The sequence below is a fragment of the Poecilia mexicana genome, unplaced genomic scaffold (genome assembly GCF_051168715.1).
Source record: "Poecilia mexicana isolate PSO_F unplaced genomic scaffold, ASM5116871v1 scaffold_6, whole genome shotgun sequence".
NCBI lineage: Eukaryota > Metazoa > Chordata > Actinopteri > Cyprinodontiformes > Poeciliidae > Poecilia > Poecilia mexicana.
In genome coordinates, this window is record NW_028263375.1 from 5,226,421 (window position 1) to 5,514,778 (window position 288,358).

Here is a 288,358-nt window from a genome sequence, read left to right on the forward strand (position 1 = left end):
CAAAGTGATAAATCACCAGCTTGTATTTCTGTCAGTTTTAATCATCATGGCAAAGAAATCAGCAAATTCAGCTTCTCAGAAAACAAAAAATGTACATGAAATAGACTTAAAGTAAGTATTACTAATGTGAAATGTTATGGTATAACCAACAGGAAGTCATTGCTGGAGAAGCTGTCTGTTCACAGACACTGTATCCACATTAAAGGAAAGTTGAGTGGAAGGAAAATGTGGCAGAAAAAAGTGCAGAAGCAAAATGGATCATCTGCAGACAGTATCTGCCTTCAGGACTCGGTCTGGGCTCCTTTTGGATCTATGCAGCGCCGCATGTGGGCCGGCCTGCTGAGCTGCTCAGGAAGCTTCAACACCGACCTGTAGCGTTTTGGTTCTGATGTCTCTTGTCAGCCCATAGATTCTTTGTAGGGATCAGGTCAGGTTGTTTTGCTGGTGTTGCCATGGTTACCAGGTATTGGTACTTTTAACAGTGTGGGTCGGTACCAAGTCCTACAGGAACTTAGTTTAGCACTGCCATGAAACTTGCCAGCAGATAGAAACGTGACGTTCTGTAACACATCCTGGTAGACGGTTGAACTTATTTTGGACCAGAAACATCCTGGAGGACCAGAAGACGACATGGATTATCAAATCATCACCAGACTCCCCACGTTCCCCCAAAACGGGAGGAGTTTTGGCCCGTCAGCACCGTAACGCTACAACCTTTTTCCTTCCACTAAACATTCTTTTTTTTTTTTTTGTAAGTCTTAAATAATATTATACATTTCAGAGAAACTGAATTTTGGCTTCAAGTCATATTCAGCCAAATCAACAGAAATAAACACTTGAAGTTTTTCACTATGTCTCAGCTTGAGCTTCACAGATGAAAAATAAAGTTTCTAAACAGGAATCTAATCAGTGCCTCTGAAATGCGTATGGATTATTCTTCCAGTCACTCCAAGCAGCATTTTTCACTCTCACACACACAGACATGATGAAACACACAAGCTATGTGTTTCTACCTTCACAAGGACTTTGGATTGACTTCTATTCATCTCTGCACCCTAACCATGACCTTTAGCCTAAACCGAACCATTACTAGTACATATATAACTAACCATTAACCTAACATAAACTCAATCCATAGTCTTATCCAAAAACAGCAACGTTATGGAGGCCTAGCTTGGAAAAAACTGGCTTTACAAAGTGAGAAATGCTAAAAACAAAACTCACACAAACACATTTAGTGACTTTAACAAACAACGACTGAAAACCAAAAGCAAAATGGAAGCTGGTTTCCTGCTCGTAACTAAAGCTGGTAGTTCATCTGGATTGAAACAATAATCTTCAGATTTTATCCTATTTAACCTCTCAGATACAATTTTTATCCACTACAGCATCAGAATTTATTGCGACTGCAGAATGAGAACTGCCAGAACAGATGAATGGAAAGCCTTTCTGTGATAATATTTAGAGTTCAGAGCCACAGTTACAGAAAAACACAACACAATTATTAATCACAGCAACAACAATCACTGTGCAGCAGGTTGCAGCTCAGTTTGTGTTTTCATTTCTCAGCAGGATGAAAATCTGCAGTGAGTTTAGTCGTGTTAAGCCATTTTGAAGCTAACTGTGGTGATGCATCTTGCTGGAACACCAAATGCAGGTGCAGTGTGTCAGCAATCCGTGCCCTCCAGGTGCGAAACGACTACCTGTCTGGAGCAGGCGGACGGGCGGCTGTCGGGGGGGCTCTGGGCGCGGGCCAGGTGCCATCGCTCCATAAAAAAACGAGAGGGTTTTTTCTTTGGCTCAAGAGGGAGAGAGGAAAGTTTTTATGGGTTTAATTTACATGAAAGAAAATGGATTTAACTTACAATCTAAACTGCTAAATAGTTCCAAAAAGTGATTTTTGGCCTCTCTTGACCCAGTTTCCTTTTACAAAGTTCTATGAATTTCCTGAATAGATGATCTTGGCAAAGATGCTCACTACGTCCTTTTTCTGTCATCAATAAGCATCAGACATTCTTTCCACATTTTCCTGTCAGAAATGTTTCTCTTATGATTAAGAAACTAATCAGAGTCGTCTCCAGGCAGACAGAGAAACTCTTTAATGCACACCATTATCCATATAAGGAAGTCCTTCCTGAGAGATTCCCTCGAACATTTTAAGGTTTTCTCCCTTTAAAATATGATGAGTTATGTCCTTTAAGAATTGCATTTCTGCAAAGTTAATGCTCGTCATAGTGTAACTTGTATTCTGATGCTCTCCTGTAGTCACTTGATTACATGCTTAGCATACCGGAGAACAAGGGGTCGTTTACAGTTTTCAGCTGTCTGTGTTAAATGGGGGATTCACCTGCGGCCCGACTCGCTTGCCTTCCAACTGAAATTCAAGTTGTTCAGCTCTTTCCTGAATACTAAGCACATATATGGGCATCTGTTCAGAGTCCAGAGGCCTCACTGGCTCCTGCAGAAAAGCAGTTGATTTAGTTACCAAGTGGAACTGCAGGAATGAAGCACCAAGATTCAAACTTCTGGATCAATTAGCCGAGCTTGTGGCGCAAACTGAGCCTGTCATTCATGCAGTAATTTAAAGCAGGGTGTGTACTTGATGCGAAAGGATTCACTGCACTTCGTAGGCAAATGTGGCACAAGCATCTGTCACAAAACTACAGACTTCACTTTAAATAAACTCAGAATGTGAAAAATTAAGGTGAAACTTCAATTACGGTTTTATTTTCAAGGAAAACTGTTATTTTTTGGCACTGCAGAGGGTGAGTCTCAGTCTGACCTTTCTGGAAGCATCAGGGGAGGACAGAGGTGAGGCTGGGCTCGGACTCAGGCCTCGGCTCGAGTACCACTGCTCTAAAAAGAAGCGGGACGGCTTTTTCTTGGGCTTCCGGGAGGCAGAGGAAGGTTGAAAGGGGAAATTAGATGTGCAGACTCAGCAGAAACGTTTTGATCTGTGCAACAAATGAGCCCAAAGGTAGAAGAATGTCCATGCATGCTGAGCACCTGTGGTGGTTTATCAGCTTTGCCCTTAAACCTGGAGATGAGGCGGTCGGCCCGCTCCTGAATACCAGGGATGTGAAGGGGAGCGAGGTCAACTGTGAGTGACAGCTTCCCTTCCTGTTAAAGGAGCTCTGGTGAGACGTCATGGTTGGCTCCAACAGGTTTTATGAACATACAGAGATGCAGTACTGTACCCTGTGTATCAGAGGCCTTTCATAATATTCAAGCTCCTCTTGCTCTGGGGGTAGATTCTTGAAAACAGAAACGAGTAGAGAAGGGTTTCTAAAAACAATTTCCCATCTTTTACAGACAGCCTGATCTCTCCACAAAGTTAACGTGACACTGATGGGAAAACACAGAGAGCAGCTGGAGTAAAGGGAGGCTAGAGGAAGGTCTGCTGTGGATTTATAGCTACGGGAGGCAGACAAACAGAAACAAACAGCAGACTTTATGTCACCTCTGAGTGAAGAGAGAGCGAGGAGGTGGAGGAGGAGGAAGGGAGCAGAATGGTTTTCTTTGGGCAGCTCCGAGAGCCCGAGCTGGACGTTTGTTCTGCAGCGCTTCTGGCCTTGAAAAGTGAGGGACAGGAACAGTAAGTTCAGGAGAGGAAGAATAAAATGATAAGATGTGCAAAAGTAAATATAACTGAAGAAAACAAGTCATAATAAACCAAAAGTTTATTATAGCGTTAAATGCAGCAGAGCTTCTAGACCAGACGTGAGGAGAATCGACAAGTTGGATAGGAAAACAACTGTGGTGAGCTTTTAGTTGGTCTGCAACAATTACAACAAAGACTAATTAACACCAATAAAAAACAACCACCCACACACACACACACCCACACACACACACACACACACACACTTGGTTCGATTGGAGATCAAAGTTGCAACATTTGTTACATTTTCAGCTGCTGCAGTTCTCTTTCACTGCACTGTGACACCAACCAAACCCTTTGAAAAACCTGTTCCCCTCTTCGTCTGTGGGGGCGCTGCACCAAAAACCACTGAAGGAAACGTTGTAGGATTTTTTTTCTTCTCCTGCTAGTGCTAGTCATGCACGTTTGTTTTGGTTGTATTTACCCAGAATGCCCTGCAGTGTGGTCCTCTTCCTGTTTTTGGAGCAGTCCCCAATCTGCTTGGATTCAAACCACGGAAGAATTCACCTCAACCGAACTGAGACGGAGGTTTGTAGGCAGACCAAAATTAAATTTTTTGTTCTGCATCAGAGTCGATTATGCATTCACGCCTCCCCAGTCAAACCAGACTTCCCAGTCAAACTAACAAGAGTTCAGTGTGAATGCACCCTACGAATCCATCTGAAAACAGGCTGCATTTCACTCTACCAATTAAATGCAACCGCAATCAGACATTGTCTGAATGGTTTCTGACTCCAAAGCGACTCGTCATGATGACTTCAAAACAATCAATGAGCGTCTTCCATGAAAGATACGGCGGCCGTGGAGAGCAGCCGTCACTCTGGCAGCCAAAGGGCTGGAGGATCTCTGAGTATTTGTGGCTTTGCAGCAAACACTTTTCTACAGCGTAAGCATATTAACCTTCACATACTTCATACATAAGTAAGATCAGCAAGATGAAATCAAATATTAGGGCAAAGGTAATCGCTGGTAGAAGTAGAAGCCAAGGCTATCCTGGGAGAAACATCCGGAGAAAACAATCCGTCCTTCACTTCCAATTCGTCTTGGCGCCTCAGTGTGATTATTAAGAGTCGATACTGGGAATCGTAATTGGCTAAAATCGGTATCGGCAGATCGGAGCATCACTTGTTATCGATCACAAAACAGTATTTTTTTATGCAACTGCAGAATTGTTTATCATTGTACACTAAAGGTGCACATTCTACATCTTCTCTACAAAAGCTGTGATCTATGATGGATCATCATAGCTGATGATCCATCATCAGCTATGATCCATCATCCATCATCCATCATCAGCTAAGGATGTGAAGAGTTTCTACGGGCTGGAGAACTACAGCGCTAACTAACCATACCTGATCCCCTCTGCTGGGCAGCGTCTGACATTTGACCATTTCTTTGTAGCGAATGCTCAGCTTCTCCTGCTGTTGGGTGCGTCTCTGAACCAGAGCAGAACAAGCACGGAGGAGATGGCACAACAGACACAACGTTCGCTCAACAAACACACAACGCAGCACAGCTTCCTCACTGCTGGTTAATCAGATCTGCATCTACCTTTCTCCATGCAGGGACAGGAGCCAGGCGCACTGGCTCGTTCACAGGGTTCGGTGGAGGGGAAGGGGGCAAAAAGTGGTCCAGGTTGGGCAGAGAGTCCCCCTTTAATGGTCAGGCAAACATGGCAGTGGCCAGAATGAGAGACAGAACAATCATGCAAGGCGTCATGGAACGGTCCAGAGAGGAGGTGAGGAGAGGCCAGGGAGAAAACAGACAAAAGAAAGAGTCACAGGCGAGTGGAGGAGAAAATAAAGAGTTTATGATGATGGTGTCAACATATCAGGGAGCAGAAGAAGCTTTGATATGGAGGAATGTCATGGAGGAGACTAATCTAAATAAACAGAGGAAAACATAGGAGATCCGTTTTGTCCACTTGTAAATTACCAAAATGTTTTTTGGGTTTTTTTATTTGGCAAAAATTTTAACTCGTTACTTCAATTCATTCTCAACAGGAAGAAAGACGTTTTCCTTAAAACCAACCTAAAAAGAGCCTCGTTTTTTTTAAGAAAAGGTAAAAGAAACACCCTTTCCACAGAGTTCAGATTCAGCAGTAATAAGCTGCAAAGCACGGAGATTGCATGGTTTAATTTAATCCCATAATGTGGGATTAAATTATCAACCTCAGCCAGGTTTTACATGCACTTACAATAATACTGCCGGGATTTTAACACAGTTAAATTCTGCTTCATCAACTGATCTGATGAGATACTGGAAAAGACTATTACTGTGTTAAAGTTATGCTAAAACGAGTTAGCCTGTCGGCAAAGCTGTGAAAGCCTAAAATAACATCTCAGAGCTAAAGATGTAGCAGCTAACGCTAAAGTCAGCGTCCAGATTTCTAAAGAAGATCCATGAATGACCACTGAAACACTGGAAAGCTGAATGAACAGAAAAACAAGCTGCTCTAATCTGATGGTTGAATAATCTGATGAATAGATTAAAAACTATATATATTCATCCAATAATTCAGCACTAAAAAGGGATTTTGAATTGAGAATGTTGGTTTAATATCAGAGTATGGTGTTCAATGAAAATGTGACTAATTAATTATATGCTGCAATTATTTTGGTTAAAAATGTTAAACGAGTCAAACCACTTTTATAATTTTGATATAAAATATTGACTATTTGTCGAGTGTTTTGCTTAAAGAGCCTCATTTAGGAACATCTCCCAGCTTCTGTTCTTCCTATTTACACCCATCTGGATGCTTTAACGGGGTTGTGGTAAAGACAGTCTGCTGTTTTCACATTAGGTTGGGATGTGCAAAGGAGACCAAGCAGTTTCACACATCTGGATTTCTTATGCAGTTTTTCCCAGTTTGATCCACTCCATGTTTCCGTAGGAAACCCAGGACACGTCTCCTTTTCAGAAACTTAGCCATCCCACTGCTCCTCACATTACACATCATCAGCAGCCAGCAAACCAAAGAACTGTGAATCATTCGGGTCCAGTCAGCACAGCAAGGTCGCCCACATGACCCAGAAACAATCATCTGCTTGACCGGTAGCGTTCTGGACTTCAGCTCATTAATACCGCGGCCTACAGCTCGGCCGGGTCAAACAGAAGATTCTGTCACCTCAAACCAGATGTGAACATGCCCCGCCTGCAGCTGCAGGAGCATCAAACACGTCCTGCATGTTTCCGGCGTACCTGTCGCTTGAGGCCTGCAGGCTGAGCCGGGGCGTTCTCTTCGAACTTGGCCAGCAGCTGAGTGGCCATCACCTTCACTTTGTTGTGGTTTCCTGCAGCAGCACAGTCCATTTTTCTCTCCGACAGGACAGCAGGGACAGACGGCCGTTCTTCCCGACAGGACCTGGAAACATCCTCCTTTGGAGAAACAAAATAATCCAGATTTGGTCAAGTGAGAATGATTAGTTCATTCCAGATGGATGGTCTTCTGAACTGAGAATCACAAGTTTCTCTGTCAGACTCACTTCTTCAGACTGACTGGTTTTCCTCCTTTTGCCCAAACCGTCCACATCCTTTTCCTTTTTATCCTGTTTACAAAATGCGAGGTGTTATTTTCACCTGAAGCATGAGCTTAAAGATGAAGAGTTGAAAAAAGGAGCTGAAGGTTTTGTAGTTTAGGTGTTGTGTGTGTGTGTGTGTGTGTGTGTGTGTGTGTGTGTGTGTGTGTGTGTGTGTGTGTGTGTGTGTGTGTGTGTGTGTTTTACCTTGGGGTTTCTCTTCCTGGAAATAGCGATGCTCTGACCCAGCTTGCTGAGGAAGGAAATGGGAGACTTTGTGCTGGAAATCAGCGCAGCTTTCTCCTCTGGACTCAAGTTGTGGTTATCTGAACAGATTCAAAGGCATAAAAGTAGATCACATCAGAAACGGAGCAGAACATTTTCCCCACAGAAAAACTCAAGCAATTTTCACACATTTTAAGAGATATAGAAACTTATCCACGGTACACTTTGGAGATTAAAACAATAGAAGTGAACAAAACAAAGATCATTTTAATTCACAATTATTTGATGTTTATCACTGTTTTTAATGATGTCTTGTGATAGTATTCTACAGCAGAAACAAGAAAATAAAATATAACAAATTGTTATGCTTTGAAACGTCTCACTCCGTACACCCAATCAATCTGAGAACAAATCACCAATTAAACTAAAAATAACCAAATGTCATTATACTTTAATGTTGCTTGATGTATCAAATATAAGATGAACATTAGGAATAATAAATATTCATTACTTTGAAACAATCCAAACAAAATGTTTTAAGGTAAATGAGCTTCCTGCTTAAGCAAAAAAAAAAAATACAAAGAAATTTTCAAAAACATCTTTAAAAATGTTCTCACCAAGTTCAGAACTGGCATTTAGAAAATATGAATAATTTTAGTAATTTTAACAGAAACATTTAGTTCAATTCAGCTTCAGACGGTGAGAAAGAGATGTCCACGTCTTTTTATTAGGTGTAAGTAATATTTGTTTAAAAGGTTTTAAAATTTAGGCTTTAGAACAAAATTGGACTTTAATACAAAACTGTGCAGTTTGAATATCAAGCACTTAGTGAGCACCTGGTTGAAAGGATTTTATCAACAGAACGAACCCTGAAAACAAACCAACCAAACAACATGAGTCACAAATACAAGGGCGACTGTGTTTTCCTGCCGCTCACCTCCAGGTGGCACTGTGTCCCTAAACATCTCATAAAACTGGCTGAGGTACATGACCATGGAGAGCTTGTCTGGCTCCACCACTGAGGACATCTCCTTGCCGGTCATGCATGGCGAAATGCCAAACTCCTTCTCTGCCACGTCGAACGCCAGCTGATTGTTCCTCTCATGGTTCTCCTCATCCAGACAGTCAAAGTCTCTGAGCAGGAAAACAAAACCCGGAACAGGGAGGCACAGTGAACACTGAATGGTGCATAAACAGCTAAAACCAACCTGATTTTAATCATTTATAAAGATAAAAACCAACAAAAATATGTTTTCTGTTGCTAGTGTTTGGCTAAAACATCTTCAGTAAGAAGCTGAGATGTTTAATGATTAATGTTTGTGATTCATTTATTTTCTCCAAAAAATCAATTGGCTAAGTTTGGTTTTTATTGCATCTCATAAATATTAAAATGTTAGTTTTCATTACCATGTTCCTATTTAGGGTTGTAGTTCCAACAACTGAATCAGGAAGCAAATCAAAGAAATCAAAAAGATCAAGTGAAAAAAACTCCTGTTGACTAAGAACATTGATGCTGCCGGATTATTACTGTAGTTATAGCAACTCTAAAGCAGCACATCACATTTAAAAATAAAAATTAAGAATAACAAATGAATTTAGGTACAAAAATATCTCAGTAAAATCCAAATTATGAAGGAAATGTAATCCCAGTTTCAGTGATATGATCCAAAAGGCAGATGTGAAGTTGCTCAGCTGGACTCTTCAGTTCTTTGGAACCGATTCCTTTTCTTTTCAAACCCACATCGTCCTGTTTTTAAGCCGTTTCACCTCACCGCTTCAATAAATGAGGAAAAAAAAACCTGAATTTCTTTGTTCCTGTGACTGGAACGTTGAGGCAAAACAGTAAATGATGTGGGCCGTAAACACAAAACAAGCAGCTCAAACTTCCAGAGAACCGAAGGATCCTGCAGTTCTCAATGTTTTTACCAGATGATCTCATGACTTGCAACCAGATTTGAAACCAAAGTTTGGCTTCTCCAACCAAGCAGACCCCCTAACTTCTCATGTGGACGAGGTGCCAGGGAGTCTGGACTAATACAACCACTGACGACGCAGCATTTCTGCACTGCTAACTGCTGTATACTTTGTGGAAAAGCCTTACTGTAAATGTCATCATACTTCAGCCTAAAATACTCTTAACATGCATCATCGATACATCTCAGCTGAAACATGAAGTCCATTTAAAACCATAAGCATCCGAACATCACATCAGGGACAGAGTGAGACCTCCCTCTGAACCCTCTTTACATCCATCTTGTACATGAGAACGCATGAACGCGGTTCTGTTGAACCTCCGTTCATTACTCTGTTCCTCCCATCATCCGGCCAATCAGACGCAGCCGAGCATTACTCTGCAAAGGTCAGGTAGGACACAGCCACTAATAGCTTCTCATGTTAATTGCAGCAGAACCTCCAGAGGGTAATAAACCCCATTAGACGCAGCGGATGGAAACTGCGCTGTTTATGGTGTGTGTGATGGTGAGCAGAGTGTTTATGCATCTATGGGCTGCAGAGGAAGGTTTGGTTTGAGGAGGGCTCCAGTAGCAAACCCGGCGGGACTTCGTTAACCATCAGTTTAAAACCAAACTGGGTGATAAAAAACTGTTTACGAACACCATCGCTGCAGGCTGAGCACCAGGCTAACCACTGGGGGACATACTTGGCAGTGTTTGCAACCAGGAATAGAAGAACAAACAGAGTGAGTGTTAAGCAGCTGACTGCAGGCTCCATCAGAGCAGAAAGCCAAACTACTTAACATACTGCAGAGAACAGAGCAGCAGGAAGGCATAAGACTACGCCTCAAATTAGCTACGGAAAATAGCAGCTTATTAGCCTTTATGTTAAAGGGGCACACAGTGCCATTTTATAGAATAATCACACAACTATATTAACTTCAGTTATTAAAAACTTAATTATATATAAAATATGACTTAGAGGAAATTTTACTTTGTAATTTAATGCCTTGAAATTGGGTCTCTGTTTCTTTAAAAACTCTTGCTCTTTCTGAAACTCCGCCTTCAGGAAGTCATCATGACGTCACTCCTCTATTAACCCTTTAGCGAAGTTTTTACCAGCGTTGCTCTGACAAGTAGCTCCTATAATGAGCTCAGGAGATGTGCAGTTCCACCAGATGTTTGCTAATTGCTGCTGGCTAGTCTGAGGGAGCCGAGGGGTGCTCTGTGAGGCGGAGGCTGCAGCTCTGAGGAAGAGCTGCGCCTTGAAGGCGGGGCTAGGTCCAACCAGGCGGTTTGCCCAGCTGCATGGTTGTCACGGAGATTAAAGGATTTCTTAAATACGCATGAAGGAATCAAAGCAACACTACAGGTATGTTTTGATGACAGAATAACATTATAATATGATGCAAAACTCAAAAAAGTCAATTTCACATAATGCTGTCCCTTTAAAAATTGGACGTTTTTCAAATATGCATTTCACTGTACTCGAGAATAATTGGGAACATATTTTGCTGTATTGGACAGATCAGTAACACCAAATAATAATGCATTGGTCATGTAGCATTATTTATTCACTCCTCAGCGATCTTATTAACTAGCAAGTTTGTAACAGAACATCAGAAGAAAAGCAAATCTGCCATCTGACTCCTGCTACTCACATGAGATCGGGTCTGTATCGGTGGATGAGGGCGCACAGCGCCAAGCCGCTCTTCCACGACATGGTGAGGTCCGTCACGCTGACGTTCCTGTATCCTTCCGTCTGCCTCTGGCACCAGTTCAGCAGCTTACTGGATCGAGCAATGGATTCTGGGAAGAAAAGACCAAAAAATAACTAAATAAAATGCTGGAGTTAAAGTAGCAGGTTGAGTGGATCTGAAGGATTAAAAATGGAAAGAAATGCAATCAGCACAACATCGCTGTTACTGGGCAAAAAGTCATACGACTATTGTCATCCATGATCCTAAAGGCAGCGTTAGTATCGATCTCAACAAACTCAATTTTACTGATTTATGGGGAAATGGATGCAAACAAGAAGTTAGAGGTTGCAGATTTAAGAGGGAATCTTTAAAACAAGCTCCTGAATAAATCCAGGAAGACGGCAGCATATCCGGCCGGGTTAGTGAGTCACGGAAGGAAACGTGTGCAACTCGTCCACAAAGTTCTCACATTCCACCATTACCTTCACATTTCTTTCTTTATGAATACAAAGCAGGGAGGGTTTAAAACTGTTAAAACTATTAGAAAACTTGAGGAACACCATGCATTCAGACTTCGTGTTACCTTGAAACTGTTTGTCAAGCAGGTAATTGTCTGGAGTGAAAATACAGTCATTCATTATTTCATTTAAACAAAGTGATGTCTCTCTTCAACACATTGTAGATGCACTGCTAATGTTCAGCTAATTAACATAACCCCAGGAAGGAAAACAGAAAGAGAAATAATACAGACCATTCCGGGCTAGCTTCGGCGTCGACGAGTTGATCACATTCTCAATTTCAATTCGGATTTCCCTTCCTTCTCCCGTGTCAAAGAGGTGTCGCACCTGCAGCATAAACATTGTTACTGCATGCCAGACTGCAGACTGATGTCATTACAAAATGAAGTGAAGCTTTCCTCATTTTGTCACATGACAACCACAAGACTGTGGTTTGTGAGCAGTCAGACTCACCTGACTGGGCCTGAGGAAGTTAAGGCTGATGTTGGGGTAGCGTGTGGTCGGATCCACGCTGTACTGACTGAAGTTCTTACTGACATTTTCCGGTGTTGTCTGAGGCAGAAGCCGGTATATGCTCTCCCTAAAAAACAGAGCAACACAGTGAGCTTTCCTTCCCTGTACTGGACCGGCTCATCTCAGTCCATTAACAAACCATTAAAGCAAAGCAAAGAGACATGCTGCACATTCAGCCACATTCAGGCCATCTGAGAGCTTCTTATCCCATTAGTACTCAGAGAGGTGGGACTGAAGCTTTAAATCGCAAGCGGGTACAGTTCCTAGTAAAGCACTTAGAGATAAAAGCGAGTATCTGAAGAGGCGGATTAGGAATGTGGATCTGTGTGTAAATCTGAACGCAGGAACAATGTGAATCTTGGCACATGTGTACGAGTGTTTCCACATCCGCACCTCTCGGCCAGAACCTCCAGAGGAGTTTTTCCCTGCGCCCAGCTCTTCACCATCCAGCCGGAGTCCATGGCTGCCAGGAAACCGCGAGCAATGCCGGTGCCCATGGGCCAGAACGGCTGCAGAGAAAAGCACATTCATTTACCTAATATGGTCACACTGCAGCAGAGGAAACTAAAACTGTCCTACAGGATTTCACAATTGATTTTTATGTTTTCTTGCAATCAAATCACTGATTTTTGGGGTTATACTTTAGAAAGTTTGGCAAGAAATTTTCTGTGATATTTTGTCCTCATCAAACATCTTTCAAATCTATGAAAAGAGATTCTAAGAAAAAAGATTTTAAAAACGACCAGATTGTCAGAAATATTTTGGACTTATGATGGATGCTAAATGTGACTTTTTGCAATTCGCCATAGAAGAATCAAATACTGCCACCTACAGGTGGGAGTAAGCAAACATAATGTTTTTGATTATTTTTGAAGAAAATTTGCAATAAAGTTAGAGTTATGCAGTAAAATGAAAAATATAAAGATCTGCTGACTTTGAATTAATTACAAAACTGAAGTAATTCAAAGATATTAATTGTATTTGTTATTTATTTATGTACATGAATTTCTAAAACAGTTCACTGATGTGATATTTTTCAGATTTTATGGCGATGTATTCCAAGAGATTGATGTGCAGACTGACCAAAGGAGCTTTTCCTAAATGATATTCTACAATTCCTCTACCAGCTGCTCTTGTGGTTATATTTGATTATAATTGGAATTGAACAATTACAAACGTAACCGGTCCAATAGAGAACAATCGGTCCTCACCTCCAAAAGGCTGTCGCCCACTAGCGCCACCAGCAGCTTGTGGCCGTTGCGCTGGCGGACCATGGCAGCGTTCTCCGAGGCGTACATGCATGTGAAGTCGAACATGGCGACATCGGGTTGGCCGTAGTGGTTGATGGCGAAGTCCAGGGTGGGCAGCTGGTGGTTGGTGGAGAAATCTGCAGCTTCACGCGCATAGGACAGCAAGGCAGCCTGGTCTACGTTAGCCCTGGACAGGAGCAGCTCAGTGTCTGCATAGTCCTGCAGGACAACAACAGAGACAAAACGGGGAGACTTAACAACAGCAATCAGATTCAGACGCCTTTTACAGCCATGTTTCCATCAGACTCTCATGCGAATTTTGAGCAAACATTTAAAAGGTCGCAATTAATGCAAATTAGGCGTGTTTCCACCTCTTAGTTTGGAGCGAATTAACCAAGTTACAAAAAGCGTAATTTTCATCTGATGGCTGCAATAAACAGGAAGTAAAGGCTGCTCCTTAGTAGAGAGTGAGCTGGATTTTGGGATTTTGAAATTGATCTAAATTTTGTGCCTACCAGCAGCAGGGAGGGTTCACTACATCAGAACTTATCCATCCAACGTGTTGCTTTAGAGCCTTAACTCTTTTTTTTAATTTTTTTTTAGAAAAATCAAAAACAATCACCAGCTTTCTTTAAAACTGTTTTACAAAACTGAGAAAGTCATTTTGAATTTTTGGCATTTCCATCAACCTTTTCTAATGCAATACTTGAAAATGTGCTTGCAGAACATGGCTATATTACGCATTGAGATGCAGTTTTAGGCTTTAATAGTTTTGCTGATAGGCTAACTCCTTTTATGACTATTAGATTAAAGGGGCAAGAAAGTTTGGGAAAAAACATGAAATATTCTGAATATATCAAAACTTTCCAGGTAACAGTGGAGAATCCAACCTCAGGTGATTTTAAGAGCTCCAAAAATCCTGACTCAGTCTTCCAAAACTGAACCAACTGTAAGGAGCTCTTCCATAACACACAGCAGGGTTATGTGTTCACATGAAGGCAGGCATTTAAAGGGTCTTTCCTGTTTCCTGAGGAAAGTGCCCAGAGAAAGGAAGCCACCGTCTACAGTGAAGACATCAGCAGTCAGCGAGCTGCTGAACGCTGTTGGCTCGGTTTGGCCATTAGACCAACGCTTGGCCAAGTCACACAAAGAAGAAAAAAAGACAAAATAATGAAAGAGAGCCACAGGAGTGACATTCTTCTGACTGGGATTGCTTCTGCGTGTTCGCAGCTTCCATACTGGGTGAAGAGGAGCAGAAAGAGACACCAACGCTTTGATCACTCACATGCAGAATGACTCCTTTCTCCAGCAGGCTCTGTTTTTTGGCAGTCATCACAAAGTAATGTGTGTCATCCTTGTAATACACAATGTTTTCCAGGTCAATACCTAAAAAGAGAAGGAGAAAAAAGATGGATTGTCAGAAACAGAACACAATTCTTCCCCCTGCTGCCAAGGCTGCCAGTCCTGTCGTCATTTCAGGATCGGAGCAGCAATTATGGGATTCAGAGCGCCGAGGACATTGTCTAGTCAGCAATAAAACTGCAGCAAGGCTGGCAACTCAAACAAAACCCAGAATTATTCAAACTATTATAACATTTGTATTTATATCTATTGTTTTTTTTGCATGCACTGCTTCCATATAGCAGTAATTTATAAAATTAACAACTATATCATCCTGATCTCTATTATTATGCCCTCAATATCATTGAAAACATTAGTTTTATTCTAGCCTTTGCAATGAAATAGTTCCAATAATAATCTAACGATGCAAATTTTTACTCAAATTAATTTGTGAACCCTATATACAATCCAGAGTGACCAATACGACTGTCACAGTAACACATTTTGCTGGACAATATATTGTCTCAGTAATTATTGATATTTGTTACTTCGGTTTCAAGCCAAATGTCTGCAGAAACTGAGCAGCTGCCCGCCGGTCACCTGTTGCCTCCCTGAGATCTTGAAAGAACTTCTGATTGAAGATGAAGGCCACGCCGCTGATCTCCTCCACCTTCGCCTCCGCCGTTGTGTTCCTGTTGATGAAGTTGGCGGTGATGGCGATGGCGAGCTTCCCCCGGAACTCCTTCCGTCGAAATCCTGCAGAAACAGAGGAGTGGATCAGTTCAGTGGCCGCGGCTAACAGACCTGAACGGTTACATTTCAGAAGGAAAACATACCACCAGCTAGAGCAACTCACAAACAATATCTGCTTTCAGAACGCTTAAATGTTACCAGATGTTCTGTTTCTGGACAATGTAAACAGTTCCCAGCTTTTCACGCCATATGCATGTATTTTGCTGAAAGTGGATAGCTCAAGCAGAGGACACGGGTTCTTTTTATGGAGTCAGAACTCGGTAACGGCTCAGCGCTCAGACAGGAAACAAACAGCCAGCTCAACCGTTCCTGTTCTCTTGTTCCAGGACAACAAAAACGTGAAGTTTAATGTAGCAGCTCAACACAAACAAACATGTAGATGTGCACAAGCGCTCACGAGGAGCAGAGTGAGGTCAGCTGTCCATCTGCAGCTGCAAACCAGTGACATCATAATCACTGACGAGTCGGAGAGGGAACAACAAACGGCTCTGTTTGCTGTTAAAGGGAGCATATCAGGAAAAATATACTCATTTTAACACATTTGATATGCTTTTTGTATACTTTAAGTCTCCAGAAGTACAAAAAGGTGGAAGTTAGTCTTCTTGTGCTGCATTGATCTCATTGTATTCAGTTTGGGTCATATTTTCAGTCTGTTCAGGTCTCTCTATTCTCTATTCTGTATTTTGAATTATAACGTCAGTAGTTGCTGCAGAGCCTCTAAATGATTTCTTGGACTTCCTGCTGGTCACCATTTCTGTCATCCAAGTTAAAGGTTGCAGAAGCTACTAACAGATACGTCAAACTGTTGGGTTGTTGGACTTCATTCCACCGTCCCAGCACTGCCTGCTGCTTTGTGACGTTACATTAGGAAGGTTTTTAAAACGGCTCATTTTCCAGACACCAAAAAAGTTACTTTTTGCCACAAAACAGCTGGGTGTTTTTTAAATGCTTGGGCTGTTTTTAGAAGCAGTATGAACCCAAATGGAAGTACAAAAATGTGGAAAATGTGAAATTTGTATAATAGGTCCCTTTAGTGGAAGAAAAAAGTGCATTACAAATGCTTTTCCTCCAGTCTGTGCATGCAGACTTGCCTGGTAGTGTGTTCCTCCTTCCATCTGCTCCAATGATGACATCGAACTCCAGCTCGCTGACAGGGTGTGTCCTGGGGTGGACCTCAGCCCTCCAGCCTATCCCTGAGAACAAACAGCATGTGTAATCAGATTGAAATGCATCCGCAGCGCCAGGCTTACAGCAGCCCAGAGATATTTGCTTGATGAAACCGATACAAAGCAGCAGTTCGAGTCTTACTCTCACTCTCCTGGTCTTCAGGCGGCTCGATGAGTCCCTTGAACTCTACGTTGACATGGATCTCGATCCCCAGCAGGAGGGCCATTTTGAGCAGCATTAGCTGAAGCTGACGAATACCTAAAACCCACAGAGAGAAGAAACAGTGTGGATTAATCCCAGTAAGAACCCGGTGTCTTCATCCATGGCTCTGAGGGAAACCAGAGCTGCAGCATCAAATGCACTCACTGATATGATCGATAGCACCAGCGCAGAACTTCCCATAGAACTTCTTGGCCCCGAGGCCCCTGAGGTCGTGGATGGTGAAGGGCCAAAGGTGCAGCACGTTGTTTCTGGAGAAGGCGTCCCTCTTCTCCAGGAGCACCACTCTGGCCCCCAGGAAGGCCAGCTCGATGGCTGTCCGTAAGCCACATGGCCCCGCACCGATGATCAGACACTGAGGGACAGGCAGCAGATTTACTGACACGGCTGTGATTAACGGGCAACACGAAGCCTTTCAGCATGCCCAGAATCCACCCGCTTCCATACATAAATAGGAGTTATGGTGATACAGATTACATGGATTGCCTGATCATTTTTCAATTTAGTGAAAGATGCTGCTGGCTAAGTGAAACGGCAAAAAGAAACCATAAAATTTTGACAAAAACATAAAAAAAAAAATCTTGCAGGAAAAATGCAGCACCTGTTCAATCAGAACCACAGCTGAGGAACCTGCTACCAGTTACGATATTTAACAGACTGAAAACTCATGAACTGAAATTACACAGAACACTGCCTATATCAAATGTCAATTAAAAAAGGAAACATTCAAAGTCAAATGTAGATTGCATTCAAATACACAATCCAAAGTTATAGCTAGCTTTTTAATGAGCAAACCCTTTTGTCCTTTTGACAGCGCTAAGACCCGCCTCCTGGCTCTGATTGGTTGTTTTGACCAAACAGAGTTTTAGATGACAGGTGGACCACATGGAGGAGGCAGCGAAGCTTCAATATCCGTCTCATCTTGTAATGTCATGACATGGTGAAAGTTTTAATATATATGTAAAAATAAAACCTAAATTATCGCCGAACCCAGCAACGTGCATCCCTGAAAAAGGTCCACTAGCCTGATAAGTTGTATTATTTTTCAGGTTGTTTGCTCAGCTGTCTGACTGTCACGCTCACACCGCTGAGGCTTGCTTTAACTGCTCCAGGTGTCTCTTTTATTCGGAGCCTCTATAACTCACCATTCTCCATCAGATGCTTGTAGTTTAAGTGTCATATTAAATTAGTTGTGTTGATGCATCTTGACGTGCTCACACCACAAGGCATTTTTCTATCGCCTGTATTGCATGTATTCAGTCACATCATTCTGTAACTGAAGGTATTAATTCAGAGACAGAAGACTGAACATTAGAAATATGTTGTACACAGGGGGACTAAAAATGTCTTAATAAATGATCAAAGTTTGTGATTTTAATGCAACGGAAAGAGAAAAAGATCAAATAAATACTTCTGCAAGGCAACATTATCTTCATCTTTTCCAGTATTATTGCTGGTGATTTATTAAAGGTGACCTTTCACACTTCCCTGAACAGGTTAGGATAGGATATGTGCTACACAAAACAGGTTCATTACATTTTTTCACAAAAGCTTTCTTAATGAGATTTAAGCTGCTCAGTTCTGCCTATTTTCAGCTGTTTTAGGGCCTTTTGTCACTTTAAATTCAGATAAGCTGCTGTTGGCCACGCCCCCTAACGCAACGTTTACACTCACACGGGAAAATGAGTGAAAACAGATGCACAAATATACAACTGCACATCTTTGAGAAGCAGAAGTGGAACCTCCTGCACAACCAATAAGAATGCAGCAAGTCGTTTCTGGCTGGTAAGTAAACAACTCAACACTTGTCTTTTCCAGCAGCCATTATACAGAGGATACAGTAGTAAAACCAGATGACGTAGTGTGCCAGAGCTCAGCTCAGGACTTAACATTTGGGAGGTTTTTCAAACAAACATTAGCCTATTGCCAAAAACCAGGTAGGTTTTTTTTTTACTTAAAAGCTTGAGTTGTTTTTACAAACAGTTTAGACCCAAATGCAAGTAGAAAAACGTGCAAAGTTTGAATTATCATAATACATCCCCATTTAACATAAGCTAATGTTCTGAAATATGACAAATACCAAATGTTTGAGTGAAACATGCTGCCCTGTCTGTGATCTGATTGGTAAACATGAGTGTCTAATGATACAAGTCTCTGCCTCAGGAACGTCCTGCTGCAGCTTTACAGGAACGATTACGTTTCCGGAGGTTCAGCTCACCTTTGTGTTGGCACAGACACGTCCCTTCTTGTACTCCTTCTGGCAGGCCCTCTTGTCTAACTTCACCCAGAGCGCCTTCGCCTTCCAGTAGTTAAGTTTGGACTTGAGCTTGTGATAGAAGATCCTGTGCTCACTGGGCTTCACCTCCAGGTGCTCACACAGCTCCTGGAAGGCCTTCAGGGTGCCTTTACACGTCGTCGCCTGGACAAAGTTGTCGAACAGGACATGGGACTGATTGGCCCCATCTCCTCCAGTTGCACCAACACCGCCATCCCCCATGGTCCAGACCCGCGGGGGGCCGTGAGGGCTCTTCACCCCCACCTGAGGCAGGGGCCCAGCCCCAGCTGTGAACCAGCTTCCCCCTGTTGGAGGGCTTTAACTCCCGGCCCCCAGCATCTTCATTCTGAAAGACAGAGAGAAGACAAACAGGATTAAAAAAAGAGCTAAGAAAAGTTGGGTTTGCTGCAGCCAGTAGCCTCATATTTTAGAGTAACAGAGTTTTTTCTGTAGTACCCAGAATGCATCACTGCAGAACTACAGTAAACAGGTTAAGTCTTCCTGATGCAAAAGTTAGCAAAACTCAACTATAAAACTGAAACCATGAGTGAAAGGTCGTTCCACAGAATCACTTCCAGAGCGCAAACTGTACAAGAAGGTGAGAAATAAATTTGACTCCATTTAAGGTGACATGTGCTGTAATACAGGTTTTGTCATTGACACATGGAGGATATCAATTTAGCACATTAGCACTAGCTTCTGCCAGATAGCATGGTGGTAAAGTCATTTAGCATTAGCAAAACTAATGTTATTAGCACTTTAGTGTCCACCATTACTTACTAAAACTATTACTTTGCTTAGTTATGGTTAGGGTTAGAGTTTCATACATTTTTAAGACCTTGCAACCATGAAACTTGTGTTTTAACTCATTGTCAGATTAGCAGCATCCTAAACCGTCCAAAGAGTTTAGGTTTAATATTTTTTCTGTGTATATGACATTAATCTGAATTCATGAGCTGGAAAAGATAAAATTACAAGAAAACTCACCATTTTAAATTTCATTTAAAGATGACTGAACTTTAAAATGAGATGTTAGACACTGATGCTACAGAAAGCCAACAGGAAGCACACAGACCAGTCAAAATGACTCCAAACAGAATCTAAACACCAAATTTTCAGCTCAACACCAAAAACAAACACATCCAAGAAGCAAAAGGCTGAAAACTACATTTACAATGTTCCTTCCCATCGGAAGCATTTAAACGTGCAGCAACATGCTGCAGTTAATTCTCATGTTTTAACTTTTTATTCCTCACGGGGACAAGATCATTCATGTTCTCTGGCATGTGGCTTTGCTGATACATCTGGAACGTCTCGTTGGATTTTCTGTCTGAGTGTCTGACAGGAAAAATGCATCAATACCAGCATTTAAATGTCAGCTTTACTCCACAGACAAACCAGAACAAAAGCATAACAACAATGTAGAGAGAATGAAGGAAGAGGAAACAGCAGCAGCAGATGCAGTGATGACTGAAACCACGTCATGATGGTCTGTTTAAAACCAGCAGCAGCTCTGCTCTGCATTCAGTCCCTCAGGGAAGAAATGTAGAAACTCGTCCGGCTTGTTTGAAGTTCATAATGGTTTTTAAAAACTGCATCGTTTTACCACAACTGTGATGAGTGATAATCAAAAACAAAAAGAAAAAAAAAACAACAAAGACAAGAGCAGTACTGATTAAAATGAGCATGACTTTGGATGAAAAAAATTCAGAATATCTGCTCATTTTTAGAAAAAGTGGATAAAAGAGGAGAAAATTTATGCAACTCTTTAGTTAGGATGTAAAAACCAGTAAAGAAATGTAAAAAACAAAACCACTGATGATACAAAATCATTAAATTATTTTTAAAGGAAAACCCACTGACTTTAAATCTCTTAGAAACTAGAAACAAACTTCAGATTTCAACCTGATTTAAATAAGTTATCAAAATACTGATCTGAAAATAATCTTTACGATTTAATCCTCTGTTCTCTCCTCGTGAGTTTGAGATGCAACATCCAGCATGTTGAGGTAATTCATGAACACATGAAGTCCTGGCAGCAAATGGTGATGAAAAGAAGGCGGGTAGAGATGAGTAGAGGTCAGATGAGCACAGAGGTCAGATGAGCACAGAGGTCAGATGAAGGATGAGAATGAAAATATATGCACTAAGGTTCAACTTGATGCTTCGTTTATTGTTTAAAATCCTTTTATTAATGTTTTTTTTAAAAAAACAAAAACAGGCTTCCATTAGGGGAGGAGGAAGCAAATAACGACAAAATGACCTAAACTTTTACACACCATCAGGTCCAAAAACTAGGGCTGAAACGATTCCTCGAATGATTCGAGTACCTCGATTACTAAAATTCCTCGAGGAAAATTTACCTGCCTCGAAGCTTCGTTAATTAATGTTTTATTAGTTAGCGCACCGTGTTCCGGCCGGGACTTCATTTGCGTTGCGCGGAGCTCTCACTTCCGCCTCTGAGTTGTTGACAAAAGCTAAGTCTCAGCGGCATAAAGTCCAATCTTCAAGATTGGCCCGTGGAGATTTTATTGATTGATGATAATGCCCGACTTTTTATCGTTTTTGGGGAACCAATAAGCATCCTTAAAATGACTGGGGGAATGCCTGGAGTACGGCAGCATTTCTCCTCCGGGGCTGCTGGTTGAAAGCGAACGGCGGGAAGAGCGCTGAGGTGAGCGGATAGCCTGAACAGGGCGGGCGGCTGAGTAGCTGATGCTTACCGTGTAAATGTAGCTTTACCGACGAACCGCACAATAAATTTCATATCCCGGTCTGAAGAAACGGGTGGCGGAGCGCATCGTACATGGCTGGTAGATGAGTTTCTGAGTGTGACCAATGAAGGTGTCGTAAATATCCCGTATTGCTTCCCCCCGTGTTCGTCCCCCGGTCTAACGGTTCGTCAGTCCGCTGGTCTATTTCCTCCCCTCCACCCCATGTTCGTTCATTCGCCCTCTCCTCCCACTCCAGGCGGCATTTCCCGTATTTTCAAACCCAAAGCGTGACAGGTTAGGTGGCAAGGTGAGTTTAATTAATCTATTAAACTCACTGAAGATGAATACATAAACTAAAAGCTGGATTGTAGACATTTTTTATAAGCATATTTGTGAGCCTGCCTCTTAGTTATTAAATTCAATATAATTTCAGATTTTTCTATAACTTTTCTTCTGGTTAACTTAGAAAGTGAGCTATTATTGTTACAGGTTAGTTTTCTAAACTACAAAAAAGCAACTGTTAGGGAAGCTCAAATATGAAAAATTGGACTGATATTGATATCTGATAGTAACACCGGTATTATGCCAGATTTACCAATATTTCATTTTATAATTTTTTTTATCCGATTACTCGATTAATCGTAAGAATAATCGATAGATTACTCGATTACTAAAATATTCGTTTACAACAGCCCTACCAAAAACCAAAGACTAAAATATCGAACAGTGAATTTCCCAGGTAAAAACAACGCACCATCAGGAAGCAGCCATTACAAAAGAGCTGATGGACTTCCCTCCCTCTGTTTATTCCTCGTTGCTTTAACTGATTTTATTTCAGGGTTTTCTGTCCTGTCACCTTAGAACATTTTTATTGTTTGTCTCCAAGAGTTTTATGTCTGTCTGCCTATTTTTAACCACCAGAAAGGACTTTGTGTGACACTTGACTGCACAAACAGACTCTATAAAAAAGGTTTCATTGACAAATCTGAAGATGCGGTGAGGAGAAATGTTTTTGAATGATTTGGTTGAGCTGGTTGCTCATTCTGAGCCCCTGAAGGACCTGGAGATGCTTCTCAGGCAGGTTGTTGTAATGACAGGCTCCTGAGTCAGACATTAACCACAACAAAGGTGACCTGTAATTTGAAAAATGAAAGCCTCCTGCGATGGGAGCACACGTACAACAGCAGAGGAGCGTCAAGCTTTTCTGTCCTGAAAAAACGTCACCAATAAAAGAAGAAATCTCTTTTGTCACATCCAGATTTCCCTCTGGAAACGGCAGGATTTCACACATCCCAAAGATTCTCCCAGGAATTACAGACATCCATGTCATCCTTCACACACAGCAGCCCCCTCCTCTGTACGCAAACACACACAGAGAATGCCTCTAGTTTTGTTGGCTGAATTACATCATCCACAGACCTAAAAATAGATCTGGAGATTAGGCCACCAGGCTGCACGTTTCACATGGAGCTTCTGAGTCACAAGCTGCACAAACCAGACATGCAACAGATATGTTATGCAGATATTACCATGCAAATATATTTACAGATGACTGCGTTCTGACCTGATCTGCTCTTTCACTTTTTTAGGATGTTCATATTTTTCCTTCTATTTCAGATTTCTGCTGTTTCTTTCTTTCCCTTGATTCTGATGCAAGCTGCAAACCTAAAAAGTTTGAGAAGAAATAACAAAACACTACATTAAATTATATGAAAAAATAATTTTACAGCAGAAATTTAATTGATCATTTGCATTGTCACATTAATGTTCTGAACAGTTCAAATCTGGACCTTCTTATTAGAACCGAGTCACTGGGACGGTAATGAACCAATATAATAATTACCAATAATGATATCCAAACTCAATACTGCTTCTATGGCTCATGACCAATATTTATCAATATCATTTTTTTCCAGAAACTTCCCAGACCACCTAAAAGCAAACAAACTGCCTACACCGATTCTCTGCTTCATTTTAGAGCTGCACGAATAATCATTTTAGTAATTGATCATTATGATGACTAACTGATTAATTAGATTTTTAAAAATGGCACATGATGCATATTTCATTTAGCCACTAAAACATTTTTATATAAAGTTAGAAATACATCAACACATTAAAAATAAATAAGAATATGTTTTAAATGCAAAATGTTTACATTTTTCTTCAGTTTTGTTTGGTTTAATTGCTGCTTTGACTATGTTGTTCTTTCAGGAAATGGATTTTTTGTCTGTATGGATCAGTGAACTGTGATTTGATAACTAAACTAGTTAATTATTTTTTAAACAATCGATTCCTCATGATTAATAAAACTAATCCGATTAATCGTTTGAGCCCTACATCAGTAAAACACTCTAGAGCCCTGTGCCAAATCAGTATAACTGTCATATGACCAAACTCTTCCTGAAACACAAAGATGGAACAATCATTGGTTGTTCACATCAGCCCAGTTTATACATAACGGACTGATACCAATATTCTAGAAGGCGACCAACATCAGCCGATACCGTCCATAGTAATGATGCTTTACCTGTCAACTTTGACCTCAGTTTCTGTCTCTGACACTCAGGAAGAAGTGGTATCCAGGGGTGTCAAACTCCAGTCCTCAAGGGCCGCTGTCCTGCAGTGTTTAGATGTGCCACAGGTAAAAAACAGTGGAATGAAATGGCTTAATTACCTCCTCCTTGTGTAGATAAGTTCTCCAGAGCCTTGCTAATGACCTAATTATTCTTTTCAGGTGTGGTGCAGCAGAGGCACATCTAAAAGTTGCAGGACAGCGGCCCTTGAGGACTGGAGTTTGACACCCCTGGTATAGACAGAGAATATTCCCACACTGCTAGATTTAAAACCAAACTACCAGTTAACATGGGCTGGCATCGTTCTTGGCTCTGATCCTGCTAGTTAATGAGCACCTTAAGAACCCACTCATCATGATGGAGGCTGAGAATTACGGTAGCACCATAACACCAATTACAGAGCAATGTACCAACAGGTGTGGCCTGGACAGCAAGTAGGCTGTAAAAACATCAGCGTCGTTAATAACTCTCACTTCCTGTGGCTGGCGGGTCGTTCTGCGTGGCTCAGTTAAAACAAACCATATGGCAGATTTTAGGTTGTTACTGTAAAATGCTACACATATCACACTTTTGTTTCTTCACCAGAAATTTGGGCCATGCTTAATTTTCAAGCCTTAAGATGAATCATCAACCCAAAGAAAAACATTGTATGTAAACGGAGTTAAAGTCTCACACACCTAAAGTCAACAGAGGGATTAAGCTTACACCAAGTGAGACAAACACGTCTGGACTAGATCATTCACCGTCTATGATTATAAAACAAATCAATTATCTAAACAAAAATGATAATTCTGTTATTTTACCTTCCAGTTAATTCAAATAGGGATGCATCAATGTAACAATCAGGACCACCAGCATTGATTTATGGCCAATAACTAATAATCTGCATCAGTATCACCAGCAACATTTCCATTGACCATAAAACTGCACAAATTGAAATTACAAAATGAATTCAGCTTCATGGAAACACGCCAATTTTGCATAAACGTCGTCTTAAAAATGTCTATTAATCATGTAAAAAAATTATTTCTATCATTTATTCTGCTACTGTTTATTCCACAAGAATATCAATAAATATCAACAAATTTGAAAATAAGACTAAATGAAATTATTGTGTGCAGCTTAGTGATACAAAGAACCAGGATTTGATTGAGAACCAGAGAAAGAACTAAAACATGGAGGACAGCTTCTCTGACACTCTGGACACCAGACTTTGTCTTTTGACTTCAAGCTGAGTACAAACATTTGGCAGAAATGAAGTTGGCTTCTGGCAGAAGCGTCTCTGGACCATCTGGCCTTTGAATCACTGCAGCTCACAGCTCAGCACTTCAAAAACTGAGACTCCCTCCGATCAGCCTGGAAGCCTGTGCAGCCCTGAGGCCTCCACTGTTTGAGTCGTTTCAGAAACTGACATATTAATGCTCAGCACTATGAAAACATGTTTTCAGTCGAATGAATCAGTTCATTTGGTTCCTCTGGGAACCGAAGCTCAGAAAGTGCAAGAAGCATCCGGTACATGTGTTATACGTTTTCATCTTTCTGTCTGACTAATGCAAATGAAACAAAGAAAGTTAAGCTTAAGGTTTTTTTTTTCAAAAGTGAATCTTATCCACCGATCTTATCTAGCCTGTCAAAGGTCCAACAATCAACAACTGTCCTCTTTGGCTCTCCAGTGAGAAAGGTTTGACTGACAGACCAGCCCACCAATTATGTCTGCATATTTACAATTAATAATTGAACCACTGTTGCCAACTCAACAACCTTCTTGCTATATTTAGCAACATTTCATAAAAATTGGTACTGGTCAAAATTAGAATTGGCAGGTTAAGCTTTTTAAAAGATCAGTAATCGGCCAGAAAACTGCAATCTGCCAGGACTCTCTTTAAAGGGAGTCCTGGCTAAGAGGCCGAAACAAATACAACACAAAAATAAACCATTAAAGGAAAAAGTGTTTCAGAATGGGATATCATGTGGTGTTTGTTTGGTAAACATCGCCTGTAGCAGCAATGTTAAAATCGGATATCGGCCCAGAGTTTTATATTGATACAATAAATCTTAATAAATCCATTGAGTGTTCTGGCAAAGATGAGGAACAGCTGGAGAGGTGGCTAAATGTTTGCAAGCCAATGCAGGTCGAAGCCAGTTCCTTCACATTAGATTGTATTTTTTCATAACATAGACATGGTTATTTTAATACAAAAAGGTAAGACAAAGAATTTTATTTCTATTTAAAATGCATTGAAGTAGAAAAACTAAGCAAATCAAACTGGACTCTCAGTGTCTCCAATAAAATCCTGTGTTTGCATTTGGGATCTTCAAACTCCTGCTGACCTTCTTAAAATATACCTCATATAAAAGGCTAACATCACTGCAGGGGGAGACGGGCTCCAAGATCAATACTGGATCATTTCTACTTACTTCTGCTGCCAAGACAATCCGGTCCAACCCAAAAGAAACAGGTCCAGACTCGGACCGGGCTCCGTTTCATCTCCATGTCTAACGAGCTGCATCAAGCCCCTGCTGAGCATGTCAGCGTATTTAACATGGACCAGCTTCCTGAAGACAGGCCCCAGAGGGACAAGCATGCAGATGACAAAGAGTCTTTCTATTGAAATTCTTCTCAGTTAAAGCTTCAACTCCACTCGCTCCAATCGCTCATGAATGTCAATCCTGATTAACAGGCTTCCTGCCAGAACTTGCAGCAGCGAATTCACATTAGGAACTTTCTAAAACGTCTCTTCTTCTACATCTACCACATGCAATACAGCCATGAACACTGAATCCTAACAGAACAAACCCTCACAGCACTTAATAAAACCCTCCAGAGTTTCTTTAATATTTTCTTATCTGACGTTCATTTGAATTTTGCTATGCTTTGGATCCATTCATCAGAGAAAAGGATGTGTAAACTGAGATTATAAAACAAAAACAAACAAGTCTCCAAGTATTAGTCATAGCCCATGTATGATTAATACATGTGCTAGGATGAGGTAAGGTGAAAAGAATAAGAGACAAAGAGAAAATGGTTCATTGACCAGTTCAACTGAAATATTTCTGTTTTGTGTTAATTTAACCAAAAGAATGAAGAGATTTATCTAAAAATAACCTTCCTCCACACATGTGGTGTCCCAACGTCTCCCAAATAAGAGAAGCACATGACCTGGCCAAAAACCTTTCATCTGAATTAACATGAACACAGTTTTATTTTATGAGTTCATTTCTTTTGCTAATTTAGAAGCTCAAAAAGCTTTAAAACAGAAATATCATTTATGTTCCACAACGGAGAAATTTCAGTGCAACATTAACAAAGTGACAGGCAACAGCAGCAATAGACTCAAACAAAGATAGAATATAAAAAATATTTATAAAAAAAACAGAATATGAATAAAATACTGCACTGTAAAAGCAACATTTCAACACAAACAGCAACTGCATGCTCCAGTTAGGAGGAATGTGCAGAGTTGGGTTAGTTAAATAAAAAATGCTACCATAATTGAGGTTTACTTGAAGCATTGACTAAATAACACTGATTCAAGGCAGTTCAAGGTGACGAAGCGAAAAGCTTTAAATGAGAAAATACCAAGGTAAATAAAAAAACACAGCAGGACATGTGAATTCCACGTGCTTCATCTCCGTCTTATCATCTAAGACAGGCCCCCCTTCAAAGACATGACAATGCTGGGTGTTCCAGAAAATCCCCTTCAGTTCCTCATTTTAAGACAGTAAAACAGAAAAGCTCACCAGTCAGCTGCATGTTAGACACACAAGCCTCACCCACTGAATGCTTCACTTCTGGCATGACTTGGTAAAACTACAGCACAACTAATGACTGCATCAATACACCAACAACACTACAGGTTTGGAATTAAACCTTTAGCAACAAGGCAACTCAGAGAGCTTTAAATGACTCTGCTGTTTATTTTTTATTGAATTAACTGAGATATTATGTGGCTATAAGTCAACATTAGAAGTTGTGATAATTCACCTTTAACCTGCCACAGCTCATGACTGTTTACAAACATGATAAGGAAACATTAGATATAAGTAACTATGTGTTAGTTTTATTAAGATTTTGATTTAAAAAGGAGTAGTCCTAGATAAATGAAGTAAAAACAGCTAAAGTAGTTTATGTATATCCGATTTGAATGTCGTTTAAATAAGTGAAACATTCTGGGACATTTTCTCTTCAGATTTGTCATATGAAACAATTTTAGGATCCAATATAATCTGATTAGGTCAAAGTGCATTCAGGCTACTTTGCAAAGCCTTGCTGGGACATGCAGCAGCAAACCATCACAAGGTCTAATCCTGTCACATGAACACCTGTTCTCTGTAATCTCAGAGAAAGGGCGCGGCTGTGAGAAGATCTGATGGTAAACAAGCAGCATGTGTGTGCAGACAAGTGAAGCGCTGGTCTTCTGACTGCTTTACTGACCTTTTAACCAAGGTTTAAAAATCCACCACATCTGGCTGCTTACAGCCTGTTAAACAACTGCAGAAATCAGGAAGAAGAAAATATTTATGGTATTTTCAGGAAAGAAAAAACAAATGCAAATCAATAAGTAAAACACTGTTTATGCTATTGTTTTCTCCTGATATATCTGAACTTCTGCTAAAAATCGAAATAAAATCCCAGCTGTCGTTACTTATAGAGCTCAAAATGTCTCATTAGTCCCTTTAAGAAGAGACCTTCCAGCAGGAATGTGGACCTGCTCTGCTTCGCTGTGTGTTATGTAAGGGCTGATCTGGAACGGGTGTTAAAGCTGACGCTGAGCCTCAGAGGAAGGTGGTCCCAGAGCAGAGTTTATGAATAAATATCAGTTCGGTACATGCAGCAAAGATCGATTAGTGGCAGAAACAAACTATTTTCAGCTTAATTTGCCTTAACCGGCTGGAAAGTCAGTCAGTGAACGCACCGCACCAGGGAAGGCAGATTTAACACATTTCAGCAACAAGACAATTCAAAGAGTTTATTAAACAGAGAGATTATCAAAAAGATTATGAAAACAGAGCAAAAGAAACATTGCAGTAACAAAATAAAGGAAAGGGGAAAAAAAGCTGGATTTACAGACCTGAAATAATGATGTTCCAGTTCGTGTTATGAATAGACAGTCTGTCAAAGTACCGCAGGAATCAGAAAACTAAAAAATGGGTTTTTAGTCTCGAGTTTTCCCGACGTTTGTCCCAGATTACAGGATTAAAAACTGAATGCTGCTTCTCTGTGTTTGGTTCTGGGAATGCAGAGCAGACCAGAACCAGAAGACCAGAGGGGTCTGGAAGGTAACAACAACAGGTCTTTAATGTATTCTGATGCTATTCATACACACGGATGAGTTTCTCTAGATCCTGCTGGGACCAAACAGGTCCAGAGATCTGATTACAGGACATCTGAACTTGGTCACAAAATTCTTGAAAACCTCATAAACGATGAGTCAGCTGAAAAAACTGCAGCAAAACTCAGATTTTATTTCTATCTACATGTTTAAAGAATCAAGTAATATATTAAAATATGTCACGCATCAGTAGTGTATAAAAAGCAAGTGTGACCTTCCTTGCTTGACTTTGATGAATCATCTTCCTCTTTCCTAGACGGCTGAGCAGAGGGAGGCCGGCCGGCCGGTCGGTGTGAGAGCAGAGCGACTGCAGTAGGAAGGTAACCCAACACTGCAGAGCGGCTGATAAGATTTACTGAAGAACGAATGAAAGTAGATTCCTCTAAACTATGCTTTAATCCCCGTCACTTATTACAAGCTGCAGGCGGGAGTCAGATCATACCCGACAGGTGGAGAACAGATCATGTTTAAACACTTGATGAAAACTTGCTTGGCTTGAATTCATGTTTCAGTAAATAAACATAAAGGATGGGTTAGAGAGGTCGGGTTAACAGGAAACTCACAGAAGTCCAGTCTCAGAGTAATCCCTGTATTTTACTGTAACATTTAGATGGGGATTGTTTCCATTAGAAATGTAACAAGATGCCAAAATCATCTACATTTTTACTTTATTTACAGTTTTTCTTTCTATCCTTATTGGAGCGATAAAGTAAAACACATAACTTTCTCTCTTCTCTCATCCCAGTGACCCAACCAGCCTCTGATTGGTCCCGATACAGTGGACTAGTGGTGCACCGAATTTTCTGGCTAATTATCCATCTTTAAAAAGCCTGACCTGCCGATAACAATTTGGTCCAATACTGACGTTTATTTTTTCCTAAATGCTAAATACAAAGCAGCTCAGTTGGAACCAGTAGAACAGAAAGAAGCAAGAAGCATATTGTTGGTTCTTTAGATTACTACAACATAAAGAAGAAACCAGATAAACTTTTGTTCACTTTGACTTAAGCACCTTGATGATCATTATATTTAGTAGGAGGATGATCATCATTTCAGACTGCACTACCAAACCTGCCTTGATGAGAATCCCAGGTAGTTGCAGTGAGAAAACGCTTGGATCTGATAGCAGTAATTCAGACTTCAGCCCTCAACATTAAAACAGAAAGAAAAACTCTCCAGAGAGTTTGGTTTTGACTGTTTTTTCTGGAAAAGAACCATAAGTGGGCTTGTTTCTCCATCAGAACTGCCAGAGAAGAATTTGTGACTTGTTCACATAGGCAGATAACGAGGACTTTAAGCTCCTCCAAAGACAAGCGCAGAGAGAATGTGAAATATGATGTGGTCTTCGGGGAGAAAAAGCCTGGCTTGCTTTGGCTCAGCACCGGCAGATCCTGCCTGAAAAGCACAGGATGTTTTCAACGGGCATGAAATGAGGACAAATTGGTTTCAACAGACTCTAAAACTCATCATGCTGCTGCAGAGCTGCTAGGCAGCACCTGGCTGCTCAGATTAGCGCAGCTCCTGCAGTAATAAGATGCTTCGGTTGTTGACTGGACCTCTAAACAGGTTGGACTTTTCACAGGTTTACTGAACGTCAAAAAGGAGCGTGTAGATTACACAGTCCAATAAATTACAGCTTATGACTAATGAAGGGTCATCATCCCACGTTTTTATTCTTTCAACGCAGAGTTACAGGTACAGGTGAATTTATGTTTCAATAACAATAAACTCTAACTGGTGATGTTTATCTGTTCTGTTGGCTCTTCAATAAAAAAACATTTTAAAATATTTATGCATGAATATAAATCCAAATTATTTTATGAGTTTAGTCTTCATTTATTCTTTGAAGTGTAACTGTGTTTGAGAGGCATTAACCAATTTATGGCAAAAGAGACGGTTATGAATTTTAAACACTTTATTTAAAGGTTTTTTTGTCCAGAAAGAAGGACAGAAAGAGGAGAACGGCCGGGAATCACGAATCTTTTCAGTTCAACTCAAAATTAATTTTATCATTACTGCAATAAATAAGACAAAATATCTATACAAATACTTTAGGGCTGAAACGATTAATTGGATTAATGATGGTGAATCGATTATTAAAATAACTGTCAACTATTTTAGTAATTGATAAATCACTAGCTGAAGTAACTAAACCAAAGCTGCACAAAAAAATTATACATTTTGCAATTCAGATAAAAACATTTTTTTAAAGCTGTTCTTTTTATGTAAATATGTTCTACTCCTCAAGTGGCAGTTTTAGCTTCACCTGGTTCAAATTCAGTACAGAAGTATCCTCAAAACGTATTTCTTTAGCTCCATATTCATCCTTTGGTACTAATAATCAAGCATTCACTAATGGAATGCGATTTTATTGCATTTTAGTTAAAGTGATGCAATGAAAAGTCTGCATCATGTGCCATCTTTTTATCCAATTAATCAATAGAATAACTGACTCAGTCCTTTTCCTCTGAATAGACTCTAACCAGCTCACTGCCACCTCACTCACTTTGTAGGTGAGGACACTTGAACCAAACGTCACATCAAACAGAAAATGAGAAGCTCAAGTTTTCTTCAGACGTTTTAGATAAAACTCTGCCGTTCAGACAGCAAAGTAAACCTGCTGCAAGGGTCAGCAGACTCCCAACATGTCAACAACCTCATTGGCCTGAGCTCAAGAATGCATCTGTCATACTGACCCACTTCTGACCTCAAAGGTGCAACATACTGCCAAGTCTTTAATTCACTGCCCAGAGGGGAAAAAAACTAAACAAACAAAAAAAATGTCTAAACCAGATGAACAGAGGTCATCTAGTAACTCTCACACACACTTTACCGTCAGCCGTCATGTTACTGCCTGACTGGCTGCAGGTAGAACAGATGAATTCAACTAACTCTCATTGTCCTAGCAGGACACAGAACCGGATCTTTCCACATGGGCTTATGATTGATTGATTATGATTATTGTCGTAATCGGTTAATTAACTGGAGAATACAGACTCTAAAACATGAACAGCAGCCTCAGATCAGTTTTAAGTCAAAACTGTGCAAAGAATATCTATTTTTTCCATTTAAGATAAAATGACCAAATGAATATGCAGAATTGTCAGACTAATTGATTACTGTAATAACCGTTAGACGCAGCTCTACTTTTTACATCCTCATCTTATAACTCGTTAAGGAAAAGTGAGCAACCTGAGCAGCATCCTGATGTCCTCCTTCACTCTGACTCATCCCTGAGGAACACCGTGACCTCCTCCTGGACACTACTCAGCTAAAAGCAAACAGAGCAATTACACCTTAATTTATTTTTATTTCCAGTAATCATCTGCTGAGGAACTTTAACCTCACACAGTTAACAACGTGCCATTAGCATGCTGTTACCCACAGCTCTCCTTTTAAGGGCATACAGCAGTCCAGACTGGCTAGGAACCGTTAGCTACACATCAGCAGGAGGAACCGCCGCAGACCTGGTGGGTGAAAACCTGACGGCTGTTACTGGAAACACAGCAGCAGCTGATTTCAGACGACTTCCTTTCAACTGGGCTTTTCATGTTGCAGCCACTTCCAGATCCATGAAGCCGTGTGGGGCGACGGGGAGGAACAGTAAGGAAGGAACTAACGTCTCCCCTCTGAGACGGTCTGCTCGTCCTCTGCAAGCTGCTTCCAACACCTACACACCAAGGCAGGCCTTTCATTTCATTTGGTTTTAAGGGCGTTCCAAAAATAGATTCACGTTTATCACGATTTACTACAACTCAGAATAGATGCAAACATAAAACTACTTAAAACTTTTGCAACAGGGTGGGATGTTCTGACATTGCCATGGAGACTGTACTGGAACATACTCATGTCCGGAAAGTACCACAACTAAGAGAAAACCACAAAAATGAAGTGAGAGATTCAACCCATCAATGTTGGATTTAGACTCATTTTGTTTTTTACCAAATTCCCAGGAAAACTGAGCTTGACATGAGCTTTCGGAAACACCGCAGATCTGTGGAGACTAGCTAAAGCTCAGCCAAGGTACGACGTTCCCTCCAATAGGAGGCATGTCCTGTGATTGGTCAGAAGTTTGTTGCCGTGTTTTATATATTTGTACAATATGTCGCTTCAAACACCACCTGAATACTTTGGATGAATGATGTACGCTTAAATACAATTCTTCACTAAATAACTACAAAGACTGTCAAAGGGCTAAAAAGGTCTGGATGGAAACTGCCAAGTGGTCGTACACAGAGGAGGCTGTCTGCAGAAAGGTGGCGCTCTCCCTGTGCCTGGAGGGACTGATTCCATCTTAGCATGGGTTAATATTTAAAAAGAAATGAAAGGGACACTTTAATGCCTCCATTTGTCGTTCTGTCTTCCAAAGCAGACGGGAGTAGATCGTTAGGGTTAGCGTCATTGCGAATAATCGTTTTGACTCAAAAATTGATTCTGAATCGATACAAAAATCAGAATCTAATCAGATAGAAAACGGTTCCCAGAACCCTCACTATACTTAATGTTGACCAACTGGGAAATGAGTGTAATCTGTGTTATGAATTATGTCCACACATGGACACAAGCAGTAATTATGAGTAATGAATTTAATAAAAACCAAGCCACTGCCGCCTCCTTTTCTGTCTGCTGCTGACTCAACCAACAAGCAAACATCCTCCTCCTTCGCCGCTCTCCATCCTGATCCCACTCTACAGACAGCAGCAGACCCATCTGCCTTCAGAGACGTCCATCTTTACGTCTGCTGCAAACCAAAACTCACTGAAATGTAAGTAAAAATTAGAATCAATACCGTCGGTCAGTAAAACAAACCCTCACTCAACTGAGAAGGGATAAGTGTATTTGTCCGACAGAAATGCTGTCGGCTCAGGACTTTCCGCCTCGTTGAACCACAGAATGACTCTTGTTGCTGTGACATAATGTATGGACCAAATCTGGGTCTGGAAGGAGCCATTTGTTTTTGGAATATTGAGTCCAGCATGAAGTCAACCTGCAAGGCTGCAAACAGGAAAACAAAGGCATGCATCCTTCAGGAGCAACATTTACACACTTCCTGTTCAATCAGGTGAATAGCTGTGCAAATCTTTGAATCACCATTTTAAAAACTCACTGCTTCGAATAGGTTACATATTTAACCTGGCTTATTTAACCTTCGTAAAGGTTTCTCCTGTTTAAATTATTTTATGCAACCGATACCAATTTTGGCCCAATTCAAATGATTTACACAACACAGAGAAACGACATGCCGCAGTTTCTTTCATAAAATCAAATTTCACAGAAGATTACAGGATCATTCCTGTTTAAGAATTAAACCATCTGTTCCCAATATGTCATATTTTCCATTCTAATGAATAAAAGTGAATTGAATGCAAAAAGAACTGGAGTTTTATTTGCACTTGCATGTTTTTGTCTTAAGACTAATCATAAAAGAAACATATCCAGAACATTATTGGTCTTCAACTATTGCTGAACCTCGGTCGAACAAGAAAAAACTTTCAAATCAATCAAGACTGATATCTGATCAAAAACTAGAATTAACTGTGAAAATATTAGCTAGCGTATTAGTTCTGCAACTCGAATGTTGCTTATCATTTCTCAGCAGCGTTGAAAACAGAATGTGAGGCAGATTCAGTAAAAAATGTGGTATTTCAAGCTACTGAAGACACATAGATGCAATGTGAAGAGGAAAGGTATGGAGGGCTGATCCTGCAAAAATTGGCAACAAAGACAGAAATAAATAAATGGATTTATATGGTAATTAATGTGGTAAATATTACATCCAAGAAAAGGTACATGTTAAGCCTGTCTTAAATATACACTGTGATATAAAGTAATATTTATCATTTTCAACAGCATTATATTAATATTATCAATATTTAATTTCCCATTTTATTTTAATTTTTTTATTAGTTACCTTTTTCATTTATTATTTTCTCATTTCATATTCTGTATTTAATACAATGTTTTGCTGTTACATTCTGTTTATTTTTATATAATTTTGTCATTTATTTAATAATTGTTTTATTATCATTTTTAATCATACGTTGATTTATTTTCTCCTGTATTAGTTCATCTTTTCATTTTCTATCCTTATGTTTTCTCCTTATCTGTTTATTCACAGATTTCTTTATTGTTTTTCTCATATTCTCTTTTCTTTTTCTTTCTGATTCTGTAAAAGATAAAGTGACAACTTTACCTGTTTTTACTGCTAATTATGGCAGGACCAGTCCTCCATAGGAACTAAGGAGCTTCTAAAAACTGGCTACTTTATTAAAGAAACATTTATACTGGAAAGACATGAAGCACGTTCAGAGGAAGAAGGAAAAGATGGAGGTGAGAGAGAAGAAGTAGGCAGCAAAACGATTACAAATAAAACCCAAAGAATTGGTGAAAGGGACAATAAATTAATTTTGTTTTTCTCATTATTATTCAATAAAGTGGTTACTATGGACACGGATACCGCTGAAAAGGATTATAACAGGAAAACATTATATGATGAAGAGAAACGAGAGCTACAAATGAAGCTGTGACAACCATTAGGGAAAGAAACAGTAATTACAGTGATTCTTGAGAATAGGGACAAAATGGGTTTTAATTTTCCCATAATTTTTTTTGTTATTTCTCAACCTTATGTATGCAAATATGACAAATAATGTTTAGGAAAATGTAAAGATGCTAAGGTGCAGGCTCCCAGTTGCAACATTTTTTTTTTATTAAATTTTTAATCGACCTGACCTAGAACGTTGTCATCACCATCTGATAAAAATAAATATAAAATGATTTTTAAAATACCCTATTAGTGATATTCTTAATCATTTTACAGACAAATGCTTCTCAAGAAACAAAAGAAATATTATTTAAAACCAAAAACAGCAAAAAGTCCATCTGACGGAGTTGACACAGAACTGAAGGTGGTGACAAACTAGTGAGTAAAAATAAAAACTTGATACATGTGAAGTAATGCAATTTATGTAAAATACATTTAAATGAATTAATTGCACATTTAAGTGAGATTTGACAACAATTTCACTGAAAGAATCACAAAAACTCTGATGGAGTTGACGAAAAGCCAAACTACCTCAATTTATATGCTGTTATTCTGAAGGAGGCCATATTGTAGCTAATCAGGTCCATGAAATCTTTACATTTTACCAAAATTAAGCTTTTATTTCACAAAATTTCATCAAAGTTTTGTAAATTGTCAGTTGTGGAGTTGACACATCATGGTTGTGACAAGCAACTTAGGAATAAAACAGAAGAAAAAACTACAGAATAACATAAGCTAACCAGAGCTAACTAGCCCTCCTAGCAAAGGAAGAGAAAGGAAGTGGTCATAGGGTCCTCAGAAGTTCTGGTGCCCCCCAATAATGCCTGATTTTTTTTACATTCTTTTCATGTCTGACGGTGTTGACAGAAACTAGGGACAAATTTCAACGGAGTAGGAAAATATCAAAAAATTATTTTTAATTCAATGTATTGATACTTTTATAATTATTTATATGACTACTTATACGTAATTGTCATAATATATAATTTTAGTATTTCTGTAATTGCTTTAAACTATTATAATGTATTGAGTTCTGCTCCGGGACAAGGGATTTTACAGCCATCATCCACCGACTACCATGTTTAAAATAAAAAAATCTAGTCAGCCAACACCAGGAAAATATACATTGTTGTGCTAACATGACCCAGGTTAGTTTAGTCAGATATTTGAAAGAATTATATTTGTTGTATATTTTATTAAAATTTTGTACTTTATCCATATGACCTGTTTTGTCCCTATTCTCAAGAATCACTCTTCAACTACAGTAAGAATGTGACTAAATCTGTAGCGAATCCCACAAGTAGTACAATTTTATCCCAAATAGTTTCCCATTGTTATAAATGTTTTTTCCAACAAAAAATACCTTTAGGCTAAATAAAGGGGCTGCCGAAGATCATTTACACAAAACACAAAATGATCTCTAATATTTGCTGAAGACTTCAAGAAAACATAATTAAGCCATTTTTCTGATTTCCGTTTACAACACTTTAGAGGTTTTAAAGTAAATCAGGATACAAACAGCAGCACATAATTCCAAGTTTTAAAACACTGCAGACAACTAAGGTTTCCTCACCCATCTCATCTTGACATTGTGTAAAATTTACGTTGATGCTTTCATTTGAAATAGATTGTTCTGACATGCAGCTCATTTGAAAACATGCCTATTAATAGTTACTACAGACATCTGTCCATATGCTGTAACTGTTATTGATGCAAATAAGATAAACACTTCGAAACATTGCACAGCCTTAGATATCAAATTCTGCTAAAACCAGATTGTTTTTGACGCCTTTATGACCTTGCCCCTGCATTACTCATTTCTTATTTGCAAACACAAGACATACACTTCATGTTTCATTATGAGACCGCTTGCTGTCACCATGCAACACATTCCACAGGCTGTCCCATTAAAACCGTGGCTGGCAGATAACCAGAGCAATGCACAAGCAAGGAGAAGTGCATGTGTAGTGTAGATAATAGGACATGTCAGATTTATTGCAAGTGGATGCAGTTAAATCCTTAGTGGCTGCATTAAAAATCACCAGCGCGTTTAATTTGCCAAACGTGCAAAAGGTGCAGTCCACTGATCCCACGGCAACCTAAGGAAAACACACCGCGTTAGTCCGGCTGGCGGGAGGAATGTCATCCTACCTCCGAATCCTTCAGCGGTTAAAATCCACTCTGATGCGGTAAGAATAAATCCATTTTCGTGGGAACGTCAGCGTTTTATGAGGGAATAAAAACAAGGATGATATGAATTAGTTAGCTCTGGCCGTTGAGCCCGGAGGAGAGCAGAGAACAGTAGAGAGAGAAGGCGCAACTTGAAACTGACACAGAGCGATCGGTCCAGACCATAACGGCAACCATGGAGGGGGAGTTAGCAGTTGTTAGCTAAAAATCACCGAAGCAAGAGACAAACTTCTACAAACAGTCATTTAAAACTACGAACAACAATGAAAATAGTCCCTATATGAAGCATAAACTGTCGTTTACGAACTTGTAAACTTTATTTTTTGTTAGTAAATTGTGTCTCACCCCCTCGCCCCGTCTCTGACTTCTCCTGCATGTTTTAGCTCAGTTTAATCCGATTGGTCTCTGCCAACGTGACGCAGCACAACTGCTACGTTTGCTTGGTGTCGGAAACAAGACAGACGCCCAATGTCAAAGAGAAAAATGCGTCAGCGCGTCCGCCATATTGTGCATGGCAAACTCGCTTTTAATGTTTAGTGATACAAAAAAAAAAAAAACCCTCAGCAAATCAAATTGTTATATCTTTCATTTAGTCTATTATTATTATTATTGTAATCATTATCAATAATAATAATAATATATTTTATTTATACTGCCCTTTATGTAATTTTATTATTGTTTTCATTTCTGTTATATTATTTAATTACAAAAACAGAGCGGAATGACAACTAAACTAGGTGCAAATTGTAAAAAAAAAATGTTTCTTAATTTCTCTTTTTTGCTTTTTGTTTATGATCTACATAGTATTTTTCTATTTTGGAATGATGCCTAACATATTTAGATCAGGGCTTTTCAAACGTATTTTCAAATGTTCAAATCTGATTTTAAGACAGGATTGAAGGTCTTTATGTTTACACTTGTAACTCTGATATTTAACAGTAAAGGGCAATAAGTACTCTTTTTACATAAACTTGACAAAATTATTTCTCTTCAACAAGTAGCTAGCCTTTCTTTATGAATTTGAATGAACATACATGAACTAGAGTTAAAGTGCAAAAAGGGCATGTAATACCAAAACCAGAGGTAAATGTTAAAGATACCTGAAGACAGGTAGAAATCTTTAGTAAAAGGATCTTTTCACAGGCAGATGTTTCCCAGACTTCCGCTCTGTTTTAATTTGCTTTGACAATTCGTCTCATTACATCTAAGCAGATTCCACACATCCTGGACACATTGGTTTAGGATTTTACCTTCAGCTTATTTGCACTAACACAACATGCCATTAAAAATGGATAAATATTGGGTGAACAAAGAAATACATTTCTAAATTGTTTCTTTAGCTTTTATTTTGTTTCCTCTATATTTATAAATATTATCTGTACGCTGTGAGGACTTGAAATCAAAGTCAAATTCCTTGCTGTGTCTTCAATCTGGGCCAATAAAACTGATTCTGATTCTGCTGCCTGTGGTCAGGTCCCTCCCACATGGCTGCTGGTTCTAAAATAAGACTTGGACCGGGTCTGGACTGAACTGCCATTCGTTCCAGATCAAGTTAGGAGTTTGGACTAAAGAATCACTGGTTGATAGAGCTTTAAATTCTCGCAGCGTCATGTTAACCTCTGTGCATGATTACACACCATAGAAAATATAAATCACTTATCTTAGCAGGAAATTCAGAAATGTGGATGTTATCAACAGAAGACCATAAAAAAGGCATCATAAATCAATAAAATAATAAAAATAAACTGTGTGTCATTCCGTTAAAATAACAGGGAAAATCCTTTATGACGTGTTGTTTCTAATTTCTGAGTTCTTATGAGTTTTTTGTTTAAGGGTCTTTATAACACCAAGAATCTATAACTTCCACAAAAGTCCATTCGTCTGCTTTCACACACAGATTGTGCAACGGGGTTAAGTGAGGCTAAAGTTAGCTTCAGTGGAAGACCATAAGATTACAACTCTGGAAAATTATAACGTCCAAACAATTGCTTTACAAGGAAAGACGTTGCTTAAAAATGATTTACTGTAGCGAGCCTTTGGCTGCTCTCTGCAGACAGAAATATGCGCCACTGATAAACTACTTTGTTCTTTTTCAATCATAAAACAATCTTACATTTGTCTTCCTGCTACAAAAACATACAGTATTTTCTTTATCAACGCCTCACCAGATGTGATTATTTAAAGAATGGAGGGAAGAGATAACTGAGAATCACTTAGTGAAACCTCTGCTGTTTGTCAAAGGAAATGTCTTCTACTTACAGGATGGTAAAGATCAAATGTTAAATTAAATCACAGGAAAACAAAAAGGAGACAATCAGATCAATTTCCTTCACTTTGATCACAAAAGGCCTTTTATTTTTGTTGTCTGCTCTGATTGGACTGTTACAATCTTCTCTTAGGTATTACATCATCATTCTCTCCTTCTTTAACTTTCTTTCAACTTGTTCATAATTTTGTTTGCTTGTTTTTGAGACTAAAGACTTAAAGTACTTATAATCTCTCTCAAACAGTTTAAAGTTCAACTTCTATACAGCCACATAGCACAACTCATACATTGTTCCAATGATGAAAGAATGTTTTCATTGCAAAATGTCTATTCCACCTAACAGCATGAGATCAATAATAAACAACATCTGAAAGTTTTCTTAATTTTTGACTAATACTTTGTTTTTTTCCATCTAACAGTTCTTCCTGCATCACTAAAGAAGGATGAATTGTAATTATTTAGTAAATGTGTTTCTGTCAATGTGATTCTTGCAAGTAAATTTTGCATTGCTTCCCCGTTCTGCTCCTTTCTTTACAATGGAAAGTGTTCCTGACTCAGAGCTCAGGAGTTTAGCTGTGTGTGTCAAAGCTCCTGCTGCTTTAAAGGGGCAGTGTCATGTAAAACCTACTTTTTTATGGATTTACATCATGTTATTCCTCTCATCAAAAATATACCTGATTCTTTCATATGTGTTTGTGAAATCCTTTAATCTCCATGGCAACCATTCAGCTGTGCTAAACACCTGGGTGGACCTAGCTCCGCCCTCCGCCTTCTCCTCAAGCTTCTGGGTTTCTGCCTCAGAGAGCAGCCCTTCTCCAGAGAGACTCCCCCACTCAGCTCCTTCAGACTAGCCAGCAGCAGTTAGCAAACACCTAGGGGAAGTGCACATCTGCTGAGATCATTCCTTTAGCTACTTCTCAGTGAAACACTGGCAAAAATGTTATTAAAGGTTAAATAGAGGAGCCATGTTATGATTAGTTGCTGAAGGCAGAGTTTCAGAAAAAGTAGGAGTTTCTAAAGAGACATAGGCCCAATTAAAAAATGCTAAATTACAAAGTAAGGTTTCTTTTAAGTCATTTCTGATATATATGTCATATTTTTAACAACATAGTTACTTCATTGTGCTATAAAATGGCACAGTGTGCCTGGTAAACAAGCTTCCTCAATCGGCTTCAGCCAAATTTACTTCCATTTTCCCAGCTGCATTAGTCGATTGGTTTCTCCTTTCTCCTTGAACATTTCAACCAATCTGCAAAGAGACAGTATAGTTGCCAAGATGGTGAGCAGCACATTGGACCATTGGTCAGAGCTCCTGCATGTGCATGGTCCAACCAAATTCCTGCCCAATCGGCGACAACTGGACAAGGCAACCCACAACGAACAATTATACTGAAAGATTTCAGTTAAACTGGCTGCCCAAGAGCACAGACCCGAAATGACACCATTGCAGCCCGCACACGTTCCTGTCCCAATTCACACCTATAAAGAGAGGAACACACTACTAATGGAGACCCAACTGAGCCAAGCATTAACCAGATAGAGTGAAACCTGACTTTCTAGTAGAGGCTTTTGCGTTTTTATGTGATTTTTTTTCATGTGGCTGTTTCCTTTCCTGTCCACCCCAGTTAGTCCCAACAGAAGGTCACAATGAGCCTGTATCTGCTGGGTGTTATATTTCTGCTTTATTCTATTTTTACATTGTATATTAGTTTTTGTAATCTGTCAAGGGACTGCAGATGCAAATTCAGTCTGGACCCAAAACCAGATCTGGATTTGACCTGCTTGTCTTCCTCAGTGCCTTCCAGTAGCATTTACTGCAGACTGATGTCAAACTGAACTACAGTATATATCTCTGTAAAAACTTCACATTTTTGAAACTCTAAAAATGTCTTCTTATCAGGAAAATAATGTTTGTACATGCAGTCAGTTACAATCTAATAAAAAAGGCTCCAGCTGAAGCACGATTTAAAACGTCTGAACTCCAAAAGTGTTTTTAAGCCAGGAAATCCCTGTTTCCAGCAGCACAAGGACATTCTACATATGAGGTCTCCAATCAGAACAAGCTGCCCTAGTTGGATTTGCACGGATTTGCTAATTAAACAGAACCACAGGAGGATGCAGAGAAGCAAACAGGTCTGCTTGTGTGAGAGTGAACTGGATAGAGAGAGGAAGAGAGCAGTTTAAAGCAGCAGGAATGAAAATAAAGGCTAAATCACTTGCTGCCAGATCACAATACATCAGAGAGAGATTCACCACATTATGGAAGTGCCTTTATCAGAGCTGAGCTGCTTGATCTCACCACGCCTCTGCTCACTATAGAGATCTGTCATTAAGGATGAGAGGACACTGACTAAAGCACACAAACAAAGGCCGTCTCCCTGAGGTGAGGCGCGCCGCGTTCTCAGTGGATCACAAAAAATTCACATGATGTCACCTGCAAATCCTTAAAGACGCACCGTCGGATATTTATCTCAATAAGTGGATCCGAGTCAGTCATCTGACTGTGGCTGGATGAGACGAACGGACAGACTTACAGCATGGAGGGAAAACAGGAACAGGCACCGGATCCGAAAAGGTTTCCCTCCCTCCGGCTCGCAGTATTCGATTTTCCTCCTTCCTCTCCGTCTGCCTCCTCTTCTCTTGCTCTTCTTTCTCACCACAGCAAGATGCTGCCTGGACCAGGGCTCGTTGTCATGGCAACCAGGAAGGGGAGCGGGGGACACACCATGTGACCAGGTCTTTCTGTGTACTGATTGGCCGGATGCAGTGAAGTAGGAAGGCAGAGACGAGGGGTGTCAAATCACCCACCAGATCCCAGATTGGAGGAATCCTCAGTGAGACGACACAAAGGCTGCAGAGGTGGATGAGGCGGATGATTCCTGACTGACTTCTGGACATCTGTCTGGTTGGGATGTCACTTTTATTCAGGTGTTTCAGATTAAGTTAATCTGTTATTCTGCTGAGCAGCATATGAAGATCCAGTGGATGAAAAAATAACAAATCTGCTAATCCACCACATTATCCTCCTACACAGGCTGCAGAGGAACACCGAACCAAACCGGATGCACAACAGACAGGAGTACAAGTGACTAAAACATGAATCAGACAGAGAATACACACAGAGGGCTACGGTGGCAACCAACAACTATTTTAGTAGCTGATTATTCTGATAAGTAATGGATAAAAAAAATCGGCTCCTTCTGAAGGGTTTTTTTAACCACATTAACTTTTTTTACACAATATTAAAAGATGCCAATTAACAATTCAATTCCTTTTTTTAAATAAGAAAATAAACATTTCATTGTCTGAAATGCAATAACAGCGTTTCTCTAGTGTGTTTGATCATTTATAGTAAAGGATGAATCTGCAGCTAAAAAATACTTGTATGTAAAAAGTTCAGGCCTTTGTGCTTGAAATGACATTAATACAGTGCAGGGCTGATCAGTTGATTATTATTATTACTTGATTGTCCAATTAATAATTGGATAGCAAACGGTGATTATGAAAATTCTTGATAGAATTTGAACCAGGTGAAGCTAAATCCACTATTTAGAGCCACTTCAGGAGTTCTGGGTAGAATGTAGTTATGGACGACGAAGGTGTCTAATATATATAAATAATTGTATAAACTCTGAATATGTTGTTCTTTTAGCAAAATGACTTTTAGGAGTCTGTACACTCTATTTAAGAATTAATCAATTACTAAACTAGTTGAAAATTATCTCAATAATCGATTCATCATAACTAATCACATTAATCGTTTCGGATTATCCAGGAGTTTTTCTTACTCTCATAGCTGCTTCCTTAGATAACTTACATAATATATGAATTCTGATGCTCTGTACCATAATTAGGAAAGTAATAAACTGCATTCTTGAAGCTGGATGTGACTGTAGCATTGGAATAAAATGGAATAGAATATAATTTATCTAAATTACACATTTATATTTGGATACAAACTGAACCACTTTGTAGATTTAAATGACATTTAGTGCCAAATAAATAAAACTGAATAAAATTAAATTGTATCTGAAACATCATGCTCTTAAACCAGTCACAGATATACATTATGCAGATAAATGCTTCCAATGCCATAAGTGGGCAGGGAGCTGTATTAATAAAACATGCACTACTGACTCCAAAGCCATCTGGAGGCTATAAACTGTTGTTCAGTGAGGACAATTTATAAAATTAATTTATCACAAAAAATCCCCTTCCTACATCATCTACTGTATTTAGTGGCTTTTTGTTAAATAAATGGCCTAGTGACCTTTTATTTCTTGTTAATTTAGATGAAAGAAGGTTTTTTTAAATAAAAATATAAATAATTATTGTTCACAATTCTAATTCTGAAAACAGTCCTGATTGATATTAAATGTATGCTTATAGAAAGTAAATAAAACAGAACTAAACTGGAGCGTTGAGGCTGGATCGCCCCTCTGTTCTCCTTCATCCTTGAGAAAAAGATCAGTTGGTGGCAGAGATAATGAGAAACGGTTATGCTAATAGATGGTCCCGTCATGTTGATGGCGGCCATCAGGAGCCAGTCACGGGCCAATGAGCTTCGAGCTGAAGAGGCGGGAGAGGAGGAGGAGGAAAGGTCCGACTGGTAGAGGAATGTCATTCATTAACATTTCTGATTAATCTGATCTCTTCATGAGCTGAGATCAATATTTATAGCACATGGAAGAAAAAAACAAATGATTTTCAATAAAGAATGTGAGATTTGATAAGTTTAAAGTGGGAAATCATTAAATAATTTGATATTTAAAAAACTGAAAATAAGATTTGAATCAGTATTTTAAAAAATCTAATATAAATGACTGAAAAGTAAATTGGTAGGAAGAAAAATTGGCAAACAAACTTAACGGGTCAGAGAAAAGGTCAAGCATTGTTAGTCTGCTTGACGTCATGATTAAAACAACATTCCTGAAAAAGTCCAGATGCATATGAGGTCAACATTTAGGAAAATAAATAGAGAAACAGAGACTAGAAGTTTAACTGTGAGAGAACTAAACACCTTAGATCAGATTAAAAATTAGGTGATTTAACAAATCTGTGTTCTTCTCTACAATCTGAGGCTTTGTTTACACAACAGAGCCTCAAAACGTTGCTAGAAAAAAAAAACTCAGAAATGAGCAAATTTTACATTTTTCAAACTCATACATTTCAATTTTTTTTTCTAGAAAATTTCTGAAATTAGTCTAAAAGTTTTTGAGTTTTTTGGTTGAAATTTACTCCTCTCTCTCTTTTTTTAAATCTACAATGGCTCTAATCAGCCGTTGTATAAAGCAGGCATAACAGAGAGGAAAAGCAACTGGAGTTTGCAGGTGAAGCAAGATGGATTTTCTCTACTGAAAAAGCCAAGAAAAACTCAAGGAAGCACAACTAATAACTCCATCTTCCATTAAACTGTCCACGTACAGAACAGTAGGCAGGAATAAAAGGTAAAAGTCTGAACATTTGGATGAACGCCATGAGAGCGCTCTCTGTTCAGACAGGAGTTCTTCCAGGAACAGCTCCAGTATTTTAGGTAACCCGAATCAATCCAGGCTGTAACTCGAACATTTAATTTCCTCCAGAACTATGAGCGCGAACCCTGAGCAAACACCACGTAAATCAGCCTCCCTCAGCCGCCCCAGAGCATGATGGGGAGCAGAGGGTGTGTGTCTGCGATGGTAGGGGGTCCTGAGGAGAAAACGAGTCAGAAAAGTAAATAAAAAACCCACAGACAGTGGCCGAGCGAAGAGAGAGAGAGAGACTTAGAGAGAGAGAGAGAGAGAGAGAGAGGAGACGGGGCAAACAATGAAAGTCAGATTTCAGGAGGTCTGACTGTGGTCAGTCTGAGCCAGTCTAAATTTAACTGGATGTGTTTAGGAGACCTCAGAGCTGTGTGAGCAGCGCAGCAGCCAGCAGTGGTCAGGGCGCGGCTGCAGCAAACCCGTTTCTCACCCCGCTGTCCTCTCACTGCGTCCACGAGCTGCTCTAATGCTGCGCCATAAATCCTGTCATTCCACAGTTACAGGGGTCATGGTGACCCTCTGACCTGTGTTAAACACGTATAACACCTTCACCGTTAAGAACCAAAGCAATTATTCAGACTACTGGCTTCTAAGGGCCCAGAATGAGTCCAGTTGTGGCCTGTAGTTAGAAAAACCCAGGAGTATTTCTACACCAGACAGTAAGACGAACCAAAAGTTACATAAATCTGTTCCTGTTTCACCTGAATTTGTCCCTGACATATGCAGTGTGCAAAATGTAGGAGTTCTTAGAATAATGATGAGATTCAATTAAAATGTTAGGGTCTGTAATTAATTCATTTTATTTTAATATATCATCAAATAAGCAACATCCTCAATTCTAAAACCCTTTTTGCTGCTAAATTATTAAATAAATAGAAGTATGAGCTCAACAACAAATATATTTATTGTTTTTCACCTGCTCTCCAACCATCAGATTGGAGCAAACTGTTATTCTTCTTTAAATGTTTTGTTTCTTACTCATTATGTAAGTGTTCGTCTGGTTGGTTGTGGTAATTAACTTTTAGTGCTGTCTGATTTGCCCTGGAGGTTCCAGTAAAATATTATTAATTAATATTAATATGATCTCTGGTTAAATACAAAATATTTGCATTGTTTAAGAATTATTAACTGTGGCTGAAAGATTTGCGACACCTCTCTTAAATTCCTTTATAAGATCTGTTCTTTTACCTTTCACCAAATCTCAAAAGCTGCCAGATGGTTGTTTCTCTGAAGACAGTTTTAGATCATATTTAATGTGTTATTATCCAAGCTTCAGTGATAATATCTCACATTCCTCCCTGTTTCCAGCTCACCTTGCACTGCAGGCACCCTCTTTAGTTCATCAGCGTTTCTCGCAATGTTGGCTGTTGTTGTTGTGATAAAGCAGCTCCAGATCAGATACCAAACAATGACACAGAACATTCTGTGTTTCTGTCCGAACAGCCATCAGAGCTGCTTTCTCTACTGTGTCTTTCTCAGCTCCGCTGCTCCAGATGCTGATCCATCTGTGATCCGATCCGCAAATGAATAGAGGCAAAGCTTCTGGAAAGATATGAAGCTAAGTTATTGTAAAAATACATATTCTTTTACTTTATTCTGAAGCTCTGCTTATGCGACAATGTTTCCAAAAACATCTTTCTGTTAAAATGTGACCTATTTTGCTTCCTTGAACAGGTTAGGATAGGTTAATGGGCGATACTAAACATGTTCATTACATTTTTTGCACAAAATCCTTCTTAGCTGCAAACAGATGCAGTTATACAACCGAACCTCTTTGAAAGGCATTAGCAGAACCTCCTGCACAATCAACCAGAATGCAGCAAGTAGTCTCTGAATGGCAAGTCAACAAATAAACTCTTGTCTTTTCCAGCAGACATTGTACATTGTCCATGATTACGACTCAACAATCAGGAGGATTTTGAAACTTCTCATTTTCTAGACACCAAAAAACATGGACTTATTGTCAAAAACTGTCTGGGTGTTTTATTAAGGGTTTGTGCTGCTTTTAGAAGCGTTAGAAACTCAAGTGGAAGTACAAAAATGTGCAAAATGTGAATTTTGCATAATGGCTTAGATTTAAGAATTAAAAAAAATAAATTCACAACTCCACTTTTATTGACACTTCTGGTTATAAAAGGACAAATACTTTTAATTTATCTTTTTATGTGCAGTTGGTGGCTGCACAAAATGAGCTCGTTAGCGTAGCTCACGTGAGCAGGTGTTGACTCTCTCATTTCCCAAAAGGCCGGTTTCTTGAACGCGACACGTTCTGCAGCATTCACAATGAGTCTGAGCACAGAGACAGCCTGAAGACAAAAGCTAAATGCCATTCTCTCTTTACAACGGCAGCAAAGAACATCATGAACAGATGCATCCACACATCTGACTCATCGGCATTCATAACAACCAGCAAACACAAAGTCACACTGACACGTTCCTGTAAGCCTCATCCTGTCAGGATGTTAAAGCACATGGGTTCAAAGCACGTTTCAGACTCAAGGTCCATGGACCCAGTCCAGCCCTCCAGATGTTTTCATGTGGCCTTCAAGCTCTAGACAAATTTTAGCTGTATGCTATCCTGCCAAATTAAGTCAAGGTGTTATTTAATTTCAAGAGATAGTTTTATCAACACATTTTTCCACAATTGACCCTTTAAAAACAGTCTTTATCTTGTGGCCCAGCATTAAAATGAGTTTCACACCCTGGCTTAAAGCATTTCCTCACTGATGATTCTTGTGGAGAAAACATAGGTTGTTTTCACACCAGATAGTCCTGTAGACTCAGTTCGACTGATTACCAAAATTGCAACATTTGATCCATTTGCAGCTGCTGTGATTCTTTTTCTCTCTGCATAAAAACCAGCCAAACCCTTTGAGCAACCTGTTCCCCTCCTCACCTGTGGGGGCGCTGCACCAAGAACCACTGAAGGAAACAACACAAAACCTCTGAAGAAGACACTGACAGAAACAAAATATTTCTCTTTGGTCTTTGACTAAAGACCCCAAGTCATTTCTCCTCCTAGCGCTAGACTAGCACATTAGTTTTGATTGTATTTACCCAGAATGCCCTGCTCTGTCTGCTTCTGGAGCGGTCTCTGATCCACTTGGTTTTCACATATGCATCCGAGCTGCACCATAGTTCCGAGGTTTGAGTTTGCTTTTTGTAGTCCGTATCAGAGTTCGATTACACATTCACACCAGCCCAAACTAACCCGGCTTTCTGGACTTTTGGGTCAGGAATTTAAAAATAACCAGACTAATATCTAGGTGTTGTAAGTGCATGGCAGGAGAAGTCGGGGAGAATTTCCTGATATTGACAGATTGAGGTTAATGAAGCGAGTCAGAAGTGACAACATGCAGTCGATGCCCCTCCCAACAGAACCATTACTGGTGTCCAGTAACAACAAACTGGTCTCTGTCCAATTAGACATGACTCATCCACCTGAGGCAGATTCAAAGCCGTCACTCACTTCTCAGATCACAGCACAATAAGTTATTTAAACTGAAGTCCAACTATTTAAACAAACATTTCTGTATTCAACATAATGGGCCCCTGTCAGGTTTTCCAATACGGTTCTCCAAATTTTCTCTACTGATATACAGTAAAATTCATGAAATTAGAATATGCTAAGATTAAAAATTACAACCTGTATGTAGGTACTTTCGATTACACACAAAATTTTGTTTATAAAAATATTTTTTATTCGTGTGGTGTATTATTATAATCTTAAATGTTGTATTTTCACTAAAATTATCTTAAAAGATGAAGCTACTGAAATGACCCTTTCAATAATATCCTAATTTATTGAATGCGTCTGTATATTTCCAGGAAGCTGTGAAATTACTCAGAAATCAGAACATGGCGTTCTGTTCTGTTCTGAGGCTGAGCAACAAAGTGACTTTTATAACAATCAGGAAGGATTTTTCTGGTAACTCCTGATCCATGAGGTCAAATCAAATCCTGATGAATGATTTATCTCAGTGCTGTTCCCTCTGAGGTTCTGAAGATCCTGACAACACGTCCTGATTACTCTGTCTGATGAGAAACTGTTTTGTTCCAGCATTTTGGAATATAACAGAGATCTTTCACTATCAACACTCTTGTAAAAACTCAACCAATTCACCAAGGATTAGTGATGGGAGCTGAGAATAACACCGCAGTTTGTTCAGAATCTATCAGGTAAATAAATGCTTTTTGCTCCAAGCTTTAAAAATGCTCAACTGGTATTAAGACCACGCATTTCTGTATTCAGATGAGATTCATTACATGCCATCATGGTTGTATTTATATATATTTTAAATCAAATAGTCGTATGTATCTGATGCAGATGTTTAATCATGGTCAACTTTCTATAGTTTGGTTTCTCTAACAATCAGATTGACAAGAATAGATTTGTCAGGAAAAATCACAAAATGCAGTATAGGAAACACAGGCTGCTAAATCCATCCTAGCTTGGACACTGTTAAAAAAAGAAAAAAGATTTGAGAAGGGCACTTTTTTTGTTCAGAGGAAAGAGTTTAGGTCAGGGGTGGGCAATCCTGGTCCAGGAGGGCCAGTGTCCTGCAACTCTTAGACGTCTCCCTAGTCCAACAGACTTGAATCCAACAGCTGAATCACCTCCTAAGTCCAGTCAGGTTCTCCAGAGTCCTGCTAATGACCTCATTATTTGACTCAGGTGTGGTGAAGTAGAGACACATCTAAATGTTGTAGGAGACCGGCCCTCCAGGCCTGGAGTTGCCCACCCCTGGTTTAGGTCCTCTAGTGCCTGTCGACCATCATCAGGTTTAACCAACCTGATGGGAGGAGGAGATGTAATTTAAACATGACATGATTGTTGGTGACGAACGTTTGCCTGCAGTCTCTCAGTTTTACTGAGAATTGTGTGGAAAAGAAAATGTCCAGTGAGTGACAGCAGTGTGGACATAAACGTCCTGCTGATGTCGGAGGGAAATGGGCTGAGCGGTTCCAGACGATACTCAAGCAGCATCAGCTCAAATAGCTACTTGCTACAACCAAGCTACACACAAAACATCATCTCTGAACGAGCAACACGCTGAACCTTGAAGCAGCTGAACTACAGCAGCAGAAACCGCGCCAGGTAGAACTCCTATCAGCTAAGAACAGGAAACAGAAAATATTCTGTCTTATTTTACTGTACACAATGACCAAAAAAACACAATATGCTGATCATTTTCTGCACTAGTAAAACGTTTCATTCCTGCATGCTGAGCAGTTCACTCTCCAAATTCTCACATATAATCAAACAGATTCCTGCTCCGAGTGTCAACAGACCAACACAACCAGACACACCATACAGTCCGCAGCTGTTCAAATATTGTGACCCGAGTTCTCCGCCCGGCACAAAGAGGGTTTGTGATGAACGACCAGAACACAATGGCTTGGAGAACAAGGATCCAGTCCCTGTATGTTAGACGCTTTCATGTGAAGCTGATCTCTGAGAAATGTCTGCCGTTCAGGTTGAGTCACGCTAAACAAATACGAGGAAACCAAAGAGAACCGACCATAGCAAAGCATGAATTAAATAAATGACATATGATACAGTGGTTTCTAGACTTAAATCATATTTTTTCTGTCTTTCAGGAGAACAAAGCTGCTTTTGTCTTGATGTTTTCTTTGTTTTTCACTCTTAAAAAAGCCATTTACCCATCCTGCACCCAAGACCCAAGATCTCTGAGGTTCTATGCAGCTGGTTTTATAACTTTTTCTCTTCACAGTGATGCTTGATTGTTCCAGTCAAACAATAAATTCCCGCAAACAAAAAATCAAAGATACAAGGAAAATGATTCTGCAGCCTTTCAGCAACACTATATGTCAGATAGGACTTCAATTAATGATTTAGTAATCAGTTATTCTGATGATGAATCACATAAAGAAAACTGACACATTCTGCAGATTTTTCAGAATTTATTTAAACTATTCCAGTTGACGAGTTCTGGGAAAATATTTACAGACATTCGTTGTTTTATATCTTAGATGCTAAATTTAAGATACAATTTTGTGCAGTTTTGGTTTAATTACCACTCTGACTGTGTTGTTAATAATGTAGTTATCAATTAATTGTTAGCTAGAGAACAGACCAACATACTCTGAGCAGTAATTAAGCCAAACTGCATAAAAATATTTACATTTTGAACTTAAGACTAAATGAAACGAGTTTAAATATTTAAACTCGTCTTTAAATATGTTCTACCCAGAACTCCTCAAATGGTAGTTTTAGTTTCACGTGGTTCACAGTCCTTATAAAAAATAAATAAGCACCTTTTGCCTTCAATTATTAACCAGTTAAATAAAAAACATATTCAACAGATCAACTCTACATTGAACTGATGTTCAGACAAACAGAAAAGGCCGAACTTTTCACATGTTAACGTTAGAAGAATTTATCTGCAGCCTATGCTACAAATGATCAAACATTCATTCATGAATGCTGTGATGGCATTTTAGGCAATAAAACGTTCATTTTCTTATTTAAAAAATGAATTGAGTTAATTATTTATTTGCACCTTTAATATTTTATAATTTTGCATAAAAAGGCTTAAATGGTTAAATGAAAAATTAGCAAATTGTGCCAGTTGACAACTGACTACTAAAGACAGTTGCAGCTCCATTTTTTGTTATGTATTAAGTAAACTTTACTTTTTCAGTCATTCCACCTTAAACAGGTAATTTTAGGAGCTAAATCCTTTAACTGTAAGAGATCCTGGACCTTTTCAGTCATCCTGGCAGCCAGACTCCCGGACCGAAGGCTCAGACGATAATCACAGCGTCTGAATGCAGACATGAACTCAGAAAGAACGGCGTTAATTTCAGCCGCCGCCATGATCTTCTCACCCTCGGGTAGCTGTAAATCATGAAGTCGGCCTTCATTTCACTGGTAACCATAGAAACATTAACTCCACACAGTGTGACGTCACATCCGATCTGCTGGTGTACACAGCAGGAGCAGATGTGGAACCAGGCCGGTTTCACTGAGGTAATCGGACTCTTCGTCGTACCTTCAGGACTAACACAAACACAAAACGGAGAGGAGTTTTATTTTTCTGCAGACAGATACCTTATCTAGCCTGAGGTTCATGTTTCTGAGGAAAAACCTCACGAGTGCATGAATCAAACCAGAACCGAGTCCAGAGCCTCTGACTTTCTCAGGATGACTCCAAGCAGAAAAGACTCCCACAGAGCCAGAGAGGCGCCAGGTGAGGATGATGAGGATGGATGAACCTCGTCCCGACCCGTTCTCCAGACGCCTGGCTCTGCGTCGCTCCGAAGGCCCAGCAGGGACCCGCACCATGTCCGACCCGACCGCTCCGATCTCACATTCAGTCACAACTCTTCATGAATCCTCTCAGTACAACTGGGACATGACCGACCCGTCAGGCGTTCACACACCTTCAGCTGCCTCTGCTGCTACACTGAAACATCTTACCAAGTATTTCTGGTCCAGTTTATAGTGAAAATATCTCAGGACCAGACATGAGAGCCTGTTTTATGTAAAGTAGTGGTTCCACTGGCAGATTGTTTCACTTAAAACATGGGAAATGTGTTGCTGTAGGTGAAATAATTTGCTGGTGGAACCACTAAACAAACTCCTTTATCTTAAAAGTTACTCATCAGCTAGTTTTATCTTATTTAAGTCTACTAATATATTTGGACTAGAAACTAGGCCAAAAATACTTGGAAAGATTTTGTGTTTTTGCTTTGTGTGCTTGTATCATTTTTGTTCAGGATAAATGTTTTTTCAATACTTAGTGACATTTTTCATGTTTTTCTCTATTATTTTTGATTTTAGAGTAACATACTGAAACAATATTTATTTTCAAGATTTAATTGTATTTCTAGCCTTAAAACAAGACCAATATATCTGTGCATATTAAAAATAAGAATAACGCTCTTAATTTTTGTCACACTGGCTGGTAGTCATTTAAGTTTCCTGAAATCATTGTATATTATCCTGAAATAACAGAGATATGAGGCACGACGGCCTAGTCAAAGTCCAGGCCCAGTTTGAAGGGGATTTTTCCTTATGGATAATCGTTCCAGACTAGAGTCTCTCCTGGTTGCCGTTGGGGTGACAGCTGATTGCTGTGAGTTTGGAAGCAGAGGAACAGGTGAAGCCCAGAAAGCCTCCGCCCGGTTTCTCTGTGTCACGTCTGAATGTGTGTTGCATCTATTTCTGAAGATCTGCCCTCCGTATCTGACCTCCTGCCTTCCCCCTCCAACCCCTGGCCTGTGTTGGTGTTGTTGTGTCCGACTTGCTTCTTCAGTTCAGAGATGCCGTCTCATGTTTTCGACCTCTTTGCCCTGCGAGTCGCAGCGCTTTGCTCTCTGCTTCACTACTTTATGCACAAACCCATTTATTTATCTGCCGTCTATAGTGATGAGTTAGAGTGGCTGGAGAATGTACGGGCAGCCGTTTGTAAAGTTACACAGTCGAACATTAATTTGGGTTATTTCGCCTTTCAAAACCATGAGCGTTCATTTATAAGTCATATTTTCACCATATTACTCAATCATTTATAAACATTGCAGTTTCAAACTAAATAATTAGTGAACTAAATATTTAGTTAGCAAAATATTTTTAGTTTAAACGCTACATATTTTATTGGTTTTGACATAAATATATATATAGCTTCAAACTAAACGTGTAGTTGAAAGCTACATATTTAGCTTGTTAACTAAATATTTAGTTAAGGTAAATACATCTTTAATGTCAAAATAAATATTTAGATTGTTAATTAAATACTTTTTGAAAAAAATGTTTAAATAGCAAGCAAAATATCTAGTTTGAAGCTACTAACTTATTTAGTTATATTTAGCAAGTTGTAATAGGTTCAAACTAAATATTTAGTTTGAAGCTAAATATTTTTATCAAATAAAACATTTGATTTGAAGCTAAATATTTATCTTACTAACAGAATATTTAGATTAAAAATGTAGCTTGCTAAGTAAATATTTAGTTTGGAGCTAAATATTGAATTTATTAAATAAATATTTACCTTCAAAATAAATATTTAGTTTGCTCACCAAATATTTAGTGAGCAAGCTAAATATTCAGTTAGCAAACATTTTGAAGCTAAATACTTAGCTAGCTCTGAGGAAATAATTTAGTTGGTTAAAAAAGTAAATTTATCTTCAAAATAAATATTTAGTTATCAAACTAAATATTTAGTTGGAAAGTGCCATTTATAAATGAAGAGATAAAATAATGAATAGGAAAATGAACCCAGTAAATAGCCCAAATTATAGATGTAAAGTTTTGACTTTCGTGTGACTTTACAAATGGTAAAAACGTACCGACTAACCTGGACCCATCATTGCTTAACTTATGAACAAAGTTCACAACCATCAGTGTTAAATTACTTCAAAATAACAAGAATTTATTTGAGGTCTGATTTTATCTGGATTTTAGAATAGAAATAAATCTTTAGACCCAGAAGCGTCACAGTCAGTCCCCACAGCTCCAGGAACCTGAGATGTCATCAGTTTCCCATCAGCTCTGGTCAGAAATGCCAACAGACAGTTTTTAGTCAAGATCTAAAAACTGTGTAACGATGCTGAATGGCTCCATCTGTTATGAATCTAAAATACGAAGTGAAAAACATCCACCAGCCGGGCCAGACGGATTATTTTAATTTTCCTCCAAAGAGTCACATTTTTCATCTTCGCTCCAGTTTAGCATCTGTCTAATTAAATGCCGCCCACATCTGTAACAAGTTAGTGTGAAAAACTAAAACACAGATTCACTGGAAAACAGAATCATCACGTCTGAGATCTACCAACATTCATGGCTGCTTCCTAAATCACAACACATGCACTGCAAAACACAATCGAAGGTATTCCTGTCTCCTTTCTATTGCAAATATCTTAGTGCAGTTGAATTAAGACAAAACTAACTAAAAAGTAAATCATCAGCAAAATATAGGAGCTGGTTTTAAGTAAATAATTCATTCATATTGTTGAAAAACACTAATTAAATTGGCAGATTATTTCACTTATAACATGGACAAATTTTCCTGTTATAAGTAAATTTGGAAGTAGTATTTTTTCATCAATATTAAGGAATTATTTACTTGAAACAGACCCACATCTTGCTGAACTGATAGCTGGAAGTTAGTTTTGTCGTATTTTTAAATATTTGCACTAGAAACAAGACATAAAAAATACTTGGTAAGGTTTGGTGTTTTTGCAGTGTGTGCTTTGCGTCAGTAGAAAGGTCCTTGTCCAGTTTGGTTTAACTGACATGTATAACTGCTCTCATATGTGGTTCTACATGAAGCTACTGATGCTGCTAATGGCTTTAGCTTGTGTAGCTGCTCTGCTGGTTGTACCGGTGGACGCTACATGGTTAGAAACCTGATCCAGATGTCAGATGGAGACCATATGTCCGCTCACAATCAAACATCGACCCGCCTACAGCGCGCCTGTTCTACGCTCAGACCCGATCTCAATCATCAGGAGCCAATCCGGCGCTCCTGACTCAACTCCTCCAGAGCCGGAAGAGCATCATGACAGACTAACAGAGGGAAAGGGTGAATCAACTTCCCTGAGTTTTCCTTCCACCCATCCTTTGGAAGTTACAGTGGAGAAAACACGTCAGTGTGTTCAACCCCAGATGATGTCAGTGTAAACCGAAGTAATCCAGACATTCAGAGAAATCAACACAAACTTCTCCATGGAATCTGAGTAATAACATTAAACGCACAGGGAACCAGTACCAAACAGGATTACTGACATATATTCAATACTTTGTGGACTGTTTTTGGTACCGACTGCTACAGGATGACTCATTTATAGAGAAAGTATCTTCATGAATTAATCGGGTCAAATTTTAACCCAGTTTTTCAGCCAAACTGTTTTGAGCTCAGCAGAGCAGCTGAGGATGTAAACAGTTACATTTTGGTATTTTCCCAGTTAACCAATGAATTGTCCAAATGTTATTTAGCTTCAAGCTCAATATTAAGTTAGCAAGCTAAATAATCTAAATATTTAGTTAGCACATATTCAAATGAAATATTTAGCTTACTTAACTTACTAACTAAATATTTAGTTTGAAGCCAAGAGTTGTGTTTGTAAATTAAATATCGTCTCATTTAGCTTGCTAACTTAATATTTAACTTGCTAATTAAATATTTAGTTTAAAACTGACATTTATAAATCAATGATTAACATGGTGAAAATATTACTTTGAAAAATAAACCCCCACTTTTATTACTTATTACAGCTAAAAAAACAAATTGTTACTGTTGATGTTTGACTATATAACTTTACAAACAGCACCACAAAAATATGATGGTTTTTGTGTTTAAAAATGTTTTAAATTGTTTGATTTTATATCTATGCCTTATTGTGATTCCTAACATATTTTAATTACACATTCCTGTAGTTATGGTGTAATTTAAGTCTGAGTGCTCCTACTTTTATTTCTGCCCTTACATTTTTAAGTCGTTCAACCCTTCTTCACAAACTCCCCTAAAAACATAAGTCTAAGAATAGAAATAAAAGAAAAAAGGTGAAAACGTAACAAATTAATCAGAATTAGTTGGTTTATTTGGTTAACCTGTGAGCAGCTGAACAATTACAACAAACAGAGGAGATCTGTGTTGATCTAATCTGTGCATTTTGTCTAAAACTCATTTACTGCTTGAATTTCTCATTGTTCTTTCTAAAGAATCAGATTTAAATAAATAAATAAATAAATAAAGTGTTCAGCTGAATTACAAATTGACTGTACTGTAAATTTTTGAATGTGGAGCTACATTCCTATCACAACGTTTCACTCAACAGACCTGTTATTTCCTTCATGGGTTTTTGTCCTTCGGTGGATGCTGAGTGCAGCACACTTTTCATTACGCTGACGTCCGCTGATGAGGTCAGCTCTGCTGCATCTCCCTCATCAGTAGGAACAGGAAGCAAACAGCAGCAGCAAAATGCTCAGCAAAACTTGATTGTTATATCAGTCAGTCACAGACGGGAGTTATTTTTAAATAGTGGCTAAATAAATGTCACTGGTCGTGTTTCTATGTTCAGGAAGTTACAATCCAGCTTGTGGCTGTTTAATGGATGCCACTGCATACCGATGCATGTTCTGTGATTTATGGCGTGTGGTTACAGCGTGTCCACACGCTGCTTGAAGGAGTCGCAGGGACATCACTGTGTGCTGCAGCAGTAAAAGCTTCCACTGCCGATCAAACATGGAGTGAAGGTTCTGTCCAGGATTCGATCCAACATGAACAAAAACACAACATATTTGTATTTATTCTACTTTATTACAATGAGTTGCTTTGTGTTGGTTTGTCTTGTTAAATCCTAATAAGATGCACTAAAGTTTGAGAAGTTCATATTATTCTAAAATTATAGTTATGAACTACTTAGTGTTGATCTTGTATAAAATCCCAATAAAATATGTTGAAGTTTGTGGTTTAAAGGTGCTCTATTACATTTCAACAGGTCAGGATACGTCTATAGTCTGCATAAAACATCTTCATTACATTTTTTGCACAGAATCGTTCTTAATAATGAGGATAATAATCTGAGTTGTTTTAGGGCCTCTGTTTCTTTAAGTCCAATGAAGAAGCTCCTGGCCACGCCCCCAAACGCATCGTTTACACTCCCACATGAAAATGGCCGCACAATTATCCAACTGTACATCTTTGAAAAGCAGAAGTGGAGCCTCCTGCACAGCTAACAAGAATGCAGCAAAGATTTCTGGATGGTGTCTTAACAACAAAACAGCTGTCTTTTCCAGCAGCCATTGTACAGTGCATACAGCAGGAAAACCAGCTGACCAAATATGCTGGAGCTAAGCTTGGGTTGCTAGGTAATGGGATGGAGTTGCTAGGAGATGGGCTGTGCCTGCTGATTTGTGATGCTACATTCAGACGATTTTTGAAATGGTAAAAAAAACATTAATTTATTGTAAAAAAAAAAGCAGGTTGGTTATTTTTAAGTGCTTGGGTTGTTTTTGGAAGCAGTGGAAACCAAACTTATGTACAAAAAGTACAAAAGTGTACAAAATGTGAATTTTGTGTAGTGGGTCAACTTTAGACTTGAGGAAAGATCTACATGAACATGGCTTAGAGATTCATTGATTCAGTATTCAATATTGGCTGATAATGTTTTTTTTGTCTGAAAAGTTGCTAAATATAGCAACAAAGTCAATAAATTAGCAACAATGGGTTGATTGTTGTTTCCACGCATGTACAGGCGTGACGAAGTGGGCGGGGTGTCAGTCAGCTCTCTCTCTCTCAGCAGAGCAAACGGGGACAGTGGCTGATTTTCAGTAGATAAGATCAGTTTCTCAGCCGATCTCCCAAAACTAAAGAAACTGGGTAGATTTAACGGTTGGTGTACACCTAGAATCGTTATTTGTGTTCCTGTTCACCCTTAAAGCATGAGCAGCAGAAGATCTGCAGGACAATCCTGTAGAAAGATCCAGTGTTTGTTTGCAGAGATCAGCTGTGGCACAGCAGGATATTTTCTCACTACAAATAAACGTCTGCATTGCAGGAAAAGATGTTTGAAACGTACTGAAAACATTCTAGTTTCCATCAAAATCAAAGCGAAGAGGCAGCAGTTCTGCTTTGAACTTTGAACCATGCTGCTCTTAAGGTAGAATAAACATGTTTATCGTGTCCCGTCCTCAGGGAACGGGGGGTTTGGAGACGACTGGCAGCAGCTGACAGGCAGGATCAGTGTCTGAAGTCAGAGGGCAGCTGCTGAGCAAATGGTCACTTGGTCATGAATGACAGCTATTCACCTCCCCCTTTATGCATCACATGAGTGTTACCTCCTACTCAGCACAGCGCAGGACACAATATCACTCTGTGTCCTCTGATTACAGTGGAGCCTGGTAGGAAGGGAGGAGAAACAGATGATCTGCTTCTTTGACCTTGAGGTCCGATGGAAACAGGAGACGGGTGAGTGTGAGCCGGAGCTACCTGACCCGACGGCCGCAGTGTCACTGTGCATCTGAAGCAGCTGGTTTAGGCTGGCTCTGCGTCAGGCGGACGCTGTTCTGCTCCCACAAAGAGAGAAACATCCAAGCATCCCTGAAACTGCTGTGTTTCCTGCAGCCGCTGTGACACAGCGAAACTAGAAAATGACCCAATTACAGAGCAAGGGTAACCTGGATAACTGGAAGCAGCTGAGAAGGAGTTTAAAACCCGGCAAAGATCACTGACATGGTAGCTTACCAACAAATGCTCTAAATTTGATTTTAAAAAATCACATTTTCTGTGCTTTCTAGTGAGGTTTCTAACCAAGCGACAGGAACAGCTTTAAATGACAAACATTTTAATATATCTTATCCTTGTGTGTTTTCAGAGCTGCGTTTTGACACAAATAAGACAAAGATTACATGTGGGGTTCCTCCAGGCTGTATTCTCAGGCCACTTTCATTCAGAATCAGCCAATCAGACAGAATCAGTCCTAAAACATCTTTTACAATGATGACACAAAACTTTATATTTTAGTATTAAAACATAACCACAGTGACTAAGTTTGTCCATAATACGCATCAGAAAACAGATCAGAGTGGAAAAAACAGAAGCACTTCCACTAATACTTCAATAAGCTAACAGTGGAGCTAATTTATTTCTTTAGCGCTTTAGCTAACTTTGAAAACGTTTATCGGACTGAGCTACCCCTTAATTTATACATATAAATTCTAAATTCTATTTTATTTGTTTTGTAAACATGTTGAAGTTTTGGTTATGGACTGTTAACATTTTTTCACATTTCTAGCATTAGCGTTTAGCAGACGTTAATGCTAGTGCTTTAGCATTAGCGTCTGCTAAACACCATGTTAGATTAGCATATTAGCTAACTAATATTTGCAATTACTGCTTTAGGGTTAGCACTACTAACTTCTTAGCTAGTGGTGCCCAACACTGGGAGTTTCTGTGTTCCTCAGTAGTGGAACAAACTCTCAGAAAACCTGAAACACGTATAAACTGTTGGCTTCTTTAAATCAGGACTGAAAACATAACTCTTAACTGCAGCTTCCCCTTATTTTTTGTTGGTTTTTTCTATTTGACCCACCTAAATGATGCTTTTAATGTATTTTCTTCTCTTCAAATAGTTGTTACAAGATGCGGATGTTTCAAGTTGCAAACATCCCCAGTGACTGACAGCAAAAAGGGCTTTAAACAGAGGAAACAGTGCCAGTTGGCTCCTAAGCTACACACTGCAGAAGATGCCTGGATGCTGCAGTGTGTTGCAGCCAACCAGCCAATCCTGCAGCCTTGAACACATCCTGGATGAAATGCAAGAGAATTGCATAATAGCAAAAAGCTCCAGTGGTAAACAAGGAGAACCACATCCTCCTCCAGCAACACCACCGCAACAAATGCATCTGTCCACCAATAGGCTGTCAAAGAAATGCTCCTTTTTCCTGGCTGTCTAGTTAAAGGAACAGTACCTGTGATGTAAACAACTCCAAGACGTCAGCAGTCAGACTGCATCAAGTGCAGTCAGCCCCAGGAGAGCCAGGTTACCAAAGCAAAGCGTCTGATTGAGAAACTCATCCCTAAATTCCTGCGCTGCCTCATTGCAACACCTCCCTCACATAAACACACATGCACTCACAGTGAATGGCAATGCGGCGGTCGGCTCCTTCCCCAATCTGTGCCGAAGTCGCAGTGGAGAGAAAGAAATCCTCTCCTGTCATCCGTCAAAGGCTTTCCGTCACGCTGATCCTGTCTTTCTCTCTGAAAGCGAGAGCAGCTGGAGAAACAGAGACAGAGACAGGACTGTCAGGGAGCTAGCGCCACGATCTGCCTCCTTCAGCTCCTCTCCTCCCTCCCCTCATCGCTTCTCTCCAAGGTCAGTGGGTAGAGGCGCCGCTCTGACTCCTCCCTTACCCGCTTACGGGCCGGACACCCAGGAGGTAATTACCATCATGATCCAGATTAACTCCTCTTGTTGCTGGACGACATGCAGACGGGATTACGTCTCAGGAAGAGGGGTGGGGGTGCGACCCCACAGAGAAGGACAAAACTCTGCAGGAAGCAGGACAGTGAAAAACATACATTCATTTTTAAGCTTGTATTTGTATTATTTCTATAGTATAACAATGTAATATTGTTTATTTGGTAGATACGAAAAAATATATCAAAATAATCTAATGTCTGAATCCACGGCTAATCTGCAACACTGGTCCCTTTAACAGTTGATGAAGGATGAAGATATAAAACAATCTACTTAAAACTATTACAATGTTTAAATACGAGTCCAAATCCGGTTAATCTTTAGTCAGTTCTTAACCTTTGAAATGATCATTTTAATATCAGTTACGGTCTTAAAATCAGACGATAATCAAATCCAAACTCCTGTCCAACGGTTGTCCTGTGAAAAACTATTTTATTCTCGATTTGATGATGATTGTGGCTTAGTGAATGAAAACCCAAAATTCTAAGAAAACTTCAGTGTTTCATGAAACAAATCAAATGTGATTTGAATGCAGAATTTTATAACATCGTCTAAAAAATAGCCACGTTGTTACAGAAGCCAGATGTTTGCAGCCCAGCATATGGATGGGAAATTGAGTGGAAGGAAAAAATGCCCATACTGACGTTATGACATGCAGACATTATGACACTTTGCTGACCAAAACCAAGTGGAGGAACTATGAGCTGTTGCACTGATGTAATAATTTATGCACAAGGAGCCCAAGAACTGAATAAATACTCTATACAGTACATGCATGTTTGTATTTATAAACCCCTTTAATATTGCTATGATTTAATAAAACCATTTTCAGAAAGACTTAGTGTAAATCTAAATTAACATAACTAAATACTTACAATATAAGTGTCTGTAATGAACCATGTCTGAGTTTCAGTTTTTGAATCGAATTTCTAAACCAGAGATATTCAAACACATGACGCCACTAAAACGGCTGCTGGATAATAAAGTAACATTTTCTGCTGCCAAATTTCTTAAAATACATAGATTTACAAAAGAACAATAAAGACAAATTTAACTTTGTTTTATTTTTGAGAAAATTTCCTCACGTTTCAAACATTTTGCTGCTGACAATCACAACAGAAATAAACACCATAAAGGAGGAATTTAGTTAAAAACAAGTGAATAAATATAAGAAACAAAAAGAAATCAAATGGAGAATTAAGAGATGTTGCCTTATGTGATGTCAGCACAAACGCATGTGTGTGCAGGGTAGATTTTTTTTTTTTATCAAGAATAAATTTACAGCAGCAAAACAAAATGTAGAAAACTCAAGAATGAAAACTTGGCACCAAGCAAAGTGAAACTGATTAAAAGTTTGGCTTTAAACATGGAACAATCTGGATTAAGGGATAATTAAGGGTGATATTTTAGTAGCTTTTGGTTCACCAAATAAAAAGAAAATCCACATTTTGTGTAAGAGGTATAAAATAAACGCTACCAGTGCAGTTTAATACCGTCTGGCTTGCAGAGAGCCGCCCCCTGTGGAGTCAGTTTAACGAGATTTGACGGACCTTTAGCTGCTTGAAGTCCAATGATGGAATAAAACAGAAGTGAAGAAGGAAGTCTATTTATTTTTAACCTGAAACCAGACCCATATCTTACTACAGATAATAATTACGGATTTTCTTAATGTAAGTTTTATTTATAAAAATTAGCTTGTTTCAGGCAACAACAGGTTTTCATGCTAAGTATTCGTAGTTTTTATACCCAGCCATGTAGTCATTATAGTTTATTACTAATACTGATTCATACAATTAAATATTTAACTTTAAAGCTGCCGCTTTATGAGAACTAAACCAGTTACCTTCAGCAGGCCGCTCTGCTAGCATACAGCCGGAGCAGCAGTCCATTTTCCTGTAAGCTGCTGCCACCTGCTGGCTGTTGGTCATAACTACAAAGCCAACCTTACAGGTGCTTCTCAGCAAAACACCTCCAAAAAGGTGATTTCACTAAAAAGTGAAACTCATAATAAACATTGATTAAACGTGGATGGATAAGTGCTTCATTTTCTTAGTTTTGATGATAGCTAATGACTCATGAATACCCAAAATTAGCTGCTTTGCATTATGGGATCGTGGTTCTGCTGAAGCGTTCAGGAAGCCCGGGTTACTTATTGCGGCGTTCAGGTTGTCTTTTGATTCTGATGTCAACAACCCAAAGAGTCTCTGTGTGGTTCAGCTTAGGTCAGCTTGCTGGTTTTACCATGGTGATGAAAACAGAAATTGCTACGTTAACAGTGTCGGTCAGCACTATAGTACTGCTGGAAAATGAAATCAGGATCTTCATAAAGTTTGTTGGCAGACGGAAACATGAAGAGCTCTAAAATTTCCTGGTTGACATCTGCTCTAACTTTAGACTTGATAAAAGCCAGTGGACCAGAACCAGCAGATTCCTCCACAATCTGGATTTCAAAATTAAATCCAAACTTTACTTTAATCTGAAAAAAAAAGGACTTTGAAGTGGGAAATACCATTCTAGATCTGCTGCCATCTCTGGTTCAGGAGTGGCTTAACACACAGAGTCAGTTGTCCATCTTTACATGATTATTCAACTTTTTTCTAGTACTTTTTCCTTCCACTTAACTTTCTAATGACATTCTTAGAGACATATGTTCAGAAATAATGAACTTATGTGGCTTATCTTCCTTTGTGAAACGCAGTACAGTTTTCCCTATGACCATGTAGTAAAGCATGAAATATCCTTTTAATGGTGTAAAAAAAAAAATCTTATTTCAATTTGTAATCTTCTTCAGCTGTAAACCATAAACATCTAAAATGACAAGAAAAATTAGATTTTTTTCCAATGTGCAATGAATGTAAAATAATAAACTGAAGGATTAACTCAGATGTGTTGTAATTCTGAATGTGTAAATATGCTCCACTGACACATTAAGTTATTTTTTATGTTTTGAATTTTTTTTAAAATTAACAGCATGCACAAACACAAAGGAAATTTAACCAGTGAACATGCAACAAGAATCAGATGTAAAGTTGGGCCAGCCAACAGATCACAACAAAAAAGAGAAAAATCAAATAATGAAAATCTAGGAAATGTAGTTACAATACAAAACCAGAAGGTGGCGGCAGAGTTTGTGAAGCACGCAGATGGAGGTGCAACCAGATGCTACAACAATGACCGCCGAAAGGTTCCTGCGTTTCAAGCACTTTCCAATAAAACACGTCCACATAACAATTTCTTCCACATCCGGACTGCTTTTTTATGGAAACAGTTTTTTACAGGAGCAGAGTTGATATGCTGACTGAGACGATCAGTCAGCATATCAACTGATATGTTGAGGGTTTAAACCGGCTTTAAAAAGAACATCACAGCGGGTCAAATCCACAACACTCAAACACACACCACAAACATACGATCAACTCCTGCTTCAAAATGCAAATTTCCATCTTTTATTTCACTTCAATAAATTACCTCAGCCCCCTGGATAGAACAAGGGCATTGCTTGTGAAAAATGCAATCTTGTAAGATTTTTAACAACTAAAAAAACAAATAAAGTAAACATAATCATATGAGGCAATTTATAAAGCACAAAAAATGACAAAAAAAAGGTACAGTACAGTACAAAAAGGCAGAGCAGACCTTAAATACTGTGAGAATAAAAGCTGATGGTCCAATATATAGTTAACACAGAAAAGTTGCCTGTCCTAGTTTACAGCTCCTGACTTTTAAACTCGCTCTTTTTGAAACACCAGAGCTGCAGTGAGTAGTCTGCAAACAGTGCATCAAGTTACAGCCAAATACTTAATACATACAGTAATATATATGTCAAGTATACATAAAACCAGCCCAGAAAACTGTTTGGAGGTTCCTTCCAAGGCCATTAAAGTATCAGTCGGTTAGATATTACACAGAAACAAACAGCATGGAGCTTTAACATGAAAAAACATGATCAAAATGAACAGAAATGGATTTTACTGCAATAATCAAGGAAGAAATGTTCAGTATCATCATGTATGGAAGCCACACTGACAGGCTTGCTTGATGTGTACATCACAGTGTCAAGGCAGGCGAGGCTCAATCATGGCAGAAATACAAAACGAGCTGCTGATGGTCGGAGTCGTACAGTTTACATCCACTCATTATGGATAGAAATATTATTAACTGTCTGGGTTTTAACCGCATATTTGGAACTTTCTATGTCCTTTAAGGACTGGTGGAACATTCATCCTGTTGTGTTTAAAAAAAAAACAATAATCAGGAGCAAATTGGGGTCAAAATTATGCATACAGGCTGAAAACTGTGACTGACTTACATGGTTCAGTCCTTCAAAGAAACAGTTCGCAGATTATAATGTCATCTGCTGAGTTTAAAGAAAAAGCCTCAGAAACTTCTTGACATCATCTACAGCTCTCACTGCCTCAGTTAAGGTCAGAGGTCATGATTCCACATTGCTCTGTATTTGACACCCAGATGTACCTGCCAGAAATCATCCGGAGAACATTTTATGACTGAGTTCTTTGGTTTTGGTGAGAAGAAGAATGTTTATTCAGGCTCTTAAACCTAAGGAAGAGTAACACTGTTGAGCAGAGTGGTGGCAGCATCATGCTGAGGATCTGTTTGCTGCCAGTGGTGCAAAGTGGATTGAATAAAGAAGAAGGAAGACCAAAATCTGGGTATAGTGCTGTTCTCAGACCTGAACATTCAGTCATATAAAGACAGTTACAAAGTCAGTCTTTTATCACCTGAAGAACATTTTCAGGATTACATGACTAAAAATCTACAGAAACTCATCTATGCATTTATCTTTACTGCAACAGCGTCTTCACAGGTCTGCCTACAAAACTCAACCAGACAGATCAGAGAATAGACTTTAAAATACTCCTGTTAGTTAATAAATCACTGACTGTGGTGGATATCTGAGCCTGTATGCATAATTCTGACCATGTTGGATTAGAGAAGATGCCACTGATGTTTCATCGTCTTTCATAAAGTGGTTTAACTACATACGTAGATCTTCATAGTTGTGATGAGTGGACACTATGGAGTACAGAAGGTTTTAACTACCAGAGGCTGGAAATAAAATATCTAATTTAAATAAGATTTAAAAATCAATTTATGGCAATTTATATCTCAGTAAAACCAAAATATCTTCTCTTTGAAGTAAGAAAGGTCAGAGTAGTAAAACAGAAACACTTCTTGGGTTTTTTAGAAGAAACAGGATGAGAGGGAGAATCAGAGCGGGGCCATTTCTGCCTCGAATCAGAGGAGAGGAGACCATTTCTTGTTATAAGTCTACTTATAGCAAGAATATTTTCTTGTTTTAACGAGAACCTTTCTTGTTATAAATAAGATATAAAACTCGTCTCGTTATAATGAGAAGGTTTTGCTCTTGATTTATTTCTAGGCTCTGGCAGTTAAACACTTCCATAAATGGGGTGTTTCTGTTTGTGAAGGCAAGATTGTAAAATACAGACATGACAGGATACTGAGTCTGAAGTAATACAGTGAAATGATGGATCTACAGTGGAAACGGCTGGATTTATCCAGATCAATGAGGCAGAAACACGTGTCCCATTTCACAACCCTTCCTCTCAGTTCATCTGCTGTTTTTTTCCTGTAATGAGTCTGAGGATTAGGTGAACCACTGCTTCAGTGTAGCAGGACAGTTCCTCTGCTGTGGCGCTACAGGAGCTTCCATGGGAAGCATCATCAGGCGTCCAGAGCTTCAGCTGTGGTAGCTGGACACGGCCGCCTGCTTCTGGGAGAGACGCAGCAGCTCCTCTCTGATGGCCTTGATCAGCGAGGCGGAGGACTGGGTGGGGGGCGACGTGTCCAGGGGCAGGGGGGACGACAGGTATGCCGAAGCCGCCGACGTGTCCAGGTGGACAGCGGGCGGCGTGGGATCCCCACTCCCACTCCTGAGCATCTGGAGGTCACAGAAGGTCAAGAAGTCACAGGAGCACAGAAACTGAAGGCAACTGGCAAATATTCACACATCAAATAGTTTGCAAAAGAAAACTGTAAAGTTTTACTTCCAACTAAACAAATGATTAAAAGCCATGTTTTCAGTAAATCTGAATACGAGTAAATATAAGAATATAACCCTTAAGCAAGTATTAGACAAACTTTTCATTCAGCCCATATTTCTTTATTGGTTGAAGCAAAAACATTTCTAAGTCTACAAAGTAAAACAATCACTTACTGCCTCTTTTTCAACGTCCAGCCTGGAGAAGTTGTCGGTGTGGTAGTGGTTCCAGCCCAGGCCTCCGTTCTGGCCGGGAGCCGCCCTGATGCCTGCTGGGTAGCCGTTCATGCGGCTGGACAGGCCCACCTGTGTGAGGTGATGGAGCTGAGCACCTGGAGACGCACAGCGCAGCAGAGTTAGATCACCCGGCACTCGGTCCGCAGCGCTGCCTCCAGCTCAGCTCCACGCAGAGTCCAGAGGGCGGTCAGTCAGCCGAGCACTTCACTCAGGACGCCAAGAGCCAAAAGACATTTGTTTTATTTAAATCGTGACGATGCAGGAATAAAGTCAGCTCTTGAATAATTTAAAACAGGAGAAGATCATTCAGATGTTCCAGCATGCTTAACCCAAAGTTATTTAAATGATTCAACTGAAGTAGCTATTAACTGTTACTGCTCAGTAAAACAGCCACACTAACTGTCGCCCCTGGCAACCATCCGTAAAATGCATAAAAGTAAAATCTTAATTCATAGCTGTATAATCTCACACTGAAAAATTATGTCATTTAACTTGGATCATTTTATTGAAAGGGAGAAAATAGAGATTTTCTCTGGTGCTCTCTTCTCCTCAGGATTCATTCGCTGCAGAGCGAGACAGAAACAGGAGAACCGTTTCTGACTTGGCAAAATATGTTTGGTTCCCTGAGTCACCAGAGTTTATTGGAAATGTTCAACAATGTAATAATTACCTCTAACAACATCCTCAGGTCCTCTGGAAGGGAAACAGGCCCACAGCATCACAGATCTTACACCATGCTTAACAGAAACGCTTCATTTTAAAGAGAATGTATGACTAATATTTCCACCACAGGAGTTGTTTTTATGATGGATAATGAACAATTGTAACTTGTCCTCAAAAGTATTTTCTCCAGAAACTGTGAAATTTGCATTTAAGTATCAGTTCTGCTTTGTTTATTTTCTAAAATGTAAACTGAACCTTTAAAAGGCTGAAACTGCAGAACAGCATCAGTAATTCATGACAGCAGGTGTGTAAATGTGTCGTTTTCAGACGTGCCCCTCCCCCACCTGTGGTCCCCCCCACCGGGCGCGGCCTGGCAGACGAGGGCAGCTCCTTGGCGTAAAGCGCCCTGCTGGAGAACAAGCTGTCCGGCTGCAGCGACTCGCTGAGGCCCGCTGCTTCTCCTGGTGGCAGGAAGCTGGAGCCAAGGCCCTGCCTGAAGCACACAAAATCCTTCAGTCACACCAACAATCACACATTTACTGCAGCCAAGGTGTGAATTTACTTCATGTGAAAGAAGTTATGAACTGCTGGAAACTAAACAAGCCCCCTTTTCACAAGAAATACGTGTAAAATGTTCCAAAATTACAAACAGATGTTTGTGCATTCTGACGATCTCTGGTTAGATCTGATCCATTAAACTCATAAATTAACGATGATGCTTCTTTTATTATTCATGAGCAGCCAGCTCTGTAGAAAACATTCAGGGGAAGCAGGGAGGAGATTCCACTGGAACTATCCAAACAGACATCATCGTGGTGTCATAAAATACAGACTCAATTAAACGTATTGATTATAGGTGAACTGCTCACCTCGGGGTCAGGCCTTGGACTGCAGGAGAGGAGACACCCAGCTCAGTGAATCTCTGGAGCAGAGAAACAAGAAACACGCTAACTGAGAGTAAAACATCTCAGATAGATTTAAACTGCTTGAAAATGCTGTGTGGTGCCTTTAAGGATGTAGAAAATTCAAATAAGGCAATGAAACCTAAATATCATTTACAAAATATTTTGTTGAAGATTTTCTTTGCTACTTGTGGATTCTGCAAGCCGAACCAGAAAGTAACTCTTTTTGACTCGTCGTTCAGTCAGTCTGATCGGTGGCAAGGTGTGAACCTGTTTGTTCATGCAGTTCAGCTGCTGTAAAAGATTTAGGAACGCATCGCAAAAGGCCGGTCTAACCAACCGTCCAGAACAATCAGAAACATAAGAGCAAGTCAAAAAGATGCTCACACTTCCTGTTTGTCACGTTAAAACCACTAACTATAGTGGATCTTATTGGAGTTTTATGAGATCAACACAAAGTAAAGCTTGTTTATGAGGATGATCATGATGTGCCTCTGGTGAAAAAGCTCTCCAAACTCTGCTAAACTTCTGTTGCCTAAAATGTAACAACATCGTGTTCCTTGAGTGAACAACTGAGCGTTAATAGCAAAGGATGCATCTGCAGCCAACACCAACATCCACATGTGAAAAGCTCAGCCTCTCTATTAACTGAACATCAATACAGTGTAGAAATTAATAACTGGATGGCAAAAGGTGCTTAATAAATGACTTTATTACAGAATGTTAACCAGGTGAAGCTAATCTGACACTTGGGGTGTTCGGGGTAAAACATATTTTTATCTTAAATGCAAAATGTATATTTTTATTGTGCATTTTTGGGATAATCAGTGCTCTGGGTCTAATGTTCTCTCAGTAAATGGCATTTTTTGAGTCTGTATACTCCAGTTAGTAATTGATCGATTACTAAAGTAGTTGATGATTATTTCAATAATCAACTGAACACGATGAATAGTTTCATCTCTTGTTCTTCAAACTGATGAATGATTTTGTTTTTTGTGGCATTTTCTGTAATCTATGAACTTACTTCATACTGTCAAATGTGATCTAATTCATCCACTAATCTGGTTAGAGAAACTGAACTAAATAACTAAATTAGTAAATGTAGTTAATCCCAGTTTATTTAACATTATTATTTTTCTACACTAAAGAAAATATGGTTTTACTCTTTTAAAGGAAAGGACATTTTTTGAAAACAGTTTTATGATTAAATCAGGCTATTTTTGTGTGGTAGTTACATTTATTTGAAGATACTCAGATTGAGGGATTTATTAGCAGCTCAGTTTCCAGCAGCCTCTTACACAGGCTGCCTCGTCTTCTCTAAATGCCTCCTACTCATGTAACTCTAGTTGGTAATGAAAGCTTTTATCTCATTCTGGCCTCGCTCTTTAAGCCTAAATATGATCTGAAAGCAGGATATCTACACCATGCATAACTTCTTTGTCTCTCTGCAGTTCCATCCATAAAATAAAAAAAGCACCACCAACATAGATTTTAGCTTACAGCAGTAATTAACGAAGCTACGTGTTTGTATACAGCATCATTTCACAGAATGTTCCTTTACTTTCCCTTCTTCGAGAGGCAAAGTGCAGATGAAGCATTTAAAGGCTGTAATGCTGCAGGTCTTAAAGAGTGAAGTTATCTGGCTGATAGGGCCGTACGCTCAGCAGATGGAGGAATACTTAACTAATTAGTTGGCTAAGAGGAAAAGACTTAAGCTGAAGCTGCAGGCTTCATGTTGTGAATGAAAGGACATGAAAGGGAGAGGACATGTCTGCTAGGGTTTGGTTGGTTGCACTTCTAAATAAGGATCTGAAGAGACAGTGCAAACTTTTATACAAAATATAGCAAGCTCCAGACTCGGATATGGATGCAGTCCAAACCTTCTTCTAGGGCTTTAGCCGTCTCTCCATCAATGTTTTTTATGTGGATTGAAGTATCACATTAGAAAAGCCTGATGGAAATGGCAAAATTCAAAATAACCTCCTCAATTTCGTTAAAAAGTTTTTACACCTTCTTCAAATAATGCAACATGAATAGAAGCATGATTAAACCTTTGATTAACATCTGACTACTTACACCAGGAAAAGGAGGCTGGTAGGAGGGGCCCCAGGCCCTGGGGCCCTTGCCTGGAGGGCTGCAGCCCTGGGGGTTGACCCCGGGCAGAGTGATGCCCGCCGTGCTGCTCTGAGACGTGGGCGACACCAGAGCGAAGGCGTCATCCAGCAGCGAGTGCATCTGCTGCCGCGCCTCCTCGATGGAGGGCTGCGGGGGCAGGTAGGGAGGCGGGGGCGGGGCGTGGCCCGGCGGGGAGGAAGCTGGGCCGAGGAAGACGTCATCGGTGGGGGAGGGGCTCCTCTGAGGGGAACTGGGGCCTTGGTCCGGGTCAGACTGGAGTCAGAACACCAGACATTAACACGCATGTGATTGAGCGTCAGTAACTAACTAATAACTAACTAGCAGATGTTAGTTGTGGTTATTTCTCACCACGTAGGCCACGTTGTTGACCCCGGGGCACTTCCTATAAACGGCGTCGCTGTCTTCAGTGATGAGGTGGTCTTTATCTGCTTCCATCAGGCCTCCATTCAGCTGATCCTTCAATCTCTGCTTTGGAGAGCGCCGCCCACGACCGCTGGGGAGCCAACAGACAAGAGTCCGCATGACGTGGAGTCATCCTGCCTCAGCTGGATCAGACGATGCTTTCACACACAATCACTGATCAAAGACATCAGCTCAAACCTTTTCTTGGAATCCATAAAGACGGCGGGAACGGGATTATCAGGATCCAGAATCTTATCGATCTGATTCTGTGCCTTCTGGTAGATGCGATCCTGCTCCTTTGCATCGCCGAGGCTGCCGATCATGTCGTCCATTGCAGGGAAATCATAATGACCTTTCCTCTTGGCGCGCAGACGAATCTTGTTACGATGATGTTCAATCTCTGACTTGTGCCTCAACGCTGCCTGGATCTGAAGTTTAGAACCACACAGACATTTCTAATCAATGTTATTGGGACTTTATTTGAAAAAAACAAATGAGCACAAATATTCATGGTTTTCAACATTCATTATAAAAATCTGAAAAGTGTGCCATGCATTTGTAGTTAGGTAGGCATATGACAAGGTACAAGGTATATAGGTAGCTAGGTGGGTGGATGGGAAAGGTGGGTGAGTAAGTAGGAAGGTTGGTTGGTTAGTAGGTAGATAGACGGGTAGCTACATAGGTTGGCAGGTGGGTAGGTAAGTAAACTGGTTGGTTTGTTGGAAGGTTGTTAGGTAGAAAAGTGACTAAGTATGTCAGAAGGCAGGCAGGTAGTTAGATGGGTGGGCAGGTGGGTAGGTTTTTAGGCAGGTGGATCTTTCTGTTCATCCAGATGAATTTCACCTCCTTGTTCATTTGGTTGGTATCTGACAGTTTGCCGTTGACAGGTGGGCTGTGCAGTGGTGGGACAGGCATTGGCTGCATGGCGATGAGCTGGACTTTGTTGGGGAGTCTGCGGCTCGCATCTGTGGCGCGAGACATCCGGTCGACATGTTCAAAGATGGAGGCTGACGACAGCTGCTCATTTGCAGCACCATTCATAGGTGGTGGACCTGCAGAAAGAAAGGAGGGGAAATGTGACCCTGCAGGGCACAGGAATGCTAACTGCTATTGCTAATCTACAAATATTGATTTAAATCAGGGAACAGAAGCTTCAAACACAGAGCTTTCTATTAAATTGCATAAACTATATTTAAAGCATTATTTTCTAAAAATAAATAAAATGTAGAGGGAATGTTGCCATGAATGATCATGGATCTCCATCTACAAAAGCTAAACTTTCCTTCAGACAACCTACAATAGACCTTCTGGTGAGGTCTATTGTATCTGTGCAGTGACTGACAGCTCAGCAGACAGTGATGGATGGTGAGAACGAACAGAGCATGAAAACAACTAAAGAAACAAACAGGCAACACACACAGACAGCTGCTGGAGGTCAAGCCTGAGCTCCATGGGGGAAACACAGAAACTCTTACCAATTCTATTCTTGCCTGTAAACCATGATGGAAAAGAGAAAGAGTCTTAATGAGATCAAACAAATCAAGAAAAACAAAGTTAAAGATCACTTTGATAAAAACCTAAAGTCAGGTGTGACACACAGAAGAAGAAAAGACAGAAAAAAGCCTAATTTGATAAATAGATTTAAAAATGTTTTAATTTTTCAGGTTCAAAGTTTCTTAATGATCTTAAATAACCTGAAATCTTATGCCTACATGTTACAGCATTATGCAATAACTGGCCCTAAAGATTACTGATTGATTGATAAAAGATTTTCTGTCTCCAATTCTTTTAAAAACAAAAGCAGTTCAGAGGAGCAGGAAACACCCTGATTACAGACTGACTGAACCAAAACAAAGACATCGCACATGAGCTTCACACACCTTCTAATTACAAACACAGTGGAGCTCGTTCTTAGCAGTAACAACACAGCGAGCATTCCTGTGTGAGTGATTCAGCCTGCAGTGTGTGTGTGACGCAGTCCAGCTCCCAAACACACACCCTGCCTGACAAAGCAAGCTTGATTCAATCAACAAGCTGTCAGATAAAGTAAATTCAGGCACTTTGGGTTTCCCCTCCCCATTCCTGCTCTGAACCCTGTTGCACCACAAACATAAACATACAACATCTTTCCTGGTTTTTCTGCTGCTCTCTTCAGTTTTCTGCGTTTCTCCTCTGCCCTCAGTCTGGTCCGGCTGTCAATCAGGCCCACCAGCTTTAACTGCTCTTTCTTCATCTGCTTATCTCAGCTCATTTTCCCGTCCATGCCCCTCCCCAACTTGTTCCTCCTCCATGTTTGGAGAAGCGTTGCCATGGCCACATGCCGTTTAAAACACTGATGGGGGCCTTACGGGTCTGCTTGCTGTCGCTGGGCGTGGCGTGGGCTCTCAGGTTCTCCTCAGTGGGTTCCCGTTCACTGGAGTGGTCACTCACCACTGAGTCACCGTCTGATGGGGAGATCCTGCCCAGAAAACATGCACACACACACACGCACGCACGCACGCACGCACGCACGCACGCACGCACGCACGCACGCACGCACGCACGCACGCACGCACGCACGCACGCACATACTTAAATGAATAATACAAGCCACATCAATGTGCTCTAGCGCCATGCATTAGCAAAAAAACAAGGTCTTCCAGGAAGGTATAAGCCAGGACGTCCAACAAGTCAAAAGGGAGTAAAACAGGAATACAGTCATACAACAATAAAGTGGAAATAATCAAAGATTAAAGTAACATTACCTGAACAAAGTCATAAAATAATCAAAGTCGTAATAATACGAGAATAAAGTTGCATAAAAACAAGAAAACATTCAACATCCCTACAGAGAAAATAGTAAAAGAATAAAGTCACAATAAAACAAGAATAAAGTGATAAAGTGATGACAGTAATGTAGTACTATTAGAACTCTTGCATTAAATACACTATAAAATATAAAATGAGGAATGTCTCACATTTTGTGAAGTTAAACTTTGGTATTGCTTTTACAAGTACAGAAATATTTGTTCTCGTACCACATCTGCATCACATCATTATCAGTAGATGGATTTCAAAACGACTGATCAAACGACTCAGTATTCAGGAGAAAGAACCACGGACTGGACGATCAAGTCACTTTCGATCTCGATAACCATCAAAGCTCTGCTCTTATTAAAACAACTTTTTTCTCAATATTTTTATGACTTTCTTCTGGTAATACTATAAAAGTTTATCAGGATAATATCAAGACTTTATTGTGGTACTAACATGACTTCATTCTTGTAATTTCATTTAAAAAATCTCAATCTTAGTAGATCCAAAACTGCTAATTGTATTAATTAACCTGCAGAATATTTTGCTTGTGTAATTAAAACCTGAATCTGCAGCTCAGACAACGTTTGAGAAAACGTTTGCCTGCAGTCAGTTTTGACACCGAGGCACGGTTTCCCTGCAGTAGCACTGACCTTTCTCGCCTCCGGCCGCCGCGGGACGCCTTGGTGGAGGAGGCGGAGGTTTTGGATTTGGGTGTGGGGACCTCGCCGTTCTCAGATGGGCTGAGGCCATCTTTAATGGACTGAGCGAGAGGAGCGGAGCCAGAGCCTGGCAGGGCGGGCTCCTGGATCACCATGACATCATCTTTACTCTGCTGGCCAAGATGGAGCTTGGCAAAATCAAAGCCTTTCACACTGGGAGCCTGTAGCTGAGGAGAAAAGGAGGATGACGTAAACACAGCACGGATAAAGGTGGAAAGAAAAGGTGGAATAATATTCTGAGGCCATTATGGTAGAGCTGCTAAGCTGCTGTGAGCTGGATTTTACACGCAGGTTAAATGGAGAACAAACAAGTTCCAAGTCAAGATGACACATAAATATTCCAGTAAGACTCGACATTTGCAGCCAAGACAGAAATACAATTTTAGAGCCATAATTAGGTTGACTAACTGAAAGGGTCTGCAAGAGGGAGACAGGCAGACATTAATGAATAAAGAGAGTCTGGCAGTCTGTTAGAAACTGGGGTAAACACAGAACTGAGGTGGTGGTGGGTGGGGGTTATTTCTGTGTAAAGCCCTCAGGACGTTCCAGCAGCACAGGGGTAAAAGGAGAAGAGAAGCTCACTGTGTGCTGACAGACAGAGAAACTCTGAGGTGAGATGTGGCTGCCAGACTAAACACTCTCCTTAGTTCCTAAACGTTCAGTTGTGCATCTTAAAAAGAAGCTTGTTGGTATAAAATGGCTAATCCTGTGTGACACTGCTAATCCCAAGAGAGGATATTTGTGTGAATGTTTCTGTGTGATGGTCATTACGCCACATGTAAGACGGCAATCTGGAAGAGGAAAAGGACTGCAGCGAAATGTTCTGATCTTTAAAATCCTCACCTGTTGGCCTCTGAGGACAAAAAATATCCTTTGACTAAAACCTGCTGAAAGACAATAGATACTGTTTTGTTTACTTAATAGAAACTTCAGCCTAAAATATTCATGTATATAAACATTTCTAAGAGTATTTGGCTGTGATGGGTTAATGATAAACAGCGACACTTGTTTTGAAACATCAATATTTTTCTGCCATATCAGATTTAAAAACCTAAAATGTACTGTAAAATATTATACAATATAAATGGGTGATTAACTTTAAATTTCTTCAACTGGAAAAATAATTATCAAATGCAGATAATATGTTTTAGATTACAAGCCTTTAAAGACAGTAGGTTTACAAATGATGGTCTGTTGGATCGGAGGCCAAACCGGATCCGACTTAAGACCCAAAACACTCCCACCATTTCCAGCGACAGCTTCTCCAACTTTCCAAAGTGAAACACATCCGCTTGGTCGGAAAATACAAACTACAATATTTCACTTGCTAAAACAGTAGTGTAATTTTTTTGAGTAGTAGGATGTGAAAAAAGTGAAAGAGTAAAACGGAGATGGTGTTTGAGCAGCTTTGGGTTTCTGTTTATGCTGAAGAAAATGTCTGGTCGCAGCGTGAAAAGTCAAGTTGTGTGTTTTGGGCCATAGACTGACATGATAAAGAAATGTTATAAACAGTTCTTTTATAACTGTTTAAACAATGCTCTAATCATTTTGCAATAATTAGAGAATTGTTGCTTTCAGTTTGAAGTAAAACACATATGATGAAGTTGAAACATTTTTCTAAACAGAGATTTTCATAGGGTGGAAACATCTCATGCTTCACCTACAACAGACCACACACTGCATCTGTTACTGCACAACACACAACCTACACACCAACAACAAATCACTAACAACACACACACGTCCAGCGCTACAGTTCTGCTGTCGACTAGAGTTACGAGATGAGAGGATCATCAAACAACCACTGGCCTCCAGGTACCTTCTCCTTGGCTCTCCTCCCTTTAGACTCAACTTTTCTCTCTTCTGTTTTCACTCCTGATGGTTTAGTCGGCACAGCTCTGATCTTTTCTAGCTTTTGATCTTCAGATGTCATTTTTTTCATTTTGAACTTCTTATTTTCATCCTCTTCCTCGTCATCCTCCTCCTCTTCTTCGTCATAATTATCTCCTTCTTCTTCTTCTTCTTCCTCTTCTTCTTCTTCCTCTTCATCACTGCTCATATTTTGTCTAGTCTTGGGAAGAGCTACTGGTTTCTAAACAGAAGCAATGATGGACAGAATGAATGGATCCATGTTGAATATTTTTCTCCAGCAGATAATAATTTAAACCTCCAAAGCCTGAACAACAACCAGATTCTGTCCAATAAAAGACATCCATCACCTTTCTAATTCAAAATGAGTAAACACCCATACACATACAGTCATGTGAGTAAATTAGGACACTCTATGGCAGACTGGACATATGTTTATGAAAAATCCTAGTGACATGAATAAAAAGTATATAAAAAAATTATTTTTGCAAAAGCAATTTCTGTCAGGTCATAAATTAGGACAACCCATGTTGACTCTGACCTAAAATGACTGCAATCACACACACAGGTGTATCACAGCAGGTGTGCTCGATTAAAACATCATTACTCAGGACTGTGAAGGAGGTTTGCCCCGTTAAAAAGCAGAAACATCGAGCTTGGTGCTCCTCACTCCTAAACCGAAAGTGGTGAGATTCAAAAAGATAATGTCTAATGTTGGATTATGAGTGTAGTTAGGGATTTAAAGAGTTTCTAAAGAACATAAAATGAACTGTTTTATGGTACAGAAATAGTCTAAAAGAAGTGGAGGACATTCGAAACATTAGCTAAAATGCAGAGGTTTGACTGTCCAAAGACGTTTACTCCAACATCAGACCACAAGATGCTAAAACAATCCCCAAAAACCCGAAGATGTAAAAGTAAAGGCTTGTACTATCAAAAAAAACTGAACAAGTTTAACTTTAATGGGAGTTGTGCAAAGAAAACATGGAGGTCCAAAGACAAAACGTTCCTAACTTTTCCTCAACTAGAAAACAAAATTATCTTGATATCTTTTGCTTAATGAGAAAAAGTTGGATTTTTGTTGCTAAAGTGACATAAAATCACTTTGTTTTCTTAATGATAACATCAATATGAGAGCATTTCTTAAAGAACTAAATATTCAATGGGTGTCCTAATTTTTTAACATGACTGTATTCAACAACATGAACCACAATCACACAAACTGTCTGACTACATAATCTACAAACCACCAGACACTACTCTGTACCTTCCCCCTTTTAACTTCCAGCTCCTCCTCTTCTTCCTCCTCCTCCTCTTCCTCATACTCCCCCTCTTCATCCTCACTAAACTCAATATCCCTTTTAGTCGGAGGGCGCGGCCGGTGAAGGGAAGCTCCTGATTCACTGAACGAAGTGGTGGACTGAGAGAAGAGCAGTGGATGAGTGACAGACGATGAGTAGAAAAGACGAGGCTGTGCTCTAACCGGCCAGGGCATCTGCTCAGACTCTTCACAATAAAAGCACAGTTTAAAAAAAACCAGCAAGCTGCAGCTGCAGACATTCAGTCAGAGTTGGAATAAAGAAGCTGTGTGGTTCCCCGAGGAAAACGTTAACATCAGTGACATAAAAAAAAAGAGCTTTTGACCAAAATGATGCTATAAACGAGGCAAGAGAATTTAGCTTTTTTTCTTGTTATTTTTGATATTATGATGTTGAATATAAGGGACTGGAAAAAAATAATAATAAAAAACATTTAAATCTGATATAATTTTGTTGAAGAACAAGGAGAAAACTGGTCTAAATTGCTACAGATTAAAATTAGGAAACGGGGAAATTAATCTGTAAAGAAATAAATACCAGCAGAAGTAATTTGCCTTTTACAGTAACATGAGGAGAAGTAATAATTCTCTGTAATAAAATTATTAAAGCACTGCTCCTGCAGCACATTCATTACAAAGACGGATAGACCTAATTAATCAGCAGCTCCTTTAAGTGACCATTAGTCACATGTTTCTTTCTGGCCTTATCTTCTTCAGACACTGGTTAACTTGCTGTGGCTCAAATTAAACCCTGAATCAAATCATTTGCAAGGTAAAAAATTAAAGCACAGTTAATAATTAAAAGCTTTTCCCCATTACTAATGTAATCAGTCCAAATGAAACACAAATGTGTTAAAAAAAACGAAACAACAGAAAAACAGCAACAACTTGGCTGCATTAGTGAGAACACCATTAAAATAATATTATTGATCCAGTTTCAGCATCATTAGTAGAATATCCATCATCCAGACTGGGTCAGATTTACAGGATGGATGGACGGATGGATGAATAGATGTTGGATGCATTCATCCAGTATCCATCCATCCAACATACGTTGGATGGCTACATAGATCCATCCAACATATATGGATGGATCTATATATCCATATATACATCTATCCATCCAACATCTATATATGTTGGGTGGATGTTGGATGTACCTTCTGCCTCTGCTGGATGGTTGTCATGGCGTCCGGCTGGAACTCCAGCTTGTCGGTCCGGCAGAGCTTCCAGTAGAGGATGGAGATGATGATGACGACGACGAGCAGCGGAACCACCACGCCGATGACGATCCACATGTTGCTGTTCTCCGAGTCGGAGGGAGAGGACGCCATTTTCTCCACAGCTGGAAGCAACACCAGCAGAGCGACAGGATGACACATGGCGCTTTAACACCAACCACAGTAAACGGAGGGGATACGCACGCTGAGCCAGAATGCCCTGCACACGGTAGCCCAGGACAATGGCCGCCCTCTGAACATCCAGGCTGTTCAGCAGGTCGGCGGTTTGGACAGCAGGCATCCTCTGACCATTCTGACCCTCCACAAAATACACCATCTCGGCTGGATTGTCGGCACCCTCCAGCCGGCTCACACTCAAAACCTGACAGAGGAGACATGCAGCGGTTTCAGCCTCGACTCAAGAGAAACGTGGACTTGTATGAGATGTGGTTTTTGTTCTAATAAAAGCCTGCAAGTGAATTTGCAAATTAGCTGAATATTTAGCTTTGGGCTGCTTTTAGCTAGCTCAGAGCTAAATATTTAGCTTTAAGCTAAATAGATAGCTTGCAAATGCTAACTGAATATTTAGCTTTGTACTAAATATTTAGTTATATTAAAGCTAAAAATTCATTTTAGAGCTAAACAGCTTGATAAAATATTTAATTTGAAGCTAAATACTTATATTTAGGTTTAAACTAAATATTTAGCTATCTCAGACCTAATTATTACTTATAAGCTAAATAGTTAGCTTGCTAGATTAATATTTAGATTAAAATTTTAAAAATTAGCTTACAAATTAAATATTCAATTTGAAACTATGACATTTGCAAATAAACAGAACAGTGAAAATACGATTTTGAAAAATGAATCCTCATTCTGTGCTCTTACGACAGTCTACAAATGTGCAAGTCTAAAAATGGCTGCCTGTCGTTTCTTCATCTTCTTCATGTTGTGAGAAGAGTTGATGTTTCCTAAACTGTACTTCCTTCCTTTGAGTTTGGAACCACGTCAGATGAGTTTTGACATACGTTTAGCTGGATTGCAAGAAAACAAATAGCAGCTAAAGGAAAAGGGACGTTGCCAAATAGAGTATAGTTGTCTGGTTTCTATTCTACGCAAACCGATCACCACTCATAATGACATAGTTATCCTTTCTTTAACTTAGTTTCAGTAATTACCTCATTAAATGTTTTTTAAGTCTTTTCCCTCAAATGTTGCCATATTTCTTCTTATCTGTAGTTATTTTGAGCTTTTAGTATCAGTGTAGACCACAGTGAGCTTCACCACTAACCCTGTGGTGTAATTAGGACGTTAGAATTTGTTGTGTTATAGATATTTCCACTTTCAAACACAAGCAGCTGGAAAGCGGTGCATCCAGAAGCAAACGAGCTATTCAGGGACGATGACGCAGCCTGCTCTCTAAATTAAGAATGGAATATCTGATGAAGATCCTAACGAGCAATGTGTCACAACTGCTGTGGGAAAGAATGATTTTATAATGAAGAAGGCAGTGCCTCACTATCAGTGAAACACAGCAACTCTGAGAAGTTGAGAATTCATTTGAAGGCAGAAAGTAAAACTCAAAAGATTTGGAAACAGCATACTTTAGCAGGATGCTATAAACCCTCAAAGGAAAGTCTGAGCAAACTGAACAGTAATCTTTATTTTATGTCTGGACAAATATAATTTTTAAAAAATAGTTTAATACATTTACTGCTGTACCATCTCATCTATCGATCATAACGAGCAAAGAGTGGCTTTGTTCGGCTTTCTAACCGTATGGCCAGACAGAGATTTAAAGAGATGCAGTAAAAGCAAATGAGGTGGATTAGCAGTGCCAGACAGCAATTGGTGGAGTCGTCCAGGATATGTTACTGTGGAATATCATCTCTGTTGCTGGGATGCTGAACTGTTAGCATGTTATGTTAAAAATAACATTTAACCTACGGTCAAACATGGTGGTGGTGGTGTGGTGATCTGGGGCTGCTCTGCTGCTTTAGGACCAGGACAACTCAACATCATTAAAGCAACTCAGGATAATGCTATGCAGTCAGTTTGTAACCTTAAGTCTGAGCGAATTTGACTGCTGACCCATGATGATGTCGTATGACCTTCAACTGGCTGTTCATACAGGAAAATGTGGTTGAATTAAAACATTTCTTCAATAACGGTGTCTCGACATTCCTCCATGGTGACATAAAAGATTTATCGGTGGCAACTTTGAAAAATGCATTAAATATTTATCTATACTTGCCGTCAACAGAAATTGCCTACGGGGCAAATACGCATCTGATTAGATGGGCCACTGTTTAAATGATCTCCGCTTTATTTTTTTTATTTTTGAGTGCGTGTGTGTGTGTGTGTGTGTGTGTGTGTGTGTGTGTGTGTGTGTGTGTGTGTGTGTGTGTGTGAGTGATTCCCCGCTCAGCGCCCTCAGGCTCTGCTGCTGTCTGTAGGACAGGAAAGCCTAACGCTCAGGTCGTGTCTGAGCAGGCGACCTCATGCAGAGTCAGTTCTAGTTCATGCACAGTTATTAGAGTGGAAAGAGGTCAGCATGAATGTGTGTATTATTGCCCCGCCGCTCCCTCCAGCCTCCTCTTTTATCTGCTCAGAAAGCCTCATCAGGTATTTTCATGGGTGACAACACTACGCCTATTCTGTCATGGTAGATCAGGGCATCTGTCTGACACACAGGATGTGAATTAGTGAGCAAAAAAAACACTAAGAGACGGTCAGCTTAAGCCCTGCTGGACTAGATGGTCAGACAAGTTGAGAACAATATTAATTAAACATATTTACATTTTCTGTTTAATTATCAGGTTGAATTAGGATCATTTCTGAAGCAGAATGTTTGAAATTATTACTCCGGCATCCACATTCTAAACTTAGATTTTATAAAGTCAAATAAAAATATTCCTCATAAGATGTCACCTTTATCTCTGTTTGTGGCATTCACTGATTCTAACTTTCTTTAGTCTTACATGTCTTTGAATCCCACCACATTAAAGCCGCTACTTTGCTAAAATAGACAACTCTTAATCATCTGAACCGAAGGATCCAGACTGAGAAAGCGACCAAATGAATAATTGATCTGCTGTTAGCAGGTCTGTGGCTCTCCCCAGCCGGCGAGTGAAAAAACGAGGAAAAGCGACAGAAATCTGAACCCCTTTAGGTGGAGGTTGTTAAGTGGCTCGTCTCCTGGGTAAATGGGATGCTGTTGCCATGGAGAAAAAAGCCACATCCTGCCCCCCTTTGGAGATGAGATGAGCAGGTGCAGAGAAGACCCACAAAAGATGAAGCTTGATTAGTAAAGCAGTAAGGTTTTCACTGGTTACTGCAACTCACATAATGAGTCTGTAGTCCGTCCCAGCACTCAGAGTCTCTACCGCTTATAAAGATATTAAAAGTAAACAGAGGCATGAATCTAAAATATTTAGGAAGGGTTCTGTTAGCTTAAGCATCCATTTGCAGAGTTGATGTGTGTGTGTGTGTGTGTGTGTGTGTGTGTGTGTGTGTGTGCGCACGTGTGTGTGTGTGTGCGCACGTGTGTGCCCGTGTGTGTGTGCGTGTGTGTGTTTGTGTGTGTGTGCCCATGGTTTGGTTTAGCGTGGAATAAATGTGTGTTTCAACTGCAGGATCTGTTTCCAGGAACCAGGGCTGCTTTCTGGGGCAACTATTTACCCCCATTACTTTCCACTGCATCTACCAGGGTGAAAACAGAGAACCAGACAGACATTTACCCCAGAAAAATCCGCTGGTTGGAAGGTAGTACGTCTTACTTTACCTTAAACTATTAGGTGGAGCTTTTCTTTGTTTTTTTTGTAAAGAAAGTACCAAGCATTTCTGATAAGTTAATTTTTAATACATTTACTGCAGTTTAGACTCATCTGGTGATGATTTCTGTTAACAGTCAGATTGAATAGCTGACATTTCTTTTTCAACTGCCCAGTTAATGTAAACATTAGGATTTTAAATCCTTTCTGTTCTGAGGCACGAATAAACTCAGCCACAGTACTCTTGGATCATTAAAGTGGGCATTATGAATTTTCCAGGCACATATCATTTTAAAGCATAATAAAGGGCCATAAAAATGTAAGTAACACTCTGGGTATGTTTTTGATGAGAGAATAACATTATAACATGATGCAAATCTAAAATAAATTGTCAATTTCACATACTTTAAGATTTGAAGTTAGGAAGCAAGCTGCTGCTGCATTTGTGATTTATCCTGAAATGGGACACATTGCACAAGACCTAAATAGCTAATGCTACAAACTTCCTTTGATTCATGTATGATTTTAAATCTGTTGCAGAGGGTCATCACTGTGAAATAACACTGTGGTTTAAACTAGGCCAGAGGGTTTTTGTTCTTCCATCATTTTAAGAACAACTAGAAGTCTGCACAATATTAATAAAATGAGTTACTTACAACTTTTAGAGAACTTTTGTTGTGACTTTATATAAGTTATAAAGTGTAACTGCTGTCAGAAGATCTTTGATTATAGTTTTGTTGGTGAAACTATTGCATATTCTTTGTTGTTTCTAGATTTTCAGATTAAAAACTACAAATAAATAAAGTTACAGCAGATTTAAGCTCATGTATTTTCCTCCAACGTTCTGAATGAGTGCAAAGGTGTGCTACCTGTACGCTGCTGTTGCCTACAGCGGTTGCTCTTTTGACCCGCCTGACTTGTCCCATCACTTCCCCAAGCAACAAGGCCACTCTGCGCTCCATGTTGGCTTGAAAGGTCCGTTCGCTCATTTTCTTGTCCAGAACACCCAGGAGAACTATAAACAAACCAATCATAAGTCATTTCAATCAAGATTGTTTTCCGTTTATTGAATGGAGCAGAAACTGAAAGCGTTGTACCGGTTCGAACCCAGGAAGAGCGAAGCAGCTGACTGGTGTTCAGCTCTGGATAATGGAAAGCTGAAGGAAAAAGAAGGAAGCATTAATGAACCAGCAGGGAATAAAAGCAGAATTATTTTTCCACATTTTAGTACTCACGCTCTGCAATCTGCAGCACAGGGAAACCAATGAAGTAGCTAAACTCTACCATTGTGAGCTTCATTAGTGCGTTGCTGACCTTCGACCCCATAAGATAACCCCGAGAACCACTGACAGTGAAGGTGATGTCTACTGGCTGCCTCGCCAGCTGTTGTTCCCCATATCTGTTTGTAGCCATGGTGATGTTTAGAATCTGAAACAAGCAAAATAAATGCAAAGATTGTGAGCATGAGACATTTTGTCTTTTAGAGAGCAACTGAAAAATTCCCATTATGACATAGTTCACTTTAGAAAAAGGAAGAAACAGAACTTAGCAGTGTGGATATGAATAGTTACAAATCTGGGCTCCTATATTTGTTTTAAGAGGTTCACAAAAAGCACTAGAGATCAATAGGCTCACGATTAAAACAAAAGAATCCCAAAAATCAGATGTTATAAAACTTAAATATACTTTCATAAACAGAGTGCTGCTGTGTGATGTCTGTGTTATCTTTCTGTGCCATTGGTTCGTTTTAAAAGTCATAAACTGTTCACACATCAGTCTGAGTGCAGTTGCATTTGTTTAGTAGCATGAACGACCATGCAAAAAAATAATCTGAATTGAGCATCAAGACCTGCATGAACTCATCAAATGGTAGCACTGATTAATAAAGAGAACCAGTCAATACACAAAAAACACAACTAAGAACTGATTCAATCATTTAAAATACCCAGAAGCAGAGAAAAATTATCACTGAAAATAGAAAAAGTGTCTTAATAGAATGGCTTTGAATCAGGGTTACTGTGCCTGAAACCTCTGATAGACTAATATTCAATCACACTTAATAATAATAATGTAGAATTGCTCTGCTCCAGGGGGCAGTGTGTTGAAATAGAACTTGCAATTAACTTGATTATTATTTCTAATTGAGTCTCACCACTTCAAAATTAATAAACAATAAAAAAAGATCATAAAGCTACATTTTCTCCAAAAGGTTTAATAGACAGTTGTGAGCCTTCATAAAGTCCTAAATGATCACTCACATGGATGGTGAAGTTGCTTGAGTCCTTCGACCGACGCCGTACTTCTGTAAAAGCCATGATCAAACCGTTCTCCACGCTCTCAAAGAAGCTGCAGTATCGCATGTCAACATGACCCGGGACAAACTGCAACACTGCAGCAGAGGAGACACCGGGAGACTCAGATAAAACGTCTGCAGCAGCTTCATAAGAACATTTAAGGAGATGAAAATGCACCTGTGTGGACTTGGTACTTCCGGTCCGGTGTCGTTTGGTTAGGGGACACATAGAGGAAGCGCCGGCCAGACCTATGCAGAGCGTTGATGACAGATATGGCTGTGTACACAACTGGACCTGACACCACCCGGAAGACGAACTGTGGAGGAGGGCTAACCACCTTTACAGTAAATATAAAAAGAGAATCACTTACAGTGATGAGAAAAGGTATTTACCTCTTTAGAGGTTAATATCAGACAAAAGTCAATAATACTGAATATATATAAACACCTACAACCTTATTTGTCAGATAATTACCAGGATATGAAGGGAAAATGGGAGTTGGAAGCAAATACAATTACCAAAGATATAAAATGGGAAGAGGTTTGTGGTAAGAGGTCATAAAATTACAAATGATTTGAGTTGGAAAGGAGATTTTTCACAACTAACAATTAAAAGAAACTAAAACTGATTTATGTTGGAGTGACTGCAAACAAACTGGTAACTATTTACATATTTTCTGGGATTGCCCAGTCTAAAAATCTTACTGACAAGGGATCCAAGGAGAAATTCAAACCATATTAAAGCTCAAATTGCCACTTGACCCTATTGGGTGGAGTTGGATAAAAAGAAAGTTCAAACACTCTAAATCTGCTTAATGGTGGCAATGAAAATAATAATGAGCTCTTGGCCCAAAATGCTACCTCCCACACTTCAGTGGTTTAAAAAATGTCTACATGATGGAATAAAGTAGACTTGTTTTTATCGACTTGTCATTTATCACTTTGTTTGGCCATAACTACTTGCTGTCTTCACTTGATGTATTTTTTATTTTTATTCACCACTAGTTTATGGAATGTGAACCAATACTGTGGAAAATGTACACCTAAAAATTTTAGTTGGCTCAAAAACAAAAATGTTTTTGAATGTAGTACTTGCAAAGTTGCTATTTGTTCTTTTTGTAATGACAGAAAACAATGTTACCTGCAGTTCCACTGACTTGTTAAACTCCACTTTCAGAATGTCTCTTACTTGAGATTTGGCAAATCCAACAGTCACCCCAGACGGGAAACCTTGCACAAAGCAGAAGGTTGAGGTTGTAGTCTCTCATATATGGATATTTATTCAAACATTACACATTAATAACAGCTAGGGTGAAAAAAAGACTTCAGACTTACCAGTCTTTGTTAAATAAGCAGGGTTGTCAACTTTGCAGAGGTACTGCCTTGATGTAGTTGATGGAGCTGTGGTTGGCTTGCTGGTAGCAGTAGTGATGCTAACACTAGTCGAGGTTTCAGCGGTGGCAGAAGATCCAGTTGTTGCCTGATGAGGGGTATTTGTGGCAGCTGGATTTGTGGTTGCCGCAGCAGTAATAACTTCACTGCTTATTGGGTTTGTGACCATTGTGGTTCGGTTATCCGCTCCGTCTTCCGTCATGCTCTGATCACCAAACATAACCGGAGGAACTAGAGTAACATTGTAAGACATGGATTCATTTGAAACTAGAGTCATATCGCCGGTTTGTTCGGTTGCAAATGAGTCTTGGGACATTAGGTCAGTTGCAATGGCAGTGGTGTTTTCAGGAGGTTCAGGAGAGAAGGCTGCAGTTGCAGTTATGACGGGAGTAATGAGTGTAGGACCGTCATCAAATAATTCTGTAACAAACCAATGGACGTCTGTCAGAGAAGAAGACGACGCTAAATCTTCTGGTAGCAGAGATGTTGCACTTGGATGTAAAACTTCTGCTATAGCAGAATCAATATCTATGGTGAGTGAATGTGTAAACCAGCCTGTGGTGGAAACTGGACCATCCCTTACAGAGGAAGAGGGATCTAAGACGTAGGTTGGGACGATGGAAGGATCAAGAAAAGACTCAGAAGCATTGCTCAGCTGAGGAGTGATCTCTGTGGTAACTACTGTAGTTGATTCATAATGAGGCCCAAACCCTGACAGATCGCTGGAGGACTCACCCTCTGTCAGATTACCATCAGTAGTGACGTCTGTGGAGGGTGGAGCCAATGTAGCATTGATGGACATCTCAGTGACATTCTGCCTGTACTCTGCTCCAGTTTCTGAAGCATTGCTGTCCTTTGTCAGCTGTGTGGTGTAATACTCTAAGCTGTTCATGTCAGGCAAGAGGACATCTGTTGGTCGAATTGTGAAGGCATCTCCCCAATCGATGTCTGATACGTCAGGTGCATCTGTTCCAGCTACATCAGTCGGCTGCAGTAAATTGGAAGCCTTTGTAGAAAGGGAGGATGGATAAATGGATTGATGTGGAGGAACGGTGAGGTATGGCGTCATGAGGCTGGAAGGAGATGAGGCATAACCAAGGTGCCTGGAGGAAGGTGATATGCCCACTCTGGAAGGAAAGGCTGTGTCGTAGATTTCAGTGTCGTCCTCCATATCGTATGGGTCTGAGAGAACCTTAGTAACCAGAGAGTAATCATCATTATCCATGTTGAAGAAGGACATCGTTTCCAAGTAGTCTCCAGAACCCCAGTCCACATTCATGGTGTTGGTAGGGTAGAAGTCCTCTGAAGGCACCTGGTTAGGGTCAGAAAAAACCAACGAGGATTGGGGGGTGATGAAAGGCACATGGTAGCCAGGAGCCATGATCTCATCTAAGCTAGGTAGTGTGTTCATGTTCCGTTCAGATTTGTTCTGCACTATCTGGCGGCTTGAAGCCACTTTTTGACTTTCAGTCTCAGACAAAGCTAGTTCAGGAGGTTCAAGAGGTGGGTTGGCCACTGAGGTCACAACTGACTGCATTTGATTTAATGTCCCATTCTGCACCAGGCTTGAAGTTGTTTCTTCCTCACGATCAAGACTTTGATGAAATGTTGATTTTCTCAAAGCAGAAGGATTTACGGTTGTCCGAGATGCATTAGACTGGGGTAGTTGCTTCCAAATCTTGGAATATAGAGAAAAATTATATTCCTGTTTGTGAGGATCAGTCCTAACCCCCATCTTTTCAGTGGAGCTTGTAGCTGACGCCTCAAATCCCTGGGGAAGTCCAGTGGGTCTTAATGGCGGAGTTGTTCGAACACCTGTCTCCTCTACAAAGACATTCCTTGGCACTACAGATTTAGAGTTTTCAGAAGCACCATGCCCTGATTTTAAAAGCTCGCTGTCAGCAGTTCTTGCTTTGGGAACTGGTTCAGGAATGGAGAGCAGGGCACCGAGTGACTCCGGGTTCTTAAAGGCAGCATAATGTGAGTCTGGTAAGGCGGACGGTGATGATCTTGTTGTCTTTGGAACCCCTCCAAGAACTTCGACAGGGGAGGGGTTTGAGTCCAACAGAGACTCGTCTGCAGAGGAACACAGATAATGCTTCAGTCTGGAGGAAAGTAAACCTTTGAGTGCTGGAGTATTATCAAAGTATCAAAAAGTGACACAATAATACATGTCCTACACCACAAATCAGATGAGGCATTTGTTCTTTATTTACATTTACAGCAATTATTTAAAAAAATTCTAAAGACATTAAATTAGAATTACAGAACAAAGTTATTTTAATACTGAATTAACAACAGCTCCCGCCAAAATAGTTAGCTTTTTAAAAACAAAGCTTATGTTCATAAAAAAGAATGAATAACTAAAACAGTGAGAAATGAAAGGTTGCTGCCAATTTAAAATGGACAATAACAGACAACATGATTTAAAGACAACAAAGTAAATCTTCTAGTGTGGCCATCACAAAAACAAGGAAAGGAGAACCAAAAGGTAAATAAATCTTACATTTTCTTTCTCTCATAATTTTGGCTTTTAGCGAATGGAAGTAATGTTGGTGATTCTAAGTAACCTGAAATGAGAGAAAGTTCTCTGGTTTAACTTTTAACACTAAATCAAACATATTTTCCTTTTGGAAGAGCCTCAGTTACACTGCTCTGATATAGACATGTTAAAATAGCTTCATGAGAGGAAATAGATCATAAATAATTCATAGAAATACATTATAGGTCGTTTTACAGTACCATCTACGTGAAAGAGCTTGTCATCTTTATGTGGTGATGCTGAATTTGTTTTTGCCAGAAATCTTCTACACTAACATCTTCTAAAACAAACTGAAAAACAACATGTCTGCTCATAGTGAACTTTAAAGGCACAATTTTTGGTTTTGCTTGACATTTCCATTAAAATCTAAACTGCCATCTACTGCTGCTCTCTGTAGTGTGTAAACAGACTGTTAGGATATTCTTCATATTAACAAGAGAAAGCAGATCACCTATAAAAACATTGCAACTGCATCGTTTCACACAATCAGAAAGTGGCTGACTTTTCCCTAAAGAAAACTTCCGGCTTAATTATAACCTACATTGGTACCTTAATCAAGTCAGCATGCCCCTTTAGAAGAACCCGCCTGGAAGGACTTGGGAAACATCCAGGGTTTCTGTTCAAACGCTTTGCTGCTGTGCCAAGTGTTTGAAAGCAGCACACAGATGGGTATACACACACAAGCTCATATTTCTACCCATATTAGGACTTTGTATTGACTTCTACTCACTTTATTTACTACAATTATGCCTATCCCAAACACTTAACTTAGCCCCAACCCTTAGCAGTTTATTCCTCACACTAACCTTGAACAAAACTCAATTCACACCATACCTCTAAACCTAACCCTTGACCCCAAAAACAGGGTTGACTGCTTTATGACCAGGCTTTAGTCCCCATAATGCCCATCGGTCTTCAGATGGTGAGTAAATGTGCCAGAGACGTTCTTAAATAGAATTGCTAAACCAGTAGAGACACACACACCCGCGCACGCGCACACACACACACACACACACACACACACACACACACACACACACACACACACACACACACACACGCAGAAAACATACAGGACACATAATAAAGCGATTAGCCTTCAATGCAATGGAAACCATGTAAATGAGAATAGCAACATCTGCTAACCTGCTTTAAAAAGAACAGAAGACAAAGGAAGAAAAAGGCTCGTAAAGAGGACTTATAATGCAAAATTCTATTTTTTGCACATTTCTGTACTTCCATTTGGGTTTCTACTGCTTCTAGAAATAGGTCACGCACTTAAAAAAAAAAATTTACGTTAACGTCACAATCGGCAGGCAGTACACCTCACAAAGCAACCCAAGCTTAGCTCTGCCCCATTCATGATTGGAAGACAAGCATGTTTGGTCAACTGGTTGGCTGCAGGAAAAGACAACCGTCTTGTTGTTGACTTAACATTCAGAAACCACTGCTACCTCCTTGTTGGTTGTGCTGGAGGTTCTACTTCTGCTTCTGGGTCTGACTCAGGGTCAAAGATGCATCTTTTTACCATTGTTCATCTGTTTACCATTGTTCATCTGTTTGCAGCTCTTTTTATGTGAATAAAGTTTAAATAAGTTGGGGGGTCTGACTAGTAACAGCTTATTTGCGTAAAAGTGAGAGAGCACAAAAACAGTTAATTATTTAAATAATGTGTGGTTGAATGGTTGTTGCAGAAACACACATGGTTTCTGACAACGACTGTAACTATTTATGTGGCTGAAAACTGCTTAAAAACCAAACAAAGAGAGTCCGACTCGTGGAGGAGATCACTAATGTCTGAGGTCAAGCAGCTGCTCGTGACCCCAAAATGTCAGCTCATCTAAAACACGCCCCAACGGCCACAAAGAACTTTATCAGCAGTCACCTTTTTGAGACAACAAAGCTTGGGTGAAAGGACAACAAAAATAGCCACGTAATTGAGATAATTGTGATTACTGGAAGGCAATGGATAATAATAATGACTGAAATAAGGACGAAAACAGTGACACGGGTAATTACAGATTAGAGAGAGGATGCGCCGTTTACAGCACAGTCTTCGCTCCATTATCATTTTATGAGTCTTTTAAAAACTTCAATTTGTAGTATACAAAATATAATCAAATAGCTGTTTAAATAATGCCAAATTATTTCAAACTACAAAGAGAATGTATCCCGTTTTTAATAATTAATGCTAGAATGCGTCAAAGTGGGTCAAAGTTTATTGCAGCAAACAGCAACCAGGCGTACATAGATGCTCAGCCTGGATTAGGGCGGCCATTACTGTGGGTAAAGTATGATGAAGGTCTCAGAGACGACACAGCCACACCACCTGTTCGCTGAAACAGGAGAGGGTTCCAGTTGGTTGGCTGCTCATTGTCAGGCCAGTCCATGAAACCAAACACCTGTAATTCCACCAATCATGCTGCTCAGAGAGAAAACTAGACTGACTACTGAAGGGCCGATTTTCAAAAATGAATTGTGCAAAAAACTGCACTTTATTGCGAGGTATATAAATGAGATTCCTTAGCAGCATCAGGAAAACTTTCTAATCTTTTCTTTTTCAATCATTAATTCCTGTAAGTGTTCTGAACATCCGGATCTATATCTTCCATGAGCGGCAGTGGCAGTTCCTCCATTCAGCCAAATAGGTGAATGGAGTGTTAATGCACGCCTGAAATGCAACAGGCTACCAGATGTTGCATCCGAGCCCTCCACCGAGTCAAGTTTATTTGCTTCGCGGATTTCAGCAATAAGGCAGTTCAACGTGTTTCCAAGATAATATTATGAAACAAGCAACAAATGTCACACTTTGCCAAAATCATCAAGAATAATAATCAAATATGTTAATCAAAGGCAGCTCTAAACAGGTGGGTTTTAGCTTTTATTTAAAGGAACTCGGTGTTTCAGCTGTTTTGCAGTTTTCTGGAAGTTTGTTCCAGATTTGTCGTGCATAGAGTTGAATGCTGCTTCTCTATGTTTGGTTCTGGGTATGCAGAGCAGAACCAGAAGACCTGAGGGGTCTGGAAGGTTGATACAACAACAACAGATCTTTAATGTATTGTGGTGATAAGCTGTTCAGTGATTTATAAACTAACAATAGTGTTTTAACATCTATTCTCTCTTTGGAAGGACTGTAGAACTGGGTGATGTGCTCTATCTTCCTGGTTTTAGTCAGAACGCCAGCAGCAGCGTTCTGGATCAGCTGCAGCTGGAGGATTGATCTTTTAGTCAGCCCTGAGAAGACGCTGTTGATGTAATCGATGGGACTAAAGACAAACGCATGGATGAGTTTTTATTGTTGGGACATTTGTTCTCTAATCCTGGAAATGTTCTTCAGGTGACAGGAGGTCGACTTTGTAACTGTCTTTATGTAACTCTGAAGGTTCAGGTTCAGGTCAGTAAAATAATAAAATCGTAATGAATTCCTCAGTCAGAGAAGCAGAGTTGTGATGTAACACTAAATGTGTTTTTCTTCTTTAATTATTTTGCACAGGACACAGTTGCACTGTTTGGTTTTGCATCTAGTTCCAGGCTTGAATTGCAGCAGCCAGTCACGTTAAAACCATCCTAATAAGACGAGGATTATTACTGTTAACAGATTTCCGTTTTAAAGTCTCCCACAACAAAACAAAGCATGATGAATCGTCCTGCAGAAACTGGGTTCATTCAGGGAGGAGTGGGCCAAAGTAAAGCCAACATCAATATTATTTTCAACAGCAATTCTGTTACAACAACTTGAAACCTTCAGATATAAGTATATATAACTAATCTAGATCAGATTAGATTCGAACACGGTTTCCAAGCTGCTGCTGACAGAGAGCATGTGGTTTAGGTGTGAAGAACGCCTGGACACCAAGTGGAAAAAAAAATCTAATGATATCATTTTCTCTGTTTTCAGACTTTTTATTGCAAAGCAAAGTTGTTTAATGGTTGTGTATTTTCTGGGAGGAGAAGGAGACAGGAAGACGTGTTTCTCTAGTAATAACGCTCGCTAACTGCAACCCCACACATGGTTCTGTTTTCAGCCGAGCCCCCTTGCGTGACTGGCTCTTTTCAGCTGGCAGCGGCCGCCAACGCCGATGCAACTCCAACAATCAAGATACGGCTGAGCTGCTGACATTCGGTTAATCGGGGAAGCTTTTAAGATGGGAAAGATTGCATTGTTTTTATCAGTGGAGCCGAATGAGATCAGGCTCTCTGTTAAAACTCAGGCTGCTGAATAACTGAAAACAAGCTGCAGCTTCGTCCGAAAGCAACACTTGCATATAAAAACACTGTTAATATAACAGTTATCAAGCACTGAAATAAAAATGGAGGAGTTCAACAAATGAAAGGAGGGAAAAAAAACAAATCTGCACTTTATTTAATGGTTTGATAAGTCAAAAGAAGTTGCAAACTTTATCTCTGCTTTGATTTTGACAAATATGAACCTGGGAATGGAGACCTGACTGCACGGCACAGACCTCATAAAACATTCATGTGACCCTTGTTTTGCTTTCCTGAGGGGATGCTTTGTAAGATAAGGGAATGGGTGGCGGGTGGGAGGTTAAAGAAAGAGGGGAGCAGCAAACGGGGGAGGGGAGGAGAGCGGCACAAGAGTCCGATTGAGAAAAAGGAAGAGGTGAAACAGAGAGGGAGACCACTAGAAACAAACAGAACTACAGGCCACAGCTGACTTTCCTGAACATTTTTCAGTCATTTCCAAAACTTTGGGTTCAGAATCACACACAAAAAAAAATCTCATAAAATACAAAAAATTTTAATCTAGGTTTTCTTTAGAAAACAAGAAGGCATCCAGAGAGGCGCTCATCACTCAGCACTTTGTCTCAATCCTCCCACAGGCCGCGGTCAGAGTCCAGGCCCTTTGTCTGCTGGGTCCAGAAAGGAGCTCCGGGAGGTTGGAAGGAAGCTTTCAGCTCTAAAAGACTGAGACGGGTAAAGTGAAGTGCTTACTGGTTGGTTTGTAATGCATAAAGGACCAAAACAACATGATTTCGCCTGGAGGAGCTCAAAACGAGGTCGCATATGTTTGGACATGGAACAATAAGGCCTCAAAAAAGGCTGGAAAAGCTGTTAACATTCAGCAGGGCTTCTCAGATCTCTTGTTCAAAGATCCAAAACACATTTAAGGTCAAAGGTCAAGAAGCCCTTTCATTAAACATGTTTACAACTTAAAAGTTAAAATCAAATGTTGCTTTTTGCTTACGGCAGTTTGCTTTTGACCATGAGCTGCTCAGATTTTTCACAGTAAACATAACGAGAGCTTTGAATTTAAAAACACTTCATGGTAACAGACCGAAGAATTGTAATCAAAGATTTAGTTCCTTCAAGTGATTAGGGGAACATTTAAAACACTCACTTCAATTTTTCGTGATTCTGCGATCGCAGAAATTTGAACAAAATCCACAGATCCGCAAATTTTTTTGCCCTAATTGTGAATTTATTGCAAATTTTCCACAAAATGGAAAAAATTGTTGTTTTTAAGTGATGCTACAGTAATGAAGCAGTCTTCCTTGATGTCTAGTTACAGACGTCTAGCTATAGACATTTGTTACTGTGATCAGTCAGTAACAAAAAGTCAAATTTACAGCTACAGTTCAAAATATCACAGCTTGAAAACTGAGACACAGTTTTTGACTTTCAGTTTAATCTAATTATATCTGACATTCTGAATCATATTTTCATACCATACCAACTTTATTTATAAAGGACTTTAAAACAACCACAGCTGATACAAAGTGCTGTACATTAAAACACAACATAACAATAAAAAAAACAACTCTTGGACTAACAGCATGTTAGCCCAAAAAAGAAAAATATTCACGTCATTTTTCTTCCACATATCAGTAGAGCTCAGTCAGATGTGTCGGCCATCTTGAAATTATTGTTAATCCTTTGTGTCTGATTGGTGCCTCTCACCCCCTCCCAACCTGCAGACCTGCTTCCTCTGTTCTCAGCCGAGCCATGACGGTGGCCGGGACAGGCTGGTGGGTTTGGGGTCAGCGGCGGGCCTGCTCAGTGCAACATTACCCAGAGTTTGGCTTCTGATGGCTTCTAACCATTGATCTGTAGCTGCTCTAATCAACAATGAATGGACATATTGTCATCCAAAACAGATCAGATTTTGTGTGGCAACAGACCGGGTTGGTAATTAGACGGGGCTTTGCTGGCTCTCAGCTTCATCTGCCCAATTTGTCAACCAATTCAGTGCAGAGAGGAAAAACAAAAGCTGAAGTGAAAATCACAGCGCTCTTTATTGAATTGGAAAGAAATAACCAATCTAATTTTATGATATTCACTCTTAGATTAGTGTTGTGGCAAAATTCGAGCTGCATGGCAAATTTTTGGTATAATAATGATATATAATAGCAGTATGAGTTGTGTAGTACACGTCCCCTGGCAATGAGGCGGCATTCCTTTAGTGTAGGCTTGATCATTTGAAGCTATGCATACAGTAAAGGAATGCAACAAAAAATACTAAATCTAAAAAGTACTAAATAAGCTCAGCCCTTTCTGCTGAACTGAACATCAATACAGAGTAGGGCTGATCTGTTGATTAGTTTTTTGATTAACCAATTAATAATTTGATAGCAAAAGATGCTAAATAAGAGATTTTTTTTTTTTTTACAGAATTGCCACGAGTTTTGGGTGAAGCATTTACAGATAAAGAAAGTTTATGTTTAATCTTAGATGCAAAATGTAGATATTTTTACACAGTTTTTGCTTAATTACTGCTGTCACTGTGTCGTTTCAGAAAATAGCCTTTCTTGAGCATGCTTACTCTTGTTAACGATTAATCGATTACAAATTAGTTGACGATTATATTCAATAATGGATTTATCACGATTAATCCGATTAACTGTTTAAGATAGCATCACTTATTGACAGTGTCAAAAGAGATTGTTAATTTTACAAATATTTGAATGGAATTATGTACGACAGTAAAAGTGACTTTTTGTTACTTGCCACATTGACCACAGATAAAGGAAGGCCGAGGCAGCAGTGTAGAAGTAAGAACTACTGCCACCTACAGGTGGGAGTTAGCATCACTTAAACCAAATCTTTTTGACCAATTTAACAGAAAATTTGCAGTGAACTCACAATTATACATTAATGCAAAAAAAATAAAAAAATAATTGGATATCCATTAATTTTGCGTGAAATGTTTTGCAAAAAACTGGAGTAAGTGAATTAAGAGGCAAAAATATCTTTGACCTAAGGCAGCACAATATATCATTATCTCAATATCAGTGTGTGGTATTCAAAGGACTGTTGAACTGTAAAGTGTAACGAACTTCATGCTGATGTAATGTTCAGCCAGTTGGACTGAATCTCACAGCAGCACAGATGAGAACATGAGGAAAGAAGAAAACAGCGATATATATATATATATATATATATATATATATATATATATATCATCAACAAGACTGGCTACGGATACCGACTTAAGAATGGGGCCACAATCAGTCACCTCCTCTACATGGATGACATCAAGCTGTACGCCAAGAGCGAGCGAGACATCGACTCACTGATCCACACCACCAGGATCTACAGCACTGACATTGGGATGTCATTCGGACTAGAGAAGTGTGGCCGGATGGTTACAAAGAGAGGGAAGGTCGTCCGCACAGAAGGGGTCTCACTCCCAGAGGGAACGATAGCAGACATAGAGCACAGCTACAAGTACCTGGGAATACCACAAGCAAATGGCAACCTCGATGAGGTCACAAGGAAAGGAGCCACAGCCAAATACCTCCAACGAATAAGGCAAGTCCTGAGAAGCCAGCTCAATGGCAAGAACAAGATCCGTGCAATAAACAGCTATGCCTTACCAGTAATCAGATACCCTGCCGGAATAATTAGCTGGCCAATGGAGGAGATGAAGGCCACGGATGTTAAGACTCGGAAGCTACTAACCATGCATGGAGGGTTCCACCCCAAATCCAGCACCCTGAGACTGTACACGAGCCGTAAGGAAGGAGGCAGAGGACTAGTGAGTGTGAGAGCCACTGTCCAGGATGAAACATCTAAGATCCATAAATACATCAAGGACAAAGCCTCAACGGACGATGTGCTCAGCGAATGTCTCAGGCAATGGGGAACAGAGGACGAGGTGCTGGAGGAACCATCATGGGAAGACAAGCCCCTACATGGGATGTACCACCGACAAATAACTGAAGTGGCTGATATCAGGAAATCCTACCAATGGCTGGAGAAAGCTGGACTCAAGGACAGCACGGAGGCCCTCATCCTGGCCGCCCAGGAACAGGCCCTAAACACCAGAGCAATAGAAGCTCAGATCTACCACACCAGACAAGACCCAAGGTGTAGGTTGTGCAAGGAGGCCTCTGAGACAGTCCAGCACATAACAGCAGGGTGCAAGATGCTGGCAGGGAAAGCGTACATGGAACGACATAACCAAGTGGCGGGCATAGTGTACAGGAACATCTGTGCAGAATATGGACTGGAAGCCCCGAGGTCAAAATGGGGGACACCCCCAAAGGTGGTGGAGAATGACCGAGCTAAGATCCTGTGGGACTTCCAGATCCAGACAGACAAGATGGTAATGTCGAACCAACCGGACATTGTGGTGGTGGATAAAGAACAGAGGAAAGCCGTTGTGGTGGATGTAGCAATACCAAGTGACCACAACATCAGGAAAAAGGAGCATGAGAAACTGGAGAAATACCAGGGCCTCAGAGAGGAACTGGAGAAGGCCTGGAAGGTGAAGACCACAGTGGTGCCTGTGGTCATCGGGGCCCTCGGGGCAGTCACCCCCAAACTGGAGCAGTGGCTCAAACAGATCCCAGGAACAACATCAGACATCTCAGTCCAGAAATGTGCAGTTCTAGGCACAGCCAAGATACTGCGCAGAACCCTCAAGCTCCCAGGCCTCTGGTAGAGGACCCGAGCTCAGAGGATGAAAGAGACCACCCACGGAGGGTGAGAGGGGAATTTTTAGAGTCACCACAATAATTACCAATATTATCGCCATTACCAGTTTATAATTCCAAGCAGCTCCATTTAAAGCACTGCTTACCTTTCTTTTTGTATCACAAATATGACCAATGCAGTAACTGGAAAACTGCAGTTAATTACATTAATGGCTGTGTTATCATTTCAACAGAACTTTGATTCACTAATTCCTCATTTCCTGACATTTTTACTGCTAAATCCTGCTAAAAAGTAACAAAGCAGATTTTTTGCAACGTGTTCTTTTCCCTGGGGAGTTGCATTGATTGGATAACGTCAGCATCAATACATTTAAGTAAAGGGAGAATGTCTATCTAGCAGATTCAGACATTTACTCTTTGTTTGGCTCTTGAGTCTGAAAGTCAAATGTCAGATCTTTGACTTTAGCCAGTAGATTCAAGATGCAAAGGTTGCAGCTTAAATTGAAGCACCCCAGTGCAGCTGCCCTGCACTCCACAAACAAGGCTGCAATTGTGCAAAGAGTCTCCAACATTTGAGAAACCATGTCACATACTGATCAGAATGGTGGAGGCTGGATAAAGCAGACACTGAAGCAAGAGAAGAAGAACCAGAACAGAAATACATCAAGATAAAATCCTAATTACTCTCAGCAAACATTAGCAGAACAGATATATGTCTGAATATAAAACAAAATAACAGAATAATACCTTAAATGTCCTTTAGAGGTGAGAAACACAATGCCCACCAATTTCACTAAGTTACCCGTCTTCTAAAATTCTGATTCAAATAAAGAACTTTATGTTTACTAGACTGTTGATCATTATTTGCTAGTCAATACTGCCTCCAAATACAGTGATGGAAAAAAAAAACTTGTAAAACTACAACGTTAAATGCAATGCCGTTGAAAACTTTGGTGCAACTAAGCTAAAAAAGTTAGCTTCACCAGTGCAACCAGTGCAAAAGGTTTGTCTGGAGTCCTGCAAATAGAACTCCCCAAAAATCTCATATGTAAAGAAAAAATTATCATATAAAAGCAGAGAAACTATACTGTTGTCAAATAACTACACAAATAGATGCTGAAATATATTGAATAATATAAGTTCTGTTTAAACTGTTTGTGAAACTTGTGCAAATATATAAATATTTTGTGATCATGAGTCCAAAGCAATTGTTGCTCCTGTTTTTTAACAGTTATATTTTTGCAATTTGTTTTACAAAACCCATGCAGATTACAGAATGTGTTGCATGCATCAATCTGCTTCTCAAACGCAGCAGGATGCGCCACGCGATAGGTATCGAAGCCACTTAAATAACACAAAGTTTAAGTCAGTGGATTGAGTTTCAGTGAGTCGTATAAAGGTGTTCTCTTACCTACAAGAGGTGAGCCAGCAGAGATCAGCGTTACCAACACTGTTATCCCCAGAAACGCTGCACACTGGTCACGGATCAGAGCCTGGAGCATCACCGCCAAACCCACAGCGGAGAGAAAACCTGCCATGGTACGGCGGTGCAAGCTTCAAGGCATTTCATCCGCTTAAGAAGTGAAGATTCATCGCATCAACCAACAGAGGCTTGAATTACTCCTACAGGAGCATCCTCCTCCAGAGGTCAAAGGCTGCAGGGAGACAACAGAGATGCAAACTGATGCTAAATGCTAAATTCCATGTGCTTTACAGTCAAAATTACAGCTCACTTCAGTAAAAAAAAATACAGATTAAAACCACCAATTTCAGTGAATTTAATTGAGATTTTATGTGAGAGATCAACACAAAGCAGGACAAAACTATAAAGTGGAAGGAAAAGACAGAATCTTTTTTACATTCTGTCACCTTCCTAAAATAATGACCCTTTTCATTTTTTTTGCCAAAAGTGACTTTTTTCTGCCTGAAACATCTTTCGGAAAAAAAGGAGGTGGAGACATTTTTTTTTCTGACAAAAAATTACAGCGGCACCAAATTATTAGGCAATTATTTTAGGAAGATGACAAATTATAAACCTTTTTACTCTGATACTCCTAAATAAGCTCCAGACCAACCAGTTCCCATTAGAGGTCACCTCATTAGGAAGCAGAGTCTGCATGTGTGGAACTGAATCTGAGTCTTTTTTTTTATTCTGTTTTCTTAATTTGAACAATTAATTCCTCTCATTTCGCAGCTAGAAAGATTTTTGCTTGTATTTTTTTTCTTTTAAACAGTTATGATGCGTAGCTGTAGAAACAAGCAATTGTTTTTCCAACTGGGAGCAGCTGATTAGCATCTTAAAAGCTAAAATAATTCTTGAACTTTGACCCAAAATCCCAGATGAGTTGAAAAGGAGAACCAAAGAGCAGAGAGAGAAGGAGGAAGTTTAACCCATCTCTCCATCCATCATAATGCACAGAGATTTAAAGGAGTGGCAAAGGCAAAGTAAGTGGATTAGCAGTGCTTACGAAAAACTAATGGACATGTTAATATTATCTCTGATGCTCCTCTAATGAGCTGTTAGTTAGTTAGTTAAATAGATAGACAGACAGACAGACAGAAACCCTTTGGGATTTACCCTCAGGGAAATTGTGGAAACATGGTGTTAGGATCTCATAATAATCAAACAGCAACAGGCTTCAGTCAGAGGCCTTTTTAGATTCCTGGAAAGACAGGCTGCTACTGGAACTCCTTCCTGCCTACATGGAAGACAACATGCAAAAGACGTCGTCTTCCATGTAGGACAACAACGTTGGACAGATCATCCACTTCCAGGAGGACAACCAGCCTAAGAAAGCGGACAAAGCTAAAACGGATAGTTTGAATCAAAGCATATCTATGTAAAATGACCTAGCCAAACTCCAGACAAATTGTGAATCTGTGGCAAAGTCTTTGATACTGATATTCACAAGTGCTCTCCATCCAATCTGAGGTAGGGATATTTTGGAAAGAAAAATGGGTGAATAATTGATGAATACATTAAATTTGGAGACTTTAATATTCCCCTATTGCTGTGTTGTGATAAACAAAATTAAACATCCTCCAGCATTGTTTGTCACAGCTGGAGTTCTTTTAAACTTTTTAATTTTCCCACTGTAGCAAGTTTAGGTGAGAACAGATCTGTTTTACTTGAACAGCATGTTCTATTGTGTTCCCCATTTTGAGGAATTAAATATATATGTAGAGGTTTTTAAAACAGTTTCCAGGGTTTTAAGTTATCTCTACCAGAGGTGAAACAGAGCGGCTAGCTCTGTCACCCAGACACTTCAGCCTCCGTCCTTACCCCGTCCCGTTACTCTGAGCTTAGCCATCATGTGGCTCCTCATGAAGCTACAAAAAGCTAATATTCCCTTTTTGGGTGCCGCTGAAAAAGGCTAAGCGCTGATAGCATCCGCACTCGGGTGATATTTCCAAAAGCTAGCTCGGATAAAACGGTTATCCCCCTTTTTCTTCCCGGAGCGGACTGTCCTCTCAGCCAGCTCATAGCTGCGCACTTACCCATAAAAAGCGAGCTCCGACTCGGACAGTTTACGTGAAGGTGGAGAGAAAATATCCTTGGAAAGAATAAAATCCTTTATATGAAGCGCTTTATGAGAACCTTGCTTGTTTTGAAGTTATTTTGGAGAAAGCGTGCTGCTCCGGACCTGATAGCTCCTTGTGATGTGACACAATTTCAGTTACCAGTTACCCCCTCGCGTCCTGATTGGCTTAGCCCCGCCCTCTGGCAGTTCTGATTCGTCTCTTGCTAATCCAGCCCCATTCTGATTGGCTGACGCTTATATCGATCAGGTTTGCCTTTTAATATTAGGTTGGTCCTCCCGCACAGGCGTCTGCGGCTTCCACGGCAACGTTACTTCATGCAATGATGCATTAACATCTATGGGAGACATATTCGTGTCAGCTTTTTATCTGCTAAATTGGATTACCTTCCTTATGAGCCATTTAATGAGTCATTCAGTTTTTATGCAGTCCTATATTTAAACTTTAAACTCCTTTATGTTTAACTTTGAATTCAATCACAATTTGAAGCTACATTAAAACGCAGCGTTTACAAATAGTGTGGCTTAATAAAATTAAGAATGATTGTTTATTTTGCTGCTTATTTCGTTAAACTGAGTCGCTCCAGAAAGCAGTGTCATACCATAATTCAAGACGCTGTTTGCTTTCAAAGCCTGCAGAACTTGTGCCTGGAAGGTTTTTCTATTTGTTAGTTTTCAATGAAATGGAGATAATCAACAAAACCCCATCACGTCATTGTAATTTATTGCAAGTTAACATTTTGGTGCATGCTGACACCTAGTGGTGGCAAAGTGGTCCTATTAAGGTTTCAGTAGGGCAGTGCTCAAACTGTTTTCACCCGAATCCAAAGTCACCAAGTTAAAAGGTCCTGAAAACTGACAGATGTTTCCCTTAATAAAAGAAAGGTGTACGGGTTTCTAACTTTTTAGGTTGAATGCTTTCTATTTTGTTATGTTTAGAAAATGTTGCCATCATGAATGTATGTATTCTGTTGATAGATACATTCCCACCTACACATTGGTTTGTATTCATATTATCTAATAAGTTTAATTCACTTTTGTAAAAAGTTATCACATGCAGTTTCATAACAACGCTTGCACCTGTATTTTTTAACATTTTAGGAAGGAAGACGCCCATGTTTAATTTTAAGACGAAGCTTAAAACTTTCCTTTTCGATTAAGTTTTATAGTTAAAACAGCAAAGTTTTCCCAGTTGGGATCCGGTGTAGGGCTAGGAATAAGCTGTCGATGGACCACTTTTCCTGACTTTCTTCTTCTATTACTCTCCAACTTACATTGTTTTTCTGTTATTTCAACTGGTAGCGTTACAGTTTCTCTTGTGTGGCGCTCTGTTTAGCTGTGAAACGTTCCTGGAGGGCGGCATCAGTTGAGATAAAGCTGCCATTAACTAATTGTTCTCTCTCTCTCATGTTAACATTTTACTTTTCATCAGTGTAGAAAGTTCTCCTGGATCAGTAAATCAGTTTCTTTTTGTGTCTCTGCTCAGTTTTCTCAAGCCTTGGAAAGCGGCAGACTGTACTGGGCAAGGTTCTGGTTCTGCTGGAGGTTTCTTCCTGCTAAAGGGGAGTTTTTCCTCTCCACTGTCGCCACATGCATCCTCAGTATGAATGATAGCTGTCAACAACGATGCAAGCGATTTTGCAATGTTGCTACATCAGGAGGAGTAAATGCTGTAAGTCAGTGACTCAAAGCAAAACATTTTAAACTAATTTGAATATTTTTTTCTTTTTGTAAAGTGCTTTGAGGCGACATTTGTTGTGAATTGTTGCTATAGAAACAAACTGAAGTGAATTGGACACAGAGCTATCCTGAAGATCACACACCATGGAATAAAAAAGTGGAGACTGTTGCCGTGACTTAACAGTTTAATGTAAATCCAAGACAAAGTGTGATTACATTTCTACACATATACAATATGCATATGTGAGCTTACAAATTCTCATTAACTCGATTCACCTCTGAGACCCAAAAAAATGATCAAAAGTAACAGTGAATAACAAGCTAGAACATAGTTCACCACAACGCGAGCCCCTTCTCATCCTACAGTTAGTAAGGAGGACAATTAAAATTACTATTCTCTTCTATCTGATGATGCCGTTTGTCTAATAAAAGTCCTCCTGTAAAATTTACAATTGTGTCATTAGTTTTTCAAAGCCTAATATAATTTCACTCATTTTTTCTACAACGAAAATGATTAAGAGAAGCACACAATATCCTAATGGAAAAACACAAGCGCTTAGTAGCATGTAGTCAACGTGTTAGGAGGTTTAAATAATCCTTTTTTTCTTATTGTCAATATTATATTTATTTTAAAACATTCTATAAAGCCAGTAAAATATCCATTCTCATAACATACTTGATAATATTAGGCTAAGGAACAGGGTATACATAAAACGCTACAATAACAGATTGAAATAATGAGACATCACTCCCCGATAAACAAAACTAATTAAGAAAAGACCATCAACAGAGATGTATACTAGGAAATACTGCAGCACACATTAGCTTCATTGACAAAGAATTAAATATCACAACATTGAGAAACCATACAGCAATAGATGCAAAAAAGGGGGTCAGGGTTTGATGCGCTCCTATTCTCTGTCCTTTAAAAGTTAACTTATTATTTACCACTCATAGTTTCTAGGGAATATTTGAATCGGCCAATTTCTTCCTTCAGAAAAAAAAAATATTAAATGCATCAAAACTAAGAACTTTCATTACTTTCAGTCCACAGACACAACAGCAGGTATTTTCCAAACTTTTTTAGATTAAAAAAACATCTGATAAAGATTACAAACACAAGTTTTATGCATAGATAAGAAAAATCTTATATATTAAATTACATTTTCTGTTGGAATCAAATCATCTCTACTTCTATCAAAGAATCAGAAACATATTTTTAATTTTTTTTTTAAGTGTAGTAGTCCCCAGAAAACTAAATTAAATTCAGTACCGCTCTGATTTCTGATGTAAGCTGAATATTTTCCCAAAGAAATTTAAAAACAAACAAAAAAAGCTTTTCAAATCTAACTCTAGCACATTCAAGTTACATGATTCCTCATAAAAAACAATAGATGGTATGTACAATAATTCTGTTATAAAATCAGGACCTAAGTTACTTCAAGTAAGCAGTTCTTTCTTTTTAGCAGGTTTTATACACAATAATTCTAACTGGAGGTGTTGAAAAATTGAATCAGTCAATGAAGGCATCAAACCATGACCACCCAACCCTGAATTCCCCCGAGGAATAACCAGCGAAAGGAATAGATCCAATTAACAAAAGGGTTAAATAATAATAATAATAAAAACATGTATCCAAAGGGGCTTTGAGAATGTTGTGTAACTACATTATGCATTTCTCTGTGACATAACGTATCTACCTGCACACCTGTCTTCATCTCCTTTGACCTTTGGGAAGCAGCTGCAGGTCCAGCCAGGTATTTCTACAGCGCAGGTGTTGCAGGTGTGTTTTTAACGAGCTGTGAGTCGTTTCAGAACGACTGCTGCGGCGCTGCAAGTAACACTGTCGGGAATGTTTGTCGGGATGAGCAACACCGTAAGCAGGACTGGAAGTTTGAGCGCTTTTCGACAGGAGGACGACAGAGAGATGGACACGCTGCCTTGTTTCAGTTTCCACTAATTAAAATGTCACCTTTTAAAGCTTTGGAGGTATCGTTGGTTATTTGGAAGGCAGTAGTTAACATTAACGTTGCTATCTGGGAAGGCTGTACACACCTCAGCAACACCGAACATTTTTAAACGCTACTTAAGCACATTTTGGTAATTTTAAGGTCACTCTATCTACGATGATGCTCACTTTTCTGACCCTCTTTTTCCTCAGTAATCCATAAAATGTTGGTTATGTGAAACAGAAACAGACAAACATATCATACAAATCAACTTCCACAGTGTTGTTTCATTTTGCAAAAATAAGAGCATTTATATCTCCTAATTATGATAATAGGCAACATTACATTGTTGGTTTTTAGTGGGGTTTTGATGGAAACCAGTTGTATAGTCATTGTGCCATGCATGGGTCACAAATCAATAAAATAATCACCCACCGAGAGATCAAAAGCCATGACAGATGTGGTTGGGTCACATAATGTTACATTCGTTTTGTGCAGGTGACCATGATCTTTAAAGGTATACTTCATACAATTTGGGTTATTCATTTTTGCAGGTCAACTCTTAAACCTTTTAAAATTAGCTTTCCTACAACAACAATAAAGCTAACACATTAAAAACAGAAAACAACAATCAGGAGAGAAAAGGCATGATCATTCATTTCTGGTTTCATTTTAACAGGTAAAAAGTGTGGAAGAATTCAAAATAAAAACAGAAAAAAGATGTTTTGATACGGCGCTGTGAAAAAGTATTTACCCCTTTTATTCTGTTTCTGTTTTTTAATGTTTCAGATTATCAGAAATGTCTTATTATCAAAGAAAATCTGAGTAAATGCAAACAGAAGTTTTCAAAAGATGATTTGAAACATCATTTATTAAGGGAAAATTTAATTATTTGATGTTATGTTAATTGGAGGGCATTTGTGCATGAAAATTCAGTTTAAATGTAACTAACTCCCCTGTGAAAGTACCAGGATGACAATTTTGGAAAAATTCCACCAAAGTGGGCGGAGCTAAGGCACGCTGAGGGGCGTGGCCAAATGTGGTTATGAGTGGAGGGGTGTGGTCTCGACAGAAGCTCTGTTGCTAACTTATCAACTTTGTCGCTACATTTAACGACTTTTCAGATGCCTCCAGCAACTTTTGTTCAAAACGCAACTAGCACCAAATCTAGCGACTTTCTTACCGACTTTCGACCGTTAGCCCCTCCCACTTTCTACGCACTGAAGTCTCTCTTAAACAGTCGTCATGTGGGAAACCGACCTGCCACAGCATCTCAATTGGACTTAAGTTTGGACTTTGGCCAGGCCACTCCAGCCAATCACAGGTTGATTGGCTGTTTTGGATCATCGTCCCACTTTATAAATCTAGTTAAACTGGGCTAACAAAAATGGTTTTCTGCTAGAAAATAGAATTCATGGTTCCACGCTGCAAAAACAAAAGATCTTACCAAAGTAATTTCTGTCTAGTTTCTACTGCAATTATCTCAGTACACTGGATATAAGACAGAACAAAATTGCAAAGAATTTTTCACCAAGATATAGGAGCTTGTTTTAAGTTAATAATTCCTTAATATTGATGAAAAAGTACAAGTTTCATTGGCAGATTGTCTCACTAATGAGACATTTTTCCCATAAGTGGAACAATCTGCTTCCATTTTGTGTTATTTCAAGTGGACTAAGATATTTGCACTAGAAGTAGAGCAAAAATACTTTTTTTTGTTTAGTTTTTTTTAAATAAGATAGGCCTTCATGGTTTTAACCTTGAACTTTCCCTTAGAGACCATTTTGACATATTTTCCCTACTTCTGTCAGTTGGATTCTATTAAAATTATTTCTTATTCTGGCAATAATTACACAATGAGGTGGATAGTGAAATGAGCCAAAAAAATTATGACAGTTAATTCATGATTTAACGAGGCGACCATGTTGGTTGGGACAGCTTTAAAGCTGTTCATGTTATCTTTTAAAATATTTTAGTGTGCGGAGAAAAAAGAAGATATCTGCAAGGGGGTAATTGCTTTATCATGGCGTCGTAGCTAAAAGTCCACAAAGAAACACCTGTGCTGTATGGATGTTAAATCCTCACACACATGGGTTTCCTAGAGTGAAATCCACACTTTATGAAGCGTTTGAAGTTATTGCCTGGATATTCTGGCAACGACGAGGAGGATTGCTTGTTCTGTGCTGTGCATGGTCGATCTCGTTAAAGTCTTTGGTGCCTCCATGCTGACGGGTGTGGACAGTAGTTGTGAAATTCCCTCAAAAACAGTGGAATGTTTCAGTAGTTTGATTCAGAAATCCTCCATGTTATGCACGTGTGCTCTAACCTGAACAACCCAGAGGAAACGAAGGAGATGAAACAGAAAACAACAGAACAGAGACGCCTGATGTAACCAGCGACATACCATGTAATCACATCTTCAAGTACCTGGACCCGAGGCGTTAACGGGGAGCGGAAAGTACCAGGATGAAAGCCGACTCCAGAGGGCGGCTGGATTACCCAAAAGCAGGTTTCTGAAAGCGCCCCAGTGGATTACCATCAGCCTGCCCACCCTCAGCAGTGTTGCAACACTTTACACAGGGGCACCCACCTTCACCCAGTACGAAACATCACTGTACACCAGGTTACAAAACCCAAATAAGCCCGACATATCATAAAAACACGCACACGCATTTTGATAAAACGTCCACAAGAATTATTGCAACAATCTCTAAAAAATAAACACAAGTACTACAGCCATGTAAAAGAAAATGAAGATAAGTTAAAAAGAGAGAAAAAAAATCACTTCAAATGCAAGTACTATGGCATACCAAGGAGGAGGGCAGAAGGCTTTGACTAGACCACCAGCAGTTCTGATGTGCCCATGTTCATTCAATAGGGCAAATGGTTATTTGTACTATTGGCTAAATAAAATCAAGCAGCAAACACACAAAGCGGCAGCCCTATTGGTTCTCTAAGTGCTCAGGCATCCCCGCCCCGTCGGCATGGCGATATCCGTGGTGTACCGGGATCGAAGACAAATGGACAGCAGTGACGAAAACATCCATAAGGCGCCCCTTCCAGGTGCATGCGCGTCCCGTTTCCCGTCCGCTCTCCCTGCAGCGCCGCCGCTAACGCTGCGCTCGCATCATCAGAGCTCACAAACAATATGTCAGATACTTAGGAGCGCCGCCGCCGCCAGGTGAGGCAGCGCCCGCCGCCAGGTGAGGCAGCGCCCGCCACGGCTCAGTGTAACTATCAACCTGCTCATTGCCAACTTGCAACCATTTTAAGTCCCTTTTAAGATGGAGAGTTCCCCCCGTTCCTGAACGGACCCTACGCTTCCAACCAGCCCCTTTCCTTCACCCCGTTCGGTTTCTCTTCCAAACATCCCTCTGTGCTCTGTCTGTTGAACTACCTCATGGCAACAATCACTTTCTGTCAGGCCCTTCTCTCAGACTAGCTCTTAACCTTGAAAAATACAGGTGCATCTCAAGAAATTAGCATTTGTTGAAGAAAAGAGTGATTTATTTCTGTTAAATGTAATGATTATGACAAAATCAAAGGAAAGATGGCTGACTCATTGACACAGTCAGCCAATAAGAATATTGGTGGAAAGTTGAGTGGAAGGAAAAAGACTGGTTAAAATCATAATCTTTTCAGACTATTTTTTTAAAGTAAATTTGAGATTTATTTGAAAATCAACAACACAGAGTCTGGAGGAAGATATGATACACATTTTAGCTTTTTATAGGTTAGTTTAATTTTCTGACAGGACGTGTTCATGCTACACTACAAATATCTGTTTAATGACTGTTGTACTACTGTGCTAGATTTTCCTTCCACTGAATTTTCCATGAATAAGCTAGAAACAGCTAAATTTCTGCGTTATATTTTACCCTCTTTGTAGTGAATATTCAAAGCAGTTTTCTCTATGATTATGTAAAAAATTTCTTTCTTAAAATTCGGATTTTTTGGTACTTTCTAGTTTTATTAAAGATTCAATTTTGGGTTTCATTTGCTGCAAGCCATAATCATAATTAACAAAAAGAAATTACTGAAATATACAAATTTTCTTTAGGTTTTTTGAACATTTTGTCATAATCTAATTCACTGAGATGCACCAAAAACTCTGTTGTGTCTCAAACTTTATCCTGTAACCTCAAAACAACTGAGCTGACGTCTGTGAATCCGAATCGTGACGCACGTTTTCTCGTGTGATTAGCAGAAAACGAGGAAAACAGCTACAGCTTCACTCTACATCTATCTTTTTATATTTACATGAATTTCCAGAGCGAAGTGTAACATGACTTTATCTCTGACTTTGGTAAGTACCCCAGGCAAATTATCTCATGCACACACAACAATAACAACAAAAAAAACAGCTCAGCGTGATTTCTGCTTTGACATTAATCTTCATCATCTGCGGGACGCTGTGGTTGTGAAACAGCGAGGGCTGAGCCTACACCTGGAAGAAACCTACAAGTGTCCCGATTAAGATGTGAAACCGGGGAAAACGCGTCTCGCTAAGTTTAGCCGTAGTCTCTCGCGGCTTTCGGGACCCGAGCCGAGTAAACTGTGTCGGTAAATCTGTAAGGCACTACGAGGGAACGACGATCGACATCTAAAGACTTGAGGAGGATCCTGTGGAGATGAGCTACACACGCATGGCTGACAGTAGCACACAGACAATCACGTTGTACATGCCTATGTTATTATAACCACTTTGTGCAATCACATTGAAGAAGAAAAAATAACAAATAACTCTATTGGTATCAAGGGAATTAAAAAAGAAATAAAAACAGGTGCATACTGCTACATTCTATACACGGGGCCCAGCTAAGACACCTAGACCAAACTGAAGGTGGAAAAAACAAAGGAAAAATATCTATAAATACACTAAAAGATTTGTTGTCTTCTGTTGGTTAGATTTCCAGTTCCCTCCTCTGCTGGAGGAGGCGGAGTGGGCGGAGTTTCCTCTCTTCGTTTTCACCCCACGCCTCCGCTGATTTGGAAATACTAAGACAGTTCAAGGCCATCAGTATTTTTTTTATCTTTGAAGAGCAGCAGGTTTCCGTATTTCACCAAGTCCCAAAGCTTTTGGGAATTCAAACTTCCAGTCAATATCGCCCACCTGTTCAACAGTCCCAAACATATTTAGGCGGGGGACGGGAGAGGAGAGCGGGGAAACAAATGAAATAAATCCTAAAACATCCGCTGTCCTCAAAACTTCCCCCAAAAAACTAACGAGACGTTGCTTCTTTCGTAAAGGAAAGCAAAGGGAAGGGAAACAAAAGCGGAACTGGCCCTTTTCTGGGGGGAAAATGGTCAAAAGAAGAAAAACAGTCGCCATCTTTTTTCTCTTCTCCAGAGGATCTGAGTCACGTTTCCTTCTGTTCAGTCATTCCTTCTTCAAGTTACACATGACAGCTTCATGAGGGTTGCATGTTCCTCTGTCTCTGTTCATGTCTGAGGTCGAGGAGAGGATGGGATGGAGGATGAACACTGCAAAAACACAAAATCTCACCAAGACTTTTGATCCACTTACTGGTGCACATATCTTAGTAGACCTGAAATAGGGCAAAACTAACTTAAATGTAATTTTTCAGCAAGATATGGGAGCTTAATTTCTTAATTTTATTTAAAAAGTACTAGTTATATGCAATTATCTGACAGTGGAAAAAATACTTTTCTCATATTGTAATTTATATTACAGGGAAAGTGTCTTGTTCCCCTGGCAGATTATTTGAATTATATCTTCATTTTCATCAATATTAACCAGAGCTTACTTACAAAAATATTTACTTTTTGTAAATTTTACTCTTACTTGAGTAAAATTTCTGGATACCCAGTGTGATTAACTTCACTAAATGAATAACAACTAATAATTCACCAGACAAATATTGGCAGTTTTTGTTAAGTTATGTACTGAAAGGAACTGATTTAGAAAAAAATATTTATTTTTCCTGTTTTTGTTACTTTTTAATAATTAGTTATATGAATTATTTTCATTTTGGTCTTTAAAATACCTACAATTCCACATAACTTTAGTGGTCTGATGTTGTAATTTTGAAATATTAAATGACTGATGTAGCTTTCCAAATACTTTTTTACTCTTACTTGAGTAATTTCTTGGACGGCTACTTTTGACTTTTACTGGAATAAAAATTTGTTGAAGTGGTGCTGCTCTTACTTGAGTACTTGGACACTCTATCTACCAGTAATCTCACATCAATAATATTAATTAATTACTGAACAAGCTCCTATTTCTTGCTGAAAAGTTACTTGTAAGTTTTGTATTATTTCAAGGGAGCTGTATATTTGCATCAGAAACTAGACTAAAAATACGTGGCGAGGTTTTGTGTTTTTGCAGTGCAGGAAGCAGCATCGCTGGGTCGGGGGTCGGGCCCCTTCAGTGTCAGTCCGGCTCGTCTCTAGAGGTAAGGATACTGGTTGACCTTGGTGGGGCTCAGTGGGTATCCAGTGTAGACAGTGGAGGCGGGTGAGGTGCTGATGTAGGCCTGGTGGGCGAACTGGGCCTGGTACTGGCTGTGGTGCATTGTGGGCGACGGCAGGACGCGGTGGCTCACGCTGACCGGGACCTGGTGGACGATGCTGGGGGGGTAGCTCCCGTGCTGGACGGCGTGGCGCGCCGAGCCCTGCGACGCCACCAGGTGGGCCACGGTGCCGGTGGAGCCCAGGGCGGCGGGGGCCGTGTAGGTGTACAGGTGGGGCTGGCTGGGCAGGTGGGTGGCGGCCAGGTGTGGATGGACGCCGCCCGTGTGGGAGGGGCTGTTGTGATGGAAGGAATACGGGGCTTGAGCTGCGATGTTGGGGGTGATGTAGGCTTGCTGCCGGCGGTGTCCTGCGTTTCGCTCGGCCACCATGTGCTGCTGAGCCTGAAAGAACAGACAAACCCACAGAGTTCAGTCCTATTATACTTCCTTCAACAGGTTAGGATAGAGCTATGGTCTATACAAAACATGCTCATTACATGTTTCACACAAAATCATTCTTAGATAATGAGATTTTAGTCTGATCATTTCTGAGCTCCTGTACGAGCTGCTTTAGGGTCTCTGTCCCTCCAAATGCAAATAAGCTGCTGCTGGCCACGCCTCATAACAACATTTACACTCGCACAGGAAAATAGCTGCAAACAGATGCACAGCTTTACAAACACAGATCTTTGAAAAGCAGAAGTGGAGCCTCCTGCACAAAAAAAACCAAAAACATGGCTGCAGCATGTAGTTTCTGGATGGCAAGTAAACAACAAAACACTTGTCTTTTCCAGCAGCCATTGTACAGTGCATACAGCAGTAAAATGAGCTGACCAAACAAGCTGGAGCTCTTCTTGGGTTGCTAGGTAACGGCGCAATTATATTGGTGTTAAGTCAGGCAAAAAGCCCTGAACATTTCACATGTTGAAGGTAGAAGTATTTTTTTTATCTCTAGATGCATCCTTTGCTACAAATAATCAAACGTTCACTAAAGGAATGTATATTTAATTATTTCATTTTAGGCAATAAAATACTTATTATATGTATTTTTTAACTGTATTATTTGTTTATTTGCATTTTTAATGCATTTCTAATTTTGTATAAAATATTAGAAATGAAAAATCTGTAGAATGTGGAATTTTTTTCTCTCTGATTGATAGTTAGAATAATTGACAATGATAAAACTAACTGACCAAATGTTCTGGAGCTCTGCTTTGGTTGCTAGGTGACGGGTAGCATCTGCTGATTTGTGACGTTACATTCGGAAAGTTTTTGAAACGGCTCATTTTCCAAACACAAAAAAACGTGACCTTATTGCCAAAACTGCTGGGTGATTAATTTTTTTTTAATTTGTATTTTTTTAAGTGTTTGGGCTGCTTTCAGAAGCTGTAGAAACCAAAATGGAAGCCCAAAAATGAGCAAAGTGTGAATTTTGCATAATACGTGCCATGTAAATATTGCCATGATGGAGCATAACATCGTATTGATCAGTTACATTGATTGTTTGCTGCGTACTGTACCTGGCTGAGATTGAGTGGCTGCTGCTGAAGCGGGTGTGGTCCTGAGCGCTGCTGTCGATAGGCCACGCCCCCTGCCACGCCGCCTGGTATGTGATTATTGCCCAATGTCACTCCATTGGAGGATTTAAACTTGTAAGCTATATTCTGATGATTCAGTCCATCTGTTCAGTAGAAAAATAAATAAATCTGTTCACCTGCAAAGCAGCAACTTTTACCTTTATCTGAATTATTAAAGCGGCGTTTACCTGGCATCAGCCGCTCACATTCGCTGGGCACCTCACTGTTCTGTGTCTTGAGCGGAGGGAAGATGATTGTGCGAGGGTTCCCATTGTTGTAGTTGTCCAGGATGGTGGTTTTCGTGTCGTAGCTGTTGTTGTTGTTGTGGTTGTGGGGTCTTGACTCCAGGCTGTAGGGGCTGTTGTGGCTGGAGCAGTCTGACTCTGGGGAATCATGGACCGTCACACAGCTGATGACGTTCTTTCTGTGCTTGGAAGATGAGCTGCAGAAAACAGACAAAGAGTTAGGAGGAGTGTTTAACATATTTCAATTCTCAATTTGTTCCCACTCTTTAAAATAGGAAAGAAAGAGAGCAGGCGACCTTTCATATTGCTCTGAGTCGCTATGAACTTTTAATTATTTTGGCTAATTTTAGTTTATGACAGATCACAATACAATCCATTTTATTTATGGTTCTCCTTGTGTGTGGTTTTTATTTCTGTTATAATTGTTGTTTTTATTTGTTGCATCTTATTTTGGATATTTTAATCATCTTCTAATTCCAGTGTTATGGGTTCTTTACTAAATTAAAGTTGATTGGTGTTTAAGAGGGCCATAATCAACATATTACTTGAAAATGGTTTCAAAACAATAACATTATTGTTTATCACAATAATTACTGAGGCAATTTAATGTCCAACAAAAATTTGTAAAAAAAAAACAAAATAATAATTTAAACCTAAAATCCAATCGGTTTTCTTAATTATGTTGCAGTTTCCTGCTGAAGAAAAAACCCGAACCGACCCGTTGTTCTGCTTCTGGTCGTCGTCCTCTGAGTCGCTGCTGATGGTAATGATGCTGACGGCGGGGCTGGGCGTGTCGGGGATGATGATGGTCTGTCTGGGGACATGGTGCTGGTGCTGATGGTCGCGGGTGGTGCTGGAAGCCTGCTCTGCTTCGTTGGCGCCCCACCCTCCTCCAGCGCAGCCCTGCGCCGGTGGGCAGTGGGACGCCGACCCATTCTGTAGCACGGCGCAGCGGGGGGGCGTGTTCTCCTTCACCCGCTTGGATCGCTGCGGCGACAGCACCATCTGGGAGGATGACACCTCGTAGGTCGACACGTTCCTTGGAAAAACAGAGGTGGAGGCGAGAGATCAGGCCACTGATGCTGAAGATTCAGGAGCATTAAAGGGGCAGCACCATGTACTTAGTGCCATTTTATAGAACATTCAAGTAACAGTGTTATCGTCAGTTGTTTTAAAAATTCTGTATATAACAAAAATCACTTAAAAGAAATTATATTTCATAATTTAAAACCTTGAAATTGGGTCTCTGTCTCTTTGAAAACTTCTGCTCTTTCTGAAACTCCGCCTTTAGGAAGTCATCACAACATGGTTCCTCTATTTAACTACCAGCATTGATCTAAGAAGTAGCTCCTCTGATGAGCTCAGCAGATGCCCCGTTTCTACCAGGTGTTTGCTAATTGCTGCTGGCTAGTCTGAAGGAGCAGTGTGGGGTAGTTCGAGGGGCCTCCGTGAGGCAGAAGCTCATAGTTTGGAAACTGCAGGTGTGAGGAGGAGCTACGTCTCGAAGGTGCGGGTAGGTCCAGCCAGGCTTTATGCACAGCTGAATGGTTGCCATGGAGATTAAAGGATTCCTCAAACATGCATGAAAACATCAAGGCAAAAATCCAGGTATGTTTTTAATGAGGGAATAACATCATAACAGGATGTAAAGCTAAAAAAATTGATATTACATAATACTTTAGCCCTATAAATTCATTTAAAAAGACTTCATCAGTAGTTTGCATACCTGGTCGACATCTGGTGCTGTTTGGTCTTTTTGGAAGAGGAGTTGTTATTGGTGGATGACTGCCTCATGACATGAGCCACGCCCACATTGAGAGTCTGGTTTGATGGGAGCGTGACATGACCAGTCAGCAAGGCTGGCTGCTGCATGATGGGATTATAATGGCTCCCATGAGGATGGGAATTCCTGCAGAATGACACAAATGATGCACATTCATCTCAATCAACTAGAATACTATTTGAAAGTTGTTTCATTTTAAGAAGCGAAACAAACATGCATACATTAATTCAACATCATTAGTGATAGGTACACTTTTGCTAATCTGCAAATGCACAAACAGTGGAGCTACACTTTAGCTTAGCGCTTTGTGCTAACATGTGGCTTCCCCTAAATAAACTTTTCTGGATAAATTCATTCTAAAGCACTAATTTACTTGACTGTATTGTAAGCTTCCACTTGAGTAAAGTTTGATATCTGTTGAAGTTCTGGTTAATGACCATTAAGAGCTAAGAAGAAAGATTTGCTGTTGTGTGTTGTTGGCGGTAACGTTAGCTAACTCATTAGCTAACTCATTAGCTATGTTGAAGCCTTGTTTACAAGATGAGCTCAGTTGCAGCTCATGTCATGGATACATCTGTGACTACCACACTTTTTCTTTCCACTAATCCTTCCATTAACACACTTCTTTTTATGAATGATTGTCTGTGGCCTTGTTTTATTTATTTCTGATTTTTTATTGGATGTAATGTAATCTTTTGGTTTTCTTAAGCTGTAAACCATAATTGTTAAAATTACCATATGAAATCTATACGAGTTAAAAAATTTTAACTGAACTGATAAAATATATTTACTTTTTCAATTATATTTTATTTTATTCAGATGCATGTCAAGAATCTGCAGAAAAAGTATCAGATAGATCTGCAAAAAAATTTATATAAATCAGTAAACATTGGCAGGAACACAGTATTTCACAGTGAAGCCAGTAGGTGGCAGCGGCTCTCTTTTCTGGAGAGGCTAAAAAAACGAGAGGAGAGCAGAGAGGGAGGGCAGAGGAGCTGACACCAGCAGCTGTGGAGCGATAGCTCTGCAGAGGAAGTGCGACACTTTCCTGATCTTCTCTCTGAGGACTACAGAGCTGCGACTGGACAGGAGATGAAGGAGTGGCAGGGCGGGGGCTGACTTCCCACAGACGGGCAGCCCTGAATGGATCCAATCGCCCCGACAACCTCCCATGCATGCACATTATATATCTGTACATATATGTCCCTCTGTCCCGCTTCCATCTAGCCTCCCATTCATCAATTAACTTCAGTGACAGGCTGCACTCTGCCTATAGATACAGCATATCCTCTATTTCTCTGAGGTCAACCTGCTGGTGTTCCAGCACATGATCTCATCTGAAGATAAAGTTACTAAAGAAGCAAAGATTCCTGAGTTAATGGATCAGTTTGGAAATAAAAACAACACAAATGAACTAAAGAAAGACAGTTTCAATTCACATATTATATCATTCATTAAGATTATTAATAATGTCTTGTGGCAGTATTCTACATTCTGCAGCAGAGACAAAGTGAACTGAAATACAGCAACATTTTATGATTTCAAGTCTCCTTCTCACACAACCTGCACACAAAACACCAATTCAACAAAAAAGTCCCCAATTTAAAAAACATTGTTTAATGCAGAGGTTCCCAAACTGTGGGGTGCGCCCCCTAATGGGGGCGCCGTGTCATTGCAGGGGGGGGGCGGGAAGCCGTCTGGATGAAAAAAAAACAAAACAAAACATGAACACTGTATGCGCTGGGTTTTTACCTTAGAATGGCCAACTCTCTGTTATTCCTATGTCAATTTGATACAGTCGAGGCTTCCACACTTCCCATATCTGTGTCCTCTGTCACTTTTATCAGCAGTTAAAACTGTTTAATCCGTTGTTAACATGTTGTAACCTGTTTTTCCGAGCCGCCTTTAAACGCAACATGAGCGCTACGACGCTCGCGCTGGGTTTCCACCTGTGAAGGAGACCTGCTGCTGCTGGGCGGAGCTACGTAGGTTTGTGTTAGAATCACGGCAACAAACCAGCAAAACGCAAAGAACTTTTCACAGTTTTTCCCTCCAAACTAACCGACTTAGGTGAGTAAAGCTGCTGGATGCAAGTAATGTTAGCTAAAAGATGACTAGCTAATATCAATACAGAACCTTAAGCTTAGCAAGTACCTTGTAGGCTACCGATGTTGGTGTCTATTTTCAGCTACGTACATTAATTTTGCCCCCCAAAAAAGTCGATGCAACTGTAAATAACGTTTACAAAATTAGTTTTTAAATTAAATGTCAGTTTATTATAAAACACTGCAGTTTGAAAATCAAGAATGTTCAAGGAATTTAGACGGATATCAAGAACTTTCCAAACCTTGAGAACACCTCATTGAAATTCAAGTATTTTCAATCACCTGCATGGACCATGTAGAAACTACTGAAGTGTTTACCTCCAGTTGGCGAGAGTCTGTGTGCTGCCCATGGAGTCTGGGATGACGGCGGCGTGCTGGACGGAGGTGTGGGTGAGCTGCTGCCACGCTGGAGGCAGCAGGATCTGCTGGGTGCCGCTGGGCCAGGCCTGCTGCAGAGACAGAACCCGGGTCAGGCCAACGATTTTAAGGTCACAACAAGGAGACAGAAAACTGAAAACTGGCCAGGTAATATACAAAGTGCAGAGAGAGAGATCCTTTTAGTAAAAAATTCAATGTATTTTACTGGCATTTGAAGTAATGCTAACACATAGCAATGCATAATGTTTTACAGTAAACTAATCCTAGCATTAAACATGTCTTATTACTGGGCATTTGATACAAATACACACAAAGTATTTATTTTACACATAGGTTTGAATAATTATTCCACTGCTACAAACAAACTGTTTGTCAGAGGTGATGGAAAGAGGGATGGAGGTAAATCCAGATCAATCCGAGAGGAAAACCTGCTAGGGCTGCTGGACCACGATCCTAAATATAAAGCCAGAGATGATATGGGATGGCTTCCATCCTAGAATGGCCTAGTCAAAGTCCTGACATTAATACAATAAAGAATCTGGGACTGGGACAAAACCTGAAAACTTAAGTTCACAGATGTTCTCCAATCCAAAAGAAGGAAATCTAAAATTATGTGAAGCGTCGCCTGAACATCAACAGGCAGGAGCAAAAATCTGACCATTTTTATGTTTTATGTTGTTCAGCTGAAATATTCTCAATAATGTAGCATGAGAAAATGGTGGTTTCTTTTCAAAAAGTGGTAACATTAAACTCCAACTAGCGTAGCTAGAGGGCAAATATCTGATGAAGTTTGTCAATTTGAGGGAAACATCTGTCAAAGGAGAGCGCAGGGCTGGACCTAATAAAGATACCTCAGATCCTTTTTTGAGTGTGTGTGTGTGTGTGTGTGTGTGTGTGTGTGTGTGTGTGTGTGTGTGTGTGTGCGTGCGTGCGAACATGAGCAGCTGAGTGTGTGATGCTTGCCTGTGATTATGTGTGTGATGTGTGTCAAATCAACCAGCGCTCTAATTAGATTCCTACCTCTCTTCAGGTTGCTCTGAAAGAGCCTTCTTTGAATTTCTTATGCAGAAGCAGAGACCTAGCAGGCGTAATCTGCCTGCAGATGTGCCATGTGTGTCTGAACACGCCTGTGTGTGTGTGTGTGTGTGTGTGTGTGTGTGTGTGTGTGTGTGTGTGTGTGTGTGTGTGTGTGTGTGTGTGTGTGTGTGTGTAGCCCTAGCGGTTTAATGCAGCTCTATTGATTAGCACTTTAATGTCAGGGCTAATGAATTGTTCCTTTAATACCGTTTATGCATCTATTTACAACACCATCAGTATGTGTTGCAGAAATGTCTTCAGCACTTTTTCTGCTTTGTAGTCACAGCTACATGCTTCAGATCAACTACTTTCACTTTAAGACAACCTAAGTAAACACAGAATGATGATTTCATTCATTTAGGGAAAAACATCCATCCAAGCCAACTAACACCTTGTAAAATCACTTATTAACCAGGATTACCCACTTTTTTGGTTCAATTTCTCATCTCAAAAAACTAATAAAAAAGCAGCAGTTGGATGCCAATAAGTTGGCAAAAAGAAGAAAAATGGCTTTGAAAAACAAAGCACAGCCATCGCAGTGGCAGAGTGATGGTCTGGGGCTTGAAGAGGATTGATTCTGAAGGACTCACATGTTCTTTTCAATTACAAGAAAGTCTTGAAGGAGAAAGTTCAGCTATCAGTTTGAGACTGCAAGTCCAACACGGAACAACTCAAAATCTACAAATATCTCTCCACGAGAATGTCAAGTTATCAGAATCCGTGGTGTTAGCTGTTGGTGCACAACCAGATGTCTACTCTATTTCATTAACTGACAGCTTGGAGTAGACATCAGTTTATATTTACTCAGGTTATCTTTTGTCTGACTTGTTGGGTGATATTGCTTTTATCTATTTCTAATGGAAAGGCAGATTGTGTTTCCAGGCAGAGAGGACAATCCGCCAGTGTGATTGGACCCTTTAACTCTTCCATTTGGAGCAGAACCTCAATCTGACCAATGTCTCAGATTTAGAGGTTCTGATTCTCATTGTTTGATTTTGATGATATGAAATATTTGATCATAACAAAAAAGAAGAATCTGAAACAGACGAACCCTGTAAGGAGGTAAAACACTTCTGTCAGGCCGTGTTTCTGTACTGCAATGTTTGCATGTGATTGGTTTGTTTTTGTGTGTGAGGCAGGTTGCACAGAGCTGAAGGTTGGGGGTGGAGTTGGTGCAACATGGCTGCTTTGTCTCAACCATAATGACTGATATCTCTAATGGAACATTCTGGAGATGTTCTTTACATCCCGACCACATCCAGGCCCTTTTATCAGCGGCCCATTACCAGACTGTAATACGTCCAGCCCGTCTCCTGCTCGCTCTATCTCCATTCCTGCCACTCTGCATGCCTTTCTCACGCGCTGTCTGCGTTGTGTAACTGGCTCGTCTGCCCTGAAATGGTAACCCAGTTAAGAGGTTGTTTTCTTTCTCCTCAGAGCCCACCATCACCATCACCATCAGCGGCCCACCGCCTCCCACCGCGACCCGGGCTGCCTGGGAGAAACCCTTTGTCACCTCAGGCCTTTCAAAGCCCCGGCTCTCACTCCCCAATTGTTTCCACATTTTCTGCATTCCTGCTCCAGATAAAGGTCCCGCTGGTTTCCCTGCTCCCGGCTCAGAGCCGCTCACCCCCCGACCTTCGCTGCCTTCTCTCTCCGTTTCTGCACAGCCAGGTGCTTGAGACCAACCTTGGCTTGGCTCAAGGTGGGCAAAGAGTCCGTGGGTAACAGTAAACAAGCAAGAGGCGAGCTCAGACCTCCCACTGCAGAGGAATAAACACACTCACCACATACCCAGTTATTAGGTGTTCTGCTCACTGGCCTGTAAAAGCCATCTGCTTCAGTTAACTACTGCCTGTCTTTGTTTAACATGTGTGCAGACAGAGGTGACAAGGAACACCTGCAGGGCACAGAGGAACAACATCACTGCAACATTAGACTGTTTTTTTCTCAATTTGAATCATTATTTGGTTGGATCTGACAACAGAATATCAGGGCCACAGTACAAAAAATTTAAAAATGTATACTTACAAGAATAAAGCCGTAGAATTATGAGAATAAACTTGTACGGAAAAACGTTGCAATAATGCAAGAATAAAGCCATGTGAGAATAAAATCATAGTATTATGTGAATAGTTACGATACTACAGGAAGAAAGTCATAATAGTTTGAGAATAAAGTCATAGCAAGACTTTATTCTCATAATATGACTTTTTTGTTATTTTATCAACTTTATTCTTGTAATTTTATTATTTTATTCTCTTAGTGAGGCCGTATCAGCCCGTCGTCGGACTGGTTGCTGAAAGCGTTGCTGACTTTTTGCTGCCTCACCCCAGCTTCTCCCTGACCTCTGGAGGTCCTGGGAGGCCTGTAATTTGGAGCGCCTGACTTGGAAGCAGCCATGGAGCTAATCACCATTTGGTATCTGACAGATTAGCTCACCGTAGAAAAACACGCATGTGCACAGGCGAGCGCACGCAGCTCTGCTCCTCGCATGCCTGCCTACTGGATGATTAACTAGAGATAAGGGAACGATTTAAACTCCCGGGATTCTCAGGGATATTTAAAGCCTGCATGGAAATTTCCATAGGGAGAAAGACGCGGAGCGGCGATGGAAGACACTGGCAGTGTTTCTGCAGCGGGAGCAGCTGAAACTTCAGGACCTTTCCAGAGTGAGGAGTGAGAGCAGAGGGGCCGATGGCCTGATCGCACTCAGGAAGAAGCAGCTGCCGGCAGGGGCCGCGTTTTCCTCCCCCAACCAGAGATACCACTGAGGGATTGTGGGAAAAAAGGAACCCAACGACTGAACGCAACTGAATGTCATGAAGCTAACTTATCAAGCTTTATCTGCTAAGATGATACAAAAAATGTATGTTTATTTCAAAATTAGATCATATTCAACATCTTCTGTTTCAAACACTTCTCTTGATGCCATAATACTTTTGTTTTTTTGTTTATTTATTAACATTAGTTTCCACCACAGTAGAAAGATGATCTTCCTGGGGTCCAATTGCTAAAACCCAAATAATGTTCATGCAACACATAAGATCATTTGAACATCAACATATAATATCATAAATTTAGTCAGACATTATACACACTACTATACGATTAAATAAAAATAACATTTAAAATAACATTGTTTTTATGTGATTTATTCCATTCCTGAATAGCTCTCAGTACAACAGATTATTAAAATGTTTATAAGTTTGTATTTTTTAACAATGTTTATCTAATGAAATCTTGGAACCCAGTAAGTCCTAAAAAACTCATAACGCCTCATTTCATAGTTTTTCTTATTCAAATGCTTAAACTTTTCGAAATTATGTTTTGTGCAGCGTTATTAAACTGTGTTATTATGTAGGTTTTCTGCTCTGACGCATCAACCCAATCGACTACGACACTTATCACTACCAGCCTTTAAAAACTGTTATGACCAAAAATCATTTTCTGTTTGTTCCAAAACATATAAAGTCAATCTCAACATTTGCACTTTTAATAAAAATCATGCATCATTTCTTCAATGTGTGTTTTTTTTACAGTCACTGTTCAGTGTAAATATTTGACTGTTTTGTAAAACGGTAAGTCTATGTGTTTATTAATGGGGTGTGATGTTGCATATTTATGTGTTTTAAGAGGAACCTGCTGTAAAACAGTAATTATGCTGAGCCAGGCCAGATTTCTTTTCATCTTTTCCTGTTTAAAAATTAAATAATAAATAAAGTTAAAATGTGGGAATATGCCCCTTACCTGTGTGAGGAGACCAGGTTGGATCTGCAGAGGTTGGGCACCGGGAGCCTGCGTCACTATGGGAACCGCGTTCTCCATCCTGACAGAGTAACTGGTGTGCTTGGAAGGGGATGCCTGCAAACCTGCTCATGAATAAAACACAAGCCAAGAACGTCATAAAAATAGCATGAAAGGCGCTCAGATCAGATCAGAGCTAAAATAACTCAGTTTATGCTTAATGCATTTCTGCTTTGTGTGCTGAAATCATGTAGGTGAATCAAGAGAAAATAAAAGTATTGAAAAAATGGTTTCTTGTATCAAAAAGTTAAGCTCACATATCTATTCACAGAGTGAGATAATTAAAGCATTTATTTCTGTTCATTTTGGTAACCATCTTAAAATGCATAATTCATTTTCTTATCAGATATTCGCACCTTGACTGAAGTCATCCTTGTTTCTTGTAAAAGCTTTCTTTTGACAGTTTTTCCTTCCACTGAACTTCCCATTAATCTTGTCTATAGCACTCTGTGAACTGCCCTAATGGCCTTTCACAGCTTATTCTACTAGTGGATGATGTTAATGGCTTTGCTCTCAGCAGACACTCAAAATTCTGAATTTTCATTTGCTTTTTTTGTTACATTGAGATGTTTCTATAAATATAAAACATAGTTCTGAAATGATGCTTTCATTTATTACTGAAAGAGTAACTTTCCTCTGGTTGAGCTCTGGCATCGTTTAACAGGTAATAAGTCGCTGAGGAGGAGTTTTAGGATCATGAACTGATTTAATTCATCTACATTGGAGGCCTGTTCAAGGCAATTCACAGCTGGATTTAAGTACGGGATTTGACTAGGCTATTTGAAAATCTTTGTCCTGCTTCATGACCCAGATGCACTTAAGTAATCTTGAATATCTTCAGATGTGTTGCTTTCTGAGGTCTTCATTCTTCTGTTTAAATCGTTAAAATAGTTGATTACATTTAATTCGTAAGGTAAGTACATTTTCACATGAAGCCAGGATGGTTAATATACACAACCATCATTTTAAAACAGCTTTTTTCATTTTTGCTCAGATTTTCTTTGCCTTGAAAGATTCAAATGTGACAATAATATTTGAGTTTCCTTTTTGAACACCTGAAATAAATAATCTCCCGTGATATTCTGAAGTTTTGCCATGCTAACGTTAATGTGGTTACCTTGGAATCCCGGCGGGCAGACGATGAGCGCCTGCTGGAAGGGGTCGGGCCGAGCGGCGCAGAGCTGCGGCGCCCCCGGCTGCAGCGGCATGCTCCTCTGGGCCACAGCCGCCATGGAGGCGGCAGAGGGCTGGTAGAGTGCAGATTGGTAGTTTAGTATGGAGACGTCAGGACTGGCAAAGGAAAGGGTGGCATTGTTGGTGGAGGAGGGAGCCAGGTTGGTGGCCTAAAGGAATGGTGGGACCAAAATAAAAGTCATGAGGGTGGAGGTTCTGATGGGAATGACAGGGAGGTGGGATGGAATCAGCTTACAACTGAAACAATCTGGAGAGAAATAATGAAACCCAAAGGAAGAATCTGGGAGCAGGCAGAGCAGAGGAATCTTAAAATATGCAAACCGCTGATTTGATTAATTAGGTGGAGAAAAAGGATGTGAGTGGAAATGCAATCAATGCCACGGTTGCATGAATAATAACTCAATGACACAAAATCCCCTGAAAGTAAATGCAGTTGAATCATTTGAGCTGTTTACCACAGTATCGGTTTTTACTAGAATAAATTGCTTCTGGGTGTTTATTAATATTTACAGCACTGGTCATACATTCTGTTTTGTTGTGGGCTGAAAATATGTCATTTTAATAAATTTTAAAAGAAAGAATCAGTTGCATGTGTTTGCGTATTTGTTTGGATCGACAATGAAAGATCAAAACATTTCACTTGAAATATTTCAAATAATTCACACAAGTGCAAAATGATGGACAAAGGATCAAATCCTTACATGCTTTCATTCAATGTCTCCAATTGCAGCGAAATAAATGTTTAATCATTTAACATAATTCTGCCTGGATCACTGATTTTTTACAAAATCTGTGATTTTTGTGTACAATGAAAATCACTGATTGTGTGTTACTACTGACAAATTTTGGAATATTTGACAAATATTTATTTTTCTTCAAACTTGTGCATCAAATTATTAGCTTTAAAAATCCCTGGAGTTTATATTGATTAATAATAATAATAATAATAATAATAATAATAATAATAATGCACCCGGAAAAAAGGATTGATTGAATTGCATCAGTGAAAAGTCAAAGTGAATGTGATGCTCATGTCCATGATGAGTTCATGTAAAGTTCGGACATAGAGCCAACATGAACCTGACAGAAGCAGAAATGTTTCTTTTTCCCACTGAAATGTGACATGTGATCTTAGAAATCAGCCTAGAGCAAAACTACATCAGCTTTTCACACAAAGTGTCAATCTGTGTGGAAAAGTTAATAAATCACACGTCACAAGGTTCCTGCCTAGTTTCCATCTCGGTTACGATTGACAGAAATACATTTCCAGTCAGCTGTGATGGCATACTTATGTAAATTTGGTAACTTCTGCATGTTTTAAGCATTAGACGTGTGGAACATCTTCTGGGAAACAAACACTTTTAAAAGGAACTTTTTTTCTGTTCAGATGAGGAGTTGTACCATGAGACAACGTCTAATTTTAGCTTTTTGCATTAGGTGTGTAGGAGCAGAGCTTTCATTTTTCATTTGCTCTCTTTAGAGAGTGTGATGAACATTAGGAGGGGAAAACATGATCAATATTTTTCTGTGGCATTCATCAAAAACAGGCACAGAAGGAGCAAAAAACAAGCCAAAAACACTTTCCAGTTTTGCAAATGAGTTGAGAAAAATAAATCAGTAACTTGAGCCTGTTTCGTTGCCCTGAGAGCCAGTTGCAGGAAAGACAGGCAGGAGGAAATGTTGACGCATTTAAATCACAGCAAGACGACATTTTTGTCGCTTATATGAGCTCATTCAGTATAGCTGGCGACAGGGAAGGTAGAGTTGGATTTGTAGCTGTGCACAATCTGGTAAACCTTGTAACCAGAAGCTCTGTGATTCCTGCACAAGCCAAAAGTCAGCAGTTTTGATTCACAGATTGTTGGGGAACAGAGCGGTAAAGCACCACAGGCTCAACGCAGCCAAACGGGAGGAAAGAAGAGAAGACAGACGCGGACTGGAGCGCGAGGAAGCCTGGCGAAGGGATTCTTAAGGCCCTGGAAGCCCAGGGATGCTGGGCAAGCAGGAAGCCCGGCTTGTCGTGTGTGTGATCAGCACTTTGTGACAATCCCACAGGACCGGGCCACAGACAGAAACTCTGGGCAGACAGAAATCCAGGCACCAAGACGGAGAGAGGCTGATAAACTGACAAAAGGAAGAATGGACCTAATGAGAGCAGAAACGGCTCATCTCTGGCAGGGAAGCTGAGGAACTACTGATTTTAAAATACACAGTTTACAACTTTTTAATTGGCTTTTGTTTTAGTAATTCTCAAAAAAATACTCTGATATGTGCTAATTATTAGTCAAGCTCAAATTTGACAATTTAAATTTTAAATAAAGAACGATAAATCAGCTTCTCCAAAAGTATTCATACCCACACTGCAAAAACACAAAATCTTACCAAGTCTATTTCTAGACAAAAAGAACTGGTTCCTCTGCTAGATTATTTCACTTATAACATGGATAAAATGTCCTATTACAAGTGAAATAATTTCACAGTGGAACTTTCATATTAAAGAAATTATTTATTTTATCTAAGCTCCTATATCTTGTTGAAAGTTACCTGTAAGTCAGTTCTGTCTTATTTCAAGAGTTCTAAGATATTAGGAGGGTCATGGCATGGAAAGGTTTGGGAACTCCTGGTCTATCACATAAAATCCCAATAAAACTCACCAAAATGTGTGGCAGAATATTTAAATATGGAAGAGTCATTGTCATAATAAGGACACAACTCATCAGTTCAGCGATCTGCCTCCTTTGACTCTCACCTGGCTGTGCACAGTGTTCAGCTGGTTGTTGAAGGTCATGGTGAGGTTGGTGGAGGTGCTGGGGGCCACATGGGTGATGAAGGGCGTTTTGCTCTGGTTGACTGTGTCGTACATGTTGACACGACGCTTGCAGATCTCCATGTTTTGGAAGCATGACTTTACGCTGCACAGACAGAGCAGGAGTGAGCCCACGTGGGGCACAACAGAGGAAACGGTGCAAACGGCAGTAGAAGGGCGTACTGGGTGCTGTGAGGGTAATCGAGGAGATGCGACATGGTAACGAAGGGGTGGTTGAGTGTTTCGATGGGGGTGATCCTCTTGTCAGCGTCGATAGTCAGCATCTTGGTCAACAGGTCGATGAACTCCCTCCGGTCTGCCTTTTCCGCCAGCATGTCGCTCCCTTCCAGGTCTGATGTCATGTTCACCTGGAAGAAAACAAGGTTTGTTACAGATTTATTCATTGAGAAAAAAATTTGATGCTTTTGTCTCACTGGGAGAGCTTTTTGATTGTTTTGTGATTTGAGGCACATTACATTTTCAGGAAGGAAAAAAATAAAAATAAAAAGGGAGTAAAGAAATGATCCTGAAATCATTTTCTGTTGGGTTTTATATATTTCTTAATCCCATAACCTGGAGGATTTTACTGTATTTGTAGATTATCGGTGATCATGAGAAAGCCAGCTGTGTGATTTGGGATTGTTTTTGAGAAAAAAAAATCTTACTGCATTTGAACTTAATTTTGTTTTCAATTTTCAGTTAATTCAGGAAGAAGAAAAATTCTGATGTTTTTTTATTAATGGTAGTTCTTAAAATCAGTTTTTGTAGGTCAGAAGTTTACAAGATCATCAGAAATCAACTTTAAAATCTGTGATCGGTGCATCTCCAGGTTTGCACACTTCCTCAGAGCATGATTCAGGGCTCTGGGTATCAGAAAAATCTCCACCGCATCATTTTCCCAAGAAGGAAGCTAATAATACACAGAAGGTCTCGTAATTTAAGGAGTGTGTCAGAGCTCAGTGATAACCTTGTTCTGCAGTGGGATTAGAAACATTTGCACTGGTACTCATAGAAGCAGATGAAAAATGTCCCGGGGCCTTCTGCGAGAATTTTATCTCCTCCAAAGACGTAAAAACAAACAAAACGGAGGAACTCAATAAACAGCGCCACTGGCTGTCAGTTTCACACAGGACATCAGTTTGTGAGCAGCTCTGAAAAAGCTGACACGGCATCTTAATGTAAATATGTTCTGAGGGAAATTCTGGGAAGCTGCCTTGAAACATCAAGCTGCTTCAGCCGTAATAAACACAGCGGCCCAGGCTGTGGGTAAATACTTGGCAAGGCAGCCGACTTTCTGCTTTAGCACTTCACACATAAGCAAAGACTGATTCGGTATGTGAGGCACTAATTCTGATTCTGAGCTACTTTTAGTGTCGTGGCGTCTGGTGAGGGACGAAGCGGAGGGGAACAAGGTCAGGATGTAGCCGCTGAGCAGCCTGTCAGGCAGCGGGAGCAGGACCAGGCAGCAGACAGGCAGCCTTGTTTATTGTGACTGCTGTGTGGAGGAAGCAGGCTTGTTTTTCATAAAGACGCAGCGCTTATCTGCGGGTCTGCTCCAGGGTCTATCAGATGTGCTGCCAGTCAACACGGCAAATCTGATTCAAGCCCCTATCTTCATGCAGGCTATTCAGCTTCTGCAGCCATGCCTCTTTCTTTGTCATCTCCGCTGCCTTCGATAAAGGAATAATCTGCGAAATGAGGTGAGAAATAATCACAATGTCCTCTGTAGGGAGATGACTTTGGGGAAATGTGAACAATCAGGTCCAACAGAAGTGATAAATGAACAAAAAAGGAGGGGGAAATGTTCCTACCATCTACTGATTTAACTGAAGAGAGAAGCTAGGCATTTCCAATTCTTTAAAACTGATTAAAAGCCCAAAAACAGCAAAACACCACAGGCAGTCCTGTGTGTGCTGTGGGAGCATTTCTGAAGGAAAGGCAATCAGATGCTGAGCAACAGGATCAACCAGGCTGCGTCTGTCATCATGGCCTGCATGTCGCAGTCCTGCCTTCAGCATCATCCCAAATCATTTTTACACAACCAGGGAAAAACAGAGGCTGAAACTGGTCAATCAATCAATGTATAACGTGATTAATATCACTGGATAATACATCTGGTAGAATATTCAATAATTTCACCGGACCCTGATCCAGAATCGCACAGCATTCTGGGAGATGTAGGCAGAAAAAAGGCTAAAACTGCTCAGCCAGGTTGGTGGCATCAACTAACTCACTCACTGTTTGGTTACCTAGCAACTCACTCTTTGGTTACCTAGCAACTCACTCACTCTTTGGTTACGTTTTAAGTGGGGCTGTCAACATTAATGCGATAAACCTTTTAGATTAATCGCATGTATTAACACGTGTTAATGCTGATTAATCGTATTTTGTGTTTTGACCTAAAAGCCTGTCGCCCATGCAGGGTCACCCAGTTCAAAGCAGCTGTTACACAGCATCGTACTTCGATCAGCAACGCATAATCGCAAACATGAGTGAAAAGATGAGCGAGGAGAGTCAGAACGCTGCGTTAGAGCGCATTAAAAACAACAACAGAAAGATAAAACCCAAGTAAAGCATTTTGTAACAGTCAATTGTTCTTCTACTTTGGAAACAAAATAATTCTTTTAAACCTTCATGAATATAAGAAAATGGAGATGTTTGGTTTGCATGTCGTTTTCCAAAACATGCTTTTCTGTAGTTCAAGCGTATAAAGTTACACATAGTTATTACTCACAGCTCTAGAGTGTGATTAATCTGATTACATTTTTTAAATAGATTAACTAGTTTTAAGTCAATTCTGGTTTTCTGTATAGGATAAGTATCAGCTGATGCTAAACCTCAGATATCTGTATCGTATCGGAAGTGAAAAAAGTGGATCGGTTGATCCTGACTAAAGACTTGTACTGATTTCCTTCCATCAAACACTCAGGCTATTTTGTGTGAGTTTATCAAAGAAGATTCCAATAAAACACATTATTGTTTATGGTTTTAACATGATGAAATGAACCTTTTACAGGGCGGTGTAGTAGAATGAAGACCACGATGCTCCCCTCGCCATCCTGTCACGGTTATCAGTAAGGAAACCGATGGACTGCAGATTACGGCGGATGTTTACAGTATTTCCGGCCTTCCTTCGCTCTCCACCGGACTCCTCCTGCAGTCCTGCATTTACTGTAAGCTGGTGTCTGATTTCCCTTCAATTAGATATACTCATGACTGAAGCCTCCACACATTTCCCACGACTAAAAGGAGGTTCATTATCACTTCCTGGCTCCCCGCCCCTCGGCCTTGCAGGGCCTTCAGCTATATCATCCATTATAAACGGAGGCACAGATGTCCACAGTGCTGAGTTGTTTATGCGGTCAGGACAGTGAGATGGGGTAAAACAGGCCATTTTTACCCCATGTTAGCAGCTCTGAATCTCACCTCCACATGTTTCTTTGGTAAATCGAGTATTGTTGCAACAGAGGAAGACAGGATACAGAGCTGGAAGCACCGAAGATACAGATAACCCAGGGGATATCATGCCAGCACAGGTTGGCTTCATTAAACCGTTTGCCTGGTGCTGTAAACCCAACAATCCCAGGAAATGATACCATCTCGTCCCAGCTGACCACGTTATTCCAGACCGGCCTGACACTGGCCCTGGGCACTACTGAACCTCCGTAATTGTCTCCATCATTTAAGCAGCAACATGTGTCGGGTGTCCGCATGGCTGGTTTTTCCAGGGGCCGCTGTCTGGATGTAATCAAGATGAACATCCACCAACAGAGGAAATCCACCTGCCCAAACCTTTTTATCTTGGAAACGATCATCAGGAGCTCAACCACGGAACGTGACGATGACATTTGAGCCATATTAGTCATCACTGAACCCATTATCTACCAGCAGAATCAGGTAAGGGTGATATATACACAGGTAAACATCACTCAGGTTCTGATCTGTCATGGGGACATGATAGTGAAATCTCCCCAACCCTACACTGCAAAAACACAAAATCTGACCAAGTATTTTTGTCTAATTTCTTGTGCAAATATTTTATTATACTTGAAATAAGACAAAACTAATTTACAAGTAACTTTTCAGAAAGATATATTATCTCTTTTTAAGTGGCCAGACCCACATCATAACACCCCCTCCACCGAGCTTTACACTTGACACAATGCTATCCAGCTATACTCTAAAGAACTAACCATACATGGTTTGTCCCTTAAGTGCAAATTGGCTGAGGTTTAGGATATCAGCAGCATTTAGTGGGTTTGGTTATTACATGCTTACATGAAATACAGATGGGGAACAGCCTCAGCAGCATAAATAAAGAAACAAAGTGAACGCATCAAGGCCTGTTAGCCAGTCGCTGCACATGTTCAGTTTGAATGTCTGTTAGTTATTAGACAGGCGAAGAGCCGTGCGGGAGTTTCAGCAAACAGCTGCTTTCATTTGGCTCTGTAAAACTCCGTGTATCAGTTGAACTCTGCTGCAGCTGGAGATCCGGCCTCAGCAGCGTAAATATTTAAAAGGATTTCATACATTTGATAGATAATTGTCAGGACGCGATGGATCAAACCGGCTCTGGACCTTAACCTGCTTGTGCTGGACGTGAGAGGCAGAGCAGAAGAAAGCAATAGTTCTCTGGTTCGACTTGTTGTGAAGGAAGATTCCTGCTCTGATGGGTTGCCAGATCTGGCTGACAGTTTCCAGCCCAAACACAACATAACGCCGCCCAATTCCACAAAATCAGCTCAATAAAAGTTATTTTAATAGCACCACATGTAGCCATATGTGGTGCTATGACTACATGACTACTACTTAAACAAGATATAAATCTTGTTTAAGGATTTAATTTGAGTTAGATTTTTAGGGTCACGATTCACTTCAGAAATGATCTTTAATTCAGAAACATGTTTTTCTATTTAGAGATTTTGTGTAAATTATGTGAATGACAAGGAGAAATGATAGCGTAAGCAAACAGAACATTTATTTTTAAAAATTCAGTTCCATACCGAATCATATTCCATCAGTTTCATATGTTTGTGCATGAAATTCTGAAATTTAAATTACCACTATCAGGTTAGCTGCGTAGCTTTTCCTTAAATAAAACATCAAAGAATTATTCAAAATATAATTTTACAAACAATTAAGCAGTCTAAAATAGATTTTTGAGCATTTTGAATCGATTCAGAACTCCCAGGACTAGGAATTGATTAAGACTAAGTATTGATTGATTAGGACTCGACTGCTGGAAGACAATAAAACTTTTGGTTTTTTTGGTTGTGTCTTTTTAAGTCATGATGTTGCACTAGGATTTCTACTACACAGTGCCACTTAATTAACCAATTACTAATAATTGATGATTTCACTTTCATTTCAAAGTAAATTAGCTAATAAAATAAAAGTGTGAACACAGCTCTCTGTCAAAAGTTTTGTGCTTTTCTGCCACACGACGTTAACTACTTTCCTCTAAACCTTTCCTAAAAACCAGTCCAAATGTGTTTCTTCCAGCCAAAAGTTCAAAAGCAGCCCAGTTGGACAGAACCTATCCAGTCTGGCAACATTGCGCGGACAGCGTACCTGTGCCATATCATCCAAGCAGTTGAAGATATACTTGCGAGCCTCCTTGGACTTGATCCCCGTCTCAGCCTCGTGGTCTTCCGGAGTCTGCAGGAGACAAGAAGCAGATGTTTGGTAGAAATACCATCAAACTTCTCCCTCTGGAAATATACTATTTACATTTGGCTCATTATAGCCTCTTGTTGTTGATGTGCAGCAGACCTCATCCTGCCCTCTGAGTAACCCAGGGGTAACACACAAATGCCCTGCTAACAGATTGCACACCAACGCCGCAACAATACGCAGGCGACACAGCGAATTTACACTGGAGCACCTGGACAGACACAAACCTGACGGGTATAAACATGCCATCATTACGTTCCAACAGATGCAGATTTACACCGACTGCAGAAATCTCCTGGCTTAACACAACGTATCTTTAATTACAGCCAGCAACGCGCCACAGCTGGCGTTTGGTGGAAACACATGGCGAGGTCGAGTTAAAGCTCAGCCGTCGCTCTTCAAAGAGGAAGGGACAGAGAAACGTTTCAAGGATGCCTTGATTTCACACAAACCAGATGTGGGACAGTCGTAACGAGCTGCAACACTGTGGCAGCTCTGCTCAGCCATGTCATGATGACTTTAATATACTCCGTTCTTCCTGAAATTCATCTTAAAGTTATTTTAAGTTTGCTTGTTCTGCAATTTTCCAGATATAGCAGAAAAAATAAAAAATGAGTAAAATGAGGTGTTTTTAGGGTTTCTTTGGAACAGAAATAAATCCCTTTAGAGCATGTTCTCTTCACATATATATATAGAACTTAAGATTGTCTTGCAAAAGTATTCACACCCTTGCATAAATGACTGAGTTACTCCTCCTGTTTTATCTGCAACTTAAAACCAGTTTTCATCCAAACTTGGCCTGAATTTTCCTCCATCTATCCTCTCATGTTGTGTGATCATCTTCCCTGCATCTGTTAAAGGAAAGCATCCCCACAGGATCATGATGCCACCACTGTACTTCACCAAGGCAACAATGTATTCAGGTTACTTTTCCACTAGATATGGTGTTGTGCATGTAGGTTAGGTAAGATGAGTGTAAAATGTTGTTTAAGAACCTAACCCTGCTTTTGCATGCTATTTCTTCACTACCAAGACATTTACACTGCAAAAACACAACATCTTACTAAGTATTTTTGGTTTATTATCTAGTGCAGGCATCCCAGTACACCTGAAATAGGACAAAACTAACTTATAATAACTTTTCAACAAGAAATCCAAGCTTGTTTTAAGTAAATAACTCATTAATATTGATGAAAATTACTAGCTTCACTGGCAGATTATTTCTCTTATTACAAGACATTTTTTCTAAGTGAAAAAATCAGCCATTGGATTCAATAGTTTTTATCAATACTCAAGAATTATTGACTTAAAGCAAGCTCATATATCTTACTGAAAAGTTTCTTGTAAGTTTGTTTTATTTCAGGTGTATTAAGATATTTGCACAAGAAACTACATTACATTAGATAAAGTTTATTGTTCCCAAAGGGTAAATGACCTTCAGCCAGAAAAGATCAATTGCAGATGAAAAACAAATGTACACTAAAGAAGAACTAGACAAAAATAATTGGTAAGATTTTGTGTTTTTGTTACAACACATCTTTATGTGCTGCAGCTCATCGCAGTCAATATGCACAATGTCTGTGTGACCCCCAGAAGTTCAGATGAAGCTGACGTTGTTTATTGAGTGGCCTAAATGGAGCACAGAGGGGCAGTGAGTGGAGCTCAGAGCAGCGTCAGAGCTCCCACACAAATCCATTTTACCCAACACAACACAACAGAAGCCTCAGTTTAATGCCTCACATGTACGGCAGGAAAAAATAAAAACACACACTTAATTATTCACTTTGTTCTGGGTTTATAGAGCAATATTTGTTTATTTTATTCTTATCTTTTCATTATACATGTTTTGTTTCATCAATCGAAATTAGCACAGGTGGATAGATTACCCAAAAATCATACTCAAGTAAAAAGTATTCGGTTTAAAAGGCTAATAAACTACTGAGTAACTGGTCAGAATCTGATTTAATATTTAAACTGATTACATCAAACAAACAAGAATGCAAAGTTATGTCCACATTCTGGTGTTTTAAAAGCTAAAAACAAAAATTACTAGTAATAAATATCATGACTACAACATAGTAGATTTAGGCAGCACTTTTCCAAATCATAAAACTTGACTTGACACATAAAACTTATCATCTGACACTTCCAGATCTTCATCATACCTCAGACTCAACAGGAAGAAAATAAAATTAAAAAAACAAACATTGTGCACAAACAAGAAGTCTCACCTTAACTTAAACTGTAGGTTTGTCTGTTGTCTGTATTTTATTCTATTTCATTTTTTGTTTTTCTTCATTCAGTGAAGTTACTCACAGGTAAAGTATCCAGAAATTTAAACAGATACTTTATAAAAGTAAAAAGTACGATGTAGTGAAACTACTCCTGAAAGTACATTTCAGCCACAAAGTGATGTAAGAAAATGTATCTAGTTATTTATTTTGTTTTGTACCTTCAGTCTCCAGAGGGGATAGGTGGAATCTGGGTCTCTGTTGAAGAACCTGGTGGTCTTCGTCCCTGCACTCAACAGATACTCTGCTGGAAGACCCTGCGTCTGTGAGATGTACCGAATCTGCAAGACAGAAATGCAAAAAAAAACAAACAAAAAAACACCCAAAATGAAGCAAATGCTTTGAAAGAACTTTGAGGTCTGAGACGGTCACTAGAGCATATAAAAAAAGGGACATGCTTTATGATGAAGGCTTGTTTGAAGGTTTAAAATACATTTACGTAGATAATAACAAATAATGATGGAAATGCCAGAAAGGGCTTAAAAGCAAATTATGCATGAAAGATTTTCTTATGTCAAAAAAGGATAATCAGTCAGATCAGAACATCTGCTGGTAGGAAAGAGCTACACGGCAATGCAGAACAGCAGCTATGCTAGCCTGCAACAATGATCGCATTTTATCTGAATTACCTCATAAAGAACCGACAGCAGCACATAAACAAAAGCAAAAGTTGGGAAAATCAGTTGTTTACTTAAATCTGTGCAAACCAATTGCCTCAAAAGAATCAAAAACTGCAATGTATAAAAACGAGTGAAGCTACGTTGTGCAATTTAAGAATTACAAAGCTAAAGTAACTTGATGAATTTTGTTGAACATAAATTAGCTTTTCTGCCGACAACAACAGCGTTCTGCTTATTAACCCCTTAACATTTTTACCAGAAGTAGCTCACATGATGTGCAGGTCCACCAGGTGTTTGCTAATTGCTGCTGGCTAGTCTGAAGGAGCTCAGTCATGTTTACTTGAAGTCTTTTATTCCAGTGTGTGTGAGGTAATGATGTGTTACCTGGTCGTATTCGGAGGCTCCGGGGTAGAGAGGCCATCCCAGAAACAGCTCAGCTATTACACAGCCCAGCGACCACATGTCTATGGCCTCACAGAACGGCAGGCCCAGGATGATCTCTGGAGCCCTGAGGGAGAACAAAACACACGTGGTCAGAGATCCCACGGCTTTATTCAAAACGCTGCGTATTAGTGGAAAACTCATAAACTCACTGCCAATGAAATGTACATGAAAGCAACGTTATAACTTTTGATAAATCAGCTAAAATCAATTTCTTGGCAGCTCATCTGAGCTGACGGACAGCAGCCTGGAGTCGTACGCAGAGGGAACCGTCAACATGGAGGAGGAATACATGTCAAAATATTTTAACACTCCAAAGCTGATAATGATTAAAACACACAGAAAATAAAAATCACATTCCTGCATATGGACACCAGAGACATTTCAATTAATCTGCAGCGTCGGAAGATTTCTTCCTGAGCTGCTGAGCTGTTAGCATGAAATGCGTTTTAGACAGTTTTATAGGAGACTACTTTCAGATCATTTATAATATAATCAATTTTATCAGTTCAGCTTGGACTTGTGTAAACGCTGGTACTGACACACTTAGATGTGGTCCAGCTTCCAGCACAAAGACACAGAGATTATAAGACCTTCCCTTCATACAAGTCCTCAACTTTAAATCCTTTAAATGATGGAAGAGAAATCGCAAACCACAAAGATAAATTCAGCTGTTTGACGGCAAACAAGACCTACACTGCTTTAAAAAGGCAGTTATTAGAACCACTACATATTGTAGGATTTATTCAATATTTTCATTTTATTTTATTTTATATTACTTAACAAATCACCAATATTGCAAATTGTTGCAGCAGTAGGACTAATTGTTTGTTTTCTGCTTAAAATAAAAGTTTTTATCTTGACAAAAGATTGATGGTCTCATATATTTCAGTCCAGAGCTCTTATTTATTTTGGTTTGTGCTGTCAGAAAGACGAATACACTCACATCTTCGATGACACCCAAAATAACCAGGAGCCCCGTGATTCCTCACACTAAAGTACTTTTAAGAGATTCTCCGCCTGTCATTGCTATAGGAGGGACACTCTTAGTCCAACATTTTCTTCTTCCTGCTCTAGGTGGGATGTCGTCTCTGGGCTCCACAGAAACCTAATCTAGGCTGAATCCACAGAAACCCCTTTCCATTCATCTGTAATATATATTAACAGCATGACACGCGGTTCAAAGGAGCTCAAGGCGGATCTTGGGAAGTTTCAAGTTCGCAATCCTGATTGCCGTGACCATGGTAACTCGCCCCCCACTCCTCAGGACTCGGCGGGCTCTGGCAGGGTTTTGGTCATGGGAAACAGCATGTTATGGGGAGACTTTACAGAGATGTGAAAGAGTTGGAGGTAAATGAATGAAAACACTGCACACAGTTAGAAGAACGTCTCCAACTGCAGCCTGCCAGCAGTGACGGAGGAGTAACAACAGGCCGCGTTTTTATTGGGATATGGCTGAAACATGGAGGCTGCAGGCATTACAAGGACAGATGATTATAAGCTGTAAAAGACAGAAGGAAGCAGAATACACTGTTCCAAAGAGGCAGAGGCACCAATAAAAGGTTAGGGAGAAATGCTTTACAAACTGACAGAAGGTGGTTATTGGGGTCTAAAGGGCAGCAGTGGAGCAGACACCAAAGACAACACTGTGGTAACAGTATCTCAGGGCGCCGTTACACACCGATACAGAGTCAACATCACACACAATGAGCTGGGGCATCAGTCAAAAGGTTCCCCAAGAAGCAGAGAGTGGACTGCCAGGAGGCGATAACGCAAGGAAGACGAGGAGGTTGAGAAAAGGAGACGGGCTGGAGATTCACTGACGACATGGGGACCGATGTAAACGTAGCTGCTGCTGCCGTCATTATATCTGGACATGGCTGTCCAGATATGGACATGTAGCCATGTCCATATCTGAGAAAACGGAGAAATATTTATGTTTTGGCCTGTCGTCCACACAAAAATTTTAATGTTACTAAAAATCATTATTTATAAAAATTTCAACCAAGTTGGAAATTTGAGAAAACTTAGAGACTGTGGCTACTAGCTAAAAGCTACTGGCTGTTGGTTACTTCCTGCTAGCTAAAGTAAATCAACATTTATTGTTTCTCTGTTCAACTTATCAGTTTATTAAGTTACTTAGATTTTTATTAAAGCTACTGTTTAACAACAACATCTCGTCATTTAGCTCCTACAATCTTGATTCTTTCATAGCTGACTACCGTATTTCCAGGCATAATGGAGCCTTCTGTATATCTGGACTTTATATATCAACCATCTTTGTTCAGGTGAACCATGGCACAATTAATTTATTTGAGAAAATTTGTCACCTTTAATTGCTTACAAATGCATTAAAATGCATTACAATAAAATATTCACGATATTAAATGTATAATATTCCTTTACCAGAAAAAAAGTATTTAAGATGCTGAAAAACACAGAAACATTTGAGGTTGAGGTTCTGTTGAGTGTCTGGCCTTTCAGTTCTCTTTACTTATTTTATTGCTTGTTGAAGAAGCTGAAAAAACGGAGACAACAACGCCACATTTGTGACTTTTTGACAATATATTGAGAGCAATATGGTTAGTGTGGTTTATCTAAATCACATTTCTAATATTCAAAACAAACGAAGCATGCATACTCTCTAATTTACAGTGGTAGGTATTTTTCAAAACTCCAATGGATCAAAAAGCTGATTTGATCCATTTATACCTTTGCAAGTACTTCAGTGAAGAAAAATGCAGGGACACTTCTGTTATGAGTCAGATTCCTCTAATAAAGACTTGCAACCGAGAGGAACCTCAGTGTAACCATGTTTTCTCTTTTCTATCTAAAGTGTGATGCTGCTCGAGTGATTTAAAGGCTGAACTCCACAAAATCCACTAAAATAAAGTGAAAGTGATATTTCCATTTCTTGCTGCTCTTTTAAACTGAATCTGAGCATGAATGTCTCGATGCTTGTGGTGACTGGTTTTATTGACTTGGATCGATTGCAGCCTGCGGTTTCTCCAGTTTTACACTATTACTGTGTTTAAGGGTCGTTTTGTTTCCCCTCTTTCTCTGACAGATCAGCAAAACAAAAACAGAGAGGAAGGAAGGGAGAGGGAGTAACCTTGTTGTGCATGACATGAAACCACAAATGCAAAGTTGCCCCCACCAATGCACATCTGCCACTGCCTGCAGAGCACCTTGAAGTTGCTGCTAATGCAGGCCTATCACTGGCATGGATAAGCAATGAAGTGATGAGTGCACACATCTGCTGAGCGTATCACTACTTCTCTGTTCTCCTTTTGCTCTCTACAAGAGCAGCACACAACACCGGACAATTTACACACTTTGGATCATTTCAGCAACGGAACTGGTTAAGTGTAGTTAAATTTACTGTTAATAAATGCTTGGTAGAAGCAGATTGGCTTCTGGAGTTAACAGATACTTCAGTTTGGAGACATAGTTGGGAAAAAGTGCAGTGTTAAAATTTAAGTTTCGTTCGGTGCCAAAGGATAAATCAAATCCACGATAATGTGGTTACAGATACCATCATGCTAAACTCTGCTTAGGTTATATAGATTATATTGTAAGGTATAATCAAATTAACTGTGATGTAAGACAAGAACCAACACATTACGGAGTAAATCTGTTGGTTCTTCATAAGTTTTCACACCCTACCCTAAATAAAAAAAATAAAACTACTGAGAACCTGATATTTAATTATCTCTATAAAACCACAGGCTCCGGCGTTCTGCATTCAATCACCTGATTATCAAACTGATTAACAAAATGAGCTGCAACATTCCCAGCTTAAGTTTTAATATTCATATTGCTCATATTTTAGGTCATCAGAGAAGAAGAAACAAAGAAAGCAGCTTTTGTTGTATTTCTATGGAGCTAATTTAGTCTCAAATGTACCAAGAGTACAAGTAGCGCGTTACATTGATCTGACTCTTGTGTGTTTATTAAAATGTTTATTTTAATGCATTTCTCAGTTTGCAAAGCTTGAGGATGATGTCCTGTTCACATTAAATGTTAAAAGCAGAATTCACTGTAATGTTTAATAAAATTCATTATCAGATCAGAAATTTTGTTCATGCAATTTGAAACAGTAATTTGAATTATTCTAAAGTAAAATAAGTGCAGTAGTTATTTTTATTTGATATTGTGAGTAAAAATAATAGAGAAAAGTGTCCTTTAACTAGGTGAGGGCAGATTTTATGAAATAGTTATTTGGTTTAAATTGCAGCATTAAGTTAAAACTCAATTTAAGATTGAAAACGTCTAACACCACTTCTGTCTTAGATTGAAACGTTTTAAGCTACTTTGGATAATTAACTGAGCTTACTGCACTGTTGGGAATGAAAATGTGATTGGACTGAAATTATTTTTGTGAAATCCCTTGAGATGACATTTGTTGTGAATTGGCGCTATCGAAATAAAACTGAATTGAATTGGGAACCATTGTTCTAGACTATGCATGTCTCATACAACACAGACAGCATGTAAACTAAGGCTAGCCAAAGGCTTTGAATGGTTCTGAATGGGCACCCAGCAGCATGAGAGGGCTCAGTGTTCGGGCTACTGCCTCTGACAGCACCAGGTCCCCACAAAGAGAGGTTGGGACGGGGAGAGAGGGAGCCAGTCTGCGTTTTGACATCCTCCCAGCTGGCCTGGTCATTGATGAGCCTCGATCCCCTTGGGAGACAGAGATGGCACGACTCATGAATGAGGCCTTTCTTCTGCCACCCCAACCCGCCCCAACACCTCGGCCCGCTCGCCCAACCTCACCATCGCATCCCTCCTTAGCCGCCCCTCCGCAAGCAAAACCTCCTTAAACTAGGCCGCCGAGGCCAGGCTGTGGCGCTCCCCTCCCCGCTGCCTATTCCGCCCTCTGCTGAACTTCGCTTGGCTGGCCCAACAGCCCACACACACACACACACACACACACACACACAGCTGACATCACAGGCTGTGTGCATGTCAGGATGTATCCATCAGGCTGACCTTCCCTTTGCATGGCTCCAGAAGGGAGACGGATGGATCCCCAGAACCCAGCAACATTTAAAAAGACATAAATGCACAACGCGGTTATTCCAGTCTCTTGACATTGGTTTGATCTTTCTCTTTTCCATATTTAAAACCTCCATCACTGGCCCTTATACAAACATGATTTATTCAAGAGGCTGGGAGTTGGGGGTACGGGAAAGAAGGAAGGCTCTTCAGGGTAAATAACAAGCTCTGTTATGACAAACTGCAAAAATGGTTCAGGAAGGAGCATTTTTCTGTGATCAGGAGAAAAGACCTTTCCATTAACGTTTCTCCACGTCTCTCCGCCGGTTCCCTTCCTCCCATCCCACGTCTCGCCCTTGCTAATGTAAAAGGCTCCTGGAGGTGCTGTGAATGGCTCCATCCCTCCCTTTGGGTTTCCATCTACATATTCATGCCCCAAAATGTTCCTCCACCACTTCTTTGAAGAAGCACCATAGAGAAACACTCCCAGATATAATGCATGGTGTTGGCCGACTGTGAAATCAATATGCAGAGCCGCATCCCCTGCTGTGCACCTGTGGCCCATCAGAAGTCAGCACAGCCCTACACATGTACTCACAAACATACATCACACCTCCACTGACGCACCTGAACCTATCACTTTGGAAATGGCTGCACACAACCCAGGCCATGCATATGATGATGGGATATAATGAAAGTGTATGCAGCAGCAATGGAGTGCAGGCTGCATTTAGATTTAGAGCTAGTGTTCCAGGTGGCTGAGAGGTGGAAAGAGGAGAGATATGTGGACATGGAAAAAGTTTTTACAGAGTCCTTGAGAAATGTCTCACTCCCCAAGCAGCGGCAACATTCCTGGTACTCAAGGTCTTGAAAAAAAAGGCCTCTCTCTCTCTCTCTCTCTCTCTCTCTCTCTCTCTCTCTCTCTCTCTCTCTCTCGGAGTCTCGTTGTCAGAAGAAGGGACAGAGAAAGCGCTGACAAGGCTGCCACTGTTTCGCCTGTTAAAGTATTAGCATTCCATGTGAGTCTGGCAATACATTACAAGACACAGAACTGGAGAGGAGGGAGGAATTTTTTTGATAAAAAATATGGACAGATCAACTTCAAAAGATGTAGAGACCCAAAGCACGAATAATTACGTGTATGGAAACATTTAAGCTCCTCAAACTGTATGGAAATTCAAATACATCAAAGCATCCTAATGTGAAATATAGCAGCGACCTATGCTGATTCAACACAACCTGGAGTCCAGTTCAGCTCTGCACCCACAGGGAGTAAATTGCAACAGAGAGCTAACAAAGATAGCATTTGCACACTCAAAGGTCCTTTCTGTCTCCCTCGGTCTCTCCATCTCACATTTTACACCTCCCTCCTCTTTGAGGCCTTTTTAGATAATGAAATATTCAGCGGGCAGAGAGCCACCCCGTCACTGAAGCACACATGGAGCCGTGTTGTCGCTGTATGCCACCATCAGTATTAGCATGCCACATTCTCTCACATAGCAAGACTCTTTGCCATTGAACAAAGACTGATTTTATTTTGAACAGCAGCATTTGAAGACATTAAATTTCTGTTAGCCTGCAATGCATTTACTTCTATCGAGTTTCCCCACCTTGGAGGAGAAATTTTTTGCCGTTTCAACTGCAACTACAGCCCATTTGTTCGTTTAGACGTCTCTTTATTGTTCCATCATAGCCTGTTGGTAATTGCCTCTTTCCCCTGGTTATTATTCTCCAGCATGCAGCTGATCCTATCAGTAATACATCTCATTTCCCCCCTTCAACCTGCTGACGGCTCCTGGCACAGCAGTGCCTCCACAGTATACCTCCACCCCTGATTTCTCGGTGCAGGGGTCAAAGGGACAAACCTCCGTCTGCAAGGTAGAGAGACGAGAAGAAATGACAGAAGATGAGGAACAGTGGGATGGAGACGGTGAGGTGGGGAGGGGTTGTAACAATAGAAGATGGATGCTTTCTTCATCAACAGCCACCTATAACACACTTACACACACACACACACACACACACACACACACACACACACACACACACACACACACACACACACGCACACACACACACACGCACACACACACACACACTCTCTGTCCTTCTGCCTCTCTTGTCAAAGGGAAGAGTGCCGAGAAGGATTTGCCATTAGTAAATGATGGGTATTGGTCATACAGTGATGCTGTCACATCAGACAGCCAACGGCGAAGATTTAGGGGATGCCAGGAGGGATCTTCATGTCTCCCTGACCCTATTAGGACAGAGGACTGACAGTCAGACATTATAAGGCCAACCTAGAAGCCTCAATCTCAGGCAACCATCTGAAAATCACACTGAAATAATAATAATTAGAATGATGCAGCCGTGTACTGTTATCTTATCTCTTATCTAATATGTAGTTAACACATTTCAGGTGTTCCAGTCTCTTCCATGGTCACAGTGTATGAAATCAAGCAGACTGATTCTGAAAACATTTTTTTCTGTCTGCTGCTTTAACAGCTGCATCCACACCTTTAATCACAAGATGCAACAGAAAGCATCAGACGCTGTGGTAGAAAACACACACACTGGTTTCTGAGGAGGTTTCTGGCAACTTGATACACAGGTTTGAATTTGGTGGTTGCACTGTGCCAGGTTTGAGGTTTAAGGAGGGAGTATTATGGCGTGGGATTGTTTTTCAGGCGTTGGGTTTGGCTGGTTGACCCAGTGAAAGGAACTCTTGATGCTTCGGGACATGTTGATACTGTGGCGATGGCCCTTTCCTGTTCCAAAATGACTCCTCACAGCACATGAATCTTAGTCCGTTAGGAGATTGGAGTGGAGAACTGGAGACTGACCAGCACAAAACCGTGACCTCACCCAACCAGAGCGCCTCTGGTATCTATTAGAGCAGAGGTTTGCAAAGTGTAGGGTAGCTAGCCGCCTCTCAGAGAGCAAATACAGAACTGCTACTTTATCGCTATTATTTCTGAAAACCTTTTGCTGTTCCTGTACTTGATGTTCAGGATAAACCATTGGGGTTTACCTGCTTTAGCTATGCGTAGCGCCACATGATATGATGCTTCAGTCCAACCCAGGAAAATCTCAACTTTAAATAATCATACTTTTTTATATATATTTTACTTGGCCAAGACTCTGTCTCCTTCCTCACTGTAGCTTTAGGTACTAAAAATATATCAATTTCATCTCTGGCACAGACTTGGTGAAGTTGGCTAAATGTTTGCAGTTACTTTTTCTGCTGTATTTTTCTATCCAATGCTCCCTGGGAAGAATGCTCATTCATATAAACGCCTTGAGAACAATAAGACCTTAACTTTTATAACGCCAGCTGTATTTTAAAGCCGATGTATTAACATTAGGATGCCATAATAGTTCAGGTGTGTTGAGTACTTCAAAGCCACTCAGTCGGGTGAAAGGAATCTGCTTGAGCCCAAACTGATCACCACAGCAAATCTGAGTGCACAACAAAATCAATAAGCTAAGTTACTGTTAGCAGTTGCTCCACTCCATTTGGTTCTGGTATGCAATGAGAGAAAGCAGAAACTGTGAAATATGCTGTTTTCATATCGTATTTGGTGGTGAAACCTTTGATCTAAAGATGGAAGGTGTTTGTAATTACTGGCCTAACCAAACACACTAAAGTGTTTTCTTGACAGTCTCTTTCTGTATCATTTTTAACATGTCTCTTTGAGTGTATCTTGTGCTATGTAGCATTATTACCTCTAACCTGTGTAATTTACCTCCAGCAGTTGCTTTAGTCCAACACAGCTCAGAGCAATACAGAGCCTGAGTGATGGAGGGGGAAGCAGCGGTTTGGTCAAAGTGGTCGACTGCTGGAGCCACCCATACTGGATATGTGATAAAACAACAGACGACAAGCATCTATTTGAAATGTGGCGCCGGAGAACATATAGCTCGGAGCCAGCAGGAAGCCATTATACCACCATAATGACATGTGTCTCCCTGCAGCACACAAACCTACAACCAGGCTGGAACAACACTCAGATTCAATCAGAAAGGCTGATAGGGCCAGAAGAGAAGTAGACATGGGTAGACATTTGCAAGGCTAAATATTTCCTCCTCCTCCACCTCATCCCTAGCATGATGCGCAGACTTACAGTATCTGGTATTTCCCTACCATCCCCCAGTATGCCCGCCCTGTCTTTATCACTCGGATTTGACTACCATCTTCCTTCCTCCCACCAGGTCAGGCAGCATTACCATCTCCTGCCTAATCAGATTCTGCTGTGCGCGACAGGAATTCTCAGCGCCCAAGGCGTCCCTGCTTCACGACAAGCTAACTGGCTGCAGAGAGCTGCAACTAAACCTCGGATCGGTACTCTGGAATAGAGCGGCTCCACGTCTCCTCGACCTGAAAACTGAGGAAAGACCTCCTGGTAGGATTCCCGGGGTTTGGGCCTTCGATCTGCCAGCTTTTCTGCTTTTCTCTGTTTCTGTCAGACCTTGCAGAAAACTGGTGGGATCGACTTACAGGATCTGACCCAGATTGTCACCCAACGTGGTCAGGAATTTGTAATGACTGACCCTTTGGTGGTTCTAACACATGAACATCACACATGCATGCATACACAATGTGTTTCTGGGGTTTCCAGAGTAATGGTGAGACTTCAGGTCAACTCACAAAAGGAATTATTGAACATTTTGAAGATATTGTTTGTCATTTGTATTTTTTTAAGGAAAAAAAGTGGAAGGAAAAACATTTTTTAAAATTGGAAACCAAATCTGGCATAAAACAGATCTGAGATTTTTTTTTATACCAAAAAAAAAATCTATATCGCCTAACTCTACCCTAGATAGAAAACTTTTAAAACTAATTTGAATAATAAACTGAGCTTAATGCATTGTTAAATAGAATCACTGGAATGTATGTATAAATGGACTGAATTGACTTTTGTTTATTTGGGATATTTGAGCTGTCAGACAGTAAATGAGACGACGGTTTTGTTTTTCCTACTTTCATACTAAAGCAGAGATCATTGAAACTAATTGAGAATAACAGAAATAACTCAGGTAACTCAGGTGTTTGTGTCGGTGAGGAAAAGCAGCGCTCGCTCATCTTTCAGAGCAGACATTAATAAGAGCCGTCTCCAAAAACAATAAGCCGTGATGACAGGTCATTAATTTGGCTAGGAAACTGTGCCCAGTTATTTGTAAGTACAGTCGCACGTGATCTCCTTTAAATGACAACATATACCTCTTCTCACTGTCATACAGACGCCGTTAATTTTCTCCCATCGTTCCACAGTCTGGGATAGACATAGAGTCATGCAACACATCATATGCAATAAATTGTTGCTTTTTTTCCCCAAGGAAAGCAATTATTATACAGCAACAATCAATACCATGTTGCTGTTTCATGTAGCAGTGCTTGAGGATTCAATTATTGTGGCCAGAACGACATTATTGCTGCTGCCATGGCCTCAGTGGAGGAGACACCAAGAAAAACTGATTCCATCTATGCAGTGATTTGAAGAAAACTCAGAATTCAATGCTGAATATGGCACTGTGACGTCCAAAAGAAGAAACAAGCACGGACCGTCTTAACAGGAGTTTACAGTTGATCCCAAACCGGCGGGCATTCTGTGGTTTTGTCAAACTGTTTGGACTTTAGAGTCAATTCCTCTTTAGAGAAACAATCAAGAGTCAGAACACAGATTCGGTTATGACAGCTGGAAACTAGAGAACCTCTGCTGATCCAAAACGACACAACGACCCGTCTCTCATTTACCAAAACGGTTTCAATGTTTACTGAGGCTTTTGGGAAAAAAGTAGGGATGAAACAATTAATCGGATTAATCGTTATGAATCGATTATTCAAATAATCATCTACTAATGTAGTAATTATTTCATTAACTGGAGACTCAAAGAAGGTCAATTTGTTGAAAAACATGATACTGAATAGTGATTAAGCCAAAACTGTACTATATATATATATATATATATATATATATATATATATATATATATATATATATATATATATATATATATATATATATATTTTCTTTTTACTTTTAAGAAACTTTTGCGTGTAAATATGTTTTAACCAAAACTCCTCAAGTTTTATCTTTACTCAGTTCAAATTCACTAAATAAATTATATGTTATTGCATTTTAGGCATTACAATGTTTACTTTCTTATTTAAAAGAGGAATTAAATTATTTATTTGCATCCTTTAATGTATTTCAAATATTGTATGAAACAGGTTTAGATGGTTAAATGAAATATCTGTAGAATGTGGCCAGTTTTGATCTGATTAATCATCAGATCAATTACTGATATGATCATTAGCTGCAGGCTAAGAAAAAAGCTGAACTTCTTCTATGGTTTGTATTTCAGTGCATCTGCTACAAACCCGACATCGTTTCAGAAAAAGACCACCATCCGACACGGTGGTGGCAGTGTGATGGTCAGGGCTGGATCTGTCATTCTATGTTAATAATCTTTCAATGTGGGTTAATATGAATAATCATGTAAAAATTCCTCCACAGAAATAATAAAAAAGAAACTCCTCACTAGTTATTGCATCGCTGGTTGGGCCGGTGGGGGAGATAACAAGTTATTAGGTTTAGGAGGCAATTAGTTTTTCACTTTTCCCCTGAATAAATGACAGTCTTCTGTTTGCTCTGGCTGCATTTTGTCTGATATTAAGATGTGTTTTAAGTGTGACAAAAAAGAAATCTGCAAAGAGGCAAATAGTTTTTCACAGCACCTTATTTTAGAAACAGCAGGAATAATTGTTGCGTAGATGAAACCAGTTAAATTACTAAATGTTGGTGTCAGCATCGTGAGAATCTAATCCCAAACGAAGCCTAAGGAAAACAAACATGCTTTCATCTTGGATTGTGTGGACTAAAGACACCTTCACATGCCCCCCTGACAGCTCCATAACTCATAATTGCCTTTTTAACCAGGTGTTTTCCCTCCTTAGCTCATTCTGCCCAGCGGGAGGACCGTCCTCCTGGTGACACACCACAAAGGCATTCTGGCACCCAACGTTTCCTTTTGTTGTGGCATCGGAGTCAGCGGCACGGCAACAAACTGCAGGATGATTCTCATTTTTCTTGACAGGTTTACAATTATTTCAGAGGAGAAATTACAACACACTAAAATTTCCTTTTCTTAAAACTGTAGTTTTCCTCTGATGTTTTCTTCTGGAAAATAACCAGAATGACACGGTGTGAAAAAAGACAGTGCTGACCTCCCAGACACCCTGGAGCAGCCAATCAGATCACTTCTCTCTCACTCATAGATGCGCTATAATTGGCTGGAGGGTGGGAGATATCACTAGTGGGGATTCTGGTGGCGGGAAAGAGGGAGGGAGCGAGAAGCTGGGAGGGGGGAACAAAGGAGCGCTGCTACGCCTCCTCTCTGCACTTTAACCGACCCTTTGCTGGAGACAGGGAGGAAATTTCCAGAACAAAAGTGTGCAGTCGTCCTGAAGGAAGCGGATCTCAGCTGACCGGCGTACCGACCCGTCGCTGGAGGTCGTGGAAGAGTCTGACCTGAGCCGTCAAACAGGAAGCGCTCCGTTTGACGAGCGGTCAGAAAGAACATCGCACAGCCATCAGCTGCACAAATGGATCCGCAAATTACCAGCAGTGGAGAAATTACTACTTTTACCTGTACCTAAGTAAAAGTAGAAATAAACAGATGAAAATGTGCTCTAGTAGAAGAAAACATTCCACGTCAACATTTTCACTTGAGTAAAAGCTTTTAAAAATACTAAAAATATTGAAAGTAAAAGTACTTGTTGAATGTATTACCTAATGCAATGGTTAGTCTATCATTAAATGTAGTTGCTTTATTTTCTTAATGCATCAATGTTGTAGAGTCTGCAGATAATGCTTGTTTTTATTGAGTTTACTCTCAGTGACATTTTCACTGACATCTGAACTCCACTTTATCATCAACTTCACAGTTAAAAACTCTATATTGAACAATACTTTAATTTCCTGACACCATTTTAAAAACTTGTTCTCTTGAACCATTTAACTTGAATAAATCGTTGATTATTTTTAAGCTAAAAAGATAAAAAAAAAACAATGTGATGTGAATGCACTGTAGAATCCAATATATTATAGAAATGTAGTGGAGTAAAAGTCAAAAATACCCACGACTGGATCTACTTAAGTAAAGTACAGATACATGGAAAATGTAATTACGGTAAGTACAGCGAAGTACTACACCCCACCGTCCGTTTTCTTCCGATTAAAAAGACAAACATGCACATCCCCTTTTCCCAGAAGTCACTGCTCACAGCTGGCCTCGCGATCTGCAGCTCCAAGCAGACGCATTCCACATGAAGGGCCCCGGGGGGCCGGCGAGCGCTGCAGCTGGGCACTAAGCTGGGCTGTTCTCTGCCTCTCTGCACACTTTTAAAGGGGACCTATTATGAAAAATTCACAATTTCATAATAGGTAGAAATTCAAACTTCTTTTTGGGTTTCTACTGCTCATTAAAACAACCCAAGCACTTAAAAGAACCTATCAGATTGTATCGGCCGATACCAAACCTCAGATATCGGTACAGGGAGTGAAAAAATCCAGAAACCACTTGCTGTATTCTTACAGATTGTGCAGGAGGCTCTCTTAATGCTTTTCAAAGAGTACAGTTGTACATTTTTGCATCTGTTTGTAGTTATTTTCACGTGCGAGTTAAATGTTGAGGGGAGCGTGGCCAGCAGCGGCTTATTTGGATTTAAAGTGACAGAGACACTAAATCAGCTCAAAATAGTCAGAACTGACCCGACTAAAGTCCAACAATGAAACAAAAAAATCTACTGAACATGATTTGTATCCTATCTTAACTTGTTCAAGGAAGCACAGTAGGTCACCTTAACCATATCTACCGTATGAACTCCCAAAAACCAGAACACTTTCTGCCTTCATTTCCACATCAGAAGCTCTTTGGGTCATCAGCTCAGGTTGAGCTCAGACAGCGAAGTCGAGGGTCGCAGCAACCTTGGATCAGGATGAAAACGAGCAGCTTGACTGGTAATGAGTTACCTCTATATGCCATTACACCTTCATACAGCAGAGAGCTGCGTTCAGGTGTAATAGGACATGCTGGCAAACAGAGTACAGTATCTAATAAGATCTGTGACTGAAGCTGTCTTGTTGCAGGCAAACAGCTACAGCAGCAAGTTTATGAAACCAACTTCATGATGCAATAAATAAATGTATGAGCCAAGTTTGGAGGCCCGCAGAAAGAACACCCTGGTGAGAATATGAGACGAGATCATCAAAACTTCATTTCAGAGGTCTGATGATTTCACGGATCAGATCCTCATAAACTATCAATCACAGGTGAGAAATACTTGACAGGTGGTTTTGTCGGGTCTCTGCCTTGACATTTCTATCATTTCATTAGAGAAATAAGGCAGATTTAATCAGAGGAGCGCCCCGAGATGAAGTTTAGCTCTAAAAAATGAAAACAGAGAATCTGTAATGACGTGTGGTCCTCCTGCTCTCCTCACTGGGCCTCAACAAAGCAAATCAGTTATCTGGAAAAGCTGGATTCACACACCTCACTGACTTTAACTTTCATACATTTTCTCTCATTTCATCTGAAAACTCTACATTTTGTTGGGGTTGATGTCAAAGATCAGCACAAATGGGAGAAGAGCTGTGAAGTTGAGGGAAGAGAAAGAAAGTTTTAACATTTTTTCAGGAATAAAAATCTAAAAATGTTTCATACATTCGCATTCAGCTGCTCAGTCAATACTTAGCAGCATTTCTGGTGCGATCACAAATGAAAGACTCTTCTCTCCATCAGTGTTGCGTTCAGAGACGAGCTGCATGTCAGAATAACATCAATTTGTAATATTATTTGTCTAATATTACAATAAATTTGTCAATTACATTTAAACTGCAAACAAAAGGTTTATTAAACTAGGAGAATATATTATTTGAAATCATGGCTTAAACACTTACAATCAAATATTGATGCAAGACTTCCCTACTGTTGTGATATCAGTGAAATTTAGTTTTATTTTATTTTTTCTATTTTTATTTGATTGAATTTTTTGTCTTTTTTATTCTATTGTATTATCAATTATTTTTATTTCAGTTGATTTCATTTTCAGTTTTATTAATTCAGTTTAGTTTTTATATTTATTTTACTTATTTTCTTTGTAAGATTTTTGTTTTATTATTTATTTTATTTTGCATTGTTTATTTTCTTCTTTCAGTTTCTTTATTTAATTTTTATTACTTGTGTTCTTTTTTATATTTTTGTTTCATCTTAGTTTGATTTTTACTGTTTATTTTATTTTCTGTTGTCGTTTTTTTTCTATTTTAATAAACTTTTTCACTTTTCTAAATTTTACTGATGCTTCAGATTTGACGTATCGTGCAGCTCAACAGAAGATTTTGCCAAATCTTCTTAAAAAAGTCAAAAGTGCTCAAAGCCACTCAGATTGGATGGAGATGATCTCAGCTCAATCCGTTGACTCTGACCAACCGACCCGCCTCTGCTGATGAACTCACCCCAAAGCATGATGCTGCTACCACCATTTTCCACCTAAGGGGTTCTGTATCCAGGGAAATCTGCACACAAAGCTGTGAAGGTTAGTTTTTCTGTCATCTCTGAATGATCAGATGACAGATTAATTTGAGCTCTGGGAGATTTTCAAAGTTTAGTGTGTGTTTATTAGCTTATTTGGTGAATTCTGAAGGAAACTGCCCTGCCTCACTTTTCACATTATTTCTAAAATCCTGATAAATTAGGTTAAAGTTTGTTAAAGATGTGGAATGAAAACGTCTGCACAGCAGAGCGTAAATGTTTCCACATCTACTAATGTCTGTATCTCTGTGTGTGTGTGTGTGCGTGCGTGTGTGTGCGTGCGTGTGTGTGTGTGATTAAATACTAAAGGCCAGGCTGTGTTTCATAATTTCAGTAAATGCCATGCAGTATATCAGTCTAACTGCGTATGTCCGCGCCTGTTTCCATTTCTGTAATAGAGACTGCCCTTCTCCCATCAGCGAGCCCAAATAACACACGCTTGTCTGCACAAATGGGCCCACACACACACACACACACACACACACACACACACACACACACACACACACACACACACACACACACACACACACACACACACACACACACACACACACACACACACACACACACACATACGGCATGTCTGATGAGCTGACACAGAAAACTAGATTTTTTTAAGCAAAAAGAGGAGAAATTTCAGCAGTGGACACTCCTCCAGCTGAAAGTGCATCGCTCTCCTCCAGCAGATCTGTTTATTTCAGACCAGTGACACAAAAGCCACAGCGGCGCGCAGGCAGGCTTATCTCCGCGCATCCCTTAAAACACGGCGCAGCCCCCAAAGAGCTCCCCAGTACTCCACATGCCACTTTCAATTAGTTCCACAAAGAGAGCCTTCTGCTAGCAAAAGGAAGATGGGAGCTCATTACTGAATTCCTCTCTGCTCTGGGCTTTGAAATATAGATCAGGAGGCTATGTTTGACTTCTCGGGTCTTGGATGTGCCAATCGGCGACCACGCCACACCAGTCTGGAGCAGATGAGCACCGAGCGCCGTCTCATGGATTAACCGCTCCTCAGGTTTAACGGTCCCTGCAGCTTACCCTCAATCTCACCATCACCATCGTCTTCCTCTGTTTTTGTCTCCATTTTTCTCGCTCTCTATTTTTAAATAGCCCAGCTCAAAGCCATTAAACACAGGAATGGGAAAATACTGATTCTAATAATCTGATGAGAGCAAAAGAGAGAGATGTGGAGCAGGTATCATGTCACACAGAGGAGCATTAAAGTGGGGGGGGCAGGAGCAACAGCGAATAAGGAGATGCAAATTCATTCAGGTACTCTAATGAAAATAAAGCTTAGCAAAGCAGCAAAGGAGGAGGCTTTTTATGGAAATGAACAGCTGTACAGTAGTTCATTAAGGTTAGTTTAGCACATTCAAATTCACTGATTAAAATATGCTTGAAATATTTGCCAAAATGTGATCAAAGTGAGACAGAAATCAGCAGCATGTCTCAGAAGAGCAGCTCAGTTTAAACAGGAAGAACCACAGAGGTTTGGGGAAAGTATTCACACCCCATCAGGCTTCTTCACCATGCAGATATTCAGATCTGGAGCCGAGTTCATGTTTACTTTGACTGGTTCTTATTATTTATTATTAGAAGGACTTTAACATAAAGAATAATAAAATCACGAATGAAAAGGAGCAGAAATAAGCATAAACTATAATATCTGACCCCTATTCAGCAGGCCATCACACACATATTTCAAACACACACAAATACACACCAGTTTATTCAATGCCACATCGTTTCATCATCAGGATTTTCACATTTCTTTTAAATTAAAAATGAGATTTAGTTTGTTTTATCTCACTCTCAAGATTGTTCCATAAACTGACACCTTTAACTTAAACCCATCTTTCTATTGTCGTTATCCTGAATCTAATTGTTTTTTTTTTTATTTTGGCTTATTGGCTGCTCTGAATGTTTTGTTCTTTCAGCTATTGGTCTTTTTTGCGTCAGTATAGTTCAGTTAGCCATTAACTGATTACTAAATTAGTTGACCATTAGACCTGTCATGATGACAAACTCTGCTGGAAAACAAATTGTTCTATAAGCTATTGCAATAAACAATAATATTGTTGTTTTGAGACCATTTTCAAATGATATAACACATTCTCAAAGATCAATAATCTTTAAAACGAACATTTAACACTGGAAGACATTTTAAATATCCAAAATGAACAAAACAGAACAGTATCTATGCTGCAGACATTAAGTTTATCCCTTCATTTAGCAGCATCCATTAGCGGCGTCCTCAGTGGATCGCCACCAGCTACGTAACAAACAGGCAGTTAATTAGGAGCTGCTGGATGAAGCTATAGAGACTGACCATTAGAGATCAGCCACATGGTACACTTTCATTCAGCACTGGAAAAAAATCCTGTCTGGTTAGGCAATATCTCCCCTGCCAGTCAGTCGCTGTCTGGAGGTACAGACCGGGGTTCAAGTGTCAGCGAGGCCACTGATGGAAAGAGATGGGCGGCGCGGTGGGGGGTGGCTGCATGTATATTACCGAGAAGAGAGGTTATAAGGTTTTGATAGCGCCTGATTCGCTTTCTATGCAAATCACAACAATTGCAGGAAATGCCTGGGCCTTGGCTGCAGTTAATTGCCACAGCAATAACAAAGGAGGGCTTCCTTTGAGCGGAGAGGCAAATTAAACATTAGTTTAGAGTTTTCTTGGAGACCAAGGGATGCTGTAATTACCTAGAAACCAACACATCAGCACTTTGCACGCGACACGTCCCACTCCTGCAGCAAAACAAATGTAGCTCATATTCTGGGAGAGAGGTGTTTTGGGAAAGGGGGGAGGAGGGAAGTAATCAGAAAGGAGGCGGAGGTGGAGAAGGGGACAGAGAGGGATAAGAGCAGGAAAAAAGGGACAGAGATGGAGAGATGCAGGAGGATAATGAGGAGAGAATGATGGTGCAAATCACCTCTGTGCAGCAAATCAGGCATCACAATGGTCACCCGTTATTAGCGTACTGACCCCACCCTGCTCCGGCCTTTCTCCTCCCACATGGGTGAAGAAGACACAAACCAGCCTTACTTCCTGTGGAGCATTTCCCTAAATGTCACATTAGCCCTGAAATAAGAAATGTGCATTTCTTCTCACTTCAAAATACTCCGTTTGATTTATTTGTCAAAGGAAAAAAAAAACTGAATTTCTAGTAAATAATGTAATTATTGTAACAAAATATTAGATTCAAAAATGTTGATTTGCAAAATGACCTCACTCAAAAATGAACTCTCCATGTTCAAAACGTGTGTGAGTCAGATGAATAACACAAATAAAACTTTGCAAACGGAGCACCTTGACATCTAGCTGTGTTTGACCTGAAAGCTCTTCGTTAATGTGGGTCGGCGCGTTAGAGCCTGATCCAGAAAAACAAATAAGAGCTGGGATATGCACCCATGGAAACTCTGGAAGACGTCGTTGGGTCTTTGACCCCCTGGGGGGAGCGAGTCCCTGGCCCAGTCAACATGGGCAACATTGGGCCTTGAGCACAGCGGAGTGTCCTGGATGGCTGGTTCTGGTCTATTCTACTGGTTTGATCTACGTCTCAGGGCAGTGGCACGGCACCCAGCCTGTAACCTAAATGTTCACTGGAAAGGCCCGTCTCTCCCTGCAGCTACAGCCTGGCCTGTATTCCAACCTGAGTGCATCCATCTTTCTTCCTCCCAGTCCACTCGTTCTCTGTTTGTTGTCCTGTCTTTATTTCTTGTTTTTTCCAGGCTGCAGATCTTGATCGCTCTAACACCATGAATCCCATGGACGCATGCGGTCGTACGAACCGCCGATCATGCCCTGGAAATGTAATCAACCGGCACAGCTGGGTGTTTGTTTGTGCATGTATACACAGATGTGCATATAGTGGCGGCCATGCAAACAAACAAAGGGAGTTCCATTCAGCGGCGATAAGAGCCAGCTCTGGTGGCTGTGAGCTCTTGTTGGGATTTATGCTCTGAAAGCAAAGCTTTTGTGTTGTATTAGTCACACAAGGCTGACCCCCGTCTCACACCAGGACATGCACACATATGCACATACACAAATCCCCTCACGTCAGCAGGCCAGACTCATAAAACATTCACTCACTAATCGGCATGAAGTAATTTGGCCTGTTTCTAAACTTTTCTTTACCCCTATTACTCCTCCATGTTCGTTTAATGGAGACTATTTCCAGACATTTAATATCTCTCCTCCATACAAATGTAAGCCACACCAGGGAAAACACAGCTGACCCCTGACCTCAACCACCTGTGAACAGAGAAAACCCACAAAAACACTTTCAACTGCCTATTTTAATAGACCAAACACCAAATGTACTCTAATACACACCAATACGCGTTATGGAAGTAATCTTAGCAGTAGCAGTAATATTTCTGCTCACATGGACTCAGCCAATTAGCACCAAGGAAAATAAAGTTACGTGATGCTCCTGATGCTCAGTTACAACTTTTTGCTGAAATCTGATTTTTTTAAAATAATGCTACTAATTAAATAGAACCACAGTGACCTAGACATCAACCAAGCTGTACTGTTGTAACCAACAGGAAAATTCAACTGCAGAAGCCACCATTTAAACCAAAGAGGGCAGCGCTGAGACAGTTTCAAGCTAAATATTGCATAATTTAAAAACATTAACACAAAAATGTCACAATTTGCACATAAACATAAAGATAAAACTCGTAAGGACCAATTTAGACAAAATGTTAAATTGAGGTTTAGTTACTCTTTAACAACTATGACGCTTGGAAGTGGCAGTAAGTATCATGGCTGCTTTTCAGCATACAGTACGGACAGACTTCCTATATTTAGGATGCATAAATCAAGAAATTGAGATCTTTGTGACAAGAATCTGAAAAAACAACGGTGGATTATACACAATTATCAGAAGAAACTCAGCTAGTTTCAGAGAAAGGAAAAACAGTCAGTTGACGTAAATGTTGATTTTTTTCCCAGCTGTATGTGAACAATTACCTTCATTTGCTGCAGAACTCTTGAGAATATTACTTTAAAGCAAACTAGATCTACATTTATGAAATCTTTTTAAGCAATATAGAAAAGGACACCTGCTAATTTCAAAATCTGGGCATCATGCAAAGGATTAGCGACGTTACGACACAAAGGCAAACTAGACTGCAAGAGGGACAAAGCAATGCTTCTGAGAGCAGCATCAGGGATGGATTGAATTACATCACAGAGCTGCAGTTATGTAAAGTATTAGATCACAGAAAAAGCTAAAATCCTTTTTTAGTTTAACCCAATGCTTCTGATTGTGCTCACGTCTGGTCAGCCAACTTTGCAGAGCTGTAGAATATGTTTTAACTTTTGCATCAGTCTCGATTTTCACTAAATATTTGCTCTGAGAGGCACAAACACAGGGACCCACTGTTGAGCCGGCGCTGGAGGGGGTTTGAGATCCCCGCATCCTCATCTCGAGGAATAAAGAGTATCCCAAAGAGGCAGAGGTACGCGGGGAGGGGGCATCAAAGCTTGTGTGATCCAGAGGTTGTTATTCCAACCCACTGCGGGGCCTCCTGGTCCGTCTCAGGCAGCAGGGAGGAGGAGGAACACTGACCACGTCCCATCTCTGTACGCAACCGTGTTTTAACCCAGCCTCCACCGCCGCCTACATCTGAAACTCTTTCACATTCACTAGCTTTCCACTTTGCATTCTAATAATTTCCATCTGACCGCGTGTGCATGTTTTTGCAGGCGACATGAATAGTCATGAGCTGCACATGCCCTCACTAAAGGACTAATTTAGATCTCCACTGGTCGCTTTTCTTCCCAATAACTGCAGGAAGGGCTTTGCAATTCCTGCCTTCTTGTTGAACTTGTTCTAAACTCCAGCTTAAAAACATTTTTCTCATGATCCTTCCCTCAATCTCTCGCCTCCTGTGTAGTTTAGCAGAAGAAACGAGGAGCCAGCCTCTACTGGACCTTGTTTTCTTCCCTCAGTGGAAAGGCATCTCAACAGGCCGGCTATTGACCACGTCCACCAGGAGAGGGAGCGGGTCAATGTGACTAAAAGCAGGGGACCATTTTGAACCACTTAACTATAATCAGTAAATGCACCGCGGTTGCAATTAGCGCAGGGCCACCCTGAGAGTCTTCGTTTTGCTCACAGCTCTGCCTGCGTTTCATTCTGCTGCACAGCAGCCTTGTAATGCAAATAGCTCCCTTCACATGCAGCTTAACAACTGGGGACAGGAGACATGCACAACTTGTTTCAACAAACTGTTCCACCCTGATATTTAAACGTTCGGCTGGATCAGCAGCTATAGATACAAAGATGCGTTTCCAGTTGGCTTTATGTGCAATGCCTCGTAAAGGTGCCCAACTTCCCTACATTTTGTCACATTACAAACGTTAATGTAGTTTAAATGGGTTTTACGTGATGGAACGACACAGTGGATCATTGTGAAGGGGAAGTGGTTTTACTCATGAATAAAAATCTGAAATGTGGCGTGCCTTTGTATTGAGGCCTCATGTACTGTTGTACTAAAAAAAAGAGAAATTCTTGCCATGTTGCAGTAGCAACTAAAAAGTTAGTTGTGCACCAAACAGCATGACATTTAGCAGAAGCTAATGCTAAAGCACTAATTTCCACCAAGTGTCAGCGACACATAATGAATTAAAACACAGAATATCACCACTTCAGGATGTGATTTTTTGGATCAGACGTTTCACTCATGGCTTCAGTTTTATAGTTGTTAAGCTTTGCTAACTCAATTGCTAATTTTCCCTGCCTGACCACAGTAGTGCTCCAGTGAGAAAACACAGAGCATCAGCAGATTTTAAAATTGTAATGCAATGCATTCTGGGTACAGAATAAATGCATCTTTGTTTAATTAACACCCTGTAAATTAACATTCCTTTATTTGTTGCATACTTGCCATTTGCTTGAAAAACAAGAGAACATGAGATGAAACAGAAATGCTGCTGAAAAAGTCACCCACTTCAAAATAAGAGCATGAATAGTTGACGAACTCTTAGCAGTCAATAACCAAAACTTCAACACAGATGTCAAACTTGATTCAACTGAAAGTTTATAAAACAGCTCAATAAGTTATTGCTTTAAAATTTAACTGGACTAATTAGTTAAATGTTAAAGCGCTAATTGAAAAATTGGCTCTAATTCAAACAACTGCTTTCAGAAATCAAACTAAAAGTTGCAGGTTTTTGGGAAATAAGCATAAGGGAAAAAATCATCTAAACATGAACACATGCAGCAGTTTTGTGTTGCTTTTTCACATAAAATCCCATCCAAATTCTTTTTAAAGGTTTTATTGGCTCTAGTGGCCTTTATTTGATAGTTAATTGACAGGAAAGTGGGTCATGAGAGAGAGGGAAGACATGTGGCAAAGGTTTCCAGGATGGGTATCAAACCTGCGATGGCCACGTCAGGGACTGAGGCCTCCATATGTGGACTGTGCTTAACCCCTGCGCCACCACAGCACAGCCCAGCCCATCCAAATTCATTGCAGTTGATGACTGTAAGGTGTTTTGCCAGACACTGTAATTTGAATTCAAAACCATCATTGTTTTTCAAAAGCAAGAACTTTAAAAAGATTCAGAAAGAAATGATAAGTAAATTTCAAAACAAGCATCGGCTGGAAGGGAAATGCGACAGGTCGCTGGTGTCCTCTCCCATCTACTGATACACTCCTCCAACCATTTATGATTCACTGCACTTAGCCAAGTACTCTCCAGCATTTCCCCTGCTCCTGTGAAGAAAAGGCGAACACAACAGACAGAGGGACACACAAACAAACAGGCGGCCTTTTTAAGTGATGCTGGCATTTCTGCCGAACAGGTGCTGCAGCAGCTATGATTGATTTAAGCAGCAGTGTGTGTTTGCAATTCAAAGAGAGGAGCCGAGCACAAAGAGGCACATACACAAGCTTAAGGAGTCGGTTGAACTCTCTCCTCCCGCAGCAACGGTTGTTTTTGACTTATTCAAGAGCAGCAGAGCTAACTCAGTCAGCAGCACGCGTGTTTGCTGCGCTTGTGGCTGCAGATATCTCCGAGTTGCACACACCTGTTTGCAAACACAAAGCAGGGAACAGTCGAGTTTGACCCCATTTTCCCCTCTAACCACCTGCTTATCCTCTAAAAGCAGGGAAGACAGACACACATTTGCCATTAAGCATGAAACCATTTTTGATGTGTTTATGTTTCCAACAAAAAGAGCTTAAAATATGTCTCTTTTTATCTTTGAAATTAAATGCATCTCGCAGCCCGAGGGCCTGCTGAGTGTTCTCAAACACGCTCATGCATAGCATCGCCTCAAACATGCAGGGATATGGAGCCGTATATACCGATGCTCTTTATGCTCACAGCCAGCTGTGACGGATGACGCTTTGAGATAGACTTTGGTTTGTAGATGTGATGATTGAAATGCCAGTCAGAGCTGCCTGCGGGACGGAGGGAAGGGGAGAGGGACACCTCAGATTGGTGGAGCATAAAGACAAACGGAGAGTTGTTAAAAAAAAAAGATGGGAAAAGGGGGACAAAGGGTAGAGGTCACTAATGTAAGATCCCTGCTGTTGTCTCAGCTGTTCTTTTCAGCGAGCGGAGCAGAAAGACGAGACATTCTGCTCAAACTTAAAGCTTCCTTTGCTTTAATTCGCTCTGATTTTGGGGGGAAAGTCACACCTGAAAACCTCATCTTTGATTGTCATGTGGAGCAGTCGCCATGGTGATGAGTAATGAGAGAAATGGTTTGGGACTTTAACACTGAGGTAGGAAGGGCCAATATTGGCTTTCGTCACAATATTTTGTGGTACTATTCCGATAACGATAAAAGTGACGATAAGAACAATTTATGATTGAGTCCCTTTAATGAGAGAAACAGAGCAGAAGGAGCTGCTATAATTTCTAGCACCACAAAATCACATATTGCTGCTTTTATTACCTCTGAACTTTTCCAGATTTTTCCAAGTTACAAAATCAAAACTCATTGGCAGCTTTTGGAGATTTTATTAGACAGACAAACTCAATAGTGAGAGAAAATTATACATCGTTTTCATATTTTCACAAATAAATGTATGAAAATGTGGGATTCAGTTAATTTCAGCCACTTTTACTTTGATTTCAATAAAAATGTACTGATGCAACAAAATGTTAGATAATAGATGGACGGATGGATGAACGATTGATAGATGATTAGATGGATATTTTTCCATATTTTTCCAGCTTTTCCATTCTACTTTCCATCCTAACATGGAAAGTCGGACGACGCTCCACCTGAAGTCCGCCGGCAGCGGGATCCTCACTTCCTGTTCGCCGCAGCACAGCTGCTAACAGGCTGCACATGAAAGACAATTTCAGTTTCTTTGTGTAACCAGGAGCTCCAGTTGGACCACAGCTCCCAGTGGAACAAAGACGCGGAGGGCCGAGGGGGGGAAAGGTGAAAGAGAGAGGTGGTGGGGGGCGGCAGGGTGTCCGGGCCCACCTGGGCAAACAATGGCAGAGAGATGAGAGCGTGGCTCAAGGGCCGTCCCTGTCCCCAAAGTGCACAGCTGTCGGTGGGGGCTGGAGCGGAGATCAAAACAGCCCCCGCCTGGTTCAGGTGTTGGACCTGCTCGGACCGTTTCTGGAACAAGAGCCTTGGTTTCCATGACAACCGCGGCTCAGAGAGGCTTCTTTTTTAAGCGCTCGAGAAGTGATGCGTGTTAATGTGTCGCATTAATGAAAACAAAACAGACAGAAACTTGTTTTGCTCTAATAAAAGAGGCAAGGACATTTTATGTAAATGCAAAGAGGCAACAGCTACTTTCTATGCTTTACTTCACTTGTTTAAAAAAAATATTAATTTTCTGTTGTTTTTACAAGATTTAATGAGATTTAATTTGTTGGATTTTTAAGCTTCAGCCTTGAATCGTTGCTAAAATCCAACCAATTTAAATAAATTCTACCATTTTTAACAAATATGATGCTAGAAAAGAGTGGATGGCAACTTAAAGTGGATAATTTCTCCTTAATACTGCAAAGCTTAAAAACCATAAAAACAGTCCATCTCCTCAGATGTTGCTGCAAACTGACAGTCAGCTGGCTTAAAATCAGCTTCTTTAGTTTTTCCTGGATTACAAGAAAGAGAAATTCTTCTTTTTGGAGTTGGCGAGCAATGAACAGGAAGTCCGAAGTCCTTAAACCGGACTAATTAACTAATTAAGGTTAAGTTGCAATGAAATGCATCAGATAAGCCCCAACACCTAAGCTAATGGGAAACAAGCAGCATGAAAGCAAAGAAGAATGACCAGAAGACCATAACAAGAGGAACTGACAAAAGACTGAGGAAACCTGGAGCGCTAGTAAGCTAGGAGGGTGATTACGGCCACGATCACCAGCTGGGACTGGTTACAGATAGCCTTCCTATTGACTTCCACTTCCAATCAATTCTCATCTCCCCCCTCAGTGCTCTGTCTGGGATTTCTTCTATTGAGCTTGATTTCTCTGGCAGACTTTCAACCAATCAGCAAACAGAAGGAGGAGTTGTGATTTTCTGCGCTCTTTTTTAAGGTTGCAGTTTTAGAATGGCAGCAGAAAAAAAGCCATTCAGTCTGTGCTGGCCATGCTTCCAAATATTTAACAATCAATGTCGAAACAAGAGAAATGTAGTTGTTTAAAACTTCAACAGAGTCTCTGGACGAAGAAAAACATAGAACAAGGGAAAGGTTTTTACCACACTGAGACAAAAAACAGTAAAAGAAAATAGTTTATTTGTTACAAATGATTAAATTAAGTTTATCCAAATAAATATATTACGTTTATTATGTTGTCATGTTAAACACATTTTTAAAAAGTAAGCTTGACAAACTTAATTTTTTTACATGTAGCAAACGAACTCTTTTTTTCCACTTGGAGTGAATTACAACTGAAGTATTCTAATGAGAAGGACAGAAATACTAGAAAACCATGGCAACCCAGGACAAAAATGACTCAGGATACCAAACCTAAATGTGAACAAAAGAAGAAATAAACAGGAATAGGAAGAAAACAGGAAGTACATAAAACACAAATGGAAACAGGCTATGAAACATTTGAAATACTTATAGGAAGAATCTTCAAACTACATGCTGACTCCCATATGCGACAGCAGTAATTTGTGTCCGGGTAACTGTGGGCCGTTTTTACGTATTCCTACCAAACTCCAAGCATTTATTTTGCAGCCTCCGCTCAGAGTGGGGCCCTGCTGGCGTTTACCTCCATGTTCTAACACTATAATCATCTGTTTCCCCTCAAACCTTTGTAACACGCTGCATAGCAGTTGATCCCACAACAGCATCATGCTGCTTAAGAAACATGGAGCAAGCGAGGACACATCCTTTTAGCCAATCATCCTGTCTCATTCTCACTTATATCAATCAATTTACAGCTGTTTTCTTCCCCTGCCTTCAATTTCATTCCTTGTTTCAGTTTCAGTCTCTCTTTCTGCGTCTCTGTTGCTCTTTTGGTGCCTTGCATCTTGTGCGCTCACCAACCAGCTGAAGTCTGCAGACAATCTGACGCGCCTTGCTCATAAAACACAAGGATTAGGCTTTAAAGCTCACTGGCTAACCACGCAGAGAAACTTTATTATTTTCCAGTGCTACTTTTAATGAAATGTGGCCATGTAGTAGCTTGAAAAATAACAGAAAGTAAACATTTTATGTGCCAGTCTGTCTGTCTGAAGAGAAGGTCCTGCCAAGAGAAGGCTCTTCCCACATTCCTAATGCTAATCCGTTTAATATTTAACCAGGACCCAATACAGGAGTAATTATTTTTCCAAACAAATTAAGCCTAAGGCTGAAACCACAAGCAATCTGATACGCCACAGCAATACATTCTCGTTCTGCCACAAGGTGCTATTAGTCATTTTAAATTATTTATCAAGCTTGGGTGAAATAGGATTTTCTTCAGACCTATTTCATGTCAAGCACTCAACTTCAAAAGAATACAAACAAGCCATCACGTTGCAAAAAGAAAAAAAAAGAAGCAATTTTTATGAAAAGCTCCTCTGGCTCGTTTTCAGAATCCCCCGGAGACGTCTATATGCAAGTCGATAAAGGATTGACGATGCAGACGTAAATTACGTGGAAATGACTTTTTTTCCAGACTTCAGAGCAAAAAGCTCACCAGCACTCAGGAAACTGACTACATCACTCCCTACAAAGAATACACTTTGATTAACTTTTCCAATTAAATGACTCACACAGCCTCAAAAATAAATTCATAATATTTCCAGGTGGAAATATTGACCCTGGACAGGTCATCAGTCCATCACACTCATTAACTCAACTGTTGCGTTTTTGGACAGTGGGAGGAAGCCGGAGTACCCTGAGAGAAACCAGGGAACGCCGATAGATAACGATATCTGAGGTTTAGTGTCGGCCGATACCAGAGAAACAGCTGAAGTGACTTTAAACATTTATTTTTTCAAACATAAATGTACTGAATTACAAATTTACATGAAAACTCTGCACCAGTACAGCTCACTGGGATACACGAATAGCTTCACAAGCTTGGCCAAACTTATAAAACCTCAACCTTAATTTGTTCAGTCAGTGTAACCAGGGGTATGACAGCCAACCTAAAATAGGTAGCAAAGAAACTGAAACTGACTAAAACAGTCAAACATTTACAAATAAACTGCGACAAACCTTCTTTCAAATGGTTCAGAAAGTGCAATTAGGAATAATAAATATGATGTAAAATGAATAATAAAGCACAATGTGCCTCATAGATTGGGCACAAAGTCACTGATACCCGATCTAGAATTTTTTTTCAATGTCGGGACCGATACAGATATTAACATCAGATCGGTTTCTACATGCAGAAAGACCTCAGACCTCTGCTGCTTTTTATTCAATGAAAATAAACTGATATTGTTGCTTTATGACTAAATGAGTGGTGCTAGCAACAGCTTATTCAACTCATCCATCTGAAAAACAGCAACGTTTTTATAGAGCAACAACTGTCACCATATATAGGAGCTATACGCTGCCAGCCACATTTATTGGCCCCTCTGATAAAGCCTGCATAAAAATCCTTGCAATAAATTCTTCTCTCTTTTTATTTCTTTCCTTTTCTGAGTAGCATAATCTCCAAAGAAATCTAAATTTTCATAACTTCTTTTTTTTAATAAAAATAAGACGAATATATTCCTTTCATAGTGTTTTATTTTTAAAGGAAAACAGGAGATTCAATCCCTGCTAGATGACAGATTACCTGTAACGCTGCAGGACTTTAAACTGTTAAAAACAACTGGAACCGTGACGACTGGCTGGACGAGGAGCCAAATACCATCGCCATGACAACCATTTGTTTGGGAGGGATGCTAGGAAAAACTGCGCCTTGGTCAGATCAGACTAAGGTGGAGTCTGAACAGCCGAAGTTTTGGGGTTTAGTGTGAAGTGAAGGATGAATCTGCAGAGCAGCAGAGACCCGCCGGCTTGTCTGCCACAGAATTAGCCAAACTATTTACCAGACATATTTGCACATTAGCAAATTCCTGCAACTGAGAAAACAAACTGTTTTGTTCTGTTGAAGACTTGATGGGAGCTTGCATGGGTCTGTGCACACCAGGCATCCTCTATCACAGTGGCACAAGGTCCAAACGCACACACACACACACGCGCACACACACACGCACGCACGCACGCACACACACGCACGCACGCACGCATGCACGCACGCACACACACACGCACACGCACAGAGCCATGGTTTTGCAAATTGCAGCTCCCTGCCGGGCCTCAGCAGATCACACTCTCTCAGTTTCTCCCCATGCCCTCTGTCTGACTGTTGTCAACGGTCTCAGTTTGTGACTGTCCACATAACGCCACTCTCCCTGTAATTAAACTGCTCTAAATTTAATTTCCTGACCTGCAATAAATTAAGAAACTCAAGGTCCCAAAATGAATCTTTTTGCACCAGGTCTTTATAGGCCTGGCGGCATATTTTCCATCTTGGTGTTAGCTTTTAAATATTCATGTGAGTTGGATGGAGGAGGTGATGAGGGGGTTGGAGGGAAGGTGAGGCGGCGCGCGTTTCGAGGGGGGCTGCCCCCTCTCTGGAGCTCCCTGTGGAGGGACGGCGGGGCATGGAGGAATGATGGAGGTAGGCGATCAGCAGGCAGCCTCATGATTTATTTAGACCCAGGGGCACCTGTGCCAGTCAGCCATCACCCTGCCAACCAGTTGATGCCTGAATCCTACATAAATGAGCTAAACATGTTGTTCAGTGGATAAAATTAATATACAGTCCAATGTAAAACTATTCACACCCTTTTAACTTTCTTTGTCACATTCCAAACATAAACTCAAAGTCTAAAGGTGACCTATTATGCATCCTTTAACAGGTTAGGATAGATCTATGGGCAACACAAAATATGTTCATTACATTTTCTTAACAAAGTAATTCAGAGATAATGAGATTTCAGTCTGCTCAGTTCTGCCTGTTTAGAACTGTTTTATGGTGTCTTGTCACGTGGACATTAAAATTCACACATGAAAATGACTGTAATGATTATACAACTGTACATCTTTGAAAAGCAGAAGTGGAGCCTCCTGCACAACCAACAAAAATGTAGACACTAAAAAACATAAACTTTTGTTTAGGCTGTTTTTAGAAGCAGTAGAAACTCAAATGAAAGTATAAAAACGTGCAAACTGTTCATTTTGAATAATAGTTCCAATTTAACATAGGTAGACAAAAGCCAGTCAGAATAAGCAATAAATCAATTAATCACATGATAAAATGATAACGCTATTGAAAGTTTCCATTCTGATTATTAATATTTTTTGAAGGAAAATTAATTGGTTAGAGCCAAAGCTCATGTGAAGGAATCCGTTTACAGATCTGGTCTTTACGGAACATTGGTAAGAAGAAGATCAGTTTAAAGTTTGCTAATAATTAATGTAGAGATGAAAGAAGGTGTTTTGGTCAGGTGAGGTTTTCAGACGGGACAGGAAGTCTGGTCAGACTTGATTAGTTTGGAGTTGTTTTTAAGTTGTTTTTTTTGTGAAAAATGTTGAAAATTAAGAATAATTTTCCTACAGTTCAAGAGTTTTGAATACTTCAGCTACAAATCACATGTCCTACTAATGATTTTCTGACTTAAATTGAAACAGGAGCTGCATTTCAATGACCTACCAAGCAGCATTATGTAGGAACTCCAGGCAGATAAGTCACTACTGTCTTCTGCCATCATTTCCTAAACACACCACCAAAAGCTTAGGTGAGGAAAAAAAATCCAGTTTCAACTAAGCCGATCAATAGAGAGCGAAGAGATAGCAGCCTTAGTGAGTCTGAGTGGGCAGCGTGCTGCGTTTTATCGAGGCGGCTTCATTTCCCCCAGCCTCATATCCTGCCTAATGTATGGAAATTGAACTGTGACGGAGAACAAAGACAAGCATCCAGAATAAAACAGTGCGTTGAACCTCTTGTCTGAGCGCTAGCAGCGCGCACACCTGTGCAGCCTGTCAGAGTGCAGCGATGGGTCTATCTGTCTCCTGCATGGCAAAGTTCACATCCATCTTAAATAATTCAATCATTTTCATTCAGAATAAATGTGTGCAGCAGAGTTATATATGTCCTGATGCATATGCTTGACTAGCGGCAGTTAATTAGCTTTGCTGCTACATGCCTGCTGCTTGCTGACTGCTCTGTGGAGACACATGGAAGAGCTGCCCAGAGGCAAATCATAAATGAGAAGCAGGTTATTAGGATTTTGTCATGCATACTAAGGTATTATAACTGCCATAAAGAGTGTAACAGTGAATACACAGAGCGATAATTATCGTTTCAGGGGTCTGCCTCTTATTTGCTGCTTCCTGATAGCGATCTATGGCCTTAGCATCTACTGTAAGCAGCAGCCAGACAGCCCCGGACCTCAGCGGTCACAAGCTGCAAATTTATAAAAAAGTAATTATTAAACAAGGTGAAAGTCAGCAGAAAAACTAACAGCGTTCCTGTCAGGCTGAAACTAATGAAAGCTCATCTGGGTTAGGAATTATCTGCCACTGCTTGGGGATGAAAGTGTCTCGTCCCAGGTAGAGGTAAGGAATGCAAAACAAAAACCCATCTGCACATCCACACCTCCAGCCCTCTCTCTGCTCTCATTCCCCCCTTTTCTTTCTTCCCCACTGTTCAATCATGAGAATCTTCTAATAAACAACACCTGCGCTATTAGCGGCGCCGCTGCAGATAAGCCAACCTGTCTCTCAGTCCTTCTCGAAAAATCATTGCTCCTCTTTAGCAACCTGATCCCGCTGTTCTCCTACCTTTCTCCCCCTCCTTGGCACACACACACACACACCCACACACTTTAACGCACGCTTCATAGAACAGTAACTAATAGCAACCTGATTCGCTGAAACACCCCTTGATGTTTGACGGAGTCCGGGTAAATGTGCTGGAACGCCTGTCCTGTCTGTCTGGTTGGGTGACGCTAACAACAGATAGCGAGATATCCAGACAGGTGGAGCAGAGACTCATCTTACACTCAGGCAGCCCAAACAGACCCCATCCAGCTGGACACGCATCTACATGCAGGATATTTAGTCTCCTGCTTTTATCACCATCATAAAAGTCATAAAGTCCAGAGTTTATGGACTTTTGTGGCTTTTCTTTGCCTCAGATGTCACCTTTTACTGATTATGAGAATAACTCGACCACTCACGATTATTTGTGACTCCAGGGATCTCATCCCTCTCTCTCAGAAGCTGCTGACTCATTTTCATCACGACTTCTAAAGGAAAAATATTTGAAACCATAAAACTATCTATATAAATTATGATTCATACGCAATTAAGTTTATGATGTCTATAAAACAGGGTTCCTAAAAAGACTCTAGTCTTGACACTTTTCTTCGAGTTCTTGGGTATTTTTTAGCATATACAGAATGATTATTAAATCTACAGCACAGACTGGCGTCAGAACTTTAGACAGAATTTTTTTTAAATTATGTCCCCATTTATCTTATGAGCTTGATTTCTAGTTAGAATAAAACAGGAAACGTTATCAATGCTTTAGGATAAAGTAAGCTGTTACAGGCAAGTTTGTAATAAAAACTGAAAATAAAAGCTTTTTTTTACTAAGTTATGTTTATGAACGCTAACCCAAACTGTTACAGTGCTGCTTATTTTATAGTTCTTTTTCAGCTGCTAGGTAGCTAGCAAGCTGCTGAAAAAATAATGTTTTCCATCCATCCATCCATCCATCCATCCATCCATCCATCCATCCATCCATCCATCCATCCATCCATCCATCCATCCATCCATCCATCCATCCATCCATCCATCCATCCATCCAAATGTATTATTTAATCTTTCAGCAGGACAATGAACCAGAAACTTTTCCAGGTTTACCAGTCACAAAATGAACGGTCCTATCTCGGTTCCCAGACCGAAATCCTGTTGAAAACTTGTTGGCTGAGCTGAAGAGGAGAGTATCAGATAAGAACCAGGACGCTGAAAGATCTAGAAATACTGCATAGAGGAACAGTCAAAGTCAAAATACATTTTTTTTTTTTACACAACAGCAATAAATCTTCAGCAAATACAGTGTGTTATGTGTTTTTTTCCTTCAATACTCTCATCTCTCTGCACAATGCATGTCCGTGTCAGTGCCAGCTGCCGCCACAAGGCCTGCTCTCAGCTGGACGACCTCAGGAAACCTCACATAAACTTAAACAACATCTTGCTGCATTCCACAAATCTCATGGCCTTAGCCAGAGGAGATAAATAGGACAAAAATGTCCATCTGGGACAGGACAATCATTTCTTTATCTGGCACATGATAGCCTGAGCTGGAAGCTTACCTGTTACATAATTAGCCACAAGGAAGGAATAAGAGGAGCATCAGGAGGAGATAGAAGGGAGATTAAGGTTAGGTCAAACACTGATGTAATCAGGACATAAACAGAACAGAACATGTGGATGTTTTATGAAAACTGTGTTGAAAAGCAGAGGAATCAAGAGTCCAACAGGCAGAAACTGACGACCCTGAACACAGCTGAACCCTAAACTGCTGTTTACCTTCAGCGCTGCTTTTTTTTTTTTTATTTGCATGAGTCAACCTTGTGAAAAAATCCATAACTCATTTGCAAGGCTGTTACAGGACATATAATGTCAACAGCAAACAATATCTGGGACATCCAAAAAGCAAACAGCTACCGCCATTAATCTCCCCGGTCGGTTCACCTCATTAAACAAAAAAACAGTCATTGTTCATAACAAGATAAACAAAAAGTCATTCAACAGGAATCAATACAGAGCGGGGATGTGACTGTGGTGAAGATAGAGGATAATAAGCACACCTGGGTGGAATCTCCACCCTGTTGGTGAACATTGCTGCTATCTTCTCATCTGTGATCACTAAAGATGGAGGGATGTTATCCTTTAAGCTTCTGATCTCGCTGTGAACTCTGCCCACTAACACACCCATGGTACTCATCCACCACCAGTGCATTTCTCTGGAAGAAATCGTTCATTACGGAGCGCTGAGACCCGACAACACCCATCCCCGCCCTCCACTGGAGCATCAAACCCAGGGTCGCCAGGTCCCCCCGGTCGGGGTTCTGGTGGCTGATGGGTAAGTCTTTCTTTCCTGCCTCCTGTTGCCAAGAGGAAATGAAGGGATGATCTTTCCGGCCTCTTCCACTCGTCACTCCCACGGAAAACAAACAGGACTGTTTTATAACCTGCTTGTTGACTTGAAGCAACGACAGGCGACACCTGAAACAAGGACAGCAACTAACGATTATGTTCCTAATCGGATGTTCTACAGATAATTCTGATTAATCAGATTTTTCATTTGACCACTTAAGCATTTTTATACCATATTAGAAATACAATAAAAGATAAATATGAATAAGTAGTTCAATTATTTTGGAAATAAAATACATATTTTATTGTTATATTAACAATATATTTATTATATATTCTGTTATTGAATCTGAACTGAGAGAAGATGAAACAAATTTACAGGCAAAGGCCTCAACTGCAAAATGTATGTATTTTGTAAAGTTTCTGTTTAATTACTGCAATAAAGATGTTTTTTCAGCAGATGGCCTTTTTTGTGTCCGTATATTCAAATAATCGATTACTAACTTAGTTGACAATTATTTCAATAATCAATTAATCATGATTAATGTGATTAATCATTTCAATCCTGACCTCAACGTGCTTCTGTTTCATCTTGCAATTTTAAATAGTTTCGACTTCAAAACTATTAAAATGTTTCCCACTATGGTTTAAAGAGGAAGGAACGGGATTTGATTATGTTGCTGCTCACTGACTGTCAGCTGCCTGAAACAGGACGCTGCACTGTCCTGTTGCCAACTACAAATAAATAAAATAATGTGACAAACACACAGCAGAGGTCATGACTGCCACGGCGCCAACTGTGCAGAGCAGAAAAACTGACATTTTTCTTCACGACAAACCGGTTTGTTTGTTCAGTGCTTTTAAAAATCACAGAGGATCACGGTTTGCAAACCAAACCGGCGCCACCTGGTTTCAGTTTCGGGTCGTGTTGTTGTAAAACTGCAGTTTGAAAGTGAAGCAACCGACTCCAGGTTGATTACGCACAAACTGAACAGCTAAGCCTCTTATTTTTGTGCTCGTCTATTGAGAGAAGAACATCAGGAGGATTCTGCACTAAGTATAACTAAACTACAACTAAATTTAGCAGATATTTACTTCTGGAGGTTCGCTTAAACCTATGCATGAAAAGCTGGATAATAAATTTGAAAACACCTGCTATTGATTAACTGTTTTAATCTATAGCAGCAGAAGGAATAATTGGTGCCTTTCTGTTCAGATAATCGCACATATAATGGCATAAACAGCTTAAAACAAACTGGTGTGTTTACATTAAGGTTATACCATGAGAATATCATACCAGTTTTGTTAAAAATAAATATTAACATCATTGAATTTGAGGCTTAATTTGTTCTAGTAACATCCATTCATTTCATCCTGTATAAAAATCCTTCCTTGTGTAAGCGTCTGTTCGTTTATTAGGCTCGGATTAGATCATTGATTTAACTCCTTTGGGTTGTTCTTTGAACTTCTAAATCTATTTCAGCTAAATTAAATAATAGCTTATGTAAACACTCAGTTCATTTAAGTTCGTTTGGATTAGTTAATTGATTAAACTGCTTGTGGGAATTGTTTCAATCTGTGAGTCTATGTTATCTTTGTGAAAATTGTCTGGTCATTAAAATCAAAGGCAACGACTGACTGAACTAAAGGAGGATTGCTTTGAGTTTTTAAAATGTCAGTTCTTAATGTGCAGAGTATATTTGCTCAAACGACTCTTAATTATAAGAGAAAATATTGCATGTAAAAAAATCCATGAAGTCATGATTCCCAAACTGGTTGCATTTAGTGGTATGAATTATTTTTTTTCAAGATAAATTCCAACAAATTGACTCATCAAAAGCAAAAACTAACTGAAGCCAACAACAGCAAATCCAGAGAACCACTTTATATGCAAGGCAATCAGTCCTATTTTAAAGATTTACATTTTTACTTTCTGGGTAAGAATGGAGTCATAACTAAATTACATCCTCCAAAAAATAATGAGGTAGAATTATTAAGGAGGGTTTTTCTTTCTTTTATTGCTTTCAAAACAAACCAACTACAGTTCCAAAGCAAATAAGTACAAGTTCTTCATTTATTACTGGTCCAAAAGTCTTTGTATCAACAGGTAATTTTTTATAGGAGCAGACAGAAGTCGCAGGCGAGGTACCTCAGGGTTCAACCCTGGGACTCCTTTCATTTAATATCCACTGCTAACTCAGTTCAAGTAATAAGATTAGTTACCAGTAAGATGTCACCAGGTAACCTGAACCATCAAAGCAGAGATGCTTTCAGCAAGTCAGTATGTGGAGGTGCCATAACTTTCTCCAGCTGAATAGAAACAAAACTGAAGTTGATACTGAAGAGGAACGATCAAGAATCAGCATCACAAGCTTCAGTTTCTACAGCTGGAAACTAGTGATCAGGCCTGGACCTTCAGAGTCACATAAAGACAATTACAAAGTCAGCCTTCTATCAAATGAAGAAAATTTCCAGAATTAAAGGACTAATGTCCCAACAAGATCTAGAGAAACTCATCTATGATTTAAATAGAAAGAAAGAAATCATGTATGCTTTACATTTTTGTGCTGGTTTTACACATATCTCTACTAAATGTTACCATAGTGTGAGAACTGCAGGTTTATGGAGGTGATAATTGTCAGAAACATGTTAAGAACCACCTGCATGGAGGATGGCTTTAGCTTCAGAAAGAGGAGAAGGGAGGGAAAGGATGAATGATGGAGGTGAAAAAGCAAACATTATAATCCACTAACACCTGACAGACCTCCAGAGCAAATATACACACATCACTTTTTCAGTTCGAAGCAGAATTTCAGTTTAACTAATTACAGCTTGACTACAACCTTTGACCTCAGATGTAGCCATGTTACATTTTTTAAGATTTTTTTTTGTTCAACAATAAACTAAGCAAGAAATATTTTATTTAAACAAAGAAAATTTTTAGTGGAAAAAGAAGATGAAAATCACTGTAGATCCAAAACTTCCTTATTGAAAGAAAGGAAACCACTTTAGGCATATATTTCAGGCTCAACTGAAGAAAATTTAAAAAGGTTAGTCTATTATCAGTAATAGAAGCAGGATTTATTTGGAAAAGCTTTAAACCTCATTCAGAGGCCACACAAAATCAGTCCAATGGCCTGGAAATGGCTCCCAAACCACACTTTGGACAACCCTGCTTTTGAGGACATCAAAGTGACTCATGAACATCCGAAACAACCAAACGATTCTTCACAGACTCTTCCAGCAGAAAGAAGCACAAAGCCGAGCTGAAGAGCAACACCTGGCAGTTGTGTGTGTGCGTGTGTGCATATGTGTGCGAGCGTGTGTGTGTGTGTGTGTGTGTGTCATGCAACAGCTCACACACACCTGCTCTTCCATCAAAGCCAGAACCACACCTGAGCCCCAAACTATCTACTATCTTAACTCTGGCTTTGCTCAAACCGAAACAAAGTTTTTCTGTAGGTAGAAACATGAATTGGGAGAGGGATGCCGGGTTTTCCCAGAGTGTCATCTGGTTCTGGTGCCGGCCCCGCTGGTGTGGATTACAAACACATATAACGGGAGAACTCAGCCTGACCCCTCGACTCTGTCCCTGGGGAAACGGGAGCTCCTCTGTGGTGGGGGCCGGCTATCTAAAGGCAGGAGGGCAAATATATGCGTATTAGCGCTCTTCTTCTTCTTCTTCTATGAAGGAGTTTATCTGGGATCCTTTCAGTTCTCCTCTACTGCAAACAGGAAGCCCGTTTTTAACACAAACTTCTCTCTGGAACCAAACAAAGTCACTGCTTCATAAATTCCCTGTGGTCTGCTGCGTCTTTACGAGAGGCTGAGCGAGACGTGAGAAAGCTGAGCAGGACTTCCATAATCATCAAAGTAGCACCAAAACATGCTTGTTTTATCTCATTAAACACAATAAGCAGCTGGCCACTTTACAAGCCTTTGAGTTTTACTGGCCTGCTCAGGATTAAATAAGGGTTTAACAAACGCAGTAAATATGAGGAAAACACAAAGCTGGAATGTGGAGACGATTTAAGCAGCAGCAGCGATTCTAGATGGTTATTAATCAGCCCAACAATGAAAACATTCCCATTAAACAAAAAACAATATACACGCAACCATGAGGAAGAAATGAACTAACATTTCTTCTTTTCTGCATCTTCTCCAGATAGATTTAGAACTTCATTGTTTTTACTCCATGCAAAAGTGTTCGCACCCCCGGGACCTTTTCAACAGCTTGGATTTTTAGTTAGAAACAAAGCAATGCTTATTTTGGAAAAAGAGAAAAAATATCTGAAAAGTGTGGCATACCATATATTAATATTCACCTTTATCTGAAGGTACATGCCACCTGTTTTGCACAACTGGTGATTTCTCAGGATTTTTCTTTGACTAGGCCGTTGTAACCATCCTGCTAGAAGGTGAAACTCCACCCAATTTCAGGACTTACACACTTTGCAGAATTATACTCTAATCTGAGTAGAGCATCTTCTTGAGTACAGACATGGATTATTATGGTTCTCAATAATTCATCAATGTTCAGACAACTCAGATTGTTAAAGTGCTTGACCGAAGAGGCCTTCACAGATCAGCTGGATTTACGCTGGTAATCAGTCATGGGCCAATGCGCTAACAGCGTAGCTAATTTCTCGCTTAGCGCTTCAGCAGTTTTGCTAACTTTGAAAGCTTTCTGAACGCTTAACGTTCCTCTAAATAAATTTTTATCAATACATTTTAAAGCACTCATCTGCTTGGCTGTTTTGTAAACATTCAGTTGATTAAATTGGAAATCTGTGTTGAAGGTTTGATTATAGATTGTTAAGAACCAATTCATCAAGTAGTTAGGCATTTATATTCATGCTCTTATTTTGAAGTTTGTTTAACACGTGCCAAAATGGCTATAGCTAGTGCCTTAGCGTTAGTTTCCACTAAGTAACAGCATATTATTTAGTGGAAGCTATATTCTATACCAACGTATTATTAATATGTTGGTACACTGCTTTAGTTAGCATAGCTAACTTTTTAGCTGAGCATTAATAACACAGATTTTATGAATTCTGACTGAAATCAGATCCACTGAGCATCAGAGCAAAGCAAACAGTTTGTCTGAATACTTTGTGTTGCTCTATAATGTAAAAGCCCAATAAAATACAAATACTTGTGTGACAAAGGCTGAGAAAGCTTCAGTACCATGAATACCTTTGGGAGGCAGCGTATCTCAGAGCAGGTCTCTGAGGCTCTTACCTGTAGTATCTGCTCTGCAGGTAGGTGGAGCACACCGCTTTGGACACGTGGCTGGCTGAACCAAAGTCAATGACTTTGACCCTGTAGGGCTGACGCGAAGGATCCACCAGCATGATGTTCTCCGGCTTCAGGTCGGCGTGGATCAGCCCCAGGCTCTTCAGCTTCATCAGCGCCGTGGCGACCTGCTGGAGCACCGGTCTGATGTACTTGAGCGGCAGCGGGCTGAACTTGTTCTGCTTGAGGAAGTCATACAGGTTCTGCTCCAACATCTCAAACACCAGGCACGTATGGTTCTTGTGCTGGAAGCACTCGTAGGCTCTCACAAAGTTGTAGTCGTCTGCGCTCTCTGTGCTGAGGCGCGCCAGGATGCTGACCTCGATCTGGCCCTGCCGCGCGTACGATGGGTGGTTTTTTAGGATCTTGATGGCCACTATCTCATTGGTTCCCCTCTTCCAACACTTCACCACCTGGCCGAAGGTTCCCCTCCCCAAGAACTCCAAGACTTCGTAGGTGTTGGTCATGGAGCAGAGCACCTCGTGCTGCACCAGCTGGTAGTCGCCCTCATTGTTGGAGCCGCTGTTCTTGGACGTCGCCGTGGAGGTGGCGGTGGCCGCCGTGGCCGCCGTGGCTCCGCTGGTTCCGCCGTTCTGGATCATGGGTGGGCCGTGCTCCTCAATGATTTGCACGCTGCTGTTGTTTTCGAGCTCTTCACTCTTGCGCTTAAGCCCGCATCGCTGGTAGGTGTCCAGGAGGCTCACCGTACTGCGCCGCGTCAGGTTGTGGACTCCGCCGCCGCCTCCGCTGCCGCTACCGCCGCTGCTGTCTCCACTGCTGCTGCCCAGCAGAGAGCCGACGGCCCCCGAGGTGCTGCTGGCCGAGGCGACCACGATGTGGCCGGCGCTGGCCGGGAAGATCAGGGTCTGCTCGTAGGGCAGGGAGGAGCCGCTGAGGCCTAGAGGAGCGCCGCCAGTGGCCGACACGTTCTTGCTGCTGTTGTAGACTTTGCTATGCGTGCCGTACCCTGTCATATCCCAGTTACAGCTCTGCTCCACCTTCAGTTTCTTTACGCTAAAGAAGGCACTTGACTGGAGAGTGTGAGGGGAGAACACTTGCACTTGCGAGGCCATACCTGCAAAAAGAGGGGAAAGAAAATGAAAGTGTAGAAGTTAGGAATCTGAAACAGGAGCAGCAGCTAAGAGCTTTAAATAAAAACAGCTTGAGGTCGGAGCAGGTCACTGGAACACAGAAATATTCATTTATTTCAAACAAATCAATAAAACAACAAAATCAAAAAGAGAATAAATCTTCTAACTCCCACCCCACTACTGTTTTTCACTCTTAGGTCAAAATACATGCACCAAATTCTTACATTGGAAAGCATAATTTTATATGATATATATTTTCTGCATAGAAGCAGAATTCAGCTTCTATGCACCATAAATCTGGAACAAACTTCCAGAAAACTGAAAAACTGAGTGGCTTTGAATTAAGAACCCACCGTTGCTTTTGATTAATAATCTATGAAACACTGACCAACACATATGATATGTGTTGATGATTTTGATGATGGCACTCGACAAAATGTAATGTTTGTCTCTGGTTTCTCAGTTTTGTTGGTTTTTCTAGTGTTTTTATGATGTTAAGCATTTTAAGATGCCTTGTTGCTGAAATGTGCTACGCAAATAAACTTGATATATAAATATTTATGTATTTAACTGAATCTTCCAAAGCATCAAAGTCATATAAAAATACTTGACACTCGAAGTATTTAAACCCCTTTAAAATGTTAATTTATCAACACAAAGAGCAGATAAATTACTTTTACCAAATTATTAGCAAACAATCTGAAAAGTGTGGCAAGCATTTCTGTTCAACCTTTTGTACAAAAACAAAACACAAACCTTGCATTATTTCCCTTATGCTTCACCATTTTTTCAACATGTTCACAAGAAGCTCTTACTAAGATTCATATAATACTGGCATTTGTAAGTGAAAAAACACAATACTGAGTCAGGAAGTTCTTCAGATTGCTCAGCTGCTTTAAGAAGTAAGCAGATTTAAATTACATATTGCTCATGCAAACCACCGGGTCATGCAGAGGAAATGCCTTTTCCCCTTTGTTCCCATCTGCAGACGTGTGAAAACTACAAGAGCAGCTTTTTATTGGACATTCCACTGAAGCTCAGCAACACAAAATAAAACCAGAAAAAACAGGTTTGACAAATGCAGCTTTGAAGGAATCATGTTTTCCTGATCCTCCCCAACCCTGCAGAGGCAATTATTGGTACACAATTACTCACTTAAGAGGAGGTGGAGAAAGAAACTATAAAAACAAGAAGAAGGGCCACTGAACTCCTGCACAAGCAAGAGATCCTGAAAACAGCAAAACAAAAGCAGAAGCGAGCAGCGAGGCTGAACTCCTGGGAACGAGTTGCCTCAGAATAAGCAAAAGCTTCTCCAAGCAAACTGCTGCCCAAAATAGTCCCTTCCTTTATCTCACTCTGTTTTCTGCAAACAGACTCCTTTGTAACACAGAAATTATTATTACAACACAAAAACGATTATCCAAGGATTCAACTTGGAGACCTGAAATGAAGAGTTTCTCCCCTGTTCCCACAATACTCAGGTAAAAAGCCTTCAAACTCTGTTTTCTGGAGGTGAAATTAGCTGCTGGGAACCTTTTTTGTTTTCAAAAATAATTAAACAGCCATAGTTCTTCCAAAATAGGACAACAGTTGTATTAGTTGGGCTCCATTGTGCCGCCAGAGGAGGTCATTTTCAGCCTTTCACTGTTGATGATGATTAATTGAGCAGGAAGCTGCTGCCCTCCTCTACACTTTGATTCAATTGTTTTATTTTGCCACTGCTGACCTCTCTTCTTCCTGCATTTTGAATTTTTTATTTATAGTTTGGCCCACACTGCAAAAAACATTTGCACCAAGTATTTTTCTAGTGCAAAACTAACTTACAGGTAACTTTCCAGCAAGTTATAGGAGTTTGTTTAAAGTCAAAAATTATTTAATATTGGTGAAAAAGTTCTAGTTCCACTTACAACATGTGAAAAAAGTATTGTTATAAGTAAAAAAAAATAAAAATCTGCTGGTGGAACTAGTACTTTTTAAAATCAATATTAAAGCATTAACTTAAAACGAGCTCCTTTATCTTGCTGAAGTTACTTGAAAGTTCATATTTCTCATAGATTTTAGAAAAGAAAATGTTTAGACAGCAAAAGTTGGATGCCTCATATTGAATATATTAGAAATAAAATAGGAATATTGCTGAAAATAAAATATTTAATAAATATTTTCTTGGTAAGTAACCAAGAAAAGGCTTCTTGGTTATGTCCTGCTTGTCATTTTGCTCAGAAATATGAGGAAATGCAAATAAAACAACATATTAGATAACATATTAGATAAACAACATATTAGTTACAAAAAAAGGTATTAGGCTTATAAATAAAGTGCGATCTCATGAACCAACTGATAAACGTTTTATTCAAAGTAATAATTTAAAATTTAGTGACAAAAATACTAGAAATAATGCATAAAGCTTTGAAGTAATCTTTCTGGAATTTAGAAACTATTAAAATTAAGACAGAGTAAATATAATTCATGAGGTTTGTTAATATTTGAACATGATAAAGAGAAAAGTAAAGTGTTTCTGTTATTGGTGTGAAAATGTGGAATGAATTCAAAGATGAACTCAAATTATCTGCTTTTTGGTGAGCTTTAAGAGCCCTAAAATACAGAATTATAAATTATATTTTATTTACCAAAATAAAGTGAATCTGAATCAAATTTACTAAGATATTTACACCAGCATATTTGAAAAGAATTTGTATTTTTGCAGTTTGACTCCAGCCGTTAGTGGTTATCAGGACTGAAGGCGCTTTAAATTAGACCTTCTTCTTCCTGCTTTCTGTCGGTTCTTTCCGTGAAATCGACACGTCTGCGCAGCGCCGTCTGACTCTTCCAGAGAAGCAGTGAAGAACGTCCGCAAGGCTATTAGGGTCAAGGCTCTCTGCTAATCACATAAGCCCTGAAGGCCAGATGTCACTCCTTGGATTACCAATTCCTGCGCCTGGACTTTAACGCTAAAAATAATTTGAATGATGGTTTGCGTCAGAGAACGGTGTGACTGAGCGCGCCGGCAGGATAATCGCAGGCGCAGAGTGACGGACGGCCGGTGTGGAAACTGCCGGGGTGATTATGGATGGCTCTGGTTTTATGAGGCTAGCCAATCTTTGCACACAAATTCCTGCTCAGCTCTGGTCACTCATTGACCCGCGGTCAAAGAGATGCTTGCCTATTCAGGTGCAATGAACTGTGGCCGATACGTGTCAAATTAAACAGAAATAGAAAGCAAGTCAATGCAAGTAGGTTTACATTAAAATATATGAAAACAGAATAAAGAATAAAATAAAAATACTGTACAGCAGAGGTGTCAAACTCTTTCATTTCAGGAAACATCAAGATCAAAAATGTCTTTAAAGAGCAGGTTGTGGCAGAAAGTATTGATAAAAACCATCAAGAATTTCTTGAAGTAGCAGTATTGCATATTTTGAAGGCACATAGTTTGATTTTATAGCACAATCAAGTAACTATGTTACCTTCAGTTATTATAAAAATATGAAATATGACAATAAACAAATTTGACTTTGTAATTTAACACCTTGAAATTGGACCTCTGTCTCTTTAAGAAACCCGTGCTCTTTCTGAAACTCCACCTTCAGGAAATCATCATAACATGGGTCTTTTATTAACCCTTTAGCAACATTTTTACCAGCTGAGAAGAAACTCGCATACTGAGCTGTTCCGAGGAGTGTTTGCTAATTGCTGCTAGCTAGTCTGAAGGAGCTGAGTGGCAGAAGCTCAGAAGCATGCACACTGCAGGACAGCTTTATGGCTATCCTGCAGCCATAAAGCAAAATATTGAAGGAATTGAAAAAAATTACACAAAAAAGACAGAATCCTAAATAACTTATTTAGACAGTTTATTAGTATAAAAAAATTGATTTCGATGTTAGCTATCAACCGCCAAATTCTCCAGAAACAAAACAAACTCACAGAAAACTGCAAAACAGCCGAAACACTGAGTACATTTATATCCGGACTAAAGCCCACCGGCTTAGAGTTGCTTTTGAAACATAATATAATGTGTAATGATGACACTTGACAATTACTGTCTACGACTTTGTATTTTTTTGTGTGTTGTTAAGATATAAAGCACTTTGAACTGCCTTGTTGCTGAAATGTGCTATAAAAATAAACTTGACTGAAACTTGATTGATTGAGTTCCATTTTAAGATGTGTAAAAACTGAAAACAACAGTGGAAATGCATGTAAACACTTACTGGGAACATTTATGGTTATAAAGTTTTACATCTACTGAGAGGAAGGATCTCCTAAAATGCTCCTTTGTGCACATCGTATGCAACAGTCTGTCACTGAAGGAGCTCCACAGAGTTCTTCAGTCTCTGTCCACTTGTTTTTGGTTGAGGTGCCATTGGTCAGTCGATTTGAAATTTTCCCCCACAATAAAAGAAAATGCTCATGACTGAACTGGAAATCCAGCTTTGAGAGAAAAGCTGAAGGTTTCCGAATCAGCAGCAGCTTGAAAGCCTGGTGCAGAACACAGATAAGTAATTAAATGAACCAACCGTAAGAGGTCAGATGGGTGGAATGTTATCTCATGACAACATTCACAGGCAACAATGGGACCAATTATAGTTTGTTGGGAATGGAGCTCCAGTTCTCATGAATCCATCTTCACCGAACTTACAGTTCCAACATATTTATGATCTCAAACCCTCCGTGCGATCTGAAATCTATGCTTGAATTTCTGAACTCCAAAGATCCATTGTTGCACTTTTACAATGTTGGAACGCCTTCAGTAGCCAAGGCTTTCCATTTAGCATACCTAAAGGAGCATTGTGAGTCCCACACACTGCAATTAAGCATACCAGAGAGGCAGTTCGCTGCGTTGAGAAGCAGCATGTTGAAATGATAATAGTCAATGTTTTCAGAGAGATTACTTCTCTGTCAGGGGTTGGTTAATCTTCTTTTTGGGGAGGATCAGCGTGGAGTGTAAGGGTGAGGGAGGGGAGGAGAACGGAGACGAAGAGGGAGGTCATGAATGGCCGCTGACGGCTTCTGTTTGCTGTCTTTTATTAAACTCGTCTATATTAAGTTCCTGACAGCGAGAGCAGCACTGAGGACAGCTTCAGACGCCACTAAATATGCAAAGTGAACAGAAATAGTCATAAAAATGAACAAAATAGTCTAAAAGATCAGAGCAATTTACAGTTTAAAAAGCAGAACGATGCATAACTGTTTCACCGGAGGAACTGTTCGATGTTCGGTCGACAACCAGAGATCGAATGTAGGAACATCAGAAATCACCTGGGAGACGCCAGACTCCAGTCTGTTCAGTGTCTCCAGGCTTAGATATATTTAAACAACTTCTTGAGGCTTAATGGCTCCTGACACCAGAGGAAATACTCTGATGACCCCGTCTCTCTTACTGGACGTCAGAGCGTCATCAGGCTTTGGAGGAAAAGGGGGTTGGTCCAAAACGTTGGGTAATGAAATGACTTCTGACTGTCTAGACAAAGCATTATCTCACCCTTTGCTCCTGTTTTCATGCACGCTTTGCTTTCTGCACCGTAAAGCCTAAAGAGAACCGACCCAGATCTCACCTGATGCACACTGTGAGCATTTTAACACTTGCAGAATATGTATGGGGGAATTTTAGTGCCATAATCCAAGAGCAGAAAGCAGTCTGAAAGCAGGTTTTCATGTCTTTTGCTCTCAAAACTTGTAATACTTTGCTTACAGTTTTATTTTGAAAGCCAGACTTCATGTCTTTCTTCTCAAAGCTTCTCCTCGCACACAGACATAGTCTCTGGATTATGGCAGAAAAATAAATAAATATATATGTGTGTGTGTGTGTGTGTGTGTGTGTGTGTGTGTGTGTGTGTGTGTGTGTGTGTGTGTGTGTGTGTGTGTGTGTGTGTGTGTGTGTGTGTGTCTGCTGATATTGCAAAGATAAAAAAAAATAAACGAAGCAGACCTAATAGTTGCTGAGCCCTGATGATAGAAAGGGAACAGATGGAAAGTATAAAATGTATAAATTAGAGCTGCACTGCCTGCAGTTTGCTGATCGATCAACAGTCTTTAAAAATCAGACTATTCTGGTTGTGGCTGATATTGATTTTCTTTCTGAAAAGTCGCTAAATATAGTGACAAGTTGTTCAGCTGTAGACAGTGGAGTGATACTGCTAGACGTGACCGGGTGGGCGGGACGGCTGTGGGCGATAGAAGTTTTATCACAATATTTTGTGATAACGACAAATGTGACAATAAGAAATATTTATTACTTATTTTATAGGTAACTGTATGCCAGCAATCAGCCTCACAAAACATATCCATCTGTGAAAAGATTCTTCAGGGCAAAAAGTGATTTGAATCACTGAACAAACAGCAAATTGTTCATTTATTTGAGTTTGTTCAGGACAACATCAGGATTAGCACACAGAAATCATTTTGGGAAAGTCGACTTATGTCATGTTTCAGTGTTTCCACAGAACTGGACATCATAAAGTAACTTTGTTTATCAACACAAAACATAAAATTTGGATGTTTTCAAAATAAAACCCAGAAACCTTGAACACTTCAGCAAAAAACGGTTTTGGCTAGCTCTGCCTCAATGTAAGGCACTTTTCCTCACTTTCTTCTTCTACTACTCTCCAATTTGAATTATTTCAACTCTTAACTTCATGAAGCTCCACCCGGTCCGGCGTTCTGTTTGGCTGGAGGAGGGAATCGATTAATGCTGCCATTAACTAATCGTTCTTTCTCCTGCTCTTAACTTTTTACTTTTCATGAACGCAGAAAGTTCTCCTGGTTCGGTTCTTCAGTTCAGTTTGCATTTCTGTTTTCTCAAAGCTCAGGTCATTCGTAGCGGACGGCTGCTTGTACTAAGCCAGGTTCTGGTTCTGGTTCTGAAGGATGTTTCTTCCTGTTAAAGGGGATTTTTTCTCTCCACTGTCACCACATGCTTGCTGGATTTGAGGCTGTACAGTCAATGACTCAATCATTTTAATAATAAACTGAACTTAATGAACTAAATGTATTTGTGATTGAATTGACTATTTTGTTAAACGACTTGTTGAGAATTAATGCAGGAAAATAAGCTGAATTTAATTTAATTAAATGAGTCACCGTGTGATTAACATTTTTAAAAAAAAGTCTTTATTTTTGTGGTGAAAAGTATGAGATGTCGCCTTTCAGCTCCCTTTCCAGTGAGTTCCTCCAAAACAACAGTGCTTCTACTTTATCTCTAAATCTTGTGTCTCAGTTAAATCAAGCATTTCCACAGGTAGAGAAAACGCTTTAAGGAGACAGAAGTCATTTGTAAGGAGGAACGTTTTGTCCATAATGAACAGCTCAGTCCTGTCTGTCCTCTGGAAGGGAGCTGCAGTTACCCGCTGCAAACTCCCTCCTTCTCTCTCTTCTCTGGAGGCTAATATTGACCATCCTGACTGCTTTTTTAGCTCTTTCATCACTGCTTGTTTATGGGGCAATGCATCAGACATGCTGGTGAGAAACTGTCATGCAAGCTGCTGCTCTTTGCTCTACTTGGATCCGTCTTTCTATTCGTTCTTTTGCAAAAAGAAGCAACCGAGTGGTAAATTTGAGTTTAAGCACGGCTCCTGTTAGCTGTAAATGTGACACTCCCCTAACTCTCCCCATTCCTGGAATCAAACAACCCAAGATATAAGCTGCTGTGTTAGCTGTGAGATAACATAATTACTCAGCGTTTGCTACGATCCACATGCAAAGGCAGAAACACACAAGCTGCAGCTGCACAAATATCCGGGCATGTAAAAAAGCAATACTAACTCTCTCTTATTGATTTGAGCACCGATGTTTCAAAGCTAACATTTGTGTTGCATCGGTGCAAAAAAAAAAGCAAAAAGGAGCAGCTACCATCGGACAACTGTCAGTCGATAAGGAGGGTGCTATTCACATCGTAAATGTGGCCATAAAACGGCTGGAGTGAGGAAAAACATGGCCGGTGTTTACGCTGCCTGGTCAGCCCAACCAGCTGCTGCTTCACCACAAAGTTCCTCCTCACTCGGCTAAAATGAGGAGCAAAGGTTCAAAATAAGGTTCATATGAGAATAAACAGCTGTATGGGTCAATAAGAAAAAATCCATAAATATAGGCCTACTGATGTAATTTGGCCGTATAAAAATAAAAACTGCTTTGATTTGATTGGTGAAATAATGTGTAAGCATGCAACTGTTTTCCTGAAGGTCCTATTTATACGTCATTCTAGAGAATAACATAAGATATTTGTGGTTTATTCAAACACACTGATGCAGACTGAAAAAAGCAGGTGTTGGAAATCCTGTCACAATAATCAATTAACTGCATGATAAATTAAAATGAGATGGATAATTTCCATTCTGACGATTAATTTTTGAAAGGCAGACATCATAATATAATTCAGGGACGTCCAACATGTGAGATAAACTGAATTAAAATAAAAAGGGTTGTTGGTTTTGCAGCAGCTGTGCAGGACTGAACTTTGTATGAAACACGTGGAAACCGAGCAGAAAGCATGAACGACCATAAACCACCTGTTAACTGACTGCATTACATCCACCGCATGCATCAAGATGTGCTGCTTTGACTACGCTGCAGGCACACACACGCACGCACGCACGCACGCACACACACGCACCCACACACACACACACACACACGATAAGCAGCCAGACTGCTTATCATTTGCTCACAGAGAGAAACACCCTTCTGTTGCCTTTAGGACTCACAATGACGGCCGAACTCAACGCGCCGCACTGAGATCAACAGGAGAACCACAAAAAAGAAACAATAACCCAACAGTACAAACAGAAAGGAGAGAGGGGAGCTGAGTGATGCTGAACTGATTTCTGTGTAGATCTGGTTGAGTGAGGAGCTGTAAAAAGCCACTGTGCTGAGTTTTTAGTTGTAATGTGAACGATGACCTTATTTGGTCCTGGCTGTGGTTTTCAGAATAATGGCATGTCAGTCAGCTCAGGACAAAACCGCATCTCACAAAATGAGATTAAATGATGCCAATGTTCAGCTAATTGTGTTTTTTCTACACTGTTTTTTATTCAGTTTTCATTTCTGTTTCATTTCATTTGTACTGTCCACTTCCTGTCATGATAAAAAAGGATCATCTAAAATGTTTTAGATTAATTCATTTTGGGTAAAAAAGGTCAGTTATCCATCCAACCTGGCCCAGTGTGGCAAAAGCTTAAAACATTTAGTTAAATCAGGCATTGATGGTTATTAACCAAATTGTCTGGAAATATGAGTTCAGTTCAGGAAACATGAGGTCTGATTATTACTAAAATTGTAGAACCAAGAATCATCCAAGCGGAACCTTTCTGACAACATGAAGCTTAAATTTACAGAAGACAAACATTTTGTATCGGTTTTTTGTTCTTTCTTTCTTAAAATCTTCAAATCTTGCCGGGTGAACCAGGCATAACGTTCTGATTTGCATAAAGATGTCTTGATGATCTTTTGGGGAAATATTCTGTGAACGTTTTTGGAAGCTGTGTATTCTGCTAACTCTCGTGTAAATGTACCACAGCAATTCAGTGAAGTAAGGTGGTGGTAGTATGATGGTCTGGGCTAAACTGCTGTAATTTTTGTAATCATGAATTCTGATCTTCTCAAATAAATAAACTGAATAATCAAAACAAACTGGCCAAAACTGCCTGGTTTTGGAGTGGCCTAGTTAAAGTCTAGAATAAAAAAAGATTCAGCTTTCATAAACTCTTCAGGGTAAAATCCTTTTATAAGTCACAGGTTTAAATAAAAACAACTCTTTCTGTTTGATGAGACATTTAAATCCCTTCTCACTGAAATTTAGCCTCTTTCTGGTGAACTGAAGTAACAGAATCTGAGAATAAAACTGAAGAAACTATTTAGATGAAGAAAACAGAGGATTGGTAAATTTCCAAATATGGGGATTAAAGTCTGCTGCTTCATCAATACTGAACAGAAACAGATGGAATAATAAGTTTAGTGTAATCAAATATAACACACATCTTCGTCTTTCCTAATTTACTGCACCTATCTGAAGCTGCCACCTAAAAACCACAACCTCACCCAAACGAAACCCAGCGCTGAGCCCCAACAGCAGCAGAGCTAAGCGGCAGCAGATCGATCATGCACGGCGATGACATCACTTCCTGTATCATCAAAACACAGCTGGATTCACACAGAGATCCCATTGCTCCTCTACTGTAAAAATAAACAGTCTTGAAGTGATCCTGTTCTTCTAGAAGCTGTGATCCACTCGTTTCTCTCGTCAGAAACAATCATGGCCGACGCGTCCGCAGACGGTAAGAGGGAGTGATATTTCTCAGGAAACTGTGAATTTGGAGCTGAAGGGCAACAAAGGCGACTAATCTAAACCTTTTCTTCCGCCTCAACATTTTCATTCTGCAGGTGACTCATTAATATTCACGTTTAATAAAATGTTTTAATCTGGCTTCAGATTTCCTCTGGTGGGTGAGACCACTGCCATGTACAAACACTCCACAATTTTGCAAGGCATATGTGCGGTGATCCTGCTGACTGTGTCTCAAACATGGCTGATGAGCTGAGGTAATAAATGAGTCTGGCCAACTCAGCCTCCTCCATCTGAATCAGCATGAAAACCATGGATTTAGCTGATTATATTTACAGTGTCCTCCGTCCCCAACAGCAGCACAAACAGGCAGGGGAGCGGCTATGCTGACCATCTGCCATGCACACACAACCATATCTGTACCACTGCTATAAGGAACAACTTCAACTGAATAATGAGAGCTGTTGTCTGTAATTATGTACATAATAATAAACTTTTCTTTTTCTGCTTGGAGAATTTCCCAATTTAGATCTTTTGCTAAGATCTGAGATGTTTTTAAAGTCACAGTCTTATGGGAGCTGAGAAGTGTTGAAACGGATCAGACGGAAAAGAGACGCATGGGCGAGTCAGTAAAAAAATAAATCCTTAAAGGGACAGTTCAGAATTTCTGGAGTGAAGTTCTGCGAAAAGCTTCTTCCTTTAGATTAAATTCTGCTAAACTGGGCCTGGAGGCCGAAGTTAGCAACGTGTCTGACAGCCAAAATGGATTTCTACCGTCTTAAAACAGAACAAACTTCATCATATTTAATGCAAACTTTATGTTACAAATCTTTAAACTTTCCTCATGTTAAATTGAGAGTTTATTTACAAGCTAAACAGTTACTCTTTATTTGTAAATGGAGAATATGCACCATAAAATTATCTCCTCTGCTGCCTGAAAGTTCTGCATGTATTTTTATGAACATAAAACTGAGAGGAAAAGATAAGCTTCAAAAAGATGCAGCATTTATTTATCTATTTATGTCTGAGCCTTTTTATTGCACTTCCACTTTTAAATGTCTGATACATGTTCCTCACCTAAAAGCTAATGCATAAATAAATTAAATACGCTAATGTAAATTAACAAAGTTTTAAATTAACACTTTCCAATAAAATGATTATGTATCTCAGTCCAAATTTAGAGAGGCAGCTTACATTAGCTAAAAAATGTTCTAACATTTTACTTAAAGGTATTTTAAATAATAAAGACTTTTAGCTTGACTAAAAGAAGCAAAAGAGGCTGAAATTTTAAAGCTCTCCCACTGAAACATGCAGTGGATCCCTAGAAAAAGCTAAAAGAAAAACATAAAAAGCTTCTGCATAAACCTTTAGCTTCAACCAGCTAATCAGGATTCACATTAACTGAAGATGCAAAGAGAGTTTCTGAATCTACTGAAGGAAAAACTAAACTAAAAAAGTCCAAAGTGTGGCCCGAGGGCCATTTGTGGCATTTTGGACTAATTTTCCACGGCCTCTACCTGCAATTCAACAATCAATCAGAATGTTTACATCCTTCACTGCCGTGTTTTTTATTGCATGAACAAGCTTATTCTTGTGTGATTTTCATTTTATTTCTTGTCTAATGGAATCACTGCAATTGTGAAATGGTGTTTGTTCGACATCAGCAGAATATAGACAAGGTTAATTTTCTTGAGAGAGCGACACTGAAAAAAGGCATGTGAGAGCAGAAACACTCACCTGTTCTCTGCTCCTCACTGAAGCCCAGAGAAGTAAACACAGCTGACCTCGTTTACTCCGTTCTGCAGATAAAGTGACATTCTGGCTGTTTTTAAAGCTAGCTTAGCTAACGCAAACGATAGGAGAAACTGCAGGTTGAGCTAGAAAAGGTAAGAGAACCTCAACCCCCAAACGACTCTGCCAGCACCATGACAACCGCCTCCAACCCAGCCTCCATGCCCCCTGACCTCTGACTGCGCCGCTGGGGGCTAATGGGCCCCCAGATGAAGGTATTCATCTCTCGACCCCGGCCTCCCTTCTTCTGTTTCTGCCTTCCTCTTCCCAGCTTTGTCACTCCTCATCTCGCTGCCATTTTCTCTCTGCGTCTGCGTCCGTCAGGCTGAGAGCCGGGCTCGGATCAAAACCGGCGCGGCGCTTTGAAGTGACGACTGGATCCAAAAGGTGGTTTCTCCTTCCTTTATCTGGGCCAAAACAAACTTCAGCCGAGTAAAAAGCCCCATTACTGTTCGACTCTTTTCCTGTAAACGTTCAATTTATTGTATATTTTGGCCAAAAAGAACAAGAGAAATAATTTGTTTTATGAACCTTTTAAGCTAAATTCCACATTGGTGTGTTAGGTCCTCTGTAGGTAGAAAAAAGGAGGAGTAAATTTCCACCAAAAAACTCAAAGATTTTCTAGAAAAAGAAACATTCTGAATTCCAAAACCCAAAAATTAGCTAGAAAAAACTCAGACAATTTAAGATCGCAGAAATTTTACAGGAAAATCACTTCAAAACGTTTAAAATTTTTGACTCATCAATGTTTCTGTTTTTCTAGACATTTTGTGAGATCAATCTCAACATTACAGATTTTTATCTAGCACATTTTTGACTTTTCAGAGTTACATTCTTTTCATTTTTTCTAGATTTTTTTAGATTCATCTCAAAATTTCAGTTTTTGGGTGGAAATGTACTCTTTCTTTTTATTTCTATCTACAATAAAAACATTTAATATTCGGTCTTCCAGGATTCACGTCTACCAGAACTTTTGTTTGGGTATGCAGCAGAAACAGTGATGGAGCACAGGATTGTGAGGTGTTTAACTGCAGAGAAGCAATACTGAATATAATACCAGCAAATATTTGTTATCGGCTATAACAGCAACACCTATATCGGATATCTATCTCTAAACTTTATGGTAAAAGTTTGAAAAACGAGTGTCTCCACTACAAGAGACGGAAAAAGGCGAAAGCTGCTCAATTCCACGCCTGTTGACTCTTTTGACTGCGCTGCTTCTCGTCTTTTGCTCCTTCTGCCTCCTGGGTCTGGACAGAAAGGGGCTTCAGCGCTCGTCTGAGCTTTGAAGTCCTTTGGTTACCGGCCAAGCGTAGCGCTGTACCTGCAGCCATCTGTGAAGGGGCCGCCAGCAGGCGCCCATCGCTCCACTTCTCCTCCACGACCAGGTCGGAGTGGGGGCAGGAGGTAAAGTTCAGAGGTGTGTTTGTCAGGGAACATGGAAGATTAAAAGTTAGAAACACCAACCTCAGTCTGATAATCTCACTGGGTTACTCAGTTCCTCTCTGCTTTAATATCTGTCTGCAAACACCCGCCCACCAAGAAAAAACTCACAGGTTATGAATGGCTTGATTAAAAACCGTTAGCCATTTTTTTCACTTCATGTAATGGTGAGAATCTGTTGCATGTAAACGCATCTTTATGCATTTTTTCCACATTTTGTCATGTTACCACAGCAAATTTCAACATTTTTAACTGGAATTTTGTGATAAACAAAGCAGCACATTTCCCTGGATTCTTAAAAGTGTGGCATGCACATGTATTTTACCCTATAAATGATTATTGCAATAAACAATATTGTTGTTTATAGCAATAATTTCTGGGATTTTATTGTCCTGCCTACCTGTACGAGTTTAGAGTCAGGAAAAGGGCAGCTAACAGTCCTGCAGACCCCACACATCCTGGACACAATCTTTTGAAACAACACTGTCTGCATATTTGCAAGAACTAAAAAACTTTTATTTTTTTATTCTGCCTTTTTTATGTACTTATACTTGAAATGTACAAGTACATACAAGCGAGCACAAACTAGGTGAATATCAGCCTGAGCTGTTTTTAAAAGAATGAATGAAGAAAATGGGCTGCAATGATTAGTTGTATTAATCATGATTGAAATAATCGTAGTCTAAATTTGTAATTGATTGTTAGGAATACACAGCCATTGGCTGAAAAAGCAGATTATTTAGCACAGTAATCAAGTCAAAACTATACAAAGAATACATACATTTCGCTCTGTCTGTAAATCTGTTCTACTAAAAACTCCTCAACAGGCAGTTTTAGCTTCACCTGATTCAAACTCTGTTAGAAAATAATCTATTAACCACCTATTGCTGTCCAATTATTAATTGGTTAGTAAAAAATCAACAGATCAGCCTTACACTGTGTTCAGAAAGGAATGAGCCTTTCACATGTTGATGCTAACAGCATTTTCAGCTGTAGATGCATCCTTTGATAGTTCACTAAAGGAAAGCTGTTCATGCATTTTAGGTAACAAAATGTCAATTTTTGTATTTAAAAATGGAAATGAATTGTAGTATTTCAAATATTGTATAAAATAACAATGAGCAGCAAAATGAGAAATCTGCAGAATGTGCCAATGTTTTATCCAATTAGTCGATTAATTATCAGAATAATCTATTACTGATGTAATTGTTAGTTGCAGCTCTAAATTAGATGTGTGAACTTGGACTTACAGGTGAGTGAAATAATGCACACCACACTTTTCAGATTTTTCTAAAACTCGAAAACCAAGAATTATTTCTGTCCTGTTCATAATTATGCACTACTTTAGATACTCCATCAGAAAAAGTTTGAGGTTGCAGCATGAGAAAAAGATCAGAAGTGAAAACCTGCACTGTGCCGAGCTGAAAGGCAAAACGAGCGACTGGTAAAAACTCTGCTGCAGAGGCAGGAACGGCAAACGGACTGGAGTGAGGGGACCAAACCACAAACAATGGGATTATGATACGGGACAACATGCACTAAAAACTGGCTGGTGGTTTGGTTTGGGACGGGGGAGGAAATGACCATCCTGGAGGGCCTGGGAGTGGGGGTCTTGATTAGAGAGAACAATACAGCTACAGTAGCCAGACCTCATCTTAACGCACACACACACATGAACACACTCAAACGTGCATGGGGGCTTCCAATCTGGCCGTCGGGCTGTTGCTGAAGTGTCACATGGGCTCCATGTGTGCCGGCCAATGGCCTCTCGGCTTATCAACAGACAGAGCGGGATGGGAGACGAGATAAGAGGTGGATATGGGGGGTTGGGAGGAGAAACGAGCAAAATGCTGATCGTTTTCAATCTTCAGCGTGCAATATAGTTCACATGCATGAAAAATGAGCCTGGGTGTATGAAGCAGAGGGTCTATATGCAGGAGGAATCCCTGTGTAATTACCGCCTAACGGGGAAGTTAACAAAGGGCCTCATTCAGCCTGCGCTGTGAGGAGAAGTGGTAAAATGTGAACCTTTGTTTGAACCGTCGCTCTCATGCTAGATCAAAGCAAAGGGTCTGTCATAAGGTACAGAGGCTCTCTCCACGGCGCTCCAACAAACAATAAGAGCTATCTGCACTCACTGCAGAGGCAGGACAGCTCTAACTTCTTAAAGTTTCAGTCAATAACCAGCTATGCCATCTGATAAGGTGAACTATTCCTTTACCAGGTTAGGATAGGTCTATAGCCCTATCCTAACCTGGTAATGAACACAAAATATGTTCATTACAGGTTCTGTACAAAATCATTCTTTGATGATGAGATTTCAAAATGAGGTGTTTTAGGACATCATGTCACTTTAAATCCTAACAAGCTGCTGCTGGCCACGCCCCCCACATGAAAATGGCTTCAAACAGATGCGCAAGTACACAACCATACATCTTTGAAAAGCAGAAGTGGAGCCTCCTGCACAACCAACAAGAATGCAGCAGGTTGTTACTGAACGGTACATCATAAACAAAAACACTTGTTTTTTTTTTCAGCAGCCATTGTACAGCACATACAGATAAAACCAGCTGACCAAACATGCTGGGGATCAGCTTGGGTTGCTAGGTAATGGGCAGTGCCTGCTGATTTGTGGTGTTACATCCTGGAGGTTTTTAAAACGGCTCCTTTACCAATTACCAAAAACCTTATTGCCTGAAAACAGTAACAAGTTCATGCTTGGCTTGTTTTAGAGGTGCCTTTAGACCCAAACAGAAGAACAAAAATGTGCAAAATGTGAGTTTTAAATAATAGGTTCCCTTCAAAAGAAAGCTTTATTTCAAGCAAACATTTTAGAAAACCATGTTTATTTTTTTATTTTTACAACTCAAAGCAAATTAGAGATCCCACACAGATTCTTAATTTAAGAGTCAGAATCAGAAGCAGCTGTTCTGAAACAAAACAAAACGGCAGGGGGAAGAAAAGGAACGTCGCACACGCTTGACAAGCAACACGGAAACGCTCCGTCAAAGCAGCTGACGGGTTTGAGGCTCCTTCTATCTCATCCCCACTTTAATAAAAAAACAAACAAACAAAAAAAAGCATTAATGTCAGCAGCTGATGGTCTTCCCATGAGGGGAATATTTTAAAGTTGCATCTAAAATGTGTTTTTCCTCTAAAGAGAAACTGAAGCGTGGAGGACATGATCCGGACCCCAAACCTGAGCTGCTCTGCTCATACATGCTGGGCTGACCTTTAGTAACCTGTCATTTTAGATCTGGATCAAGCTTTGAGCCCTAACCCCGACTAACACCCATCTGCTTCCAGGATCCTCAAATCACACCTGTGAGCTATTTCAGAGCGCTGACGTACGCAGGACGGCCCTGATGACGATTCAACTACACACATTTATTCTGTTTATCTTCTCTAACAACCAACTGGGCAATACGGCTGGAAAACACATCACAGTACAAGTGATTTAATAATTATTGATTTATTTTAAATATCCAAAATGATATGTAAGTAGTGATGTAACATTTCCTTTAATATCCTTTCTTATTGTTTTTAAGCAGAAAATGATTGTTGATGTGAGGAGCTGAAGCTTTTGGGTTAAAAACTGTTCAGATATATTAGCTGTGTGTGTGTGTGTGTGTGTGTGTGTGTGTGTGTGTGTGTGTGTGTGTGTGTGTGTGTGTGTGTGTGTGTGTGTGTGTGTGAGAAAGAGAGAACAGGAAGTAACCTGTTGTGTTCAGTTTTTTTCTGTTTTGTGTGAATATCTACGTTGTAATCTGTGGCTAGGAATTAATTTATGCTATAATCTGGTGCAGAACAACAAATGGTGACATTTATGTTTGAGCTGTTGCTTTTCCATAAAGTTTATTATCATCATTAGATCCTACAGCATGATTTAAATAAAATTTTCGCACTTGTAACATCTTACATCTTGCTGAACAAAAATAATTTATCACTAGTTTGGTTTTGATTGCCTTTTTTCCTGTGGTACACTGCAAAAACACAAAACGTAACTAAATATTTTTGGTATAGTTTATAGTAGACTTGAAATAAGACAAAACTAACTTTCAAGTAACTTTTCAGCCAGATGTAGGAACATTGATGTAACACAAAGTGCAAGTTTAACAGGAAAGAGATAAACGTTCTCGTTTGAACCTGCAATGTTTCCTGCCTGGTGTATCTATCAGCTCATCTCATATTAACCGTTGAGTTATCCTCCCCCATGTGTGTGTATTTCCTTACTGTGGACACTGAAGAGCTAAACACACCACCCTGCTTGTCATAACAATCAGGAAGAGAGACCCTCCAATGCATTCCCTGCCTCTGCCTCGGGGTGTGGCCTCGCTGTGGCCCCACACGGCCCCCAGGGTTTTTTTCCTGCAATTCTAATCAAAGCTAAAAAGGCTGCAGCCTTGGCGTCAGCAAGGAAGATATCAATCACGCTGCTAAAAACAAGCATGAAGGAAAGCGGGGTGGGAGAGAGTCTGGGAAAAGTTGCTGCTTCGACTCGATTTTCCGAGCGCCGCGCGTTCTCTGTTCTCGGAAACCACGAGGTAATTCGAAGTTGCATTAACACATAATGGCTGTGTGGATGGATAAATCATTAAGTTGCCTGTGATGCTGCGCGGCCCGTCACCACCAACAGCCATCAGCGGCGGCTCCTGACTCATTCTCCGCCTGTTTTTTTACCAGGTGGGAATGAATGAAGCCACTCTGGAATAGTGAGAGGCAGATCTGCAAACGCTGCCCAGTTCTGCAGCTGTCTAATCCTCCTGCAGACGCTGCTTGTATAGGGACTCAGACAGATAGAGACATATGCCCATGCATGCATGAGAACACAACAACACTCATATCTGGCCAAGCAGAAGGGCAGCTGGGCGAGCGGACTGGGTTTGTGTCTGAATATTCGCTTCTCCACAGCTGGAGGCTGCTGGACCTGCTCCACGCATCAGACATCCATCAAAGCGTCGGTTTGATCCCAGGGTGATCGCACCGCGAGCCTCCCCTTCCTGCCAGCAGGTCTGCCTGACGGCCGTCTGTCGCAGCCGGGGGAACCGAACACAAACACGTCACCAAGAAGTCCAGCCAAGAATACAAACCCAACCGAGCGCAAACCCTGAATGCTTTCAAGCTTGTCATGAAAGTAATGCTGATCTGATGTTAGCGTTGCAAATGTTTTCACTCCCTTTGATGCATCATTCAGCGGATAAAATGGTATGGCACAACCAAAACTGACAGGCTTCAGTTATACAGAAATCTGATGTAGTGACGGACTCGGACCTGAGCCTTCAGAGACCCAAAAAGTCAGTTACAAAGTCAGTCTTCTATCACACAAGCTAACTTTTGAAGAGCTGCAGAGATCAACAGCTCAGGTGGGATGGTCCGTTACCATGACAACTTGTTGTGCATTTCACCAATCTAGTTTACAGAAGAACGACAAGAAAGCCACTGCCTAGAGAATACTCCGAAAATAGATAGATTGGCAGCATTGAGGAATAAGGGATGCTTCTATGTATTTTAATAAAAATGATCATTTTTCTTCCACTTTTTCAATTTTCAAGCCATTGCACAGAACATCGACATCATCGTTCACAACTTATCCTGCTGTTCTCTGATTGGCTCTGTTGAAATTCTTCTGAAGAAATTGAGCTCAATGGATTCTGGATTCTCTCCCAGATGAGAATCCAGTAGGAAGGCAATAGCCACACTAACAGTATGAATATTTTTGCTTCTCAACCATTTTTAAACAATCAAAGGAAGCAGTTAATCATATAGATTTGAGTTATTAGTTACCCTGTAGCCCAGGGTGAGTAATTGCTATAATAGTTGGTCCCATTCTATGTGAACCCCCCTGCCCCATCCTCAAACCTATTTTCCACTGGAGACTTTGGTCATTTCCATAGCTGCTCTCCATAACAGCCCTCTCTAATGCCGAGGAGGACAGGCAGGGTAATTAATTCCCCCTGCTGCCTCTTTCTCTTCCCGTCTCCTCCTCTCCGTGGTGAAGGGAGAAATCGGGGAATGTAATTTACACTAATTACCTTTTTGCATAGGAGTCTCATTTCAACTTTCCTTTTCATGTCGAAGCACCAGTCGAGGTTTGCCTCGGAGCTTCGACACCCCTAATGAAAAATCACTACAAAATTACTGTGGGGACATAACGCCACTAAAGAAAGAGTCCCAACCTCTGTTTCATATAGCTCCATTTCATATACCATAAATATACCTGCAAGGATTCACTTTCAGTCGTGAATCTTCATCTGTTGGGACCATTTAACATGTATTAAGAACTGCTGCTGAGTTCCTCTCTTCCCTAATGGTATTCATGAATAGGGAAGGTCGGGCTTCCCTTTAACACCAGCAGAGGGACTATAGAGTAAACACAAATTAAACATGAGGCTGCTCCAAAATAAATATGGGAAGCATCAAGCCTCATTATTTGCATGTACTACTCTTCAGTTTGCATCAGCATGTATAACTCAGTTTCCGTATACAATCAATATTTTCTGCAAAGAGAGCATCAGTAAAGACTTCTTAACAGAAAGCTTAAACTAAATGAAGCACTGTACAGACTTCAGAATGTGCACATTATATCCTGTTTGGTCATGCAGTTTCATGTCTTGCAGCTGGACTCATTCATGCACGAAACAATCTGCACTGCATTGCTTTAATTATCACCCACTTTTTAAAAAATACATCATTCATATCGAAACAGACGCGGAGTAAATGTGTGATTTTGCCCAAACGCATAAAAAAATCTTCCCCATGACAGCCTTAATTCAGCGACTCAAACGCAGCTAGTTAGTTACAGCCACAATGCTGCAGCCATATCGACACCTTCCGTTTAAGATTCACTTTAAACAACAGATACATGCATCCATGAAACATTGCATCCTAAAAACCCGACAAAAGTCGTGCAGATTTTGTGCATTCGTTGCGATATAATTTGATGCAGGAGTAACGCTGGGACTGAAAAGAGACGCGACCGGGACCGATCGGTCTCCGACCCGCTCTCCTTCCCTTAAAGCTGGGATACAATTTCCACCAGGAAGCAACATGAGGACCGAACATCGTTTTTCACGAGTCGGATTAGACAGTTTGTTGTATTTTTTGCTTGTTCTGGGCGATTTGGTGCCTCATCAGCGGGATTTGACCACAATCTGACTGAGCAGCCAGTCTCCTGTTCAGCTCTAACGCACTAAACTGTTTGGTTTCATCAACCTATTTGGGTTAGGTTTGAAAAATGTGATAAATATGATGAATGATGAGATGTTTTAGTATAATTGTGTAATTTTTCCTCCTTCTGTTTGAGCTGCAAATCAATTGTGTCACTACACCGACGGGCTCCAGCCGCACAGAATAAAAACAGCACATTTCCACAGGGGAAAAGCCCTTACCTTCGTATACAGGGGCCATCGGTGCAAGGATTCCTGTTATTCATGGCAAAGAATAAAGCGAGCTTTCTGATCAAAACTCAATAAAAATCTGCCATCTTGAAACACTGATGTGAGGGTCGCCGCGGTCTCCTGCATCACTGGCCCGGTTCATTAGTGGAGAAAATGCTCATAATTCATATCCAGGCCGGTTTAAAAAAAAAAAAAGAAAAGAAAAAAAAAGCCGGGGTCCGATGCGAGGAAGGCGGCCAAGGAGCGACGGGGCTGCGCGTCCGTAGATCCTCACCTGCGGCGTAATTTGGCCCGAATGGAGAGCCGCGATGACAGGTTTACTTCAGCTATTGTGCGACATGTCTGTGGAGTGAGGAGTCTCTGCAAAAGTTGCAGCAGTGATCGGAGCGCAGCGAGTTTGGTGGGCAGGGAGAGAGTCGAATGTCGAGCTAATCGATGCAGGCGGAGGGGAGGCATCACCATCCCAGCCTCAAATGGGACATTAGGTTAAAAAAAACTAGTAATGAAAATCATCTGCTTTAAATTTAAAGATTAATGTTAGAATAAAAATGTAGTATTAATTGAAGCTCATGTATGGTTTAATTAATCTTACTCAGTTTAGCTAATTATAATTCACAATAACCTCAAGGCTTTCTACAAGAAAAATAACTTAAATTCTGAAGAAATGCACAATTAAATCAATACATATCGCAATATAATATAGACAGGTTCAAGTTCAATTACTCAAAAATGTAATTCAAATTCAAATTTAAAAATACTTTCTTGGTGAAAGCTGTTGGCAGAAAGGATCTCCTGTAGCGGCCTGTATTACAGCCAATTTGAAGAAGCCTCTGACTGAAGACATATGATAGATGTTCAGGGTTTTGCATAATATCTTATTATAAAATAATGTCAAATTCAGGTTTTAATTACATTTGTACTATATCAACATAGTAAAACATAGGGACAATGTTTTTAAAAAAATAAATAATTAGTCAAATCTGCTATTTTTAGCTATACCTTCAGTTACCTGTGGGGTTTTGTCACAAATGTGATAAATCTTTACATCACAACATGATTTAGGAAAGCCATGACTTACTTAAAATATTTAAGTGTCATAGATTATAAAAGGTTAACTTTTAGCGATAAGTAAATATCTTGGATGTAATAACGTCCCGGTGTTTTAAATTTTATTTGTCCATGGTGCAAAGTGGCTGTGTTCGATGACTCTGCGTGTGTTTGGTCGCGCCTGCGCAGAGGCTGGAGCGATCCTACTGTATGACGACACGAGATTTGCACAGAATGGACTGGAATCGGATTACATCGGCTCACACAAATGTGAGTAATCTGTCATTTAGCAGCCATCCTGCTCTCACAGCAATACGCGCACCGAGCTCTAAATGAAACATGTCAGCTCGGCTCGTTTGCAGCAGAGCGGCTTCACCTCTGCGGCCCTCATTACAAACCAGGCCACACATTTAAACATGCCAGGCTCTTCGTGTCTCCATTCAAGGCGAACGAAACAAAAAGTCATGAAATACTTTGTTGCATCCCAGAAAAAAAACAAAGCAAAAACGTTGCAGTTATTCTATTTTATTTTATGCAAATCATAGTTTTACTAAAACACAACAATATAATTAATGTCCAAGCTAAAATCTTTTTACTCTAGTTTTGTTTTTTAATTATCTTGTTCCAAACACATAAAATAAAGCTTCAAAATGAACAGAAGGTAATAAAAACTCATGAAAACAAACTGTGACCAGCTTTTCTATTGAATTTATAGTCATAATCACAGACTTCAGTTTGTTTTAAGCACAAGATAATCATTTTACATTTAAAGTTTAAATCTTTTAGTTTTGTGTTGGGTTAATTTCCTAAATATTCAGCATTTCTATGACGCATTTTCAGCTAAAACTGGCTTCATATTGAAATATTTTCTGCACAAATAGCATCGTTTGTTAGCCTAGATGATTAATAAATCTTTCACGTTTTGATTTGATTGGAACCCACAGTGAGATTTTATGTATGTAACAACATATAAAGCAGATCAATCCACATTTACTCTATTTTTCTTTTTTTTTTATTGAAAAACCTTTACTGTATTAGTCACAGTGATGGTTGAAATAGTTTGCACAGGCCTGGTTGTAGTTGCCCAAGCAGAGCAGCGCCCCCTGTGCATGGAGTTAATATTTATTTATGATAAGGGGTTTGAAGCCTTTTGCATTAAATGATATGACAGGAGGAAATGGAAAATCACAAACAGTATATCGTGTCTTTTTAAAAACCGCCTGTTTGGAGATAATGAATGTGAGCATGCTGTACTACAGACAGCCACTGTATTGCGAAACTATGAAAGTGCGCATTATGTGTAAGCTGAAGCCGGATGTAACCCTGCACATTGCACTTCCCAACAGGCTAATAGTTCAATTTCATCTTTCAGTTCCTGTTATGTCCTTTATGTGACACTGCTAACTGGAATATCTCTGACTCTTGGTTTTTACATATTTAAACTGCCTAATTGGCGCCGTTTCTCCCAATATCTCTTATCAGAATATTTTCTGAGATCCTCTAAATGTCGGGAGGTTTCACACAAACCCAGTGTTTGTGTTCAGAAATATCTATAATTTGATAATTATTGAGCCAATGCGGCGATATAATTGTGTTGGACAGGAGGCATTTTGGAGATAAAATTAATCTACCGAAAATAACACCATGCACAAGTTTTACTGTCCTGCTTTGATAGCAAACTGATGATACCAAAGTGTTTTACATATCCTGGATTTTCCTTGATGACACCGAAGGAAAATCTGACCCACTTATGGGAATTTTGGACACATTTACATAGTGACCATATTAGACTGTGATGAAGGGATACACAGAAAAATAGAGTCATCAGCTTTGGTTTTAGTATTTGATGACCTCATTTAGGGGGAGATCATGAAGCCTGAAGAGTCTTGAGATACCCCATGTGTGATCTTTGGTTTCTAGATTTATAGCTACCAAGCGGTAAAACTTAGTCTCACTATAGCAAATAAGATCCAGCCTTAGCGACGTACCAGGAAATCTCAATCATATAGTAAAATCTGCCTGGACGAGAACAATTACACCAAAACCCAGGGCTCACGTTCACTGAATATTTTCCGTCTTTGACAATTCACACACCTGATCCAGGCATGCAGACATTTCAGCTGCATGCATAAAGTTCATCATGGAGACAGGAAAGCCCTTTGGTCCGCTTGTTTGGCCCGGACCAAAAGCAGACTCACATTTGGTGCGGTTTGCTTTTACATTGTGCTTTTTTTGTAAACGGATTATAATTTGTAAACAAAGCTACACGGGTGACCATCATTGCTCCCATTGGACAGAAATGATGAGAGGCGGGACGGGAAACAAACTTTCAATCCGCAGATCGCAGATTCATAAAATTAATTTGTAAAGTAATCCAAAACCTCATGACAGCAACCTGCAGCAATTCCCCTGGAGAGATAGATTGAGTGAACAATGCAGGTCCATGCAGTCCAGGCAGAAGTGAATTCATGCCACAGCAGGTGAAACTTTCAAAGTTTAGGTGAAATCCTTTAATTTCATTGTTTATATGTAGTTACTGGGGCAACAGTCAGTGGTTTTTGTCACTTTGTATTCATCTGCTTGATGTGTGATGGCACAATGTGGATTCCATGTTCAGCCTGTTGAATGAAAATTAAATTAAAATTGAATATGTGATAATCATCATTTTAAAAATGACCAGGTAGAAATTTATTATGATGAGAGTTTTTGGACCTTGTCACTCAAAACAAAACAAAAAAAAGTTTAGCACAAGTTTTGGGGAAACTAATAAAAATGAATTTGTCTTCAAATTTTGATCGCTGTGTTTTACACTCTGTTTTCCACAGAATCAGGTGTGTGAGCAGTATTTATAGTAACCAGTGCTGAGGCAGAACCTGTTCTGTTACATGCTTTTAATTCATGTCTAATAACCACTGAGGTGTGAGAATGCTTCCTGTACGTCATGACGATCTGGAAAAGGAAACTTAAACTTCTTATCCTTCACAGTTTTGGATCCATTTGATTTTCTTGCTTTCATTTGCATCATCTGTCACAGCAGCCCTCTGTATTCCCTCCTTCACAATCTTTTTCATAAATCTCTGAGCATATTGCAGTTTTTTAGACTTAATTGGTGCCTGTATTCCGACTGTCATCTGTTCCTGATTTAATAGACGCTGAGTGTCCAGCTCAGGTTTAACTGGTGAGAGTTTGGATGCAGAAAGAATAGTCAATGAACGGCCTGTCGCTTTGAGATCTCAGTTACACATTAAAATTAACTTTCATGCCTCCTATGATCTGAATAAATCAGTAATGTCAGAAATATCTCAGTAAATGAAATAACAGCAGGTCCCAGTTCAGCTACATATAATCTGATAAATCTGGTTTGAGATCTTTTTGTAAGAAATGCGTGTTGACATTTCTTATTTTGCTCATTTGTGCTCACTGCTCTCTAAACTAATTTCACGTCAGGAGGCCGAATCATTCCTCTGCTCCTATTTCAATGGAAAATCCACTCAGAGCTCCTGACCTCTCACTTTCTGTTTAACAGTAAAATAGCAGAGCTTTTCCTGATTCAAACCACCGTTCGCCTCAGTCCCACAGGTCCAATTACCTCACACACCATCGACCGGCGCTTGTGCTCACTTGTAAATGGAAATTTGTCTTTAAAAAAAAAAAAAGCAGAAACACTTTTTGGTACTTGTTTTGAAAGAACTTGGTTTCCAAAGTCGTATTTTTCCACGTGTCTCGCATAAAATCTGGCCTATTTGTAAATGATTTGCAGCAGGGAGAGTTGATTTGTCAGAAGCAGGAAAAATCAGAAAGCATAAGAATTTGATTAACATCAGGGCTGAAACAATTAATCAGATTAATCATGATTAATCATCAACTAATTTAGTAATTGATTAATCATTAACTGGAGCACACACTCAAAAAAAGGCCATACACTGAAAGAACAACACACTCAGCAGTAATTCAGCCAAATCTGTACAAAAAACATAAATACACTTTTCTCTTAAGATAAAAAAAAAAAAACTCAACAGATGTAATTTTAGCTTCACCTGTCCAAATTCAGTTAGAAAAAATCTCTGGATAGCAAAATATTTTTTGCTATCCAGTTAATTGTTAAATCCATAGATTGATCAACAAATCACCCTGTGCTGCACAGATTTAACTGAAAAACTGTTTACTAGTTGATGCCGCCCCTTAGGAGGAGCCACCCTGGGCACCTGCCCACTTCGCCCACATGAGAAACCACTTCTGTCTGAGTGAGTTAAAAAATAAAAAATTACAAACAGAAAACCCTTAAAATCTGAATCCTTCACGGGTTTTCTGTGTTGTCACAACGTGACTTCACACTTTTGGCCACATGAGAAGAAACAGTTTGTCACAGTTAAACTTCATAATATAGCCTGGCTTTAATTCAAGCTTCTTAATGCGTTAGAATAAATCTTGAAAGAGCAGCAGAGCGGAAACACAAAACCAGTGAAAATGAAAGATGCCTATCTGAGCTGTTCTATGAATGACGGTTGTTCCAGTTATTGTACAGAAGCCGTGCTGTGGTTTTTTTGTTCATACGAGTGAGCGTGATGTTTTCCTGCCTGTGAGAACTGGTGGTTTACTCGGCCTTTCAGCAGAGTAAACACAATTCAGATCCGCCTGACGACTATTTTGGCACCGAGGACCTTTTTGATTGAGCTACAGAATTTCTTCAACAACAAACAAGGCAGCCTAAATTACAACCCAAAGCTGCAAATGATTATTCCGTATGCTTCACACGCACCAGTGAGCGCAGTTACGCATTCTGCAACTGAGCAATTTGTCATGCCTTATAAAATAAACTGCTCCACATTCTCAGATTTTAGGGTTTTTTTCCTCTCTGATTGTGAAGCAACGTATTTATCAGTGTGATCCTTCTGTGTTGCAACGTCCTGTTCTCGGCCTCTGTGTGCGTTTCAGGGCTGGAGCTCAGCCTGTCACGGTTTTGGATGTTCTCAGTGGGTTTATCATTGACACGGTGTCACTGCAGACTGGAGCGCCAGGGTCATGGTGGAAGGGGTCAACGTTGTGTGAGCACACAGACAAAGTTGCATTTACTGCCATGATTTCAAGCCATGAGGGGAAATATATTTGAAAGGGGCGTGCTGTGACTGAAACATTTGTCTTGCAGTAGCTGAGTCATTACTTGATCTTTCAATATGTTGACACATCAAATATAAACAGCTCTTTCTGTTTTTTGTTCTGTCATATGATCTTTTTGCTTCACACACACATTTTTCCAGATGCCATCAGCCGGTCTCCCGTCAAACACGGTTTCGCTGACACAGTGTGAGCGGCGGCAATGCTGCAAAGAAATCTGCACTCTGTTTACTAAATAAAGTGTGTGCCGTATTTAATCTCCAAAGAGGAGGATGTGACTGATTTGTAAATGTATTCCTCGTCAAAACCAGCGGCTTGCCTGCTTGTAGAGCCTTCCTCTTTTTTTCTAAGTGTCATATGTGTGGTTTTTTGAGCTACTGGTAAAACTGGTGTTAAAACCAGCTTTCATGCATGATCTGGCTTTGTTCTAGCTGGAGCACATTTCAGAACGTGACTAATGTCATGGTTATGACGGAAAATGCAGCTCAGTGACATCAGCACAGCTTCAGGGCGGCAATCAAATGCGCCTCTGTGTTTAGGTGTCAGAAACACCAGAAGACAAACAGCAAATAAGAAGGTGCTAAAAGGAGAGTCTGGTCTGTTGCTGGCGGGGTAAACAGCTGGTGAATGGCTGTAAAATGGGACTTAGACACACTGTAAAACACAATAGGTGGAGTTTAATTTAAAAATCTATGCAAACTCAAAAAAAATCAAGTTGTTAAAACTTAAAAATGTTAGTATGTGCAAGCTATACATCTTCAGTTTACACAACTCAATTAACTCTGCTGTAAAAACCTAAAATTCTCCTTAAAAGTATTTTCAAACTCATTACTTTAGACTGTTTAGTTTTCATTAAATTAACTTAGTAACATTAACTTGTGCAATTTTAGTGAGTGTAACTTAATAAATCTAAGTATATTGTGATTTTTTTGAACACCCAAATATTAATTTTATTAACTAGAAACTACTTGCATCAAAAGAAAACTACTTGATTGAAACAGTTTCTGCTTTTTATTTGATTTTCTGCTCAAACTTTGACAGAAAATATAGAAAGCAGTGATAGTTTGCTCACTTTTTGCAGTAAAACAAACAAAATAATATGCAAGGCTGTATCCTAAGTCAGAGTGGTTTGGTGCACTTTTATCTATTCAAATGTATATATTTAAAAAAAATCCTAATAAGAGCCATTCTGCTCCAAAAGTTGAGACTCATTCTTGATGAGCTGGCTGCAGAAATGAAGCTTCAGAGTTTACCCTTTGAACTGAAACACCATGAAACTGATTTTTGAAACAAATAAAAAAGTGATTTAACTAGTGGCTGCTGGTGGTGGCACAATGCATTATGGGATACCTAGTTGGCAAATCAAGTACTTACATTTTGTATTTTTTGCACAGATTCAAGTAGATAAACTTATCAAGCATTTTTTATCAAAAGTTCATGCCACTTCCTTAAGACGCGTTGCAACAAGAAGTGAATGAGAATTAGGTTTTGTTCACTTGAAATCTTTTATAAAGCAAAAAGTTTTGTTTTTCAGTGCAGGTTCTTCTCAGAATCTACCCCGACCCGTAAAGAGAAGTGAGCCAGAAGAGTGGTTAAAGCGCATGTCAAACCATGTGGGCTTGATACGATGTTACAGTACGTCACTGACGGATTTCATTTGTCCTCAGAAATCCGAATTTCAAATATGAAGCCAAACAAATTCTGATCTGGACAGCCAGAGATCCTGAAGCAGAAATTATTTCTATTGCAATGTTTGCTGCTTATTTGCAACTAAAACTTCCGATTGGAGATTTTGTTGCCAATTTCTTTACATTCAATTCAGTTTATTTCTATAGAGTCATTTCACAACAAATGTCATCTCAAGAAAATCTGTTCAATCACACACATTCAAAAATGATCCTGAATGTCAAACAAGTTTATTATTAAATTTAATTTTAAAAGTTTCTTTCTGAGTAAACCCAGCAGAACAGTGAGTCATTATGCACCCATCCTAGCGATAGGAAACAATCACTTGACTTTACAGATCATGTATGTGGAGACAGTGGAGAGGAAAACCTCACCTTTAACAGGAAGAAACCTCCAGCAGAACCAGAACCTGGCTCAGTATGAGCGGCCATCTGCCATGAGCAAATGGAAGCGCGGTCATTTTATTATCTTTTTATGTTGTAAATGTATTTGTACGCTATAATTTTTATTTTTTTCTCCATTTTAATCTACATGCCTTTATTTACTTCTAATTTTCAGCTGGTATACTGAAATTGATGGAAAATTCAAGGATATTTCTATAATATTCTATTCTAATGGTAATTTACATGAAAAACCTCCTGATCTGTATTCTGTTTCAGGCTGTAGATCATAGAGTCAAACACTTATTTTTCTGCATTCTTTCTTTTGCTTTCCCTCTGCTCTGTTAAGTGCTTCAGCTAACCTTATTTGCACACATTTCTTTGTGTTTATTGTTCGCCTCTTAGAGAAACACCAGGTTTCAGCTCCTTTATTGTGGGATGAACATTAACCACCTCAGAAAAAGCACTTTCCTTCAGCTGGCGAGAAGCCGTGCATACTATGAGGGCTTTTAATCCAACTTGCTCTACTGCTAAAAGTAGTGTTATTATTCCCCTTTGGCAGCGTTACTCTGCGTGCACACATGCATGCAGAGAGGCAGGAAAAAAGGGAAGGAGAAACTGTGTCCAGAACATGTAAATTCTTGTCTGTTTGCGAAGGTGAAGTTGCTGCAGAGGTTATATAACCTGCTATCAACATAAATGGAGATTAGCATGCTGTATATTTCTATGTGCATAAGAGCGTGATAGCAGCTGTGGCCCCAAGATTAAAAATGGCATGGTTCAAGGAAGTCCAGGTCCGGAGACAAAAAGCAAATTACGCCCACACTTTCAACTCAGATCCGCAGCAAAACAAACTAAAGGTTGTGTCCTTGGAACGCTGTGTGTCGGTGGTTTCTCAAGTGCTTCAAGGCTTATGCACCACTTTCCTGTCTAACTTTGTGTACAGCACAAACTGTGCATGCCCTGGGAAATCAAAAACCACCTCTTGTTTTCACAGAAAGAATGCCTCTCCTCTTCCACGTACTTGACGATGAATGCCCTTGCAGTCTCCCATGCTGAAGCAGCCAAACAGCGTTGCAGATTGTTATCAAGGAAAAGTTAAAATGCTTGTATGTGAATATAAACAGAATGGTTTTTTTTCTTGTCCCTGACGGTGGCGTTTTCACACCCGTGTGCTGTGCAGGGTGAACCTCTGGTGAACTCTTGTGCAGTTAAAGCCGTGATAAACTGACCCCTCCTCTCGCTGTTTCACACAGACCCGTGCCAGGTCCGGTGGGTTCATCGCTGCCACTCTGGTCTACACCAGAACACAGGACACAGTGACACCTGCTGGATTCACCGATTTATAACTGATTTATAATAACAGCTTAGGGCTGCAACGATTAATCCGATTAATCGTGACGAAAGCAGGTAAAGTTGATTTGTCAGAAGCAGGAAAAATTGTCAAGCATAAGAAGTTGAGTAAGATTAACGTTAGGGCTGAAACAATTAATCCGATTAATCATCATCGTCAACTACTTTCCCAATTGATTGTTAACTGGAGGATAAATCCTCAAAAAGCAAGATCACCAGCAAGAAATAAGCCAAAACTTTACAAAATATCAATCAATCAAGTTTATTTGTATTGTCTATTTGAGAAACATGGCAGTTCAACGTGTTTTATATCGTGAAAATATCATTTACAATTGTCAGTAAAGGAACTCAATGTTTCGGCTGTTTCATAGTTTTCTAGAAGTTTGTTCCAGATTTGATATATATATATATATATATATATATATATATATATATATATATATATATTCTTTCTCCAATTAATCAATTAGTTGTCAGAATAATCAAATACTGAAACAATAGTTTTTTAGTACCAGCCCTATAGTGGTTTGGTCACCTTGTGATTTGAATAATAATTACCAACAATGAGATTTAAAGAGTTTTGCAACCAACCACTGAAACTGCTACCTGTTAGTCAAACGTCAACACGATTTCGTCTGATGTCTGCGTCATGCAGGACGAGGCATTCGAAGGTCTGAAAATAGATGAAGAGGTAAGCAGTTCCCGCTCAGGGCAGCAGATGTCTTGGCCAGCATGGCCCATCTTTCAGAGTCCTTGTAAGAACAAACTGATAGCATGATGAATGCTGTCTGAAATGCAATGCCTCATAACTCAGACTACCAGCGCGGCCCTCAGAGCTCCATTCCTCCTAGGGAGGCGTTGCAGCACCTGTGGCCCGGCTGCAGCAGGTTTTGCTTTCCCTTCTTATTTCTCCAAGACATTAATAAGCAAAGGTGTGGAGAGGATTCAGAAGGTTTTATTCTGAATTCAGGATTTTCAATTTTGAGTGGATGCAAGTCCGACTGAATGCTTCATACAAGTAGAAGGAAGTAGTAACAAACTGAAGTGAAACATAAATGATTAATGTCAAGGTGAAAGTCGAGCTTTGAACATTTCCCAGAGTTCTGACTGACAACAAAAAGAAAATTAATCGGAAGCAGCCAAGAGGGCAAAGAGGACTCTGGAAGAGCTGCAGAAATCCACAGCTCAGGTGGGAGAATCTGTTGGCAGGAAAAAGTCCCTTCTGTTCCCAACTCAAATCATTTCTAGTTGATCTTCAAACATTTAGCAAACTCTACGAAAGAAGAAACCACTGGTGAAAAATCAGAAAATGAAATTTACTGTCCTACATGTAAAATAATGAGTGGTGAAGAAGTTTATCATTAAGCACATAAATAAAGATTGTTATATAATTTCTTTATACAAGTAAATCTGACTTGACAATTTTGTCCCACATGACAAAAGTTTGTACACCCCTGTGTTAAATAATCTGTAGCGTCTACACACCATTTATATGAGCCTGTCTCTGTTTCAGGAAGGACACCAACATCCTGTTTACAGCAACTATATGAAGACTGGATCTATGTTTCTGAGAATGTTTGACACGTGATGAAATGATGGCGGCTTCGTGGAAATAATGTGGTTAAGAATGTGCAGATTTTGGTTTAATTTCTGAATAAATGCAACACGATTCCTGCTTTCCACAACTTTTAATAAAACCTGCAGCATGCTGCAGTTTCAGACTGATGACATAACCTCAAGTGATCCCGCTACAAGAATTTCAACTCAACAGCACAAACCCAGATGCCACACTGTTAGGACACAACAACAGAAAGCCTCCAAATATGGCTGTGGTAACGTTACATAGCATGAATTTAGTGTAGAAATGTAAAATTAGCCTCTTCCTGTTTTTCTCCAGAACTGATAAAATGCACATCTCTCTGGAAACAAGTGGCTGGATGCTTCTGCAGCCTAACAGCTGAGCGCTGGTGATAAAATGCTCAATGTCCTGTCCAGATTGTTCAGGAATGTTGGAGGGGAGCGCAGCGATCCATATGTTCATTTTCCACATGGCACGGCTCTCTGGACTCTCCGGTTCCCACCTAAAGCAGCATGTTTCATTAGGCTTGGCTGTGTGCAGCGTCTGTGGGGAATCAAGTCTATAAATCACAGCTGAGTTAAGTATTGAAATTAGCAGCAGGCTTTAGCAGAGATATTCGCCTGCAAATCTGAATCGACGGGTTGCTGCGCAGTTTGGTTGTCCAGTCTGCAGAAGCGATTCGAAAAAGGGAACATCACTTCATGAGACGCATTTTTTCTTGAAAGTGATGCATAAAATGGAGGTAAAGGTTCCATACACTGTAAACATCCACTGATAAAGAGATTTATTTGGATGTCTAGGTGATGCACATCCTGCTGTGAAGAGCATGGTTAAAGATTTGTTGCACGTTTTATTGACAATTTAAATTGTCAATTAATATAACACACTGCAACAACAAAATCTGTGTTTTGGATCTAGTTTCTAGTTCAAATATCTTTGTGCACTTGAAATAAAACTAACTTAAAAGTTACTTTTCCGCAATATATAGGAGTTTGTTTCAGTCAATAATTCCTTTCAATGAAAAAATACTAGTTCCATTGGCAGATTATTTCACGCATCACAAGACATTTTCCCATGTTATAAGTGAAACATTGCAAAAGTTAGGTTTAAATTCAAGTGTGAAACATAAAAACTCTGAATCACCCTTGGCTTGGAATCCTTCAAAATGCTTAAATGTCAATGAGATGTTTTCAAGGTTTGGAAAGTCATTGATTTCTTTATAAAATCATTTAAAGTGCTTCAAACTCAAACTGTACAGTTGTGTAATAAAGTGCAATCAAAATTTTGATCACAAGCTAAAATTTGGAAATTATTTACAGCTCAAACCAGATATTTTAATACATATAATAAAAGTACATTTTTTTCCTCACGACTAAATCAGAATTGAATTACCAAAATTATTTTTGATTCACTAAATGCCAGGAAACTTGGTGGAAACATTTTTTAGAGATTTTCTTTTTGTGACTTTCTTTGTAAATTATATTTAACTGGAGGTCATTTATCTTACTATTTGCTTGGATTGTTTCAGTGTAATGAATATATGAAATATATTACCAATATATACGTCTAATGGCTCAGTGACTTTATGATCATCTTGCATTTTAAACAACGATACTGAAATTAGGAGATTTTGTTTTGTTACATTAGTTTTGTTCCTGGATCATCCTGGTGTATAAGTTGTGTGTGACAGAAACATTTCAAAACATAAAATTTAGCTATATTTTAGTTTATCTTGTTTAGGATGCAGAATACTACTACAAAAATATTATTAACAGTAATAACAGATATTATATTACAGTGATTTAAAACTGTCTTTTTTTTTAGTTCATTTGTACTGTCTTTATCTCCAAAGTGTGGTGCTGGAAAAGCTTGAAAACTTACCTTGAAAATGCCTGAAAAGTGCTTGAATTTTATTGTAGGAAACATTTAGGAACCCTGCAGTTTATTTATTATCTACTTGTTTTTTGTTTGTTTGTTTTTTGAGGATAAGTTGCATAAATGCATGACATATAAAACTTCTCAGTTCTCAGTGAATGGTGGGAAGTCTCTAAGGACCTAGTAGCACTACAAAAGGGATGAGTCAAGATCTCCAGTCTTAACTGTAAGCTTTATCAAAAAGAAAACCTTCAGAGCCGAGTCCTGAAGTAGACAGGGTGTCTCCCTCCCGGACTAAATCTGGGAGCTGATATCTGCAGGCTGTGCATCTTGTTCCACTTACCACAGGAACAGCAGGTAATCCTGCAGGCTGAGTCAAAATCTTTGCTTTAAAAATGCAGGCCTGAGAACTGGTGATATAGAACCGGGATAAACATCCGGTTTCCATCGGAAAAAACAGAGAAATAAACACAAAAACTGAGATGACTTACAGTCCATGTTGCCTTATTATCTGCTCTTGCTTTTCTTGTCACCTTAAAATGTTTCAGATCAACAAAGATAAGCTGAGGAAATGAAAAATGCAGTTTTGAAATGATGATACTGTTTGTCATTAATTGGCGTCAGTTTCATTTGGCTAGATTAGATCTGGCAGAATCAAGAAGTCACTTAAAGTTTAACTAACCCCAAATAAACATTTTTATTTAGTGTTCTATTTTTATACAACATTTTTTGTGTACGTGTGTTTAGATCTGCATCATTTTGCCCAAAACCGCCTCAGTGCTGCCATCTTTAGTTTGAACGGTGGTCACTGCAGTTGAATTTTCTTATTGGTTCTGACAATACAGCTTGGTGCAACTATGTGCAAAGATCATATATAAAACTATCTCACTCAGACCCACAGCACCACCTGGTGGTGAGTCAGGAGTTAGAATAGCGAGCGTGACTGAGGTGAGCATTGATTGATGAAATTGCATATTTGTGATTTGTCACTAGTTTGTTTTTTGAAAAATAAAAGTCGCTAGCAAGTGTCGCTAAATATGTAAAGTTACTAACTTTACCTGTAAAGTTAGCAACAGTGCTTCTTTCGTCCTGACCACACTTCTGCAGGTCCTATAAAACAAATGTTTATTATAATATTTCCCATTTATTGTAGAATGAACCGGTTGCATAATAATACAATATCTGGAGGTATTAAATGAGTGTTTTATTTTAGTCTGGGCCGCTGACGTACAGCTGAGTTTTGGCTGCACTGCCAGCGGTTTTCCAGGCAGCTGGAAGGAAACTCTGCTTCTGAAAGTTGTTGCCGTTGCTTTCTGCACCTCAGTGTGAAACGTGAAGGTTGTTAAGGGTTTCAGCACCTCTGTGTGAATGTTTGGGTTCTTCTGGAAAGAAAAAAATTAAGATGTTTTCCCAGGATCCAAAAGGAGCACTTGTTGTCAAACTTGTAAATATTAGTTGGCAAACCCTGAAAAAGATGATCTTTTAGTATCAAAGTTTAATATCAAATTGAACTGCAGTTTTTAACAATTGCATGCTTAAATCCATGTCATGACACAAACGTTTAGTTTTTCTTTTTTACTGATCTATCGCTTCCTATTTCAATATATAAATGTAATAAGCCACACAAGCTCATTTCTCTCAGCCACTCTTCAAAATCACAGAGGAGCAAATATTAACCTTCTTTCCTTAAAGTTCCAGTATGTAACTTTTATAAAAAGTATTTTAGATACTTGTTAAAACTGTCACTATGTTTGAGAAAGATAAATAATCTAACTCCTCTGCCTTCTCCCAGTGCTGACAAGAAACAACCAATCAGAGCGAGGAGGAGGGTCTTAGCGCTGTCAATCAGCCTCCATTTCAGTCTGAATGACCCAATTCTGATCTTTTCACCAAGAAAATCTAATTTGTGGCACTTACACATGTGGAACTAAATCAGACACAAATCCAATTTTTTTCAAAGTGTTTGCAATCTGAACGGTCGTGTCACATTTTAGTCTGTAGTAGCAGATTTTTATGTCAGTGACATTAGACATGCTTCCTAATTCTGGACAAGATGAGTCTCCGTGAAAAACATTTTCTTTAAGGATCTTGAGCACATCTGTCTCAGGACTGCCAACAAATGTGGGAGGAGCTGTAACTGTTACAAATATGCAATAATTTGAGGAATAAATCATTTTAATTCCAACTCAAACATCATGGTTAGTAGATTTTTTTGACAATGATGCAAAAAAGATGAAGGTTATGCGATGCTAGCTGGCTATTGGAGATATTCAGCTGGAAGGATGGATAGATAGATAACAAAAAACACTAGTTTCTGTTCAGCTGCTAGCTAGCTAGCTAGCTGTAGAAGACATTCACCTGAATGGATGGATGAAAAACAAGCTTTTTCATCTGTTAGTTATCTGGCTAACTAGGAGATATTCAACTCAATGGGTTGATGATAGATTGATAAAAATGCTAGTTTTTTTAAGCTGCTAACTAGCCAGCCATAGGAAATATTTAATGTGAAGGATGGATAAAGATATGAAAAACTGGTTGTTGTTTTTTCAGCATTAGCTTGCCAGCTATAGTGGACATTTAGCTGGATGGATAGGCAAATTAGCTTTTTTCAGCTGCTAGCTAGCTATAGGAGACATTGAACATTTTGAATAGACAGATGGATAGATAAATAGACAGATGGATAGATACCAGGTAAATTTAGTCACATCTGATGCTGCTGAATAAATGAGCAGGTCCTGGTGTATTGAGAGAACACAGTGACCTGGAAGAAAACGCCCTATTATTAGTTCCCTGTATTCATCCTTTTCTCTAAACATTTCTGTTATTTTACCCTCAAACCGAACATCACAGACTGAGACACTTGGAGTCTTATAGCAACAGGAAGATGCTCTGCCCTCCTCTGAGAACCCCCTGTTAATTTCCAGCCTTGTCTCCGTTTTTTATGACCACCATGACGTCAAAGGCCTTGCTTCTCTTATTGTTTCTCCAGGATTGACGGAGGACTTCACACCAGAGTAGTGCTTCCTGTAAGGATCTATAATAGCTGTCCTTTCTCCCTCCGCCTGCCCACGATCGTTGAAGTCACCTACGGTTCTGTGTGTTCAGAGAACGCCGCCTTCGTGACGAGAAACCTGGCCTCCTGGGGGCAAGGCTGTAAATATCGCTGTTGTTCTTGGGGTGGATGGTGTGCGCAGTAGGGAGGGGATGCACAGTGTTATACCTGCATGTGTGTGCATGTGTGTGTGGGAAAGAGCACCCCACAGGTAGGGGGGACGGATGGATCCGTGTGAGTCACAGCGAGGGGACAGGTTATAGATTCACACCAGCGTCACAGGCATCCTTTGTGTAACTAAAAGAAGACTGTATGGCAGGCCGTTTTAACATAAAATCAGTTTGACCGCATTAGCATTCCAGATAGTAGTTAAATAGATTTTACTGGTGCAAATTAAATTGCAGATATCCTGAAAGCAAATCATGCCTAAATTGGTGATATCTGGAAAGGTGACCTACTATGATTCATTGAACAGGTTAGGATATGGCCTGTAGAAAACACCCAGAGTTTTTGCACAAAATCATTCTTAGATAATGAGATTTTAGTTTGCTCAGTTCTTCCCATTTAATGTAAAACGGTGAGACATCTTAAATTAAATTAACATTCTGAGTAGTCAGAATGACATTGCTGATATCTTTAATTAGTGTCGTTTCTAGTCAAAACTTCACAGGTTTACAAAGCATTTTGAAATTTCAATAAAAATTAAAAACAGAAAAAAACAAAGAAAGATATTTGAAAATACTCCATTTTCAATTTATTTATGGGATGACAGTAGCACTTTTAAGTACGCTGTATTGGCTGGAAGTGAATAAAAAGGAAAGTTCAAGTTGTTGAAGTTTTGCGTTCTTATATCCCATTCTACTGAACTTTTTGTATATTGTGGCATTTCTGAAACCCAAAATTTTGCTTCAATTGTTTGAACAATGCAATTCTTAATTCAGATATCTGACAATATGATTCTGACTATTCATAATTACATCCAAGATATCGTAAATTGTAATTACAGATATGCGACTCTTCAAATTATTAATCCGGTGACGTCATTTGAGATTGAAACATATTTTAAACTATCAACATGTAATTGAAGATATCTTGAATTATTATTCTTACTAGACTGAATGTTAATGCAGATATCTTAAATTTCCATTGTGGTTGTCAAAATGTAGTAGTGTCCCATCAAATTCTGTAATGTAATTATGGACAATCAGATAAAAACTGACATTATGTTAAAAAGGGTTGCCATAAAGACGGAGAGGCCCGTTCTTCTGCTTCCACTGAGCACCAGACTGATGACGCACATGCTTCCTGGGTGTTTATGTTTAATTTATGATTTAATAAATCACAAGCAAAACTTATCCTTTCATTTCCCCAGTTTGCATCTCCGCTCTGTTGTCTTTCTCATCTTCTCCCTCACCTCCGTGCTCCATCATCCGTGCTTTCTTTCTTTCAGAAAGAAAGAAAAACATTCCGTATTTCCTCCCACCTCAGTGGTTCATTTCTGGCTCGTGTTGTTTGTGGAGGTTCAATGGAGCGTCTCTTACCGGCCCCTCGACAGATTCCAGACGCCGCAGCTGCGACTATAGAATAGGTCTCAGGTTCGGCTCTGCTTCGCTCCAAATTACCCGCGATGCTTTCAGTGTTTAAATAATGATCTTAGCGCAGAGTTAATGGTAGCCGCAGGAGGCCAACAAGGCGAGCGCGTCGTTGTTGTCGGTGGTGCTCTGGCTAACGTGCGCCCAGAAAGGCCTGGGTTAATAGGGACAAGAGAGTAATATGTATCCTTAATGGAAATGAAGGCTGCTTGAGGGAGGACATTACTGCGATTCTTTCATGTGTGATGTTTTGAAGGAGCGAATGTGGCCATTATTTCCTCCCGTTGATTTCTCTTGTTGCATCTTTGGGGGATGGGAATTAGAGTCAGTCGGTGCCCTTTTGTTAATGGTGTTAGCTTGTATGCAAATTGACACAAAGCAGCATACAAATCAATGTGAGCTTTCATTTGTTTCATCTCTCTCTCTAATGTTTCCTTCTCTTTAAGCTTTGTGTTTAACTATACAGAGGTTGTCAAAACATATTTGAACCATATAGGCAAGTTTTCAAAGGATGATTTTATTTATTAATGGATAAAAGAGTTATCCAAACCAACCTGGCTGGGTGTGAATTACTGGTTGGTGACAGCAGTTGCCTTCAACTAATTTTAAAAAAAAAGTCTCGTCTTCCTCCGCTTCGCAGAATGGCCTATTTAATCTAAGAATGATTTTGTACAAAAATGTAATGAACATGTCTTGAGTAGCTCATAGCGGCAGCGTTCATTATTACATCTGTAAACAGAGCGCTGCTGTGTGGTGTCTATGTTCTTCTTCTACGCATGCGGGTCGATTTGAGGTTGCACACAGACCTCGTAAAATCAAAATCAGATTTCAGCAAAAAAAATCTATTTTGAAAACTGCCATTTATACTTTGGTTATCTTTGTCTGATTTTAAAATATATCTAATGATGTGAAAGGTTCAACTACCATTAAAAATCAACAAGCAAACAGCAGAAATCTTTACTGAGAGACTAAACGGCTGCAGGTTCATTTGGTTTTTCCTTTCCCAGAGCAAAATTTCACCAAGATATTGTTTCATTAAGGGAGTAGCCGTAGACGGGGAGAGCACGCTCCATTATTGATGGAGCTCATTGGGGTTTTTTTCAGTGAGCCACAATGGATTCTCCTGATTGATCGGGCCAGACGAGCGATGATTCGACTCAGAGGAACAGACATGTAGAAGTATGAGGGATCGTCAGAGATAAACCCCCCGCCGCGCGCTCACACACACGAGTGTACAGTAAGAGGACGTCTCTGTAATGAAGACAGCTCCCTGACAGTAATGAACAACATGCAGGAGATTTGGCTGTTGCACAGATGAAACAATTAATATTCATGCTTGGCTGGAAATGAAATAAATAGCTGAGATTCTCACTTGTACCTCAGTGGCTGGAACGATTGAAGAGAACAGGAGAATTTTATCCAAATAGGTTGCTAAAAAAAAGTTGGTTTGCTCTGGAAACTCTGTTCTCTTTCAGGATGATTTTTCATTTCACCACTCAAGGAATGGTTTAAAAAGAACAACAATGAATCTGAGATGTTGGCTCTACCTCCAAAGTCTCACGATCTTGGTCCAATCTAGCATCAGTGGGATGTTCTGGACAAACATGGCAGATACCACACGGTCAGTGGTCTGGTACGCCCGGTCAGGGCTGCTTTGGTAACCAAGGGGAACCAAAACGTCATTGGCAGGGCGGCCATATTGTTTAGCCTGATCTGTGTAGTTTTTCTTAATTTTTAGGATGTTTTGCAGCCTGGAGCTCCACCAGAATTGGTGAGACTGAATACTTTTGGGTTGTCGCAAAAAACAATAAATCATTCAATCGTATGATAAATTAATTTCCATTTGCATGATTTATTTATCCATTTTTCTCTTTGTCTTTCTATGAACCAGTCTTCAGTTTGGTGCTTTGGTCTCAAATAGCCCATTTTTTGAAGGAACATTTTGTTTACAGAGACTCAATTCATTTTATTTGTTGTTTTGTTTATTTTTTTTTATTTTGGATATCTAAAATGTTTTCCAGTTCCAGTGTTAAATGTTCATTATAATTTAAAGTTTATTGATCTTTGAGACCATGTTCTTGCATTATTATGCAATAATCATCATATTACTTGAAAATTGTCTCAAAACAATATTATCATTTATCACAATAACTTCTGGGACAATTTATCGCCCAGCAGTCTCCAGGAAGCTGGTCAAGATGGATGAAACTAAATGCAGGAGAATATTTTCAGTAAATCTTTTAAAAGTCTTCAAACATTCAGCCAGGGAGACAATGGGATGGTTTAGCTCAAAGCACATTAGTGTGTCAGAATGGCCTAGTCAAAGTCTGCACCTAAATCCAACTGAGATTCTATAACAAAATTTAAAAATTGAATGAAATTTTGAAGCTGAATTTTGCAGAGAATAAAAGCAAAATACCTGAGTCTGCAGTGGCTCATATTGGACTCAAATTTACACATTTTGGACCAAAACATGTAAATCTTCCTGGACCGTCTGATGGCTGGACATCACATGTTGTAATTATTTAAACAAATGAACGTGATTCCTTCAGGCTAAGTTGTCGTCATCTGAGCATACTCAATAGTTTAAACGGATCATCATTTTAATTTATTTAAACTAGTAGTTCTATGAAATAAGAATATTTTGTATGAATCTGCAAATAGAAATAAATTGGGTGATCCTAACTGACGGTGAACGTCAGAAATGTTTTTATCTTTTTAAGCAGATAATATAAAAATCTGCTCTCATCTGTATCTTCATGTTCATGTGAAATCTTGAGACATGTGACTCGTGTCAGAGACAGCCGACACATTGTTGTTCTGAGATGTCTGAGGAACGCTCTCTTCTCACCATCTGTGCTCCACAGACAAAAGCATGCAACATGCGAGTGAACTTGTAAAATAAATAGTTTGAGCTGCAGGAGAAGACATGCACACAAAAGTTTCAATAAAACAAGGAGCGCTGCTGTTTTCCCGTCGTGTTGCCATGTTAGCTGTACCTGAGTCACCCACACAGGGCCAGTTTAAAGTCCTGCATAATTACACTCAGCTGACAGCAATTCTCTCCTGTTTCCCTCCATAAATAATCCTGCATTCTAATCTGCAGGTGGGCAAATCCACAAACAATATTATCAACCCACACGCAGTCCTGCAATAACAGGGTTTCATGATATTAATTGTCAGCACAGAGTGGCGGACTGGTAGAAAAACACCTCCACACCCAGCAGGCTTTTTATTAATGTCGCCGCTTCAACTCAACGCCGGTTTTAAAAAAATCCAGGGTAAATAACTCTTTTCATTTGCTTAAAAAGGAGAAGCAGAGCAGCCATGATGCCCAGCCGGATTATCTGTGTCATAGCTTATTGGGTTTTTATTGTTAAGTGCCACATAAAACAGCACATCGATACATGAGCATTGATTTGCTCACAGGTCGGTGAGCTCCCCCAGATGGTGAACATGCCTGTGAACACGAACACACACACACACACACACACACACACACACGCGCTGGTGGATGTGGCAGAGAGGAGGAAGCGCGTGCGGAGGTGGTCACATGGATAAGAGGATGCCAGCATCAGATCTGCCTGAGACCCCCACGCCGGCCCGCTGGGACACCGCGATGAATAAATGGATGTGTCCAGATGGGCGAGAGAAAGAGGCAGAGAGAGAGAGGCGACCCCCCGCCCCCCCACACACACACACACCCACACATGCACGTGTGCGGTGCATTGTCTGTGTGAGCTCAGGCCCTGTTTCACATCCTGGCTGCTGGTCACAAAGTTGTTCCACCAACAAACAAACACTCATTCGTCCTTTCACTTCTATGCAACTGAGGAACATTTATGTATTTATGCCTAACCCAGAAGTTTCATCTAATGCCAACTTTAAAGCTGCAGTATGTAATTTTTACAAAAATATATTTTTTCCATGTATATTAAAACTGTCACTGTGTCATATATGAAGAAACGTAGCAGTCAAAAACAACCAATCAGAGCCAGAAGGAGGATCTTATCGCTGTCAATCAACCTCATGTATGCTGCTAAATGAGCTAAAGGTGAAAATCCACTCACCGTTACAGGAAGACCGTCAGTGATCATGCTAACTAGCATTAGCATTCACACAGGCTCTGCTGACCGGGAGAAGCTGGATCCCAGCCCAGGTTTGGGCTCCGTGGGGAGCAGTTGGTCCTCACGATGAAGCATTTGTTGGAGAAATGGTCCTTATACTGTAACAAAAACAAGACACATTATAATCAGGCTTATCACAGGCAGCAGAACATTACTGATTAACAAGCAGCGGCAATTCAGAGTCACAACAGGCCTGTCTCAGAAACAAATTTTCCTGGATGATAAATTGTCCCAGAAGTTATTGGGATAAATGATAATGTTGTTTTGAGACCATTTTCAAGTAACATAATGGTAATGGCATAATAATACAAGAACACATTCTCAAAGACCAATAAACTTTCAATTCTAACATTTAACTGGAACTGGAAGATATTTTAAATATCCAAAGTAAAACAAAAACAACAGAAACAACAAATAAAATTAATTATGAAATCTCTGTAAACAAAATTGTCCTAGTTGAGACCAAAGCACCAGACTGAAGACTTTTTTCGACTAGTTTTTGGTGGAAAGAAAAAAGATGAAAACGATAAATCATGCAAATGAAATCATTGAGCTTGTTTTAATTTATCATGTGATTAACTGATTTATTGGTTATTGCAACAAACCTACTTTTAATTGCATCATTTCATTTGTGAATCCTAATGGGTAAGAGAGTCTCAAAGGTTAAAAGTTCAGGCAAGCTGATCCTTTAGCGTCTGTTTGCGCGTATTTGCAGATTTGCCTTCATATAGCGTTTTACCACTTGTGCAGTTTGAAAACGTGTAAATGTGGGAAACCGTTTACACATATGCGAATGTTTTGGTAACTCATGCACATTTGTGAGTTATGTTGTATACTTACAACATAATTTATACACTAATCTCTTTGACATTAATTTAGTTCCATACAAGCAAGTGTAGAAGGAGAGAGGAGCTTAAATACTGGTGGTGGTCTCTCTAGTCTCTCTAAATCGCTTGTTTGTCAGTAACAGGGTCGCATGGTGAACAGAAATAAATTGCAGGTGATGAATAAGATGATGCTGATCACCTTGTAATCTATAACTTCATCTTTTTCTACAATTTAACTAGAGATTTGCCGATCAGGTTTTTTCCTCCCGATACCGATACCGATCACCCATGAGGGCCGATCACCGATACCGATCACATAATTATTATTATTTTTATTTTTTTTATCATAAACACTACCGGTTACATTATGTGGAAAAAGGAACCATGAATTCACCTTAATTTAGACAAAAACATGTTTTTAATAACTTTTTTCAAGAAGAAAACTAAACAAAACAGGCATTGTGCAAATTGTACTGCTATTGATAATACTATCTTTAACAGACTGATAACATATGAAGGCTCTGAAGAGGCTAAATAATGCAAAGAGCCAAAATAAAACCTCTCAACATTGCCAAAAAAATATTCAAGTATAAAACTTAACATTCAAAGGCAAAAACAGGTTCCATTACAATAAACAATCCAGAGTTACTGAATGAAAACTTCCTGATAGCATGGCGGCTAGCTGATTACTGCTAGCTCTGATTGGCTGTTTCTGACTGAGCGGAGTAATTATGCAGAACAGGGAGGAGATCGATTATTTTTTTTAGAGATTATCTGTCTCATGTTAGGACAGCGAAAGTTTTAATACGTATGTAAAATGTATTTTTTAGGTTAGATGCTGCAGCTTTAAACAGAGGTTCGGTGTGAGAGTCACTACCAGGTGGAGCAGAAGCGAAGCTCCGTCTGTCAAATATTACTATCTGTAGCGTAGCAGCGGTTCAACAGGAGAGCAGAACCAGCGTCTGACATCGCAGCTCGAAGACTTAAATAATTTTGCGGGTTATTTGTTTAGCTTTCTGACCGTCATGCTAATCCGGGTGAGTGTTTGTAGCTGTGCGCTGCTTTACCTGCTATCTGATCCTCCGTATGTCTTTTTTACTGCAGTGAGCCTCGATGTAGCCAAACTCCGTCAAGTATGGCATTGTTTTTATGTCGTATTAGCTTCGTTGTGTTGATGCATTTTGACCTGCTTCAATTTTCCGCCGCAACACGCAAACTTTCCCATTCACTCAGTGCGTTATAGTTCCACATCGCTTAGGATTTGTTGCTCCGCGTTTGCGCAGAGTGAAGGAAAGAGGAGACCAGCTGCACAGGCAGGTTGGAAATGAGATGATCGGTATCGGCAACAAGAGCCAATGATCGCCGATCACCGATCATGCACTTTTTCACGAAAATCGGCCCGATTATGATCGGTGACCGATCGATCGGCACACCTCTAAATTTAACATATATTGGCTTCAGAACCATTGATGCTACATCAATGGTTGTATTGTTGTGATGAATGAGCAGATACAGCCCTCTACTCGTCCTTCCACCTGCACCTGCAGTGCAGGAGATGCATCTTTTGGTAAAATACTGTAGGAAGGATGAGGTAAACTCACTCTGTCCCTCCCAGTTTTCCTCATCCTTCCTGCCCCCGCCCCTGTTGTCTTGCTGCCTTGTTTTGAGGTTCTGGTTCCCAGAGGCAGACTGCTCATCCCTCAATAACTCCAGCTGGCTCCCTGCGGTGTTGAGCTCTGTCCTGCACCACTCAATTACTTCCCTCCATAAAGACATACAGATGGGCTGGGACGTACAAACACACACACCTCTCTGCAAGCACCCAATAAACACTGACCTGCTGCTGAACGCAGTTAAAACTCCACACAAAGCATGTGTTGCATTACCAGTAAAGGCAAACATTTTCTCCCTTTTTATATTAAAAGATAAAAACCTTCTCCTTCCTTTCTATTCTTTTTTTCCTCATTTCTTTGCTCCTTTTCCATCCCTGCCTGTGCATCCACAGGCGGGTAATGAGAGCACACCAAAGATTGACTCACCTACCTGCTTTGCTGCAGAAAACTGCTTGGAGTGTGGCACGAACTCACCGTCAGTACATCAAATTCCCCAATAAATAAGTCAGATGGAGACCAACATGCACTCAGAGACAGGTACACAGAGGACTGCATAGTAGATCATTATAATTTCTGAATATCAGGTGCAGTAAATGCAATGCAGCAGATGACAACATGAGACTCTCCTGCAGGAAATGTGTCAGCATAACATTTCATATATAAATCAAGCATTTTTCAGTTTATGGCCAAATTTGTGAGTTTGAGGCGTATTATTTCTATTTCTCATCATGCAAAACTTTAAAAGCCTTACAATAACTGAGTGTTTTTGAAGCACAGTCCAAGTCGCAAAAACTCAAAGTTGTAAAAATGCTGCTGATGTTTAAGAGTTAGCTGGACACAGAAATAACGGCAAGGTCTTAAAATAGTATCTACTTGATCATATAAGCATCATTTTACTTGGTTCATTTCAGACATATACCATGATATATATTCATATAACTATTTGAAAAGCCAACTTTTTTTACATCTTACTTTACACACTAGTCTTCATTTAAAGTAATGAAAATGTTTATATACATTTCACAACAGTTTCACTCCTTGTGATCATTAATGTCCATGTTCCACCATATAATTATTTAAAATTACTTTTTATGTGAATTATGTCTTTATGTTGTGTCAATTAAACAATTAATCTGTTTCATAAATCCACTACTCTGTTTTTTAAATCAATTAGTGTATCATCTTGTCACAGAACATATCTCTGAAAGTTCAGTGACTTACTTTAAACATAAACAGTGCAGTTTTAAATTTAACCAAATCACAAGGTTTCAATATATTTGACTTTAATAATAATGTTTGTGCACTTACCCTACCCTACTTTATGAATAATGCTAATGACTCTTTTTGATGCTAAACAAGATGGAACATTTTAAAAATGTAATTAGATGTATGGGCTCTTTGAACCTACGGCGCTGACGTCACATCCGCATGAGCGAAATGCAGCTTTCTTGCTTCCGCCTTGAGTTACCATGACAGCTAGGAAAGACAAAGTCGTACTTCAGAAGCAAATAAAGCAATACCATTAGCATTGTTGTCTTCCAAATATAATGGGCTTTTAAATTTTCATGGCTTTCCAAACGATCCTGAATTAAGAGGACTTGTAAATACTTGTCACGATAAGTTAAAGCTAACGCGGCACAGCAAGGTTTGCAGCCTTCACTTCACTCTGGATGAGCTTCTTCAGCCTAAAACTACCGGGGTGAGACAGAGGGTAAATAAAGAAGCCGTCCCTGTGTTATTTCCATGGAATCACTTCTGTATTCAACCTGAAAGAGCGAGTTTATGGGAACGAGTGAGCAGACCAGATCCAGACAGCTGAGCAACTGATCCACCTGTACACACTGCTGTAAACACCATCCTATTCGAGCTCTTCACAAGAAACATGCAAAAGTAATAAAACGAAACACTGAGACCTTAAAGAACACGGACAAATTTTTGTAAAAGGAACAACTTTGAACCTGGACAGTCAGCTGAAATCGAACCCTGACACCAGAGCTGCCCTGCTTTTAAGCTATAGGGCTTGTTGTGCTTTCTCATGGTTCGGAAACAAAAAGTCCGAACCGTAATCTCCCCAGGTACTTGGTCTCTGACACGAACAACAACAAACACACATTACAGCAATATACTTGAAAATAAACACAAAATAAGATAAAAACAGTGTTAGTTAGAATGAATGAAACTGTAGTTAAATAGCATGTTTTTGTTATGAAAATGTCTGAGAATATTGCCTCGGATACACCGACATACGTTAAAGTTAATGCTAGTCACAAAGTTGAAAGAAAGTAAAACTCACCTTCGTATCCGTGAATGTATAACAAAGGTTACATCTTAAAACATTTCTCCAGCTTACTTGTTGGAGCTTCGGATTGATGTACATCATTAATTATTACCTTGGACAAGCCCTGCAAGCATCTAGTGTAAAACGTCATTTTCAATAGACCGGAAGCGACCGAGTCGCTTAACCCCGACGCTGAGGTGCAAAGAGCCCATTGGTTGAGAGAATCGTGTTTTTCACAAAGTTCTGCAACATTTAGCCTTTAGCTGTGTCAGTGCTGCGGTTGAACGGTGGTTACTGCAATTGAATTCTGGGTTGCCTCAGAGCATTTCTGCATAAAACACGGCAGCAAACGTATGACCAATTACACAAACTTCTTCACACAGTGCTCTGAACACCTGTTAGAACGGCTTTCCTTTGCTTTAGCGTGGCTCCACACATTTCCGGTGTTTCCGAAGTGTTCAGTCTTCATTTTCCGAACTTTACACACGACGAAGTTCATGTCCAGCTTGGTCTTCTTCTCGGGAATTCGGTAAAAACCTAAATCAGTCCAAATGTTTGCCTTAAACGAAAACGGAGATAGTTGAATTCCGCTGGCGCTTCCCGCGCATGTTTACGTTCCAGTACCGTGGTGACGTCAGGACGTCCCACGTAATGTTCTTTTTTTAAATTTTTTTTTAATCAATTTTGATACTGGGACATTTTAAAATGATTCTGAATCGCATTATCATTTATTATGCTTGTTATTTATTTTACATTAAGCATATTTTATGATTTTGTTTCACCTGATGTTATCTTAAAAACACTTTTCACTTCTTTAATCTGTCTGGGATGAAATGTATAGATGTTTTTTAAGCACCTATTTATATAACCCATCATGTGCTGATTTATCCAAATTGAAATCAAGCATAACATGTGCTCTGTAAGAATCAAACACACACACACAATCACTCAGCCTTTTTTCTACTCGCAGACACAAACCTCAGTGCATACGGAGGCCTCTACGCTTCAGCAACAAGGGAAGCAAACATCGTTCCTCACCCAGTCTGCGCCACTTACGCTCACATTAGGCGCCAACCGCTGCGTCTCACAAAGCCACAGACAATCTATTCCACACAATGTCGGCAGCAGCTTAGTGTCAGACACGGAGCAACAGCGAGCCATGCACGCTGCAAACTGTTTGCGTTTTTTTCTATTCCCCCCTGTTTAATGAGTGCTCCTGCTGAGACAATCCCTCGGCAAATGTTGTTTACATAAACATATCTTACAGTTTTTCTCTTTTTCTACAATTTTATCAGGAGGAACCAAGAGGTTCTGGATAAGTTCTGCTTACTGCAGCGGCAGAATGGAGGAAGAGAAACACTTTTTTTTTTCTTTTGAAAGTTTGTAAAAATGTTTTGAATGGATCTTATCTCACTGCAATCTTCCTCTTACCTTATTCGGACACACTGGCCTTTGTCTTGGCGCCAGTAAGGTGAATGCGCCAGTCTGTTATTGTCATGCCTATATATAAAGTGGGAGAGTTGATTATGGATGCTAAGTATTTTTAGCTTGAGGAAAAGATGTGGAAGAGGACAGAAAAAGGGAGGGCGTGTGCAAATCTGCATACATGATGTGTGCTGAATGCCTGTCAGTCATTTCTGACACATGGAGTTATAATTATCAGTGTCATTAAAGTGACTCAGTGTGAGTGCCTGGCAGGCTTCTTTATTGCAGAGTTTAATCTATAACTGGTTCACATCTCATTATTAATATGGTAATGGATCTGCTTGGAAAGATTAAGGGATAGAGTGGTTGGAGACAGTCAAAGCTATTTTAGGCGTCAGGAGTTTAACCAACAAGAAAAAAAAAACATCAAATATTAAATCTTTGTAGCTTACCCCAACTGGTTTCTGTTTGAACACTTTAACAGCTTTATTTATTGTCTGTAAATGCCACAACTGTCCTGCTCTTTCTTGTACCCTGTAGAGAAACTGGTCTAATAATTGTTCTTTCATTGTTTTTGAATGAAGAAGAAAAAATAAACACAGCAGCATCTGTGTCTCAAAACGAAAACCCTAAAATATTCCCCCATTGTTCATTCTTTTTCATTTTAATTCCCATGAATGAAAAACAGAAGAGAAGCCAAACATCCTGGTGCTTCCTTCTCATGCCAAAGATTCATATGAATATGAAAATTCTAGAAACCATTTGTGTTTCTTCACTCTGATTCACCTACGTCAAATACAATGTAATCAACTTTCTGTGGGAAATTTAGGATGCATTCACCCCAGGCCTGTTTAGTTCGCTTTAATCCAACTCCAGTTCATATTAAATGCATACTCACATTCTGATGCGAAGCAAAAAAGAAAACTCTGGTCCGCCTACGAACCTCAGTCTTGGTTTGGTTGAAGTGAACTCTGGTTCGGTTTGAATGCCATGTGAACACTAAATGGAACGGAAAACACTCCAAAAGCTGGAAATGGACTACAGCGCCATGCATTCTGGGTAAATACAAACAAAGCAAATGTGTGACTCTGTTGCTAAACGCAGAAATGGCTTGTGGTCCTTAGCCTAAGATAAAAAAAGAAATCCTCCAACCACTAAAATCTGACAACATTTCATTTTTGTTAGCATTTGGTTAAGAAGGAAGTTGCGCTCAGTGTCTTCAGCAGAGGGTTTTGTGTCGTTTCGTTCAGTGGTTTTTGGTGCAGGCGAGGAGGGGAACAGGTTGCTGAAAGGGTTTGGTTTGTTTGACTCAATGCAGTGAGAAAGAGAACCACAGCAGCTGGAGATGTGGCAAATGTTGCAATTTTGGTCTCCAATCGTACCGAGTCTACCAGACTGTCAGGTGGTAAAACACCCTAAACCCCAGTTTATAGAAGTCAAAGGTTCCTTAGAAAACAAACAGAATCACGAAGAGCAATCAGCACAGCAGACAGGTCAGGGTGCAATGATCTGTGAAGTAGACAATTATTAACTATGCAATAAAGAAAAAAGTGACAGAAGTGGATTGGTGCTTCTTTAAAATATGGTCACCACTTCTGGGTAGTAACCAAAACAACAAGATCTTCTGTCTCTGTCTCTCTGCTTAGGCTGCAATCCGATGGATGGATGGATGGATGGATGGATGGATGGATGGATGGATGGATGGATGGATGGATGGATGGATGGATGGATGGATGGATGGATGGATTTCATCCATGTCAACAGCATTTAAACCTATGAGTTAACCCATCCCCCTTCTCTCTCTCTTTCTCTCTCTCACACACACAGATAATAATACACACATATGCATATCACCCCCTAAGGTGAGAGAAATCTTGCTTCTAACATATTAGTTCACTTCATTAGATTCGTTCATTAAAGAAGGCTCACAAGTAATGACTTCTCTGCACCATGTGACTGTCAAATAGATTACAGTATTGATAATTGCATTAGTCCTGTGATGAATATGTAAAAACTGCAGCAGGAATGGGGGGGTGTTTAATATCTCAGAATTAATATGGTTTTTTGTCATCTAGGCTTCAATTCCTTGAAGATTTTATTATAATTTTGCATGTCTGCAGTGTGAAAAATAGACTGGAAAATATCAGAGCCACAGTGGAAGGAATGAAGCAGCAGAAGCAATAGATGAAGCAATAACAGTGAAAGATAAACAGAGAGGCAGGTGCTCACACATATATGCTCATCAGGTATATTTTTATACCAGATTTCTGCAGAGAAAACCTGGCTGTGATTTATTGATCAATGTTTATTGAGGTGAAGCCTCACTGTAGGTTTATTCTATTATTTATAAAAGCTTGAAGGTGACATGAATGTTACGCAAGTTTAACATTAAACTATCAGTTGCATAAAAAATAAAACCAATTTTACAGTTACATGAAAATAATCTGAGTATAAATGCAACTGACAATCATTTTAGAATTTGATTATTCTGAAGACTAATCAATTAATCGGATAAAATATTGACACATTCTAATGATTTTTCGTTTAAACCCTAAAGCCGTTTTATTCAATATGAGACATACATAAAAAGATGCTAATAAAATAACTTAAACAGTCAAAATGCAATAACAGCATTCCTTGAGTGAATTTGATCTGGGTGAAGCTAAAACTATTCCACACATTGACAGACAATAGTGTTTTTATCATGTAAAATGTTTATATATTTTGTAGTTTTAGCTTAATTACTGCTCTGAAAATGTTGGTTTTTGAGTCGGCATAATCCAGTACACAATTAATCAATTACTAAATTAGCTGACAATTATTTCAAGAATTAATTATTCAATATTAACCCAATTAATTGTTTCAGCCTTAAACCTGGGAAAAAACCAAAAAGCACATTTATTAAGGGATAAATAAGAACCAAAAACAACTAGATCCTGTTTGAAAATAATCACCCAACTGTTAACTCAGGTTTTAGTTCTGGTTCCAGCTAAGAAACCTCCAAAGATTATTTCAGTCTCGGTTTTGTTTAAATTCTTTCCACTTTTTGTTTGCCTGATCTTGTTACATTTCTAATTCCTCTTTATTGCTTAAATGCCTTTCCTGTTTAATCATTTAGGAGTGAACTCTTCGGAGTCCTGCTTTGCTCTGCTGTTTTCTGTCGTTTTCTCTAAATGTCCTCAGTTACCTCTTTTTGTCTCCAAGTTTCCGTTTTACCACCTGTTCTCTGCTTGTCATTCACTCCCCTCTCTCCGCTCGGCCAGGCACCCCTCCCAGTTTCTGCTCCTCCGTTTCCTTTGTTCTCTTCCAGATCCTCTGTTGATGTCCCTGTTGTCTCTTCATTTGAGTCGGTCTACTTTTCCTCCTCTGCCACTTTTTTTCTTTTACTTTCTTTGGTTTCGTTCTAACATCTATCTGCCTTCCTCCTGTTTATTCCTACGCTTGGATCCTTCTTACACCATGAAGTGCAACATTTCAAACATCTTAAATTTTCCTTTCCTTTTCAGTGATGCAGGGAGATGAATCATGTCTCTGAACACAAAGGGTGACTTTAAAGACAAACATATGACAGAATAAACTTTTCATCCAGCATTGAAGACATTGAATGATAATAACCTTTCACTCAACTTCCTAAAATAAGTTTTGTGCTACATTACAGTTTGGAAACTGAAGCAGTAGTTCCAGCCAAAGAAACACAAATAATGACTAAATTATGAGTGAAATTAATAGTAAAACAGAAAATTTAACAACTAAAACACACTTAAATTAATTTAAATTCAATCAATTTTTTTTAAAGTCTTCAGACTTTTGGTCTAAAGACTAAATAGCCTCAAGTCTCATAAACAATCTTTCTCTTAAAAAGCTGGTAAGTTTAGATAATTTCAGTAAATTCAGTAAATTTTAGAGCTGCAGTTATATTATCAATTATTCTGATAATCAATTAAGCGGGTAAAAAAATGGCTAATTCTACCACTTAAGCCTTTTTATGCCATATTAGAAGTACATTAAAAGATGCAAATAGACAAATAATTAAATTCTCTTTCAATAAAACATCTACATCTTAGTGCTTAAAATGCCATGATGCATCTTTCCTTTCGTGAATTTGAACCGGAAAAAGTAAGCTATGCTATTTTAGGAGTTTTGGTTAATTCAAATTTACACACAAAACTTCTGCAACTGCCTATTTTAATCTTTTAAACACCAAATATACCTTAATATGCAGTGGGAATGGTGTTAGCATTAGCACAGAAGCTAACATTCCATATCCCAGCCAGTCAGCTCCAAGGAAAATGAATGCTGCTCATGGATTGGCTGCTTTGCAAACGTCAGCATCTTGGTCAGGAGTGTCCAGATTTTCTGTAGCATGAGCCAAAATCATAAACTCAAGAGAACGCACAAGCCAGAAATTAAAACATTTTTTACAGACTATAATCACAAGAAGTTTTATTGAAATGTTCTTTCCCACTCAACAATAAACTGAGCATGAACTATTTTAATTATGCAATTAAAATAGTCAGATTCCTTTGTAGGAAAGGAATGAGTGAAACAAAAGGGTTTCATATGTTTTCCTTATTGAAAGAAAGGCAACCACTTCAAGAAGACCGAAAAAGATTGTCTATTTTCAGCAATTAAAACCTGATTTAGGTCACTCTTTATTTGAAACCGCTTCCTTTATTCAGGCAAGTTTTAATAATGTAATTAAAAGCAGATTTGGGATCATGGAAAATCATGGACCTATCTACCATGAAATTAAAAGGATAGCAGAGAACTTGATTATTAAAAGATAAATACTTTGTGTTTTATCCAAGAAGATCTTAATTTTTGGATCATATTTTTTTCCTAATTGGAAAAAAAAACCTCGTCTGCACTTGAATCAATTAGCTGCGCTGGTGAGACAACTCCTGCAAACTTTCCCAGGAAAAGGTATGATTTCTTGGTAGCTTTGATATCTTACTTAGATTTTAATTCCGTTATTGATTTAATTTCATTCTTAAACAGCTCTCTGCTATCTTTATGCAGAGTATCTACAGTGCACATGTCCAATAAAAATGATAATATTCAGTTCATAAATCATGTATTGCTGTTTGGAGGTTGCTTTGGCCACGGGTTAGAAAAAACATGGCCATCACTGTGGAGTCGGAGGCATCTTGCTGTGTGATGGCACAAGAAAGCTGTTGCTGTGACAGACTGAGAAGGTGTTGCTGCTGCTCCTCTGCAATTTCTGAGTCTATCACTTTGGGGAAAAAAGTGTAACCCATCCATCTGGCCTCTCTGGATAAAGATTCAGAACAAGCACTTTCAAATAATTGACTGAAAGCAACCAATGTTGCACTCAGATATATATATAAAAAAGATCTGATAATTTAGATTGTGAATAAAACCATAGAATGTTTCTCTTTAATCCTATGCAAATAAATTTGTTATAACAGTAATATAATGTTTCTTTTAAGGCACAACTTTGCTTTGAAATTTCAAAGGACAAATATCATGAAATGTCTGCCAACAGGAGATCTTTAATCTTTATTGCGAATTTTACTTTTATGTCCTGATTTTTAATTCTCTTTCAGTTTTGCCTACATAAGATGACACAGATAAACTCTTACTACAAAGGGAGGCATTTTGAATCCTCTCTTTACAGACAGTAAACCCTAAAGGACTTAAAGAAGAATTGGTAATGAACAGTTTTCTTTGACTTATGGTTTTATTTTATCATATGTGCTGAAATTTTACAGAATGCTTTATGTTGTTGATGTTTGTCACCAAATGCATTTAGGTTGACTGGAAAATTGCACAAATTGGAATTACCAAAATTCCAATTTGCTTCATATAAATATGCCTATTTTGAAAAAACTCAAGTTTTTTTTATTTCAAAATGTTTTGCACTAGAATTATGTGTTGTTGTTTTTTTTTTTGATGTATCAAAATTAGCGTATTTCTTAAAACTGAAATTTTTTACATATTACACGAGTCATGATCCACAACTGGATGTTACGACTGGTGGAAAAACAGAAGTAGACAATAAGTGGTAGGAGGAGGATGGCGATGTATGTTTTTAATGACTTAATGAGTGAACTAAGTTATTCACATTATATTGTTTTTCTTATTTAATGGAAACACAACAACTGAGAGTGTGTTTTCAAGTTTAACAGAATATCAAAGTTTTGCAATGGAAACGCAGCTGATTATGTCCATTCAATGCAGATTTCTCTTTTAGGGAGTTTGTCCAGCTCGACTCAGATTGGATCAAATGCCCTTTATTTACTATATATAGAAACAAGCCGCTTTCCGTTACAAATGTGCTGGAATCTTTGTCAATATTTCGCTAATATCAAAAAAACACAATTTTGCGATTGTGGTGTTTCTGTTAAATAATAATTAAATTAAAATAACGTCACACAATAAGGGATTTTTATCCTGGCAGAGACAGATATAAATAATTACATGGGATTATATTCATAATTCTTCCATGGCGCTAACGCTCATCATCTATGAGACATTAGAGGAAACGTCTTATGCAGGAAAAACCTCTCAAACGTTGTATGCAGTGTATCGGGGGAAATTATAGTTGGTGATTTTACATATGAGCTTTGGATTCAATATGTTCAAATGACACACAAAAAGCAACAAAACAAACCATCATCCTCTTTCTACTTCCTGTTGTCTTCTTCGTCGTTTTTGCTAGTAGTAACATTCAGCTGTTGATCCGGCGTATGATGCAGGAAGTGTTTCCATTGCAGTTTCTATACGCTGAAAAACCAACTCATCCTCTTGTGCTGAAAAATGTGAGTTTTTTTCAACATTGCCATGTTTCCATTAAGCAAATTTATTTTCGTAATTTCAAATTGCAGAATTTTATGGTCAGTGGAAACGCAGCTCATGTTTGTCAGAGATCGGTAACTAGCTGACAACAGCATTTAGCAGAAAATCATTCTTTTAAACCTTCGCATATATTTTTGAATTACTGGTCATTTCCAGGACCGGGAACTCATTGACTTTTCACCATGTTTTCACACTGGAGCTGTGCGCACTAATCCATTGAGAACCAGCAGACGTGAACTCATTTGGAAGACCAAATGAGAACGTAAGATGGAGTTTTTGTGCAGCATTGGATCAGCCAGCCTCCCCCTCCCCCCGTGTTCCCTGAATGCCCAGCAGTACATTAGCAGCAGAGCTACAGTTACGGCGCGGCAGTGCCAGAGAGGAGCCCTGGGAAGCTCCGTGTCTCTGCGAGCCCCCACAGGTTTAATGGCGCAGGCTTCTCTCAGCACCTCGCCGGCTCATGGCGAGCTCTCTCCCCAGGAGCACCAAGGTCACAGTCAGATAGAGGACACAGCCGCCTCAACCTGGCTTTGTTCTTCTGTTTCTTCCTCACAAAGGCCGAGTCATTCGGGGCAAACAGCAGAAAGAGGGGGAAGGTTTCCTCTTTCTCTCTCTTTGGATGTTTTCTCACACGTTGAATGGTGTTGAAACTAATGTCTCGCCTCGTCCAAACACATATGGACATCGCTTACCCCAACAGAATGAAAAAATGAAAAAAATCCAATAGGACAAACTTGTGTGGAGTCAAGAGTACTGTATTGATCCACTCCGTCTGTGATGAATTCACAATTAGACTCATGGCAGGATGCCGCGGAGTCCGTCCTCTGTGTGATTGAGCCTGCCCTCTTCGCCTGCACAGCCATGGTTTGTGGATGAAACATTAGCCAGGCGAAGCGGCGGGCAGGTGCTTCTTCTTTAAGACGGAAACAAAGAGAATCATTAAAGAAAGAGGGGAGAGATAGAGAAGATGGATGTTCGATGACATTGAAGACAAGAAAAGGGGAAAACACTTGAAGAAGTTGCAGATCTTTGGCACAACACTGGAAAACACAGGGGAAAACACGAAATACTAATGAGAGAAAACTAAAATTAGCACAGAAAGTGAAGAGATAAGTGTTTCTGATTAATTATTTTCTTGCAATGAATCTGAAATCCTGCAACTTGTTGGTTACTCCCATCGTCTAAACCTGCATGTCTTTGCAGGGTCATCACAACATATTAGGACAAACAACCATGCCCACACTCATAACTAAGGAAACTATAGGGTGTTTTGACACCTGACTCATTTGGTCTGTTTTAAATGAACCAGACTTTATTCATAAAGTGCTTTAAAACAGATACAAAGAAAAGCACAAAGCTTCAAATCTACAAATTTGACTTTGTAATTTAACACCTTGAAATTGGGCCTCTGTCTCTTTAAAAGCTTCTGCTCATTCTGAAGCTCCACCTTCAGGAAGTCATTACAACATGGCTCCTCTATTAACCCTTTAACAATATTTATACCAGCGTTACAAAGAGCTAATTGCTGCTTGCTAGTCTGAAGGAGTTGCGGGAGAGGGCTGCTCTGTCTGGTTTGGAAACTGCAGCTCTGAGAAGGGACTGCGTCTCGAAGGCGGGGCTATGTCCAACCAGGTGTTTTTCACAGCTAGATGGTTGCCATGGAGATTAAAAGGTTTCTCAAACATGCATAAAAGAATCAAGGCAACACTACAGGTATGCTTTTGATGAGGGAATAACATAATAAAAAATAGTTTTTTGTAAAGGGAAAAAAAAAAATCACCTCTTTATTTGCCAACATGTCTTGTTGCTTCAAGCCTCAATCAACCAATCCGATAAACACCAAATAAAACTCAGTAGCAGAATAAGCTGTCTGGCTTCAGCAGGGAGGATTTGGTGAGTTTTTCATGGTTTTAACCCACATACTGAACTCTGCTGCTGCTCAACCCACAAATGCATCTTTCTTGAAAATGCAGCCATTTAGAGGGATAAAACAGGAAGGATCGTTAGAACCAAGAAACAATTGACCAAACACTAATTTACTGAAGAGTTTAGTTTTAAAACATGCAGGTGTCCATTCCGAGGGCGATGTGAAGGAATGCTGCAGTTCAATTGGGTGGGGGGGGGCGTCCTGCCAACGGGGCTGCAGCTTAATTAACTCTAAAGGAGGCAAGCTGTGGGCCGCCCCGTCGCCTTGCATATCAACGAGCCGAGTGCTTTCTGAGCACCTTCACAGAGAAGCCCGTCTTTGTGAGCCGGAGGAGCCCATTCAGTGCAGGCCAGGAAAACCCGCCTCTTGTTTTTTACTCCGTTCCTTCGGTTCAAAACTCAGAGGTCTGCTGGTGATGAGACGAGACTAAATCCAAAGCTGTAATGCTGGTTTTGTCAATCAAACCACAGAAGAGAGAAGTAAGAATTAAAATTCATAGTTTTGCTCAATGTTTGCTTTTGATTCTATTTTCATTGAAAAAAAAATCCATGAAACGTGATGTAAAATGTAAATTAAATTAAGAATTTTGATTAGGTCAAATTTAACAGGTTCTACAAGGATCTAACATCTGCTTATTTCCACAAATACTGCCTGTCAGACTCACAAAGCTCAGCCTAACTGACTACTGACCTCTAGTGGCTGAAAGCGGAACTAATCATCTAAAATTAATTAAGCCTTTTCTAATTAGAGTGAAAATAAAGGTAATAGTCAAGGTGTTTAGAGGCCTTGTCAATTAATTTTGAGGCTCTCTGTTTTACCACACACTGTGGGTGAATTTACGTTTCCTAATTCAAAGCTTGACCCTGCAGGACCACAACCAGGAGACATTTCTGCCCTTTATGTAACAGATGTTAGACACGGCATTTTGTGCGCTGAGTGACTCAAACTGAATGAGACATGATGAAACTCGTCCTGGAAGAACGGTGAAGGAGGTCAGACCAGAAGCTTGACATGATCTGTGATGAAAGGATCGTGGGATTATTAAATCTGGACCTGCCGCCTCCTTCAGGCCGGCTGACCTTGAGCTGCAGGCTTGGGGCGACGACCCACTGCAGTTTCATCTGATGTTAACTCTGCTGTATGTCTGGAGCTAAATATTTCAGGAAGACTGCATGTCTGTTTAGCTGTCAGAGAAATTTACTGTCATACTGCTGGGATCTTAAGCAAGTAGGGCTCTATTGGTTATCATTTATCAAGATAAGTAAGAATTTAGATTTTTTATTGTCACAATAAATTCCAAATAATGATGTTTAAAAGTCCCCAGAGCTGTTTGTATGGTTGAAGTTATTAACTTTACCATTTTCTCCACTGTTTCTTTAACAAATATTAATTCATTTGAGAATATGATTAAATTAAATTCCTCTGCTTACGATGGTGTATTAGGGCCACTGAAACACAACAACAACAAAAAAGGAATATAAATTTTGAGATTAATCAGGAATTTTTTTAGAAAAAAAAAATACATTTTTGAATTTTAAAAGTCCAAAATTTTCTTCTTTCCAAAATGTACAGTTGCAATGTTTTTTCTAGAGGTGGGGAAGTGTGACTGTGCAACTGAACCAAAACGTGAACTCTGGTCCACTTAACCTCGTCTTGGTTCAGTTGATGTGAACTCTGGTGCAGTTCGAATGGATATGTGAACCGGAGGCTGCTGAAGCAGAAAGCAGAAAGTGGACTGCAGTGCAGGGAATTCTGGGTAAATACAATCAAAACAAATGAACGTAGCTACCGCTAGCAAGAGAAATGATTCATTATCCTTAACCAAACGCAAAAGAGAAATCCTACAATCACTAAAATCTGACGACTCTCCATTTTTGTTTACATTTTGTGAAGAAGGAAATTGCGCTCAGCTTCCTGTGTTGTTTTGTTACAGTGCTCCCACAGGCGAGGAGGGGAAGATGTTTTTCAAAGGGACCACCATGAATACAGTGAAGTATGAAAGTGAACAGCAGCAGCTGAAAATGTAACAAATGTTACAATTTGGTCCCCAATCAAACCAAATCCACTGGACTATCAGGTAGGGTTTAGATCAATAAAGTTGATTCTATTTCTACAAATTGTCTCAAGGGGGATGAATACAAATTCTTACCACAATTTTCTGTTTTCCATTTATGAAAAAACCCCACAGAAAATAAGATAGCAATTATGCTCAACATTTGTGCAATTGTGTCATAAAATCTCAATAGGATCCCAGCTGTAAATACGGGAAGCTCCGTTTCCCATATGTAGCGCTGTGCTTTGACAGCTTCACTGTGGGAGTGCCAACATTAAAGCCACACTCATCAGGCCCTCAGCTTATCAGTCTTTGGTTTCATGAGATGTGTTTGTTTTCAAAAGACAGATATTTTTCTTAAGAACACATCAAAGAAACCTGGCATGCTTATTTCCATACTTCTATGTGTTGCTGAGGCCAAAAGAAAGAAAACAAGAATTAAGGTTGAGAAAAAAGCTTAAAATTGGGTGACTCGATTTCATGTTAGGTCTGGAGGAACCACATCAAAATCCAAAAGTATGTGCCAAGAAAAATTACTTCAGCTTTCAGAAAGCAAAATCTACCAGTTAACTGTATATTTTCTTTTCTTTTCACAGCAGGGGAGGTGGAAAGCCTCTTACTTCAAATTCTGGTATCTTAAACTGTGTAAGCCATCAGCTGTCAGGCCAAATACAAACAAGTTTTCACTCTTTCAAGAGAAAATGCATCTTAATAACAAATTTAACTAATGTTTTATTTAGTTATGTGCATGCTTCAGCTTCATGCGTTCAACAGCACACAGACTAAAGCCTATAATAAACCCCATCCAAGGTGTATACAGAAATGTTTCTAAAACAGATAAAAAGAGGGTTTGTTTAAAAAAACTAAAGATGAATATTAAAAACAGAATCCCTAAGTTAAAGGGTACCAGGTGTGGAATAATTATGAGGAGTTCAAACTTTGTTTTCCATTCTTTAAAGGGGCAGTATTATATAAAATCATTTTTTTCTAGCTTTGCATCATTCCCTCACCAAAAACAGACTCCTTCAGACTAGCCAGCAGCAATTCGCAAACAGCTGGTGGAGCTGCTGAGCTCATTATAGGAGCTGTCTCAGAGCAACACTGGTAAAAAAAAAAAATAAAAAAGTTGTTAAAGGGTTAATAGAGGAACCATGTTGTGATGACTTCCTGAAGGCGGAGTTTCAGAAAAGTTTAAAGAGAAAGAGTTTTTAAAGAGACAGAGGCCCAGTTTCAATATGTTAGATTACAAAGTAAAATTTATTTTAAGTCATATTTGATATATGTAGTATTATTTTAACAACTGAAGGTAACATAGTTACTTGATTATGCTATAAAATGGCACTATGTGGCTGGAAAACACAGAGACTGTCCCTTTAAATAAAATAAATAAATAACCATTTGCTAAACAAATACAAAGTTTTAACTGGAATTCCTTGGAATTATGTTTTAGAAGAGTATGATTCTGCTGTTTTGATTTTGATTATGTTTCATGTATAAAAAAGTGAAGGTATAATAAGCTTATGCTTCTACACATACGTTTTTGGTTTACACTTTGTGTTCGGGATTTAACATACTTTTTATCTACTTCTTTTCTAGTTTTGTCTTGTGTTTTTACTCATCATTTTTTCTTTTTTTAGTTGCGTATGGAAAGTTTAAAAATGGCTGAAACTAAACCATTAACTTTGAAATTCTTGTATTTCCTGATTAAAGCTCCTAACAAGCCGTCTGTGGACAGAACCTGCTGCTGAATCCTAAATATCTGCGCTTCCATGCATTCTGTCTACATAACAGAAGAAGCTGTAACTCCAGCACATAAAACGCTGAGACTTCTCTGGGTTTTTTACAGAAGCCGACCTTTTGATTCATAATTTGTGTGGGTGTGAGGATGTGTGTGGTCCGAGCCCGGCTAGCGGGCAGTATCTGCGGGGGGTCTGTGGATAAGCCTGGTGGTCTAAATCCCCACTGACAGCCTCGCTGCTCTGCTATAGGTGTGAATGCGAACTGTCTGCTGACGGCTGCAGATGGGCTTAGCCTGTCAGGGTTTCTGCAAGGCATCCATCTCCATGGATAAACTCTGAACGAAGGTTTTCCACCATGTTTAACACCATTATGGGTGGATTCGTTGCTGCTATCATTTGCCCTGAGGATCTTGTATCTAAATATGATGATGTTATGCCTGTAAGGATTTGCGTCCCTTGAAAATTCACACTTTTTCCATACTACAACCATAAACTTTAATGTTTTCTCTTGGGGTTTTATGTGATAAAGCAACACAAAGTTTGTGCATTATTATGAAATGGAAGGAAACATCACAAATAGTTGCTTGCATTCATTTAACTTGAGTGGGCTTTTATTGTATCGTTTATCATTTATCGTGATAAATTACTTATGATAAGAACTCTGAATCATTGTTGTCGCAATAAATTGTAATTAATGATGCTTAAAACTCCCCAAAACTGTTCTTTGTTGTCAGGATTGATAGTTTTACTGTTAGTATGACATTTTTAGTATTTGTCTACAAGGAACTTCTAAATAACAAATAAAGAAATATCTCATTGTAAAACCCCTTAATCTGCATGGAGTCAGTTAATCAACTAATTGCATGATAAATAAAAATGAGCTGAATAATTTTCATTCTGATGATTAACATTTATTAATGGGAAACTTTGTAGAGATTTCATAATCCATTTTATTTATGGCTTCAGTTGTGTGTGATTGTTATTCCTATTTTATTTTTTGTTTTGGTTTTGGATATTTAAAAAAATCAACAAAAACAACATTTTATTAGTATTTGAGAGAGCAACCTTGCACAGTTTACTTGAAAATGATCTCAACACAATATTATCGTTTATTGCAATGATTTATTGTCCAGCAGCATTAGTTATCGTGAAAGGTCTAAGAGAGCCATTCTATTAAAAATCAGCAGAGATTTTATGCAAATAAGCCCCAGTTGTTCCCACCACAACAGGGCGGGCTGCAGCGCGTGTGTGAGTGTGTGACCCTGAGTCGTAAGGGGATGATGTGTGTTTTCTGTACCAGTTCACGCTCTGTGCTTTCAGAACAGTCTTTGGGGCTTTGGCGTCCTCATCCCCAGATTCCCCAGCTGAACCTAATGCAGGATGGAGCAGCAAGAAGCCAAGCGGGGAAGTTCAGGGTGGAAGAACAGGACGGTTTAAAACGGAAAGAACAGAATTAAGAAATGAACAGATGGAGCAAAGCAGCAAAGAGTACATAAAGACTCTGTAACTTCTGTAAACCACAAGAAAATGATAGTTGTTTCTTTCAAAAATATCCCTTAGTGCAGCAGCCTTTGCTAATAATAGTTTGAAACGTGCATCAAACAGGGTTAAGGGGTCGCAGAGCTACCCTGGCTTTCATCCCCCTTTATTGCTGTTTCTGAGCTGCAGAATGTCTGCGAAATGTCAAAGGAGGCTGAAGCAGGCAGGAGAAAAAATCAATGGAGTCTGGAAACAGTGTTTGGCTCCTGCGCTTTGTTTCCAGCACATACAAGCCGGAGCACAAACACTCAAGAACATGACGCAAACGTGCTTTGACATTTCACCTGAAAGGAGAGCGCCTGAAATGTCTGCTTTCAGCTGATGCTGCTAGGGTCTTTTATTTTGAAGATCACATTCAGGGGGAAATATGTGGATCCATTTATTTAAAAGGTTAAAAGGTAATGTAGATGTTTATTAGATAAACAAGGTCTTTAGTTTGTGAGCATAATAACCTGGCAGCATATTTACTTTAGAGGACAGATGAATGAAAAAGGAAACCAATGATTGTTGTTCAGTCTGGCCTTCAGGTTGTACAGCAGGTTTCTTACACTGGACACCTTTAGAAAAACATGCTTTTTATGCAAGAAAGACAGCAGCTGCCAAAGCTTTAAGTCAGCTATGAATTAAACATATTTAATTTATGTAATTAATTTTTCTTTTTTTTTTACTTGAGACATTAGAATAAAGACTTCAGACTAAAGACTTTAAAACAATGACTTTGTCCCACCTCTGCTATCAAATATATGATTTAATTCCACATATGGAAGTGGGACAAATCAAATTTTCTGCTGTGAAAAACTCAGGTTTTGGTCTCATTTGCCTGCTGGAAAGAGAAAGAAAGAAAAGTTTAATCTATAAAAAGAGAAAATCGGACGTCTCCATCTGATTTTTATTCTTATTTACTAAATGTTTCTATTTTTGCATCTTGGTCCTTTACTAAAAACACCTTGCTGACAGACACCAGAATCAATCAATCCAATAAACATAATTAATCACATTTCTAAAGTGATGAGGCGGCATGTCCATTTGAATTTCTGAAAGGCGCCTCGTTATATTCAGTAGATTATGTGAACATGACCTTTATCTTCTGCTGCAGTCATGATGACTCAGGAAGAGTCTGCAAAAATCCTGAAATGATTCCCAGAAGCACTCTAAAAAGTGTTTTTGGGCTGTAGTTCATCTTATGGACTTATTTACATTAATTTAACTTAATTCTTTTGCTTTTGCTATGACAACTTACTTTTTTGTGTTCATTCAACTCAAAACTTACAAATCTTTAACCTGAAGGAACTTTTCACTTTGACTTTACTTAAAACAATTGAGTTCAACGCCAGTTTTGTATCCTAAGTCTGACCAACTCAATTTATTATGATCATCCAACTCAATTTGCTAAGTTTTTATAACTTAATTCATAAGGGGGTTTAACATGACAAATTTAAGTCATTCTTACTCAAATCATTTATTTTGTTCTAATAAACATTTAAAATCTCTTTGATTTAATTCTACAGAAAGTCAACTCAAACTTTTAAGAAGTTCCAAACTAAATTTAAATAATCTTTTTACAGTGTCATCTAAATACACAAATCTTTTCCTTAAATAACCTTTTTCACTTTGACTTTACTTGAAATAATTCAGTTTGTGTCCCATGTCTGACACAATGACTCAAGCTTACAGGGACACATTCCCAGTAAGCGACCGTGGCTCTGTGGATAGAGTAGTCGCCTTGTAATCGGAAGGTTGACGGTTCGACTCCAGCTTCCTCCTGCCGTATGTTAATGTGTCCCCTGGGTACTTAATGCCAAGTTGCCAACCAATCTGAGCATTAAATACATGTGTTAATATGTGCTTTCAGTGGTCAAAAGTGTTATTTAAGTTTATTTACCATTTTTGAAGTAAACTAAATGATTTGAGTAAGACTGACTTAACAAATTGAGTTGGATGATTATAATATATTGAATTGGTTAAACTTAATAAATTTAGTTGGATAAACTTAATTGAATTGCTTGTTACCTACAGAAGCAATTCAATTAAGTTGGTTCAACTTTTTTCTTTTTAGAGTGAGGAAAGAGAGCTAAAGAACGCTGATTTAGTTACAGCCACAGCTGCTTTTATGTGGTTTTGTTTTTTTTTAAACTCTCATTACATTAAAACTGCCTGATTATTTGCCATTGAAGTTTATTTCTCATTATGCACAACTGCTTAAACAAATGTCTTGTCATAAAAAGGCCGTGGTGGCTGCAGAGGACTAAAATGATAGGGAGTCAGAGGTGGAGCAAAAATAAAGATCCTTAATACTAAAAAGAAACTAATTCTGAGGTTCAGAAACTAAATGTATTTTCAGAATTAAGCAGTGAAGAGTAGATGAACCAGCCTTGAAGAATGACAACCGGTGAGCTTAAGAATAAAGAGGGGTGAGTTAATCAGGATTATCAGGAACAGCTGGGGAAGAAAGGAAACAGGCAAACTGAAAAAAGGGGAATAATTAACACAAAATAAACTGAACTAGACTAAATTCACACAGCAGGTAGAAACAGTCTTTATTGTCTTGCAAAGGATCAGTAAAGTTGGAACAGCAGGAACAGATGTAAAGGTACACAGAAAATGTTCTTAAAGTGTTAAAAACAAGAAATAAGATTAACAATAATAGCATCCAGACTAACAGAAAAATGCTGTGCAGTAGTTAGAAATAAACATATCGGACTCTCAATCCAAGGGATGTGCAACTGAACCGGATCAAGTTTTCAAAAATGTGCATCATGTGTTGAACTTGATGCTCAATTCCGATTTGTGTTTTTTTCTGAAATCTTAAAAAATTTCGTTTTATTGTTTTTTTGGGGGTTTTTTTTTACACCACCAACAACATTTTCTTTGGTTTTCCAGCGTCTAGAATGTGATCTGATGCTACTAACTAAATATGATTGCAATTGGACTTCTGTATGAATGATTTACGAACCCAAAGCAACCCGCATGCGCAGAAGAAGAACGTAGCCGTCACCCAGGAGCGCTTTGTTTATGGCAGTAAAGATGGCCGCCGCCATCTATGGATACATTTTATTCAGCAACGGGAGGCAACAGCATCGTCAAAGATTCAAATGACGGAAGCTGATAAATAGAAAACCCAGCTAACAGCAGCGGCCTTTAGTGGAGCATTGACTGCAGCTTCTGACCCAGTTCTGACCCGGTTCTGTTTGGATGTGGAGTCGGACCAGGAGTGGTGAAGTTGTGAGGTGATGCGTTCATTAACTCAGACTGCTTTCATCACTTCGTTATTATAATTTTTAGCTCTTGTCTGCATCCAGATTTGCCATCTGACTTGTTCTGGTGCAGAATTATGGCGCATGTCTCACATCAACAGTGTAAAAGTCGGATAAAATGCAACATGAGCGTTCAGACTGCAGACGTTTCGAAAACTATCTGATGCAATTTAGTTCTACATATGGAAGTGGCTCCATTCTGATTTATTTTGGGTCTAATGTCGTGACTGCAATGAAAATGTCGCATACGGGCAGCTTACGGGTGTATGCTCCCAGTGTCATATACTGTAAATAGTTTTCCATGAAAATATCAGAATTAGGTCATTTGGACTGCCATGAAAAAGTCATGTAATAGTCAGATTTGGGCAGGAAAACTGAATTTGGGTTGCATTTCCCTGCTGTGTGAATCTAGCTTTAATCACAAGGGAGGAAAAGATTAGCAGGTCATAAAGAACAGAACACAAAGGAATGAACCAATATGGGAACGCTCTAATGGCAATAAACAAGTATGGAAGACCTTTTCTAACAAAAATAAACCCAGAAATAATTAAGATGGAGACACCCAGTGGATCAATGCAGTCCAAGTCAATTATAAAAATTGTAGGATTTTGGCAGGAAACATTAAGCCACATACTGTTTCTGCAGACTTGCCTCATTTGATTCTAATATTTTTTTTCTAGGCTAACAGGGTGTAGCTTTACAGAAGAGACAGACAAGTTGGACAACTTTTTGTTTTCTAAAATGTGGTGCAAACAAGCAGACTTTTTACCTTCTACTCCTCCAGAGATTTTCTCTCCTGTCAGATTCCCATCCACAGAGGGACTCAGGATTTTCAGACGATCCCACTCACCAGGCTGGACAGGAAGAAAGCAACAGGACAGGCTTTGAGGAGTTGAAATGGAGAGGTGTAAGGTGTAAGGTGTGATGTTTAGGAGGAGGTGCAGACGGGACTGCGGTTTTTTCCATGTCACCTCAATGCGTTCTGCGTCACGGACACATTTAGGAGGGATGGGAGTAGGACCGTATATCTGGTCGTCAGGATGACAGGGAGTGAAAAACACTTTTTTCAGTTATTTACACTTTTCTCTCTGATCGCCATTTCTTCACACCTTCTCTACAATTCAATTTGTCTCTTTAAACCTCATTTAACATTTGATTCCGTTCTATCTTTGATTCTTTTCATGTATATTTTGGCAAATACTAGAACTTCCTGGGTTTTTTTTATCTGACAACCTATTTTTATTCATAATCAGACTACTGAAGAGGAAGTATTATGCAAAATTCACATTTTGTTCTTCCATCCAAGTTTATACTGCTTCAAAAACAGTCCCAGTGCTTAAAAAAACCACCAGTCGGTTTGTGGTAATAAGTTAATATTTTTTGGTGTCTGGAAAATGAAACCTCCAGAATATAAAGTCACAAACCAGCAGGCACTGCCCCGTTGCTTAGCAACCCCAGCAGAGCTGCAGGAAAAGACGAAGTGTTTTGTTGTTGGCTTACCATCCAGAATCCACTTGTTGGTTGAGCAGGAGGCTCTGCTAAAGCTGAAACCTATTATAGTTAACTAAAATAAAAGAAAAATAACCAAAACTAAAATTGAGAAAACATTTTTGTTTCCTGAAATAAATAAAAATGGTAATTAATGGAGGAAAACTGTAACTAAATTGTGTGTTTAGTGTTTATAAAACTAAAACATATTAAAGTTATACATACAATGTCCTTCGTTTTAACTTTTATGATTGTATTTATTAGCTTTTAAAATGGATATGAAATTGATTCCCCACACACGCGCAGTTTACGTCAGCAAATTAAGGTGCATCAGATTCCTCCTGGCGGACTGTACACTAGTCTGCAAATTGGTGACCACAAAATTTGGGAAAAAACACCAGAGTCACTTACTGTTCTACAATAGCTGGCGTGGCCAGCAGCATCTCATTTGGATTTAAAGTTACAGAGCCCTAAAACAGCTCATTCTGAAAAGAGCTCAACTGAACAAACTAAAATCTCATCATCCAAGAATCATTTTGTGCAAAAAAAATGTAATGAACATGTTTTGTATAAACCATAGACCACATGTGTCAAACTCAAGGCCCGCGGGCCCGCCATGTCATTTTATGTGGCCCCCCGCAGCATTTTATAGGCCGACATTGACTTACAATAGGTTTTGAGCACGAATTGACTACAAACTACATCTCCCACAATGCATTTCGACTGTTACCAGCTAACATTACGGCTTCTCGCCACTAGAGAGCAGCAGAGTCACCTCAAGCTGCTTATTGATTTTCCCAGCGAATAAAACTGAGACATCGACAAGCTAACATCAAAACGTTCAAGAAAAGAAAAATCGATTTACAAGTAAGACTGTGAATGAAGATGTGTGTGAGTTGGTGTCAGGGCGGCAGGTCGAGCTAGACGTTATCTTGACCGACAACATAAAAAACAAATCGGTCATGTACTATTTTATCTGTGAAATTACAATCATATTAACATCGGCTATTTAGTCGCATTTTATGCGGTTTTGTTAATATTCACCGTGAATCCAGATCCCATCACAAATTAAGCAGATAAATGCATCTACATTTAGTGACAAAAACCACCCCAATAACTTTTAATAAATTAAATTAAGCGACTTCACTTAAATTAGCATCACTTCACCCGCTGGGGTCTTAACGCACTTCCTCCTGGTTCCCATCTGCAGAAAAATCTGCGCTAATTCATCAGTCAGTTGGATCTGTCTGATCCAAACAGATCAAATGAACTCTGTGAGTGTTTTACCCTGAGCGGTCCGGTGTGAGCTTTTACCAGGATTATTTATTTATTTTTTGCGTGGTTTCGCTTCTCCGAAACGGACAGATGTTATGTCTGCAGCTCCTCCAGAGTGCCGCTCTCCTGGGTAACCTGCACCAAGAAGGCTCCATTTGTTAAATCCGCTGGATGAGTTTCTCCCAGCGGTTTCTAAGTCTTCGCAGCGGCGGAGCAGCGTCCGCAGTGGTTGAGCTGCGGACTGCGCATGTTGGAGTCTAATTAACTTTTGCATTGTCATTTATTTCCTCAAGATAAACTACCGGCTCCTCAAATGGATTAACACAACGTTGCATTCTCTTTCTCTGGTCTGTAATGGAGACTTGAATTTAACACGCCATTTCAACCAAAGGTTTGTAATGCACTTCCTTACCATTTTTTATTTGTAAGTATTGATTTTATTTTTTAGCCAAGCCTCTGTCTCTGCTAATGACATCTTCAATACATTTTTTGATCCCAGGCTTAGTTTATGGACTGAACAGATAGAAACAGTTATTATAGATTTTGATTTTATTTTTGAACCATTTTTTATTTTAAAGTGTTGATTTTATTTTTGAACCATTTTTTAATTTTAAAGTGTTGATTTTATTTTTGAACCATTTTTAATGTTATTTTTGAAACCTTATTTATTTTGAAGTGGTGATTTTATTTTTGAGCCCTTATTTGTTTTGAAGTATTGATTTTATTTTTTAACCCTTATTTATTTTGAAGTGTTGATTGTCTGAAAGACCTTACACATGAATTGCCCCATGCAGGGTTTGAACTGATGACCTCAGCATTACCAGCACGGTGCTCTAACCTGCTGAGCTAACTCACCTACCTTACAAACTGTTGAGTTTCCATGGATTTAAGAAGAACTTACATGATCTTACCACAATGGAGATTTGATAAAAGTGCTTATATTCCAATGTTTTTCAAAACAACATACATAATATTTTATTTTCCAGAGATTTTGTATTTTGAAGTGTTGATATTATTTTTGAACCATTTTTAATTTTCAAGTGATTGTATTTCAGAGATATTTTTTATTTAATGTCTTAATCTTTGATCCCAGGCTTAGTTTATGGACTGTAATGTGAAATTAGGCCCAAGTATAAGTTTGACAGTTTGTTCACCAAGTTACTGTGCTCTCTGAGAGGATCTGTAAGTTCCATGCCCATCGTTGACGTTAGTCTCTAACAAAATGTGGATCATCTACTAGGAACACTGCAAAGATCATGAGTTCCTGTAGTGTAGTGGTTATCATGTTGGCTTTACACGCAAAAGGTCTCTGGTTCGAAACCAGACAGAAATAAATTTTGCATGTTCTATTCATCACAGGTGTTTACTAAAGGTCAACAAGGGTTCTGTGGTGTCATGGTCTGTACTCTGAATCCAGGCATCTGAGTGCAAACCTCAGTTAAAATTTTCATGCGTTGCATCTCACATCATCAACTTTGGAACCTCAAACTGAAACAACACAGAGAAGTTCAGTTTCTGTAGTGTAGTGGTTATCACATCTGCTTTACATGCAAAAGGTCTCTGGTTCAAAACCAGACAGAAACAGTTTTTGTATGTTATGCATCTCTTGGGGTGCAGTGAGACAAGAGTCTTCCTCTTTGGTGATGGTTCATTTGCCAATCGACTTCAATGTCGGCTTCTTTGAAATCAAAGCTACTTTACTTCAATTACCAATTGGCAGTTCTATGGCGTAATGCACATGTGTCAAACTCAAGGCCCGCCGGCCACATGTGGCCCCCCAGCATTTTATAGGCTGATGATTGACTTAAAATAGATTTTGAGCATGAATTGACTACAAACTACATTTCAACCAAAGGTTTGTAATGCGCTTCCTAACCAGACGCTCCAAAGCGTCCGGTCCATAACTCTTCAACACGCTGTCAGCTCCCGATCAGAAAGACGCATTTAGTTCAGAGACCATTAAATGATATTCAGAAAGAATGTTTTTAATTAATTGGTTTCAGTTGCCTCTGAGACTAAATCTTGGCGTAAAGTCTATAATGTCTGCCCATGTGACTTGTTTTTATTATTTCTTTGCTTACCTTTAATTACTGATTTAAATATTGTAATTTTTAAACTGAGCAGTAATTTTACATCCATGGAAACTGAAATGTAATATTTAAAACTTCAATACATAAAATCAGTTATTTAACAATATGAGGTGTTAATTTATTTTTAACATTGTATTTTTATACATTTATGCTAGGGCTGCCCAAGTCTAGTTTTCCAGAGCTACCATCTGCAGCTTTAGATGCATTCCTTCTCTAACACACCTGGACCATTGACTCATTATAAGCCTCTACAGACCTGAATGAGGGAAGTCAACCTTTTGTCTGGGGTGTTTTAGCAGGGATGCACTCCTGATTTGTACCGTCAATGTGGCCCGTTGAGGGGGGCCAATATGCTGAAGTGGCCTTCAGTGAAATTGAGTTTGACACCCCTGCCATAGACTTATCCTAACCTGGTGACCTATTATGAGGCATAATAGGTCACCATTAAATTATTATTGTTTACTGCCAGTGGTCCCAGTTATTTATTAAATTGAGTGTTACAACCTCATCACCAACAAACTGAAAACTAACAGGAAAAAGAAATAAAAATAATGGATGTTTTGCTCTAGTGGGTGTAAATTAAACCACTTTAATTTGTCATTTAAATTATGTTTTAAGAAGAAAGTCAATGTGTTCATTCTCCTCTCTCCCAGCTCGTCTCTCTCCTCCTCTCACTCTCATTCTCACTCCCTCCGTCTCCATTTCCTGCTGTAAAGGTTGTGACACCATGACTGAGTATTTGACAAAGCCACTTTTCTGCCTGGGTCATAACAGCAAACAAACTGCCCGCTGCTGCAGCACATAAAACCTTCCTTCTTCACCTCTTTCTTTTTTTTATTTTGCTCCTCCATTCAGCTGTGAGGAGATGAGGGCTTTTCCTTGTAATTGAGCTCTTTCAATCTGTGCAGGTTGTAACATGCTGCAGCGATCAGCTAATATTTACATGACGCAATCAGCTCATGTTTAAATAATGCATCATGTAAACATAATGCAGTGAACCTGCAGCAGCGTAGGAAAACGTTTTCCTCAACAGCTCATTGCACAAATGTGCAGAGCATATTGATTCAGGTGCTGATGATAACACGGCTGCATTAATGTAATGAAACAGCCTTTTAGCCTGGAGGAAAACAATTCTTCTTTTTTTTGCCTCTATTGTTTTCAGACAGGATTATTTGGCGGTAAAACATAAGGAAGCCGACCACAGCGCTTGGGTGAGCAGAGTTGAAGTCTATAATTACCCAGGAGACTGAGGGGGTGAGGAGGGAGAGGTGGTCATTTAGATGGGATGTTAATTGTAATTACCGGTCTGGTGGGGATGTTGCCATGGCAACTTAAGCCACTCTTGGTTTTGGCATGACCGAGGTGGCTGCATTCGTGCGCACATGAGCGTGTGCAACAAAGGTTAAACAGGACACTGAAATGTCCAGCAGCAGCAGCGCCACCTAGAGTCCAGTTCAATCCCAGAAATCGCTCCAGCTCCACTCCATATGATGTTTGGGTCTTTGTAGAAACAAAAACTGGAAGAGTAAATTTACACCAAAAACTCAGAAATTTTGAGATTAAAAAACAACAATAAAAGTTTTTAGTATGAAAAGTTGAAAGTTTCCTAGAAAGAACTCGACTTCTGAAACTCAGAAAGTTCTGGATTTTTTCTAGAAAATTTCTGAGATTATTCGCAAAATGACTGAGATTTCAGAAATGTCCTTGTTTTTTTGTAAATTATGAAATTATTATCAATTTTTTAGCTACTTTTTAAACTCTAAAAACTCCAGAATTTTTTCTGATTTTTTGGGTGGAAATGTACTCCTTTTTTGACCCCAATATGCCGTCTTAGACTAAAAAGCCCTGATTTAGAGCCAGGCTCTTCAAGGCTCTTCAAATGAACAGTTACCTTCAGCAGATAAAGTGGGACAACAAAAACAAAGTCAATGTTTTGATGTGGCCATCATAAAGTCCGGATCTCAATCTGATAGGTAATTTGTGGGCAGATTAACATTCCTGATCAGTGAAACCAGTTCTGCCAGGAGGAATGGACCAGAACTACAGCAAACTACAATGAATAGCTTCTGGAAGGAAACACAAAGGTTTGACCCAAATCAAACAGTTCAAAGGTAATTTTATCAAATGCTTAAATTTATATAAATTTCATAATTTCAGCAAAGTAAAAAAAGTCTTAAACTCTCTTATTATTCTAGCATTTATCAAATCTAATCATTTTGGTAATCTGACCTCAAAAAGCAAAAGTTTATTCTGATTTACAGTCAGATAATTTGTGTTGCACTGCTCTTCCTGGAAAAAAATATTCAATCTGTAATCAGGAACCATTACATAAAAAATCACTAATCATTTTAATTATAGGAACTGATAACAAATAGCTCATTTTAAATTTGATGAAAACCTGGATGGATTCACAAAACTTTATACGTTTCTGAATAATGAAGAACGTTTTTTTCTTTGCTTGTTTTCTGTCTTGTATTCTGCGTTTTTTCCTGTTTGGTTCAGGAGCTGGAACGTTGTGCGTTTCTGTTCAGTTTCATCTTTTAAGGGTAATGAGACCACCTACTACTGCTGAGCCTGTTCCAACACACAAATACCAATAAATGAAGATCAAAAGTTTTACTGTGGGAGATCGACTGCAGCCGCAACGATCTGCCGTGATTAAACATCGCATCTTAAATGGACCTTGAGGAACCAGCTCAACAAACACACATGTGGCTTTCACAAATACTTTCTCCTCGCCCACAAATGCTTCTGGCTGCTTCTGCCAGCAATCTGGCAATCTTCAACTTCTTCCATCACATTAGGGATAAATATTTGTCTTATTAAGCAATTAGCTAAACAATTTAAATGCAACCATATGTCCAAACAAACACAGAATTACAAGCATGGATTTTAATATTAACTTAATACTGTGAAAAAAAAGTAGGAGACGTATCATCTGCTTCAGGGGTGTGGCCACAGGTATGAGTCACGCCCCTTAAATATGATTGGCCACGCCCACTTGAGCTGCCAATCAATTTGTTCAAGTCATATCATACAGACTAACGTTTTCTTTTTGCGACAGTAAATGACAGAAATGGTCCTTTTAATATTTTTGGTTGATTTTTTTTAAGTTTATTTGTTTACATTGGGATATTACATATTAATTAATATTTACATGTAAATTTAGGAGATTATAGCATTTCTATTGGCAGATTGATGTATATGATGTTTTGATGTTTAATAAGAACAAAAAGCAATATAATGGTTCTATAATTTTCACTTTAAGTTGATAACAGTTAGCATAACGGTGCTAAAATTAGTTCTATAAAGTTAAGCTATGCTAAGCTAAACAAGCTAATGGTGTGACTATAAAAATCATCCACTGTGACAAACAAATCTTCTGCATAGTTTTCACATGCTTAACGTGTGCATTTTTTCTGGTTAAATAAACAGTTTTATTATTCAAGTTTTGGTCCACACTGCAAAAACACAAACCAAGTAATAATTGTGGACTAGTTTCTATCTTACTACACTTGAAATAAGACAAAACTAACTTACTAGTAACTTTTCAGCAAGATAGGAGCTTCTATTAGTCAATAATACTCGTTCCATTGGCAGGTTATTTTATTTTTCATGTTATAAGTGAAATAATCTCCCAATGAAACTAGAACATTTTCATCAATATTAAGGAATTGTTGATTTAAAGAAAGCCCCCATTTCTTCCTGAAAAGTTGCTTGTAAGTTGATTTTGTCTTATTTCAAGTGCACTAATTTGCGGTGGAGGCTAAACCAAAATTCCTTGGTAAGATTTTGTGTTTTTGCTGTGCACAGTTTATTTTAATCCAAGTCTGCCATGCATTTAGCCGAAACGGTAATTTTAGTGTGCTGCCTGTCTACAGTTTGTGTCCCTGCTGTAGATTCTAGACACGCCCCTGCTGCTGTATTGTAATAAATCAGAGTGACCCTCATGGTCTTCTGATTATTATGACCTCCAAGATGAAAGATTTCCTGACAGACTTGTTACTCCGGATGAGAAGCTCCTTTCCAACCTGATCATGCCCCGAAGAAGAGCAGCCGCCGAATTCTGCCTTCTGTCATTATCTTATCTTCTTCCTCAGTCATGACTGATTGGAGAGTTAATCAGGCACATCAGATAGGAAAGTGATTAGGTAAACACCGAGAACCAGAGCTCATTAACGAACACCAAGCATAGTTGGGCGATGTAGAGTCAAACTAAATCATTGGCCTTGATTTGCAAAGCTTAAAGAGTTTTAGTCACACAAACGTCCAGCTTTGTGAAGAATTATTGTCTTTATTTATTATTGTCTGACCCTGCAGTGCTGCAGCGATGAGAAACATCGACTCATCTTCAGAAACCTGAGCTTTAAAGATGCCAAGACTGAAAAAACACAACAGTATCACAGTTTAGTTAAAAATATGCTGCTAAAATGCATGAGAACAACAAAAGATCATAGAAACAGCAATAATCTGTGGACTATTGTTTGGTAACTTTTATGATTTGGTTTAGGATCTTTTTTTGCTTTTTGAGTTCTCACTTCATAAATATGAAGTTAAAAGATTACAAAAAGAAACGTTTTTATGAAATCTGCAATACATATAAAATAAAAAATGCTGACTATTTAATTTTAATTCAATCATCAATGATAAGTAAATAAAACCTAAGAACAATATAATTAATCACAATCGATGACAAAATTTTTTGAAAATGATTAAATTTTTTAAAGGATGCATCATGAACTTTAAATAAATAAATGAATAAAAATATGGGAGCAACAAAAATAAATCATAATTCGTTTTTACTCATTCAATTAAAAAAAATGCATAAATTAAACTATTTAAATAAAAGGAAAATATGTTAAATTATTGTAGATCTTTTGGAGGTTTTGTAATTTTTAAAAATTTGCAATAGATGCTTTATACCCTATTTATTTATTGTTATTATAAAGTATTACAAATTCTTCACATTTTTAAATTAAGACAACATCTAATTAAAATCAAATGATTTTCTGTGGGATATAAAATCTAATGTTTTGAATTGTTCCTCTCCATAAAGTTATCTTATTCCATAAATATCCTGCATCAGTCTCTAAAATCATCCAAACTGATTAGATGACAGAAACAGGTCAGGCATAAACTCTGTTTTTTTAATTCCCTTCTCATCTTTCCCTTTGCGTTTCCATCTTTCTCAGGTCATATTTACTGTTTACCTGTGACTCTATAAGAAAAATATTATTTTTATGTGTTTATTTACAGTTGAAGCTGTGTATTACAGTGAGTTATTGTGTGAGCAGCTGAATGGCTGTGAGTCTCGCAGCGTTTTACTGTCCAGAGTGTCTTCCAGCCATGAAGGTCTGCTGCCGGTGGCGTTCCTAATAGATTTCCATTTGGAGCTCACTGTTCTGTAGAGGAGGAGGACTCTGCTGCTGTCACGTTTCATCAGCTCATCTGTTCTTCTTCATCTAACCTCTGTTTCTGTCCGCCTCATCCCGTGACCTGCCAAACATCCTCTGACCAGCTGCTCTCCAACCATTTACATCTCCACTTTCACCCAAATCCAGCCAGATTACGAGGCCAGGCTCTGCAGTCGGAGATGAGGTCAGAGGGAATCTTTAAACTCAAAGCCATCCATCCGTTCCTGACCCCGCAGTGTAAATATTTCACTCCATGCTGCGTGTATTTCCAGCATGTATTGATCCTCACTGAAGGAGAGACGAGGAAGACAGCAGGAGGAGGGGAAAAGGATGAGATATGCAAAAATCTTTCAGGTTCATTCCTACATTTAAAACTCTGTTTTGTTATAAAGCCAGTATTCCTTCATCCCTTCCTCTCCGGGTTGAGGAAGCAACATGGCATGTTTCTGTCATGCCTCTAGTCCCTGAAGCCATCGGAGAGCGGATCGATACTCATCGCTTTCTGTTGTTCCCTAATCACAGCTCCACTAGTGGGAGATGAAGCTGGGAAATTTTCCTTTTTTGGACTTTTTTACCCTTTTCTCATGCAGTTTTCTGGCTTTTTCCACCTTTTTAGATTTTTTCTACAGCCGACTGACACCCAATGCTGCGAACATTTCCTTTACTTCACTGCAAAAACACAAAATCTGACCGAGTCATTTTGGTCTTGTTTCTAGTACAGCTGAAATAAGTCAGAAGTAACTTCACCAGAAAAAAAGAGAATGGAGCTCCAACTTTAAAAAATTCTGATAATTTGTTATATGTAACCAAATTACATTTGTCACACTGAACTTGTTCACATTCGTTTAACATGACAACTAAATATATTTACTTGGATGAACTTAATTTGATTAGTTGTAGGAAATTAACTACATTTTTTAAAGTTGGATCACCTGTCTTCTGTTTTTGGTGTTATAATTTTTCAGCAAAACATAAAAGAGCTTGTTTTAGTCAGTAATTCCTTAATATTGATGAAAAAGTATGAATTTCATTGGGAGATTATTTCACTTATAACAAGACATTTTTCCATGTTATAAATAAAATAATCTGCCAATAGAACTACTTTTTCATCAATATTAAAGGATTATTTTTTATTTAAAATAAGCTGCTATTTCTTGGTAAAAAGTTACTTGTGAGTGGTTTTTGTCTTGTTTCAAGTGTAAGATTTTGTGTTTTTGCAGTGAAGGAAAGGAAATGTTAGTCAGCTGCAGAAAAAGACTAAAAATGGGGGAAAATAGTTGGTAATATTTAGTGTTTTTGCAGTGTTGCACTGTGTTTCAGCATCGCTAATAAAATCTGAATAGTAGCTTGTCTTTGATGAGCTTCATGCTTCATATTTCCACCTCAGCTTCTGATGTTTCTGCTGAGATGTTTCACTTAAAGCAAGACTTCCCATTTCCATTAGATTGCAGTATAAGCGGAGTGTGTTAATGAATTAATTAGATCCTCTTTGATCCGTCGTCATCGCCGGGCGTCTCTCCTCCGTGGTAATGGCCTCGGTGATGGTTCTGACTTTAATGGGATTTTAATCGATTTAGCTGCTTTAGCTCTCTGTGCTGCTTAGGTGGGCTGGTGAACTGATCCCTAAATGTTCCCACATTCCCAACATAAACTGCAAAACATGACATCAAATCAAACCAAATTAACCTTTTTTATGTGACAAGATGCAGCTAAAATTACACTTATTCTGATTTACTGATCCAATAAACATCAGCTGGGTGGCAGTTTCACAAAGTTTCATTTGAAAGTGTTCAAAGATTCAAAGGTTTTCTGGTCCAAGCCCATTAACCTGCCTCATTACAAAAAGTGTAACAGGGAAAAAGAGTTTTTAGTTATTAGGCTGGAAACCAGAAGCCAAAAGAGAAGAAAAATCAAAGACATGTTTGTAGTTGGAAAAATCACCAACAAGAGAAGAAACAGCAGCATTTTGTCATTTTTACTAAAGCAAACCTATAATTTTATCAGGTTTTTATGTGATGAACAAACGACTACTGTTCTCCTTCCAGGTTTATTCAGTCCTCATGTCTGAGTTTTTGGTAAATGTTGCCACTTTTCCCTAAATATCTTTACTTTCCTAAGTTCTTGGATTTGGGTTCAGCTTGTCTCAGTCAAATTAACATTTAATTGACTTTAAAATATTAAAAGTTTTGATTTCAAACTTGTTGTTGACATCAAATAACTTTTAAATCCTTAAAATATGTTGATTTTATGGAAGAGGATTAGGGCCACTGAAAATAAAAGAATTCTGACTTTTTCCTCAAAATTCTGACGTTTGATCTCAAAAGATTAAAGTCAGAATTCTGAGAAACAAAAATCTGATTTATTTTTCTTAATCCTCATGTGCACCACTGCATGTACAAAAATCAGTATATTCCACTCTAATGTTAAAGTGCTCTATTTTGCTCCAGATGCAGCTGAGCTTAGTCACACTTACCACTTTGAGCTTTAAACACTGTAGATACACGAGTGGCCTTTTTTTCCCCTATTTTCTTTAAATGATTGGCCAGGATTGTGTTCACAAACAAGGTAAAAAAAAAATCTCCGCATACAAAGGTTCCATCTGGAGCACGTTTCTAGTAAACCTGTAAATCTGGTGCATAAGCTACATCCACTATCAACAGCAATGGATGGCAAAGTGGCTTCTCTCGGCTCATTGGGAGTTAATTTTTGCTTCTAAAAATGATCTGATGAGGTGCTTGAAACGACTATTATTGTATTCAAGTTGTGCTAAAAGGAATTGGCTTATCAGTGAAGCTATTCAAGCCTAAAATAGCATCTCAATGCTAAACAAGTAGCAGCAGCACAGACGCTAATGCTAATGTCAGTGTCCACCGTCCACATTTCTAAAGAAGTTTAATGGGTATAATAGTATTACAGATTAAGAACTATTACAGATAGAGCAAACAAATTAAAAATAATAAATATATTTTGTATGTCTACTTATTCAATACATTAGCAGCAAAATGGCTTTTGACTTGAAAACATCTCTCATTTTGTTGACATAAATTTCTGTGATGTGATTACAAATTTATGGACCTACCACTAATTATTACTATGTATACTTAAAAGGATGGAAAGTATTTTCATGCAGTCTGGACATGAAAGTCAACATACATCTTACTTATTTGTCATATTCCAGCAATAAAATATGAATTTTCATGCATATTCATCTAAGCTAACTACAAAATTGAGCCTATTAAGTTTGTCATGCACTACTTAATTTTACTCTAAAAATGATTTCAAAGTATTTCAGTAATACATCTTCCAGATTTATCTGAAGCATAAAACTCACCTCACTTTTGCCTCAGTAATTGGCTGTGGCAGCTTGGTGGGACATGTCCAGGTGTCATTAGTCCGCGCTCCTTCTTCTCATGAACCTCGGAGTGCAGAAAGCCGGCGAGGATCCAGCACCTGTCATAAATAAAGTCCATTACTGCTGCAGCTGCACCCTAATAACACTCTCTCTGCTCTCACAGGTGAGGACCACCAGACTTAATGTCTGTCCATGTGTGAAACTGCTTTTGTGTGTTTTATTTAAACATGAAACTTTGGTTCATTTCATGAGAATTTTCAATCTGGACCCAGTTCATTTCTAACAAATTAAATAGTGAACCAAAAAACCAGGTGGAGTCACACATTCAGAAAATTTCAGTCCAAGACTTGTTGGTTGTCTTTTTGGAGCCACTACTGAAATGTGAGAGATTCTGTCAAAAAAGCTTTAAATGAAACCAGAAATCACAAATCACATGTCCACAAAATAAGACGAAAAATGGCTACCAGAGTTTAATTATTTTATACAGTAGAAAGTCAGACAGAGAGATGTTGGAGTCTGAGCTATGATCATTCCCAGAAAGAAATGATGGTTTCAGCAATTATCTGAAGCAGTAAAACTGCCTCAAACCGTGTGGGGTAAAAAGGGCTGCAGCTGTTTTACCCCATATGAAAACCCAGCAGCAAACATGGATCGCTCTTGGAGTAATTTTGGTTGGCTGGCCTCTTCTGAAGGTTTTCCACTGTTCCATGAGGGAATAATGTTTCTCTGAGACCCAAAGCCTAAAATGGCTTCATAATATTTTCCATAGTGACAGATACTGGATTCTCCTCTGAATTTCTTCTTATATGTTTGTGATTTGAGATTTAGACTTGGTTCGGTTTGGGACTAAAGTTGAAACATTTGTGACATTTTCACTTGCTGAGGTTTTCATTCTCACTGCTCTGAGTCAAACCAACCAAACACTTGGAAAAATCTGTTCTCCTCCCCGCCTGTGGGGGCGCTGCACCAAGACACACTGAAGGAAACGACATGAAAACCTCAGAAGGAGTCTGAATTAAATGTAAACACAAATGGAGTGACGTCAAATTTTAGGGGCTGCAGGATTTAATTTTTGTTTTCGGTAAAACTAGCGCTACACTCACATTTGTTTTGGTTGTATTTACCCAGAATGCCCTGCGCTGCAATTCACTTCCTGCTTTTGTCTCCGGTCCGCTTAAAGTACATGTAGGCTATATCATTCGAACCGTTCACTTCAGATATTGAAAATGTTTTCTCAGTTTCTTTTTACATTATTTCGTTAGTTTTAGTTAGCTATAATAACCTCGGTGTAAATGTGCACCAGCCTGTCCTCGCTGCGGTTCCAGTGGTCAGACGGAGGCCTCGGCTCCCTGCGCCGCTGTCGGACATGAAGATGGGATCAAACGGAGGAGGAGGAGATCTCGGTGACTGCAGTCAGACGTCCTTTCATCTCTTCTCTGGCATGCCGACTCTAATGCTTCATTTTCCCGACGCATGACCGAGGGACTCTGCACAAAGACACATTTCTCTGTGAACCTGTCTCTGTGTCTGTCTCCGTTTCAATTCTGCTTTATCTGGTTCATTCCTGATAGAAATACAGATCCAGATCAGCTCAGTTATGCTTTTCAATTTCACATTCATCTCTTTTCCCCCCAGTGTGGGGGAGAGTAAATATGTTTATTTCTGCTTTTCCTCTTTGGAGAATTCAGCTCTCTTAAAGCATTTTTATGCTTATTTTAAACCTGCAGGTGTTTGTTTTGAATGCAAGTAGTTTATTATTTTAAAACACATGAATCTGATTGCTTTTTCATGTAATTTACATGGAAGATTATGGAGGTAGAGCTGCTAATTTGGATAAAAACCACAGTTGAGGTCGCCTGAATGAGATCCGGTGTCTGTGTGTTAAAGTCAGCTTCCCTCTCTGCCATGTTTTCTTCCACATTTAAAAAAGAGGGAGATTTTTTATTATATGCCTGGAAACGTCTCACTGCTGCCCTCTTTAGGTCAAACTGTGCCTAAGCAGTTTAATTTTCCTATTGGTTACAGCAGTACTGGAAGCTGGCGTTACTAAATCCACCTCTTGTTGCTAGGAAACGGTAAAAAAAAAAAACACTGATCATGTTACCAAATAGTTACGAGGTTGGTATCATTTAATAAAGTTTATGAAGATCAGAACCTCATGGTTAAGAAGGATAAACTTTTTTAGCGTACAAAACGTGTTTTACTCTTTAGTCTCCGCTCATCCCTTATGTGACCACGCCCCTCAGTGTCTCTTGGCTCCTCCCACTTTGGTGAAATTTTTCTAAAATTTATCAGAGGGCAGGGTTATACTTTAAAGAGAAGTTACTTTTTATACTTTAACCAAACTCAATAAAATAAGAACTTCTCATTTATTCAAAGCAACAAACCAACAAACAGAAAGCACCTTATTAAATGAACTCATTTAATAAATGAAACCTATAAATGAAAACATCACATTGTGTGCTTTCTTATATGTATTATCAAATCAAAACTGGAGCAGGGACAATTTTGGCCACCTTTTAAATTGTTAATAAATCTACCTGAGTTACCATCTAGGAAATCTTTCTTCTGCCGCTGTTTTCCTTCACTCACCGTAGCTGCAGATTAAATATTTAGAGTTTCCACTTTCCGTCAGAGCAAAAGTGGATGCTGGAAACAATCGGGCGTCTTGTTGTGTTTGTGGAGCTGTCTACTTCCAAAAAGCCTGTTTTGTTGGCTGACTCACTGTTTACCGCACATGCCTCGTCTTTTGTTTGGATGGATGGAGGAGAGAAAGTCCAATCTCAGGAATCCAGATGCAAAATCGGGGGAAGTTCCTGCCATTATCTGCAGGAACTGTTTGAAAACTTAAAAAAAATGAATAAAATATGATGATATTTTGGTCAAATATATTTGGTATTTAGAATATAGATTTGTGCTGATAAATGTGCTGCATCCCTCAGCCAGATTACAGGGCTGTGAAAATTCCCCATATTAATGTAAACAAACATTTTCTGTTAAAATACATCTTTGTTCATGATCTTTGGATCTGTCTGCATGTTCCTTCCTCTTCGCTCACAGATGCCTGTCACGTCACCACGGAGAGACAAGAGAAAGGGAGAGTGTGACACAGATGCCTTCCCCTGACAGAGAGACAGACAGGCGGACGGAGAGGTGTGGCGGATCCCCGAGACGCTCTGCAGAGTTAATATCCCCTCTCTGAGCCACTGGCTACCGTGAGGATCCAGGCTGACGTCAGGGATATTTCTGTCCATCTCCTGGTCAGGGAGGGGTCATTAACTCTAATGCATTATTCACACAGGCTGCATCAACCTAGACAGATCTTATCTCAGCAGGGCAAAGCAACTATCAGCCCTGAATAAACACTAAACCACTCCGCCTTCACACATTTAAATTAATCCATTCAGAGGGAATTTAAAAATAAAAGCGATCGTTGTTCCTTCACTGTGTCTGTCTTGGATGTGGAGAAGCTCAGCTGTGGATTTCTGAATGATGTTCTGAATGTCAACAGCTGTCACGAGGCTCACATGGTTAGATAAGCCCTCTTTTCTCTCGCGAACCCGAGGGAAGATAAAACCCACACGCAGGCAAACACATGCACACACTTACTGAATACAGAATGCAGAATAAACACTGATGTCCTTCCTGTCATCAAGTGCAAATATCAGGTGAAGCAAAACAGGTGCATGACCCCTCATCTCCAACGTTGTGTTTCTACGATGGTGTGCTAGCGGCATTGTTGATAGAAATAAAATGGACGAGTAAATTTCAGCCAAAAAATTCAGACATTTTGAGATTATTCTCTGAGTTTCTAAAGTCAAACTCAGAGACTTTAGAAACTAAAGTCTACTTTTTGGACTTTGAAAATGTCCAAAAGTGGAAAATTAGCTCATTTTATCCCAGCATTTTCTTTTTTACTTTTGTAGCTCAGAAATGTCCTTATTTTTTCTACAAAATTTCTGAGATTAATTTCAAAAATTTTGAGATTTTTGGTGGAAATTTACTCCTCCTTTTTGGCCATTGTACAATGTACGTTTCTAATCAATGCATGGTTAAATCTTATTTCTTTCAATGAGGATAACTTTCCATTGACCATCAAACTGCGCCAACTAAATTATTCTCAGAAAGGCTGTAGAAGAAACAAAGACATTTCTGAGCTCCAAAAATCAAGAGTTTGCTAGATAAACTCAGGAATGTTGCGATGCTTACATATGTTCTTTGTCACATTCTTGGACTCTGACCTGAACATTCAGAGTCGTATAAAGACAGTTACAAAGTCGGCCTTCTATCACCTGAAGAACATTTCCAGGATTAATAGACTAACGTCCCAGCAAGATCTAGAGAAACTCATCCATGTGTTTATCTTTAGTTGTATTGATTGCTGCAACTTCCTCTGGCTCCCTGTAGCTCAGAGAACAGACTTTAAAATATCTCTGTTAGTTTTTAGATTACTGAACGGCTAAGCACCACAATACATTAAAGATCTGCTGCTGTATCAACCTTCCAGACTTCTCAGGTCTTCTGGTTCTGGTTCTGCTCTGCATCCAGAACCAAACATGGAGAAACAGCATCCAGTTTTTATTCTCCTCTTATCTGGAACAAACTTCCAGCATTTCTCTGTTACACTCCTTCTTTGTGTTTGTGCATTTTATTTATTTATTTATTTATTTATTTTATCATTCCTGTGTTTTTTCAGTATCTTGCAGGTTTAGATCAATTCATTTTCACATCAACTCAGACCAGCTTTCCTGTCTGTCCAGAATAATGAAGATCCACATTACAATTAGTCAGATAATTCAATACTTTGATTTAGTTCATCACATAAAATCCAAGTAAAATCTTTTCACAAAGCAGTTTGAGTTTGCATCATCCAGATGTTTCTTTGTCTTTTTCTTTGAAATAATCCCAGAAAATGCAGTAAATAAACTACAGTTCCTTTGTATTTTAATTTAAATAGATCAAAATGTCTGATTGTTGCTGTGCTGCTTTAAGGAAAAAGACAAACAGGATTCACTGGAAGCCTTGCTATTTTTTCCTTTGCAAATGAAATTGTTTGTTCTTTGTTTTTCCTTCCCTTTCTGTGGTGTTTATCCTGATAGGCAAATGTGCATCCATTTGTGCTGTTCTGCAGACAGGTGGCTTTGTGGTTTTGTCATTCAAATCATAATCTTCGTTGCTTTGCATCACCGTGGTGCTCGAGGCGACCCGGATAGTGAACTTGAACAAGTAATTTCCAGAGTGCAGCTCTCTTCTCCCCTCTCCTGTCGGATAATAACACGGTCACTCAGACACACACATATTCATCACACACTTTCTCAGACCAATTAACAAGTTGGACACTGGAATAATTATCCATGAAAAAGCAGAGTGTTGACTCTGTCCTGATTTTTGTCTTAATTGGGGCTGGAAGGTCACTAATTCTGCAAAGTGTTTGATCATTGGATGAACCTCCGAACAACAGGAAGTTTGAGCTTTTGATGATAATTTGTCAAATAACAGCAAAGTGCATTTGAAAATTCAAGATCCATTTTTGTGTTCTTTTAATGCGTTAAAATTTACATTTTTAAATAGACCAACATGTTACAACAGAATCAACTGGATATTTTGGTCTATTTGATTATCTTTAAGTTATCTTTTTTTCTTTGCTAAAATTGAAACAAAGTCAGTTTGAAACAGGCAGGAATTCCATTTAATGTGTTTTTTTCAGTTGACCATAAAATCTCTCCATTGTTTCCTGCAAATGAAACCAAGCGTGCATCTTTTTGTTTGACGGAGGAAAGCAAAAATATCTGTGATCCAGAGTTCCTCAGGACTCCCTTTCCTCTGCGCCATGTCGGCCCATTGTCTGACTGCCTCATCTCTCAGCAGGCCTCATTCAAATCAGGAGTAATATGATGTAAATCAGCCCGGATGAAGCTTACAGTGACAGCAGCCGGGGCCAGGAAGCCAGGCGGTCAGTGATAGGGACGGGAGGCAGCACAATGGAGCCCAGAGCCCAAACACAAAGACAAATCGGCCGTGAAAAGAAGGGCCACTACGGCCGGCGTTATATGAGGAGTAATTGGTTGTTTTTGTCGAGACGGAACCGAATCCTTTTACAAATAGACTTGAGACAACATGGAAATAAGGACAGCAGATTTCATCAGAAAACATTAGGGATTGTTGAACTTAAGAGAAAGATTGAAGATAATTACTAATGAAAGAGTTTAAAATCTGATGGCAGCGCTGTAGGATCACTTGAAGTGCATGTTTTAGGAAATCCCAGAAATGTTGACTCTGTGCTGCAGCTGACTGATGTTTATTTTAAAGAGTCATGAGGATAAGTTTCTACATTTCCCCATGCTTCTGTTTGACAAAATACATTTACGGTTAATTTACTGTACTTGGCAAAAACATTCAAATTAGTTGTGCACTGAGTGCAATTTTCTGGCTGATCACCGATTACAAATCTTTTTAAAAATCTGACCTCCTGATTCTGATTTTGTCCAGAATCATTTTTTTAGGTCTGAAATGTGGCTAAATACAGCAAGAAAATTGCTGAGTTGGCAACAGTGGTGTGATTATAACTGCAGACATGAGCTGCTGAATGGTTTTTTCGTGAAACAGAGCAAAAGAGGACAGTGGCTGATTTTTAGACCTTTGCTTAAGAAAAGAAAAACAAAACCATTTTGGCAAAAAGGTGATTTTTGATATATATAAAAATTTGATTTAAAAAATAACTAAAATCCAGCTCAACTTTAAAATATAATTCCATGTTGTGGAAAAAACCTAACATGCATTATTACTTGGTTTGCAAATTCAAGCTTCAACCATTTTTCTTTTTCTTTACATTCAGCAACAACAATGACTGTAAGTGTGGAAAAGCTGAACTTTTCTGTGTTTATGACACAACCTTTCCCTCAGCTGTTTTGCCGTTAAAGGCTGCCCTGCAAACTGATCCCTGATGGAGTTTAGAAAGATTATGAATGATGCAAAAATGGTCTCAGGGTTTTACAAAAGTTCAAATTTCCAAGAAAAAGCAGCAAACACTACTGACGGCTTGACACTGAATCCAAAAAATGCAAACATCTACAGAGTTAAGCCAACGTACAGCCATATAGTATATCCCACTCTGCATCCAGCCATACCGTAAAGTTGGACAGCTTGGCTTTAGGCGGTGTGAGTGGTAGTGGGCTGGTGGAGGAGGGGAGATGGTTTCATTTCAGACTCCCAGTGCCCTCTGGCGGTCCTCACAGCAGACCAAACCCAACCTCCTTATTTCTGACTTCAGCTCGTCTCTCCATTAATGGCTTAGTGCCGCTCTAGCTCCCATTGTTATTCCTGCCTGGCTGCATACTGAGCTGGGGATGCTGCACGTTTATCAGTCCAGAAACATTGTGCAATCCTGCTTTGTTGGAATGAAAGAAATCTCTCAGAAATACCAAATTATTTTGACTCAAGGTTCACAGGACCCCAAGTTTATTGCAACCGTTGTGGATTAATTTATCATGATAAGAAACAAAGTACCAAGTCCTGCATGTTTGCACATGATCTGCCAGCTTTAAGCAGAAAGATTTTGACTGATTAAGAACATGTTTAATGAGCACACATACGAGCACTCTGACTCAGTTTTGTTTAACACCTCAAAGGATTTGGATAAGTAATTGTCACTGCGTGAGCATAATTAGGATGCTGTGTCATGTGAATTTAAATGTCCTTATTTGCCCTGAGGGTCTGCCACTCTTCCTGCAAGACAAACTGCATATCAGCATCACATATGTGCACAAGAGGCAGTGCTTAATGAGTGGACTTAACTAAACATACATGCACTAAGCAGTAAATTAATCCTTTGAATCACAACAATGCCACTGGAGTAAGATACTTTTTTGTTCTATTTTTCTGTTTTACTCTGAACAGCATTACTTTTATGTTAATTTTTACATTTTCCCTTTATCTCCATGTCTCAGATAAATAAACTTATAAATAAAAATCAGACAGTCACAATGCAGCTGAGAATGTCAAAAAGAGATGATGTTACAATCAAAGTTTACCCAAAGTGTACAAGGTAGTCACAACATGTGTTTCTGTTATTAAAGTGAAGATTTACATGATTATAAATTCTGTAGGTCAGGAGTTTGGAGACTCAGCAAACCAACACATTATGGAGGAATTTAAAAGCCTTTTTCACTAAACATTTCCACCATAAGTGTCCAAATTTGGAGATACTGATATCCTGTACAACGTTGAGCTTTCAAAAACAAAGCCAGCAGTAAGAGTTGACAGGAAGCTTTGCACATAAAATCTGCTGAAAATCTTCCGTTCTTTTCAAAATGGCGGATGAATGGCGGATGAACGAAGGGCAGCAAATCTGTCATTTGGAGTAACAATCCTTTCAAATTTAAACGATTTATCGAATCTTAAATGTATTGCTGGAAGTTATTCCTGAGTCTTCTTGTTTGTTCTTTGCGATCCTGCCACTGATTTGTCGCACAAACCAAATGTGTTTTGGCCTTTTGCAAGTCGCCTGATGGATGGCTGTGAATACTTTGCTTGCAGAGACACTGATCCACATGCAAACAAAAAGATGCCTCCCTGAATATTACTCATGCCTGTAAGTAGCCACAGATCCATTTAATACGTTCTGATTATTATTTATTTCTTTTTTTGTCCATTCTGTGACTGTTATGAGATTAGTCCATATATATTCACATTGTTATTTGTTCTAAATATGCAAATATAAAAGTTGTTTTGTTTTTGTTTTTCAAGCTTAAATTGAGCTGTTTCATGTTTTCAAATCAATTCACCTGCAGACAATCTTTGGAATTTGAAATCTATCAAAACAATGCCATTTGTTAAAATTATTGATGTATTTTAATTTCTTTAAAAATATATAATAGTTGTAGATTGGAATATTTTCAAAGATCTCTAATCTAAAATGGATTTAAATTAACAACATTGATTTCTGTTTTTGTAGAGATAGTCATGAAACAAAATGGAGTGAGAGCGCCCTCTGCAGACAAGCTGAAGTACTGCATTTGGCAGATAACAGATTCTCCTGTTATTTGCATAGTGGAGGTCACGCGTGTTTTTTATTGCTCCCATGTTGGAGAGAAGATACTAATTAATATAGAAAATCTCTTTGAACTCCACTTCTGACTGTTGGTATAATACCAATTATAAAAGTAACAATAGATCAAAGATGTAACACATGTGGTGAAACAATCTGTTTATTATTCTGAAGATAAATAATCATTATGGCACCAAGATGCAGAATTATATTGTCATAAAACAGTGATCCCTTACAAAGGTATTTTTATAGTCCATAAAAGAAAGCAGCATAACTCTTTGAAGCTTTTTTACTTACTATGGAAAGTTTAGATTTTTAAATTGAAGAACTATAGTTTTAGATTCCATTCGATTTTTGTCGAAAATGACGTCAAAAAACACATAGTTTGCAACCTACTGAATAGCTTCAGTAGGTTTCCAGGAATAAAAAAAGTATTCATGGCACTATTAGTTCATCCTTAGGTGAAAACACCAATGTGAAACTGCTAAAGGTGGTATTTTAAAATAAAATTTTAATTTACAACATTGGTCAGTTCTTAAGCATATTGGCCAAAGCTATGAAAAGTCACGGTTGAGGGTTAAAGAGCCACGGGCAAATCGATGCAAGCTAGAGGATAAAAACTTAAACAGAAAACAAACAAACTGCCTCATAACAATTATGAAACAACATTAAAGACGCGTATAATAGCTTGTAGTTAATGTATTTACTCTATTCAGTTTTTATTTTATGTTTTAAATTAATGTAATAATAAATAGTTGCGAAAGAAACTATGAAGGAGTCTGTTTGTAGCTTTTCTTTTAGCTTGGAACTCCATGTCATACCACTCCGGCACAGAAGGTGGCGGTGAACATCAGCGCTTCCTGTTGCGTTACGAGGTTATGGTAAAAAAAGAAGAGCGCTGCAGTTTGGTAATGTTTACACTGAGAGCAGAGGACAGGGAACCGGTGAGTGTCGGGAATTTTAAACATTAAAATGTCAAAGATATTAAAGTAAGGAGAACTTGCTACAGTTATTTATAAGACGTCTTAGCTTAAATGAATCTGCTTAATCCATAAATTGTTTTAGTGTCACTGTTTGTTGTCATAATACGTGTGTCCATGTCACAATGTTCAAATATAAAAACTAAAGTTGATAGTTTTATCATATTTAAAGGTGTGCAACGTCTTTATATTTCCATCTTGCATTAACTTTCAGGTGTGAAGAGCACTAGGTAGCTCAGTTTTAGAGAAAGTGCATCAAATTCAGAGGCTACGATCCTCAACGCAACTTTCCCGGGTTCGATTCCCGGCCGCGATCCGTGTACTGTCCTGGTTCCTATTGAACTATTCCTGAATAAAGGCCACTTTAACCACAAAAACATTGTAAAATGCTGCTGACACAGTCACACATTGTACGTTACCGTCACGTGTCTTGCGTAACGAGTTTTTCTGTTTCAGAGGTTTTAGGTCAAAGTGTGTGTCTGTAGCAGCACCAGGCTCTTCTGTTTCACAATAGATACTATATGACCAGTCGCCTTATTGTAACTCATCAAAAAAAAAAACAAAAAAAAACTGAACACAAAGAATGATGTATTTCAAGGGTTTAGTGATTCTGGTGTGTAGCTAATTTATTTTCTAAGAAAACTGACATATTTGGTTCAGGAGTGGCTGAACAGAAGGAATGCAACAGTTGAGCCCATGTCCTGGACACATCTGCATATGTTTTATTATGCATGTGATTTTATTTTTTGAATAGAGGTTATCAAGGCTGTGGCTATCCCTTTTGCTTTTGCACCTTTTTCCTCCCACCAAACCTTCCATTATAGTTTGATAAAGCTATGTTTAAGAAGTTAGCTCCTTTAGTAGAGAACTTCAACAATCTTCCTCTTGATTGTGTCGGCCATAATAGAACATTTCTACTTATACTTTTTATTGGTTTGATGTAATAATCTAATTATGAGAGACTAAACTTTGGTTTTATGATAACTGTAAGATATAATCATTGTAATTAATAGAAATACATGGAACATTTCTTCTAGCTGACTAAATTTATTGAGATTTATTTATTTGGATGTTTGAATTTAATCAGAAATTTATCCATGAAAATACTTTGTAAATTGTTCTCATCAGATTAGCTTTAGATTAAACATAATAAACGTATTTCTTTTTGTTTCAGGTTGCAGGTAGAGAGTAGAGTTTTTCCACCATGGAGGCTGCTGGTGACCTCCTGAATGTTTTCAACATGGAGGCCAGCAGAACGACAGTGACAGTCGGACTCTTCCTCATTTTTCTGTGTCTCCTTTACTGGTAAGGAAGCTCCAGTACAACGTCACAGTAAAAAGAAAGTACACCCTTTCTTAAATTCTCAGACCTTTTCTCTCTATTTTGGATGTTTTGTGTGAACTTAATTTTGATTTGATATTAGTTTAATTAATAATGGCATGTAGTGATTATTTATTTTCTCTTTCACGTGAATGCAAGTATAAATAATTGTAACTGAATAGAAATAGGATGTTATACTGGAAGTTTTTATTGTACTTCCATTTCTGCTTTGGTTAAAACGTCTTCCTCTCATCTTGTGCAGGTATTCGGTCTATCCGTTCTCAGTCCTCGCTCGGTGTGGAATCAAACATCCCAAGCCGATGCCTTTCTTTGGCAACATATTCTATTTCCGTGAGGTAACATAACCTGCTATAAAAATAAGAATATCTTTAAGGTTGCACAATATTAAGAAATATGTGTGATAATATTGATGGATGCTGGGATAACAACAAAACATATGATAAATAAAGGAAAAATTTATTTCTGCTCTGGGTTTGTTGCAAACACATTGTAGAATGAGTCGCCTATCCAGAAATAAAATCTGTATTTCCATCTAAACAACTGGATTTTATTAAAAATGTTTCTTCTGGCTGGCATTTAATGACTTCTTATTTCTGATGTTCAAACATTCTTCCAGGGCTTTTTCAGACCTCTCACTGAACTTATAAAAACACATGGCAGAGTGTGTGGGTGAGTAATCTATTTATATTTATTTATTGTAATTCCCTCACATTAGTTACAGCGGTGTATTAGGGCTGTTTTAGATTAAAAAAGGAATACATTTCTGCATGAAAAACATTCAGAAAAATGTGCTTGAAAATTTTTGAGATTAGTCTCAGAAATTTTCTAGAAAAGAAACATGGGAATTTTAGTTTCCAAACTGAAACTTTTTGCACTTTGCAACTCAGAAAATTTCCAAAAGTCAAAAGATTTAACGATTTTTACTTTTTAAAATCAGAAACGTTCATTCAAAATTTATGAACTTTTTTTAAGCAAATTTTGACTTTTCCAACAAATTTCCATGTTTTTTCTAGAAAATATCTGAGAGTAGTCTCAAAATTTCTTAGCTTGTAATAACTAAGAAATTATTTATTTCTTAGTTATTACTAAGAATGCTCATAGAGCATGGAATAAAAACCCAACCTAAAGTTTCTCATGAGGTTTGGTTGATCTGTTGTGTTCCAGGTATTATTTGGGCCGCCGACCCGTGGTGGTGGTGGCCGACCCCGACATGCTCAGATCGGTGATGGTCAGGGATTTCACCAGCTTCCCTAACAGAATGGTGAGAACTTCAGTCACTGCAGTCGACCTTTCAGTTACTGTGTGACTTCAAAATAAGTGAAATGATTCAATAAACTTATTATAACTCCTCTGTTTTTGTTATTTTATTTTTCTCTTCAGCAATTTCGATTTGCCACTAAACCCATGACGGACTGCCTGCTCATGCTGAGGAACGAACGGTGGAAAAGGGTCCGCAGTATTTTGACCCCGTCCTTCAGTGCTGCCAAGATGAAAGAAGTGAGAGAATAATGACTAAATGCTTTCTTACTGCAGCCACCAACTTTAATGCACTTATTATGGGATGTCAAGTAATAAACCCACATGAACAATGGATATTTGTAATGTGGAATGTAATTTATTTACCTTTTTTGTACAATTGCATAACTGAAAAGTGTGGCTTGTATTTGTATTCAGATCCCAGAATTAAAAATTTGTAAAAAACTATTTATGTTTTACATTCTATTCCATTCTTTTTCATAAAATCTCAATAAAATACATTAAAGTTGTGGTTGTAATTTGACAAGATGCGATGAAATTCAGTATATATTTTTTTTTACAAAGAAAGATTTTTCTTCTCACTTTGCTTTTTTGTCACACTGGCATGTTTCAGATCAAAAAGCTAATTTTAATCTCAAACAAATTTAATCTGAGTAAATGCATTTCTTTTTTGTTTCCATGAACTGTGGCCTACTTCATGCTGTTAGACAGGTTCAATTTAAGTGATTCCTTAACTGGGTTAGTCATTATCCCTTAATAAATAAAACAATCTTTGTCTGATAATAAAATTAGTTTGGCAATCTGAAAAGTGTGACAATAAAAGTTTAATCTAAACTGTGATAAGCTTGGATGGAAATTATGATTTATTTGCACCTTAACTTAATTTTTGTAAATTTTAATTTTATTTACATTCTTATGTTTTAATTGCTTTTATTAACAACATTTGAAAAATATTCTGTTAGATGTGAGAAAATCTGAATTTTCTCAGGTTGATGGTGCATCACATCGTTTAAGCCTCTTTCCAGGATGTGGTTTTTGGTTCCGGTCCAGGTTCTGGTCTGATCCGGTTCTGGGTAAATTTATTTTTCTGCTGCAGATGGTTCCGCTCATCAACACGGCTGCTGATGCTCTGATGAAGAACCTGAAGGTCCATGCTGACTCAGGGAAAGCCTTTGACATCCACAAGTAAACAGAGCAAATGAAACTGAGCATTAATAATAATTTTATCTTTTTAAAAATGAATTTGTTGTTTTTACCTGCTGCCAGGTGTTTTGGCTGTTTTACCATGGATGTCATCGCCAGCGTGGCGTTCGGCACTCAGGTCGACTCTCAGAACAACCCTGATGATCCGTTTGTCCGCCACGCTCAGCTGTTCTTCTCCTTCTCCTTCTTCAGGCCTCTCATGTTGTTTTTCAGTATGTTTCATAACTTTATCACATTTTAATTTATTTATAATAGCCTCGTTTTTATGACAGATATCTTCTCCTTTTTTTCCACAGTTGCTTTTCCCAACATCATGGGTCCCATTGCGAGATTCATCCCAAACAAAAGGCGAGACCAGATGAACGGCTTCTTCATCAACATCATTCAGAAGATCATACAGCAGAGAGAAGAGCAGCCTCCCAGTCAGGTGGGGCTTCTTACTGTGCAACAAACAGGGACTGGGAAATATTCATGGAGTTTTCATGTTTCATCAGCCACACTTAGGAGTTTCTTTTTGTGGAAGACGAAATAAATTAGTGTGGGTTTTTGTTGGGAATAAGAAGGAGATATTTTTTACTATTAATTCCTGATATCCTGAGGATTATGAGTCGTGTTTTCCTGCAGCGGCGTCGGGATTTCCTCCAGCTGATGCTGGACGCTCGAACCGGCAAAGAGAGCGTTTCTTTGGAGCACTTTGACACAGCCAGCCCCTCGGAGGAGCTGGCGTCCTGCTCGGATCAGGAACATGGGTCGGCTCACCAGCAGGAGTCGCCCGCCAGGCATCCGCTGAGGAAGATGATGACGGAGGACGAGGTGGTCGGCCAGGCCTTCGTCTTCCTCCTGGCGGGATACGAGACCAGCAGCAACACGCTGGGCTTCACCTGCTACCTGCTGGCCATCAACCCCGACTGCCAGCGCAGAGTTCAGGACGAGATCGACAAATTCTTCACCAGACATGTAAGCCTGTCCCACATAATGGCCTGATTTTATTATGGCCTAAATAATAAAATACAGAGTTTTCTTGATTTATTTTCTAGAAAAGAAATCACAAATGACTGGAAATATTTTCAAGAAGTGGCTGTTATTTCAGTGACTTGGACAACTGAGTATTAGGACTACAATCGTTTTTGTTTAATTACAAGATAATAGCCGTAATATTGGCAGAATAAACACATCATTTTACCAGGCAAATGTCTTAAAATTAAGGAAAAAGCAATTTTCAAGAGAAAAAAGCTTCTGCACTGCAAAAACAAATATTTCTGTCCAAATTCTGTAAATATGAGACGAAGCTACCTTACAAACATCTCTTCAGTAAGATATGGGAGTTTGTTTTAAGTAAATAATTCCATAAGTTCCCGTTGGCAGATTATTCCACTTTTAACAAGACATTTTTCCAATGTTATAAGTGAAACAGCTCCACTGGTAATTTTTCATCAATATTAAGGAATTATTTACTTAAAATAAGCTTCGACATCTAGCTGAAGAGCTAGTTGTAAATTAGTTTTGATTTATTCCAAGTTTACTAAAATATTTGCACTAAAATCTAAAGCAAATTACTTGGTAATATTTTGTTTTTGTAGTTTAGACTTATCAAGATTTGGGACGACCATCTCAGTCTGTGAAGTATAACTTCACAAGATGCTCCACATTCCTCATTGTTATTCTTTATTGTTTGTGTAGGACTTTTTATAAAATTACAATTTCATTCTCTGAATTTAACAACTTTATTCTAGTAACTTAAAAAAACATCACAGCCTGGCAATAACATTAAAGGTCCAAACAAATGGAAGCTGTAAAACAAGATGGCAGCTCTGCCCGCAGTGACATCACGTAAAACCGATGTGATGATATCAACACAAAAACCTTAGTTTGTGTGTGATGATGTTGATCTTATCAGATCAATCGGATCTTCCTCCTTCTGCTCTGGTTTAAATGAATCTGTTTTCTAGGATTCTCCGGATTACTCAAACGTCCAGGAGCTGAAGTACCTGGACATGGTGGTGTGTGAAGCTCTGCGGCTCTACCCACCTGGCTTCAGGTGAACCGTCGTTGATGTTCCAGGATATTTACAGGCTTTACGTCGTTTATTTAAAAAAGGCAAAATGATTCAGATTCATAAAATCTAAAAGATTTATTTTTCTAATCAAGGTTTGCTCGAGAAATCGACCATGACTGTGTGGTAAACGGCCAGATTCTCCCTAAAGGAGCGACTCTGGAGATCCCAGCAGGATTCCTGCACTACGACCCGGATCACTGGACCGAGCCGGACCGCTTCATCCCCGAAAGGTACTTCAGGATTACTGGTATTCACTAGCAAGACTGACCAACATTTTGATGTGTAAATGACGCCACTTGGAAAAATGTCATGTATCAGTTGATTTTTGTTTTTTATGATGTAAAGCACTTTGAGCTGCCTTGTTACTGAAACATGCGACACAAATAAAGTTTGATTAGATTTCTTTTTTTTTAAATTTGAGTCATTATCTCAACTCTCGATGCTCTGTTCTGAGTCTTGTCAAGAGAAACCCGTCTAAAGTTTGAACAGGATTAGTTCAAATTCATGTTTCACATGTTTGAAATTCCGTTTGGGTCTCGGCTGCCCAAGAGACCAATGAAACACGTTTATTGGTGTCTGGAAAAAGAGCCGTTTGGCTGCTGGAAGACACAAGTGTTTTGTTGTTAACTTTCCATCCAGAAACCACTTGCTGCATTCTTATTGGTTGTGCAGAAGGCTCCACTTCTGCTTTTCAAAGATTTACTGTAATTAGTACAGTTAGTGTAAACAGTATGCCCCATGTCCAGGTTTACACCGGAAGCGAAGGAGAGTCGTCACCCGTTTGTCTACCTGCCGTTCGGCGCCGGGCCGCGGAACTGTGTGGGGATGAGGCTGGCCCAGCTGGAGATCCGGATGGCTTTGGCCCATTTGTTCCACAGGTTCAACATCGAGACCTGCTCCGAGACCAAGGTGGGTGGGAAAACATTTGGCTAAAAATGAAAACAGAACCTGATAATGTTTTAAAATTATATTCCTATGACATTTGCATTGAATTTCCATGAGAAATGACAGTGAAAGTGCTAGTAACCTGCTTTTAGATCTGTTTTTCTTGTCATTAGTCGGCCTATCACGATAGGCAATAGGCAATAAATTGTCCCACAAGTTATTGCAGTAAAGAATGATATTGTTGTTTTGAGACCATTTTCAAGTAACAGAATGCTAATCAACAAACTTTAAATTCTAATGAACATTTAACACATTTTAAATATGCAAAATAAATAAAACAGAAATAATAAATAAATGAACTCTGCAAACAAAACTGCTCTCAAAAATGGGCTATTAGAGACAAATGAAGGCCAATTTTGGTAGAAAGAGTAAAAAATAACGCAAATGGAAATTATTGAGCTTTTATTTATCATGCAATTAATTATTTATTGCTTTTTGCGTCAGATGTAGCCATTACATACGCCACATTCTGTCCTACAGAAAAAAAATCCTCGTTTTTTTATGTTTCTTTATTTTAAATTCTAAAAATATAAATCAAATTTTTGTCTTTTTTTAAATGACTGCATTTATCTTTTTTTCTAAAAGTTGTGTGACATTTGTGGCTCTAAACGAGATTCATTTGGCTGACCTGACAGAAAGAATGGTGTCAGATTACTGTATTTAAAACTTCTTTGTGATTGAATGAAATTTAAATAAACATTCTAAACTGATGAAAACAATTCCCAGTTAATAATTTTCTTGCTTCCACGTTTGTGTTTCAGGTTCCTCTTGACCTGAAATCCTCCAGCACTCTGGGACCCAAAGATGGCATTTATGTGAAAATAACTCACAGAGGCAGAGAAGCACAAAAAGCCTCTCCGTCAGATGATGAGAAGCTCAGCTGTGACCCTTCTGCACGGTAGAAATGTGACAAATTATAACAGACTCACATTTTACCTATTAAATTTACAATAGTGTCAGTAGTTGATAAAACTTTAAATTCAATAGTCAACTTTATAAAACTATGAATGTTATGTAAAATGAACCTGGGCCCAACAACTCTTCACTTCTAACCAACGTTCTGATGGATCCACAATTGATAGGTTAGAATTAATTCTAGCTCTGCAGGAATTATTTTAAATCTAAAATAAATAATAAGTGGAGTCCTTTTTAAGGTGCCTTTATAAAGATGAATGGTTTCAAAGCTTCTTGGTTCTGAACAGGTAGAAGACGATGAAACCTGCTGAGTCACAGAAAACAAATTATCAGGCAAATTAGCAGCTCAGATCTTAATCTTTAGGAACATCAGCAAATATATGAAAATTATTTTTTTTATGTTATTTTTTAGCACTTTATTGTATTTTATTGCAAAATGTGCAACTGGTGCATTTAATTTTGGGTCATTTTGTTGTTGGAAAATAGATACAGTGATTTAAAAATATGTATATTGTTATACATTTACATATTCCTTTTTCTGTTGATCAGAATTCGTATCAGATAAATAAATATGATTTTAAATGTATTATGAAAACAGTTAAGGAAACATTCTTTCAAAATTCAAGAATTTACATTTGAACATGATGTCTTTTTTTCCAAATGTTGTACTGCTCACCTTCAAAGTTCTGCTAACAAACAATTATGATGAGTTACTGATGACCTGCAAGCTTTCCTTGATGTAAGATGTATTTTGAACCTACTTTTCTTGTGTTTTTCACATAAATTTTGTCAAATGTTGGAGATGAAACTCTTGGTGACCTCTCTGTGAAGTTTATCATCTTAAAAGGAAAACAGGAAAACATTTGCACAATAGGAGTGATTTACTTTTGATTCATTAAAATGTTCTTGGTAAATAACAAGATGCACTGGAAAGAAATTACTCCTTGCAGCACTTGGATCACTTTATAAATAAAAAGAGGATTTATCTGATGCTGTTTGGTTATTTCTGTCATATCTGTACTTGTCCTTAATTTATTTTTACTCTTATTAAAGTAAAACATTAATTCAGAGTTTACTGAGCATGCTCATCATGAGCATGTTTCTTATTTGTGAACTTATTTTAGACTTTACCACCAGATGGCGACAGATTATCACAGAATCGCAGCAGCTGAAAATGTAACACATTTTGCAATTTTGGTTCCTGATTGAACCGAGTCTACCGGAAACACTAAGCAGACAGGCTTTTAATACCATGACATTGTTCCTTATTTCTATTTCTGATTTTTCTTTTTCTGTGATTTGTACTGGAGAGTGCTTTGATCACCTCAGCTGGTTGTTGAGCGCTACATAAATCAATAACCAATTAATCAAAATGTTTCTGGTCGTAAAGTTGATATCCAAGGGGTCTGAATACTTTTGAAAGGCCTTGTAAATAAAGATTTAAAGCTCATTTTTCACCTGCGATGGCGCTGGAGCCAGATAGAAAAAAAGAGGTAAAACAAAATTGACTTTACAACTCCGAAAGTTCTTCTTTTTTTTTTCAAGAAAATTTAGCTTAATCTCAAAATTTCTGAGTTTTTTTCTTGAAACTTTTTTTTTCTTGAAACTTTCTGAGTTGTTTTTTTATCTTATTTGTTTTGGAGGAAATGTACTCCTGCTGTTTTTCAATCTTTTAGATATTTCTCTCCCATGGCAGCTTGGATCTGCTGCCTGGTTTTCTCCACATGGTGTCACTGCGAGCATTAACGTCCCACCAAGTCCGACTCCAAAATGTAAGTCAACTTTTTACAAGCCTCCCTGTTTCTCCTCTGGTTCCCTCTGCGGTGGGAAGACTCACATTTTGATTCACACTCCCTGTTTTATGAGCCAGCTGATAAAAGATACATTTTCTTGACCTCAGTATCGATGTGTTAGCCAGCATCAGAGTGGCTGCAGGCTGACCAGGACCAGTACAGCCTGGGCAGAAAGCAGCACACAAGTTCTGCAAGAAGCATTAAAAGTGGAGCATTAGTAATGGGAAGACAAATGTTCCAGAAAGAGACGGTAAAATTCATCTTATGATGCCAATAAAACTCCTCGAATTGGATTGAGGGAGTGAAAATGAGTCGGGGGGAGGTGGAGGAAGACAACGGATGACAGATGGTGGGTGGCAGACAGAAATATAGGAAGAAAGGAGAGGGAGGGAAGGGCAGAGAGATGGAGCCACAGACAGTAATCAAAATGGAAAGAGGGTGATCCAGTGCAGGAAGGGATGAGAGGAAGAGGGGATAAAAGCGAAGGAGGAGCGTCTCGGAGGAGCGGAGCTGCTCCTTCTGCAGTGCAGCTCAGGTCAGGGCCTCTTGGCTGCATCAACTCCCCCATGATTGATTGCTGCTTTGTCTCTCTGATTAAGATGCTTTGTCTGCTTTTATTGATATCTTGTGTTTTCCTCTGCAGTCCGCTCTCCTCTCTCTTGATTAAAATTCTCACTTCCTTTTTACTTTCTTCAAAGGTCAATATCATCTATTAGATGTAAATTTGCTGACTCTGGTATTATTTTCCAAAAACAAGGAGAAAGCTCAACTTGCTTTGTGTCTGTCTGCATCAGAGAGAGGTGGGTTTTTGGGTTGTGTGGAGAAGAGTTGAGCAGTCATCTGCTTACCTGTAGTAACAGGAAGACGTCTCAAGCTGTGATTGACACAAATCTGATTTTTCAGCAACAGCCTGAAGGGATCAATTCCGATCTTTTCTCCTGCCGAAAATTGTAATTTGTGTCACTTTCATACACTGAATTAGATCTGCTTTTTAAATCACCTGCAGTCTGGACAGTCATGCCACATTTTATTATAATTTAGCACCAGGTTTCACAGTGTTGCACATTTCATCAGAAGTTGAGTTTGTCATTCTTCTGTAAATTCTGTAATTTCCCAAAAACGCTGCATAAATTTGTCGCTCTAACACCTCTGCGTTTCCGCTGACCTTAAAATTGTACAAATTGAAATTACAAAAATAAATGTGCTTAATGGAAACACACCAAGTTTACTCAAAAACTCTTGTTTTTCACTAAAATTGTTTTGCGCTAGGATGAGATGGATTTTTGGCTGTATCTTAATTAGTGCATGGAAACGCGTTTTTTCGCATCACACAAGTCATGTGATCAACATCTGAGTCTTACAACTGGCAGAAAAGACAAAGAAGACGAAAGGAAGTGATAGGAGGATAATGGTGTGTTGTTTTTTAATGACTTATCATGTGAACAAACTTATTGAAGTGTGATTTTAATTACATTTCTTATTTAATGGAATACCGTAATTGCATTGCAAAATCCTTTTTTCAACATTCGCAGAATATCAAAAAAGTTTTTGTACACATTTGAAATGGAAATGCAGCTACTGACTATCTATTGCTACTCCACACAACCCCATCTAAAATTAAACCAGAATGTTTGTTTTTTCTTCATGTGTGTGATAAATTGCATGTTTTTCTGCACCCTGACGTCGTCCTGCAGAGAACTCGTCTGTCAGAGAAAAGCTCAGAAAGACACCAGAGCTGCACGCCGTCTGTACTTTCATGTCATAGTAAACTCTCTATTGATTACTACAGAGGCATAATTCTCCCTGGGAGGTTTGTATGAATACTATACTGACACCATGAGAGATAAAAAAAAATCATAAAGTACAATATGAACCTTGTTAGGATATTATTTACAACTGAAGACGAGGAGTTACTTTCTCAGGGGCTATTTTCATGATATTATAGAGGATTTTCTGGTCCTGTTGAAGCGAAACGTGATTTTTTTCCTTTGATTGTTGGAGTTATATGTCTGCATGCCCTCAGGTAGCCTGCAACCTTTTCTGTATGCAGGCCGACTGCCAGATGGCTTCTCTGGGGATAAAGTCCCCAATTTTACGATGAATGCTACAGTAGAAATATATTGCTGATCAATTTTTTAAGACCAGTTGAAAAATGGCAAGAATTTAAATTTTGCACTGTTGGATCTTAAGTTTCTAAGTAGAGCTTCAAAATGGAAAAAGAAAAAAAAATCAGAGTAAGCATTTTATTGCAAACATACATTAAACTGAAACAGGCTGTTCATAATCTGATTGGAAGTTTAAGACCCTAAAACAGAAATGAAAGTTTTTTAAAAAATGACTCTAATGCTTCGCTGTTCATGCTAATCACCTTAAAAAATCATTTTTTATGAATTTCATGTTTGATGTTACTGTTTTCAGGAAGCTAAAGGAAATGTTGCTCCAAGTGAAATGCTGGTTTGTCCACTGTCTGCAGCTGGCGTCCATCCATGTAAACAACCCAAAATGTTCTCAATCCAGGGTTTCTGCAGGTTTAACCAACTCAAATTTAAGATTTTTACAAATGAAATGTAAGAACTGTCACAAATGTACAAAAGAAAATGGCACATATACATCTATATAAGTATGGAAAACTTTCTTACTTCAGTTGAAGACATTAATTATTGTTCTTTTTCATCTTCTTCCCCATTTCTCATCAAATCTCAGCTGGATTTCCCTCCATAGTAACAACTTTTTTGAAAAACAATTATTCATTAGGTCAGACTGGTGCTTTGCCACCATGTTTAAAATCCAGTAAACCTCCAACTTCAGTTTGTATCAGTTTTGTACAAATGTTGCTGTTATCTTAGTGTTACCCAGAGCAGCGCTTAGTGCTTCTTACAGTCTCTCTACAGCCTTAACTGCTGCAGTTGGAAGATTTTCCACACAGAATGCACCTAGCATCCCACAGGTTGGCAACAAATGTGAACCAGAAATACATTTGCATTTATCTAGGACAGACACAAACAAGCTAAGTAGCCGTGGAGTTTATACTAGCAGCTAATATAGCCTTGACTCCTTGACTCACAATTAAGAAGCTGATGGTCATCTTTAAGTGGAGTCAGTTGATACAAAAATAAAGATGGCAGGTCCATACCAGAACAGGAAAGAGAAACATTTCAAACGGAATTTGGTGTTGGATAGAAAACGCAGTTCATGTTTAGATATAAACAGAATATAAACTTAGTTTAGCTAAAAGTTTATATTCTAAACCAGGGGTGTCAAACTCAATTTCACTGAAGGCCACTTCAGCATATTGGCCCCCCTCAACGGGCCACATTGACGGTACAAATCAGGAGTGCATCCCTGCTAAAACACCCCAGACAAAAGGTTGACTTCCCTCTTTCAGTTCTGTAGAGGCTTATAATGAGTCAATGGTCCAGGTGTGTTAGAGAAGGAATGCATCTAAAGTTGCAGATGGTAGCTCTGGAAAACTAGGCTTGGGCAGCCCTAGCATAAATGTATAAAAATACAATGTTAAAAATAAATTAAACACCTCATATTGTTAAATAACTGATTTTATGTATTGAAGTTTTAAATATTACATTTGAGTTTCCATGGATGTAAAATTACTGCTCAGTTTAAAACTTGCAATATTTAAATCAGTGTTTAAAGGTGAGCAAGCAAATAATAAAAACAAGTCACATGGGCAGACATTATAGACTTTACGCAAAGATTTAGTCTCAGAGGCAACTGAAGCCAATTAATTAAAAAAATCCTTTCTGAATATCATTTCAAGTTCTCTGAACTAAATGCGTCTTTCTGACCGGGAGCTGACAGCGTGTTGAAGAGTTATGGACCGGACGCTTTGGAGCGTCTGGTTAGGAAGCGCATTACAAACCTTTGGTTGAAATGTAGTTTGTAGTCAATTCATGCTCAAAACCTATTTTAAGTCAATCATCAGCCTATAAAATGCTGGGGGGCCACATATGGCCCCCCAGCATGTTTGAGTACGGTGCATGTGTCAAACATGGTGTAATGCATGTTTGACACATGTGCATTAGGCCATAGAACTGCCAATCGGTAATTGAAGTAAAGTAGCTTCGATTTCAAAGAAGCCTGCATTGAAGTCAATTGGCAAATGAACCATCAGCAAAGAGGAAGGCTCTTGTTGTCTCACTGCACCCCAAGAGATGCATAACATACAAAAACCATTTCTGTCTGGTTTCAAACCAGAGACCTTTTGCGTGTAAAGCAAACGTGATAACCACTACACTACAGGAACTGAACTTCTCTGCTTTGATTCAGTTTGAGGTTCCAAAGTTGATGATGTGAGATGCAAAGCATGAAAATTTCAACTGAGGTTTGCAATCAGGTGCCTGGATTCAGAGTACAGACCATGACACCACAGAGCCTTGTTGACCTTTAGTAAACACCTGTGATGAAGAGAACATGCAAAATCTGTTTCTGTCTGGTTTCAAATCAGAAACCTTTTGCATGTAAAGCAAACGTGATAACCACTACACTACAGAAACTCATGCTCTTTGCAGTGTTCCTGGTAGATTATCCACATTTTGTTAGAGACTAACAAAATGACAAAATATAAAATCTCTGGAAAATAAAATATGATGTATGTTGTTTTGAAAAACATTAGAATATAAGCACTTTTATCAAATCTTCATTGTGGTAACATCATGTAAGTTCTTCTTAAATCCATGGAAACTCAACAGTTTGTAAGGTAGGTGAGTTAGCTCAGCAGGTTAGAGCACCGTGCTGGTAATGCTGAGGTCATTGGTTCAAACCCCACATGGGGCAATTCATGTCTAAGGTCTTTCAGACAATCAACACTTCAAAATAAATAAGGGTTCAAAAATAAAATCAACACTACAATAAATAAGGGTTCAAAAATAAAATCAACACTTCAAAATAAATAAGGGTTCAAAAATAAAATCAACACTTTACAATTAAAAATGGTTCAAAACTAAAATCAACACTACAATAAATAAAGTTTCAAAAATAAAATCAACAGTTCAAAATGTATTATGGTAACTGTTTCTGTCTGTTCAGTCCATAAAAAAAAATACAAAAAATATATTGAAGATGTCATTAGCAGAGACAAATGGTTCTACAGAGTCCAGAACGCCCAGGAGAGCGGCGTTCTGGAGGACAGTGACACTAATTTAAGTGAAGTCGCTCAATTTAATTTATTAAAAGTTATTGGGGCTTCAGTCACATAAAATGACATGGCGGGTCACATGTGGCCCGCGGGCCTTGAGTTTGACACATGTGTTCTAAACTATAGTTTAGAATATAAACTTTTGGGGAAAAGAAACATTACAGTGACAGATTGTTTTCATTAATGTTGCTCTAAAATGAGATGAATACAATTTTCTTCATTATTTTTATCATAAAATGTTTAATTAGTTATTATATCAAGAGAATTACAGTAACATACATTTCAATCAAAATGTTTTAGAACATTTTTACAGTTATACCCAATACATTAGAGTAATAAAACTGTAATAAACCCACATTTATGTATTAAAAATTTTGTTTTGTTGGACTAATATAAGCAAGAAATTGTCATAATTAACAGAAATAAATGTTTACAAACATCATTCTGTGTGAATGAATCTAGATACTGAAAACATAACAAAGCTTTCTAATAATAATCCAGATTATTGGAAAGCTGACATGTTTCTATCAAACTGCAAGTTCAGTTCTCTCAAAAAATTAATTTTTATATATCGAGAAAAATATATAAAATGAAAAAACAGCAAAAAAAAAAAAAAAAACTCTATGGAAAATGGTCTGACCATGAACTTCAGGATAGGTTACAAAAGTCGCTATATTACAGTTTTCCTACAACCATGATTAGTATTTAGCAGCAAACATGAGAGTAATTACATCACAAGCAAAAGGTTGTGTCCAAGAATGCAGAGAAATGCAGAACCGAAGCTGATAAAGAAGAAAAGAGTAATTTCAGCCTTTTAAGACGCGCTCCATGAAGGCTGTACAAGGCCAGAGAGACCAACACGATCCTGCAACAGCAAAAAGAAACATTAAAACGAGACACAAGACAACTCTGCACACTAAACCCAAAGGCAACCCAGAGAGACAGAAATATTCACTAATTTAGATACATTTTAACAACTGCTGGACTACTGTTCTCATCATTTGACCTGCAGAATAATCAGATGTCAGTTTGACAGACCAAATTTAATCATTTGGGTCATTTAACCAGAATTCAAACCTCTGAATTTCTTTTCATTTTTTTATTACTGAAAAATTACAATCACATAAAAAAGTATTGAAAACAAACCCTAAAAATTTCTTCTAATTTACTTTCCTCAACCTTCAGATTCTTCTGACTTTTTCTCCTTCAGGTGATTTTTTTTCCTTCTGAAGAGATTAGAGATTTTAGAAACAGGCACCAAAAAAGAGAAATGAATACTTTTTAATGTTCTGAGGAGAAAATTGCTTTGATTTTCAGTGACATTACCTTGAACTCTTGAAAACATTCGGAACAGGAAATCAGAAAGTTATCAGTGAAGGTTTTTGTTCTGCATCACATGCATGACGGCTTTGAAGGTTCACAAAGACTGAAAATTACATTTCCTTCTTTTTATTGAGCAAAGTTAATCTTTTCAAATCTAAACTAAAGTTCTTCATGACGTTCTGCTGATCTAAATCTACATTGGATTGAAAGTAAACAAACTATTTAATATTCAAACGTCTGTTGGGATCAGAGGTTTGACAAACATAAAACTGAATTTTGGCAGCAAACATATTTATTGTTTTTAATCTGTTATTTAGGTTTTTCAACCATCAGATTGGTGTAAACTGCTTTCAAATGTTTCAGGATCTCCTGATCATTCATGGAACTTCTTTAGAAAAGAGTTACCAGTATTAGCTGCTACATGGTTAGCATTGAGATGCTATTTTAAACTAGCATAGCTTCGTTGATATGCTAACTACTTTTAGCACAACTTGAACACAACATTAGTCTTTTCCAGCGTCACATCAGATCGGCTTTTGAAGAAGAAATTAACCCCCTAACGAATGCTGCTCGTACATCAGATTTATGGCTGTACTAGAAACGCACAAATACTTAAGTTCCAGGTGGAACCCTAGTATATTAAAAAAAAACAACAACAACCCAGAAACAGTTAAGTGTGTTGAAAATTTTAAGTGTAAAATTTTGTGTAACTAATTAATTGAAATGAATGCGTTAAAGGCCTGGCCTTACTGCAAATACTCACTGCAAAAACACAAAATCTTACCAAGTAGTCCTGGTCTAGTTTCTAATACACTGGAAATAAGACAAAATTAACTTTTCAGCAAGATCTAAGAGCTTGTTTTGTGTCTATAATTCCTTTATGTCAGCAGATTGTTTAACTTATAACACAGGAAACATATTGTTATAAATGAAATAATCTGCCAGTGAAACTAGTACTTTATCATCAATATCAAGGAATGATTTAAAAACGAACTCCGATTTCTTGATGAAAAGTTTCTTGTAAGTGACTTTTGCTTTATTTTAAGTGTACTGTGATATTTGCACTAAAAATTGGACCAATAACATTTGGTAAGATTTTGTGTTTTTTACACATACACACTATTTTAATCCTCCTTTGTGAACACAAACTCAGCCAATAAAGCTTTAGCCTCTGCTAACTCTGACTGGTGGTAGAACTTGTCATAAACTTTGTGATTTTGACAAAACTGGGTGTTTTCAAGTCTGCCCTGAAAAAACAACAAAGAATCAAATATTGGAATAAAAGTCCCGACTTAACATACAGGTTTGGTCCAAGGTGAGTGGATGTCAACTTGGTATGTTAGATAAACCCAGTGAGCAAAGTCCCACTTCATTAAATGTACGCTGCATCTTTAAGATAAATAAAAATACAAATGAAAGTAAAACCATCTCTGAGCAGATCTGAAGTAAAATTCTGAAAATGTATTCAAGGCTGGAGTGAAGGATAAAAGATGGAGAGCAGAAAGAAGGTGAAGGTTGACCTAATGACTGAAAACAAAGGAATGATGGAGCAGCAGAGGGAAGCTGGTGAGGTGGGATGTTTATAAAAAGGGAAGTTTGTTGATAATTACGAAGAGAATTTATGAGTAAAAGAGAGACCTTGAGCAGCTAAATCAAGGCGGAAAACAACCTCATGAACACACATATTCAGTGTCAAGATGATTTAATGGAATGGTAAACTGCCTGTGAGGCTCATTAAACATGAGGAGCATCGATCCAGCGTTCAGAGCAGCAATCAGATAATCAGCAGGGGGCAAGAGGCTGCGCATGTTGGCTTCCTCGGCTGGAAAAGTGTCGCCAGTGTTCGGTTCATCAGCCACCGCTGAATCGGCTCGGTGTGTTGGAGTGGAGCGGCGTGATGTGTGTTTTTCCCGCTGACTGTGGCCTTGGTGGCCCAGCTGTGACCTAACCTTTTCTCTAATTGACTCTAATCAATCGAGCCTGAAGGGGGAGTGGGGGGGGTTCTGCTTCTTACATGCTGCATGTTGCAATCAGTGATTTATCTCACCATAAAACCACTTTGTTCATCAATTTTGGGAAGTTTTCTGCACAGAAATATTACTTCTGCAAGGGAAAAAGGGATGTTTATTGTGTATTTTCTAGAAATTTCTCTTGTTTTCTTACTACCACCATGTGTTGGTTTTAAATTTCCAAATTCGGCAAAATGTTTAGGAAGAACGAAAAATATTTAAACAGTTTTAGTTTCACTATCTGCAGTAAGTTTATGATATTCAGATGTGTTTTGCAAAACCTGGAGGGACATCCAAATTGCTACAAGCAGATAAAAGTCAGTTTGGTGCAGCGCCCCTACAGGCGAGGGGGGGAAACAGGTTTTTCAAAAGATTTGGTTGGTTTTGAATCAGTGCAGAGAGAAAGAAAATAACTGTTGCAGTTTTGATCCCCAATCGAACCGAGTCTACCAGACTCTCAGGTGTGAAAACAACCTGACATAACCAGCCAAGAAATAATCTCCATAGATATCCCCTTAATTGGGATCTATTAGGTGGAGCTGGACGATGTTCACAAGCAGACGGATGTCTGAGTTTCTGGTCTTAAATAAGAGGAAAATATGGGATTCACTGCAAAAATACATAATCTTACTTAGTAATTTGGTCTAGCTGAAATAATCATCTAGTGGAACAAGACATTTTTCACTTATTATAAGTTAAGATATTTTATTCCACTGACATTATTTCACTTCTAGAACTTTTTATAAATATTAACCCCATAACTCTTAACCCTTAACCCTTAATCCTTACAATGGAAAAACGGCACGTGGGACTTAGATTAAGCTCATGTTTTACTGGAAAGTTACTTGTAAGTTAGTTTAGTTTTATTTCAGGTGAAATAAGATATTTGCAGTAAGAACTAGACAAAAATACTTGGTAAGATTTTGTGTTTTTGCAGCATGGATGGATGGATAAAACCTTTCAATGTGACATTCACTATTCCCAATCTTTCCTGTAGCGATCACAGAGGGAGCCTCTCGATCTCTGATCAATGCTCTCTCTCTCTTGCACACATGAACACACACACTCACACACTTACAGCTCATTCTCTCTCTGCTGCATCCACCTGTAATGTTTTTTTTTTTATCTTTCCTTCATTTTACATCATCATATAGATAAAAAGCGGATTAGCACTTCGCTCCTTTCACCTCTGCAGATGGAAACTAAGACACAAACCTCAGTAGCTGTATCTCACACACATCTCTATGCATTTTGCCTGATTCCACGTACTGCAGCAGATTTTCCTGAAGCTACAAAATGTTGCCACAAAGTCTGCTGCAGTCCAGGTACGATGCTGGGCCATGTGGGACGCCGCTGGTGTGTGTTTCTCACGATCGAATATGCAAAACAAATAGAAAAGGAGTGCAGGCATGTGTGTAACGTTTTACAGAGTGGAAACTAATGATGCATTTGGAAAAAAATAAATAATAAAGGTTGAGAGTCTCCTTGGTGTTTGTACATGAGTGTGTCTGTGTATGTGTGTTACAAAAAAGACGACTGTGATTAATTTCCCCTCTGTAGCTGCGGCTCTAATTCCCGCTTGAAGTGGGAATGGTCCCTGAAAGACTCCCTGTGGAAATCACAGTCAGCAGACAGCAGCTCTAAGGAATGCTGATGAATTATCCATAAAAAAGTGGGAGAAGAGGGAGAAGAGGGTGTTATATCAGGAGAAAATGCATGTAGGGAGGAGGAGGAGCGATAAGAGGAAGGGAAATGAGCAACAGAGCGACGGGAAAACTGAGAGTCAATCTGGATAAAATCACACCTGGTGCTCATCTGATCCAGATGTTTTTCCTCACTGTTGGATCACAGTTTGTCTTTTTCTAACATCTAAAAGTGGAAATGTCTGCAATATTCTTACTTTTTAAAAATAATTTACACAAACGTTCATGTTTTTTATGTATTCATGTAAATATGTTTAGTTAAATTTAAATAGTTGTGTAAAAGTGTTTCATAACTGACCTTTTTAATTCCAACTGTACATCAGCTTTACAGCATCAGACGACCAGCAGGAATCCTGTCAATCTGGTTGTGATAATGTTTCTAATTTTGTCACAATTGGCTTAGTTTGAAGGTAAACATTTAGTCATAAAGCACTTTGTATTACCTTGTTGCTGAAAATGTGCTGTATAAATAAAATTACCTTTAATTTTAACAAATTAAATATTTAGCTCTAATCTAAATATTTAGCTAACAGGCTAAATATTTAGTCTGTTAGCTAAATATTTAGTTTGAAGCTAAAGATTTAGATTTTAGATTTAGTCTGGGACTAAATCTTTAGCCCCAGACTAAATGTTTAACTAGCCAAATGAGCTAAATGTTGAGGTTGCAAGGTAAATATTAGGCTTGCAGAGCTAAAAGCTAAATATTTAGCTCCAAGCTAAATGTTTAACTAAATATTTCGCTTACTGACTAAATATTTATTTTCCAAGCTAAGTATTTATTTCCGTTATTAGCTCCAAAATACATATTTATTTAGCAAAGTAAATATTTAGCTTAAAACTAAATATTTATATTTTAGTGAGCTGTATGTTTTATTTGTAAACTAAATAATAATCTGGAGTTAAAAAATGAGTTTGCAAACTAAATATTTACCTCCAAGCTAAATCATTGGCTTCAATTGAAAGATTTAGCTTAGCTAGCTAAATATTTGGCTTCAAATTAAATATTTATTCAGCAAGCTAAGCCTTTAGCTTCAAACAAAAGCTTTAGCTAGTGAGGTAATTAGTTTACTAGCTAAATATTTTGGTTTGAAACTAAATATCTAGCTTGGAGTAAACTTAATTTTTAGTTATAAACTAAACATTTAGCTTATTTAGCTTGTGGTGGTCATGATGAAACGTTTTCTTGAGGTGTGTGTTATTTCTGACTGATTCTGCAGCCTGGTTGATGTTTCGCTCCTTTAGCAC

The 288,358-nt window shown here is 39.2% G+C and overlaps 4 protein-coding genes and 2 long non-coding RNA genes across 12 annotated transcripts in view; 2 read left to right on the top strand and 4 right to left on the bottom strand.

Moving 5' to 3' along the window:
* The window catches only part of mical3a (microtubule associated monooxygenase, calponin and LIM domain containing 3a), a 71,947-nt gene extending 32,789 nt beyond the window's left edge, over positions 1–39,158 (bottom strand). Inside the window, exons 1-17 of one of the 6 annotated variants that reach the window (XM_088006115.1) lie at positions 38,411–39,155; positions 19,036–19,438; positions 16,965–17,172; positions 16,740–16,856; positions 16,523–16,624; positions 15,279–15,434; positions 14,623–14,723; positions 13,299–13,556; positions 12,481–12,596; positions 12,028–12,154; positions 11,808–11,901; positions 11,640–11,669; positions 11,018–11,165; positions 8,342–8,538; positions 7,387–7,505; positions 7,147–7,209; positions 6,863–7,039 (exon numbers count right to left, since the gene is read on the bottom strand). In XM_088006115.1, the coding sequence (XP_087862241.1) occupies positions 6,863–7,039; positions 7,147–7,209; positions 7,387–7,505; positions 8,342–8,538; positions 11,018–11,165; positions 11,640–11,669; positions 11,808–11,901; positions 12,028–12,154; positions 12,481–12,596; positions 13,299–13,556; positions 14,623–14,723; positions 15,279–15,434; positions 16,523–16,624; positions 16,740–16,856; positions 16,965–17,172; positions 19,036–19,314 (2,292 nt within the window). In that variant the 5' untranslated portion in view covers positions 19,315–19,438; positions 38,411–39,155. Of the gene's footprint in view, positions 1–6,862; positions 7,040–7,146; positions 7,210–7,386; positions 7,506–8,341; positions 8,539–11,017; positions 11,166–11,639; positions 11,670–11,807; positions 11,902–12,027; positions 12,155–12,480; positions 12,597–13,298; positions 13,557–14,622; positions 14,724–15,278; positions 15,435–16,522; positions 16,625–16,739; positions 16,857–16,964; positions 17,173–19,035; positions 19,439–38,410 lie in introns of all 6 variants that reach the window. The other 5 variants (XM_088006117.1, XM_088006118.1, XM_088006119.1 and 2 more) reach the window with 5 other exon arrangements.
* Positions 39,159–65,605: 26,447 nt separating this feature from the next.
* On the bottom strand, positions 65,606–103,019 carry LOC106928670 (UPF0606 protein KIAA1549-like). Its single transcript, XM_015005108.2, has 21 exons — positions 102,862–103,019; positions 100,775–101,018; positions 87,868–90,000; positions 87,674–87,762; positions 86,711–86,870; positions 86,498–86,628; positions 85,475–85,667; positions 85,337–85,396; positions 85,109–85,254; positions 80,671–80,848; positions 80,407–80,591; positions 75,991–76,226; positions 74,893–75,002; positions 73,388–73,596; positions 72,743–72,972; positions 72,491–72,635; positions 72,083–72,394; positions 69,974–70,026; positions 69,449–69,597; positions 68,382–68,536; positions 65,606–68,105 (listed from the first exon to the last, which is right to left on the bottom strand). The coding sequence occupies exons 2-21, from the start codon at positions 100,899–100,901 to the stop codon at positions 67,905–67,907; spliced, it is 5,202 nt and encodes a 1,733-aa protein (XP_014860594.2). The 5' UTR covers positions 100,902–101,018; positions 102,862–103,019; the 3' UTR covers positions 65,606–67,904.
* A 1,730-nt stretch (positions 103,020–104,749) lies between these two features.
* hipk2 (homeodomain interacting protein kinase 2) lies at positions 104,750–199,277 on the bottom strand. 2 transcript variants are annotated; one of them, XM_088006121.1, is made up of 15 exons: positions 198,483–199,277; positions 176,443–177,571; positions 136,948–137,071; positions 136,105–136,224; positions 133,551–133,637; positions 128,163–128,347; positions 127,923–128,085; positions 125,097–125,226; positions 123,923–124,044; positions 119,036–119,166; positions 116,556–116,738; positions 115,548–115,868; positions 114,773–115,026; positions 114,528–114,688; positions 104,750–113,409 (listed from the first exon to the last, which is right to left on the bottom strand). In XM_088006121.1, the coding sequence occupies exons 1-15, from the start codon at positions 198,499–198,501 to the stop codon at positions 112,945–112,947; spliced, it is 3,594 nt and encodes a 1,197-aa protein (XP_087862247.1). In that variant the 5' UTR covers positions 198,502–199,277; the 3' UTR covers positions 104,750–112,944. The 2 variants fall into 2 exon arrangements, with proteins under 2 accessions (XP_087862247.1, XP_014860555.2); XM_015005069.2 differs by having other exon boundaries at positions 125,097–125,322; positions 198,483–199,276.
* Positions 199,278–199,654: 377 nt separating this feature from the next.
* Positions 199,655–209,797, top strand: LOC106928651 (uncharacterized). Its single transcript, XR_015763135.1, has 3 exons — positions 199,655–199,808; positions 207,976–208,129; positions 209,586–209,797. It is a non-coding gene; the product is annotated as an uncharacterized LOC106928651 (long non-coding RNA).
* A 43,101-nt stretch (positions 209,798–252,898) lies between these two features.
* On the bottom strand, positions 252,899–257,481 carry LOC106928632 (uncharacterized). The gene is made up of 2 exons (XR_001420489.2): positions 257,370–257,481; positions 252,899–254,326 (listed from the first exon to the last, which is right to left on the bottom strand). It is a non-coding gene; the product is annotated as an uncharacterized LOC106928632 (long non-coding RNA).
* Positions 257,482–267,303: 9,822 nt separating this feature from the next.
* On the top strand, positions 267,304–276,123 carry tbxas1 (thromboxane A synthase 1 (platelet)). Its single transcript, XM_015005047.2, has 14 exons — positions 267,304–267,380; positions 268,591–268,721; positions 268,999–269,092; positions 269,374–269,426; positions 269,922–270,018; positions 270,138–270,254; positions 271,111–271,199; positions 271,281–271,429; positions 271,514–271,644; positions 271,842–272,174; positions 273,167–273,255; positions 273,366–273,503; positions 274,020–274,182; positions 274,980–276,123. The coding sequence occupies exons 2-14, from the start codon at positions 268,621–268,623 to the stop codon at positions 275,118–275,120; spliced, it is 1,695 nt and encodes a 564-aa protein (XP_014860533.2). The 5' UTR covers positions 267,304–267,380; positions 268,591–268,620; the 3' UTR covers positions 275,121–276,123.
* Positions 276,124–288,358: the final 12,235 nt, after the last annotated feature.

Coding starts and splice junctions, on each gene's coding strand:
- LOC106928670 (XM_015005108.2), bottom strand. CDS start 100,901: ATGGCAGGTTTTCTCTCCGCTGTGGGTTTGGCGGTGATGCTCCAGGCT. Junction 85,668..86,497: donor CAAGCAACTTCACCATCCAT/GTGAGTGATCAT, acceptor TGCTTGTTTCAG/ATTCTAAACATCACCATGGC. Junction 72,395..72,490: donor TCAACAACGTGGCCTACGTG/GTGAGAAATAAC, acceptor TTCTGACTCCAG/TCTGACCCGGACCAAGGCCC.
- hipk2 (XM_015005069.2), bottom strand. Junction 124,045..125,096: donor CTGCCCGCCGGGATTCCAAG/GTAACCACATTA, acceptor ATTCATGAGCAG/GTTTGCAGGCATCCCCTTCC. Junction 113,410..114,527: donor AGCCACTCAATCTCAGCCAG/GTACAGTACGCA, acceptor CTGTTCTTTCAG/GCTCAGCAGCACATGGTGGC.
- tbxas1 (XM_015005047.2), top strand. CDS start 268,621: ATGGAGGCTGCTGGTGACCTCCTGAATGTTTTCAACATGGAGGCCAGC. Junction 269,093..269,373: donor ACATATTCTATTTCCGTGAG/GTAACATAACCT, acceptor ACATTCTTCCAG/GGCTTTTTCAGACCTCTCAC. Junction 271,430..271,513: donor GCCTCTCATGTTGTTTTTCA/GTATGTTTCATA, acceptor TTTTTTCCACAG/TTGCTTTTCCCAACATCATG.